Below are 260,750 nucleotides of genomic sequence, written 5' to 3' on the forward strand. Positions count from 1 at the left end.
TAAAACATATTCACCAGCTAAAATAAGGCTTGCAAAGCAATTGTGTTTTGCAAGCTTTGACTAGAAATTAGTGACAAAGCTTTCTCAATATTTTCATACCCTCACTCCAAGCTGCGATAAAGCTATGAATAACTCCTTTGTTTCTGAACCCTCTTGCGTCTCTTGGAATAAGTCTTTAATTTTTCTCAGAAATGTTTTAGGGGGCCCTGCGGATCTCTTAGAGAGTCCTAACTTGCCCTTATGAGTTACACCAGATGGTGGCCATCAAGAGAAAGTTTCTTCAGAAAAGCATTGCGCTATATAAAACATCACAAAAGGCAATGATGAATGATTTATTCCTGATTTTCAAATGGATCCTTCAAGGTTTATTAATTTGTTATTGGTGTTGTTGTGAATAGAAGCTGTCGAGGTGAAAGAAATATGAGAAGTATTTTGTTCACAATGCTGAAAAAGTTAATAGGTGTTAAAAAAAAATGATGGCTTACACTGAGATTCTGTAAGGGAACCTTCTAGGTGGTCACCGCTCCTAAAAATTGAACCCCTTAAAACCAGCTCAGTTTCAGTAGCCAAATCTCAAATTACTCATAATCACTAATTCATATTTTTTTCATCTAAGCTTCTATATGTAAATTATATGCTATTTGGAAAGGTTAGCTTTATATGCCTAAATTCTTACAGAACAGGAGATGAGCATGCACAATGCTTATCTAACATATGTAGGTGTGGTAGGCTTGCCTTGACACCTTTGCAAATCAGCCTTTCATGCCCCAAGTTAGGCACCAAGCACTGGATTGCAATTTCTGAAAAATACAAGCCCAAATTCTTGTTCAACATAATCAATAGCTCTACAGCTCAGGGCATCCTGAATCCAACTGCAAATTTCTCTGTGACCAACTACTGTTATTAGGAGAACACGCTCATTCACAAAACTTTTCTATTTCTGAACTTTGGTGTCCCAGACCTGCAAAAAATCAGTTCCAGAACTTCACTGGGTCATTGGAGAGCTTGGCGCGTAGACAAGGAGAGGTATGGTGCCGCCACTGATTTCAGCGTGGTCCTGATTTGTACCCTAGTGCAGATTACAACTGCATCGTGACAGCCTAAGAACATCCTGTGATTCAAAAGGCCGTTGCAGCACAGCAGAATAGCTTGACAATCCTTAATAGAGGCCAGAAAGTACTAGATTTGAAGAGTTAAGGAAGTGAAGAGTTGCCAATGGGAAGGAATAAATCACACCCCTGTTCCTTTTGGCTGTTGCTCATTTGCCTTGAGCAAAAGCAAATAAATTTACTATCTATAGGAAGATATTACGATCTTTACATTCCTGAATATTACTGAGTGTAATGTATAGATTTATCAGCAATAGAAATATATGTCTGTTCTATGAATTGAATAATCATATAAATGGAAAAATTATTTATATTACTATGGCTTTGAGGTAGAAAAAAGATGATTTTCAGGTATGGTTAACTTGAAACAAGATCGTGAGTGGTCCATTTTAGTGTCACGTGCACTTGCGCAGCGTGCAGAGCTGCCTCTTGGAAAGATCTGTTTAATTATTACTCGTATAGGTAGGAAGTACTGAGTACTGAGCAGACTGTCCGGAATGGGATGGAGGAAAGCCGCTAGGTACATCTTTCATCTCCCCAGCTGGCTTTAGAAAAGCCCATCTGCCAATTAGTTTAAGAATGTGGGTCACAATCACGCTTCCTTCCTTGCTGCTCTCCTGGGATGCTTGTCCTGATAGTGAGACCCAGTTATTTGCTGACTCAAAAAGGTTTGTTTTTATTGTTGCTCTACTGTCTAATTTTCCATGTGGCAACACAGTGAACTTACCAGAGAGCCCTGCCAAGTTGCAATTTTGATGTTATCTTGTTTAGAAAAACAGGGAAAACAATTCTTATCTTTACAGGGTGCAATAATCAAATTAGATACTCATGCCTGGCATGATGGGGTCAGGATAAAGATAAATAAGGCTACATTCGGGAGTTGCTAGGTTGGACATAACCTCTGTTTATAGGATGTGTTTGGTTACCTTCTGGCACAAATGTTGCCTGGATAAGTCCTTGAGGATCTTCTCCTAGGAACTGTCTCTGGAAAAATCTAGTACTGCTTTTGGGCTTGTAGTTTGACTTTCCTCACCTGCCATACAGTTGATGTCTCAACACTTCCCTCTTTCCCAGCTAGTTCCTATGGTTTTTTTTTTGCTTTCCACAGCAGAACTTTGACTATTGGGAAGAAGAGGGTAAGTGTGCCCCATAAGAACATTAATCAATCAAGCTATAGTTATTGATTGCTAAGGTTAGCCTTGAATTCACACAGAAAGTAGCAGAACTATCTGAAGCATTTGCTGACACCTCATGTGTTCTTATGATCATGACCAACTAAGTGGCACAATCAGATGTGCCGTTACCTTATTATCTTAATAAGAGAACTGTTCTACGGATTAGAGGTACCCTCTTTGGGTAAAATGTTAACTGGTAGATACAAATGGACTGAACTTTTCCTAGGACACACACACACAGAGGCCAAAAAAAATTGTTTGAATCTGAATCTGCAGCCATCACAACTGCACTGGGGTCTCTGCAGTCACTCCAGGTTTCCATGAGAGTAAGACTGGCCAGATTTCTAGGGCAGTCCAGCTTCCACCTCTTGTTCGTTATATTTAATTTTGTGACACATTTTTCTTCTCTTGGTATGAGCTATTTCTAAGCTTATAGGACATGGAAACAGAAAGAAAAAAGCTGTGTTACAAGTTGTTTTCATTAATAATGTCTCTTATCAGTAGACATCCAACACTTTACAAAAGAGATCAGCTCCACGCTCCCCATAATGAGAAGACTGGAGGTCCAGCAGTCTCTCTGGTCAGGAACGCTGCTTTTGTGTTAAGCACTCTATACTCAGATGCCACCTGACTAAAACCAGAAAACAGTTCTTTTTCGTTTTTCTTCATTGTTCTCCCAAAGACATACAGTAGGCTAAAAGGTAAGACAATGTGTAGCAGCAGTAACTTCTGTCACTGTAAATGTCTGTAACACCATTTCTACACCTTCAGTCATGGAAGTGAATGCCAACCTTCATGTTGTCATTCTGCCCACTTGAACACACATTACTGAACTGTGTAACATATTAAATATTAAAACATGTAAATAGTCTTGGGATGTTGAAAGATGCAGATAAGGTTATAAAAGTCTTACAGCGAGGAAGTTCATGTGGGCACTGTGGCTGTTTACTTCTTTGAATGGCTAGTGTTTAAATGTTTGGGCATTTAAATGCTTGGGCATTATGATCACTGGGCAGGCTCTGGTTGCATACTAGTACTGGTGGGCTGGCAGGTCTGGGCCTCAGCACTTGAAAAGTTTTAATACTAGGTTACATTATATTTTTATTTAAATGAACGAATCAGTATTTCTAGTGGTATCTATGAAAAATATGACTATAGTAAAAGAAAACAGTATTTTTGTTTACCGAAAAAATACTGAAATATCACAAAAACCTAAAATCTCAAGAAAATTAAACTCTCACAAAAATAGGTATTAATATTAACATTAATACCTCACAAAACAGTATTTTATCAAAACTGTTTTGATCCAAACAAAACCTTGTCAGAATAATATATGGAAACTATTGTTATTTAAATCTGAAAAACTATTAGTAGTTTGTATCTGCAATTATACTAGGATGGTGCAAGAGAAGTATTTCTAGATAATGCTGGTGGCATTTCTTTTGAAATGAGGTTATGTCAATAAGACAATATTTAACAAAGATTAGAGCTTTTACCTCTGGTACAGGGAGATAGCAATCAGTGTGATTTCAGCAAGAACAACTTTTAAGTTTGTATCGGCTTTAATATTGGAGTATTTATTTGGTAATAATAGATAGCAGTTGATAGTTGAAATTTCTTAGCACAGTTTAAAGCCATATTAAGGTAATATGACCTTTTTTAATGGGCTTTAATTAGAACTCAAGTTTTATAAGAGGAAGGTTGAGATTAAAGTAAATTAAGTACGTATACTTCAATATAGAGATAAGAAATAATGTTTGTCTCTCTCTGATTTATAAGGCAATGATTTGCTTCTTGTGTAAGTGGACCAAAAGTACAAAGGTAGACACATGGCAATAACATTACTGTTATACTAGAAATTTAGATAACCAGCTCCTCTCTTTAGGGAAATTTTATTTCCATTGAGTACAGAGATCACACCCTGAATGTCATCCTCAGCCTTGCATGGCCACAACCAGACCAATGCTGGGCAGAGTAGTGCTTTCCTCCAAAGATGTCTTCATGGTCCTTTTTAAGTTTGGGAGAGAAGCTCAAGGCACTCGGAGACTGGAGGGAAGTGATAGCAAAAAGAACCCAGGTAGAAACAGTTTGTAGCCTTCACCACAATTGTTTAAAGCAGAAAAAAATACAGTGAAGAAAACCTGCCTGAGGCAGGGAGCTGCTAACAACAAAAATGTTGTTGTGAAGGGTGGATGGATGATGCAGATGAACAGTCATGGTGAAGAAGGGCAAAAGTGGTTCGAATTAATCTTTTTTATTGCTTGCTTGCTGTATGGAAATCTCCTTAGTACTGCTACAGATTAGACCACTAATGGGTCACATAATTAAAACTGCAGCATTAAGAGCTGTGGCCATGTAAATGGCTGAGGATGTGCTGAAGAGAACATATTAAAGCAAAGCAGAACATCATGGACAGAGAAAATGTCCCCATGGCTTACTGGAAGTAGAATGAGATGGCTTTGCGTTTTTGCCAGGTGCTTTTCAGTCTTCAACGTTGCTGAAAAATCCCTTACTTGGCTTTGTGTATACAAGTCTACATCTCAATACACATACACACACTCTCTCTCACGTATATGCATGTGTATGTATATACATGCATATATAGTGTATGTGTATGCTTAGCTGTGTGTGTGTATATATATCTCTGCATATCTGTATGTATGTAGACTTTGATACCCTTCATCCCCTACAGCCTTCTGGTTCAATCTGGCTGTTTCTTTATTAATACTACTGATTCCAACAAAGCCCATATATCTTTTTTTTAAATCTGGCTTCTTATTTTGTTTCCACCTTTTTCCGGCAGTGCTTTCCAAATGGAGACAAAGACATGCTGCCTTGATGATCTCCCAAAGTGAAGACAGGCCATCCAACAGACAACAGGTTAGGAAGAGAGGAGCAATGCACACGTATAATAAGTGTGTCAGAGCAGTCGTGTGTAGCACAAATTGTGTTTTAAATAAAATAAAATAAATACATATGTTTATAAGATTAGTCACCCTTAAGAAGTAATGTTACAACGTTTTGGGAACAATGGTGATTTAGCTGAAAAAATCGGATTTTATGGTAACCTCATATGAAATTGCATAATATATAATTGTGCAAAGAATCTTTTTATCCTTCGTGTTCAATGGAGCCTATGATTTGCTCTGCAGTCACATGCTTTATATTGAAATAATTCTGTTCCCAGAGGATTTTAAAACTAACAACATTGAACTCGGTTAAGTACCTTACCTAGAAACAAAAGTGTGAAGTTAAAAATCCACCTTATTTTTAATGATTCCTGACATAATTTCACGGAGCGGATTCAGGTCACATATGGGAGAATATGTAATGGTGATTATTTGTGAAAAGATGTTTAATTCAAAAATGTGACAGTCAGTTTACTCTGGAACAGCTTGTATATAAAGAAATACAGCACATGTCTGTTCAGTGACGATATTTTGTTAATTAATAGAATAGCCCAGTTTAAATTTCACAGAATGGAAAGAAAAGGATGACACCCTGCTCTGAAATGTTTGTCCCTCCTGAAGAGCCGAATTCAGAAGAGAGGGTAGAGATTTCTTTTCTTTTTCTCTCTCTACCTGACAACAGGGCAAGCACCCCTACACAGTGCCTAAAATTTTATCTGAAATGCTGACGGTGATATTTCAGATTCATTCCACCTGACCCCCTGGCTGTGCCTTGCTGCTTCAGATAGTTCATAAGGAGGAAACAGGCGAGTTACACTTTTCTTACTTCTCCTTTGAATCAGTGAAAGAGTTAATTTTAATCAGAATGTGTAAGAATTATAGTGTATGTGCTAGGGATTAAAGATCAGCTATTATCAACTGGCAATCTATAAACCACCAGCCACTAGCTCACATTGCACTTTGACCTTATCTTTATATGTAACAGGAAAGCGCTGTTCCTAGCCCAGACAGGAGGGGACCACTGCCGCTGCAGGAGCAGCTGGGTAGAAGACACAGAAAGTGCTTATTACAGGTAAACAGAGATGGAGATGATATTTCATAGAAATAAAGAAGAACATCCAGAGCCCTTAAAAGCTGAGGTGAAAGGTAAGTGAAAGAAAATCTGTTCTAATACGTGTGGTTACTTTGGTGTTTTCGAATATGTAAACACTGAAACACTTGTTCACCCAAAACAGCACCGGAAAGGGAAACTGAGAAAGCGAGAAACGTGAAGTGAATTTTGTTTAAAGGACTAAGCTCAGACAATATTTGTGCCCTGACTGTGGGATTTTTCTCACTTTATGGGTATCTCTGTGTACTTTTGCAAAACATCTGTTTGAACAGGATTCGCTGAAGTCCGCGGTGAGCGACAAAGTCCCAGGATTTAATCTGGTGACACCCCGTCCGCCATGGCACTACTCAAACTTTCGGTTTCTCTCTGTAACCCTTCCCTACCCTTCCTCTGTCTGCTCACACTCTGCCTTGCTGCCTGGAGAGGCTCACTAAAATTGTGACTCTTTGACAACAGTATTTCTAAACAGAAAAGCAGCAGTAATGGACGCCACTGTGTACTGTTAAAAAGAGGGTTCAGAAGTTAATCCAGTAAAAACTGCGGAGTAGCCTTCAGAGAGATAGTTGAAAGTGGCTCTCTAGGGATAAATGCTTGATAAATCTATTATTTTTACTGCCTTTTTTTACTTTACAGAAGAGTTTTTTCCTACCGCTACAGGAGAGGTTTGTTGCTGAGAACCCCTATTTAGTAAATATATGCTGCATTTTTTGTAATACGTAGTCCAAGAAATGGTAGGTGTCTAATACCAATTTTAAAGTCACTTCCCCAGTACGACACTTAAAAAGATGACAAATAAAACTTGCGTGACTTCGTTGTTGTTCAGTTTGGTGGCTGAATTGGAAAAGATGTTGTTTCAAGTCAGACAAAGTCCTTTGTTATAATTTGCAGTGAATTTATGCCTTTCAATTGTATTTTGCTCAAGATAAAAACTTATTGAAACATTTGAAGTTGTTTGCAAACAAACCATTTATCAGACTTGATTTGCATGTTTAAGTAAATAAAATTATCTATACAAAGTATTCCTTTATTGGTAATGATGATTCAGTATTTACCAATTATGAAAACTAAAGAGAAAACTACACCTTGACCTCTTTAAATATTTTGCTAGCCCTGAACTCTGACAATATTTTGGCACCTTGTTACTCAATACGTACACTGTAAATATGAGCCCATAATTCTAATGTCAACTGTAATTTAACCCATGCTCTCCAAACACTGTACAGACATGTGATTGTACGAGACTCCGTTGCTATGATAATAAATTTCCAAATATTTGGAGATTTTACTGTGTCACTATTGTGTCCTCACATGGTACAGAAAAGTATCATTATTTCCACTTCAGATAAAAAGTCTGAGGCAAAAAAGATGCAAGGTCCATATTTTTAAAGCTATTTAAGCATGTTAGGATGCTGATTGGTACCCAGTGTGATTTACAGAAATTCATAATTCCCAATAAGACGATTTTTCATCTGAAAACCTCACTAGATGACCCTTTGCTCCATGCTTTTCATACTGGAATTATGCCAGAAATGACACTGAATTACACGCGAAGTTTCAGAAGCTGCATCATATCCACAGTGCCTTAAAAAGATCACCTTTTTTCCCTGTTTATGCCTTCCAGTGAAATTCTTTTATTGGCTTGTCCTGTATTTTTAATTTTTGAACAATAATTTTTGAGCGTCATTAATCTGATAATACAGGATAATTTCTGAACAAAGTTTTTAGCCCTAGCAGCTGCAAGATATTCTCTGAATTGCAGAAATACGTGTTTTTCTTGAAAAAACTTCTGCCCCAAAGCAGAAGGCAGTTTTACTGTGTCAAAAACCCACAAGACCTCACATGGAGAAGTATTACATTTTCGCTGTGAGGAGAGAAGGACTGGCTGCAACAAGACCGCATGCAGTCAGCCTCAACTCCCTGTTAGCAAAAGGTTTATTGGGGCATGACCAGCCGCTTATGCTCATTCCGCAGATTTACAATCATAAACAGCATTGGCAGGAGGGTAGGAGCACAAAAAACTACACTCGCTACACTGCAGTTGCCCCTAGTAGTGGAAAATAGCAGAGCCTACAGTCTTCTATTGCCAAATAACAGAAAACTGTAGAAAGGCAAGTGGCAAGAAGAGAAACACTTGCATTTTAGGCACATGAGCAGACTAAACTTGTTCAGCAGTTAATGTTCACTAGTCAGCCAAAGAAAAATTACGTATTTATTTTGAATATATACTTTCTTAAGATCACAGTCCTGTTCTCTCTGTAGGATTCTTTTCTTCTGCTAGCTAGTTATTTCCTCACTGTCTTCTCACCAACTATTTTCAGTTACTTAAGTTTTGTGCAATTAAAGGTTAAACCGTGTTCACCTTATATAAAAAAGCACTGTAATGATTGCATTGGAACTTACTTCTTGTATTAGAAAGGCAAGTAAGGTTTGGTTTTCAAGGCTCTTCCATAATAATAATGATAATTATAATGATGATGATGATGATGACGATGATGAAGTCCATCCATTGTGTTAGCAATTTTTTATCTATCATCTTCCTCGTGTATTCCAGAACCGTAACCCTAATGCAGTTGTGTGAGAATTGTGGCATACAATATTAGTTGGTTAGCCTGACTGAGAACGTATTTTAGATAAAGCTGACATTTAATCTGTATCCTTCCTTTGCATTTAGGGTGGGTTTTCCTTGTGCCCTTAATGTCATTTGTTTGAAGAAGTGGCAAACGTCCTTGTCTCCCTTACCTAAAAAAGTAAAAATTCAGGAAATTTTAGGAAGTGGCCAAAGTCCCTTTAGGATCTCAGAAGATCTTACAGCAAAACAATTGTTATCTCTCTGCGACTGACAAAATTGAATATTTCCATGGGAGGACATTTCTATCTGTTGTAAAGGGAGTATTAATGAGAAAGTATGTCCACATATTCAACATGAGGTCACAAACTGATAAGGAGAATTAAAAGTTCTGAATAGCTTTTTATGCAGAGACAATGTTCAGTGCGGGAATTGTGTAGAAAAGTAGTATGTGATCTTAAATATTCCCTCAGGAGGCACACACACAAAGAAGCAAGTGAAGCTTTTAGTTTAATATCTGATATGCTTTTGTTCAGCTCTTTAACCCTAGTGACATTCTTTAATTGTTGTTACTCTGTGTGTCAAATGGTAGGTAATGTATTCCTTGCAGGGATTTGATGAGGAACATTTCCTATTCACACCTCAACGGTATTTATATATTTTCAGTATAACATTCCTACCCTTTATTTGTGTTCAAAGCACCAACATTCTGACTAGTGTCACAAAAGCACTCCCAAAATCACTCTACATTATGTTGTGTAATTTAACTAATGAAACTTTTACTGGAATTCATTTAGCCTGAAGTTTAAATTATGTTCTGAAGGCCAATTCAAGTCACATAACCTATAAAATATGTTTATTTCTGACAAGCTCTAGCTTTTCCTGGCATGAGTAAAAGGGTTTAAATGTATCACTTTAAAATCTGAGTGCGGGAAAGAAAGGTCCAACTTTATTTAATTCCTGATATTTAGCAAATTACATTCCACCAATCTCATTTTGTAGTAGTCTTATCTAGCAATATTCATGCAGAATATTACTAGTGCCACATTTTTAAGCAGGTCATATTTTTGTTAGCCAAAACTCCAGTATAATTATATGCTGTTACAAATCTTGACTTACACCCATAGTCTGTCTGCCTTTATGAAGCCTATGCCCTAAGGAAAATAGTCCTGTACGTGCCGCTCACCTAAATGAATGGATGCTGGTATCTCCTTTTTGTTTCTAGGTCAGTTGCCCACTTGGTTGCAAGGGATACTTCTCCGAAATGGCCCAGGGATTCACACAATAGGGGACACTAAGTATAACCACTGGTTTGATGGCTTGGCTCTGCTGCATAGCTTTACATTTAAAAATGGTAAGTTGTTGCATGTCAGATTAAAAAAAGCCTAAGAACCTGAATCTTGGTTGCTAATTGTATTTTGAGTTTGATTTTTTGAGAATGTTGCAGGTTTTGCCTGCACAGCAGCATGTGTGGTGAGGTGGTAACAGCTTTGGAGAAAGTCTCTCCGAATGCACGCTCACACCTCACTCTCCACAGCAGCAGGAGGAGGATCTCTGCAGGGCTGTTAGCAGCGATAGATTTTGTTGTCCTTTTTTTCTGGAGTGCCAAAGTTCAATATCCTCTGTGCTGCAGGACAGCCTGCAGCCACCTCTGAGCAGGTCACAGCAGGGCAGCCTTTGCCGTCCACCCAGAGCAAGAAAACCTCTATTGTTTCAAACTGGATCAACCAAAAGTACTGTAATATCCAGAAGTTTTTCTGTTGTGGATGAACAAGGTAGTTCCAGGGAAGACTAACATTCCCCTTTTGGGACTTGGTTGCAGCTATAACAGCTGCCAGGAGAGAAACTGGGCCACTGTGTCACTTCAGCTGTCAAACCTCACTTACGTATACTCGACACCCCTACAAGCAGTCCTCTGACTTGTCATCCGTCTGGAGGGAAAAGAGGCAGCTCCCCTATCCAAAACATTTTCTTGTTTTCAGTTAAAGCACTGTTTATCAGTTCAGCTGTTTCACAGCGTGAGGCAGGATGTTTTACACCTAGATTCTTGCTGCAAAAAATACGTATCTGTAAAAGAACTGGGTTCTACTCCTGTCATCCTCCATTCATAGTGTTTACTTTGCAGGTTCCGTTTCTGTGATTGGAAGCACTTAATGCAACTGCAGGAACTCCTCGCCTGTCCAGCTCTACATCCTTAACAAAATAACCTATAAAGAAATGACCAGTATTTTTTAAGCTGCCAGTATATTTTACTCACCTAAAGCAAACAGAGCTCAGTTCAAGTATACTAGTCCATTAAATTGTTTAAGATAGACATTGATTCCTTCAAGCAATTTGTTACTCTCTCATAACTAAATTTTGCCGATACAGGACATTTATCACCACCCACACACTGATGTGTAGTTAATCATTTTTACACAGATCGGTTTTATTTACTGGAATACTTTATCCAAATCCCTCCTTTCCTCTCCCTAGTCCCCCAGAATTGTCCAAACGTGTTGGGAGTCAAGGAAGCTAGATGAATTATAACCAGCCTCAGCAGCCACAAGAACAGTCCCAGGTTCCTTAGAGAGCTGAAAAAGCCTTCCAAAATAGAGAGTAAGGGGCATTGTCAGTTTTACTGCAAACTTTTCTTAGCTAAAGTACAGCTGCTTGAGAAACTCTTTCTCTGACTTTACCTATGCTAATTTTCTAAAGAACTCAGTATGAAATGTGATTGAAACCCGTTTGGCCTTTGTCAGGTGAAGTTTACTACAGAAGTAAGTATCTCCGAAGTGACACATACAACTGCAATATAGAAGCAAATCGAATCGTGGTGTCTGAGTTTGGAACTATGGCTTATCCAGATCCATGCAAAAACATATTTGCCAAGTAAGCAATGCTTTTTTTCCAATAAGATTCTTCTATCTACATCTCTCTCCAGCGCCGGTGTCTTTCTGTTTACCTTTTACAGATATTTACAAATAGGAAATTTATTTTGTAAATTTACAGCTTCCAAATACTGACAAGGCCAAGAGATACATCCAGCACCATACACTCCATGGGTCATCCTAAGGCAAATATTTTAATTTAATTTTAGCAGCAATATTGGCTGTTTTAGTCACTATTGCAAGTAGATGTTGTTGTAATTTTGAAAAAACAAGATTTTTCAAGTGATTCACAAAAGTTTATAAAAATGATACCCTGTAATGGGAGAAGCAGTAAGAAAAGAAAAGATTAAGAGATGGGGAATGAATTTATGAAAAGTTCATTCAATGAAAAGAAGAAAAGCATCAATAACTGAAAAAAAAAGAATCAGAAGAACTTCTGGATTAAAGACCATTTTTACCAAAAAAAAGAGAAAGTGATTAAAAATTTCAGTTGTTTCTTGAGCCACGTGCAGTGCTTTGAAGAACTGCACCCATAGGCCTGAGCCTATGTTCAAAATCAGAACCACTTGGGATCATTGCAATAGCTGCTTTCATACCATTAGAAAGGATGACAGGCTGTATATTAGAGGCAAGGTGTACGTTGTCATGTTGTCAACTATCTTGTAAAATTGGCTGTGGATGTTCCCTGACAAATGCGAGTAGCTTACTCATCTCTTTGCTGGCTGAACTACCTCTAATGACCTTGAATTTGGCGTTTGGTAAGACCACGTGCATGGATAGTTATTGCAAAATAGTTGATATATTGTAAGTTGTTACCCTGAGATAAGACGCTTTTCTTCCTTCTTCCAGCAGTAATAGGGTAACGCTGGCATTTTGAGATGAAAAGGGATATAAGCAACTTTGTCTTGGTTTCAAGTGAACATGATAAAATCCTACAGTGATAAGGAAAACTGTCAAGCCCATATGTGAAGTTGGATCTTCTTTGAAATCATAACTGTGACACAGGATAACACCGAGAACAAATATATTCCATCAGGGAGTATGTGAATATATCTATTTTAAGAAGGCGCACTATAAAAAAGCTATCAGCTTTTAGGTAGAATCTGTTAGGCCAAATTCTCACAAGGTATACACAGGAGAGCGTGTGGGAGCTTCTAGAAGAGGGCACAGCTGGGGAGAACCAGACCCAGCTCTGTGACCCTGCTGCTGTGCGCAGCCCACACTGCTCGGGTGACTTCTGCTTGGCACGGGTAAAAGCTAGTACAGCTGCTCTAATGAACTGATACGAAATTTCCCTCTCTACAGGGCATTCTCGTATTTGTCTCACACCATTCCTGAGTTCACGGACAACTGCCTGATCAACATTATGAGAACTGGGGATGATTTTTATGCTACCAGTGAGACTAACTTCATCAGGAAAATTAATCCGCAGACCCTGGAGACATTAGAAAAGGTATACATGACTGTCTGTCATTCTGGTTCCTCATCTGCTAATGAATAAAGTTTCAGGCTGACTCATAAGGATCCTTTAACACAAAACTGGGAAGATACTTTTCTTCTGCTGCTATTCCCTTACTTTTGAAATCATAGCTAAGCAAAATTGTGAAGATACCACATCTTTTAAGAACTCATGAGTTCAAAATGAAATGCCAGGTAGTTTGAGAAAAGCTGGGCTTTGGGCAATTTCAGTTGCACATAATCTAGCAAGGATGCAGGAATAATACCACATAAGCTTATGATGTGGTTGTTTTGGATGATTTCCATTATTATGTATCCATAATTATCAAGTGATTTACATAATTAACAAGTCAGTAGGTCAGTTACGTGACTACTTTTCAAGTACCTTATGCAAGATATTACTTAATTACTAAAATGAAATCTTGACATATTGAAATATGCAATAAGTTTTTTCTAGCATGCAGTACAGTTTGAATACAGTTTCCAAGCTTTAAATCAAATAGAAATCTTTTTGCTCCAAAGATTGCTAGACTCATAGCCCTATTAAATAAACTGGTGTCAGGATGAAAAGGGCATTTGCAGAATAACTCCTTGAGCCAATCCTCCCGTTGTCTTTTGTGGCTGCAAGGGAGAGGTGAACATAATTCAGATTCTGTAGGTTGTTTTAGCCTTCATTTAGGAAATCATCTGAGTAGCTACATAAGTCATTTGTCTTAATTGTTTAAATTTGAAGGCCTTTTGAAAATGGGGTACCAATAAAAGGCTGCCCGTGCTAAAAATCTGGTGGATTTGTGGGGTTAATTGAGATCAATTTTAATTCTCTTACACATCTCTAAAATCTCCTATTGTATCATTTTCCAGGTTGACTACAGCAAATATGTGGCTGTAAATATGGCAACTTCTCACCCGCACTATGACAGTGCTGGAAATGTTCTCAACATGGGTACTTCAATAGTTGATAAAGGGAAGACAAAATACATTCTATTTAAGATTCCTCCCTCTGTGTCAGGTAAGATATGTCTTCTATCAGTATTTTCTAGAAACTTGTTAGCAATTTATTTTCTTCTGAGGTTAAGGGGTGGTGATAAAGCTCTTCTAGAAACCGATGGCGTTCATTTTCCTAATTTAAACTTACTGTGAACTTAATATTAACAGCTTAGCCTGTCTGGGCATGTGCTATTACAAAGATTCATCATGAACACTGTGTAAACAGGGTATTTCAGTATGAAGAAAATTGCTTGTAGAAGAATTCTACTTTGACTATTACTAGAGTGAACTTAGTCTTTTAGAAGAATTTCCATTCCCTGTATGGTGATGTGTAGAGGGAAAACAATTTTATCTATAGGGCAGTATATATAATTTGAAGTTGTAAACTTTAATTTTCTTCATAAATGAAAATGCTGTTAAAATGCTGATACTGTGATTATAGGGAAGCATAATACCAAATAATACCTAATATAGAGTTAATTCCTCTCTAACTTGGACTGCACTAGGCTTTGCTGAAATGCCATCCTTTGTTCACAGACCAAATTACTTGCTCTTTTTCCTTCAAGACAAGCCTTTTTGTGTGAGTTGTTCTTTAAAATCAGCTTCTAACGTGATGTCTGTCCTCTTGGGTTGAACATTCAAGAGGCCTTCCACAGCTGAAAGAGAAGTTTGTAACTTCTAGCTGGGGCTCAAGCAAAGTCAGTATAGATTAAACAGGAACATCCCCTCAGAAGCTCAAAAACATGGGTGCATTTGAACCCCCTTGTAAAGCTGCCTTGTAAAACAGCTTTCTCCTCACTGCTGGAGCCTCTGAAGACAGTAACTGGTGGAATCAAATACTAAGATGAGGGGGCTCTGTCTAAATGGATCCAGCATTGTGATAATACTGTGTTGCTTGACTCATATGCAAACTTCTACGTTAATTCTGCTGGAGGAAATGAACCGCTTTCTTAACAGGAGAATGCAAATAAAACTGAGAGGAACCTGTTCTTTCATACTTTGTACATGGGAGGAATCCAAGCACAAGATTGGATTGGAATTTATTATAAATATAATTGTATTTTTTATCATTTATGTTTAGAAAAAGAAAAGAAGAACTCTTGTTTTAAAAATCTGGAAGTGATGTGCTCCATCCCTTCTCGCTCCCTGCTCCACCCAAGCTACTACCATAGCTTTGGAATCACGGAAAATTACATTGTCTTCATAGAGCAGCCATTCAAACTGGATATTGTCAAAATGGCAACTGCTTACATCCGAGGTGTGAACTGGGCGTCCTGCCTTGCCTATCATAAGGAAGAGAAGGTATTTTTCCTAATGCTGAGTAATGGAGTCAGCCAGGCCAGTAACCTCTTCCACACTGTTCTGTTTTTCATCTGGTTCACTAATTTCAGTAAGCCCTCATTTTTCTTCAACCCCTGACTTTCGTGTTGCACATTTTTTTTAGAAGTTGTATTTTTTTAATGCTAACTCCTATATCCAGAAATTTCACAAATAAATATCTGATGATGAAGTGCTTGAGAAAGAGGATAGTCTGGCATTGTTAGAAATACTGTGTGCCAGCTGAGAAATTCAAAACTGCAGTAGCATCCCAGACACATACACACAGTTGCTCCTGGTCCAAACAAAATACTATATATTGTGGCTGAGATCTGCTGTAGATCCATTGCATGCTGTGGAGCCAGACTGGTGGAAAAGCCTGCATCCAACAAAAGGAGAGTCTTTCACTGTGGCAACTGAGGAAAAAAGTTGTTTTCTGAGGACCTTATTTCCACGTGCTCTGGCCATCAATAAGTGTGACATGCTGGGGTAGAGGGCACCAGCACAGAGCACTACGGAGAGACTTGGACTAAGGCAGATTTAATTAACTTTAAAATAGAGCAGGGGATTTTCAAGGTTTTACGGGAAAGCTTCAATCCTCAGCAATCAGTAATTTGCAAAAGTAAAATGAGTTTAAAGCATTTCTACACTCATTTTACTCCTGCATTTTTTGGTCTTCAGCTTGGAACCTCTTGTCTCCTGGCAGCAAATCCTGAATTCTTAATATGCTTCAGTAGAAGCAGACAATACACTAGAATGTTGATTGCTACAATTAAATGCTGATCATTAACACTTTTAAATAATGTTTTCTATCTTTCAGACTTGGTTTCACTTCGTTGACAAGAAGACTAAAAAAGAAGTATCCACCAAGTTCTATACCGATGCTATGGTGCTTTTTCACCATATAAATGCTTATGAAGAGGATGGACACATTATTTTTGATATTATTGCCTATACAGACAACAGCTTATATGATATGTTCTATTTGAAAAACCTGACTAAAGACTTGGAAGAGAAAAACAAGCTTACCTCCATACCAACCTGCAAGCGATTTGTTGTTCCTCTGCAGTATGACAAGGTAGAAAGAAAAAGACCTTTTTGATCTCTTTCTGATTCTGATCAGGAATTTAGAATACATCAGTGTGAATAATGGGTGAATTGTTGGCTTCCAGCCCTTATGTGCAAATTTCTGATTCTTTAAAAATAACAGATACACAAAGTGTGCAGCGGTTTTGTTTTGTGTATGTATTGTGAGAAATGGCAATGAGCAGCTGGACGTACAATTACATGGATCTAGGTTCTAATACTATCCTTTATGGAGAACAGGGCTATTGAGCGTACATAATTTCTTTACCAGTGAGATTATTTGTGAGATGCTATCAAATATGAGCAGATACATGAACTTGGTTGTTGACTGGAAGGGATGAATGAGGTTTTGCACAATCCATTTCTTCCACTTTACTGGAAGCCTATATATAATATATGCATGGTCCCAACTGTTGCAAGAATATTTCATTTAAGTGTGAGATTTACCAGGAAGAGGAAAGATTTTATCTTTCAGTTTAATTTAAAACATCATTTTACATCATTGTTAGCAAGGAAGATTTTATACTGCCCAGAAACTTGGGCAAGTTTGTGCCTGATACATTTGGAATGGGTAATACTTTTTCTTTCTACATCCTAGAATCTTGCTGCTTTGTTCATCTCTCAAAAACAGTTAAGCAGCAATGACAAAGGATGTGTTGGATCACACTGGCTATCCAAACTACCCTGCAATCTTAAGAATTCAGCAATAGCATATTAAAAACAAGAGTGCATTACACCTATTTTTGCACTTGATTCATAGCAGGTGCAAAAAACCTAACCTTGGTGATTTTTAGTGTGAATTTGATACCTAATTCCTTGAAACCCATCTTCATTAATTAAATTCACAAACTATGTAATCCATTTATTGTGCTTCTGGAACATAGCCTTGTCTATCTAAACCTTTCTAAAGGCTCGGTGTGATTCAAAATGATTACTCTATGATGTACTAAAATCCTCTGAGTATAACATGACTTCTAATGAAAAGGTCAGAATCTAATGTTGCAAGGATAGTAAGAAGGAATTTCTTCGTGAAGATGGATTATTTGCTTAATCTCCAAATTGTTTATATTAATATCAAACCTGATGAAAGATATAAATTAGAAGCCTGTTCTTAGAGACATGTTACTTTTTCAGCAAATGTCTCTTTCAGGATGCCGAAGTAGGTTCTAATTTGGTCACACTTCCATCTACTGCAAGTGCTGTAAAAGAGAAAGACGGCAGCATCTATTGCCAACCTGAGATTCTATGTGAAGGTGAGACATATCCATTATACAAATCTCAAATCTGTTCTCTTACACGCACATAAGTGCATTCTAATAATGTCCAATAATTCATATATGTAAGATTCATGTTCATATATGTAAGATCTTTATAAAGGTAAGAGAAATGAAACTGTTAATTAATATGTTTAGTATAGATATTGACAAAGTCTTTCTCTTCTTTACTTCCCTCCTCTGGGTCTATCCAGTAATATATGACCCTGAATGTCTCAGATACATATTTATCAAGAGTGAAATCCTTTAAATATCTGAAGTTCCATCAGTGTTATATTCATATAGGATCCCAAGTCTGATCTTACAACTATTAATATAGCGTGCAAATCTGCCTGTTACAAGAGTTAAGTTTAGTTAAATAGGTCTGTTATAGCTTCAGTTATTGCTGTATTTTATGAAGGTTGCCTTTGAAAGTAGATTTTTAACATTTTTTCAGGGTGTAATAACAGGAATACGTAAGAGGCATGTATTTACCTAAAGTGAAAATAATTTCTTAGAATGGTAGCCTGCAATTATATCTCAGATGTTCACATCTCATGTATTTATGAAAAAAAAAAACAACCAAAAAAACCCCAAACCCTCATAAGTTCCAGTATAATGAATCCCTACCAATGAAAAATTGTCATTTTTGAACTAACAACACTGGTTTAATTATGTTGTGTTAATGTCCCTCTTCAGCTTTTTAGAAATTAAAACATACAAAACCTATGCAACCTGTTTTAAAGACTGTCAAGGTTTTCCACAGAGCAAAACTTCCTGAAGACGGGCATATGTAAATGTACATTTTAGTTATTTTTCTTCTCTTGTTACTAAGTCTTGAACTTTATTTTACCCAGGGATAGAACTGCCTCGCATCAACTACGACTATAACGGCAAAAAATACAAGTACGTCTTTGCAACGGAAGTGCAGTGGAGTCCAATTCCTACAAAGGTATAACTAACATTTACAGAGTCAGGAATTGTATTTATAGGACACAAATCAAATTTAAGCAGTTGTAAGTAAACCGTAGTTTTCTAGTTTGGCCCAAAATACAGCCTAATATGCATTCATACATACAAATTCAAAGCATGTGGTCCTGAGCCCAGAAAGTGTATTTATTTTTTTTTAAACGTCAAGTTAAAGCTTCCAAATGCTGACACTACAGTTGGGTACTATGTTCATAAACATCAGCACTTGAAAGCAGGGAGATGAAATGTTGGACATGTATTGTCAGCTTACTTGCATGATTGAAACAGCCACTGGGCCAAATTATGGAAACAATGTATCTTCATATTAAGATGAAAAGTACTAATCGTTGAAGGTAAGAGTGTTGTACAGAGAAACTCACTCTTTATAATTCTTGTTCTGTGACTATAAGGCAAAGCAAATTGAGTTGCTGTTGGTTCTTGTATATAATTACCACAACTGATTACAAAATAAAGCTGAATTTCTGCATGATGCAAGAAAATTTATTGCAGCATATCTGACAGTAGCTCAAACAAATCTGCAAGTTTGTGATTCCCAGTGTAGATAATCCTTGCTTGACTTAAATGTAATAAAAATGCTGATTGATAGAAGATTTTTTGTTTCACATCAACTGCTCTTTGATGAATGCAGGCACAACAACAACCATATATAAGCCTCAGGTAAAGTCTGTCAGCGAAATTGCTGTCATCTTGGTTAGAAGGAAGAATTTTTCCAAATTCTTGCTCCAGTAATCTGAATGCTTTCATTTTTGTATAAACATATTTTTTAACTAAAAGTCAAAAGGGAAAAGAATATAACTGCATCTGTATGGGTAGAGAAAAGGCTATAATAGAATCAAACTGAAAATGCCAGGCATCCCCACTGGTGTTTGGTTTGGTCAGGCACTGGACCCATTAATGAGATGAAAATCTATACTGTTCCTTCAGTTAATACCAGTATCTGTGTGGAATACTTGACCCACTGGTTTAATCTTTGCACATCACTATTAATAGCCTTTGTTCTGGCAAATATACCCTACTTAACAATAGAAGGCCTTGAGAAATATTGAGGTCACAATAAAAGGAAAATAATTCACCAGATTAGAAAATGGAAGGTTTAAATCCTGTTTCCTGCTTTACTACAGAATCGCCATGATTTGGTGCAAGTCACTTAAATGTTCTGGACCTAGGACTCTTCCTCTATATAGTGAGGTATTATTTATAGTGAGGGTTCTCTCACGATCTGTTAGTATTTGTAAAGTACTTGAAGATCAAAAATGAAAGATACAATTGGATTCTAATGAAACAAAATTAAAAGAACATTGTGTGATTATGCAGCCACTAAATATGACTCCAGAGTTTAACATCTTCCAGGTGTGTAATCCTTCTTGTGATGACGCATGCTTTGTTGCTCTTTAACTCTGTAACTCTTAGCATTGGTCGCCCATGCCAGCAGCCTGTTCATGTTGTACCTTTGGAATAAACCACTGTCTGGGTCACTGACATTTTTCTTTTCTGGTCACAACAATTTAGATTGCAAAATTTAATGTCCAGACAAAGGAAATGCTCTGCTGGGGAGAGGACCACTGCTGGCCATCTGAGCCCATTTTCGTTCCCAGCCCTGATGCAAGAGAAGAGGATGATGGTAAAATAACAACAACAGTTTGAATACTGGGGTTACATGAATTTTGCATTAAATCTTATAAGTTTCATTGTTTTTAGTCAAGAAAGCTGGGCTGATGCTTCCGCTGTGAGATTAAAATTAGCACCAGCCATTTTACTCCTGCAGACAAAAAACCAAAGCAACAATAGACCAAAATCAGCTTGCGTGATGTCCCAAGGTAGCCACAAACGATGAAACCAATGCTTAGGACTTTCCAGAGAGCCAAGCTACTTAGAGCTGGATTTATCAATAGTCTGGAGCAGCTGAAGCTGTGGGAAGTCAGTGTTGTTACAGATGAGAACATGAAGTGTCACTGCAAGTATCCATGTAATCTCAATCCAGTTCTGTTCTCGGGTGACTCCTTGCAAAGGCAAATGGCAAATAACTGAAAGGATGAGTCCCCAAACTAGCAGGCACACTATTTAGTGTTGGTTTGCTTTTCTCCTTCCCAATGAACTGCAGGCAGAGCAGAAAAAAACATCGAAGAGAAGCATTTGTTAGTCCTTCAGCACTCTCAGTGCTTCTTGATCTAGTAAACACTTTTTCATTTGTGTCCTGAAATTCTGAGGAAACAAGAATTGTTTCCTGACAGTGTTATCTTTTCTGCTTGGTGTAACTAGTATGTGCTTCTAATTCTTCATTTGTATGCTACAGGCATTGTTTTGACCTGTGTTGTGATGGCTGATCCAAAGGAAGCACCCTTCCTACTTGTCTTGGATGCTAAAACATTCAAAGAATTGGGCCGAGCCATAGTAGATGTAGAAATGCATCTGGACCTGCATGGAACGTTTATACCAGAGAAAGACTTGAAGTTTGACACAGAGTAAAATTCTATTTATCCTATTACACAGACTGAGACAACCTTCTACTGAACGTGGGATAGCATTCAGCAACAATCTTATCTTGTGACAAGAAATGACTCTTCAATAATAATATATAAACTCTTATAAGAGATAACAATAACTTTTATTACAAATAATTATATGCACAACTGGTACATAGCTATTCCAAAACAAGAATGATCGATATTAAGTGCTAATGTTGTATACAACTCGTGGGGCAGGGAATAGGAGACAAAGGTAATAAGAAATGTTTTATTTGAGTAGAATATAGCTTTCTCAGCAAATGAAGTACTGTATTCATAGGGTGATGTATGGCATGAGTCACATATGTCTGCAGCTCATGTAACTTTCATGAACTGTTTCAAGACTGCACCTCACGATTAAGTTGTCTCCTGCCAGCAAAGCTCATGTTAAACTATTTGCTATGATAATAGTAATTCATGGCAATGCATTCTCTTGGTGCTTGATTCCTTAAACTCCACTATAACCAAAGTATTACATTGAGGTGCTACAACTTTCTAATTTAGAACCTAAAAACCGCCTGCTTTGCTAATAATTTCATGGTATATTTTTCCCTTTCATGTTGACAAAACCAAATAACTTGAAATAGAATATATGGTTTTATGTAGCATTCAATTATACTTTAGTGCTATTCAATCTTAAGCACTTTGTATTTAAATCAGTTTTCCTTGAGGAGAGTATCTGACATGACATTTCATGTAATTGGATGATTACATTGTGTAAAAGATAAACAGAAATGTAGTATTTATTCGTATTGCTGTTAGTCTCTGTTAATAACAGTATGCACATGAATGAGGGGCAGTGTATTTCTAGCAGAACTCGGATACACATGTTCGACAAATTGTTTAGGTGACAGAGTGAAAGACCTAATTTAGACCTTATCTGAACAGTAGCTGAAACTACAAGCTACTGTTGCTATAGCTAAGCATTTGCTTTATTGTCTGCTTAGGAGCATCCATGGCCTGACATGGGTTTGTCATTACCTGTGACAGATGCTTCCTAATGAAAGTACACAACTTCCATTCAGAGTCACAATTAAAAAGCACATTTCAACATAGAGTTTAGATGCCAAGTATGCCGTGACTGTTTTTTGTTATAGGAATGGCATTTCCTAATCCCCTGAGTGTATTTGTTTTGTGATTTGGGGCATTGATTTTTATTTAAATGAGAGCTTTTTTTTAAAAAAAATTGTATTTTCCTATTGTAGATATCTTTAGTGTTGGAGGCATCTTTACTGATGGAGAAAACTAGGTATACATCCATCCATTTTAGGCGTTCCTCTGGTCTGTACGTATCACCACACTACTCGGGTATCTCTCACTCTTTTATATACGCACTCTACACTGTCTCTGCTGCTCACTGTGTTTTACAGGTAGGAAACAGAATGAAATCATTGTCATTTACTATCTCCCCATCACATGAGAATCTGGGCTTTGGTGGCTTGTCTGTGGTTCTGTAAGATATTTATGGCAGAGCAGGAACTGAATCTTGTTTGCTCTGTAACAACTATACCTCCCTTTGTCTGCTTAAGTCTTTGCAGTTTGTAAGTATAAAGAACATACAGGCTATTTTTTAATGCAAAAGAAAGTCACTGTGGTCAGATCTAGAGTTAAAATAGGCAGGTTTGGGCATGCAAATGTTTATATATTCCATAAAATGGAAATAAACAGTAAGGTGTGTCTGCAGAAATAGTCTCCTTTAGTGTTTTCAAGGCATATTACCACTACTATTTAAGAGAACTTTATTTTCTAAAGAAGAAACTTAATTCCATTTTTGTAAGTGATATGGAACCAGTACTGGAATGGAAGACTGATGTTGGCAAAGGACACCAGCTGTGGGGTTGTTTCTTTTAATCTGAAAAAGTTTGGATTTAACAAATTTCCACAAATATATCTGGTATTATAAGGTGGTAATGAATCAGAAGCCTAACCATTATTATAGATCTCTTTTTAAGAGTTCGTCTCCAGAATTTGTGCTGTAGAACTCATAGTGTTATGTTTTCAGATGATCATGAGTTTAGGTATTGGAGTTATTTGACTTCTGAGGAGCTAAGTCTTACTGGCAGAGATGACATGATAGGGGAATATTAATCATAAAGACAAATCAGATTTGTTATCTGCGGGCTAAGAAAGCAGACGTGTTATTTATGTTCATGCAAAAATACTGCAGAAAATAAAAGAACTTGTATTAGGTATGACTTTTTAAACGAAGCGTGCTGTGTTCACATGGTCAGTATTACACAGGATTTGATTAGCATCAAGTTTGTAGTCAACTTGAAGAGAAAAACAGTGATGTAAATCTGGATTTGCCAATCCCAGTATCCTCCTGTGGCAGAGAAAATATGGATAAAACCATATGGCTAATCACAAATTTGTTCAAGGATGTTTTTAGCAGTTGCAATAGTAATCTGATGAAACATTTCCCCTGAATATGGTAATACACCGTATCATTGCTAGGCTGACAATAGCATATACGCTTTGCCAAGTGGCTGCAAGGCTTGCGTGGTTCTTTTGTTGTGGTAACATGGCACATGGCAATGAGTCTGTCATTCGCTTTGCTTCTCTGACATCCTTTGCTACGAATGAAATCTTGAGGGACAGAAAGGTTTGATTCTTCTTTTGCACCAATTTAAGTCATAAATTAGTCCAGTAAAACTGGTGGAGTTATTGTAATGGCATAAAAAAGAATCTAGATTCAGTGACTGCAAATAAAAATAGCAAGGATAGATAGCTTCATTAAAGGAAAAAAACACAGTTGAGCAAGAGAACCAGGCCGTGGGTATGCATACATGTAATTACTTCAAAGATGTTACAAATGGCCCTATAGTTGGTAGAGTGGTTTGGTTTGGTGGTGTTTGTGTTTTGGTGTTTTGTTTTTTTTATCAACTGGTTTCATTAAATGGAACAAATAACAAAGCATAATAATTAATTTGTTCTCTGGAAGTGGATATTATCTGTTACGCCTTGTCCCATTGCCCCACATATGCTGGAGGAGGAAGCAGAAACACTGTTTACTAGGATGAGTTAAAAACCAGAAATACGACTCTGTTTTCCTGCATAACAATCTATGCAGGAGGCACGGACACAAACCAGTGTTTTTAAATAACCAGGCCACTCAATGACAGCTTTCGCAATAATGTAAACCACTGTTGCCTTGGGTATACAATTACCAAAGTATTAATAACAAGCAAAATACATCTTGCACCGGCAGTGCAAGGTGCAGAGTGCGCTCTGCTTTCATTACCCTCAAAGAGACCTGCGGATGTGTCCTCTGGATCTCTTCTGCTCTTCCTCATTCTACACTTGACATCCTGGATAATTATACCCAAGCCAGAAGTAAGTGGCCTTCTAATATTTTTAAATGGGTATGTTATAACAACAAGTGATGCAAAGTTGCTGGTGTTTCATGCAGATTAGTATGTTTTTAGGCCTTCTGTCATACCAGGATGTGAAACACATCCTCTGCTGTTTCTAAAACTCTTGTTCAAAGCTGCAACACAAGCCCCGAGCACGCTGCTCCTCTCTGCCACCCCTCCCCAGTCAGAAAGCTCCTGAGCAAGGGTTCAGCTGTAAACACTGGCTTAAATGGGGTATTCACACTCTTTGCGAGCAGGCACTTTCTTGTTTGGACTGCCGGGGTCTGCGTGTGCAGATGTCCCAGATGAAATCTCCATCTGGAGGACAAACCAGCATTGTGTCTAGCTGGGGAAGAACAATGCTGCCTTTGTAAAGTCATTCATTTCTCTCTCCTATGGGGGCATTTCCTTTTATTCTTTTTCCCAGTGGTAAAATGACTTGGTGACACCATCAAACTGGATTAGGATGAATTATAAAATAAAATTTTAAGTTGTCCACATTTCAAAGATAAGCATTTTTGACATCACTGATATAAAGAAATGCATATAATAAAAGCATGTGACCCACCACTGCTTTACTAGGTCAGGCCCCCTGAAAATGTAATTCTCCCAATGGAGGGGCAGAAAGCACGACCTCCTCGTGGGCTTTTCACAGCCTCGGAAATCGAAGTCTGCCTTTGACTCTCCGAGCAGGGGCCGCTGGGAGCTGCTGTTTGTGCCCCCCCGGCAGCGTTGACTGAAATGACGGTGAAGTAGATCACAGTTTTGGAAACACTTCTGCTCCATGCAAATACTTTCACTACTCACATACTGGATGCTGTTAAAGACAGCAGCAGCAGATGGGATCAAGTCATCTCTTAATGTACAATTAAGCACCTTGTGAACAGTCCTGAAGAAAATCCTTTTTTTTTTGCCTGAAAAGGGCGTATTTCCAGCTGGCTGCTATGGAAAGCCACGCTATGGAAATGAGTCTCGCTGCATTTAATTTGCGTTTTCGACTTTTTCTCATGCTAACGCCTATCGTTTCCACCTCCAGGTGAAGGGGAAGGGAAAATAAATAAATAAAAGGCTAGGTCTGGCCACATTTTAAGGCCAAGAGGTGGGAAAAAAAGGTAATTTCGTAGGCGACGCTGAGTTCAGGGTCCCGGCCCCGCAGCCCCAGAGGCCCCCGCTCAGGGCCGTGCCGCTCGGGGCCGTGCCGGTGAGTCAGGCCGCCCGCCGTGCCCGCGGGAGCCGGGGCCGGGGCCGGGGCCGGGGCCGGGGCCGGGTCCACCCCCGCGGGGGGAGGTGCGGGCCGGGCCGGGCCGGGCCGGGCGGGGCGGGGCGGCGCAGGGAGATGATGTCAGCGGCGGGCGGGCAGCCATGGTGTGAGGGCAGTGATTGAGGCGGCCGGCCCGGCGCGGCGGGGCTCGGCGGGGCCCGGCAGCATGTCGGGGCCGAGCGCCGTGTCGGACCCTCAGCACCCGGCGCGGCTGCTGCGGGCCCTCAGCTCCTTCCGCGAGGAGAGCCGCTTCTGCGACGCGCACCTGGTGCTGGAGGGGGAGGAGATCCCGGTGCAGAAGAACATCCTGGCGGCCGCCAGCCCCTACATCAGGTACGGCCGGGGCGGCGGCGCGGAACGCGGGCCCCCCGGGAAGTCGCCGGGGCCGAGAGCGGGCCCGCAGCCCCCCGGCGGCGGCCGGGCGGGAGGCGCGGGCCGTTACGGTTACGTAAGGAGCGGGCTCGGCTTCTCCTCAGGACGGGAGCCCGGGCCGGGCCTGCCCGCCCCGGGGACGCCCGTCCGGCCCCGGGGACAGCGGCACCCCCGGGCGGACCCAGGGAAAATAAACTTTTTGGGGCGCCAGGGAGGGCGGCGGGCACCGGCCGCGGGGTCGGGGTGCCGGGCTCTGCCGCCGCCGGCCGCACCGAGTCAGCGCTTCAGGGGCGGGTTTTTTTTTTATTTTTCTGAATGTCTTTCAGCGAGCCAGGGCTCCAGGTGGTGGTTAGGGATTCTGAGGCACATCAGCTTTTAAATTAAAAATAATGCCTGGTTTGTCTTCCCATCTCTTGCCCCGAAAAATACCAAGGAAGCCACCTGGGACGCTGCCGGGGTGTCAGGGCCCTGCGGTTCGGCGGCGGCAGCCGGGGAGGACAGGCTGCACCGGCACGGTCACCGTCCCTGAGGTGGCAAACTGTCCTGGAGAATGTTTCCAGTGAAACCCGTTTCATGGAGGGTCCTGCTGCAGCCGCTGACAGCAGTTTGTACTTGGAATCATAAAATTGTCCAGGTTATAAGGGACCTGTCAGAGTCCAACCATCAACCTACCACTGACAAGACCATCAAAACCACCACTGAACCTTGTTCCTCAGCACCATGTTTACCCGTCTTTTAAATACCTCCAGGGATGGTGATTCCACCACTTCCCTGGGCAGCCTGTTCCAAGGCTTAATAACCCTTTCAGTGTAGAAATTTTTCCTAATATCAAATCTAAACCTTCTCTGGTGCAACTTGGGGCCGTTTCCTCTTGTCCTGTTGCCTGTTACTTGGGAGAAGAGACCGACCTCCCCCTCACTACACCCTCCTTTCAGATTCTTCTCCATCGCACTCGGTGGTGCTGAGTCCAGTGACATCAGGTAAAAAGAGTGTACTCGCCCTAAGATTTTTATGGTACATATCTGCATGTAAACGAAACATACAAGTGGTTAATTCCAAAGGGTTTTTGTTTTTCAGTCCTGTCATTTGCAGGTAATAATGATGTTAATTTCGTCTTTGCCTGTAAAGTAGGAGCAGACCTTTCAGTATTGCTTAAACGCAGGATTATCCTAAATCTGTCGCAGACTTTTGTAAGGGGGGGGCATTCCTTCCAGCTGTAGCTTCCTGTGAAGTTGTCATAAAATGTGGGGATGGGGAGTCTGTGTGCTATTCTCCAAAAAAATGTAGCCTGCTTCAGCATCATGTCATCATCTGCTTTTAGGCAGTATGGTATTTAGGGTGACTGTTGTACTACAACTTTGACATTCTCAAGTACAAAAGTAAACCAAACATAAATAGAATACAAAGTTGGTGAGTAACTTCTAAATAGGTCTTGATGGTGGACAGGCTTAAGAAAGAGTCCTCTGCATAGGCTGAGGTAGCAGGGCTGAAAAATAAAATGAAATAAAATTCACAGAGAAGGAAGATCATCAAGAATTTGCAAAAAAAGACACCACAGAGCCTATGTACTAATAACTTTTTCACTGCTTGTCTTGAGAAGCAGTTTCGGAAGACTGTGGAGAAAGGCAAATCAAAGAATGAAATTGAAATGAGCCACTGATCCAATATTCTTCAAAGTGCCTGAATGCTTTTTTGGGTGTTGGTCATCATATTTTAGATGACGGTATGCCATATCTGAAATTAGGTTCAGAAGGGTTGCTCCAGGTGGAAAGAGGTCATATTCTTGGAAAAAGTGCTCTTCTACTATAACAGGAAGATGAGTTTACAGGCAATGTGCATTTTTTTTTACTGTGAAAATTATTCTCTGGAAATTATTCTCCGTAAATTATTCTCTGGAGAAGTACCTTTTCACAGAATTTCATCTTTTAAAAATAGCGTTTTGTTCAATCTCTGAAAAATGTACTGGAGAAACATGAGTTAAGCGTGTGTGAGGAGTAAGAGCGCCAGACATAACTACATTAGCAACAAAACTTGTAGTCATTAGAGTTGTGGGTTTTTTAAACCCAAAATTGTTCAGGTTCAAATCCCATGAAGGAACTCATTAACTATGTGTGAAAGTAGGTTACATGCATTAATGTATAAATATGATTTGAGTTATTTTATTTTTTTTCTTTAAGCTTACTCATCTTTTCTCCTCAGGCTTGCAAGATGTAAAGAACTAAAAATACACGTACCTAGTTCTTGTATGGCACATTAAGAAACACATTTGTATTACCTGCCTTTGCAGAGCCTAATTTTTACCTGCTGCCTGTCTCTCTTTTTATCACTCCAGGATCTCTCTCTTAGTCCACCTGCTCTTCACATTGGGTAGAATGGGTCAGGTAGGTTGCCGATGTTGGAGCATTTAATTTCCAGCCAAAAGTAATGTTTCAGTGGCTCTTTTTGGAGGTGATAAAATTAATCTCCAGCCTGTACCTAGTCTATGCAAGTCCCATTTATTTTGAGTGTTGGATTTTCAAATAAAATGTTTGGTTTGGGTTTCAATATGAAGAGATATTGCAGGAGACTCAAGAATTTTATGTCCTCGTATTTTAAGTGTAGATGATTCCAAAGCATGCTCTGGTACCAGAGGCTGTTACGGTCTCCAACTGCCGGTTGGATTTGGGTTGCTCTCATTTGAAAAATTCCAATATAAAGCTCAGAAAAATCCATTAACTAATTTCAGAGGTAAAACTTGGAAGAAAAATTAGTAGATCTGTGAAACGTATTCAGCAGTGGAGCAGTCAGTGGAAGTACGGGTTGACGTGGTGTTTTCTCTGTCATTATGTATTGTGGCTGTGGGCAAGTTGGTGGGCGAGTTGAGAGGCTGTGTAGGGTTTGCATGAGTGCTTAGTTTAGGGTGTGAGTAGGAAAATAAGTAGGCATGGACTTTCTGAGGGGGTGGTTGGGTGTGAGCAGAGTCTGTGTGTGCTGAAGGATTTGTGCAGCCACAGAGAGAGGAGCGTTACCTGTTTTTTAGTTTTGCATGGAAGCTGTTTGGCTGACTGGTTATGAGTAGGACACTTGTAAATTGTAGTGATGTGGCTTCCCTCTAGGTATTTGGCAACTGGATTCTCCACGCAGCTCAAAAATGGCAGCTTCAGCGGGGAGAGGACGAAAGATGTGAAGGGGATGCAAAAATGCCCAGAAGTGTTACTGGTGTCATGGGGCCCATCTGCCTTTCTTGTCTGTAGGGTAGCTTCTGCAAGGACAGAAAAAAAATTTACCCGTTTCATGAGTAAACGTTTAGCCTGTGGGACCAGTAAGACTTTTAATTTTTGTGCTAGTTTGATTCTTGAGGTCTTGCCTCAACTGCTTAATGCCAAGTTGCGTGTAGCTCTCCGAGGACAGTGAGGTCTGGGGCGGTTGTGTGAATTCCTACAGAATTGCTGGATATGTAGAGGTTTATCTAATCCCTGTGTGTGCCCCTGGAGCAAATCTTGTCATTTACAAAACATAGGAGTCTTCCTGCATATCTCTAACACCTTATGGTATGTTCCTGAGCCTGAGAAAAGGAGGATTCCTCAGGAAGAGACTGCTGTAGGACACAGCGTGGTTTGGCTCAAAGTGATGTTGCTGTGCATCCCGGAGAAGTTAAATTCGAGCCATGTTAGCTCTTGATTTCCTCTTCTGTAATAAATCAGCCAGAAGCCTGCACTGTATTTTTTTAAGCACTTTTTGTCCTGGCAGTTGCCGTAGCATAGATACGATTCAGTTGCCCTGGTTTAACTTATTTAGTTTGTCAGCCTAGGGTAAGTTATGGTGGTGTAAGAGTGCTTTTACCAGAATAAACCGTGCTTGCACGGGTAAGTTTGGTGTAAATTGTAGCATATATCTGCAAACCTTTTATAGGATAGACTTGGTCCAAGTATGCCTGGTATCCTCAGCAGCAGCAGCAGATGTTCTCATCTGAACAGATCTGTCACTGTCTGGCATGAGTCGTTCTTGGCCAGCTGAAACTTGCAGCTCCTAATATTTTGCGAGCTTACTGTCTGCTTGCCTGTATCGCAGGGAGCATGTGGGAACTACCTAAACAAAGGGGGTACTTAAGCTCAGATCCTTAGATGATCTTAATGTTGTTACGCAGGGATTGTGCTGCTGTATTAGAAACTAAATTAAGATGTTTCTGTTGTCTCAGCAAGTTTTGTTTTCACACATCTGTGTGATGCGATTACAGATGGGCATATGTATTCTATACTGTTCCCCACGGCTTTTCTAACTTAGTAATGGACTGGTAACCATATTTTCATCTTTTTCCAGATGAACACAATATATCCAAACAAAAATAAAAATGTAGAATTAAGGTCATTATTTTCCATTTACTTGTTAATAGCTATGCTTCTTGTAAATTGGTTTTGGTCAGAAATAACCTGCCAGCATTTGTATCTTCTCACTTGCACTGTTGAACCTTCTGACATCCCTAAAACATTGCAGGCCATGTAGGACCCTTGCAGAGACACAAAACCGTAACCTCTCTGCCAGTGCCGAAAGAGACTTCCGTGGAGATGTGGTGGGACGTGTCCCCCGTCACTGAATTTCTGTACTTTCCTGTCTCCTGGCACTTGGAGCGTTCTGAGTTGTGAAACGGTCTCAGCCTGCTGAGACGTCGTCTGTGTGTAAGTGTGTCAGTGAGCATCCCTGGGTGCTGGTGCGGAAAGCGCGATGGGATGTCTGTTCTGCCGGGCGCTGAAAAGGTGCGACTTGGCAGTTTTTGTTACCCTTGTTAGACAATAAGTATTGTAGAGCAAGGCGAGGTAAACGCCAATGCGTGCCAGTAGCTTCTGCTGCTTATTTCCTAATACTCGTTTGGTTTTTATTGACATTTATAGACAGCTTTTATAGTGTTGTAAAACTTTTTCTATTTGGGACTGGTGCTGAAGTCACAAATACAAACCGCTGCTGAAGCTGGGAGGTATTTGTTGTCAGGACCCTGTGCTCTCAGTTCTCGTTTAGCCGAATCGCGCTGTGCTTGTGCCAGGTCTCGCTCCCTCTTCCCTGGGCGTGCAGGGCAGTGTTGTGGTAGCTGCTTTATCAAGGAGGTTCTAAAGCCATGTCATCTTCAAGGATTTTTTACGAGAAGTTTGTTTCTGGCAGTCTCCTGGGAGCTTTACAGGCTGCCCTGGCAGTAGAAAGTCAGGAACAAATCGGGCCAGAGTTTGCTTCCAGACTTTTAAAGCTGTTTTTGTGTTTGGATGCGTGTTATGTTTGGATGAGTAGTTGAGGGGCAACAGTGATAGAGGTATGTTAAAAGCTTATGGCTTAAAAAGGGATTTAAAAATCATTACACCGGGCTTGAATGGGGAGCTGTTAATTATATTCCTGCTCCAACAAGCCCCTAAAGGTGGCCTGAAGGGAGGAAGCAATAAGGCTCTTACCTAGCTCAAAATAGTAAGAAAATACGGTCGGGCTGCTCCTACACGTCAGGCAAGGGGAGAACTGGAAGTCAGAGCATCTTGTTTACGCAGGAGAACTGGAGGTAAAGTTTCTTGGCCTTTCTTTGTATCTGAAAACACGCAGTTCATCTGCGAGCCTGATCTAAGAGGCGAGTTGGGGTGGAAGGAGGTGTGGCAGGATGGAGCTGCTTGGGATGTCTGGGTAATTTATACTTGCCTTTACACCTGCATTAATTGTCTTGTTTGGCAAAACTTTTATTAAAAGAACCTTTTTTATTAATAACTTTTCTTGCACGCTTTAAAATGTGGTTTGAGGCTGGAGTAGGGCTGTTCTGAAGGTGCTCATGTGTCTGGAGAAAGCTCTAGAGTTGATGAGACTTGATTTGTGTTTTTGGTTTTGTTTTTTGTTTCTTTGAACCTGCAGTTACAAAAGGAACTTCTTACTCATGTGGACTGGCAAATATGAAAAAGTAACTAATGGTTTTAAAGAACTTGTTTCATCGTTCCCTGTTCAGATCTCTTATATCATCTCTTCTACAAAGCTTTCTCTCCGTCCTGGTACTAAGTACCAGGGTAGCGTTACCTATACATAGGGGAGTCTCCAGTTTCCTGTTTGTCTCCTGTGTTATATCTATGCCACTGCTTAATATTTCCAAGAAAAAAAAAAATCACTGTTACAGACAGCTCCAAAATTGCCTGTTGCCTATCAAGGAAATACGTTCTTAATACCGTGTAGTTAGTGGCTGGTTTATATCCTCAGGCACGGTGGTTTACATCTCCTGAACAACTTTAAGCTGCCTAGTACAGCTCTTGTTATTGTTCATGGATACGGTTAGTGCTCTGAATTGCAGACTCTTGGCTCTTCCTTCTTGTGCTGGTGAAATCCACACTCCTGGTTCCTTTTTCCTCTTGGCTGTGTCCATCGCTTTTTGTGGCAGTCTTGCAGACCTCTGTTTTCCAGCTCCTGGTGTGTCCGGAGTTCTGCTGCTTCCCTCGGTTGGATTCCCAAAGAAGCGTAGCGCTCGTCACTTCTTCCAGCTGTCCCACAATACTACTCATGCACTTGTAATTTTGTCCATTCGACTTCACAGTTACCAGCGATTACGAAAATCTTTCTTGGACTCTGATGCTTATTTCTACCATGTGCTATAAAGATAAGTGAGGTATAAAAACCTGATTAAGCCAAGTTTTCTCAGCAGGTTCACTGGTGTTTTCCAAATATGATTTTAGTAAGTCACAGGGATGTTTGGATTATTGGAGACACACCAGACAGCATTGCATGTCTTAAATATATTTAACGTTAAGTTTAACAGCACGGGTATGGTACTGTACTTGTTCCATCTAAAAAAGCATTTTAAACAAGTTTAAAAGCAGAGTTAATCTGAAAGAAGACATTTTCAAGCAAGATACAATTAATTTCTTGGTTTAAGACTGTATTCCGGAAATGCGTAGCTTTGCTTTTCAGAGGAAGTCCTAGTCCCAACTTGCTATCTAATAGGTGCAACGCTGCTGTTCAGTGTAAAGCTAAATTTCCAACTGATGTGGACTGGAAATCGTATGAATTGTCTATTTAGTGAGTGAGCTTGTGTGTCATTTCTAGCATAGCACAAAAATGGCATAAATATGATAGAGATTTAGTTACTTAAGGAGATGCCTTGATGAGTGTTCCACGTGAGCTAACCTGCTGCCCGTTGAGGAACAGGGATTCGATATTTTTTCCCCACCTTTTAAAAACAGAGAGAGAAAAACCCAAGGGCAGGTATTTCTAATCCAGGAAGGTACAGAACAGATCTGTGCTTCATGGGAGAAGAGCTGAACCACCAACTGCTGAACCAGGTCTACTTGCCTACACGCATAGATGAGGCCGAGCTGCACTTCATGCTGTGTACAAGGTGCACGGCACAAACCATCGGTGCCCAGCACCCAACTCATCCGTGGTGCTTGTGTTTGACTCGTTCGTAAGCTCAGCTGGTACAGTCGGTTGTTTGTTTTCCAAGTTGGCTAAAATAAAACCAAAGTAAAATGAAATGGCAAGTGCTTACTGCGGCTGAGAAGCTCCAAGAGTCCATTCTTGAGGACTGTGTTCGTCAAGTGTGTGTTCTGTCTACTTAGGGCTAACTCGCATGTTTCGGCAGGACGCGCTGGTTGAGGGTAGATTTCCAATTTAGATTACAATCTAGCTCTGGATGAGCTCAGTGTAGTCAGAGTAACTTCAGATTTTCAGGGTAAACAAGCTCTTCATTGAGCAAAGCCCATGAGCCCTGCACATGTCCCCTGGGCTGCTGCTGAAGGGATTGCTTTGTTCTCTTTCTCATGGGGAGGGGGGAAGCCTTACATTTTTGCCTGACTTAAACTTTCCAACAGATTATGAAAAAAAGTAAGTTATTCCTAGTTGTTGTTTCTCTTAAACCAAGCAAAGCAACTTCTGCAGGTTTTTGTGCTGAGCTGTTAGGTGGACTACTTTGCCTTTAGACCTGAAGTTACAGATAATCTGAAGAAGAGAGACGTAGGAGAGGCATAGCCAAAATCCTCTGAGAGCTGGCACCCTTTGCAGGGTGTGGTGAAGCCTGTCTTTTATGTGTGCTGCTAAAGGCCAGGGTGCGACCTCAAAGAAAACCTTCTGATTTGGTTGTAAAATATCTTTTTGGAGGATGGCAGTGGGCGGAGTGAACTGCTGCATCATCTTTTTGTGTATGACCTGTTTAATAATGTGATTATTAAGGTTTTTTTGCACGCAGAAAGACCAGCCTTCATGGGAGAAAATGTTGCAGGGATAAAGGCAGACAAATTAAAAGAACTTCACCATTAAAATGGTCAGTCCTAAGTAGGATTTAATTAGACTTAACATGGAAAGCTTGTACTTGAAAGATTCAAACCTACACAAGGAAGCCCAGATTGGGAGGAAACTAAATCGACCTTATGTTTGCATCAAGAGCAGAATTTTTAAGTTTTCTCCTTACTGATGCAGAATCTCAAAGTACTTGCTTGTCGTTTTTGGGACTGAGTCATCCTTGTACGCATGTTTTAGGTTTGGTGCATGTCTTTACTGGAAACATTTGTTGGAGGTGTAACTTCATTTTAAAATGCTAATGCTCTCTGGAGAAGGCCAAAACATCGGTGCAGGTAAAGGATATGTCAACAGACCCCATTTTTATTACTGTTTGGTTTGAAAGGATGGCTTTGCTAATCTAATACTAACGTTTGCCAGAGTGGCAATATTGGCAAAGCTTGTGTAGACGAGCCCTTATGATTAATCTGGAGCGAAATCATTAATTTGGAAAGACGGCTCCTTTCAAAAGACAAGTGTTTCCCTTTTGCCTCCTGCAGTCCTGTTCCCGACAGCCTGCTCCAGCTGTCTAAGTAGGGCAGCCAACTGCGTTGTTTGCAGTGCGGTGACGTGGGAGCAGGTAAAAGTTTTGTGTTGCAAAGCTTCAAAAACAAAGCGTCTTGTCTTTTGTTTCCCAGATTTTCCGATGGTTGTTCACTGTAAATATAAACCTGCTCGAGGTTAGCGTGGTCTAGAGCATTCTCATTTGCAAAGGTGCAATCTTTGCAGACAGGTGTTTTCTGTATCTGTTTGGGTACCGATATACCAATGCTCTAAGGATTAAAGCATTCCAGGAGTTACACTGTTGTTCTCTTTATATTAGTGTTGTGGAAATACATGGGTTATCTTTTTTTTGTAACAGTTCACAAATAAGGCAGAGGTTTTAAAGATAAAAAATATTCCCACATAATTATGTCTGACTCAGGAAAGCGAGCTTTATTGGTGGAGTCTGAATTATTTGTTTTCATTTGCATTTTGTTTGTTGTTTTGTTGGGTTGGGTTTTCTTACATTATTATTCACTCTCCTGTAAACTGTCAACTGTAAAACGCAGGAAAAACAAGTTTTCAGACACAGGGACCCTTTCTCAATGTGCTTCTCGTGCACCTAAACTGTCCCACAACAGTGCCCTTACAGGGACTTGGCTGTAAGCTTGGAAGTACGACTATGTGTTTTTTCTCTTTTAAAATGAGAGGTAAGTTGGAAGATCCATCTTAATTTTAACAAGAACTGTGGGCTGTCTTAAATTTATCTGTTGGGGTTTGTTTTTTTTAATTACTTGAATCTGTTTTATGCCATTAGATGTGAATTGTGGCTCCTAGCAATATCAACGTTTGTTCTTAAGCCCTTGTTTTCATTTTAATGATTTACCTTGCTTATATTGTTGCTCGCATATACAGAATAGGTATTGGATTTTTTTTCCTCATTCTGCCTTATGTAGCGTCATTTGAGATGACTCATTAGGATTGTATTCCTTAAGTGATGTGGAAGAGCAAATTCTAAATTTGTCACACAGACACACAACATCAAAACACAGCATAAACCCGGTTGTTCTTATGGCACTTGCTCAAGGTGTAGTGTGTGCCAGGCAGTTTCCCTGACTCGGTACAAGAGGCTGGGGTGGATGTTGTGCGTTTATAGAACATTTTATTCATGTTACCGGAAGCAATTTCAACTTACAATGATGATCTTAATTAAAAAATGGAAATAACTATTTTAAAACATGTATGGAGTCAAGATGCTCAAAATTAAATTACTTAAGAAAACGGGACAAGGAAGTTGCCTTGTTTTGTTTCCCCCAGCTCTGTACGCATCTCGGCTGCTCTGCTCACAGCTAATGGGTTTTCAGCAGGGGTTTTATTTCCTTCTAAATCTTGATGTTCTGGTCTTTCAGCTGAATTAAGGAAGACTGAGGCAGCCTTCTCTGCTGTGGTTTGGCTTCTTAGAGTGCTTTTAAAGTAATTAGAAATGTTGTGCAGAGCAGGAAGCTCTCACATGCATGTGTTCGAAGCGGCCTGGGCACACCTCTGCACTTTGGGTTGCTGGTTGCCACTTCCAGCTTTCTGCCACGCAAACTGTAGGCTGAATAAATCACCGCGAGGAAGAGCATGGTGGAAAGAAAGCATCCTCCTTCCTGGGGTACTGACAGATGCTTAAGCATACCTAGAAACGTTTTTTCTGAAGTGAAATTTGATAGAGGACCAGGGTTAAGTATTTCACAACGTGTTGTCCGCTCTGTCTTTATGAACTGGGAGCAAATGTGTTTTGAAACTTTCTCATCCTGTCTGTTGGCTGTGTTATGACAAGGATGCCCAGACCTCAGTTTGCCAGCGAGGTGTGGGTGCAGGTAACAGCTGATGCTGAGTGAGGCAAGAGAAGGCATGGCTCCTTGCCCTCTGCTTACCTACCTCCTACTTTTTTCTGCTCCTTCAGCTTTCTTTCCACATTAGACTCACAATTTTCTGTCTTCAACTTTTTCAGCCCCAAACCTGGTTATAATATGTCCTTGCATCAGTTTTTTTCCTTCCGTCTTCCCAACAGCCAGTAGCTGTCCTGCAGTATTTGACATGAGTGACAAGGAATACCTCCAGCTGCCGTTTGGGAACGGTTCTCGTGTCATAGCTCAGAAATCTTTCATAGAACCACAGAACGGTTTGGGTTGGAAGGGACCTTAAAGATCATCTAGTTCCAAGCCCCTTGCCATGGGCAGGAGCACCTCCCACTAAACCAGATTGCTTTGTACCAAAATAAATAAACTAGTAATTTATTAACTAACAAATTAAAGTTGGGTGACATGTATATAAGTACTGCTTCTCTGGACAGATGATAGGAACAAAGCTTAGGCTGAACGGGGATGCATTTGTGTAAGGTGAATATTTGCCCACATACAAATATTTATAACTTTGAAATCACGCGATTTGTTCTCAAAGTTATTTTTCTGCTTTGTGTGTGTGTTTTGGGCTTGCATCAGTGGTTGGTTTGTTTCTTTTCGGGTTAACACCTGTTGACACCTGAAAAAGTACACAGCAATTAGAACATCTAGTCTGATAAGACCCAAAAACTCTGAACAACACTTTCCTGTTGGCAGAAGGCGTCAGTGTAAAGTCCACGCAATGAGGTGATTTAGCTTGGGTGTGGATAGGTGATGCTAAGATAAAAGTTAGTGATAAATAGCGCTAGTCCTTTCCCTCATCTCCCCATTAGTGCTGGCATGCATCATGTCTATTATATGCCCTGCATCTGTGTTAAACCCCACTGCGCGTTGGATTTACCTGGGTTCTGTGTGGATACCGCTGTGTATTTGACCATACCAGCTACTCATAGGTACCTGATACGTGTGAAATACAGGCACCGTCTGACTGTCTCTCTTTTCTGATGAAGGAGGCCAGATGTTGCAAACCTTGACACGTTTTTTTGTTAGATTAACAGAAAACACAGTTTCATCCTAAGAAACAAGACGCGGCTTTCATTACGAACCAGGAAGCCCAAAACTGGAGTGTAGACGGCATAATTGAAATTGCGGTAGCTTGGATAGGCTTGAAGGTGTGTGTAAAGAAGCCTTGGCACTGGGTTAGAGTTGAAAATGCCTGTTACTGTGTGTGTATATGCTCTTTCATTTGTTTGGAGTTGTAGGCATGAAAAATGCGCATTCCTCGTGGTGAGGATGGCGCGAGTTGAGGTGCACGTTGTATGGGATTGCTTGAGCGAAATATTCAGTTTAAAAGTTTTCGTCTGACAAGTTGCAAATCAGTGTCAGCTATTGCAGCACATGCCTTATTGGACAGGCTTAATTTTTCTAATCTCCTTCCAAGTATTAGGAAATAGTTTCCTAATCCATATTATATTGTTGTTGTTATTTGGATTATAACTTGTGCTAGGTGCTGCACAAACACAGAATGAAGCAGTTTAGCTTCAGACCTTGTACAGCTGTGCTTATGCGTCGGAGTCAGGTTGTCTCCCGGAGTGTCCTGCTCGCTGGCATAGAAAAGCGATGTGAAAACAAGACCACAAGTTTCATTAACTTCAGGGCTAAAATTACCATCCTTATTCACACTTAAAAATAGCTCCTTATACACTAGGAGTTTATTTGATGTGAGTTATATCTTATTTTGTGAGAAACTAATTTATTTTGATATGAGTAAGTGAAGCAGAATCTGCCCTTTGCAAGTCCTATTTATGTATTTACTTAGTGTGAGTCTGAATAGCGGAGGACTGCGACACTTTCAGCTTAGCAAAGCTGCAGCATTTCACGTTAAGAAAATGATTCTAGCGAAGAATATATCCAAATGAATATATAAACATTTTTAAAGGCTTTTATTTAAATGTGCTGTGGTATAGATGTCTATATATACACACAGAGAGAGGCAGTGAAACAAGTTTTCTGGTCTTTTTTATAATGTATTGTTGGTTGCCTGAAGCGTGGAAAAAAGATGTTCAAAATGATCTTTTATTAGCTCTTGTGGCTGTTTTCAGTGGACTGGTGGACCCTGAGAATATACGAACGCTTAAAGTTGTCTTTTTTGGTAAAAGTGTTTCTACTAACAAAGCAAACCTGTCTGCTGTATTACTATTATTTCGTCATCTTTTTCTCCCAGCCCCCCTCCATTCTTTTCAAAGGCACATGAAACTGTTCCTGGTATTTTTAAAGAAATTGCTCATAAGTGGAGCATCCACTGATGTAGATGAATATTTAAAGCTCGACTGAGCAGCACGCGGGCTGTTTCCTACAGCTGTGAGTGCACAGTTCGGTTACAGCCAGGCTGATAACATCGTAAACTACACAAAATGGTAATGCAATTCAAATATTTGTGCTGCCAGTGTATATTCTGATCACATCGGCTCACTGTAATTATTTTTTTTCCTTGGTAAAGTGTTGTTGTTTTTTTTTTTTCCACCTTTATCAAAGCAAATTGTTGTGTTTCATCTGTCAGCAGAGGTGCTGCTCTGTTTGAAGTTCTGAGTGAAGTTTTTGAATGCTTGTGATGAATGAGCTGGGAAAAAATTACTTTGGCTCTTTGATGCCATGGGTAGTTTGCAAGGCCAACGCATTTGTTCAGTTTGGAAATCTGATGAGCAGTATCAGAGACCATACATACATCCTTTTCATGCTAATTCAAGAGAGAAAATTTTCACATCAGATTGTAAGGGTTTGACGTCTCTGTTACAGCTGAAGTGATCCATAGCTAGCATTCGTTTCTTCAGAAAACTGAGAGCAAGCAATGCCCAGGTTGTGAGCTATTACTTTCTTTTCTCTTTTAGAACAAAATTGAATTATAATCCTCCAAAGGATGATGGCTCAACGTACAAGATCGAACTTGAAGGGATATCTGTTGATATCATGAAAGAGATACTAGATTACATCTTCAGTGGGCAGGTATGGTATTAAAAAAAACTCGATGGAAATCGAACTATTTGGCAAAATAACCTGGGTTTTAACACTGCCATTCTGAAAGATGAACCTGTCAAGGTTTAAAGCTTTGTGATAAAGCTTCCACAAAGTGATGTACGGCACTGGGGCTGTGCCTGTGAAGTAGAGGCAATGGGCTCTGCAGGAGCTGTCTCTGCTCTTCTCGTGCAGTGGGGGAGGACTTTAAGAGACCCAATCTCAAATGCTTCTGTTAACATTTGTGGCTGCCTTCAGTAACCTGCTTTAAAACATGGAGTCTTTGACAGCTGTAAAAGAGAACTGGTTTGATAGCACGGAGATTGAGACCCCATCACCAAACGTTACAGTACGTCAGGCATCCTCCCTTACTGGCCCTCGTGCCCACCTCTCCGGCCTCTTGTCGCTGACAGCATGCCCCTTCAGATCTTTGTGCCAGTAGGCTTAGCAGGAGCTAAAGTTGGTGTGTCCAGTTTATTTGGAACCAGATTACTCAATGAGTTTAACTTTCAGCAGAAAAAGAAAAGGCAGATAGGGTTTGAAAGTCTCTTCTGGGCATGCATTTAAAAAAATTATTTATTTATTGCAGCAAAATTCATTTTAGGTTCCCAGATTAGATGAGCAATTTTATGGTTACTTCAGGCACAAAATTCTGCTTGACACCTTCTGTCAAGCCAATGCCTTTCCATTTCTGTGTTAATTTATAAACATTTAGTAGTCATATCAATTTCTTGTAACTTTTACACTGGCATTAATACTCTGTTTTTCAGCCACTGAGAATGACTGTAATGAATGCGGACATGTCATAAAACAATTAAATGAGTGATAGTAGCTATAACTTCTAAATTAATTCTTGCAGATCAGGCTAAATGAAGAAACTATCCAAGATGTGGTACAGGCAGCTGATCTCCTGCTGCTTACAGACTTAAAAACTCTCTGCTGTGAGTTTTTAGAAGGTTGCATAGCTGCTGAGAACTGTATTGGTATTCGGGACTTTGCACTGCACTATTGTTTGCATCATGTTCACTACCTTGCCTCAGAGTATCTGGAAACTCACTTTCGAGATGTCAGCAGCACAGAGGAATTCTTGGAACTGACTCCTCAAAAACTGAAAGAAGTGCTGTCGATGGAAAAGCTCAATGTCGGAAACGAAAGATACGTCTTTGAAGCGGTCATTAGGTGGATTTCTCATGATTCAGAATCGAGAAAGGTCAGGACATCCAAATGTTTATATTTTGAATGTGGCCCAAATCGCTGTGTTTATTCTAATCGGTGGGAACTTAAAATAGATACATTTCCTTCAGGGCTAATCTTGCACTTATAGAATTAGTTGAATTTTGCCAGAAATACATACAGTGGGATTGCAGTAGAGGGGTGAAAGCTGTGCTGATGATGTATCATCTGCAGTCTTTATTATTTAATAGGCATGAAGAAGAAAAGTACCTTTCTGGCATTTGATGGTATAATCTTGTTTTTGTAGAGAGAAAGAAGTAGCACATTTGTAGTGAAACTTTGAAGACTTGATGTATTTTCTTAATAACGCTGTGTTGTAGACTTTGTTGTTACTTCCAAATATCAAAAATAGTCTTTTAAGTCTTTGATAAATATAGAAGTATCTGTATGTATGAGTGCCTTAATGCAGTTCTGTAAAGTTTGGGGGATTTTCTGGCATTTATCTCTTGCTGTAGGTTCACATGAAGGATGTCATGTCAGCAGTGTGGGTTTCGGGCTTAGACGCAGGGTATTTACGTGAGCAGATGATGAGCGAACCACTGGTCCGGGAGATCGTCAAAGAATGCAACAATATTCCCCTCACGCCGCCCCAGCAGGGAGAGGCGATGCTGGCGTCCTTCAAGCCCCGGGGCTACTCGGAGTGTATAGTGACTGTCGGTGGAGAAGAACGAGTGTGAGTATGAAAGGGCATCACGGGTCATCACAGCTGGTAAAAATACAAGCGTCTAGCATTCATGGCACGTCTGAAAACACAGTGTGGGGAGAATTTGTGAACCTAATGGGCTTATTAACTCTGTCATTTCGGTTTGTTTTTAAGTTGGTCAGACGCACCTTAAATACCTTTGTGAATGATTCAGCAATAAATAGTTATTTTGTGATAATTTTCTGACATTCAACTTGTAGGACGTGTTGTTTGTTCAGTAAGCGTTGGCTGTTTTGTTTTTTTTTTTAAACTGAATAAACACTCAAAATAAGCACAGAACATTGGAGAAACACTTTTCTGATGATCTGAAAAGCATCTATAATAAATATTACAAATAATGAATGTGTGCTTTAACTGTTTTGTTTACAGTAGTTGTGGTTCCAAAAAAAAGTCGTTATTGGTGCATCTGAGATGTCTTTCTTTTCTCGAGTACCCCTTGCAGTAGAGGGGTGGATTTTGTTCTGTTTCAGTAAATTCAGCACTTAGATGTTTGCTCTTTATAGAAGCGTAATAAAATACTCAAATAACGTTTTGCACGTCAGTTCGTGGATCGCTTTACTCAGACGTTACTAATACTCTCTATCAGTTCCTCTTAGTTTGTTCAAAGTTCCTTCATAAAAATGCTACAGGCACATCCAGTACAAATGGAGCGCTTCTGCTTTTTATGCCTCCAGTCTGTACAACAATAAATTTACCCATATTTGGTTTTGGGGGTCTTCTCCTTATCAGGGAAATGCCACACTTTATGAATATATATTAAATCATGAACAAGCAAGTTTCAGACACAAGTTGTTAACAGTGAACTCGTAAAGCTCTGTCTTGTCTTTCTGTTTTTGTTTGTTCCCTCCCCACCCGGTGTTCAGATCACGGAAACCAACCTCAGTGATGCGGTGTATGTGTCCTCTTTATGATCCCAATAGACAGCTCTGGATTGAACTTGCTCCTATGAGTATTCCAAGGATCAATCATGGAGTATTGTCAGCAGGTAAAGGGGAACTTTGTATTTGTAAAGTCAATATTATGAAAACTTACCAGTGCCTCAAAATCTGAGATACGGTCTATAGTAACTTATTTTTTTCTTAAAGATTGACTGCACTGGGGTTATTTCATGCTTCCCCTTTGTCTGCCCAAAACATTACTTTATTCTGTGAAAATCCCTGTCATCTGAGTGTCTTAAAATCACTATTCCCACAATATTTTGTGGGAATCTGGTACATCTGTCTCTCTGGGAGTATTTCATGTTTTAAGTAATCCTAGCTGCTGCATCACTGAATATGTTGAAGACTCTACAGTGGTAGACTTGAGTCCAGGTGTAAATATGTGCTTTACCTTTTCCAGTCTAGAGTTAGACCTCTGACTGGTCTGAATCTTTTAGTGACTTCCAGGAAACAGCTCACCAGTCACGTTGTCTTGCTCAGTGTACAAGTGTGAATCCTGTTTTTAAGATCGCATTACATTTTGTTTTACAGAAGGATTTTTATTTGTGCTTGGTGGTCAGGATGAAAACAAGGGAACGCTAAGCTCTGGAGAGAAATATGATCCAGATACCAATTCATGGAGTTCCTTACCGCCAATGAATGAGGCAAGATTGCTATCTAACTGTTGGGATTTCTTATTTTTTTTTTTTTACTTTGGCAAAGCATTCCTTTTGTTCTGAATCTCCAGTCACTTGCATCTTACACGCTCAAATCGTGGTACAGACTGCCTTCTGTTTATATCCTCTTGTTACACTGTGGTCTGATAGTGACTTCCAAATCTGGAAAAATGAAACTGTCATTGAATAGCTAGCTGCAAAGTTGAACTACAAAATTTCGGCAATCCCACGTGAAATCAGTCATATAATATACTTCATATTCTGCGTATACTGGCCTTCTAAAAACATGCGTACATTTCCTTTGTGTTGTACACAATAAAGTTCTTAAATGGACAAAAGGATTGGACTGTGCAGAAGAGATGGACGGAGGACTGGCCAACACACAAAACTTGTCTTACAGAGAGAGCTATTTATATTTGTTTGGTTTGAGTTAGTGTTTCCTTCTTCATGTTTGCATTCCATCAAAAAGTAATAGTTTATTATTTGTAAACCTATATCCTTAATACACCAGTGTTTTTATCTTCTTAAATCAACATAGGGTGTCTATTAACAAAGTGTTGTTTGTCACAGGATTAAAGTCTCTGATTGGCAAAAGCCTGTAGTTTTGGCCATGTTTGTAGTTGGAATGCATTAAGTTTCTTGCTTAATCTGAGTAAGACTGAGGGTAGCTGTGCTCCTACGTACAAAAGAGAAGAGCTGCCTTTTCACAGATAACGGGTCCAAGTTTTGCTGTGGTAGAGACGCGAAAGCAATAGCTTCATCATGGAGACCACTACTGTGCGAACTGAAATACGGCCAAGCTCTCTTCTTAGATTTTTGTGGGGTCTCTTTTGCTTTGTCTGCTCTCCCTTTTTTGAATACCCTTTGTTTTGTTTAGTTGAAGAAATTAAGAATTTTATTCTGGAGTTTAAAGCTTCACCATTCAAAACCAAAACAAAACCCAGACATAATACCAATGTCACTTTGCAGGCAGATATGCTGAAAACCAGATTGTATTGATTTATTCACAATGGCAGTTAATTTAAGTTTTACAATGTTGACTTTATTGATATTCTTTAGGCACGACATAATTTTGGTGTGGTAGAGATTGATGGAATTCTGTATATTCTGGGAGGTGAGGACGGTGAAAGGGAGCTAATCTCTATGGAGAGCTATGATATTTACAGCCGGACCTGGACCAAGCAGCCAGACTTGACCATGGTTAGAAAGGTAAAAACTACATCATATGTTACTTATTGTTTAATAGTTAATGCCAATATATGTATTTTTTTTTTTTCAACCTTTTGCTTCAAGTAGAAGCTGTAACAAATAGTCTCAAAATGGAACGAGAGCAGCTTCTTTATTTGTATGCCAAAACAAAACTGGCCAAGGATTTTTATGCGTGGTGTGGTTTGACGTGCAGTACAGGCAACCCAAATACATACATGTGTACGTATGTGTATATAGTCAGTTTTGAGCTCTTGATACTGTGCATTTGTGTGTAATTTCAGATGTGCTTTTTCTTTTTTCTACAAGATTGGCTGCTATGCAGCTATGAAGAAGAAAATCTATGCAATGGGTGGAGGCTCCTACGGAAAACTCTTTGAATCTGTTGAGTGTTATGACCCTCGGACTCAGCAGTGGACGGCAATCTGTCCTCTGAAAGAGAGAAGGTGAGTGAAAATGGAAGAGGGGAACTAGATTTTTCTGATAGCCATCTTCAGGGATTCATTAGAGGCCCTATGAATTTCACCATGTCTTTCTGAGTCATGGTGGCCTGTAGTTAACATGTGGTTGAGTGAAGATTAGCATCCAAACAATAAATATTAATTATGTGGAAATAGACTCCTAATGTTACAAGCAATACTTTCCTGATACAAAATGAAACCCAGAAATTATAGTTCAATTGGAACTTCAGAATTTTTTCAAGAGATAAATACTTCGCTGTTTTGTTCTTTTACATGGTCTGAATTAGGTGCTCACAATTCAGAAGGATACGTGAAATGGTTTTGATATATTTCTTTTTTTTTTTTTTTTTCCTTATTTGGATTCTCAGATTTGGGGCAGTAGCCTGTGGAGTTGCCTCTGAGCTTTATGTGTTTGGCGGGGTCAGGAGTCGTGATGACAGTCAAGCCAGTGAGATGGTGACGTGCAAATCTGAATTTTATCATGACGAGTTTAAAAGGTAACTAGCTGCATCTATAAACATAGAAAATAAGTGCCTTACACCCTCACCTGTCTGTTCCCCCGCTCCTTGCTCCAGCACTTCAAAGCATATTAGATCGGTGCCACGCACCTCTGTTGCTCATTTTATCTTTTATGATCCATTATGGCTGTTACCAAAGGTCCATCTGCTTCAGTAGTTTGTACCTCTCAGATACCAAGCCTAAAGCCCTGGGCCACCCTGTCAGTCTGGAGTGCCCCTGAAGTGGAGAAGCACCTTGGTCATGCAGGGGGTTTGCCTGGCTCTTCCCCTGCCCCCTGCAGTTTCCCCAAGCGCAGGGTGCTGCTGCCCCCCACCCGCGCTCATGCCCTCGGCTCCTGGTGAGTGCTTGTGGAGGAGCGTAAATATGTACAGCAGTACTCCTCCATCATCCAGTCTTGTCTCCAGGATTTTCATCTTTGGGAATTCCTAAGCTAGAGATAAGAAATTTCATGCATTTTTGTTCCAGGCATTTATAGCTGATTGCTTTTTGAACATATGTAGGCTTTTGCCATAGGAGAGACACTATGGATGCTATACCTTCCACAGCCATCTTGGCACACTGTGCATGGCTCATCTCCTTTTGTTTGTTTTGAATCTGCTTCTGATGACTTCATTTGTTATCTCTTGGCTCTGGTATTGGAATCCACCTTACTACATGTGGTAACTATTCAAAATGTTGTGTTAGCCAGAATTTTTTGTATAGTCACCTGATTCTCCAGACGGAACTGACAAGTGTTAGTTCCTCCCGTGTTTTTTTTTCTTGCATATAACTATAAATTGGATGAATCTCTTTTTTATAAACAAAATTGAAAAAAGACTTTGTGGTCAGATGTTTCAAGGCTTGTTGATGGTGGAGGAGATGAACACGTTTGTATTACAAGATCAAGACTGATTTATGAGTGTGACCTGTATAAAAGCACACAAAAATAGAGTAATAGATGTGAGTTCATTATATAATTTTCATGCAAGATGGGGATATAAAGAGACTTTAATTTCGGTATGAAAAGGTCTTCTGTGTTGTTCAAAGTGATGTCTAAACTAGCTATAATCGAAAGAAGCTGGAGAAAAAACATTCTTTAAGGTGGTTATAGGAAGCAGACAGATAAGAAGGGCTATGGCTGCTGATGCTTTCTAACATCTTCTAGCCCTGTGGGGTTGTGGGTGAATGCTAAAAGCTCATTCACTTTTTGGCAAGATGAAGATGTCTTTGGAAGGGAAAGAATTCTGCAAAGAAATGCTCCCTTATCTCCTACTTGCTATTTTTAGTTGATTAGCCTGAAATATTTTGAGGCTGATCCTGTTCTTCAGAAGGTGGTATATATGAGAAGGCTCATAATTCCTCACCGGCAACTGTAAACCTGTTTCACAGGTTGATACAGATTGAGCTTTCATAAAGTGGAGTTTGAAAAAGCTCGGCGGTCCCAGCCTGGGAGCTGCAGGTGAGTCCTTGGTGCCACCTGCTGACTGCAGCACAGACGCCTGCCCGGCAGTATTTCTAACGTGTGTATTTGGGTCTTCACTCGGTGGCATCCCAGAGGTGTTACAGGATTCAAGTAAAATTGTCATAAAAATCCAGTTGCTCCAGGTCTTGTTCTAGCCCCTCGTATGTTGTGCACGTGGCAGGAGGGCTGTGCTGGCACAGAAGCAGGTGAGGCAGCGGGCAGGAATGAGTCTTGAACTGCCGGAGGCGGCGTGCGTTGAGGGCTGCTGAGATATTCAGACTTTGCCTTTCTGCTCTGCCACAACACAGAATTTAAGCTTGGAAATTTAACTCAGCATGAATTTGTGCTTGCACTGCAGGCAGTTCACAAGTTGTGCGTTTTCCTTTGGAAACGGAGGGCCAGCGAAGACAGGGACGATGGCCGCTGCTGCTCCTGCAGCAGGTGCTGCTGGCTGGGCTTTGTGCCTCCGCCCTGGGGTGTTGGTGGCCCCCGGTTCCAGCCCCCGGAGGCAGAAGGGGTGTTGTGGCCAGAAGAGGGTGCAGTGTCACTGCGTTATGTTCTGGCGCTCCGGCCCGTGGGGTCCAACAGTTACCCCCGGTCTCGGTACCCTTGGAGCACTGTGCAGGATGGGCGCCTTTCGGGGGAGCTGTGGCAGTGACTGTGAGACCTGAGCAGCTGTACCTACGTGGAAAAGAGAGAAAATTAGCCATAAGGGGAATTCCCTTCAAAACGCAGTTAGCAAATATTTCTGCCTTCTACCGAGACGAAATACTTTGTTGTCAGGTACTCTTCTTTGAAGTAAGATTGAATCTGGAAAATTATCATAATAGTGTCTCACAAATATCAAATGAATACCAAATGAAGGCAAGTTGACTCTCTGGAAAACATGAGGGTATTATTTCCTGGATGGACTCAGAAATAGTAGAAAACAAATGTAAATCATTCATTTGGAGTGAAGGACAAAAGCTTAAATAATGTGCTTCTCCTAAGTCTATGAATAAATACCGACATGTGTGTTTGATTAGTTAAACAATTCCATAAACAGTTCCACTTGCACTGGGTATCGTATGCTCTGCTGTGCATCACTACTCAAGAGTAAAGCGTAAGTGGTGCTATAGATTTTACCACAGGTGGACAATATCTCTCTCTCAGCTCCTTAGTGCGGAGCTAATGTGATATATACAAAGACTGATTCTTCATCTTAAACATTATGCAGTTCTACAAGGTGATTTATTTATAACTGATAAGTGCATTTATTTCCTCAGCAATGGCTTCTGAAACAAATAAAGGTAATTAGTCCCCTGCAAACCAGCAGCTTCAAAAAGTCATCATGAAGGATATAAGCACCTTCAGACTCCACAGCACATATTCTTTTTGTAGTGACAGTGAAAGTATAATACTGGAGCTGTCAAAGCTGAAATGTCACAGTGGCAGTGTATGCATATATTATTGACAGAATTCCAAAAGTGCTGGGTTGAGAGAGATTTGTGGAAAGGAGGAATATGTTTGCAAGATCATTTAGCAGCAGTGGGTCGAAAGCACAGCGGATAAATTCTAGCAGTCTCAAACCAAACTTCATAGTGTTTTTTTAATGGTTACATATTGGTATTGCGTACGTCCTAATGAGCTACAGACTTTTCCAGCTGTTTTTAAGTAAATGCAGAACTCTGTCATGTTCACTTTCTTTTTGTACTGTGAGTTTGGCCATCAGATGCTGTTGGTTTACAGGTACGTGCAGCAAGGCACACGTGTGCGATCTGCATAATTGCTCAAGTGCCTCAGCTCTCGTTACCCGAGAATACAGGCTCTAGCATCATCCCTGGCATCCAGAGTCCATGAGGATCTGAGTTATGAGGTTTGCTTAGTGTGTATGTCTAAGTATGTACTTACATCAGTGTATAAACATATTAATTCCTATAAACCAGCATAATTCTGGCTTGAATTGGATTAAAGGACTGAAGTTTAACTTGATTAATATTGCTTACTTTGACAGTAACTTACTCCAGAATAACTCACAGTGCCCAGTCTTTCAAAATTGTTGTTCTTAACCATGACTCAGACTTTTCTAAAGACTAGGAATATGCTGAGATCTTCACACTAGCAAAAAAATAAACATTGAGACTCCTGTTAAGCTACAGTGTATAAACAAGTAATAAAATAAATGAAGTGAGACAGAATAGTAGCATACACATTAAATGTGGACAGCATAATGCAGAAGATAATTCTCATATTTGAAGTACTTCTGTGACTGAGATTTTTCAATTAATAAATGTTTTGTCAGCCTGTCTGAATTTAGAGTCATGTGCATGAGTGAATTTAAGAAAAACGAGGATAGAAAATACGTGCGTCAGACTGCAGGTTTTTTCAGGATGTAGAATTTTTTTTCAAAGGCTATAGATTGAGCTTTTTGTGTGCATGGTATCCTGTTTTTTAAAATATCGATCTAGCTAAAAATAGATCTTAAAAAAAATGTGAAAGTGGTGGAGATGTAAGGGTATCCGTTGCTCAGCGATCCATTGTTGGTCCACTCCATAAAAAGCAGGAAATCTTAACTACGTACTGAAGACCTTGATGGGTCAGTCTTTCCTTCTGCCAGAGTTCATAATTTGTAATATGCCTTTTTGCATCACGTAGGCGTGTGGAGAATGGGGGGATGTCTGTACACACTGGGGTTTTTTTCTTTTCATTGTGGATAGTTGGAAATATTTAACAGAGCAGAAATTGGCTTTAGGATTCTTTGCAAGAGCTGCTGGTGGAGCTCTGTCCTTGAGTATAACTGCTGCTGCCTTTCGCTGGTGGTCTGTAGGTGGGGTAGGCTTTTCTCCTTCTTTTCACGAGCTCCTGGTTCAAACGCATTATCAAAATTTGCAGGTATTGAGGGCGATAAAAGTGAGAGATACTTGTTCAGAAGCAATACTTGGTAAAAACTCCCTAAAAATTTTTGCTGCTGGAACACTGTAAAAATAAGGAAATGCTTTTAGCAGTGTGTAAGTAGTAAACTAAATAACCTTGTAACATAGTATGTGTAATTAGGAAGATTCTCCCAATCAGTGTGCAGGGATTTCATTAAAAGAAAGTGCCTATGCAAATGCAAGGAGAAAACTACCTGGCTGACTGATAGTGCTGTCAAGATGAGTGATGAGAGGAACACAGAGAAGATTTTTGCTTCATTTGTAGGCTTCCTTTCGCAGCTGGTGTGAGCTTGATGTGGTGTGTCTGGAATATATTGGTTCTGTATCATGTCTCTGTTTACTTCCCACTTGGAAATAAACCAGTTACCATCCTGCATGTTAATTACAGCAGTGTGGCTGGGTATTTTTTTTTTGTTTATATCACTTTAAGATTGAAAAAAATGCAGATTCCTTCCCTTTTTTTTTAATTTGAGGGGCAGCATATTTCAGTTTCAGAGCAATTATTTCTGTCTGTGGTTATAGAGGTACATGCCTTCTCCCCTGCTACTCAGTTTCGGGTTGAGTAGGGCCGTCCCAGGGAAGTACGCAAGAGTTATGTTCCAATTCCTGAAGATTGTGACTATTTTGTCGTGGTGTTTTTTCCATACCGTTCAAACAGCAGGCACAGCCCACATTAAGCTGGAGCTTAGTCAAATTCTGATGAAACGTGACCCCCTGCCCTTCCTGTCTTTGTTCCTTCCTAGTTTTAACTGCTAAAGCTGCTGTAAGAGTTCCTGAAAAGTTGTGCCTGTTTTTTAAAGTATATGTGTTGAGAAAGGTTGAGAATTAATTTTCACAAGCACCTACAGATACTTTAATGTTGTCCTTTCTTGATGTGCAGTAGGAAAACGCTTGGGTCCAACGCTGTTGTGGGGTTTTTGTTTATTTAAACCCCAAAACCTTGAATATGTAGTGCAGACAAACCTCTGAAGTTCACGTGTCTTCCAAGCTCAAACTTGATCAGTAGCTAGACTAAACTCGCCTAATTTTGGTTTTTTCCCTTCTTCAATATGGTCCTATAAAAAAAAAAAAAAAAAAAAGAAAAAAGGAAGAAAAAAAGAAATTGCAGTCTTCCTGCTGCATTTCTCTGCTACTTACTCAATTTTTGTAATTGTAGGTAACTTGGTGCTAAAAAGAGGTGAAAACACTGACGGTGTCCCCCTCCCACAGTGAGGAAAGGAAGCTAATGGAATACACTGCAGGGTGTTCTGCTCTGTAACAGTTTCTGAATCAGTGTAGAGGACTTCTCCTTTTCTCTGTTCAGTTCATCCATCGTCCTCTGTGACAGCTACAAACCACTCCCTTGCTTTCTGCAGAGTCTTAATCCTTCAGTGTACAGCACAGACAAAATAATGGACAGCTAATCCTTTCACTTGGCCTTTAAAAATTGATCTCTCTTTCCAAGATAATTGATATGTAGCAGCCGCTCCTTCAGTGCCAGAAGAGAGGCTTACTTCTGATTCGTGAGTTAACATCGTGCAGGACTTCCAAAGGCCAGCAGTATCCGTGAGGACATTTCCAAACTTTTTTTCCCCTCAAATTAACCAGGTGTGGCCAGGAAAATACATGGGATGCTTTGCAAAGGTTTTTCAAACTTTTGTGTTCTCTGTAAATTATTTAATAAAAGATCTAGGAGCAGCTGCCTAAAATAGCATTGATTTGTATGTCTTCAGAGTCTATAAATAGTAACTGTGACAGCATCCGCAAAAGTGCGGCAACATTTTGTAGAGATTTGTTTCAGAACCGTAGAGAGGATGCTGTCAGCTGCAGATAAATGGGACATCTTTATAACCCAGTGTCCCACGTGGGTGATGAGTACATACTTACCTGGTTTCCAGAGGCTTCGACATGGAAAACTGCTTTTCCCTTGGTAGAAGGATGAGGCTGATATAGTGCCGAAAGGAGAATACACTTAAAGCGAACGCAGGGGACTTGTAAGATACAGTAGGGGCTAGGAAATGATTGAAAAGAGCCTGATAGCTGATTGGGAAGTTCTGTTTCCATTCCTGGTAACAGACATTTCTTTCCCAAAATCCCTTACCATTTTGATTTCCAGTCTTCTATGCCGTGCTTAAAATTAAACATTGCCGGATGCTGCATTCTTCTTACTGAACTGGGGATTTCTTGTTGCTGATAAAGTGCACTTAAAGAAGTTAGGGAATTATATGGGGGAAGGCACTGCTTAATAACGAGGCCTTGCTATATAGTAATTTGTTATTTCCCCTAGTATAGACCATTAAGACTTATAAGCTTTTATAACTCTAGTGATTTTAAGACAAAGCTACCTAAAATCTTCTCTGTAGGGAAAATTGCCTGGCATAGCTGTTGTATAAGAGGCTCTCTTATGTGCCTGCTTTCTTCCTGGAGGTCACACTGGGTGGCTGCAAGAATTTATTCAAGATACGTTACGGACATGAGTGGAGCAATTCTGAAATAAAGTAACTTCAGGATAAAGTATCCCGAGCTTCCCAAACGGCACTGTCAATTGCTTTTCCTGGCTAGGAAAAGCCAAGGCTGTCCTGAACTAGACGATTTTCCCAATAGTTTTTACGTAACAAATTAACTTGCACACTCTGCTTTTGATTCAAAGATGGAAGTTGCAAAAGGAACCTGGAATTCTTTTAATCTGTTCAATAAAAATTGCATACCATGGGTTTTTATTATTATTTTTACAGGTGGATTTATCTAAATGACCAGAACCTATGTATCCCAACTAGTTCTTCCTTTGTGTACGGAGCTGTGCCCATCGGAGCCAGCATATACGTGATTGGAGATCTTGATACAGGTCAGAATTAGAACTAATAACCTATTGCTTGTCTTCTTCCATTATGGCACTATTATGGCACTAATGAGACTGAATTTTCTTTAGAATAAAAGGCTGGTACTATGTTGTGTTAAGTTACTCTTGTCGTCAGGGGAATTATGGTGCTTGGATATACAGAAACATACAGGTCGGTTTTGTACATTGGAGCTCTTCAGAAACAAATTCAGTGCTGTAAGCGTTTGGTTGATTAGCAGTTTGAAGATCAGAAGAGATCAAGGCTAGGAGTATGTTACTGCATTTTTCTAAATATAAGAAAAAATGTTAGTGCCTGACGTTGCTTCTCCCACCTTTGCAGCGATAAGCACGTGGTTCTGCGTTTTGGGACATCGTTCGGTGGTTCATGTGGCTCTAAATGCCAACTGAGTAAATGCGTACTAACAAAAATATTCAATACTCAGCTTTCAGTATCTGTCCACGTACTGTAAAAAGCATTAGGAAGACTACATGCTTTCATTGCCACGTGTGCACATGTGAGCGTGTAACAGGGCTGTCTACAAAACACGAAAGAGCAAATTCCAAATGTGGTGGGTTTATGTAGATAAGAAATGTCACAGTAGTTTCCTTTTGACAATAATTTCAGTATTGAAGTTGTTGTCAAACAATTGTCAGTACCTCCAGAAACTGATTTGTGTTTCTGTGCATGCTCTTGTTCACGTATGTGCTTTATTAGAGGCTAGATGTGGTGATAGCTACAGTATGTTTTAAGCGTTTATCTTTTCTTTTTTTTTGTGCATGGGTGAATTCAGGTACAAATTATGACTACGTTAGAGAATTTAAAAGAAGCACGGGAACCTGGCAGCGCACTAAACCACTATTTCCATCGGACCTTCGCCGTACTGGCTGTGCAGCTTTGCGGATCGCAAACTGCAAGCTCTTTCGACTGCAGCTTCAACAAGGATTATTCCGCATTCGCGTACCTTCTCCGTGATCCGTATGCTGACAGTGGAGGAGACTGGAAGAATTCTGCGCAGTCCACCATAATATAGCTCTATATAAAGGAAAAGCTGAGAAATTACAGCTGAAACTTACACTGTATGCTGTGCTTTGGTATGGTAACTGTTTTTGTTTTAAATGCTTAAAAAGCTTGAGTCTCAGTTCTTGTTTCGGGAACAAATAACTTAAGTATACATTAAAAAGAAGAGAGGGGGGGGAAAATAAAAGGGGGGGATCAAGGAAACACCTTCAGTCGTAACCATTTGGAGTCTAAACCGTGTTATTGAAGGAGGTTTTTTGTGTCTGAAACTGGTGGGAATCGGTATTCCTTTGGTGAAGTTCATTGAAAAGCAAAAAAGATTCAAGATGTGTTTCCCCTGAGGGGAACTGATAAGAATAAATGTGCTATCTCGGACTGGATAGCTCTAATACACAGAAGCTGTATGATAACCAACCTCCCTGGTATACTGCAAAGACTGTTGTTGGACCGTAATGCCGTAGGAGACGTTGGTTGTTGCACCTTTTATTTCTAGTCCTTCCTCAAAAGTTAAGGTCTGTGCCTAAAAATGGTGGAGGTGTGTACATACGGTTTTTCATTCATTTGCAATGTTTTCATTCCTACAAATATTTTTAATATATTTAAAATGGACTAATCTGAAATGGATACAGTATACTCCAGAGAAGTAAACTGTTTTTTCTACGCTCTCATTTGAATAGCCTGACGAACTGGTGTACAGATGGGTGGCGTGCCTTTCTGTGCGGGCTTTGGTGACTGTTTCCTTGAAGTAAAAAGGGAAATGGTGTTTGGAAGGGTTAATGATGATTGCTGCTTTTGGTAAAAGACAACAAAACTTGATAAAGTAAAGAAAATAGGTTGTGTTCCTTTTTACTTCAGATCGCTTGCAAACTAGGAATGGTTTTTAAGACTGAGGATTATAAAGGGTGCATTTTATCTCTGCTAGAACAAAGGTGAAATATGATAAGGATGTATTTGTTTTGCAGAAAACATAATTTTTGGACTGAAAGTTAAGGAAAGTCTGTACAGCGACTTCAAATTGGGATCAAAAGTCGGTTTACTAATGATTTCTGTGCTAAGGTACAGTCTTGTTTACTGCTGTCTGACTTTGAAAGCTGGGTTTTATGGTGTGGTTATAGTGAAGAACTTGCTATCTTGCATTTTATTTCTTACTAAGTCTTGTTCACATCAGTAGCGATATTTAATTGACTTTTGTTCGTAGCCAAGATCAGCTGGTAGAACACTTTTACCTCAATTTTTGATTTCATTATTGTTGTGATGGGTGGGACGTAACCTGTATTTATTTTAAAGGAATAAAATGAGAGAGATGGAAATAGAAATGAGACCTCCTGCCCTTCAGAAAAAGAGACTTTGTCTAACCAGTATTATAACTATACACAATACTTTCCACTCTGCAACTCTGTGGACCTCAGACAAGCCGATCTCTGCGCTCAGTTGCGTCATGTAAACCTGTGGCGTCTTTACTGAATCATCTTAGATACAGAATCACAGAGTGGTTCTGGTTGGTAGGAACCTTAAAGATCACCTAGTTCCAACCCCCAAATATGCTGAAATACAATCCCAAAGTAGTACAGAACAGTTATATTTCACTAAATATTCCTTGAAGAGACATTCTGAAACTTCTGCTCAGTCCTTCCATAGCGCTGGTGTGTGGTTGGAATGACTCTGATTCTGAGCAAAGGGGCGAGGGAAAAGCAAAGAGGGCAGCAGCCAATCCATTGACCGTTATTTTTTTTTTTTTTTTTACGTTTTACAATGCTGAAGTGCTGCAAAACTTGAACTATATACATCAATTTTCTGACCTATATTAGTTGGCATATTAAAAAGTTTATATATTTATGCATTGCAGTAAACTTGGTGTATATATATATATATATGTCTTTAGATTTAAAATTTATATATAATGCTTTACTACAGAAATGTGAACCACTTTTTCCATCCTTGGCTGTCTTGTGAAATAAATCAAGTGCTGTTAGTTTATCTGTAAAACTTCCCTTTTTTGAAAATCTTACATTGTTCAATTTTTTAATTTTATTTTATTTTTTCTTAGACAAAGTGCCAAGGTCCCATATTCAAAAGTGATGAATGTTCTTAAGTATCTGTGTCACTTTTGAGCTCAGTTTTCTAAGTGGCCTAGAAAACTTTTGAAAATGTTATTCAGAATATTGCAGGCTGCTATCTCTTGAGTCCCTGTAGCTTCCCAGTACACTTGAGGGCATTCAGCATCCAGAAAACCTAAGTAATACATGCACATAATAAATCCAAATCATATATACTCTAGCAGTGTTTTGCAGTTAAAGTTATTGAACCAAATGTTTACACTTAAAGTAGGATTAACAGTAGGTGGTTTTACTCCTTTTTTTTGTTTAACATAAACAAAACAAATCTACTGGTAATTGGAGTGTGGTGCGGATGCACTCGGTGAGATTCGAGCAAGAAGTTTAAGCCTCTTCACCTGAAAGAGTTACAACCTTGATTTGTTAGCAAGCATGTCCTCCTGTCACTGTCTGTGCGGTTGGCGGCCAGGGACTGGGTCTCCAGAGACATTGTCTCCTGGGGTCTCGGCGTGTGCTCAAGCCGAAGATTTAAGCACCCCTGAGATCTCGAAACTGGTTTCCTTGGCCTTGCCGCAAGGGGATGGAGGCCATTCCCCATCTGCATTGTCTGTGGAGGTGTTCTAACCTCTGTGTGTGTGTAGGAGGGAAGGGATGTGTCTTTTGGGGTCTGACTTGTGTCTGTCTGTCTGTCCGGTTCTGATCTGCAAGCCTGGTGATGAGTGCTTCTCTTGGGATGTGCAATAACTAGGGTTGATCGCCTTCCAGTTTGGAGCAAGGTTTGAAGCCAAGGCTCTCCTTTCTCCAGGGAGAGCCCAATTGTAGAGGTAGGGGTGTGTGGGAGGGATAGCTGACCTCTGACTTCTCTTGGAAAAGAGGTGGTCAACTGCAGTAGAGGAGGGAGGCTTTGATACCAGAGGTGCTGAGTGGAGGGAGGTCACCAGTTCCCTGAATGTGCAAACAGCTACAGATTGAGCTGGTTTCACTGGTACCTGCCACCACCCCAGCTGCCCCTGCTCTCCTGGTGGCTGCCTACCCCTGCATATGGTGGCTGAACCACATGGGAAGCAACTCATGAATTTTCTGTTTGTAATCCAGGGGTTTTAGGTGGTTTGGCAGTTTAGAAACTTGTGTAAGTTGTCCTTGCTTGGCACAGTACCCTTAATTCCTTCCGGCTCGTGACTTGGCACTCAAATTCAGCCAGTTCCCCCACAGGTGACTTTCTGAATTATTTTCTTCGCCAGCTGTCTGTGCGGTCTGCTGGCGTCCAAGCGTCAGGTTTTTATACTGATTTACCAAACTGGGCGCCTCGCCGGGGTTGTGAGTTTTTCACAGCATTGAAATGCAGGTGCTTTGAGACTAACATCTGTATCGCTGAAGAGTGCCGCCGACTTGGTGCCCACCGCGCCTGGGATCGGGGCTGGGTCCTTGGGCGCGGGTCTCAGGTGGTGGGTGGCGTCTTGAGTCGAGCTCAGCAGAATCCCCGACGAGGACTGGCTGGGTCACGGTGCAGGCTGGAGTGACGTGGGTTGGGCCTCTGCCTCCTTTCCTTCCCCCTGCTGTAGAAGTGGACAAACTCCAGCCGTTGTAATTAGAAAATCACCACGTATGGGATGCAGGGGTTGTGGAAGATGGGAATAGCGGTGGCTTTTTTCTCCCCTCGCTCCACCTCTTACCGTAATTCCCCCCTCCTTCCCCGTGCCCCCCCCCCCAAAGTTTCCTCTTCCTTTTTCCATGTGCCACAGGTTATTTTTGGAAAAAATCTGGGATTGCTTATTTAAGGGTAAAATCAAAAGTTTGAGTGTACAAGTGGGGAAAAGAAGATAATACCATAAGCACACAGCAGTGTCCCCGTGCGTGTTTTTCACGTGTAGTCTTGTGGCTGCTCTCGGCAGCAGAAGGTGATTACAGAAGCAAAGGTGTAAAGTGCTGTTGCTCTCATGAAATAAATCTCTTGGGTTTTTTAGGGAGGACACACCTGGCCTGGTCTCTGTTCCTTACCTGGCCCCGTGAGATGCTCGTGTTCCTAAAGAGTCAGTGTTGGGTTTCAAATTCTCATCCTTTCTGCTTTTATAACCTGAAAAAGAGGCATCCTGAAGCGTTTCCACAGCAAGGTCTGCCTGTCCTCAAATACATTATCAGCTATTCCTTAAGTTTTACTTATTGTGAAAATGCTGTATTCAGCTGTTCCTGGTGAAGTGACTTCCCGTAGTTTTGAGGGTACCTCATCTTTAAATTGAAGGCAAATGAATATGAGATTCCACAAAAGGATAGCGGTGAATCTGAAAACAAAGGCGAATTTACAAAACCCACCGTGGGGAGGCTGTATCCCTTTTGCTTTTGACTGTGCAAAACTTGCACATCACAGAGCCTGCCTTCTCCAGCGGAGTTCTTGCTGAAAACAGGAGGTTTTTTTCATCAAAGCTACTGGAGCGCCTGGCTTGCTTTATAAACCCCCACTCCAGAAAACACCAGGCAGCCAAGTTTCTTTTTTGCAGTATTTCTTGTGCCTGCATGACTCGGTAAATGCACGAGTACGAAAATGAGGGGTTTATGGGAGCGTTTTTCCCTGTTTTAACAGCACTTTCTGGGGTTGGTTCCGTACACACTGTGGCCGTACAGCCTGCATGGGTTTTGGTAACGTGCATGTGCCGTGCAAAGTGCAGGATGCAATAACAAATGCAAGTTGTTACAAGTGCCAAAATTTTGGTTTCCTCTGTATATAACAGTAAATCAACTGTTCTATTAAAATACAGAGATGCTTAAAATTCACCATGTTCCCAAAAAGAGCAGTGGTTCTTTTTTTTTTTTTAAATGCTATTTAAAACACTGTAAATCTTTACTTTTTTTTTAATACTGGTGTGCAGGTTTGTGCTACTCTTCACAGCTGCCTTGAGACATCACTCCACGTGATGCATGTGGACACTTTGCTCTTACTAGAGCACTAGTGCCGTGCAAGTATATAATAAATGGCAGCTGACAACAGGTTTTAGTACTTAAAATTATAAATATTTAGATAAAGTGCAATTCGTTTAAATTAATCTTATCTGCAGAAGGAAAGCTGTGTCTCAGGAAGTTGTGACTATACCCAGGGACACGGTAGTACTGAAGATTGTAACTAAGGTATGTTTTGGTGCCACTCAGAGCGATGCTTTCCAAGGATTTGTATTTAATTTTGGGGTATGGATTCTTTCTGCCCCTAATGCCAGCATCAAGGTTTTGGGGGTTGTGTTCTCTTAAGTCTTTGGAGGACTTAAACAGCTTCTTCAGGTGGGTGGGAGGGGTGTTAGTTGTATCCACGTTTGTTTTGCAGTTGGAAGCTACTATTTCCATCTTAACTTGGAGTATTTCCTTTTACCCTTCAGGACTGAGTACAGGCCTGCATTTCTGTCATCAGTGCTGTAGCCTTTTGACATTTGCCATTTTCTGTTGCTCTTCCTTGTTTGTTATTGGAGTTGAGAGCTGCGTCAGTAGGATCTGTGCTTCCCTGGCACGCTACTTGTGAAAGAAGAGTAAGGAGATGGGCCTGATCACTTCGGATTGGGAAGGCGAGCCAGTAAAAGCTGACTTGGAGATATCCCCGTAAAACCAGTGAGATTTGGGTGAAGCACCGCTCGCTTTCTGCAGGGGTCACATCCGTGCGCTCTGAAGTTCATTGATAGGTTGGGTGCCTGCTCTGCAGCATCCCTATGGTTTTTGTTTGGGTTTGTTTGTTGATTTTTTTCCCCCTGGGAAATTCCTTACTGTAGGAAGGATTGCAGCCAGGCTTTAAGGTGACATTTCTGATGAGCCATGCCCTGCGTGACTCTAGTCTAGCTGCTGTTGTACTCCAGTAGTCAAGTCTCTCAAAGTTTTGATGAACAAGAAAGCTAAAAGAATAGACTGAAACCATGCAAAACACACTAGATAAGCACCTGCTAAAAAGGATTAAGGGTAATAGGAGAAATAAACTATAAACTGCTGCCAACAGGTGATTATGGTGTAAATTTGTTGGTGATACAAAATCTTAAAGATATTTTTAAAACCGGCTTATTCTAGGTAGTTGCTTATTAGTTATAAAAATAATTAAAATACATAAAGGGTTTGTTTAGAATAATATTTGAAGGTTATTTGAAATAATCTAAGGAAATGTCTTCAAAAGTTAGCTGGAAGACTGGAGCTTTTCAATGTAAAAGGCTAAATCTTGTTGCCCAGTATTTTTGCAGGGTTTCAGGTGAATAATGAACACCTGCCAGGGCGCATCAGGAAATGAACATGTTCAATGCCGTTGCCTGCCCGTGCCCTTGAATGTTCATAATGAAATGAGAATATACCGAGCCCTCGTAAAAGCTGATGGATCTGATTACAATAATAGGATAGAAAGAAGCATCCCCGGTGTAAGTAACATTATTTTACTGATAAAACATGAAAATGTAACTACATTTTTTTTTTTAAACGTAGGTGCTTTTGTATCACTACTTAATGCCCTTGGTTATTTTTTTTTTTCTTTGCCTTTCCTCCTTCCTTTCTTTTTGATTAATGCTAAGACATCCTCTGTTTTTGTCAAGGGCAAGTTTCTTTAATCGATAGTTCTAAACCCAGCCGGGGCCTGAAAGATAGCGTTTAAGCAGGCTGTACGGTGGGCGGCTTTTACAAGTATAACTTCTGTGCATTCTGTTAGCGTGCTGCCACCTCTACTAATTGCAGAATAAAAAAATCCTGTGTAACAATATTGCACCTGATGAAAGCGAGAGCCGTTTTGGGAAGTCTCTATTCCAGTATGCGCTGGGCAGCGTGCTACGAAAACCCTTAACCTGGCTGTTCTTGGGGTTCTCACCTTGGTGATCGCACACGCTGAAGCTGCAGCCAGGCAGCGTCTGTTCTGTTAATTTACACGTGATGGCAGGAAAGCATTATCATCCTTGTTGCTTGCTTTGCTATTTTTAGGTCTTAAAAAGTGAAGTCTGCTTAATTATGAGAGTAAGTAAAGCGGTTCAGCGGGGTGTCTGGCACGGTGGTCAAGTTGAACAGAGCTGACATTCTTTAAAGCTCTTGTTAAAGTTTCTATCTGAAGGGAAGATGAAGGATACCCTCTTAAGAAATACTTTCAAACTCTTTCAGAACTAGACTTAAACTAGTCCAAAGGACTCTCTGGATTACTTAGAGAAACTGGGATCTGTTCTAGCTTTTGTTTGCTTGGGGAAACAGCTGCTAAGTCAATTTTAAGCTGCCTTTTTTTTTTTTCTCTCCCTGACTTCAAAACCATAATGATTTGCTTCTTGAAATTGAAACTTTTTTGTATTTGAGGGTCTGAGACTGTATTTTGCAATGTGTGGTGAGTATTCTATCGTATCTTAGTTTAATTGCTGTAAAGAGCAAGCTGCCTTCTGGTGGACTCCTAGAGGGTGGTGTTGCAGTGTTAAGGGGGGAGGAAAAGTATCAGTAACCCAAGAAGATTCTCGTTACACTGCACATGGCCTTGCTGTGTGTGTCTGATGGGGCAAGAGGCCGTTCTTGGCACAGAGCTCGTGTAATTGCCACCCCTTGCTGCCCGCGGTGTCTGGGACCGCGGCTGGGACGTTGCCCAGCTGCAGCCTGTCGAGCGCCAGAGAGGAGCCGAGGCTGCGGCTGGCTGAGAATTGACCCCCAAAGCACTGTCAAACCAGCAGACGCAGAATCCTGGCCGTACCCCACGCAAAATGCTGCTTTCTGGTCTCAGTTCTTTTGTCTTTTGCTCTTATTAACAGGATTTTGCTTTCACTCTTACCCCAGATTTACTTTGGAATGCGTTGCCTTTGCCAGTGATGACTGAAAGAGCTCCTGTGGCTCGGAGGATGTCCACACAGACGTCATCTCTGTGCACTGGCTTTTTGTACATCTCTGCGTCCTTTAACTCCGCTGGGGGTATGCAGGGAGAGTGCTCAATGCGCAATGAAATACCTTTTCATCGAGCTTGTAAAGCTAACGTCAGCAGGTTAGAGATCACCTGGACATCTGTAAGCAATCCTGTAGGTAGAACGTGTGTAGCCCACTCCCGTGTCTGCCTGTTGCTCGTGGCTGGAAATCTGCTGCCTTGTCCCTGGGGCAAAGCCCCCATTCCCAGCTACCTCATTTTTTTTTTCTTTGCACTTTGTCAAATCTTTTTGTTTTGTTTTGTTTTAAATTGCATTTTGTCCTTCAACAAAAAACTTAAAGTGGACAAGAAGCAGGGCAGAATGATGCCGTTGTCCAAGGACAGTTTACTTTCATTTCATTTTAAAGGCGTGTTTCTGTACAAAAAGACCAAGGTTGACCCGCAGCTGCTCTAAAAAGTAAATAAAAATTTATATTACTTGAAAGTAACTATTATACTTGGAAATGAGAGAAGTAATTGAAAGACTGTCCTCACAATTTTCAAACAGGAAAAAATCTGTTTGAAAAGTAGAAGTCTCTGCTCTTTTAAGGACAGAACAGATAGTTTTCTCTCTGCCTCTGCTCTGCACTGTTGTGCCTGTGAGTGTGATCCGTTACCTCACTAGAGAGATTCACTGATTTTTCTGTAATGTCTAATCTGGACTTCTCTTCCCCATGGAGTTCCCCATTTACTCACTTACAGAGGAAAAACTGTCCCAGTAAATACCCACCTTCTGTACCCGAGATTATGTATTTGCCCATTTCTTTGGGATCTTCAAGTATGCAGGGTTTTGCTTAGCTTGAAGAATTTATTATTAAAAAAAAAAAGTGTTTTCTTCTGCTTCTAAAGGTGCTATTTTGACATATGTTTGAATTCTTTACACTGTGCTTGACTTCTTAAAGTACCAGTGTAAGCTGATAATCAGCTCGTGTTTGTTCTCTGGGGTTTTTTTTGAGTATTCACTATGTTTTTTTTAAAAACCATCCCCTCTCATAAAGACAGCTTTCAAGCTGTCAAAGGCCTTAATAACACAAAACGTAATGGGAAAATGCTGCCTTTTTTCTTTCTTTGTAAAGGCAAACCCAAGAAATGCTTCACAGGGAACGTTTTCCTCTAAAATTTAAAGTAGCAGCTCATATTAACTTTGAATTAAATGTAGCAAACATTTTACTGGCCACGCGCACACAGTAGGGATAAAACAAGGAGCTATTCATGTCTCTGCAGACTGTACCGATTCGCTGCCGATTCCAGAGCCTTCTGTTGGCATCCTGATGGCTATTCCGTAAATACGAATCTTCCTGGGCTCTGTCCCAGGACCTGGCTGTGTGTGTCTGGGACGCGCTGACCCGTGTGGCTGTCGGAGCATCTGGATGTTGGGCCAGGGACGGGTTTTGCCTCGGACTCCTCTTTTCGGCCCTTGTTTCGGAGGCGCACGCCTCTGGCAAGGGCTGCTCACCACAGAGGGTTTGGCGGCCCCGTGCTGTGGGTCGTCAGGAGGTGGAAGGAGGGGAAGCTACTGGCTGCTGCCATCGCTGGAGTGATGGATGTCAGCTTGGTAGATCCAAGGAGAAGGCTCTGGTAGATGCACACCATGGAGTAGAGAGCTGAATTTTATCCCTGTGTAGGGACCTTGTTGTCCTTATTGTGCTGTCTTTATTTTTGTTTAATCCGTATCATCGGTTCGGTTTAGGGGTTTGTTAACATTGCTAAAAGTTTTTCCTTCTGTGGAGGACATGACATAAAAAAAATCCTTCTCCTGCCCTGTCTGAAGCAGCAGGAAGGATCAGGGGGTTTGAACTTGTCCCATCTCCAGACATCAGGTTACTGCCTTTTTGTAGGCTTTGACAGTCCCAGTGGTGTAGCGTTTCTCAGGCTGGTGAATCTGAGAGCGCTTTAGGCTTTTCAGAAGAGTCAGAGACTGCCTTGTCCTTCTCCTGCTTCATGTGTTGGGTGCTGCCCTCTGGACCATCCTAACCCATCCATAGCGTCATTGTCCAGGAACCGCGGGCCGGTGGCCGTCATGAGGAGTGTCTGGGTTACCTGCAGCACTGTCTGAAAAAAGGCCAGTAAGTGAGGGACCGCGGAGAACCCTACGGAGATTGAAAATCCTCAATCCTCTCATTTTTGGGAAGGCTGAGGAGCAGCACCATTCATTGCCAGGCCTGTGCACAGCCTGAGCCCTGCAGCCGCGGCCTGACAGCGTGGGTAAGGATGAGGCCACCCTGTCCCTCACGTAAGGGTAAGATATAAAGGTTTATGGGCTGAGTGTTATAGGAGATCTAATATTTTGCACTTGTTGTATTTAAATCTGAAAATATTGGAGGCTCTGGAGCTATTTCTGCAGGGTGGAACAGCAAGTATTGGCCTAAATAACGGGAGCTCCAGGCCACCTGGTTTTCCCCTCCGCTTTTTTTTTTTATTTTATTTTGGAAAACAGAAATGTATAACTTCTTCCCTGTTTGTATGCTTGCTGTTTAATAATCTGAAGCGGGAGCCTGACAAGCTGAGATTGTTTTAATTTTGCCTTCAAAAGGAAAAAGCAAAACTTCTTCACATGAGATGCGCTACCTTCAGAGTTTTCCTTCTGTAAAGCATATTTATTGAACTTCGTAGGATTAGGCTAAAGAATTGAAATACGTATTATATGAATGATGACTGATATACTTGGTCTGACTTTGTACTGTACAAATATTCTATTTTAGCATAAGAGAACGAACTAACAGCTACATTGATTAATCCAGTTACGGTATCTGTATTCCACGAGCCAAGCAATAGGAGGGTGTTGGAACGTGATGCCACGTTGCGGCTGCTCTCGTTCAGCGTTCTGTCAAATCTAAGATCTCAATAATTGCCAGGATATTGTCGAAACATATTGCTGCTTTTTCTACAAAAAACCACGTCCGTGTGGTGTGGTAGAAACACTCACCTGGTCCCGTTGCCCCTCGCTGGCATGCCGCTCGACAGCGGGGTTTATTCCCATCATCCAGCTGTCGTGCTTTGACTGCTGTGTTACAGATGTGTTCGCTGTTACAGGCTTTTTATTGCGTACGTTGTCTGTGGGTCTTTCTGTGCTTTATGTGGGAATGGGGATTTTGCTTTTATTTGTTTATGTGCCCACCCCAAAATCTTCCTGTGTTGCTTTAGAAATGAATCCATGGATCGCATGGGGACAGGCTTTGGAATGCTCTGACTGGAGTATGTTGAGTTATTCCTGTTAAAAACAGGGAAAAATAAACGTAAATGCTCTTTGGCCTCAATCAAACTATGCAATATAGCGCACCAGAGAGCTGAATTCCTGGTGATACAGAAGACGCACAGCTCTTGTGTCCTTCCAAATCCAGTCCTTGGTCCAAGGTTAGGAGAACTTGTACTCAATGGCTGCCCGAGGATGTTGCATCCAAATCACCTCCTGCTCACTGGTTTTCCTCCTTCTCCCCCACCTCTGTCAGGTTATTAGGTGTTTTGACTCTGAATGACGTGCTGTCAAAGTCTGTCTCTCCTGTCAGTCTCGTGGTGTTGTCCATCGGAGCTTGTCTTGTAAACCTGCCGGCGTGCCGTACCCGCTGGAGTAAGTTAGGGGCTGCTCCACAACGTTTGCATCCCTTGGCTCTAGACCACGTCAGGCATTTTGGGTTTCCTGTGCCCCCCCCCCCCAGTAGATGTAGGTCTTGCTGTTACGTTCCTGTGTTGTTTGGTTGTGGGTCTGGTGCTTACAGTAAAGAATAACTGTGACCTCTCAAATCCAGTCCAAGTAAGTTTTCACTTCCACCGCGTGTGCGTGTGAGTTTGGTTTTACTGCTCCCATGGCAGTTCAGGGATAAATGCCCACGTGTCAGGACTTCTGGTAAAGGTTCGTTGTTCTCCCGTTGTTCCGTTTGTCCAGTGAAGTTTGTTCCTTGTGTTCCTCCTCTTCCCTCTATTAAATACTACTAAAACCGGCACACTGTTTTCCCCTGTTCTACACCCCGTGAGTGGCTCTTCTCTACCAGTTGATCGTGTCTTCTCACCTTTACATGCATTTTTGAGTAGTTTGCCTTTATTTGTCATGTACTTAACCCACCTCGTACCTCATACTGCTTCTCCCTCCTAACACCGTTTACGATTTTGTCTGTCTTTAATTCAGGTTAACCTTGATTTATTTCTCCGATTTCCAAAGGGGATTTCAGTGCGTAACACAGGAGACAGACAGACACTCTCTCTGCAGATGCCTGGGCATATTCGTTCCCTCCCCAGCACAGGCGGCGTAAGGGGTTCAGCCTCTTCCATCCCTAACCCCGGCATTTCCCGAGTGCTAGGCAGAGCAGAGGCTGAAGGCGTTTCTTATTTCTTTTGGTAACTGAAAATATCTGGAGACTTTCTTCTTCGGAAGTAGCCACTGCAGATGAGCAGCCGGTGTGCCCGAGGGTCGTTATGCTTCCATATTCAGTATTTTTAATTGAGGAACAAATAATTTATTTTGGGGAAAGATGTAAATTTTTTTGTATTTGTATGTCAAAGTGGCCTTTATAGGAAAAGCACATAAAAATATTTAGATTAAAATTGCTTAGCTGTGTAATTTCAGTGGGGATTTTTGTATTGACAGGGTTTCTATGCATTTTTCAAAATATACTTGCTGTTTTGTGTTAGAATTATTGGAAATATTTTTTAAAAACGTGTATTACCACAATTTCCATGGTTGATCCCTTTACTATCATTCCTTTTGAATACTATGAAGATTTTCATTAACCCTGTAAATTAATTTTCCCCCACGAATATTTGCATTAAGTCAATATAATGAGTTCTAGCACGGGTATGTAGCTTTAAGGGAATAAGCCTAGTAGCGTAGCTTAATTACGGAGAGATCGTTTTGGAGAAGGGCAGTACGCGGTGTTTCAATTGCACTTAAAAGACTAAATTAGCAAATTAAGTTTTTGCTGTACCTCACTGGGATTTTATTTTATTTTTTTTTAACTGTTTCCATCCTATATTGTTTACACTCGAGCATTATTTAAATGTGGACTATTTCTGCAGTATGCAGTTCTCCTTCATTCTGTCAGGATAATACTAATGTTAACAGATACGGAAAGTTTTGGGAAGTTTGTGGTACCCTAATGGGTATGACGTGAGTTTGGGATAGGGAGGAGAGGAAAGTTAGATCCATTAGTGTATTTTTCCATTTAATTATGTACACATTTTCACATTAGCTGAGACTAAAGTAACTGAACTTATAATTTAATTGTAAGTAAAATTAGTGGTTTTGGGGACGGGGGAAACAAAGAAGGGGTTTCTGCAGGCAAAACTACCCTTTGGTTGCACTGCCGTGCAGTTGCCTTGGCTGCCTGTGCCAAGCGAAACCCGAGTTGGATCCATCAAACCCTTCTGTTATTGCTCTGATTTTACTTTCTCCTCTCGAGGTGTTATTTTAAGGCTCACTAAGTAGAACCTTCCTGGGAATGTTTGTCAACTGATGCTTCAGTTTTATCATTTTATGTTTGTATTTTAATTTTTGTTCTTGTTTCCTTTCCGTAAGAGATCCCACATGGTTCTTAAGTCAGTGTAAGCGCAAGCTTTTAGGCGTAGTAACAAGCGAACATTGCATGCTACCACCTATTCTCATAATTGAGGAAAAATGTGCAATTTTAATGGCACTTTGACCTATTGCTGAAACACTGGGTTTTGCAATGGAACAAACTCTCAACAATTGAAAACACTCTGTGTCTACATTCGATGTCTTGAAAGTGAAGAAAAAGGCAGTTACTCCAATTGTACCCACAGATAATTTGGTATTGATTTTTTTTTTTTCCAAAGGAATTTTGTGATCTGTTATTAGGAAAACACACGTTTCTTGGTTTACTTTAGTTGCCATAAATTGCCCAGTGCAGAGTCTGGTCCACCTCCATCCATTTGTTTTCATGGATCAGTTGCACGCGAAATTGTAACAGCGAAGCAGGGAAGCTGTTTGGTTGCTGACCAGTAACCTCCCGTGCGGAATTGCGTTGTGGCTCACACGTGAGACGAAAAGGGACACGAGAATTTTCCTGGATTAAGTAGCACTCGCTTCGTTTACGTGTTCAGTATAATGTTGGGTGACTAAAGGGAGGTTCCCTTTTTAAAGTATTTGACTTGTGCTTTGGGAACTTAGTTGCCACTGTGCAAATTGTGCTGTAATATTGTACCAAGGATCAGTGAAAGTGTTTTATCTTTTTTAATGTCGTTTGTATTTGACCGGGTTTTATAAATGTAAGAAAACAGAGTGTTGTATTTTGATCTGAAATTTGCGTATGGTAAAAGTAACTTTGCTTTATGTATTGGAGGTTTGTTCAGAACTTGAATTATTTTATAGAAGGGTACAGACCAAAATTAATTGTCTTAAAGGTGTTTAATAAACTAACCAAATAAAACATTGATGGTTTGAAAACTTGTGAACTGCTCCTTATGCTTTTTCTTTCTATTTTTAAAAGAAAGGAAGAAAGTAGTTCGAGATTTTCTCTCAAGGTCTTACGAAAAATGAAAAAAAAAAAAAAAGTAGTAGATTTTATAAATATCATCTCCCATGAGTTATCTGTTTTATTATTAAACATTCCTACATGCCAGAAGTTTAATCAAAGGGGAAAACCCAAAGGAAATAAATGGAGGAGGAAAGGCTAAGGAAATACGGGAGGCGGGAGCAGTCCCTCTCCGGCTCCGTCCGGGCAGTAAACGCTGACGTCAGTGATGGCCGCTCCGGGAGACACGGGAGTGGGAAGGAGCTTCTGCTCACCTGGGAAAGCTCTCACAGTGGTTGGAAGTTCTCCGCTCTCCCCTGCAGTCACCTTCACTCATCCTCTTCGCAAACACTGCTGCTTTCATGTGACCTTTAAGAGCAGAGGAGAAAAATATGTGAAGCATAACTGCTCCCAAGGGCGGGTACAAACAGCTCATTCCAGGGCTGCCAGATATTTGGCGACCCTCAGTTGCGCTATGGCGTGTGTACGTAACCTCTTCAAGTTCAGAGATCTGGACTTTTTTAAGATGCCAAGCAGCTGCAACTCACGTTAAGCAACATGCTTCCTTCGTGCTGCACTTCTCCCCTTGCTGGTGTAGCGGCCATCGTGCCTGCGAGTGCTGCCTCCGCTGAGACGGCAGGGCCAGAGCAAGGGCTTCTGGCTATGAACAGGGGGGATACCTTCGTCCGTGATTATTAGGTGGGAGGATGACGACAGCAATGAACTCGGCCACTGCGGTAGTCCTGTGTCTTTCGATCTTCAGGAAAAGGCATGATTTCACCCTGGCTCTGTCTAACTTTTCTTAAATAAAGGGACATCGAGGCAAGGCCAAACGCGAGGTAGGAGTCAAGGGAAAGCTGGGGTTTGGGGTCGCGTGGGCAAGGCCAGGGGAGGGGGAAGGCAGCACCTCAGCTTCAAAGCAGAGTGCAAAACTGGGCGCTGTAAACACGCACTCTAAAAGAGACGGTGGGTATTAGGACAGCAAGGTGGACATTTGCTCAATAAAGACCTTATTTTGCTTACTTCAACAGCCGCACCAAGTGGAGCACTGGCGGGTCCTGAACCGCCAGCCCGTTTGGTGCAGTGAGCCCGAGGCCTCCAGTGTAAACACGGGCGGATGATAGGGAATCGCGCGTTGATTTACCCTTGTTGCTGGGGTTCCCATGGTTATGGCTGCGCAGATGGGCTCTGCCATATCTCCCCTGTCACACTGAGTCTTGGAAACAAAGACAGGAGGGTGAGCTTGGATTTATCATTATTCCACAGCCTGGAATCCTAACAGAAAGGGAAGAGGGCTGCTGCCTGGTTTCCTTTACCTGTTATGCACAGAGGAGGTATAACTTGAAGTTTCCATTTCTTCCTCTTTTTAGCTTGTCAAGTTTTTTTCTAAAATATCACAGAACAAATCCAGAAATGGTTCTTTAAACGGGATTTTCAGATGAGGCTCTCAACACCTGGGAGCAAGGCCTGCCTGTGCCTCCTGAATTGCAGGGTACTTGCCAAGAAGGCTACGTAGGGAGTTTATGCAGCAGGACTTGTGACTCTCCCGATGTCTGTGCCACAGGGAGTCACAGTTGTCTGCGAGCTTCTACCCCCAACCCGAGAGAAGAGTGTCCCACCAGCCTTCTCCTGGCAGGAACGCGCTAGGAGAGGCGACGCAGCTGGCGAGGGCTCCCTGCAGGTCGGAGCTGCCGGGGAGGTGTCTGGGGGCAGCCCCGGCTTTGCTGAGCCAGGCTCTTCCCAGGGCCGCCTTGGCAAGAGGTGGCACCTGTGTCCTTTGCAGAGCCCAGGTCTCAAAGCAGGCTGGCACCAGGCTGAGTTTTCCAGGTGAAGAAGAGAAAGGAGGTGATGTGGGAAGGATGAGAAGCTTTGCAGAGCAGGTAACTGGCTCCTGGCCTCCAGAATCTCAAGTCAAGCAGCTTTTCACTAAGCTCTGTGTTGTTAAGTCGGCCCTTTGGCAGAGTGATGACTGGAATCAAGGAGAATCAATCACTGTTCAGAATCCAATGCAATCCTTTACTTTTTGTCTGGAAGCTGCTGTAAAGTCAAAAATTAATGTGGAGTCTGCAGGGTCCGGGGAAGGGTGCAAGTGATTTGAGAGGAATGTTGCCACTCGACAGACTTTGGCTGCTGCTCCAGGTGAAGCCAACGGCAGCAGGATCAGACCCATTATTTTTGCTTTTTCTCCAGCGTATTTGGATGCGCGCAGGCCAAGCGCGGTCACGTGTGGCCTCTAAGGAATCGTGAACCCCAACACCGTGGGCTGGGCTGAAGGAGTTGGCTAATGGAGAATTTACGGTAAAAGCAAAATGTATTTTTAACCACCAGGATATGCTTATCGTCAGGAAAGGGCAAGCAGCACTCCTATCTCTCCAGGGAAGGGGAAGTGTTGAGCGTGACTTTAGTTTTTTCCAACTCCTTTCCAAACTCTGAAAGGCGCTTTTTTTTTTTTTTTTCTTGCTGAGACATGTCGTTGGATTAAATCAGGGAGTTAAATAGACATCAATCCTGGGTCACAGGTGAAAAATATTAAATGCCAGGCATGTAGTGTTTTTCCATTGCATGTGATGTACGGTCAGGAAAGACCTTTGGAAAGAGTGCTTTGAAACGGGTCTGTTTTGCTTTTTTAAATATATTGAGAAGCCTGTCCAGAAGCTTTTAATTTTTCAGGGCAACTTTGATGTCTTCTGTCTTGAAGAGGAAAGCAGATTCCTCTCACAGTCCTCTACCCGGCCCTGCTGCCTCTGGAACGACCAGCACATCAGGTTCCTGCGATCTTGGGCTGCTTTTTGGCTTGGATGCTTTGCTCAGGAAGGGGCTAGACCCGTCCCTTTGCTAGTCGCGGTGCCTGTTTGAATCCCGGCACCCCGGGAAACCGCCCAGGGACGCCCGCTCTCAGCTCCTGGAGCCAGCGCAGGGTTCACCTTACCGGCAGCGGGGCCCTGACATTTTCCGCAGCCGGTGCTGCTCTCCCGTTCATTAATCCAGCAAAGCCTTTAAATGAGACACGTTGCAATTTGCTTGCACGCCAGACAATAACGATGTCTTTCAGGGCACCTGGGCAGGAGGGGTTTTGCTGATCCCGTAAATACTCGCTTGCCTGTTGTAGTCAGTGGTAGGAGTCACAAAGAAGAGAAACGCTTTGAAATGCTAAAAGCTGCCTGACCAAAGAGACGGGCTGAGGGTGTTGCTGTTGGGCCCGGGACCATTCCCATCTGTCCTCAAAGCCAGTCTTGCCCATCCTCCCACGGGCATCCTCACCAGCTGCAAGACCTCCCTCTTCCCCCTCCCAGGCTCCCTCCTGCCCTTCCCCATTGCCCCCTTCTCTAAGGATGGTCGAGTCCTTCGTGCTCCTGCTCACGCTCTTTTTTGCAGTCTCCGTTGAAAAGCTGCAGCCCATACGCTGAAATAATGGCACTGTGCTGTAGCACTGGCCACGTGAGGTGGTCGGGCAGCAGTTAGGCATGACCCCGTGGCCCGCCGTCAGTGCCCGCTTACAGTTCACCTCGGTTTTTCTTTCCTCACTGGCTGCGGCGACCTGGCAGGGACGGGGAGGGCTTTGCTGTGCTGCTCATCCCGACGGAGCGGCTGAGTGGGTTTGTCCTAGATTCCTTCTCCTTGATATGGTTGTGTCTGAGGGTGATTCACCTTCTGGGGAGAGGGAGACGCTTCCCCCGGGACTGAGATCAGAATCTCTCCTTGGGAAGGGCCTATCTGTTCCCATCGGCTGCCTGGGGAGCTGAGGGCAATGCTCTCCGTGAAGGGCTTGGACATCAGGTGGGGTGATTCTTCGCCTCTTGCTATCTGTGCTTCAGCAAGTTTTGCTGATTTGCAATTAAATCTTCTTTCATGTTGGTTTTAATTGCCCTCTCAGTTCTCCAAACTACAGAGTAATGCTGAAGAACCCATTTTTGGCCGTTCAATTCATCTCCTCATTTCAGCTGCGTCTGTGCTGTTCTCCTTGCTATCGTAATGTGAAATATTCAGGGAGAAATGCGAAATTCCCTCATCTGAAAGTCATGTACCACATCTTAGAGCTTGCCATGAGGCACGGGAATGTTCCTGGCTCTACCTGCTTTGAAGAGCAAACAAAGGAAAGCTGCAAGCACCACGGGGTTGTCTGGTCTTGGCAGATACTTTGGAGACCAGCCCTTTTTCATGGAAATTAGGTTGTTACTATTAGTTTATTTTTTGTCAGGACCTGAGTGATTCCTCAATCATTTTTCCATTTTCATAAAGCAGTTTGTGAATGACATGCACATAAAATGCAGGAGTTAGCAAATGCTGTTTCCCTTTGATGTACGGTAATCTAGCCTTCTCGTTTTTGTAACCGCTCCCTGGAATTTTCCATTTTATTGGGAATATTTCGATGAAAGCTGTAAAAGACACCTCCCCCCACACTACCTTGTACTTATTTAAAGAGAACAGGAAGGTTGTGCAAGCTAAAATGAAAACAAAACTGGTTTGCAGCTGAACGATTGTGTAACCCACGTGTTAAGAAACGAGACGAGAAAAGGGCTGAGGAAGAACATTCTGAAACAAACCCTTCGGGTGTGGGGCAGTGGCTAAGGTTAAACAGTCCCTGCTCAGGGAAACGTGCTGGACTCACCGTTTGGTATGGGAATAACATTATGCCATCGTACTATTTTCCTAAATTGGAAAAGTGGCTTTAAACACAGGCACATTCCATTTGTCTCCACTCAGGGATGTAGCGTCGGCGTCAGGACCAAGTGCACCGCTACCCAGTTCAATGCTTACAGCGCTTCCCAACTTTGTTCTCCATGCTGAATGGCATTTTATATCCCCCAGCTATTCGTCTGGTGATTGACATAAAGCAAAAATCTAATCATTTCCTGCTACCTGTTATTGGCTGCCCACTCCAGCTTTCTGGGCTCCGTTTTTTTTCTTAACCTAACCTGTTCCTTGGAGCTGATGTAATTAAAACGGCACCACCTTCAGACCCTGCTCTGAGATGACAGATGCTCCTTGGATTTGCTCTTCATTGTACAAACGCATTGTTATAAAGGTCCTAAAGATGAACTTTTTCTTGCCTCAATAGATGCCAAGAGTAATTTAGGGGTAGCATAGCTCTTGCCTACTTTCTCCTTGAGTTTGAAAAGGAAGGTATAATATTATTCCAAATTTTTTCATATCTGTAGGAGTGAATTTGAACCAGACATCGCCTCTGTTTCCACTCTTTCACTGGCAGTGTGGTGAGAGAACATCTTCCTACAGGATTGCTCCCTGCAGTTCAGTTCTGTGGACGTACTTTGGATTTGTGGTTAAATAAATAGAGACATGGAGTCCTCTGGTTCTTTATGAGTGCATTTAACCGTTGGGAAAAGACAGTTATCTGAGTCGGAGAAGACTAGAATAATGTGGTTTAATAGAGGAAACAACCATCATCACAGCCACAGGCATCCATACCCCTGTGCTGATTTTAGAGAAATGTGGAAGGAAGGAAGGAATCTTCCATAAAATTTCTTGGGCTGAATCAGCACCCTCTTTCCAACATGCTCTTGGGGTTGACCCTGAGTTATAAGCACCATTAAGTTTGCAAAGTAAGGCCCCAATCCAACAAATATTTAGAGCTATGCTTAGGTTTTGTATTTGCAAAACCTTTGGCCTGACTTTGGGAGGACCCTGTGAATGTAGCAGGCTGCTAGGCAGGGAAGTGTTGCTTGGACCTAGAATGACACATGGTTGAAGGCAAAACGGATCAGGAAATCTGAAAATTTGGAGGACTGAGGGAGTGCGTTCTTAGCAGAACTTCTCTCAGCTTCTACCACCACTCCCCCTCTGTACCAGTTTATTAAAGGCACCTGAAAAAAAATGAGTTCTTGCCAGCCTGGGTGACTCCTATCACAGCTATGACGGGCTTATTCCATTTGCAAGTCAAAACAAGTTTCTCCTCTCTCTTGAAGGTACATAATTATCAAGATCATCCTTATTGCTACACCCGTTACCATTGCCTATAATCTTTGGGTATTTGCACTTTCCTGGCACAGTCCTGATTGGCAAAACAAAGCTTGCATGTGTGATAAGTTTAGCATAAGAGACTCTTCTCATTAGCGCTGGATGCCGTGAATCAGAATGATTAAGTGATTTGTCCAAAGCACAAAGTAGATTTACTGTTTCAGCACTGCAGTCCTACTAAATCATGAATGTCACCAAACTCACAAATATTACCTAAAAATATTAAATCCTAATCTCATAAATACGACCTGTTTCTCTTTACACAGAGGGCCTCAAACCTTAACCATTTATTTTTTCCTATCAACAAAAAGCTCCCAGAAACTTGAAATCATGGTAGTTTAAATTTTGTCTGTGCCAAAAAAGTGTCACATTCTGTTTTGGGCGATATATTGTTTGGAGCCAGAAAAGCATCTCAAATTTTATCTGCTTCCCTTAGTTAATTGTTGTTCTTGCTTTGGCCAACTGCAGGTAACCTGCCTGCTGGTTATCAGCGAGTGAACTGCAGGGAGGAGTTAGGAGCGATAATGGTGGTGAACGAGAAACTCAGCAGAGATGAAGACAAGTGGTCTAGCAACGAGGACAGAGAATCGGTCCCTGGTGGCCTCAGTTCTGGTCCTTGCCCTTCTTTGCACCATCTGTGTGACTGGCACTCTAGAGAGGTACATCTTTGAACTTGCCAGAACGTCGTTCAAGATCATCCTCTGATCTTTTGACTTCAAAGTCAGCTCATACCTTGGAGGAGATGCTTCTGCCTTGTTCGCTGGTTTTAGGCAGGAGAAAACAGAACTGACTGGTTTGTGGCGCTAATCCATGATGACCGAGAGACTCTCACCCCTCCTTAACAGGGGCTGTCCAAGCACCTGCGGTAGCTCCAGATGTTATTTGGGGAGCAGAGCCACCACAGCAAGGTGTAGACTAGTGCAAGGGAGGAAAGGCTGCCCGTACAGGTGGTTGATACCATCACAATTGAAAGGACTTCGCTTAGAGCTTCAGACACACAGAAAAGCCTGCTGTCAGCTGACTACTTCTGTGAGGTAAGAGTAATTTTTTGCTCTACTCTTGCTCTGAAACTCTCCCATAGCTGTAGGGGCAGACGGATATCTCCTTTTGCCATAGGGCCCAGCAAGATGCAAAGAGATCTTGCCTTTAATGCTCCAGTGCACAGCAATGCTGCTGGAAGGAGGAAGTATGAACAAGATGAAACTGCTCCAGCACCTTTAGCCCTCCCTGTTCACTCTTTTTGCTTTTCCGGTCATCTTAATCATCTTCTACTGCTCAGCAGAAACGGTGTGCAATATTCTCCAGGCAGATGAACCTCCTGTGAATGCCCCTGTGCTCTGGTGGCTAGAGGAAGGCTGGGTCCCTTCCCTTAGAAATTTAAACAAGCTTCTTTGGTAGAGTCACACATTTCAATTTGCTTTCACAAGACTGGTAAGTGACATGTGACACCATAACCTCCTCTGATACTTTTATGCAAATTTTATGTAAACTTACTCTCACCATGCGAGAGAAGCCATGCCTGAATGCCATTTTTGTTGATGGATGTCCTGGGGCTCAGAGTGCCATGTCCTGCCAGGGGTCCCCCAAGGCACGCACCAAACCCAGAGCATCCCCAAGGGGTAGAGAACTTAGGAGCGCTGGTGGCTCACGAAACTCCCTGGGCTCAAGCTTACGCTCTGAAAGCCCTCCCGCTGCAGCATCCAGCCCTCCCATGAGCAGTAGTGTTGTTCTGCCACATCAGCATCACCCTGGCTCTGTCCAGAAAAGAGCCACCGTCACCCAGGCCACAGGGAAACCCACAGCAGCCACGCAGTGGGAAAAACTCCGTATGTGGCCGCTGTCACAGGCAGAGATGGTCTCGCCCCCAAAACAGGGGATGGAGAGCTGCCTGGGTGGGCAGTGCAGGGTAGCCCCACGTGTCCTTTCTTGGTGGTGCTGGCCAAGCCCCAGCCTGCACACCAGCACTGACATGGCAGGGCCAGAGGTTCCTGGGGACACCATGGTGTTGCAAACACGTGTGGCCTTGGTCGTGTACTCTGGACTGAGCGCATCCGGCTCCCCGACGCTTGCACTCGGTGCCAAATCCCACTTCCTCTGATGTTCTTTCAGTATTAGCACACCAGGCCATACGTCCGATGAGTGCAGGGACAGAGAAGTCTGATCACAGCCTTTAGCTTTGTATGCATCTGGCTGGGGTCTGCTCCCTTTCTGTCACTTCTCCCGGGCCCTTTCCTAGTCTTTTCTTCCTTTCTTTTTTTTTTTTTCCCCTCCCTTAAAAGGGCTCAGCAAAGCTGTACCTACAAATCGCCATCAGTAAGCACCCCTGAGACTGCTTCTCTCCTTGCTTCCCCTAGGATCATGACTGTTTGTCTGGCCATGCTGGAGAAGATGACTGCAGTGTCAGACAGAGCCGTGACTTTTGGGAATAAAGAGTGGTTGGTTGTGATTTATAGCCTGAGCCCTAAATAACAGGACCTGAATCCATGCTTCATGTGTGACAGTTCACAGCCTGGTGGCTTCTGCTGACAGTTCTGTGCAGGCTACTTTTGTCTTGCTTTTTCATCCCAAATTCGGTGTAGCTTTCGTGTTGCTTCACATAGTCATGCCAACAAAGAAAGGCTGGAGCACTTGAAGAGCTGAGGGAAGTTTGCTTCTCCAGTTCCTGTTACAGAGGCAGTAACTAACTTCTGCAAGGGGTGAGGGAACCAGCAACCTCTACGGTCGCTGCTCAAGCCGAGGTGTCAGGCCATGGGCAGAAGTAGGAAGCGGCTGTGGCAGCTGCACAGCTATTGGGGTCCTCCACTCTCATACAGCCAGAAAAGCTGCAGGCAATTCTCATCTGAGAACAACTGGGCTGTTTACACCACCTTTGTCGGGAGTGGATTTAGATACCATGCATTCAAACCTTCCTTTACTTTGTACCACTCTCCCTGTGCAGGCAATCCCTAAATAACCATCTTGCCCAAAGTGACTTGCCCACTTGCGTTTGGATAAATACCTGCTTTCCCAGCTGGTTCATTGTTCTGCTGCTAAATATTGCTCAGTTATCCTAGCCAAGCCAAGCCTCATTTTTATCTGTGGATTCTGCAAGGCAAGCTGTGGAATGCAAATTATTCCAGTGTCTTTGCAGGTCTGTGCCGAGGAGGAGATCCCTTGAGCTCCATCCTTCTGTTTCCCAATGACTCATTATTGTTATGTAGGTTGTATTGCCCCACCACTTCGAAGTGCTGGGGTTTTGCAGGTCACTTTTCTTTTGTAAAAGAACACCGGGTCACGAAATGTGTGTGTGTGTGTGTGTCTACCAGGAAACCGGCATTCCAGCAGTGATCACACGCTACTTGTATGCAAACCTTTCTTCTAAAATCTCACCCAAAAATCTGTCTCTAGGCAAAGGCAGTGTCCCCTCAAGCCTTTACAGTGCTCAAGTGCTTAGAGAAGGAACTCTGACTGCAGACAGCAACTGTTAGCATAGCAAACGCAGGCTGCTTTCTGCAGGCTCTTTTATCTCAGGTGAGCAGTATAATCCTTTGCATTCACTTAATAATCCCAACAACCAAGAAGAGGTGGGGGAATCATTTGATAATTACATGTTCATTTCATAGAGTGCACATAAATGACTGCAAGTGCTTGCAAATTTTAATAACTCTTGAAGTTACATTCCAGTTGCTCTGGTTAGGTGTCCTTTTTGCTCTGCTGCTGAACAAAGGAGGCAATTTTATCAGCTGCCTCAATGAGAGAGGTTTCGTGGCTTCCATACAAGGAACAAGGCAAAAATAGGTTAAAAAAGTCTGCCCCCCGCCATGGCTGCTCCATCCCAAAAAGCAACTATCTCTCTGCAGTCAGGCTGGGTGGATTAGCTGCTGTGCCAGGAAAGAATGATGATGCTCCTGCAGCACCCGCTCCTCTCGCCCTGTGGGGAGGGCTGACCCAGAAGGGAGCTGTGAAGAAGGCAGGGAGCGCTTGGCGAGAGGAGGCACTTCTGCCTTATGAGTGAATTAAAGCCTGTTTGATCACTGGATGGATCTAGGGCATCCCCACAAAGCTCAGCCCTGCATGTGGATTCTTACAGATGAAAAGAGTGTCTGGATCCAGGGATCTGAGTGCTTATGGCTGCCTCATCCTTGCTTTGAGTTTCCTCCTGGCTGACGCACGCTGTCACACTGATGTCTAGGCCAGCTTTGTCACAGGCTTGGGTTTTTGCAAGGAAATTTACCTCACAGTTCCCTCTGTTTGCCCATGCTTCATCCAACCTGCCCTCGCCATAGCTGTGGCGGTGGGGACTGATGTCCAGGCTTGGCCGTGGTAAGGTACAGAAGGACACGTGCGACGCCATGGAGGGGGTGATCCAGCAGGACAAGGGACACAGGGTTTGTGTTTGCCACTAACAGCCCGATGTGTTTTCAGACCGTTCTGGAGAGCCCAACCAGACAGTTTGGGTGATTTCAGCAGAACGTGGACCAGGATATGACTTTAGGTACCTTTCCTTGCATTCACAACTAGTTTAAAAAAAATTGCTGGCAAGAAACAACAAAATGTTGCTCCCTTTAGCAAGTGCAAGATCCATTTTGAATACACGCTCTCTCTTCTATTTTCTCTATTTTTGTGCTCTGTTTGACAGTGGTTTCTGACTGACTTCCAGCAAGGCAATAGTCAACCTGACTAGTATTTGTCACCTCCTATGAGCTAAATATAATTTGGATTTTATTTACCTCATAGTATTTCTTTAACAAGCTCTCTGATGTGAGTTCTTCCTGGAAAAAAGAATTCCCCACATTGCTGTCCTTATGCAAAATAAATAAAATCTTTCTGTCTTCTTGCCACATTTTGATCTATATATATCCCTGGTACACAGAGGAGATATCAGCTTGGGAATTGGCACGCTGATGGCAAATAAATGAATTTACAGTAAAGCCTGGTTATTGTTTTTAAAGACCTATTGAAAGGAGAAGACTGTTCTTAATTTTCTCTCGTAATCTCATTTCAAGATGTTTAGCTCGTAAAGGTCTGTCAGAACATGGGGCCTGGACTTTTATCTTCACTCTCCAGTTGAAAACCTGGAGGACGCTCTGGTTTTTCACTCCTGGCTGCGGTCACGAGGAGAAGCCGTAGCCAATGTGGGCTGGGATCCTGTGGGCCGCCGCCATACCCATTCCCTGTCCAGAAGTGAAAAGAGCTGTTAATCCTGCCTTGTTTGCTTTGCACACCACACCCCTGCTTATTGCCCACAATCTAAATTACAGAGGCGGCCAAACTTGCTTCCTGCTAAAAACAATAGCCCTGGCTGACACATCGCCTGGTAATGCAGGGAGCGAAGGGCCGGGGAACGGAACGGCAGGGTGGGTTTTAGGGGCAGATGGGCCCCATGGCTGGGGCTGGAGGCGCTGAGAATCACCCCCTGCACCCTGGACAGACGGACGGCTGGGGAAAAATGTAGGGGCTGCTGGTAGTGTGCTGTGGAAATAAATGACTTTACGGAAGATGTTAATTAGGGGAAACGTATCTGGGATCATGGGGAAAACTTCCTGAAAAGAACAAGCGTGAACAGGATCATCAAAGGCTTATGAATTTAGTGGGAATTTTTATAGGGAACTTCGTTCATAAGTGCCCAACTGTCTCGAAATCTGAGTCATGCTTTTCTCTGCAAGAAGGAAGATATTATTTTGTTGCAGAAAATATTTTCATTAGGTGGTTTTCATTCGAATGATTGTACGTGGGGATACAAGACCTAATTTCCTTGGTTTGTTTTACCTCTTCTAGGAAATGCATGCAACAATCAGAGCTGGTGTTATTTGTCTCTAATAGCACTGTTGGGAAGAGTCGTGCTGCATAGGAGTCCCTCTGCAAACAGAGGATACATAGAAAATGTCCCAGGTACTTCTCAGGAACTCTACTGGATCACTGCCAAAATGTCATGGAGGACGTGGGTAACATACCCAGCTCTTCCATGTACAAACATCTTTGTGTTCACAGTGCCTGGCTAACAAAGGCCAATACAGGCTCAGTGAGAGCAATTTGCTGCCCTTTGAACCCCTGGCCACCAGTGCCGAGAATTTCTTGTTCTGGTTTCTTGAGACACGTCCAGTGACTGTATCTGTGGTCATAGGATGTGTACCAGCTTCTGAAACAGGAATTGCCCTTCTCTCGTTAGAAATGGAGAATGTTGCTGTTTGTACGCAGGGCCCCGGCTGCTTGCCCGTGTTTGCCCTGGTGAGGTGCCACTGGGCTCAGTTGTTTACGCTGCAGTTGAACTGGCCGAATGGTGGAGCGAAGGGGCGGTGAGTCAGGCCCACGATTGTTCGAGTGCAGGAAAACAAGCTGTGTGTGCAAAGTGATCGGGGCACCGGAGCTGGAAAATCCATCTGAACCCTTTTGCTGTTGGTTTGAGGAGACTCGTGTTATGAAAGTGTTCCTGGGCCATTATTAAAGCTTATTTTTCAAGGGATGCTGGCATGTAGGGAAACTTTGCACCTATTTCAATTTTAATGTTCTTTTGTTCTGCATTCTGAATCAGAATAATACTTTTCCCTGTGAGCCGGAATTACAGCTGGAACCAGGTTATGGGTTCAAAATTAATCCTGTGTCCCAGAGATCTACCTCACTGATAGGGATTATAAATCATTTCCCTATTTCTGCCTACGGTTTCCAAGGGAATCCTGGGCGTACCTTGGGAAGGTTCTCTCTCCCTGTTTTTATCCTTGCTTTGCGATCAGATGACATCTGGCTCCATCGCTTTGTCAGCCTCTAGGTAATTTACTGTTTCCATCTCTCTTCCAGCATGATCTATATGATCCTCCCCTGAGACAATTTAATGGCTGGAATGAACTCCCCCATCTTCTCCGGTGAACACTGGGGCAGATGATTAACCGTAGCCAAATCTACCCCTTTTTCTCTGTAAATTATCCCTTACTGTCTCCTCCTTCCTTTCCTTGGTTTTAACTAACAACCTCATGAAATGTCTGACTTCTTGGTTTTTCTAGGGAAAAATTTTAAACAAAACCACATTCAGACACACAGACATACACACACAAAACGCGAACAATGAATGCTCACAGACAACCAACAGCATACTCACAGAGGCATGCTTATGTAGAGATACAATGACGTAAATCAACACCCAGAAGCATTTATTAAATTACCCAGATATATACACAGAGGGACAGGCAGATGGGTTAAGGCTGTGTTTTTACTAGCGGATAAATGAAAACATCACTTTAATGCCCACAGGAGAGTATTTTGGAAAAGCGGTGGCAGTAGCAGCACCAGATATTAAAGGTGATAATATCTCTTTATTCACTCTTTCGGACTAATTGGCTTATCCCAGGAAATGGCAACTGCTGCATAGCAAGTGTGAACCCATACACTTTTGAAATCACTGTGAAAACAGCATAGCAGTCTTCCCTGAAATCATCCCGTGTTCCCAGGCAAGGAGTGATTCCTGGAACTTGCATCCCTAAACTCCTTCTTTTGATTGCTCTGGGCAGCCCCGTCTTCCTTTTTTCTTTCTAAAAGATACGAAAGCAAACTGAATTCCCTGCGTACAATCACGGGAAGAATTATTCCCAGAACTCACCTACACGGCTCCTAAGGTATTAAACAGACTTTTTCTTGAATGCCCATTGTCCTCAGAGCATGGGGCATTAGGAAATACTGTAGTTCGTTAAGGGCTGGTACTTGGTTACCCCCACACCCATTTAAGGAGGTATTTTACCCACAGATGTAAGTTAACTGAAACAGCTGCATGAAGTAAACTGGCTGAATGTCTGTCTTTCCTGGCCCACATGCAGGTTTTTCTCATTAAAAGCTACTGCTAAGCTAACTGTAATCTCCTTAGATGTCCCTGAACCATGGGATCCACCTGTATCTTCAATATGCTCAAACTGAGTTGTAAGTTACATGGTATGAGGCCTCTAAACGTGTTGAACCAGCCCCGTGATCCCTGCTTGCACCTTTCTACCAGTGCACCCGTCCTGCCAACTTCACCCAACATTTTCTGTACTTCGTGTTTCACTGTTAAAATTTGGATAGTGTTTAGAACTGTTCTGATCTTCTTTGCAGGACAAGCAAGAGGCGAAACCCTGGCTGTCTGTACTCACAAACAAGACCTGGTACACACAGAATGCCTTTATTCTGCTTGCTGTTGATAATGATAACCCAGCCCAACTCCAGGCTGCCCACATTACATCCACTAACTCCTGCGGCTCCTCCCTTTCCTCCCCTCACCTGTGTGGATGTGGTAAACAAATGGAAATGGATATCTACATTGGTGCAATTTGCTGATGGAGTTAACCAATTCACAAGTTGTTTTCCACTGACAGCTGTACCATCCCTAATACTCCTAAGGTCTTACTAAAGGCTTCAAGAGCTGGTGCTAGATAGGTGGTTCTTTCCTATGATGTCTTGTTCTGCGTTTCTATCTTAAAGTTTTCCATAGCATCAAAGAAAAGCTCAATCAAAATGTACTCTTTTAAGTTCTTTTTCATATTATGGAAAAATAGCCTTATATATTGAAAGCCAAATTTATACATCAAAGACAATGCCTTCATTTTGCAATATTGTGGTAGCTCAGAAACTCAGATTTCTGTGATCAGCTACAGCCTTGGGCGCTATCAAAATGATATGCATGATTATTTTTTTCCTGGTTACGATTTGTGATGCGTTTCTTCTAGGTATATGGTACAGTCTGTCCATGTGGGTGAAATCTACTATCACTGACCATCTGTTCTTTTCAGAGAATTCTCTTGAATTTGTCATCATCTAGCTCTGTTGCATGTCAGCCAGGGACTCCCCTAAGCAAGTTCCTGCCATTCTCTTACTTTCTGTTTCCCCTTGGACTGTAAAGCTTCCAAAGACATTATACTCTCAAGAAATCAGCTATGCTTAGCTGATGGGCGGGTAAAAATTACAAGGTGTATAACTACCAGAGTATACACAAGCAGCTGATTTCTTCAGTTGTATCTGGGAGTCTATAAATCATGAAAGATAACTATGTTAAAGTGATGCTTCGCTCTGTCCTTTGTATTTGTTTCCTTAGACTTCTTAGGCCAAGGACTGTGTCAGATATTTTGCAAGGCACTTAGCACAACAAAGCTGCAAGCACTGGACGACGGGCGCTATCATCAGAAGGGAGTTTATACTTCAATTTATAACCCTGCTGATACCAAGGTAAGAAAAGGACTGAGGACCAGCAGGGAGAGTTTCAGCTGCCTTTTGTGTAACACTGTTTTGAAACGATTGTAACACAGGGATTTAATAATAAAAACAATAATTAAGGATGTTATTTTATCTTCTCTTGCTTTCTCTATGACACCTCCTCACCAGAGAATCTGTGGATACTAATCCTGCTAATATTTAATGCTTTTTCCCATTCTGCTTTTTTTTCTCCCCTGGGCTTTCAAAAAATAATCCAAGTCTTTCAGCATTTCATCCACTTCTAATTTCACTTCCCCAGTGGGTTGGTTCAGTGAGGGAAGATATACTTCCCTAATCTGTGGACTACCTTTTTCTTTTTTAGTTGTTCTTCCTCTGTTTTGGGGAAACTTCACCTTACTGTGATAAGCTCACAACTCTGCATCATATCCCATTTCCCTTTGACTTTTAATGCTTATTTGTGTTATGGTGATGTTTTATACGTATTAAGAGCTAATAGAGCATTTCGGACTGACGAGCACTCACAGCTTGGAATGACTGGTAGGATGTGACCTATTGATGAAATAGGAAATATTAGCTGGGGGTGGGAACAATAATGCGGACAGTCTAACGGAAATGGTGACTTTTCACTACATCCTGCCAAACGACAGTTTGTTACATACATCTTGATGCTAGTAAGCACTAAAGGAAAAAGAGATGGCAGCCTAGCGAATTTTGTTAGGGGCTCTTTTTTTTTTTTCCAGGGCATTTTCCATTCCTAGGTGTGTGGGTGGCCCTGGAAGAAGGTGGAGGCTGGTAGGGAAGTTTACCACTTAGGCCTGCTGTCACTGAGAAGCGTGAGTGCAGGGGGAGGACAGCTGATACCTTGGCTGCACTGTCTGGTTGGGTGCAGCAAAATAGAGAAGACATTTCAGGCTCTTCCCTCTCCTCTTTCTATCTTCTGCTTATTTCCTTCCTATCTACTCGTTTGTTTATTTTAGTTGCCTCTTTGTTTCTGTTTGTCCAATTCAGGCTTAGACCTGAAATTATAGACTTGAGACTTCCTCTTTCCACTTAAATACATTTCTTCACCACAGCAAGGCTGTTAGTGCTGCTTCTGTTCAGATATATTTTACTTCCTTTGTCTAGTGCTCCATCCTGCTAATATCCGAACAGGTAAAAGCCAGACTGGAGTGCTGTTCAGATCAGCAGATGGCAGACTCCTTCTAGCAATCGATGCCGTCAGCTTCATCCTACATCCCCCTACATCAGAACATCCGATGATGACAGGCAGAAAAAAGTATGATTTCTGCATCATGCACTCAAGTGTGCATTATGTCAGTGAGAAATCAAAGATATATTTGTCACTAGAGTCTGCGTGGCATGCAGTTAGCCCTGCAGTGTAATGTGCATCGGCTGGGAAAACAAGACCACAGAGACTGAGTAAACCGGAGAACAGCAGAAATCTGAACGCCAGAGATGTCAGAGAATTACAAGTTCACATCAGAGTCTGATTTCCCTCTTACTACTGCACCTGTGAGGCGTCCTCCAAAACAGATGTTAGGCTCGGGAGAAGCGAGTGATGAGAAATTTGGGAAGAAGAAAGAGATGCTTGCAGATGCAATCTTAATCTTACGTGTCTGTTCCCTAATCAAGCCCTTCCTTCCCTTAGGGGCAACTACACAACAGCTCCTTGCAGGGTGGGTTTCTTTAATCTTTATCTGGTTAGGTTTTAAATGCCCATCACTCCTTTTGGGAAACAACTCTGTTTTCCAAAGTTTTATGACTTGCTGAATCCTCTTAACACCACCATGCTGATTAATTTAAACAAACTTCAAATGCAGGACTTGCAGCATTACTGATACAGCATCTCTTTTATGTTTTATGTGTTTGCTTGAATGTGTTGTATTCCCCAGTTTCGCTAAAGAATGGTTTTAAAGTATTTTTTAACAATACAGCATTGTTATGAAAATGAGCTGACTAGTGAGTCTGATAGCAGGAATTTGCTCTGAGTCAACAGTGGCAATTTGCAAGCATTGACTAATGAATTCCATAATCCACGCAGCACCTCTGTGAATAAGGGAAGAAAGCTCCATTATCTCTAATATGCATCGAGGATTCAAAGCTGAGAGGGACAGCTGCTGTATGAGAGTCTAAACGGATATTGAATACAAGTTGGGAATTCCTGGTGCTTGCCTCTCTGCTTGGAAAAACTGTATCTCACATCTCTGTACAGACAACTCTCAGGGACATGTTGAGCAGACAAGAGCAGTGGGGTTTTTTTTTTTACAAAAAGCATGAACGTGGTAAGCCCTTACAGCCTCTGACAGAAAAACTCAGCAAAAAACAATAAAAGGAGATTTCTTTTCTTCCCTCTTTGATCGACGGGGGAAAGAGTTTGCTAAAACATCTGTCAATACTGTAACAGATTCTGTAATACGAATATATAAATTAGGAATTCAAAGATGAAGTACGAGCTTATTTTATTCCTTTCTCTTGCTTTCCTTTTGAAGTGTACTACAAATCCAGCAAAGCCCCTTTGGGGACGGTGCTCTCTCCCTGGCTAGAAGCATCCCTTGTTGAGGCATCTCAATATTTATATCTGGACCTTGCCACAGCTGCTCCGTTACTCCCCTCATATAGCTTGTCAGACAATGCCACTGCATGGATTTACTCTCAAGCAAGGACCCTTTAGGCAATATTTTTTTTTCTGCATAGGTTTTGGCATCTCAAGTGTTTTCTCATGGGTTTTTCCAAGCCCCCCACTGCTACGCAACCTGTGTTCTTGGCACTGAGCACTACTTACAAATTGCCGTCGTCTTTGCCTTCAGAATATCACATTATTTTTTTTTTAACACATGGTTCTAAGTGGGCGTTACCAAGCTTAAGAAGGGTATGTCAGGACAGCGCTTCTGTTTTGGCACCCAGGAATGACCTCTGCAGAACACCCGATGGACTTGAGTGCAGACAGGCAAGAGACTAAATGCTGGAAATGTACGAAGAGTGTTCTTTTTTAAGATTGGAGTCCCATCTGGAATTTGCAAATGATTGTGTTTATGGGCCTTCCTGGTTTTATGGGCATATAACTGAGCAGATGAACATTCTGAATAATACGGATCACAACTGAATTAGTTTTGAGGCGAGGAAAAAAAAAGAAGTCCAAATCTATTCCTCTGTTGCTCACCCAGAATTCTATCTGTCTTAAACTGCATGGTGGGGATATCCCAGTTTTCCAGGCTACGGTGTTGTTCTGTAAGTGATGCTTCTGTTTACAAAGCCTACTATGAAATGGCAGTGAATAGTAAAAAAGAGCAAGACACAAAGAAGTGCGAATAAAAGGGCAGAGCTCAGGAGCAGGGCACGGGACTGGCAGCTGGATCTGAATTGTCCTCCTGCCACTGACCTCTCTTCTGGAGGAAACATCTTAACTTCTGCCTGCTTCCCTGCCAGCCCCACTCTCGTTATGGGGCAGTTACACTGATATTTCTGCAGAGTAGGACAAGTCTCTCTTTCCCCCTTCATATTTGACCTGTACCTATGGGCCCTGACTTAAAAGAGCTTCTACTTGGTAATAATATCAACGATAGCAAATAAAATACTCAGATTTCATTTCCAAAGCCTGCATTTCTGTTCCAGCACAGAAATGAAGCATTTCATAGAAAAACCTCACAAATTCTTGAATTATTCAAAACGGATAGCACGCCCATAAGCACCTTGTGAGTAGCTAGAGGTGCATTTTCACTGTTGTGCCATTTATTATGAATTATTTGCTCAGTGTTTATTATATGAATGAATGATTGTCCCACTTTCACAATAAACTTCTGGTTGTATTTGCTCATAAAATTAAATTCTGGGGAGAAAAACAAACCATACAGGATTCCCCAAACGCCACCTTGAAATACTGCCAAGCATGTATACCTGAGATGTCTATTGGTCTGCATGGAGCCAGAAGAGGAAGTCTGGAAAAACACAAAGCCAGGAATGCAATTCATCCAACTTCTGCTCGGTATAATTTACAAGCGACATGAGGAGGGGTGTTAGTTTTAATGTGTTCAGCCTCGACTCGCATACTAGCCATTTACAGCAGGTTGGATGGCTAACGTGCATTTCGGCAAGCTGTGCAGCAAGCAGTGTATTTCAATTTCACTTGTCTAGACAGGGTTTTCAGTTGCCCCATTCTGGCAGGCAATGTGAGATTTCATACCTTGATCTTATCGTTGTGTGCTGAGTTTACCTCAGAGGGAACACCTGCAGCCCGAGAGTGTGGATTCTCAGTGTGAGCTGCAAGCGCAGAGCACCTCTGAGGATTTCGACCTCTGTCCTTGACAGGGGTTGCTAGCAGCAGCGCTGCCTGATGTGCTGTGCTTTTGCAATATCACAATGGATTTCAACACTTTGGAATGGTGGATTCCCAGCGGAGGCTTGGATCCTTTCAGGTAACTTGTGGGTTGACCGCTATAGACCAGCCTTGCTTTTTTTGCTGCCTTCTGACACGAATGGAAAACATACGCTCTAATTTGCCAGGAAATTCACTAAGAACACCAGACTCTTTACATATTGCCCTCCCATTGGCGAGCAGCTCTCAGAGATGACAATTACGGTAGATTTAAAGCAGTGGTTTGAGCAGGTGGCTAGTTTGCACAAACTTTCACCAAAATAGTCACGCTGGTTGCAGTTCTCGCTGAGTGAAGTGTTGGTGCAGGTGAGTGGATGCGAATAGTCCTACTATTGACACTATTATTGTTTGTACCAGAACAGTGCCTCGGGTCAAACAAGAACAGGTCTCCCTTGTACCAGGCATGCTAGGAACTCCTAGAAACGGACAGTTCCTGCAGTAAAAAGCTTACATCTAAACAAAGCTGTGCTTTCAAAACTTGGTTTGCAAGTCTTCTTTTTTATTATTATTTTTATTGCAGATCCACACATATTTACAGGTATGAGTAAATCTGGTTTTATTTCAGTGTAAATGTGTGCGTCATTCACCCCTAGCAGTGTATGGTGTACAAAGCTCTGTGGGAACTGCCTGTAATGTTTAGTGCACAATGACCAGTCAGTTTGTTTAAGTTCAGGAGGTAAGTAATTACCAGGGCTATGAGATACTGACAATTTGAACCTCTATAAAAGAGATTTTTGTCTTCCTGTTGGTTGTATTATTCATGTCATTAAATGAGTATCTGTCCTCTAACCTTTGCCAAATTGCGTAATTCTGTGCATCGTCCTATCAACTGGTACATAGGAGTACTCCGGGGACTTCCTAGCTTTTTATAAATAATTTTGATGCTCACATGCAATAAAAGTATCCCTCGAATTTGCTAGTAATTGATAGGTTACAAAAACCTTCCCTCCTGAAAGTGTTTAAACAGCAATTCTCCTGTCAAATGCAAGCCTATTTCAACACAACAGCTCTGTAATAACACACGTGATGGACTTGCTCGCAGGGATTGTGGTCCACCCAGTCACGTATTGTCTTTGACCGCAGCCACTACAAAAGGCTTTCTGGCAAAGGCTCCCAAACCCTTCCCGATGCAGCTCACCTCTCCAACAGATAATCTGTGGATGCAAAGTTATCAGATGAGTTTTCTCTTGGACGGGCTGACGACCGCGCTCCTAACTGCTGGCACCTCGTGTGCCATTGTCGCCTCTCATTGAGAACTGTTGCACCAGGAGATGCCGCCAGAAACCCAGCCGCAGGGACACGCTGTGAAATGATGGGCTCCTCACAGAGCACATCATCCCTTCCCCAACCACACTCCATTAGAGGCCAGCTTCAACTTTTAATCATGAAGGTTTATACTTTCTCCGAATATTTTGCTAGCATCAAGTAAAACAGCCCTCTAAATTCCTTCTAAATTATGAACCTTGTCAATACCCGCTATGATGAGTTACACAGTTTAATGGATTGTGCACATTACATGAGATGTCATTTTTTTTGTTGGTTCTAACCTGGCTGTGCAAATGAGGAAACTGGAAATGGGATCTGCCACTACCTTTTAAATTGCTGAGAAAAAAAGCGAGTATAAATGGTACCATTTGACACGGCATCCATATTGCACGCAGCATTACTGAGCTGTTAAGCGGTTTAGAGGTCTTAGAAGGGAGTTCATTTTTTCATTAGTTTTTTTTTTTTTTGTTGGTAAACAATTGTTCTGCTTCGTGGACGATGGGAGGATGCTCAGCATCCCGCTCAGCGTGATACTAGTGAGGGGCCGCTTTTCCTGGGCTTCCATTCCCCGGGCTGTTCCGGTTCCCAGTCACCTCAGCGAAGCCGGAGGAGAAGGAAACACCAGTGGGACCCACCGGCGGCCAGCGAGGCGTAGGGCTTCCCTGGCCGTTCTTCCCTTGCTGGTTGCACAAGACGTGAAAGCGCTCAACGAGTGGTGAGCCCATCTCCCGAGGGGAGAGGAGGCCACCAGAGCAGGGGATGAGAGAAAGGGCGACTTAACCCCACATTCTTCCCCTCATGTTTTCCCTCATTTTCCACGGAATCGCAGGTACGCCGTTCACGGGCAGCGCTGCCCCCGTCCCCCCTCAGCCTCCCGTGAGGAGAAGCAGGGGCCGGGGGGGCGGCGGCCCCTCTGAGGCGAAGAGGCGGGAAGGGGAGGGGCGCAACGGCCGCGCTGCCGCGCGCCTCCCGCCGCTGCCCTCAGCGGCTTGGGCCGCCATTGACGTCAGGGGGAGGGCGGCACATGACACTCCCCCCCCTCCTTCCCGCCCCCCCCTCCCCGCCTCACCGGGGGCTCTCCACCAATCGGCCGCTGCGGCGAGAGCAGCGATCGCTCCTCTCGCGGCGGCGGCGCGCGTGGACACACACGCAACACCGCCCCCCCCCCCCCCCGCTCCCCTCCCTCCCCACGCACACCCACGGACGCGCACACGCACCCACCTCCTACCTACATGCACGCGCGCGCGCCCGCCGCACGCTCGCGCGCACACGCCCTGGGGGGAAGGAAGGAGCCGCGGCCGGACGCCCCGCCGCCCTCAGGAGCCCCCGCCGCCGCCACCACCACCACCGGCTTTTGTCTGCCGCCCCCCCGCCGGCAGCCCACCCTCCTCCGCTCGGCCGGCCCGCCCGCCCGGCAGCATGGACCCGGCGCTCTGAGGGGGAACCCGCCGGGGGCGGATTTGGAAGTTTGAATAAGGATTTTTATCGCTTCCCTTCTCTCCCCCCCCCTTTCCCCTTTCCCCCCCTTCTCCCCCCGCCGGTGCCATTCAGTCCCTTCCCCCATCTTCCCTGACAGGTTTCCCCCCCCCCCCCTTCAGCGTTTTTTTGGTTTTTAAGGGGTTGGATTTTTTTATTATTATTATTTTTTTTTATTTGGTCTGCCCGTCTCTACCGCCCTCCCCCGTAGAGACCGGTCTCCCCGGGCGGCCAACCCCCCGGACCCGCGGGGCTGCCATGGATCGCACCGGCGGCTCCGGCGGGGGCAGCGACCGCCGGCAGACGGAGGAGAGCAAGCCGCTGCTGGGCGGCGAGATGTCCGCTCCCGAGGGGAATAAAATGGGTGCCGCGCCGTGCCGGAGAGCCCTGCTCCACTGCAACGGCATGAGGTACAAGCTGCTGCAGGAGGGGGACATCCAGGTGTGTGTCATCCGGCACCCCCGGACGTTTCTCAGCAAGATCCTCACCTCCAAGTTCCTGCGGCGCTGGGAGCCCCACCACTTGACCCTGGCGGACAACAGCCTCGCCTCGGCCACGGTAAGAGCCCGGCCGGGCCCGCCGGCACCGCCGCGGGGGGCCCCACCGCCTCACCCCCTCCCACCCCCCTCCTCATCCCGAGCCCCGCCGGGCATCTGCGGGGACGGAGCCGCCGCTGCGGGGCCGGGGGGGCACATGGACACACGGGAGCTGCGCCGCGCTGCCAGCCCCAGCGGCGTCGGTACCCCCGCACCCCCGAGGGAGTCGGTGTGAGGGCTCGGGGCGGTCGGTGGAGTGGGTCCCGGAGTGCCTGCGGGGATTTTTTTCCCCCGTCCTTGTAATCCTAGGGATATTTAATTTTGCAGTTTCGATGGGTTTTTTTTTTTCGAGCAAGCCTAGTTTTCCTCTGTTATTATTATTCTTCCTTTTCTTCCTTTTTTTTTCCCTTTTTTTTGGGCTATTTTTTGCCCCTTTTTTTTTTCTTTCTTTAATTCCTCCTTTCTCAACACGATACTGACATGAAATCGCCACCCTGAGCCTTTTCTACCTGAAACCCAAGCCGGCAGATATCTGCTGGCACGTTGGCCAAGTTGGAGGCGAGGGAGGTGGAGGATGCTTTTAATGTGAGAGTGAAGGCTTGGGGTTTTGCACCCTCTTTGCTTTGCTTTGTTTCAGGCCTGGTTTTGGGGCTCCGGTTTGTTTCAGGCCTGGATTTGGGGCTCCGGTTTGGCGGTCACATCCCCTGCCCAGACACTGGCGGTGTGATTGTAAAAAATGGAGATTCCTTCAGGGTTTTTCTTCCTAATGGAAGACGATGCAAGAGCAAATTGCAAGGCAGTGATATTGACAGTACAAATGATGCACAATGGATGGATACAGTCTTTAAGAACATGATCTATATTTACGCGTACAACTTAAAATTTCACGCCCGGTGTTATTTGAACAGTCATATAGTATGTGATGTGACTACACTTAAATTTTGTCAAATAGCGATTAGCACAGCTCGCGAAACACGCTTTACACTGATTTTTAATCATTCAGTACTTCGATCTTGTCCTTTTTTGATTTATATGTAAACGTCTCATTTTTCTCAATGGCTTCATTCTGGCCTTCCTATAGGATACTGGTGAGATGAGAGAGTGGATTGGCTTTTGTGTAGATTTCTGTTAATGGTGTGTTTAAATGGATTTCATCCGGGCCGTGCTGTGCTCGGAGGTTGGATTTTTTTCACACTTTGGTACGCAGACTCCTAGTGCGTGTGTGTGTAAATGTCTTGCCTGCATCATGCTCTCTGTGGTGTATTCGGAGCAGGTTTTCAGTGGGAGCTACTTTAACCTTCAGGTAGGCCAGCTGCCTGTTCTCACAGAGCTCTGTTTCTGTGCCACAATGACATCTCTGCTCACCCTTTCTGCTGAGCTGTTGAGGATGTTTCCAAGGGGATATTTTTCTTTCTTTGATAGAGCTACTGTGTAAAGGGAGAAGGAAGACTCGGTTGATCGTTGCTGGAGAAAAGCCCCAAAAGACGGGAGCAGAAGGAGTTTTTGCAGTTCTTCATTACATTAAGATACCATCGGTGTAGAGGGGAAGTTGAATATCAGTGGACATGAGGCACTTCCCAATTATTTCTGAGCCGAGAAGGATGCCAGTAGAGAGGGGCATGATCATGCTTCAGACCTTAATCTCTGCAATGTGGCAGTACTAGGCATGAAGTTGTATTTGTACGGGAGACGTCAAACTCTGCTCGCTGGCAAAGCAGTCGCCAAAGATACCATCTCTGAAAAAATTTCTGAAGTCCTATGGGGTTTTGCTTTAATTAACACTGAGGTGTTCTCATTCGTAATTATTTTATGTATATAAATAGCAAGAAGATACTAAAACGCCGTACGTACCATTGCAGGCTCCATTTTGTTAAGCAGTGCTCTTCGTGCTTGGTCTTGCGCCTTATCATTTTTTTCCAGCGCTAACTCACCAAGTAAATACCGTTGTTCACAGACATATCTGTGCTTTATTATTTCAAGTAGTGTCTTTTGGTTTCCAGGGAGTAATTAGGGCACTGGAATAAGATCCACGTTCACTTGTTGCCTGAATGTACGTTTAGCAGGTATCTTGCAGGCATTGGTTCTATGATATCCAGATTTTACTCTTTTTTTTTTTTTTTTTTACCTGAAATGATATGATTTAAGCAAAATATGTGGTAGTGTAACCCCCACCCCCTATGGAAGTAGGGTACAGGCACAATGCCAAAAACTCCTGAAACTGTAGGTAGATATTTAAATGCAAGTAATTTGGTTTTCAAGAGCTGTAGAAAAATATCCATACTGTCCATTGAAAGTGAGCATTGGGAGCACTCAGCAACTTTGATAACAAGGTCATTTTTACACACAGGGCTTTCCACAGGCAGGGTGCTTTATGAACAGCCACTAATTAATCTTCACATCATCCCATTGCAAATCCTCTGGCATGACGAGTTTTGCTGCATTCTATATAACATGAATGAAATTGACCAGGAAAATAACATCACTTTGTTTTGCATTTGAAAGCAAAAGTTGCAATGACAGCTAAATCCAGATCTGGCAAATTATATTCCTGAGTACAGTGGGTAACTTGTTGATTCTAGGTACTTTCTATCCTTTTTATTGTCACTTGAGACATATATTTGAATTGAAGTCTTCTCCCCATGAGCTCTTACTTGTCCATGCCTGTGCTGCAATATTGGAGTTAGCGTTAGTTTGTGTAAGGATTATTATCTGCATTTTTTTCCACAGGTAGACCCTGTATGAGCCCACATAGAAGTCTGAATAATGAGACCCTGCAGGTTTTTTGCACGAAGTAACTACTTCCGTTGTTTAATTAGGCAGTTACATGTTTTGTGCTGACAAGATAGCTTTCCGTAGCAGAAGCACTATGCAAGAAGGCAATGGAACAAGTGTTAGGCCATCTTATTTTAGCAAAATTTAGGGAGGGGAAATACAAAGTGCTTTTTCTGACATTACCACAAGCGACTGTTTCAATTAAAATAAATGTATGTTCATAAAAGACTAATAATAATAATAATAGTATTCTGAATTGGTATGTGCGCTCAGCTAACAAGTGAAAAGGTATTAGCTTTTGGAGAGACCCATAACTGTAGGTGTTGGGACTTTATTATCTGATTTACGTGTTGTTTCCATTTTTTGGTTCATGTTTCTCATTTCTCAAAGAATGAGTTCCACGATGACAGTTTCACTCGCATCTTGTCCAGGCTTTCATTCTGGTTTAGGCTTTTTTGGTGAAAGTGAAGGCAGATCTGTAACTTTTTTTTTTTTTCTTTTAAATGTAAATGCTGAAGTCCCAGTAGGAAATTTTGATACTTACAAACTTTGTTTGCCAGACAACAGCTTGCCTGGGGATGAATCTGACTTTCTCCCCCATGAAAGGAATAATGTTTATTTTATAAACACCTACCAAACTCAAATGTAGTGCCCTTACTAATTTTTTTTCCCAGTGAAATCTGTCCTTGCACAGCTTGAAGGGCAGTGATAGTAAAAACAAAGACAGAAATGAAATCTAATTTAATATTCCTTGTGTGATTTTTTTTTTTTTTTTGGTATGTGAGAAGAGTAAACCTATGGCTATCTTCAGCAGAAATGTTAAAACTTAATTTTCAGTAGTTTAAAAGTAGCTGTCATAACTGAACTTCTGTGCGTTTAATATCCTCTGTCTTGTCTCTTTCATGTTTCTGCCCGGCTTTTCTCTTTCATTCTTTTTCTTGCAGCAGTTGGGTGTAGATGTTTAGGACAGTGAGTTTTAAAGTACTGGGTTGCAAGAAAGACTTGTGATACAGATGTATGTGCAGCAGCCAAGGGAAGAATAAATAAGTGATTCATTTTTTCTGGCTAGGGATGACCTCTCTAATTCCCATCTGGGAAGATAAGACATAATTGAAACCATGAAGTTACTCATTAATATCCCTCAAGGAGGTGGAAAGTTTGGGTTTTCATGACCATTTCACATTTCTTGGGTTTGCCTTGGCAGGTAAGTTGAGTGTAATGTAATGTTACATTCAAAGCTGGTGACGATCCTGAAAGGACTTGAGTGTCTTTTAGTGTCTTTTTTCTGTACAAAAGTGATGTGTGAGGACAATAGTTTATTGACAAGCTAGCTAATGAGAAATATATTTGAAACAAGAATGTAAGTGGATTAGGGAACTGCATCTATATTTTCTTCTGGAGACGAGAACATACCCAATTAATATTAAATGAGGCAGGGCAGGATGGTCTGTTTCAAATAGGAGAAATGGAGTAGAAAATTGTCTTCTAATTGTTTTTTAAAATTCAACAATTCTGCTACTGCATGTGTTTCAGCTTGCTATTACATGTCTTTCCTTCCTTCTTTTGGTAAAGATAGAGCAAAAATTCCTATCAAGCTGGACTCATTGTTTACTTTAGCACAGGTTCCCATTAGTTATAAAAACACACTTTTTAAAATTAAATTTCCCTTGAAAAACAATTAGCTCAAGTGGGAAGTATTATACAGAGCTCAGAAGTTTCAAAACAATCTTATAAAAAGAATTTTTTTTAAAGCTTTCCTGGAACAGGAATATTGTAGCATTATCCAGATTCCAAATAGAATGATTATGAATTAGCTATAATAATAAAAAGTAAAATAAACAGTCTGCTCGGTAAACCAGGAGCTGTCCTTAAATCCTGTGCCATTGATGGGGCTCTACAAATGTGGCTTAAAACTAGCTTGATGTGCCTACCATCATTACCTGTACAAATAAGTATGAATGTATAAATAACAAAGCAATTTAAATAATTTTTTTAATCCATTATAACAATGAAATGCTAAATTACTACTTAATATTTCCTCATTGTTTACTATTGCAAATGATTGTTTTCATTTGACAAGAAGTGGTACCTATGTGTTTTGGGTATATGTGTTTTTGCTGATTCTGGGTTACCCTGTGGCTATCTATCGGGTATTTTCTTCAGGCACATTAGAAGGAGCATTGAATCTCATAATTTGTGTACAACCTGTGATAATTTAGAATTCTCTTCAAATTGAGAACAAATTGCTCCATGTTATCTATGCTGTTGAAATAGAGATTCTGTTTCAGAAGCGAAGGCAGGCATGTGCCTGCATTAACGAAACCCAAATTTTTCTGAAGACTGGGCGATTTAATGGAATATTACTCTGTTGTGACAAACTTATTTTATTGCTATATTAGTTTGTAGGTCAGCTTAGGAAAACCTAAAATGGTATTTCTTTAAAGTTGTTTAATGCCTATCAAACATACCTTTGAATATATAGTTCCTGCAGTGGTTAAAAAGCATATTTATAAGTCAGTAGTGTTAAGGTACGTGTTTATATGTCACAGAGTTATATAAAATATGAAAACAGAAGCTATATTCATTGATAGAGTGAGAGCTCTTAAGGCTATTAGTGTTAACACCCAGCCAGTAAATTTTACGTATTTAGGAGCATAAATAAGAAGGATACTCAGAAATACTTCTGCCTCATTTTTCATTTTGGCTGGGGAGTAAAGATCATAGATGTGGTGCTAGCCACTACGTGATGGTAATAGTCCCCTGGAGGAAGCTTGTAAATTGCCTCTGGTCCTCAATGGGGACCTGATCCTGCATCAGAGCAGGGACCAGAGGTGCTCAGCATTGTCCCTCGTGGGGCTGGGCCTTTGTGGAGCTGTGAGATCATCTTTATTTTTTTGGTAGTGGAACATCATAACTAGTGATGGGAAGAATCTGCCAGATCATTGAAGTTGGGATGTGATCCTTCTAGGAGAGGATGTGCTGCCCAGAGAAGTTGTGGATGCCCCATCATTGGAAGTGTTTGAGGTTAGGTTGGATGGGACTTTGAGCAACCTTATCTAGTGGAAGGTGTGCCTGCCCATGGGAGGGTGGGTTGGACTAGATGATCCCTAAATGTCCCTTCTGACTCAAGCCATTTTACAATTCTGTGAAACACGGAAAGGACATTGAGTTTTTCAGAGGGGAAGAGCTAGGCTGAGAGACCCATCTGCATCACCATTGCGGTTTGCAAGCTTAGGTTTGCATTGTTAGCAGGAGTGGGAGAACAGACTGAAGCTTTTGTCCTACCAAAATCATAGACAGAACTGTGTACACTGAGGGAACTTCTTGGAGGAAAAAGGTGGTAGGTTTAGCACATAGAGGGGGCTGATTTTTTGGAACTGTGTAATTTATTGCAGATAATTTGTTTGTACTTTTGAAGTTCCTAAATAACAGGTGAGTTTTAACGTGATATGATAAAATGGCTTCTCTCATTTCCTTCTGTGTTACTGAGCATGGCTGGAGTAATAGGGTTTTACTTATCTTCCCACATAGGATTTATGAAAGAAGAGACCTACCTCAAATAGTTCAAGCCTTTTGGAGTCTTTAGAAGTAATTAGATTGTGGGTTGCATGGGTAGATTGTGGCTTGTTTATTAGTGTTTTGAGCAGTGCTAGTTGCATCAGTTCTGTTCTGCGTCTGCATATGTTTGTAGATATGTAGTGCTTAATTCCATAAACAATTGCATGTTTGAAGATGATCGATACTTCAGTATGTATAATCTATATAAACCACTTGTGCATGTGTGTGTAGTTAATAACTTTTTGGCACAGTCTGATGGTGCAGTGTCATTGGCAGTAATGCTATCTTAGGTAGTCCTGGCCTGTGCTGTTCATTTCTGCTTCTGTGCTGTACCGTGTCGATCTGTCTTTTGTACGCGCTTAAGAGTTTGCAGGGTCAGGTTGAGAAAAATCTACGTGAACTGGCTGGTAAATGCTTTTTCTGTTTGAACCTTTTGCAGATTTGCTGTCTTTTAACTGGATCAGGGAACTGATCTGTTTCAGTATATAGTCTGCCAGGCTGTTGAGGAAGAAGAGAGAGGGAAACATGGTAGGCTGGAGTTGCTGCCAAAAACAATGTATTATTAAATCATTGCGTAAAATTTTCCTGTTTTTCACAATATTTAAGAATGCAGGGGCAATACCAGGAAAGGGAAAAGACAATTGAAAAGCATACGTTATAACTGAACACGTCAATGGTGAGTGAAGTTTTAGCTCTTGTGGTTATGGAGGAAAACATGAAAAAGTCAGAACCAGATGCTAAATTTAAAAGGCCTTCACTTCATAGGCTTGAAAATTAGGAGAATTTAACAATACTCTCTAGGTTTTGGAGGGAGGGGGTCTTGTTTCAGGGTTTGTGGACAATTGATGTTACCAGTACTGGCATTTCCAGTATGTAAAGTGATTTCTTGACTTTGCCTCTTGGGCTGTCCCATGGCTGATGGGACAGGGCCAATAGAGTGAGAAATACAAAAGCAGGTGACATGTCAGGTCACGGACTGTGGTGTCCAGGGTATAAGTTTATGGTGAAGGCTACCTCCTTTTACTTTAGTTTTAGTTTTCAGTATGTTTTTTAAATAATTTTAAGTATTTTTCCCCTTTATCTTAAAAAAAAAAAAAAAGGTGTCTCTTTTTCTGGATTTGAGCATGTCTGCTAGATGTGTGCCTGTTACTAATAGGAGCTCCAGAATCTCGTTGCAATGACTAAAATGTGAACTGTAAGTACACTTGGTCACGTACATTCTTGGTCTCGCTCTGTTGAATTCAGTAGGGTAATTTGAGGAGGGGGATTACCATTCATTGCTTGTAACGTGAACGGCAGGATGTGCTGTTCAGAAAAGCCAGGAAAGCTCAGCGAAAGATCACCGCGCAGCTTTCAGGTTGGCTGCTGGTTGGGGGAGATGGTCAACTCTACTGTTAGGCTTCTACAGCTCTCTACAAAATAGAGCCCCACTTATTTTTCTTTGGTTGGCAGATCTCGAGATGTCGAGCAGCCTGCACTAGCAGGAGTTGGCTCCTTTTTGAGCGAGAGGCTTGCTGGAAATTTCCCTGTTAGACAGAACCGGTATAGAGGCTGTTGCTATTTCACCCATTTTATGCCAGCATTTAGGCAGCACTGTCCTGGTCAAAAGTTAGTTTGTGACATTACTTTATTCTATGGGGAGAACCGGGGCTGAGGACAGAAACTAGTGAGGACTGCTCACCACAGTCTGAAAGCCCTGGCAATGACAGCAATGAACATCTTCAAGATGTGACAGATCATGGGACCAAGTGCTTCTTCTGCACCTTTGTATCCTGCAAAGCTGGGGAAAACGCATGCGATTTGCTGCAGTGTATTAATGTTTAATTATTCGGTAGGGTTGTGGATATCAGCAAATGTAATTACCAACAGGACAAGTTTTGTATGTGGGTTGGTTTTTTTTTTTTTTTAAATTTTCGGGGGTTTTTTTTGTGGTTTTTTTTTTTTTTTTTTTTTTTAATTTGCATCCCCATAGCTGAAAAGTAAAGGTACCATGGGAGGAGAGCGAGCCAATCTCAGTGGTGCGGGGAACTGTGATTTAGTGTGCTGAGCGGCCCCGTGTCAGACTGCACCGGGGTTGATGCCCTTATCATGCAGGATTCTTGGAAAGGTCCTGCCAGCCACCGCCACTGCTTCGCAGGGCACACACATCAGCTTGCTCCTGCCTCTCTTCCCCAGACAATAGACCATTATTAAGAAAAAAATGCCGCTCACCACAAATTGATCACTTTTCCCACATTTGGTCTTGAAATTTGCTGGAATGCTGCTGTGGTGCGTGGTCCTGGCTGAAGCTTGCATGAGGGTGAATCCTCTACAGGGGCAGCTGCCCCCGGTTTCTTGTAGGTGTAGGAAGACAGTGCTGCTGCTTCTGCTCTTGTCTTGCTTGGTATTTGCATCTGTAGCCATTTTCACTTTGGAAGCAGTGGGAAAGTATGAGGTTTAAAAAGGGAAAATGAAGTGTCTCTCTCCCTTGTCTGCTAGAATTACCACTTGTTTTGGGGGTAAGAGCTCTTGCACTTTTCGAAGTGTGTTGGAGTTTCCCTGAAGTTCTTATTCCTGTGACTGAGAGATTGCATGACTTTCTCATTGGATGAAAAATTTAAAAGGAAAAAAATCACTTTCACTCTCATTGAGGAGGAAAAGAGTAATAACCAGGGCTTAAAAAAAGATGAATAAAAAATGAATATCCAATGCTTCTAAAACTCCAGATTTCTAATTTAATGATACTAAGAATGGGGATGTCGAGTGCTTGGAACTATCACTAAATGGCTTTTGCTTCTTGGATTTCCATTGCTTAAAGAAATGCTGAACAAAATAAAATCTGTTTCTCCTTTTGAAAAATTTATCTTAAAGCGCACACAGAAATGGATTTAGGTTTTGTAAGATTTTGTTTACGAAGATGCCATGTGTGGCACAATAAATCTTGCCTGAAGAAAACCGAGATTAAACTAAATCAGAGGGTTTTTTTTGAGAATATGTAATTGTATTCCCAAATATAATTATTTTATACTCATATTATTATATAGTATTCTTCTTAAGCCTAAAGATGAACAGTGTTTGCGAGTGATAATTACAAATAATATTTTTTTTCTCTTTTAAGTAAGTTGTAAATATTTGTCTACAGATGTCTGTGTATTTTATGGGTGAGATTTCTGGTGATGTTAACCCACAGGTAAGGTAAGAATTTTGTAAACAAAAAAACGCCTCATTCTTTATTTGTGTATAGGCAATAAACATTTAACTGAGCAAAATTAGGTAATTACATGTGAATGTAGGCAGTTTGGATAATTTTTAAAAGAAAACTGTTTTTTTTCCTAAACCTCCTGCAGATACCCATGGTCTATTCCCAACAGTACATTTCAAACAATATGGAGCAAATATTTCTCAATGATAAAGCTATAGTATTGCTATTTTTTTACATGGCAGTGGTCCTTTCATCCCAGTCTTTGTCTGTTTTGGCTATTTGAATATAAGCTTTTGGGATCAGCAGGCGTCTCTTACCATGTATGGATCCTCATGGGGTTCTGTTTTACCACAACACTACTGTAATACAATTAGTGCATATTGTGAGTAGGCTATGGTTTTGGTCTGTCTGTGCAAGCACCTAAAATAAGACTGAATGACTTTGCTATCCATTTTCAGGGATGGGCATTATTAATAGTAAAGTAGAAACTGCTTTTTAAAAAAAGTTTCTGAAACTTGCCAAGTGGAATCCAACTTTTTAATCAAAATACTAAGGGTGTGTATGTTTTTTCCATAAATATGAATGTCTGTTTGACCTTCTGTGAACACAAAAAAAAGAGTGATTATTTTTTGCCTTTAAAACAATCAGAAAAAAATGATTTTCCGGATGACAATATAATGATTTCATTCTACAAGTCCTTGGGTTTCAACTTCACTGTGCTTCAACTGTCTTGGAGTGCTTTATGGTCAGTGTTTTTATACGTGGGGAAAACAGGGAGACAAATAAATGTAGGTCAGAATTTTCAGACGTGTCTGCTACTGTTGGTTCCTGCTTAATTTGCAGTTCCTTCTCAGCTGGTGTATGCACCTGTGGTTCATTCTGGAGCATTTTAGGTTGGACACCAAGAATTAGTTGCATGTCCTGATAGTATTAGCTGAAGTGCCTTGCCCTAATGTTCATGATAAATCACTGGTAGGAGGTGGAGCAGAAATGAATTTGGTTTGGCCGCCGGGCTGCATTTTCCCTCCTGATTTTGATGGCTATTCGTTTTCTTAATTTTTGTAAATCTCATTAAAAATCGGTGAAAGTGTGGGAGAGTGACTGATGGCAGAACGTGGCCCAGGGTGTTGTGCTGCTTTTACTACCCTTCAGTCTTCCTGCAAAGAAAATATCTGTCGGGGAACTAGGTGCCAATCAGTTCAAGTCTCTTGCTTTCTGCGGTGTGCATGCGTTGTATATTCTAATAGTCCCTCCTGACAACCTACCACTTTGCTTTTGCTTTAGAGGCTGTTAAGATTGATTTCAGAAGTACAGAGTAAGTCGGGGAAACCCTGACTGAACTGAAATTTTCAGGATGAGAGTGATCTTGCAAAATTACTACAGAAGCAGGGTGTTGGCGATCCATTTTTGAAAAAAGATCAGCAGTTCTCTCTCCCTTCTTATACCTTGGATTTAATATACGAACTTTTTGATGTTGGGCTCTTAAACTTAGGAATCACTTGAGAAGAACGTGGTTGTAGAGGCATCTCAAAACATCCCATTTCTCTGTAGTACAATGTAAGCTGGAAGAAGATAGGGAACTGAAAGTAGAAAGTTATGTGGACTCATAAACAGTGGATGTATGAGCCATTGGTGTAAGCTGCTGCAATTCTGCAGATATTTTTCTGGGCAATGCAGTTATTCTAGTTGGGGACTGAGTGTCGAGTTGTTCCTTGCAGCTTGAGAGGTAGATGCACAACGAGAGATGCCTTTGCCCTGGCTGTTACAATGCCAGGTGGGGCACTGGATCTCAGTGACGGAGAGCTGTGAGAGCGTGCCTGCCTTGGGTGCTCTGGCTCCATGATGCTCTGACTGTAGCTATGGTGTCCTGTCATCTGAACAGTTCGCTTTGTATCTTGGCTCTCAGAGAGAAAGTGAGAGGAGAGGACCAAAACTGTGAAAGGCCCAGTGGTTCTTTGAAGAACAGCATTTATTTTTGCAGCAGAGATGTCCATCTACTTTGATGGACTGTGCCGAATAAGATCCATCCGTAGGCTTGTCTTACTGCTCAGTAGTGCAATGCCCATAGTTTGAGTACCTGTTGATTACTTGTGGAAGATGAATCATATTCGATGAAGCAATCATGTTTTTTATCCAACAGTAATGTAAAACAGAGAGGTTTATCTGCATGCCTGGAGAAAGAGAAAACAACGTCATGTTACAGATGTTGTTCAGTCACTGTTTAAACCAGAAGAAAATCTATGCAATTGCTGTAAACTTCTACCTTTAGTAAATAGGTTATAGTAGCACAATTATTGAACTGAAAGAAACTTTTGCTTATTCTTTCAGTGCAGGAATACAGATACTTCTTCACATATTCTTTGCAAAAGGAATAGCAACTCCAGCTGTGTAGTAAGGGCTCAAAGTAGTATTCCTGATTGTTTTTACTATGAAATGCAGCCAATTTTTTTCCCAGTATATGGAAGTGAGGCGCATTGATGAAAGATTATGCAAGTGCAAATTATTAGTCATTGTTTCGTTTTTCTTTCAACTCTTCATGGTTCTTTCAGATCCTTCAGTGTTGTTATGCTGTTTGTTTGTTTCTTTTTATTTTTTTTCTTGCTGCTATTATGGTGACTTTTGGAGAAAGTTTTTAAATTTTTCACTAAAAAGTAGTCTGACATCCAGAGGCACAGAACAGGCTCTTCCTCCTATCCCAGAGGAGCAAGCGGCTTGAGTGGAGTGCTGGCACTGAAAATCCCATCTACTTTGCAAACAAATAATGTGGACATTGAAGAAAACATAAAACTTGTGCTGGCAGAACTATGCTGCTGAAGGTGAAAGTACGGACACAGTCAACATGTCTCGTCTGACTGAAAACACGTTTTTCTAAGGTTAGATAATTCATCTTTTGTGATTGCTGTGAATGAAACAGGAAATAAAGCTGGGAAAGCTTGAAATTAAATGAAATGTGCAGGACCAGACATGTACTTTGGTATTAAATATTGACATACCCATTCTAGGTAACCACTTTGTCTTTGGAGCACAGCATTTGCCTGAAGACTGTAACGTCTTCTTGCTCTTGTGTTTATGGTGAAAAAATTTTTGCCGTTAAGAAGTATTGCTAATTGCTTTTCTCTTAACACTAACTTATGCTTCTTGTGGTGCTATGTCACTGCCTCCCTTGAAATTAATCTTCTTTGATTTCTTGTAAGTTATTTCAAATGTCCCCAGTGACTTGGATTGACTAATGTACTTTAAACCTGGTGAAATCAAATCTGTCGTGGGAGTTGACCGTGTATAAAGCTGCTCCCTCGTGGAGACAGGTGACATGGTAAAGTACTGAGCCCTCCTTGGTGCTTGCCCAAATACAGGAACAATCCTTTGTTGCATTAAACCTGTGGACTGGTGGGTAGATTGGTTGGTTTTAAACCTGGAGTGAGTTGGGATTGAGGCAGCACTAACTGTACGCATTACCTTTATATTGTGCGGGCTGTATGCATTTATGGTACTACAGCATGGCCTGGAGGGGGAAGGGAAAGAAAGGAAGTGATGATATGAAAAATTTAAACAAAGCAGCTTCAAGTTAGAGGTCCGATCTGTGTGCTCCATCTGAAAAGGGAAGTCTCCGAGTTAGTGGCTGCAGCGTGCTTGTGATAGGAGCTTTTTGACTCATCTTGAAGGGAGGTAGTCCACAGCGCAGCCCATAGTATGAGGTGAAGATGGCCTTCTGGGGCAGCCCACAGTGTTGTCAGGCCTATGCCATTGTATTTTCCCTTTTGAATGCAGTTTAAAAATAATGGAAATGTTTAAATTTGGTGGATTATATGTTTCTTAATGCCTCTTCGTTTATCATGCCTGCTTTAACTCAGATAAAGATGCAGCGCTGTGTTACAGTATCTAGCTTTAATGTCAAGGGTTTGGGAGGTTGTGTCTCTTTACTTGTTGGATTTTCTTAGCAGAAATAGGAGAGAAAAGCTATGCATCTTCTTGCCTGTACAGTCTGCACCTGGAGATCTTTTGAGAGACGCTGTCTTGAGACCCTTGTGTCTGATCTAAAGCTCTTGCTGTGCTTGGATTTCACGTTACCCAATTTTTTTTTTCCTCTTGCATTTGTGAGAGAAGCCTGTACAAACAATGCTCTGCTGTTTCCAAACACTGTGAAGTTTTCCCTTTTGCTTCCTGTTTTTGTAGTGTGTTTGTGTAAAGACCTTGTCTTCTTTGCACTGGAGTTAGTGTTAATGTAAATGCATTCAGCATTGACTACTGTGTTTTCCAGCACGTAGGGACCCGAGTTTCTCTTCGGCAAGCATTATTACTTTTTATTTATGGTAATACTAGATTAAAAAAGACTTGTGCATGTAGAAGTGAAAGCACAGGCAGTGTTAAATTATGCAGTCATGAGCTTGTTATTTCCCCTCCCCCCAAGTATGCAAGCCAGTTAGTAACCTAGTGATCTATACATGAGGCTTTAATTGGATATATGCCCAGAGTGCAGATTAATATGGAAAAGCTATAAAGGCATGGGTTCACAAACTTTATTTGACCACACGAGGACCGTCTGCATGATCCCACGTGGAATGTGTGAGGGATTCTCAAAACAAAGAAATACCTTCATGTATTTGGGCAGATCTAGGTGTAAACCACAGGATGCAGAGGTGATGTCTCCGTGTTAAAGTCAATAGACTGTTGATTAAATAGGACTTCCTTAGCCTAGTATTCACTTCATGTTTCTTAGGAATGCTTTAGGTGGGGCAGAGGTGCATCTGTGGCCTCTCTGTAATTTACCCGACTTATTAAGTTTTAGTTTTGAAACTGTTGAAGTTTTCTTTTTGTGATTTGATATAATCTTGGCTGCCTTTGGGAGGTAAGGGGGGGCGGCAAATCTCCCTGTAGTGAAATGAAAGCAGGCAGATGTCTTGACTGCAGCTGGCTAGAGATGAATCATTTCATATAAACTTGCCTGGAGAACATGATCTTATTCCCCTATAAACCTATACTCCAGAGGGAAGGGAGAATCCCCATTAGTCAATGACACCCTCCTGGCCTAAAATTCCAGTGTTTCTAGTTTGCAAATCACATGAAGTGCATACAGACTGCTAGCTGTACTCTGCAAAGGCTTTTTCAAGTTTGAAAACACTTGTAACACAATTTTTTTAAATTTTTTTTCTCTCTTATGGGAAATTTTTTTCTAAATGAAAATTACAGTAGCCCTAAATGTGTAAAAACAGCCACAGTCACACCCGTATGTCCCCCAAACCAGTTTAATGATGAAATATCTTTTAAATTGGCATAGTATTGCAATAAAGAGTTTAGTGGCTTAGGAGAGGCCCTGTTGCAGGCTGTTCCTGACCCTTCATATGATGGAGAGCAGCAAGGCATATCACCTGTCTCAAAACTCTCTTCTTCCCCCTTCCGCTTCCCCATGACTTTCTGGAAAGGGCTGACATATTCAGAAATGAGAGTGGTGGCCCTGGATCTCACTGTGGAAAGGTGCTGAGCTTGGTCATGCGTCTGGGCCCCACAGTGATCAATGGATGTTGGCTTCTTCAGCCTTTGCTGTCCTGTTTCCTCCCACAGCTTAGGGTCCTGTGCCAGGATAGCTTTGCAGTTGATTTCTAATATAGCTCAGTGCTGGAGGTGTGCTGCTTGCAAGCCTTCTGCAGTTCAGTCTGTCTTGGTACTGTTTTTTATTCTCTTTGCCATGCTCTGCATGGCTGTATGGCACACTCTTTGGTTGTTCCCTGAAGGTGGTGGGATGGAAATGTTATCTCATGCAGCATAAGCCGTAATCAGCATGAAGAGTGGAGAGCTGATGGTAACTATCCTTGAATAGTTGCAGGAAATAAGGCAACCCTAATTAAAGTTTTGTGCAAGTAGTTTTAGCATTTGATTCCAACCATTTGCCTGACTAACGAAGACAGGGAATAGTCCTCAGATCTCTGCCTGCAGCAAGAATATGGGAATTGAAGTGAGTCATTCTCAGGGACATGGCAGTGGGAAAGAGGCACTGCTGTGGTTGCAGATAATTCCCTGGAAGTCTCTGTTGTGCAGAATGCATTAATTGAAGAGATTCATGAGCTGCTTAATGTCACATCACTTCATTTCCTCATCAGGGAACTGGAAGTCTTGTCTGTATAGCAAAAACCATGATCTTTCTGGTTTTGAGTAAATTTTAACCCTTGTAAAAAGAGGTTGTATGTGTTGCCTGGCATGTTGTCCTGTATTGAACCTGTTGCCATATAGCGTGAGTTTTTTCTTGCCATCCTATAGGCTGTGGCGAGAGAGACAGCAACGTAAAGACGTGCATTTCTAAGTGCACAGAAGTGAGCAGTGGAGGCGAGGAGGGAACTGTTTCTTCAGTGGAGTGCAGCAGCACCATCTGCAATGATTGCATTGATCTCAGAAGAACTGGCATATCTTTATATTTGAGAGACAGGACGTGGCATAGGATACCTCTGCAGAGAGCTGGAAATACAACGTGATACTGTGTGGTCTTTGCCTGTTCTGGTGCGGATGGGAGCTTACATGTCTCTGGGGAACATACTTCTGCAGAGAGTAGCGTGTTCCTAGTAGGCAGATCTGATGCATTGTGTAGGCAGCAGAAAATAAACAGTGCAGCCCACCGTTTGCAGATCTAAACTGGAGAAGGGAATGTGCTGCACTTATGGAAATCAGCCTTGCCATGTGTGATATCTCAGTTTTCAGAATCAGATGTACCCTAACTCTGCTTTTCCCCAAGTACCTACATTTCTGACTGTCTTGCCTGTTGCAGATCCAGTTGAGAGCCAGTACAGAATGAGTCCTGTGGCATTTCCCATGGTTTATCACATGGCTTCTGAAGACACTGCTTCAGCCCGAGTTTTTTATCCCTGTATTAGTTTTATGACATGGGAAACATTGCACAGAAAAAGACAGTTTAACACTTTAATAGCTACTTGTTAAAAAAAAAAAAGGGGGGGATGCACTTTTCTCTTTTTTTTTTTTTTTTTTTTTTAACTAGAAATTAGTCAAAATCAAGATTCCTGCATTGATTGAATTTCAAAGGGTAAAGCACTTCTGAAGGTGATTGTATCTTGGAGCTTTTGATCTGATCCTTGACCGAGGAGAGCACAGGAGATGCCCTTTCCTGTGGCTTTATGTGCTACTGCCATCCTGAGTTTTGGGTGAGTTGATAAGACCTTAGGGCTGGACTTAGACACCTTTTGTCTTTCTAGCATCTAATTCCACCAGGAGGTCCCAGTTGTTTCAGTTGCATGACTCAAGCTCATATCTACTAGGAACAGCCCTAATACGCTAGCTATGCTCTTTGTCTGTGGCAAGCTGGTTAAGTAATAAGAAGTACCTTTTAGATCCACTAATAACTGAGTTTTCCTTCATCTATGCCTTTGGGAACATTTCAGTACTTTGCCTGGCAAGTGTATCACTCCTCTGAATCGTGTGTGGAAAAATGTCTGAAGCAAATTAAACAAAATGGCTTGTGAGTAAAAGATCAAGTCAAAACACTGTCGAGATGAAAATCATTGAGTTGATGGGTGCAGTCTATATGTGACTGGGAAACATTTAATGACTCCAGGAGAAGAAATTGACCATAGTAGACAAAGTTGCACTTGAGGTTTCTGTGACTTAAAAAAAAAAAAAATCTCTTTATTCCTGTGATTTATTATTTCTGTGGTCACGTGACAATGAGCTGTTGCGAACATAAGGAGTTTTAGCAGAAGATTCAAGAGGTTGCCTATTTCATCAAAATCTGGTTTGAGACTAAATCTCAAAAAATTAAGGTGGAGAGAGTGGGAGTGAAAAAATAAAATTATTCTTCTGGCATTATATTTGTGGCTTGGCGCGTCTAGATCCTGGGAGTCCATTCCATTGTTTTTGCTCATAGCATCTTTCTCTCTTGTTGGGAATCACTAAGAGTGATTTGGCATCTGTACCATACTAGTAAAAACAATCTTAACTACTTATAATTAATGCATTGTGTAAGCTGGCAGTCACTTATTTGAGGGGATGGAATAACAAACATAAGGACAACGTGAATTCTGCGTTGACTGGCAACGTATGTCAGAGAAAGAGCTGCTTTATCTGGTGCTGAATTGCTTTGGAGTGTGGACTTTTAAATAAGCAGTGCTTTAAGAAAGTGTATCAGTTGGTTGAGCTAAGGCTTATGTCTTTGCTGAAAAAATGGCATGATTTTATATCATCACGTGTATTGTGACATGAAATCCTTATGGAGAGAAAATGTTGTCATGTTTTCCCTGTTGTATCTATTTGGTTTTACTAAGTGGGAAAATAAAACAGCGACCTGACTGGTTACACTGAAATAACCTTGCCACTTTTTTTTTTTTTTTTTAAATGAGGGTGGCTTAGTGTAAAACCAAAAAAGTCAGGTTGAGATTCAGCGAGTGAAAGAATGATGGTTTTCAAATTGTGACACTTGTTCTTGAGTTTTGGTAATTTTTTATCAAGAGCTAATCCGCAGCAAGATATTTAAACAAAACAAGCTACTTGGAGTCATTTTTAAAGAGAGGATTTTTTGGGGAACACTTTATTGGTTCAGACTTCTATGGGTCCCTCTTTGGGCTGTCTCTTTAGGATGTCTATGTATGTCTAATTCAGTCGAGAACTAGATAGGACAGTATTCCATTTGCTTCGATTCTTCTATTTGTTGAGCATTCCTTCCCACATTGAACTCTTACAAAATGCCTCTGTTTCCCCATGGAAAGAGGACTGTTTTAGGGAGACTTGATGTTCTGGGCAGTGTATCTGAGATAACTATAGATGCTAGAGGAAGAGAAAGCAGCATCAGGAACAATAGGGAGGTTTTAAAAAGCTGTTTAATTTGTGCCAAGCTGCTCCTTTTTTTTTTTTTTATTTTCCCCCCCCCCCCCCCCGTTGTCATAGAAATGTGCCAGTCTGTGTCTCTCACAGATGAGCTCACTAAATGAATGGCTGTGCAGGATGAGTCTGGTTTCAATGAAGATGTTTATACTTGAAGAACACAGATGGACTTAAACCACAGCCCAGACTCTAAACACCCCTGAGCTCCTGGGGGAGGGGAGTGATAGGAAATGAAATCTGGATTTTATAGCTGAGGCCTGCATCTGTCCTCCTTGATTTGGCTTTCTGAGTTATTATGGGAAAGTAGGAGAGGAATATTATCTGCAATAAAAAGGGTTTGTTGTTGGGCTTTGGGGGGGGAGGATGATTTTATATTTGGCCCAACTCCATTGGATTGGAAGAACTTTCCTGCCTAGATGTCTTTGCAGGACTGTCACAGCTGAGGTTAATTGGTTGCAGAGATGTTACGCTAATGTGCAGTCTTTAGCAGGTAATTATTCTGTCATTTCTGTACTTCTGTTACTCTATCTTTTGAAATAAAATATTTTGAATGAGAGCTGACAATCTTATCTCCCGTGCTGCATGTAAAATGCTCTAATACAGGTTTGGTAGAAGTTTACATTTAAATTTTGCTGGTGCGGATGACTGCAGATGGTAGAAGCGCCATCAAGCCTATGAAATACTGAAGAATTTGCAGACGACACAACTAATAATCTTCAGGGAGGTGTGTCATTGAGCGTTGAACAAATGTAGTGCTGTCAACAAACACAGTGTACTATGTTGAACGGGGCGGTGTTCAGTGCGGGCAAAAATGTCCTTTGCAGGATTTAGTCTCTGGATTGTTTGCTTATGAGCATAATTCTGTGAATTCTCTTTACTTCCAAGAAGCCCATTAATTCTTTATTTTCATCTACGTTTGGCGCTGTCAGAATGCCTCAAAGGAGCTTAGGTGTAAAATGACAATAGCTACAGTATCTCCTGGGTTTTCAGGTATCCGAATGATTTGTTTATCTGGCTGTCTTGCTTTCCTTGGGTTTCTATTCCTGGAGCTAGAATGACGGAAATGATGCATGTTGCTGAATGCAGAATGGTCCTTGCTGTGCCAAGGCATGTATTTGGAAGAATGGGATACTCTGTCCTACTAATTGGTATAAATAATCAAGAATATGGAGTAAATGGAATAAACTGAATAAACTGGCTGGTTTTGTGTTGTTTGGTTGTTCTTTTTGTGTGTGTGTTGTTTTTTAAATATTCCCAACAAGTTGGAAGGGTGGAAGGGTAGCATCTTTTTAAATGAAATCCAGCCTTGCCAGAAGTTTTCACTGCTGGAGAATACTTTAAGGACTTTTTACTCAAGCCTGTGTGAGTATATTTGAGCCTCGACTTTGGTCATAGTGTTGAATTCAGCTGTGCAGACTCTTCTCTTGATACTCTACTCTACTTGCTTGTTATTCACTCCCAAGTGTCCTGCTTGAACTTGTATTGGTAGACAGGTTGGGCTACAATTGCCTTGCCTTTTAATGAAAAATATTTATTTTAAGGTAAGATGAATTCTTCACATTCAACAAGCTTTGGGAAGCACAGTTTCTATGCAGAGAAATTCCTCTTCTGCTAGCATGACCCATGTTTTGTAGGATCTTAAAAGGTCCCAGCACCGTTAAAGACCTTGCTCCGTCAATTGATCTCATCCTTGGAGCGGGAAGAGGGGCTTGTTTGTTGGTGGAGGTGCAATCTCACGCAGCCGAGGACACTACGTGTGTTGTTGTGTCCTGTGGATCTCAGCACTTCACTGCCATGCAGCTCCAGCCAGTTAGGAAAGCTGCAGGTGAGGAAAGCGTAGAATAAAAATAAAACGATTGATTTACCTGAAGTAAGTAAAAAGCCAGAGTTAAGGTGCCTTAGAAGGTCCTGCTTCTCACCAAGGGGATGGTCAGCTTGGTAAGGACCATGGGGCCAGGAGCTCCTGTGCTCCTCCAACTCTGCCACTGACCGAGCCCTGCCTGCTTTCCCACTGGAGAGAGGGTGTTATTAGGCTTTCTTACTGAGGTATTCATTTTAAGGGCTAATCAATCAGGCATCATCAACTGGAATTTTGAAGACAAATTCATTTCCAAAACTACTCCGGTTTTCTGATAGAGCTCTCTGAATAATTTGTCCTGTATTTCTTCTAGTTTTGTAATAAGTAACAAAAATTGACAATAGCTTCTTCTTTTCCCAAATCCATCTCTTTCATTCCTTTTTGTAAGAGCCTTCCCAGAAAGGGAGAGCACAACTGATTACATTATATTTAAGGAAATATAAAGTGATTGGCATGACTGCTGCCAAGTGCATGGAATTAAGATGGAAACAATTAAATGACCATTTAAAAATGGTAGGTTTTGGTTTGGTTTTTTTTTTTTTAGTTATCTCCTAGAACCCAGACCATGATGCTTTAGGCAGAAGGAAGATTTTTGGGTAATGCCACTGTTTTCAGTATGCCCTGGATAGGCTGAAATGGTGTGTCAGAGCAGGAATACCAAACGATCAGAGGGGCCATGTTTTATAGGACATGTTTCCTGTCCTGTTCGCGTGAGAAGTTTGCAGTGATGCAATAATATTAAAAATTACCACTTTCACTGTAGGAACATTGATGCAGTGCTATTGGAAGTTACCACTTTCACTGTAGGAGCGTTCACTTTTCATCTGAGGTCATTAAAATTGTCTTGTTTTTACTTTTGTAATTGGCTTAGGCTGCACTTCTTGGGGGAGAGGAGGCTTTGGGTTTTTGTTGGTTTTGTTTTTGTTTTACTTTTAATTTGAAACACAGTTTTAACATTTGGATTGTTTGAAACAAAAACAAGAGAAGTCCCAACATGAGCAGAGAATATTTTTAAAGGACTTTATGGCTCTAAGTTCCTAACACAGTCCAGATGTCTCCTATCTCTGCTCTTTCTGTAGCATTTTCTGGCGCAGTGTCGTTGGATTTTGAACTTGGTCCAAGCTGTGTGCCAAGTCCTGAAATAAAGTAAATCAGTGAGTTGTTCTTGGACGTTTCTCCTTAATCCAAACCAACCCAAATCAAACTTTAGCTCTGACCTCGGGACTGCACATTCAAATATTTTCCTTTGCCTCCTCAGTTTCAAAGTAGCAAAAGCAGGAGATTACCACTTTGCAGTATTTAAACAGAGGCTTGTGCGACAGAGGCACGCAGCTCAAGCAACTGCGTTACTTGGGACTCGGTGCCTGTTAAAACACCAGCGATGTTTGCCAACGCTGTGATTCTTCATCGTGATTCCTATTGTTGGGACCACACTGGAAAAGGATTTATTTGGAGGTGTGCATCATGTCAACAATTAGATAGCAACCAAAGGAAATATTCTGTAGTGCTCTTTTGCAAATCTTTCTGTCTAGATGTCTTAGAAATTATTGATAGGAAAAACCCACATCATCAGAACTAAGTTCTGTCATTTATCTTTCCTTAAGCAAGCCCTCGTCTCCACTGTATTTAAGCATTCCATTGAAGTTGGCCTAGCATGCAAATAAACTGTGACTGAATGGCCCACCTTTTTTTGTTTAACATTCTAGTGACAGCACAGCAGCTGATGTGGGGGAAAAAGTATTGAGAAGGTAGTGTTATTTTTAACAACATTTTATTTGCTGGAACGAAGGAGACTTAACAGTGTGTGACACAAATCCTTTGCAGAATGTCAGCAAGTTTGAGATCTGTTGGTTTAATTCTTAGCTTTTATCTCCTGATTGGCCAGGTTCAGATAAGTTTAATTAAACTGTATCTGTTGTCCAACCCTTTGTTAGACCCAGCTTCTACTGAAATTAGTTTGAAGGTTTCCTTTGGCTTTGCACTGGGTCCTCAAATGTGTGTGATCTACCAGGTGTTTTGGTGTAGCTGATCATCCTTGGTACAGACAGTGGTCAAAACAGGTCGCATGCAGGAGTCTGGAGGCATTTCAGACAGCGCTGTCTTGCAGTGTGTCGTGATGGAACAACAGTTTGCATCATGCTTTGTGTTGGCCTCAGTTTGTGTTTTAGGGATTCCCACTACAATTCTATATGCGTATTTGGCCACTCAGGGAATGCTAGTATAAAGCTTTTCTTTAGAGTAAAAGAAAGTTCCTTTTTTAACAAGGGACTAGCAATGACCCTATTTGGTAGAAACACGTCTAGGAAGGTTTGCTTGCCTGACTGTATTACATATTAGCTGGGCTAGTAGGATTACTTTATTTTTATTAATTAGTTTTGTTCCCTCTAGTCTTCAAGCCGGTGCGTGTCTTTCTGACTGGATTCTGTGTAAACATGAAATGGGTAACTAATAGATCCTGCCTTGGGGCCAGAGAGCACAAAATTTACCTTTCGGAAGTAGCCAAAACAGCCTTGTGCATAAAAATAATCAGTTATTTTCACGATGAATTCTCTAACTTGAGCTAAGTGTTCACCAGCACGTTCACATGCTTGGTGGTAGGAGTTGGACATGCGATTACGAAGTTGTTACGCAACAACAAATACCAGGGACAGCAGTAAATGAGTTCTTTTACAGAGAAATGCCATAAAAAAGAAAGATTTCCGCCCTAGTATGTCTTGTAATTCTTTCATCACTTAGCAGAGCTTTTGTATACACATGACTTTGTTTCCTGTGAGATGCCATGTGTGGTGCTCATCTCTTGGTCGTTCAGGACTGGTTTGCTTTTGGTGTGGAGCATCAGGCATGCACTGACCAGTCATCCTAAGCTTCCCTTGCTTGTGCACTGCGCAGGCATTTTTCCCTCGAGTGTGGACCTCATCTGAACTCCGTGTCAGAGCCTCTCTGCTCTGTCTGTTGGCTCCTTGCACAGGGGCTGGACCTGGTTGTTTTGAAGAGTGACCTTTCCATCAGGGTTGACCCGCTGAGCTCGCTGGCATGGGATCAGGAAAACAATTCCTGACTCAGTCCGGTCTTCTGCTGCTGGTAAAGTGTTGTAGCACCCTCAGCCTAAACACTGTGGTCTGCGTGATATACCCCACATCAGAAATTACCTGGGTATGTGAAACTAGGTTCCTGTCCTTGTCGCATCAGGAAGGATGTAAAGGTAAAGGTGGATTTTGTGCTCTGCCGTGGAGGAACTGTGAACCAGCCTGGCAGAGCAAGAGGTACATATTAGAGTCGCGGGAGGTTTTCTTTCTGCTGCTCGGAGCTTCTTGCTGGAAACAGTTTAGCAGAGATGCTGGAGAAAGGCTACAGCGGGCACAACCTTCCTATGTGTGTTTGCAGAAAGATTAAAAACTGCTCAGGAGATCTTATGGCCTTCAAAAAAGGGATGGTTGGAGATAAAACTCTGTCAGGGGACAATGATAAAAGAACTGAGGCTGAAAATGAAAGAGCTGCTGGGTGATAAGAAGAAGCTCCTGTGTTTTGAGAGCTGGACTTCAGCTAGATAAAAATCTTAAAAGCCCTATGCAGATCGGCAGAGTAATGGCCTTGCCTAGGTTTTGCTTAATTTTCCTTCTGCCACCCAGGCTGTAGGAAGCAGTTTTCATGCTTCCCTGGCAGCAAGATTTTTGAATGTGGGAAACCTGATAGTGTGTCTGCTTAACTACCAGACTTTGGCCTGGTGCCCTTTCTGGTTTCCTTATGGAGTAAGTGCAGTGATGGGAAGAATGTGCTTCTTACACATGTAGTCATCTTGGTGATAGTAAACTGTAACACTGATACCCTGTTTAGCCTACCTCTGCTTGCAGAGCCCTTGCCATGGTACGTGGGGGTCACCAACAGGGTAACAAGAAGTCTGCTTTAGGTTTTGAGTGCAAAAGAGAAACTAGAAGTGAAATTAAATTTTTTTTTGGTTTGATTTTTTTTTTTTGAGAAACTGTAGATGTTTGTTTTAAACTGTCAACCTAGTACACGTTAATCTAATTTACTCTGTTGAGACTTTTTGCAGCAACTGTTAATGTGCAAACAGAAAGCCCCCACTATATACTAGCAGCAGTTTTCACAAATTAGTCCATTTTAACTGCACTTGACATGGCCAGTTTGCCTGCAAAATACAAAGAGAATTTGCTTGGATGTTTAAAAAAAAACTCTGCTACAACCATTTGGATGACTTGCAGTAGATGTATATGAAAGAACCACATGAATTTTGGAGGGTTCCCCCTAAAATTTTACACTTGTAAAATTGCTTTAATATCTGTTTGCATGATGTTCAGGTCAATGGAAGGGGATTTAAATAATGCAAGTAAGAACAGCTACCCACTAGGAAGCCCTGGTCTATATATGCGACTGATGGCTTGCCGAATTGAATTTGTAAAGCCTGCCAAACTAAAGCGAAATGTTTTGAATTACAGAAATGTAAACTGAAAATATTAAGGTGATGAGTTTGTGTTGGAGGAAAAAGACTCTTCTGAAATTATGAGAGAATGGTTTTATTTTATTTGAGTTTTAATGTTTGTATTTTATTTGTTTTCATTTGGAGTATGTGTTTAGAAAATCAGCTCACTGGACATGTGTGCTAATTTCAGACTTTGCCTTCCGGCAGTCCCAAGTGGAAATGAAACTGTAGGTGTCAAGCACGCTAAAAATGATTTTGAGATCCTGAGGAATCAACAGCTAGGACTCATAGGTCTTGATACTGCAAAATACTGCGTACTCTGAAATCCTGCTGGAAATCGAGTGCTCTGCAATGTGCAGAATCGGAGCCAAGAAGCTATCAAGCCAGGTAGACGTGCACTAGGAAGTGATTTGGCAAAGACTCATTTCATCATGACAGAGCTATTTGTGATGGTAAATGCTTACAGGATCCCTATGCCTTCGTCCTGAGCTACAGCCATGCACAACTGCAGTGTAGAAGCCTGATGCAAAGCCTAATTAAATTGGGAGATGTTTGAACTGGCTACTCTGGCCTTTGGATTAGATCTTGAGACCTGAGTTCTGAAGAAGACTTTTACTTAGTGTGTAAGTAACATACACACTAAAGAGTGTGATTTCTAACAGTTGTTATTATTGGAGAGTGCTTTGTTTTTCTGCTGGAAAGTGTAATTTACAAGGAAGAGTATTTCTAAAATATTTTAGAAGTTTTGTATATAGTACAAGCCAAGTGGCAAACTGCTTGTTGGTGTGGTGTCATACAAAGGGGTGCTTATTGGTACTCATTAAGATTGTCTGGTGTAGTTCTGCCACTTCTTAAGATACCCATTGTGGACGGTTACCTCAGTGAATCTGATAAATCTCGATGTGGTTTCTCATGGTACGCTTTATAATTGGGCGGTATTACCTGCCTAACTTTGTTGGGGAAGTGGAGCCATATACTCTTGTCCAAAACCAAATCCAAAGTCTGTGGCAGAACAAGAAGTGGAAGAATAACTTCAGAAGTCCAAACTAAACAATGGAACTGGATGAATATTGAAAAAAAATAGTCTTGTATACAGGCATTCTAATACTGAAACAGTCTTCTCTTAACATGGCAAGACAGTTGGTGTTACAGACACCTTTGGTGATTAAGGTTTTTCAAATCAAATTGTGTTTGAATTGTACAAAGATGAAAATAAAAAAAAAGCTGAAGAACTGTTCTTAAAAGAATATTCCCTCCTGGAAATGCTCAAGAAATTTTACAGAATTGTTCCAACACATCCTCCCCCATCTCCTTCTCCCCTCCCCATCCTGAAGGTTTTTTGAGAAATGATGTTTCTAATACTTGGTGACAGGTTTATATCTTCAAATCCTTGTACAAACATGAAATAAAGCATTTAACTATGTGCTACTGGAAAATAAGGTTGAATGTTCAACAGCAGTGCCTCGTTCAGCCATTTCTCTTTCCAGTTTCATTCACCAAAGAATTTCTAATAAAAGGGTATTTCTTAGTTACAGGTGACTTGTTCTGTGGTGGTGAAGGTGTTTGCTGATCATCTGTCTGTGTCTTATGTGGCATTATTAATCTGTTTCCCCAGTCATATATATGAATATATAATAAAGGCCAGGAAAATAGGTCAACATCAGTCAGTATCTCTATCTCCGATACTCCTTAAACACCTCACTTGTCAGCTCCTACATTTTATAACTTTCTTGTTGCGGCTTATTCATTGTTTCTTAATCTTTGGAGGTTGGAGATGAATTTTGGAAAGCAGGTTTTCAGCTTGCCTGATGGATGTGCTATTATTAATTTCCATGTGGTACCAGACAAGTTTTTCTTCTGTTTCATTAGAATTGTTGTTGACTGTTTGCTAAAGAGTTGTGCTGGTAAATCTGCGTTTCTGTCCCTCGGGGAATGAATCGGAAACCCCCAAGTAACAGCTAAGGGAAAATTAATAGTGTATCTTCCCAATGTTGAAGGGAGAGTGAGAAAGCAAGTGTTGCAGATTTACCTGAAATTACCTAGTCAGGAGGGACAGCTGCAAGGAATGAAAGCAAAGAGAGTAATTCTGGTTGGAAAAGTTGCTTTAACTCACAGGGTGAACGTGATGTCGGGTATGATGTTTTCTCCATTTCAGTGAGTCAGATTTTTTGTTCTGTTTGTCTGGGTCTTTCAAACGGCAGCAGAGGAATGATAAACACTGTGACTGGAACCTTCTGAAAACGAAGCCATTTTTTCCTTAGGCATGTGGGAAACTTGGTCTGACGAGAACTGCAGACATTCAACGGCACTGTATTATTTAAAGAATTGAGGGCATTCATTCTCTTCCACCCTAAGCAGGGTTTTGCTGTACTTGTGGTCATCCTGAGCAAATCCTTGTGTCTTTATTTGTGTGTGTTTTACTGCATTAGGGCAGTAGCATTCAATAACCATTGTTAACTTTATGTTGCTGTTAAATACACTGACCTTTAGTATCGGTTTGCACAAGCCATGCACAGTGTGAGTACCACTGAAATACCATGGCTGATTTAAGCAAGTTGCTGTGCTGCAATCAAAATATGACATTTCTATTACAGAACAGATGTTTCACCAGCGAGAGCACCACTATTTCCCAGAACTAGTTCTCTCTTTCTGTTTTTCGATGCTTTGGTGTGGTACCATTTCTCTTTTGGTCTCAGTTTCCTCACCTGAAAAATAGAAATAAAAATTCTGTGTCCTCAGAAATAAGCAGGTTAATATTTGCTGAGTGCTTTGAAGCTGTATGGTCCCATGATACGCTGTACGGGGTCAATGTGACTATTGCTAAATCACACTCTAGTCAGAATTACAGTCATTAATAGCTCTGAGTCTGGGGAAAGAGTCACTGCAAATACTGTAACAGCTACTTTAACTGTTTCCTTTTGAGCAAACAAAACCTCTTGACGTTTCTGCTGAGCAAGTTATAATGGCTTAACTTATTAAAATGCTGCAGAGTGTGTTGTTCCTTACTGGCCACAGTAGCCTTTTTTCTTTTCATTGAACCAACTGATTAGTGGAATTCCACCAAAAATGATGGCAGTTCTTCAGCTCAGGGGATTTGGAGAATGGCTTTCTTGCTGTTACTCAAGTTTGTACCCTGAGAACATGCAGGCTACAGTAATTCAGCAACAGGAGAAAAGGGGAACCTAGAATCATTGACGCACGTTCAGTAATTCTACTTCCCATTCCCAGTGACTTGGCTTTGGGTTTTCAGCACAGTAATCGGCTTTATGGAGGGGAATGCCCTGTTTTAACAGAATTTAACTCTCTGTTTCTCAGTGGGTTGATGCTACTGTCCCAGGTATCCTTTGAGAGATCAGGAATGGGGAGACACTGATTTGTGGTGGGGAGACACTGATTTCTGGTGGGATACATTCAAACAGCTGTACTAGGGGTTCACGATTTCACCAGGGCAAATACCATAGAAGAGGTATTTTTGGCTTCCGGGCCTCCCTGTGCGGTATGCCTTGTGCCTCCTTGAGATGAGAAGAGTGAGACTACATGTGCATTTACATTCTACAAGGTGAATGGGAAAAAGCAGAAAGGGGGAAGCCACGAAGTCTGAAGAGTTCTTGGGTATAAAAATTACTTAACATAAACTTTTAATATCTTGGATTTGCCATCTGTAAAATGGAGGCAATTTCTCCGTTCTTAATCGCTTAATAATAGCGAACAAATAATGGAAAAACAAAAGCAAAACCAGCTCCCAAAAGAAATAGTAGAGCAGAGTGAGGTTGTAGAAGCTATTAAACTTTTTCTTGGGTATGAACTGGTTAGAAATTCTTCAGTCAGTCCTTCCTTTTGTTCTTTACAAAACAGAAAGTGTTTCCATAGGGAAAATGAATGAAAATATTGCAAATAAAAATACAGCACTGGAAGAGAGACCTGAAATATTCTACTTTAGTTAAAATCTGTGTGAAAGTGTGGAATTATGTTCTCCTCTGTGGACAACTAAGAAAACAAGACTGGTTGCCAGTTGAACGTATGTTTGGATAAGCGTATGCTTGCAAGTGAGAGATGTCAGTAGAGAGGAAGTGGGTAAGTCCTTTCATATAATTCTCATTTTGTAGGTCTCAGCTTTCTGCTTTGTGAACTGTTGTGAGAGATGTGCAAGGTGAAAGGTTTATTAGTCAAAAGATTCAGGAAGTAGATTCAAACTGAGAGACTAACTCTAACCTTACTCACAGCCATCTCTTTTTTTCACTGACTTAAAAAGAAATAAACCCCAACAACCAGACCACCTCCTTAGTCTTAGTTAGAATGAAGTGCAGTAGGCTGCTCCATTTTGTTTTGCTTTTTCTCTCAACTGGAGCTCTAATGGTGCTCAGGCATTTAATTAGGAGGACTCCTCTCCCAGATTCACATTGGGACTGTGATGAGCTTGGAGATAGAAGGGGGAATTTCTCATTTATTCATTTCAGTAGTTGGTCATAACCAGTCCCAAATATATTGTTTCTAGGATCAGTGCTGCCTTTTTTATTATTATTATTTTCTATCTTATTTTGTTCTGTTGTGATGATTCTGATTCAATAAACAAATAAAAATAGAAGAGTTCCTGGTGCTGAGCTGAATGTTTACAGCTAAGGCTCCTGTTGATGCTGGGTTTCTCTCACATACTGTCTGGGCTCGAGAACCGTAAAAGTTCCTAAGGATGCTATTTCATGGTTTAGTTTAAGCCTGACTTAGTCCGTACTGGAAACAACAGGTTTATCTCCTGAAAAATTGCCATCCAGTCCCATCCCACGTGTACACCTGTTTGACTTGTGCAGCTGCATAGTTGGGTTAAGGATCAACCTGCAGATTTTTTTTATTATTTTATTTATTGTAGGGTGAATTTGTAGCCCTCAGTTAAAACTGCACAATTTATGTCTCAAATTCTCTTGCGAGTGGGTAGGAGTTGAGGGTACTCAGCCCTTACGGGAAGCCCTGGGTGTTTTGCAGGATTAGACCACAAAGTGCTGTGGTGATTTGCACAGTGAACATATTTAGATCAGCCTGAGATATTTTGGGTAGAAGATTATTTGGGGAAAAGTGGGGGAGTTCCTGCTTTTCTGGTACAGCAAAAATTCAAGTAATTTCTTATAACTTCAGGCTGTGGAGGTTTTGTTTTAGCAGTTTGCATGTGATGGGGCGTATCCTGTGAGGAAAGAAATGGTGTTTATCTAAGATGCACGGCAATGAGTGACAGGACAAAGGTTAGGTGTGTGTTGAAAAGGCTGGGCATTGATTTCCTAAAGATGTTTTTTGAAAGCTATAGCTATCAGGGAGTGGAGACCTCCCTCTACACAAGTAGGCATGTTTTGATCAAAAGTCACTGGAAAAGATACGTTAGCCTCACTCTTAATCTCTTACGCAGAGATGATAATACTGCCAGCTTTCTCATACTTTACTGAAATAAAGTGTTATGTTAAAGTCTGGCTCAGTGATTTTGCATGGACTTCACCCCATATTTAAGATAATTACTGCAATACGTTTCTGCCTGAGAATAAATTGATTTCTGAATGGCATAATTATTTCTTCACTGCTTATCACACTGGTCTCTCCAGGCAGTTTGTTTAAAGATCAGATCCTTTACGCTCATGGGGACACTGCGGGAAGGTTTGTTCATGGATTGGTAAACAATTAAAAAAGCCAAAATCAGAAAACACTCGGCTTTATGAAGTAGGGCCTGGTAGGTATTTATTTTGACTGTCAGGTTTGATTAAGCTTTGTGTTCCCTCAATTTTTAAGAATAATGCATGGTCTTAAGTGGTAACTTAAGAGCATTTAACATACCTTTAGCAGTTCTGTCCTCAGCACCTGCATGAGCTAGTCGCTACTCACTGAAGCAAAAAAACGATGCTTCATTCCTGCTAAAAAGACCTGGTATCCCTCTGCTTTGTCCATTCACGTTCGTTCCTGGCTTACTGAACTGCCTTGGATAAAAACAAAAGCAAGGGAGAAGCAAGAAGCGGATCTGTTGACAGCTATGACAGAGATCAAATTCCAAGCCAGGCCATGGGATTCCTGAGAAGGGGCTACTTAAACAGGACTCTCCTTTGATTAATTGGAGATAGGGTGACACCTTGGACGTCAGAACTGTATTTGAGCTTGGAATCAGATGCAGAGGGTCAAAGAGATGAGACGCTTAAGGGCTGAAATGTGATCCCTGCTGCTTCCCTCCCTCCCTTCTCCCCTTTCTGGCTGTTGTACAGACCTGCAGGTCTTGCTCATGTGGCTTAGTTTTACCTTCAGTGCTAGCTCTGCTAATCATGAGTTCAGAAAATTGCAGCAGAATTAGTTGCTTTTCTGCACTACCTGATGGTTTCAAATCAAGCTTCTTTGCAGCCTGGTAGCCCCCTTGGTTCAGGCTTTGGAAACTTCCAGCCATTGCCCAACTAGCCTTTGAAGACTTGCTTATTTCGCCCCAAGCAAGTTTCTCATCAAGTGCAATGCTTTCTGAGTGGTTAATTACTTTTTGTTGTCTTCCTTGATAGCAACTCTTCTATATTTTTTTTCTCAAGTGCAGATTGCCAATATTAAAAAAAAAAAGAAAGAAAAGAAGGTCTATAGAAATCAAGATTTACTGCCTTCATTGCCTTGTTAATGGATGCTATGGAGAGATGCAAGGAAGTAGCCTACAGTGTAAATGTAAATTGAGTTTAAAAATTAAAAAAAAAAAAATCTGTGTGTGTTTTCTTAGTATCTCCACTAGAAGAATATTTGGTCTCTTCTTCCCTTCACTCTTTCCTTGGGCTGTGGAGGGGTTTACTTTAGCCAGACTGCTGACCCAAGATGAAAGACTTGGGATGGAATACAGCTTACTTGGCTTCAACAGTATAAAGCTCGTTGTAAAGGCGTCTAATTAAACCAGTCTGCTAAAATCCTTTTGTTGTCAGTTGAATTCATTGGCTGCTGAGAGTAATTCATACTCTGCAGGTTTAATCATTTAGTGTCCAAAGGTCAGTCATGTAGTTGGGGCTTAAATCAGGTGTTTACGGAGCATGGATACTCTCGGCAGTGCAGGTTACAGTCATTGTGTAGGGTCTTGGTCATAGTCCTGAGTGTGTGTTGCCTATAGATTGAGATGCTACAGGGCTTTTTTAACTGGATCTGTGTGTTGAGTTCTCTTTGTCCCTGCTGCAGGCACATCAGGCATGTGGTTACAGGTTTGAAATCACTCAAGTGTCTGTAAATGCTTGGGGGTAGCAGGCTGCAGCTGGTTCGCTCAGTGGTCGCTTGCATCCCACACTGAACTCCAAGCACTTTGGGGGAGACCACCTGACAGAACTAAGGTTTTTAAGATATGCAGGACCATTCTTTGTAAGGCAAGTATACTTTAAAAGTATTTAAAGAGGCAGTTTGAAACTGTATGAAAACCTCCAGAGATGAGGCAATTACTAATTAACAAAGGTTTTAAACTGTATCCCATTTTGAGTCTGGCCTACTTTCATAGTGACCAGGAACTTTCAGTATGTAAAGACTTTTCAGCTATTACCAACACTGTTGTTTGGGAGTGTTTTTCCAATTTTTGGTATTTTGATTATAAGGGTGCCCCAAAAGTATTGCCTCTCACTGAGCACCTCAGCAGGCTGGTAGCTAGCCCGATGAGTTTTCTCCTGGGCAGATCTGAGAAATATTAACAGGGACACTGTGAGATGACGACAGTCCTTTGGCAGGTGTTTCTCCCCATAAGCTGCCAGTTGGACTCCTTTTTGAGTGTTGTTTTACTGAGTTCAAATTAATAATACCTGAAACATCCTATAGAATTTCTCTTAAGCAAACACCTGAAGGCGAACTGTTGGGGGAGCATAAATTATTACATGTTGCTGTTTTGGAGCAGTGTCTTGGGAGTCTTGGCTGTGTTTTTGTTAACAGAAGAATTATAACTCCAGCTCTACATTAAACTTAGTCAAAAGGTCGGCAGGTGATTTAATATAGTGAATAGTGCTGCTTCCTTAAGTTAGTGTCATTAAACGATAGGGTGCTTTCAGTAAATTCAAGTGACCTTGGTTTCAGAGCATAGCTCTTAATTGAGGTGATCCTGCAGTGGAAACTGTCAAAGACAAAACACCTCTTTGGAAAAAAGAGGTAAGCAGCGTTTGTGTTAAGGCCAGAAGGGCTCTCTGTGGTAGTGTAGTCTTTACAAAAGAAATAATTACGCAAAAACACACCCTGAGAACAACATGGTTGAGGAATTTGATTCATTACCTGAGCATAATGACCAAAGTTTGAACCCAACATGCAACCAAGAGGCCATTTAAAATAATTATGTACTTTAAATGGGGAGACATAAAAGGCAGCAGAAGCGTAACTTTCCTTGTCGTTTACCTATGGCCAAAGGCCTTTTCACCTTTCTGCATGCCATAAATGAGGTATTGTGGAGGTTGCACAGGGTTCTCCCAGTCGCTACCAATCTTTAAAAGCCCATTCCGAACCCTCAGATATTTATCAGCCGGTTTACAGCCTTCATTAATGTAGGGTTTGAATCTGACCAGCAAAAGGATGAGGTCCTGACTGCTATGTGATATAACTCTGCTGTTCTTGGATGTTATGGCAGATGACCAAGGACCTTAGCAGGAGGCTGTATTATGTGTATTGACCATGGGAACAGATTATCAGCTCTCTAAATTTCTTTGTTCTGTTTTAAAGGAGCCTTACAGTTTTCACTGATGATGCTGAACAATATAAAGTTGTCTGGTTCTGGACTTTGGTTTTCTTTTTTATTTTATTTTTTTATTTTCCTTTCTTCCTTTCTTTTCCTTCATGGTTTTGAGACTGGCCTTAGAATAAGCCTGGAGTGACTGCTCTTTTTGTGGCTGGATCATTATTTGTAAAAATGAGCAGTACTGCAGAGTTACCATGGAAGCCATGCAAATGGGATTTCTGGAGCACAAGTTGCAATGACAGGGAGACAGGACTTTTTAAAATAACACCTTTCTGGCTGCTCTTCCTTGTTTGTAAATGGCATGTTTTTGTTCACGTAAATGATCTACATACATAATCCATTTATGTATGTTCTGTACATTGAGCAATCTATTTTACAGACAACTAAAAATCTAACTTACTCATTAAATTTATTTTTTTTTTTTACTATTGGGAAGATCTCAAAACTGGAGTTGTTTCATAATCCCTCAGCCTCCCACAAAATTATTTTGCTAAAACTTTGGCTTTCTCTAATATATGGTTTTCAGGTTTGGCAGCACAGTAGTGCTTTTGTTGTTTAACTCATACGACAATAGATTAATGCGAGGCAGAATGTGAGGCATACCTGCGTGCTAGAAATAACTAAGTTAGTTGTCTCTGGAGCCTTTGAGATTTTCATACACTTCTGAGAGAGGGTCATTTGTCTTCAGGGCAGTCCTGTAAAGGAGACTGTTTCATCAGTTTCTATCTGTATTCCCTGTATCCCGGTGTGTCTCAGGCTTGGGGCTGGTGGGTGTACAGATGCAGAGCTCAGGGAAAGCCGCTGTCAGGAGCTTTGCAGTCAGGGGGGTAAGTGATACCTTGGTCACTTCGGGCCAAGGGTCACAGGGAGGTTTTTTCCCTAATCCCTTGTAATGGATCAATCTGATACAATGGCCTTGTAGTATTTTCACTGTTATTTTAATCTTGTTTCTCCTTCTCACGACGCTTTTTGACACCACTGAATACAGTTTTTCTTCAGCTGCTCACACTCACTTCCAGGGTCTAGTCTGAATGCTCAGCGTTTGTTTCATGTGTTATATTTATGGTAAGACATGAAAATATCTTGAAGACGGTAGTGCTGTTGGAAGAACATGCTTGCCCTTTTTTTCCCTTCATCTTGGAACAGCAATAGACCTTGGGTGGGCGTCTTCCCATTTTTAGGTGAGGTGTTGTGGTAATTACACAATTTAGGTGTATCCTAGATGAAAATAATGTCTTACCTAATATAGAACAGTTCAGGAAACATTATGAAGCTGACATTGCATTTTTTCCACTTGTGTTTTGAGGTTGGTTGTTTCCTTCTAGAAGAATACGTGTCCTTGGATAAGGTTGTTTGTGCCATGTAAATAACCCTACGTTTCAACTTCTTGGGTAATTCTCTGATCAGAACAGAAGATAGTCCAGATTATTCCTATTTTACTGGAAAAGCCACACCAACTTACATCACTGTAGGATGCGGTTATAGTTAGCACACCAGCCTGTGAAATGAAAACAGAGTAATTTTTCTGTATGAGGAGTAAACACGGTTGCCTAATCCTTTTCAGGCATACCGTATTCCTGTACTGTATTGATTACTAACCAGCTTTTACCTGACGTCTCAGAATGTGATTCATGGATATTGACCTGCATGGGAACTTGGCAGGCAGTTGAAAAACAAACAACCAACATTGCCGGGGCCCCCACCCTTACCCTCTCACATTTGTCTCTCTACCATCCAAATCCTGACTTCTTGGGGCTGGCGCTTGCTGAGCAGCGTGGTCTCCTCTTAAATTAGCCTTTTGTACAAGTGATGCTCACATGGAGTGGAACTGGGTCCCAAAATGTTCCAACCTTGGTGATTGCCTTTAACTCCAGCTCATACTCCTCAGGCGCTGAAGGGTCTGTAACAGACACGCATGTTCATTGTTTCCTGTTTGATTTAATTTTAGGTGAACCAGAAATGGGGTATTATTTCAATGAAAAACAATGCCAGAGGGGTGAAGAAAGAGTTGTTGAGATGCATAATGAAAAACAATGTTGTATCAAGTCCTCAATACGTAAGAAGAATTAGTCATGGTTCCTCAAAAATAGACAATGACTCCATTCACCTTTCTAATTGATCAATTTCAGGTTAATCAGTTATTAATTCTGCTTGAACATGAAACCTTTGAGTGGGTGCTTACTTTCAGTCACTTGCAGTTGATCTCTTCGGACATAAGTAATGTTCGCATATCTTATAATAACTTTGTGTGTTTAGCTGAGTGATACACTAGGAATTTTTGATTTGCAGCTGACCTGGTACGTAGTCTTCCGAATGGTATTTGTTTTCTCTTTCCACCTTAGTTTCTTTCCCTGTAAAACAGTATTAATCTTTAACTCTTTGCACAATAATAGATTATAAAAGTATTACTCATCCAGTGTTCTTGCAGTGGGCATGTCTTCAGTGCAATAGTCACTTAAATGCGTACGCTCATGTCGTAGTGCTGGGATGGAGAAAGGAGTGACTGCGGTGTGAGACATCAGGAGCCGTGTGAGGGAACTGGCCGAGCAGCGAGGCTGGCTCAGCAGGAAGTGGTTGATGAGTTACTAGCATTACGGGGTGAAGATGAAACTTGAGTTACAGTTTGAGCTGTATGCGAGTATGATAACGAAAAGTCTTTACAGGTGGAACTGTAGAATTATTTATTTTTACTCTGCAGAACTTGGCTTGTCCCTGTTTTCAAAAACAGAGAACTAAGCTGAAATTTAATAATGCAGTCAGCTATTCCTAAGTTAATTTCAAGGAGGAAAAAGCAATTTAAAAAAAAAAAAGCAGCAGCAATTAATAATAATATGTGTTAAAAACAGCTTCTCTTGGTCAATATTGACATACTCATTTGAAACCTGCACTCCAAACAAGAAGCCCCATGCTGGGAGTGGAAATATAAAAGCAAAATGGTCACTTTCCATGTGCTGTCTAAACTGTTTCAATAGCTGTGGCCTGGTCCTGTGACTGCGTGGTACACAATTTCCAGGTTGTGCCAGGGTTATTGTAGTTCTGCCCTTGAAGATGGTTTTACTGCAGAAAAAGGAATAAGTACCTTACAATTGGAGTATGATAAAAGTCAGTTTAAAACTGAAAGCTTACATTTTTGGGACCTTGATTTTTATTGCCTGCTTTTAAAAAAAAAAAAAATTATTTTAATGTAGTTTAAGGGATTTCATAGTGGAACTGCTCTACATGGTATTTCTTTCTCTCCAGAGGAGCCGTGAGTTGCTGGAGGCTGGAAAAGTGTTACAGGGGAAATCACTATGTTCCCCTATTCTTAGATTCTTCACTAGAGGTGCCTTGATGGACAGTGCTGGAGGAAGACAATGAGATGGATGTTTGAGCTCATCAGTAGGGCTTTCTAATGTTCCCTCTCTGCCAGTGAGTAACAGGGGGCAATTCTAGCAGTGGGTGGTGGGAAAGATGTAATCTAAAAAAGAGCATTTAGTTTGGTCAGGGTATTCTTGTGGACTGAGGGAGTCCTCTGAGGACATTTCTACATAGATAAGTTATTGCAAGGTAAGCAGCAGTGAGAAAGTACAGTTAATTAGCTCCTCCTGCATGATCTCATTTGTGCACTAATAAGAACTTTATAAAAGGCAGGAAATTGGACAGAACAAAGCTCGAACCTGGATCTCCGTGTTTTCACTTGAAAATCCTGTCTTTACAGCCCAGTAGGGCTTGCTTCTGTTCTTTTCATCAGGGTCTGAGAGAGGGAAACCTAGATTGCATGTGTGTTTGCTTTTCCTTTTATCTTATTTTTTTTGTATTTATTGGGAACACAAAAAGGTTGCCACAGAATAGTTTGAAAATGAAAAGTGGGATTGTTTGCGGTGAAAATAACATTGCTTGTACCCCAAAATTAAAATTTCTTGGGTGAATCAAAATTCTTCTGCAGGGTAAGAACAAGAAACAAACAAACAAAATCCTTAGATAAGTGCTCTGGTTTTACAGGGAGGAGAGTTACAGGGAGGTACTGGCTCATAACTCAAAATTCAGTTTTAACTTGGAGATTCTTCTGCTAGTAAAACAGTCGCCAAACTTTTGATCCAGATGGAGCCCTGACAGTAATTACTTGTACGTATGGTACAATCATTGCTACTACTCTCACAGCTATTCTTGAAGAGAGTTGGGTGGTTTTGTGTTAGATATCTATTACTGCTCCCTCTGCTTTCTAGGCACAGTATAACACTATTTTGGGGGAGTATTGATCTCACTGGCATTGATACTGCCTGTCTGGCTTCTAGTGCATCTCAGGATCCAGCAAAGTTGGTTGTTATTTTTGACAAATGAATTACAGCTTTTGGAATTTTTTTCTTTTTATTTATACTCTCTCCTTGTAACTACCCAGAGCATGTGAAGGCATCAAGGGTGTAAATGAATTAACTGATTTCACAGGAGAACTACCAGCATGTTCTCACATCTGTGCACCTCAGCTCACATCTGATGCAGGTTTTGTTCTCTCTAGGAGTGCCTCTTCTGCACGCAGGCACCTTTTGGCGTGAGATGACTGTGCTATGACCAGACAATCGAGTCCCGGACAGGTGCTGTGTGCGTTGTGTGTCCCTTTGTGAATCTGTCCCCACGTATTTGTGCCATCTAAAAATTCAAACAAAACATCATATAACCGTGGTTCCACAGCAACTATCAATATTCTTGTTGGAGGACTTAGATCAGAGGCCAAAGAGCAAACGAGCAATGGAGGTTCAAATATCACTGCTTCTTGGATGCAAGACTCAGTCCAGACGTGAGTGAAGGACATGAGCGGTATTGCTATGTATGTAGGGGCTGCTCTGTGGTGAAATAGGGTGGTGACCTCATCGTGACGCCTTTCACCTGCTCATATCTGTTGTTCAAGTTCACCTTTGAAACCAAGTTGCTAGTCTAAATTCTGTTGTGACAACTGGAGTGCAAACAGGCTTTGTTAATCTGTGTTCAGTAGGGATGCCGGATGGCTCTTTGATGTCTACAGTGATTGTTTAACAGCTTCTCTCTTATGTTTCCAAAGTGTGGCACAAGTCAAACGCAGTGGAGTTTGTAGCTAGTTCAGCAGCTGAGGAGGCCAGAGGAAGAGCCTACCGTGGCAAGTGTTATAGATGCCATCCCTGCCCAGTGTTACCAGTGGAGCTTGTCCCATGGAGAGAGTACCAACGTTTTGCCTTGGACTGCATGGGTGACCAGTTAGGCCAAGAGCTGCTAATGCTCTGGGACTGTGTCTAGAAGGTGAGGAAGCAGCAGTGGAAGCCAAAGAAAGTGAATGAAAAGCAGTAGTTAAGAAAAGAAATATTCCAGAAATTGAGCTGAGCTGACAGCTCTCTCCTTTCCTCCCCCTTCCCTGCCCTCACAGAAGAAACGTAAAAGAAGGGTTTTATACAACCTTAGGGCAAAATAGTTGCATAAAAAAACCTGTCGGTAATTTTAAATGTATTTCATTAAATGCTGTCCTGAGTAATGTGCTGAAATTGAGCCATTTTGAGCAGAACCATAGAATACCACAATCATACCTGGACACATAAAAAGCTGATTGTGTTGTAGATATTCAGGTGATGCCAAAGCGTGGCAGTTTGTCACTTGTACCTGCCATTGAAATTGATTGCAAAAGTTCCTTTAAATTTCATTGAACATCCCAGAACGTAAAGTTTTATGAGGATTGAGCTATCAAAACTGTTACGCTCCGTGCTGCTACTCATATTCTGCGTGTTATTCTCTGCCTTCCAGTAACCTACCCTTGCAGCTTGTGGGCTACAAGGTCTTTTACCGCATTGAACTCGAAGCATTATATTTGAACTAATTTTACAGCCTGGGCCAAAATACACAGAACTCTGCATCCATTACCAGTTTATCTTGATCATCATAAACAGTAAAATGCGTGCCAGTTGTGCCCTCTGACAGCCCTTTATATATATGACTGAAGTTTATGCATCTAAGTGCTGCCACTGAAGTCAAGAAGAACATCCTTTTTAATAACTTGGGTCCTCATTTCTTTGGGTTGATTTGCTGAGCATGACCGCCGGAAAGTTTTATTCTTTAGTTTCTGCAGTGTATATCAGATTTCTAATGTTTGGGTATCATTGTGGAGATACACTTTTCTTCTGTTACCATGTATTTAATCTTCCGTTGTTTGATATAAAAATGCAAAACTGATAATTGCAGTAGCAATTGATCTTATAGTTCAGATTTAAAATAAGAGATCTTGAAATACTGCTAATCTCCCCTTCGCCCCCGTTTACCTTTATTTTGGAAAAATACTTCTAAGTATTAGTATCTGATTTATGCAGCAGAGAGGTTACTTGTTTCAAATCCAAACACTAAAATGAGTTTATAGCGTTATGTGCCAGCAGAAATTGAAACACTGGTTTGCTGCTGGTGTGGTATTTGCAGCTAATTGAATTGTGGATCCTAAGAAATGAGTAGCTGAGCTTGACTTCTTGGCACTGCAGAATTTTTACCCTGGTTAGTAATTTTGAAGACTTGCTTGCAAACAATGGTTCAATGGGCGCACTCACAAAATCGTGTGGGTAGTGATGTCAGAAAAATTTACCAGCTGCATGTTACCCAGAAGCCTAAATCTTCTGCCTCAGAAATGTAAGGAGAATGGGAATGAGAACTGAACTGATGTATGGGCTTTGTAAGAATGCCAGCTAGGAGAAACTGAAGGAGATACTAATTTGATTTTTTTGCTAACAGAAAGCTAATGGTAGAAAATGGAGTGATTTGATCTATTTTTAATAGTTCTCTAAATCTTGACCAGTACATTATATTCCATGAAAGGGACATTTGAAATTATTTGGCTTGCCGTTATGTTCTATAAATTTGAGTAAGTACACTAGCAGTTAGCTAACACAAATAAAATAGATAATACAGGAGTGTAGACTAGTAAAAGCATTGCCAAAGGAAAAAAGAAAGAAAAAGGAAAAACTGGAAGTAGATATCTTTAAAGGTACTGTGAGCTATTATCTTCAAACCTCATGAACTGCTTTCCTTTTCCCCCTATTTAGAAGTGTCGTACCTCAAAGGTAATTTGTTTCATGCTCATCCAACATTAATGGTATTCATTTTTAATTAATTTAACAGTAGCATTGTCCATCTGTCAGTGCAAACTTAATCTGTTAAACAGATAAAATCAACATGTCTACAAGTTCATTGTAGGTCGGCAGGCAACAGTTGCGTATATGCATTCAGGGTTCTCTGTTAAATAATGCAAAGACTTTTATACAAATACAGAAGTGCAGAGACTTTTGAAACCGAATGTGCTTCCATGTGCTAATACGGAATGGCAGGTGAAACGTCCTAGCTCGTGGTTCGAGTGTACCTAAAGCTGGTAATATCCTTGGCCAAAATCTGAAGTCGCTCTCTTATACAAATGCCCAGTTTTTCAGCAAAGCAGAGCCCTTTAGAGATGCTGATGAAGAATGTTACAGAACGCTCAACGTTTGTCAAATTTGGCCTCTAGTTCAATATCCTTATTTGGAAACCCCATCTCCTCCGTGTGCACCGCCCCCCCAAGTTTGGATCACAAAAGGCATTTTGAATGGAAACAATTGCTGGATGTGCTTTGCTTTTGCACTTTCGAAAGTTGGCTGCGTAGTTGTGAATAGAGGAGCGTGTATATATCTGCGAGAACACTCAGCTTTTAGTGAAAATGTTACTTGTGCTTCTAGAGGTTGAGAACTGCTCTCTGTTGAAATAGTTCAAAGTAGGACAAGTGTTTTAAAACTATTCCAGTTTCCTGTTTGGGTGCTAAAATGTGCTTTTGAACAACAGTTAAATTTAACATTCTGTTTTTGGTTTGGACAGAGATAAGCATCGAGCATAAGGAGAGCAGTTTCCTTTGCTACATTTGAAACAGCATCTGAACTGTCTTTGTGAAATACCATTTTGTTTGGTACACAGGTACCTGACGGGTGGGAGCCAGAGCAGGGCTATCCCTCAAAAGTGGGCAGATAGGGGCTTAGATTCCTTGGGAATTTTTACTTTTGCAATAACATGCTCTGACAGCAGTTCAAAGCGGGCTTTTGCATCTCACCGCACTGCTCCAGGTTTGAACTGTGTTGAATAACCCAGGGGTACTTGGATAGAGAGTTTACTCGTCGTTATCACTTGAGTAGCACAGGTCCTGTGTTCTCAGCTGTTGTTGGGCTTGGAAAGGATAAAACATTGAAATAGGTCATTGCTGCTTGAAATTCTTTCACAGCCAGGGCTGACCGTAGAGCAAAACAACTGCTTTTCCACATTTTGTATGAACTCTGCGCTCTGCTTTTGGCTTTGACGTGCTTTTCATCGTTTACCTAAGTAAAGCTCCTCACAGCTGTGAGAAGTAGCAGGCTGCCAGTGCAGAACGGCCTGGGATACCCAGGTGCTAATTCCTGTCTCTGCTTCTGCATGAAGCTGAGCTTGGTGTGTTTGCATTTCTTCCCAGTCTTTGAATTGAGATTCTTTAAAAAAGACAAAATACTGTAGAACTGGTGAGTTTTTCAATATTTTGAGTAGTGTGAATGTGAAGCTGAAATTACTCATTGACCTCACTGCATTGGATTGTTCAGTTTGGGTAAGCGGTGAAAAATTTTAGTTAACTTTCAGTGGAAGATGTAAAATACAAAGTTAGTTGTAATAAATGTTGCCCAAAATACTTGTTTTAATTTGTGTCTTATCAGAGTTCCTGAGAAATTAGATGCATGCACTGGTTTCCACTATCTGAACTAGGTGGCTACCTTTTTGGTAGGGTCTGCAATGCTGCCAGTAGCATTGTGGCCATCGGGAGTTGGTACCCGCTCAGCAGTTTTGAATATCTGGTCCTGCACATGTAGAAACCCAGTGTATATGTATTTGGCTGTTCATTCTTCTCTAAATCTGTGCTTAGGGGAAAATACCCTGGGTCATTCTTAGCACAGTGCAAGGATGGATGCTGCGCGTCACAGCCGTTTCTTGGCTAACCAGTTGAATATGTCTCGTGAAGCCAAATCAAATGCTTGAAAATCAAGTGCTTTATAAAAAAATACTAGACTATAAATGGAAACAAATCCTCTATAGTATAAATCTGTGCAAAGAAATGAGATTGAGTTTAAAAGCAGAGCAAAATCAAGTGTTGGAAAAGGAAATGTATGAATCTAGGGGGTCTCTTCATCTCTAAAGAAGGGTACCGTGATAGGAATGAGGTGTTTCTGAGCTAGTGGAAAAGGCCATCGCTGCACTGACAAAAGCTGTCAGCTGAAAAGTTGTCTCTGTGTAAGTGCTGGCTGAGGCTCCTCAGGCCTCCTGTCCGGTCATTCCCGCCCCCACGCCATCCTTTGCTTGGGTGGTCCAGCTGTTTACAGGCAGCCTGGTGAGTGAGGTCAAGAAATTCATCGGCACTGAAAAAAAGGAGGGGGGGAGGGATTATTTTTGGCCTGGATCAGTTCCCTGATCCCATTTACCTTCCAGGCCTGCAAATGGTTGAACTAGCCCAGTTGAGAGGGGAATGCTAAAGCAGAAAAGGGATGCAGGAGGAGGGAAAGGGTTAGATCACGACCCTGCTGGAGAGAAATAGTCCATTTTCACTGACTGTGGGTTAAATAAGAAACTTCAAGGTTGGCTTCTTAGGCAGAGATTTATTTTATGTTGTGCTGGCTCCCATAAGGTATAGAAGTGGCTCCATGGCATTCATTTCCCAAGCACCAAACTCTCTTTAAAAATAAAACCAATTTGATCAGCCTAGTGAATTTCAGTGCTAAGCTTTTCAGCAGGGGTGGGGCTTTGGCTGTCTAGCATTGATCCAGTTCTGGCTGCGTTAGGACAAATTCAGCCTTATGAACTTCAGTATAGGTATGTGTTCTTGCCATACTGTTCCTGTAAAGATTATAGATTAACTAGAGATGTGTGATAACTACAGTTGTTTTACTGGGAATTTTTAGAATGAAAACAAAAGTTTTCTTGAATTTTCCCTTTAAAAAAAAAGAAAAAAAAAGGGGGGGGGGCGGGGGAAGAAAAACAAGTCTAACCAGGGATGACTGAAAACTGAAGCAGGGGGTTTCTGCTCCTTGCTCTGTCACTTCTTCAGCCTTTTGCCGTTGGGACCCAGATAAGGATGAAAGACATGGAACTGGCAAGGCACCTACCAGTCTGCTCCAGAAAGGCATGACTCTTCAATTGCATGCTGAAACACCAGGTACATTAAAATGCAAGTCTCCTCCCAGCACCTTTCTGCTGGGAAAGGTGTGGTGCAATCTGTGTGCGTGTGAGAAGGGACTTTTTTTTCTCTCTTCATCAGGTAATATATTAAATTTTGGAGGCAACACTGCAATTAGAGAGGATTAGCTTGTTGATGTCAGATCAGCATTCAGGGTTGCTGTTTTGTCAAGCCTTGAGTTATGAAAGTAAAATGTAAAGGTGGGTCGATGACCTTGTATCCCAGGGAATGTGTCAGGCTAAGGATTCCTCTGTGGACGGCACAAGAGAAAAGCAGATTCTGCTGGCCTTTGTAGCTACAAATCATAGTGCCAGTTGTAGATTCATCCTCAAATACCCTATACAATGCCCAAGACTAGCTGGCATGTTGTACTAGGTTTTAAAATCTCAGATTTTCTTAACGAGGGTATCGCCAGACACTGCTAACTAGCTCTATTTTTTTTTTCTAAAGAGGAATGTACTTCTAGTTTCTGGAGTGGTGGTAACTGTTACAGAACTAACTTCATCAGGAGGAGTTGCTTTCCACCATTCATTGTTTGCATACTGGTTGCTCATTGTTGCAAACTGCACTGAGATTACCTATGCTGAGATCAGCAAAGTTTCACTAATATGTAAGTCTGACACAAATAATATCATATATGAGCTCACTGACTTGCTAACATGGATGCTGTATTGCCTTTCCAAGCCTAGTGCCGTGTACCATACAAGGGTTTGGAAGTTTTCACCATAAATAGGTAAATGGTTGGCCAATAAAAGCATGTTTACAAGGGAGTTTTTTGTTGATGCCTTTCCCCAAATGGCTGTTCTGAGCCAGTTAGGAAGGATCTGCAGATATTTATGGAGTTTGGGCCCCAAACTGACCCATATTCTTCATCAGCCAGTATAAATATCTGCAGCCTTGTGAAAAGAGAATGTGTTCTGGATCTCTCCCTAGTCCAGTGTCCATGATGAGGCAATGTTGTAAAGTTTAGTCCACAGAGAAGTGATTTTACTTATTTTCTAAAAGTGCTCTGCTAAGGTGAAATGGTTTGCCTGGTGGCAGTAGACCTGTGGTGGGAAGAGACCTCACACGGGAACCTTCAGAGAAAGACAGCTCAATTTATCTGGCTTTTACTCTCAACGTCTTTCACTGAGCTGAGAAATTGGCATCTGTATTTTTTGCTTTCAGTGCCAGCATCGGCTGCCAGGAACTGCTGCCTTGCTGGGTAGGGCTCTCTGATGAGTGGAAAACCAAAGGAGCACAGAAGAGTTGTTAATTACTGCAGATAGACAAATCAGCTTCTGAAGGGCCACCCATGGCCTAAGCGCACTAGTAAAGATATACTTGGGCAGGGAGTATTTTACTGTGTCTTTGACCCTACCCAGGCACGTGAACAAACTTTTCAAGCCTTTTTGACACACTTAACGCATATGTCTGATTCATCTCCTGGGAACTCTGGGGACCTTTCCCTTGAAATGTGAACAGAAGATTTGTTTTCCGTATTCCAGTATCTGCCGGACTGTAGACATATTCACAATCTTTTCAGCACTGTGTGAAGTTTTCAGTTTTTGAGAGGGTGAGAGAGGCAAAGAGAACGGACTTGATGTGAATGCTGCAATGTGGTGTGGCGTTCTGACATTCTCATAAAATGGCTTTTGATAAAAGTCTGGGCTGACGAAGGTCACAACCTGCGTAACAGATCTCCCAGCAAACTCATGTAGTGGGACTATTAAATTCCTCCATTAACTACATTCAGAATACCGCTCTGGTCGCTTTCAGTCCAGTCCCTTCCTTCTGCTCTGCTTTCTTTGTGTCACAAGCCATTAGCCAGTCCAGGGCAGGTGGAGATGAAGATGAATTCAGCCAATGCACTGTGGGTCTGCCCATGTTTAGGGAAGGTACTTGGATTTGCACAAAAATGGCACGTGAGCAACAAGTTACACTTTTTTTGGGAACGGTACTTCTGTTTTTAGCATATGGATTATGTTCAACTCCAGCTAATACTAAATGTGAACAATGTGCAAAGTACAAAGCAAAGAGTAGAGAAGACTGAAAGGCATGAACAGAAATGCATGGTGTTCTCTATGGTTGCTGAGGACACCATTTGCTCAAGATTGTTAGGAAATTTGGTGGTTGTAATTTTTGTTGGTTGTTTAAAGAAAGTATTAGCGTTTTAGAAGTAGGCATGTTCTCCAGCAAATACAATGGTAAAGTACATTTGCTGTGGGAGAAAAAAGTACTTTTATGATAGTTGGGAACACACTGAATTCAGTCCTTTGAAGTATAACAAATTGTCATGAGGTGTTTTTTACAAAATTAGGTCTATTTAATATTTTATTTTCACATAACTGTCCAGCGGTGATTTTTTTATAAATTATACTTTGTAAAGTACCCTTCTGATTCAAAAGACTGTATGCCACTTCCACTAACGTCTGTCCGGTTCTGAACATTGACTCTAGACGAAGTACATTAGAAATAAGTTTGGGAAGAATTATATACTGTTTCACACACACTTGGGGGGTGTGGCCTTTATTATGATGTGTGTTATCAATACGGGAGTTGGGTGGAGACTGTCATCATTGAATGGTTAGTGTATAAATACCAATTACAAGTAGAACTTCAACATCTAGTAATTATTAACAATATTTGACTGAGTGATCGGTGCTTTTATGACTGTAAGGATGCAAATTCTGCTGAAGATCCTCTCTTCTTCCAGAATCCTGTGTGCATATGTGTCTGTGTATATACATATGTGCATGAGTACTTGGCCTGTGTAAGTAGGAGAGAAAATTGCTTGCAGAGATCTAATCTTACATTCTTGGTGTAAATATTCTTGTACTCTTGCTTCCTTCATTGTTTTGCGAACAGCTGCCATCCTCTGAAAAGGGAGCACTGGAGCATGAAGGGAGATGGGAGGAGGGGGGATCTCCCATGCTGTGTGCAAATGTACCATAATTATTTAACGTTCATTTTTGGTTCGGTTGTGAGTGCAAATCTTGTAACTCTTCACATCTGTTTTAGGCATTTTCATCCAAGGATGTGACAAAACTTTAATGAATAGCTCCTTTTACAGTTAAGTTTTAATAGCCTGGTTTAATTGAGGGGAAACTGATACGCTGGAAGATAAGCTCTGAAAGCGACTGGCTGGTTGGGTGACTCCAGTTCTGGGTGACGGGGTTAAGATACTTGTGAGCCGTTTTCAGAGGAGATGCATAAGCCCGATTGTGACGGGGATTTCAGGAATCGGTACCCTAGATGGTGAGGTCCCGTTGGCTGAAATAAGCATGAGTGTGTCTAGTCACCAAGAATTAATGGGAAATTCCAAAAATACTTGAATGCAAGAGACTTGGTCATATCTCAAGTGTTTGCTAGATCAGAGTGGAACCCGGCTCTGTGTATTAAATACAAATGAGTCTGTCTGCTTTCTATTTGAGTTTTCAGTCTTTGTTTTAGAAGATTGAATGAACAAGGTAATCAGTTTAACTAGCCGTTTACCCTGAGGTATTTTCTTTATCCTCATGTGTATATACGCTCTACTTCTCTTTTATCCCCCTTTTCTTTTACAGGCTAACGGTATTTTTTCTGACCAAAGTTAATTTAGGAATTGTGGTGAGGTTTTGGTTAATTGCAGGCCTAGAAATCTGATGTCCTGAGTTGAGATGTCTAATCTGTCTTTCACACTTGTTGCTCATTTGATTGCTCTCCGTCAACGCCTTGCAGTTCCTACTGGGATTTTTGACACATGGAATTTGAACTCGTTTATCGTTTGCACAGAAAACTTAGTTAACATTTTGCTGGAGGCTGACAGCAAGGACAACAACAAAAATAATCTCCAATCGACAACTTTTACAACAAGTTGGACAGGAAGCAACACCCACGCTGTGCATTTACTGGCTAGCCCTCAGACCAGGCACGCAGCCATTTCCAATCACCCAGCAATCGATTTTTGTTAGAGGCAGCAGCTGCGCGCAAGGGGGAACCCTGGTATGTGTCTCTGCCTCCTGGTGCGGGTCTCTAGTCCTTTGTTGACATATGAGCAGTGCTGACCTTCAGATAATTTTTCCCCTCTTGATGCCGACCTCTTAGGATGACGGCGATTCATAATACAAGCATCCCAAAAATGTAGAGCTAGACATAAAAGTGTATCACCCATGTTTCAGGCCTGAATCTTTTATGGAGAAAGGGGTCATTTCTTAGGACAATCAGTGGGATTTGACCATTGAACCGTGGACCTCTGCTCTGTGCACACTGCGGTGCCTGTTTTCGTAGGTGAGGAGGTGGTGGTGAAGACTCCTTCTTGGTGAGTCTTTCTTTAGGTTTCTATTTATTTATTTAATTTATTGTCGCTGTGGTGCTCCTGCCTGTGGGTACTTTGTACTTTTAAAAACTGAAGCAAACACGTCGTGTTAGCTACAGTAGATAAAGCAACTGTGCAAATATACAGTGACCACACTTTTGAGGTCCTTTGTTGGAACAGCCGTGTTTATGAGTGATTCCCGTGTTCCTCAGCAACCAGCCCTGGCACGAGAGGTCTGCCTTTCGGTTCTGCTTGTGGGCCCAGCTCTGCCTTTCTGGCTCAGGCTTCCTGGCCACAGGTGGAGGAGGAGAGGTTTCTGCCCTCTGTTTTTTTACTCCTTTCCTTTCTCAGGTAAAGAGATTTCTCTGGGATACCCTATCAGTGGCCAGTCTTTGTGTAGATCAGAATTGGATAGTGGGGAAGTGCCCCATCCTTGTGGTGTGTACCATCGAATCTGCTAGTTCATAAGTGCATGAGGATGGTCTGAGTTGGTTCCTCACTGTAGCTGTAGGCTCAGTTGCTGGCCCTTCCCGGTTTTGTAGTTTTGCTTTTCAGACTTGTCTTTCTGGCACAGAGGTAAAAGGTCTATCAGAGACCTACCTGGGTGTAGGCTCTGCTGTGAGGATTTGCATGAATGCAAGAAGCCCTTTTTGATGTATCCTTTTCCTTGAATTAAAATCAATGTTCATGACATCACGTAGCTTTCTTAGGTAGTTAATAAGGGTGTGACTGCAATGTTCCTGCAAACTTCCCAGGTAGTGTACTGATGCTGTGCCTCCGTCTGCGTCAGCCAGTCACTGGTGTAAATGGCAGCAGGTCAGTGTGTCCCTCGCCTTGTCGTGCCCTGAGTCAGGAGGAGACATTGTGAGAGCACTCCTTTGGCTGCTGACGAAGCAGAGCACCACCTCCATGGCCTGCTGACTCCTGGGGCCGAGCCACAGTGGGCTGCACTGCAGGCTCCAGCACACAGAGGGAAGCTGCTGAGCTCCCGTGGGGCAGTGGAGACTTCTTGATGTTCCAGCTCTTTGGAGCATCTGGTCTTGCGTGGTGCTTTCAGATTGCAGCCTGGTGCCTTTTCATCTCCTCCACAAGGAATGTGTAAGTGCACCACAGTCACACACACGATAATGTGTTGGTTACCCATGTTTGCAAGAGCTGCAAATTTTTTGTTGTTGTTTCTTGTATAAATACTAACAGATGTAACCAGTGGACTCCATGAAAGAACGTCATGAGGAAGGGAGCATTTGCATTTAAAATCTATCTAAATATATCAATACAAATAAACATTTTAGCAAGAGACAGGCCATAAACAGTATTGGGAGAGTGCTCTGTCCTTTAAAGTCTCTGCATTTTTATTTTCCCTATTTTGTTCTCTGACAGACTCCAAATGTACAAAGGGAGGATTTCAATGGTGGTTTGTGCAGCTGGTATATACAACTGCATCTCCAACAGGTGGTTTTTCATTTCCCCAGTGCCAGCCCTTTGAGGAAAGCCTTGTTATGTCACCTTCGTTTTAATGTAATGTTCTTTAGAGTTTAATGGTGTTGAAGCAGGGAGGAGAAAACGAGGAGTGCAGTCTTACACAGTTAGACAACTTTTTGTGCAACAGTAGTTACAAAGGATGTGATTCAGTTACCTGTACATAAGAGCCAGAGGCCATTTATATACTTAAAGATACCTAGGACATGCACAGGCTGGCAGGTGCGACAACCTGCAGTAGACCTGAGCCCACTGGATCCTGCTGTGTCCCAAATGGCACTAGACATCTGGGCTGTTGGGGAAAAAAGTTTTGGGAAAAGTTCTTGGAGCATCTTTGTCACCTGTGGGCAAGCCATCCTTTCAGCCTTCTTATTTATTTGCTGTGTAAGAAGAGATGACAGTTTTATGCCTTAGTTTTCCAGTAAAAAAAGCAGAGGTGATACCATAACTCATCAGAGTTGCTACCAGGAAAGTTCATGTGGATCAGAAGTGAGACAGACGTTTTTCTGTTTGTTCTGGATTTATATACTCTCTGTCCTTCCAGTGAAGGGAAATTAGGTTTGCTCTGATTGTTTAAAGTGGTTGGCAGGATTTGCACCTCGTTGCAAATCATAAAATAAATTCCCTTGTGGTTATGTTGCTGCTTTTTACTTAAATGTTCTTCTGCTGCCATTTAACCAATAAATTCCAGTAACAGCTGACATATTTGAGATAGAGGAGAAAAAAACCCCCACCCTTAACATTTAGGGATCCAACAGACTTCTACATAGCCTTTTCATTTTGAGTGTATCATCTTGATGCGATTGGAGATCATCCAGACTAGCATTAACCCATTGCATAGTAGGAAAGATTTTGCAATTATCTGTGTCCATTTTCCTATATTTTCACCGTATCGCTAGCCTGTAAAATGTCCTTAGCTATGGTTTTTTCTGTATAAGAGACAAGGAAGAGTTCTGGGTGAGTGTTGCTTCATGGTTTGTCCCATCCCCCCCAGTAAATTCAACCCACTGAAATGAATAACTTCTGGGAGGATTCACTGAGATTTACTTACTTTGTGTTTTTTACATTGTTGTCTAGAAACATAGTTTGTACCATGTCACCAGTGCTAAGACCAGGTTTAAAAAAAGAAAGTTACTGCTCCATTTCTTGTGCCTTGTCCTTCTGCAGTTTGGGGAGCTGGAGGGGAGGAAGAGATGGGGGCAACCATCTCTTCTACAGAAGCATGGGTGAAGCCACAGTTGCCCCTGCGAGTGGCTACCTTTCTTGGTCACCTCCTGAGCAGAAGCTGCCAGTCCCCGTCATACCTCCAGCAAACAACCAGAGCCCTTTGTAAACATACCAGCTCCCTCTGTGCAAAGGTATGCAGGTAGAGGAGGCTGAGCGGAATGAGACGTCAGACCCCACCAGCCACACATGGCTTCCCTCCCTCCTGTTCTCCCTTCCAGGAAACCAAGGCTGCCTGTGTTTATCTGCACCCTCCTCACACAGTGAAAAGGCCCTGGGCTTCAGTTTCCACTTCAAAGGTAGTGTTGGCTGCCGTGTTGGAGATGGAGCCTGGTAATTTTGGTTATGAGTGGCTGGTGTGTTCCTACGGCTGGAATTCCTGCTGGTGGAGGCTCTTCACCGGCAGCCGTGCCGGGTGAGGTCATCTGCGTGTAGTGAGGGCAGCGGGCTGGGGAATAAAGCTTTCCTTGCAGTGCTCTGCCCTTGTGGTGAGACCACCTCTAAGAGATCCCGTGCCAGTCGCTGCTGGGCTTCTCCACAGATGCTCTTTGAAAAGGTGCCAGCTGCTCCCAACTGCGATGGTGGTTTTTGTGCTGTGTCTACTTGTAATGGAAATCAGGGAAACCTGTGGGATTTGGTTCTATAAGGAGAGAAAGGAAGAAATGTGTATGGTGCATTATCACTGCACGCCACTGTAAAGCCAATAGCTTGTGTATGTCTTTCAAGAGAAACCATTTGGCCCGGTCTAACTGGTATGTGCAACCATATTTTTAGATTTACGGTGAGGTAGCGCTGGAAGAAACCGACAACTTGGGATTTGGGTTTTGGGTGTTGTATGCAGTGGCTTGTGCAATAGTACAGCTACTCAGAGGATCTCTTGAAGTGTAACTGTGCTTGCTCATTCAGTGGTTAGAGTACAGGAAGTTTGTGTCGGTGTGTGTGGGGTGTATTTTTTTTATTTTTTTAAAAAGATTTTGGTAAAGTAATAGATAGGTCATAGGAAATGACGCAGCTGCTAGCTAATCCCTAGATTTGTCCTCTGCTTTCTTCTAAACTGCAGCATTTACTTTAAAAAGTTATTATGCAACTATACAAACCAAAGTGCAAATGTATGTCTTACTTACAACCACCCTGTCTTATTTTGAACCTTTGAGAAAAGTGATGTAGAATTTTAATTACACTTTCCAGCCACGTAAATTGCAGAGATAATTGTATACATCAGCATCGTCTGACCTAGTTCTGCTGCTGTGCCTTTCATCTGTGGATCTCCAAGTGCCTTACAAAGAAAATTCCTTCATATTAGAAGATGGGGGAACCTGGGGCACAGAGGAGCAAAGCGAATATCCAGCCTGACGGTGACTGAACCCCGAAGGGGGGAAGCAAGGTCTTCTGAGTCCCAGAGGACTAAGTGGCACTTATCCTTTGTACAAGTGCCTGCTGTTACTACTAACATACCCTTACACAGCTACGCACTGTGTAATTGCATGCCCATCTTTTTCTGGAAGATTTGTCTTGCATTTCTTCTCCTAACTGAATGAATGTTGTATGTGATTTCCTTTTAAGCCTCTCGGATTTTGTTACAGTTTGTGGTTCTGGAGATTGCTGTTGCATGTAAGTTAGGTGTGTATTTTCTGTTGGGTTTTATATCTCCTTTGATGCCTGTGACACCTCCCATTTTCTTTAGAGCTGGCAGTAGGATAGTAGGGGAGCAAAGAGTTGTGTTGCATTTAATTTTCTGACGCCTTTTTTTCAGAAAGTGGCTGGTGAAATAGTGGTTTCACTGACATACAGATATGTGACGTAGGTAAATAAATGGTTAGCCAAGGCTTTGCTTGTCGTAAGTGGAGAGCGGTTTTTAGCTGCAACGCTGCTTTACAGTGTGTAAGCTGATCTTTTTCTGAAATTGAATCAAAAGGGGACTTTCTGATAGGGATCAGTGGCAGTTGCACATTGCGCTGAAATGTATCTGTTTTAGTCCTGATGAAAGATGTTTGTTTATCTGCTTCCAGAATCAAATCTTTCTGTTTATCTACAGAGCTGGAGTATCAACATTGCAGTCTCGCACTACTACACATCCCGTCCCTTGCTCACTGGGGACAGCGTTGCAAGGTCAGAGGTGCTTTAACACTCCTGACCCAATTTTTCCTTTGGCCTTTGTTCCGACTTTGCTCGTCAACGACAGTCCTCGCCAAGTGCAGTTGTGCTGGATAGTGGTTATTACCAGTCCCTTTCCTACAGGGGCAAATATGTGGCGGCTGTGTATTTGCTGTGTTCCAAGAGTTTAGCACAAAGAAATTAAGTGGGATAGACAAAGAGATTTCGAGGCGGAATGACGTTGCTTTCCTTCTGTTCATTGATAGCCAGCTGTCACTTTGCAAAGCCCCCGTGTTGAGTTCGTAACAAGAGCTTTCAGATCAAGAGCAGGAATGCAAATGCTGTCCCCTGTCCTAGGGGGTGTGTTTCTCCCTTATTTCTCTACCACTTTATGTAATTTACAGTGAAATGTCCTCCGTGCTCTCGCTGTGTGGAGCACCCATGGCCAGTACTGCTGGGCATGTTGGTGGTTGGGACGTGCATCTCCTTGGGTCCGAGCATGGAGGAGCCGGCGCTTCATCAAAAGCTGGCACCAGTACAATTTATGGACTACTTGCTGTCAAATTAAATGAACTATTAACATCATTTGAACTCATTTGCGCTTAAGTCTGTTGACTATTTGGTCAAAACAAGAGGTTCTGTTTGCTGGCATAAGGTTCTAAGTGGTCTACAGGAATATCAGCAGTAATGGCGCGTGTGTGTGATGGGCTGAGTGTCCTACATTCATGATATTGCTGGTATCTTCGCTTTAATACCCTGACAGTGCTCTGACAGCGTGCCACACTCTTACGGAGAGCTGATCCCAGGAGCCCTTGTAATTTTTTTAAGGGAATGCTCTCTTTGCTGGTGAGTGGACAATATTAGTCGAGAAGCTTGGGGTTAGCAGTGCCTGTAAGGATGCAGAACTTGTAGGCTGGACAGTTGCTTTGTAAAAATGGCACATAGCATAAGCTTGTACCATACCACCTTATGAGTGGTGCTGTCCTTGCTTTTGCCAAGTTAATTTCGGCAGTTTAAGAAAACAAACGAAGCTCAGCTGTTGCATGCTACTTTGCGATAAGGCATCTTATGTGTGAAATGATTTTTATTTTGACAGCTTCTTCAAATCTGGGGCTGTGCCTTTTTCACTGTATTAATCAAAATAAAGACAAAGTGGCTATCTCTTTGTGACAGCAAATGGGTTTGGGTAGTTTATTTTTTGTATTTGACATGCTCTGTTTCCTTTGGCTGAGAAGGCAGATTCTGTGTCTGAGACATTTCAAAATGAGCTAAGCAAGAAAGTCTGTGGGTAACTGATGATACAGTCTGAAGCGTGGCCTAAAGGAAGGCGTATGAAACCTAGAAACCCTCAAGAGCCTTAAAGGTCAAAGCAACCTGTTAAAATGGGCAGGATAGATTGCTGGAGGCCGGGGCAAGGCTGCCAGAAATGCAGTAACGTGATGGTCAAACTTAGCAGCTGATCGGCTCCTCTCCCTTGTCATGCAATCAAAACGCTTCTGATTTTTCATGTTTGGTTGTTTGAAGGGTCTGCCTCTCCCCCCGGGACGTGTTTAGCTGCAGATGTTTGTGAGATTACAGTAGTGGTCTGGGTACATTCCCTGACATTGCGCTCGTTGGAGTAACCCTTGCTGAGCCCTGGTCAGGCAGCACGGCTCGCTGCAGGCAAGGTCAGGCTTTATCTTATTTGCGTGGCTGGCCAAAGATCAGGCTGCTTTTAACACCAAACCTGGAATGGGGGGCTTGCTCTCTGCAGATTTTTCTCCGCTTTCTCAGGGAATAAGGAGCAGAGAGTCCAGTCGCTGACGTCTTTCAGCTTCTGCTGAAGCAATTAGGGAGTGCTCGCTGCAGGGCTCGGCTCACCCCTCGCTGGTCCTGGAAGGCCGTGTGAGGGAGGGAGGGAGGAAGCTCTTTGGTTGAAAGTGGTTTCATAATCTTTGGTGGGAAGGCAGACCACGTCACTGCAGAGAAACGTCTTCAGAAGTCGCGCATCGCAACACTGATACGGAGCAATAAAGACAAAGTCTCCCTCCACCCATGTCTGCTTTGTTGGTGGAGGAGCTGATACTGCTGGAATGTGGAGAATTGGTGGGTGTGTAAAATGTAGGGGACTTCTCCCCGGAGGAGGACCTGCCTCTGGGGCTGGGCAGTGGATGGAGTCCCCTGTGTGTCACTGAGGCTGGTGGGACCTGGTGGCCAGGGGCTCGTGGGTGCCCGAGCTTTCCAAGGAAGTCAAAAGCTGAATGCCCAGACCCAGCTGCTGCTAACACCCCAAAGGAGACAGCAGGGGTCTCTTGTCCCGAACCAGATAGTCAACCATACAGGCTTCATCTGACATCAAGTGGATAATGAAAAAAATCCACCGTGCTTTCTGGAGGAAACGAATTGCAGCCATATATAGAAATTATGAGACTTCTTTTTTTTTCCCTCCACATAAGCATTTGTGAAAAAGTGGTTCTTTTTGTGTTGCGTATTCTTTACCTAAGCTTTTTTCTTTGCAGTTTGCACAAACAAAATATATGCAGTGCACAAAGAAAATATACGTGTCATCAGAGCTTCCTGTCCAAAAATCAACATTATGCTACATGCTGTCATTGTTTTTGTGGAACACAGCACAAAAAGTTGAGGAGTAACACGAATGAGAGTTAGTGAATCAAAGTGGTGAAGACAAAATACTACTCCCAAGAATGACTGGTGTCAGTTGTAAAAAATCATTTTTCCCTCATGTTGAAAAAGAGAAATAGATGGCAGAATTCAGAAAAAAACAAAAATAAAGCTACTGTTTAAGTGTTAGTTTTAAATGGGAAGCAAAGCATGAAACCACAGGCCATTTGTGTGTGCACAGTGTTGCAAAAGACACAAAAGTGACTGCCAAGCACAGCAAACCCGAGTTTAAGAAGCGAGCATTCAGAAAGACTGTCCAAAAATGTACAGTGAAATCTGAAAAGCATGCTGAGCTTTTTTCCCCCCTATTCTTTTTAAGCATGTAGAGAGTGGATGTTAAACTCCGCTTGTGTGTATTTAAGGTCACTATCTGAAACTCACACCCTTGTGTATGGGCACGTTCTGGTTAGAAGTGGAAGCATTTACTGGAATACCTTCAGAGAGCCCAGATCCTGACTGGGTGTTGCTGAAATTTTCCTTGCTGATTGTTAAACAGTTGATCATCTGCACAAATTAGGTTCTGTAGTTACTTGTCTTTTGACATTGTAGACATTAAACTTCAAAGGCTTGCTTGACTGCCAGATAAAATATTGGCATCCTTTTATTTCTAATAGTCCCTAAAATGAAAGAGTATTACAGGTTCTGAGCTGGAAGGAGTAAGTCTTGATCATGTTGGAATACAACTGGAATGAGAAATCTCATTTGCTCTTTGAGAATAATTTATAAAGAAGTTGAGTGGAGCAGGAAAGATGACTCCGGTTTTCTGTTTTGCAGTATTGAAATAATTAGCCCATAATTGAAAAGGGAGCCTGATTCTGCAGACATATAATTTGTTATTTAGCATAATACAAACACACTGTTTTAACAGAAGATGATTAAAACATCTAGCAAGGGACTAATTTCACTTCTGCCCCTTTTCACCATATGGTGGTATTAGTCTTCAGTTTTCTGTGAGTATGAGTTGTGCGCAAGTTATGAAGTGCAGTGTTGTAGGATGAGAGCACAAAAGGCCTGCCATTATGTTTGCCAGATCGGTGGTTTCAGGTTTTCAGTCTTCTTGCCCTGTTCAGGAATTTAAGGCTTATTTTTGAACAGTGGCCATAGAAAGCTGTCCTAGATTACCTTCTTCTGATAGAAGAGATATCGTTGCATGTTTTTGATGAATTCTTGCCAACATCTGAGAAGGCATCATTTCTGATCAGTCCCACTGGATTTGCAAATGTAATGTCCCATTTGCTGGAGATGTACGTTGCTAGAAAAAAAGAGCAACATGACAAATTTTTTATTTGATTGGGATTTTTGTGCTTTTTTTCAGTCTCTGCTTTTACCATTCCTGGTGGGTGGTGCTAAACTCATCTCGGAATATTGTTTCAGGTAAATGTAGTGAAAGAAGAGACTTGTAAAAACCAACAGGTTCACTTGGTAAGGTTTTGTATTTTGTGAACTGCAGAATCTTGGTGAGAGCAGCGGAGTGACTGTGTGTCCTCAGCTGTGATTGCCATTAGCTTTGGGTCTCCGGTGCGTTATACAGCAGTGATTTATATTAAAAAACAAACCAAAAGAAATGCAAACAAAATTATAAGAAAAACCTGCAAAACTTTATGGGGTATTTCTAAGAATTTTATGAAGTATAGATTTCTTTAGCATGGAGTTAATTTTGTCTTGGGCACTCGAGTGAATCTGGATTCTAGGGAGAGGGCAGGACTCCTGTTAACGCTGTGAGAGATGGCAGCTTCTACTACTGCTGCTGTTTGGCGATTCTGTTTAAATTCTGCTAAAACCCACTTGATCTCAAAACTTTGAGGTCCTACATTCTATAAGACTCTTCTGTTAGGATCAAAACATGAGCACAGAGAAATCTGGGTAGCGCTGGATGTTAGTGGGATGTGCGTGAGCCTGGCCAGCTGAGCAAGTTAAATCAGAAGTACAGCTTTTGCCACATGAATGTCTTGTTTTCTGGGCAGTGATGTGTCTATGCTTGGTTCTGGTCACACAGTCCAATGCCAGGACTGGACCACAGTGCAGAAACCAGGGCACCTGATTTTGGGTCTTAGCATCTGATTCACCAGGGGATGGATTTTCCTGGGCTTGGTTCGCTTGCTCATGGGAACTGGGGAAACAAAGACTAGTGTCATCTTACTAAATTCTCAGGTTTCATGTATGGTTTAAACGATATCCCCAGAGCATTTTGGGGCCATTCAGGAGAAAAAGAAGGATGTAGGAGTGCATACTGCTTATTTTCCATAATGCAGTTGCATGTGGCTGTACTAGATTTACTCTACTTTCGTATTTACATAAGTCAGAGGGATGTCTTTTAGCTCCTTGAATTCTGTCTATAGTCTGAATTCACACCTTTGATGCTTGCCTTTGTGGAGAGCATTAGGCTTGGTTACAGCTCAAGCCAAAAGTGTCAGCCTCTGATTAGTCACATAGGGCATCACCTGAGCCATCTCTATCCTCAGCCTGGTTCATTCTCAGCCTTCTTAAAGATGTGTTGACGATTGAGCTGCCGATTTCTGTCTCCAGTTAATGTAGGTGCATATTAATGAATGTCATTAATTGATTAAAATGGTTCATGAGATGACTAAGATCTCAAGGAGTCCAAACTTCAAGTATAATGGCATAGAAACTGCTGATCATCTGTGTCTGACTTGGGTAGCGGCTGAAGTCGTCTCTGGGAATGGTCTGATAACTTGTGTCCAAGATGCCTGTAGAATTGTCATTTCAAAGGCATTTTAATTAGGTTTTGTGGAGAGCAATTGTGTGATGTAGATTATTAGGGGAAAAAATTTCCATAAAGCTTCAGTCACTGTGGATTTTTTTTTTCCCCCTAGACCTTCAGCAACAGTGAACTGCATCAGGATACCCAGAACAGGTTTGAATGCTGTTAAGAGGACCAACAAAGTCAAGGATAGCAGAGACTAGTGAAATGTATGATTTTTTTGGCACTACAAGTGTCATCTTCAGCTCTTCCAACATTTTAATTGTCTGACATGGCTGTATATGCTTTTGTGTCTGGTAAGGCTGATGGACAGTTCTCATAAAGTGCCTTGTCAATAGCTCTGTGTATTTGTCGTGGCAGTGTTGAGAACCTGTGGTACTTAGTTCTCAGGAAGGACAATACAGTTGCCACTCTTCTTTGTCCTAGTATGATTTTTTTCCTGCTAGAAAAACAGAATGGTCACAGAATTAGTCAAGGACCGTAGTTTTTAATGCCTGAGAAGAAACATTGTGATTGTCTAGTCTGACGTCTTTAAAACCTCATCCCGTGAGTTTTGCATTGACTTGTAATTTGCAGTTCACTAGTTTTTCCCTCTGTTCATGAAAGTGTAAGGGAATGGATGACAAGTTTTGGGGCTGAATCTCAGTTCTTTACTCATATGATGAAGGTTGTTGCAATCACTGGTTTCTTGTCTCAAAATGCGTCTGCAGGATCTGGACTTCCAAATGAAGTGCACCCAACAGTTTTCTAATGACTTGCTCAAGCTGCTCTTAGTTACTGAAGGAGAGAGTTATGTCTCATGTTCTTCACATGAGTAAAGCCTAGTGCGGCCACTGATATAACCAATTTGGTGCTTCATGACTCATCTTGTTGAAAGCACCGAGGCTTGTCTTCATCCTCAAGACAGTACTCTGTGCAATGTTGTTGAATCTTCTGCAGCATCTGCATCTGTATATTTAGAGTCGGATATAATACTTCTAGACTGACAATAATATATTTAATCTAATGCTAGATTACTGCCAGGATTACACGTGTGGGCTGTATTTTAAGAAGTGCTGTTATAATTCAGTGGCACCTACAGTACATCTGCTGCCATCGAGGCATTACTGCTGCATCGCTGCCTCTTGCAGGGGTCACAGCAGCAGGCTGGAACGCTGGGTTTCCAGCTCTGTGTGATAACCTCCAGAATGAATGATATTCTGGAAAGTAACTGAAAATATTTATGAAAATACTAATAAAAATAAAAGAATAGAGGGGCTGGTGACTAGGTCTGTCTTCCTTGTAACTGGGCATGTAGAGACAGTGTCTTAGATGAGATAAAAAAGAAAATGGGAGACAAGACAAGAATTTCAGGGGTGTGGTTTGTCTGGCACTGGTGTGTTTAGCTGAGCTCGTGATGCTCTGATATGCACAAGATACACTTGTAGGCAGTCGCACCTTTGAAAATATGACACTCTTTCTTCATGCCTAATACTTGCATCACATGAATGGCTCTGAATGCACAGCAAAGCCTTTGATCTGTGCTTTGAGAGAGGTATTGGCAGAAAACTATTAAGATTGGCTGCGGAGGTGTTAGGATGTGGGTCAAACTGAAACTCTGTATCGGTACTTTGGATCTGAGTCTGACTTTTCTTCTTTTGCAAAGAATAGGATTTGAGGTTAAGGTTCTGAACTTAAATCTGAAGCAGAGAAGCATATTCCTTGGTTGTTCTCTGAACTTTTGAGTTGGGTTTAGTGATCCAAAATCTTGCAAAACGTTGGAGTATATGGAAATATAATTGCTACAGTGTCTACAGCGTTGAATTTGGTTTTGGTTTCTGTTTTATTCATGTCCAGTAAGAGCTGGTAATTTGTTGCAAAGAAACAAGAGCAAAGTTTGATTTGGAATTCAAAGATACCTATTTCTTAATTGTATATTTTTCAGAAACAGCAAAAAGGTCTTTCTCAGCAGGATGCAGGCTAGAGAAAAAGGCAGAGATTACTTTATTATGCAAGCTTTGTATTTCCTTTCCAATAATAATACTTCCCTAAAATGCCTTGATAACATCTAGTTGAAGTTTGCTGGTCACTTGGGCCTTTTTCAGAAGTTAACATGGATGCTGTTCCTTATTTTAAGATGCTTTATATTGAACCTGTTTCTTTGTCTCTTGGTAAATAATTGATAAACAATCTCTATAGTAAGCATTCTTCTTTAAATGTTATCTGGGAAGATGTAAGTAGGAAATGAAGCTGTTATATTGTTGATGCTCAATTTTTCCTACTAATTCTGCTCTGGTTGTTTTCCTGATAAGCCAGATTTTTCTCTGTAGTTCCAAACATAATAGTGCCACGAGACTCTGTTAATGCCGTAGCAACATGTAGCCAAAGCAATTCGAAGAAAGCTGATAGTAACAGTTAGTTCATATATACCTTTTGTTCAGCCATGTTTAGTGAGAGTGGAGTTTATCAAATAAAGTGTGAAGAAAATAAAAGATGAGAAACAAATCCACGCACAGGTCAGCGCGAGTGGCTGGTTATAATTCAGGGCTGTTGTGCCAGGGATGCCCCGCTGTTGAGGGCAGCAGGGTGGTTTGTGTGCAAGGCAGAGCTGTCCCCAGCTGGAGCTAGCCTGACTTGTGGATCAGAGGGAGCAGGAGTGTTCCTCGGTCACCGTTATGATTGTGCGCTGTGCAGCGTTGTCGTCATACCGTGACGTGGTGGTATTTGTGGATTTTAATTACATAGAGGAGGGCAGGAAGGGTTATCCTTTCTTCCATTCCTGCCTTGGGCAAAGCTGATGCAAGCAGAAGTGGGCAAAACCCATGGTGTTTGTTCAGACATATAGTTCAAACATACCCTTAATTTGGAAACTTTTGTGTTCCGCTAAATCCAAGATGCCATAGAGGGAAAGCAACTCATGTTTTCATCAATGTTTGGAGTCCATGTCATAACACTCAGTGGTAATTGTAAGTCCATGGTGGTTTGGATTCAGGTTTACCGTTAAATGTTAATGTACTTTGATAGTATTGTCTTCCTGATAGCTTTCTGTTGGAAAATCTGTGGCTAGCTTAACTTTGGGCAAATGTTCACTGACGACCATTCAGACTTCGTTGGCAGAAATTTCTTTGACTAATATAATAACCATTTGGTTGTTGAGGTCAAAGCTCTGAAATGGTACGCTTCTCTTGTCCATTCCTCCCCGAGTGGAAAACTCAGTCTACAAAGCTGTGTTTGCAATATTTAAAGTTTTATAGGAACAACCTATTTCCTTTAGAGATAGTAAATAAATTAATAAACTAATCTTGACAGAGGATGTTGCTGCAGAATTATGCACAGGAAAGCTGACTTGACAATGTAATTGAGCTTGAAAACCAAAGCATAATTGCCAGGAGTGGGAGGGAAACCTGCAGCCATTGTGCTGACACAACCTGAAGGTCTACCTTGTCTAAAAGGCTGGAATTATTTTAAAGCAGATTTTGATGTGAATCTGGTAGGGAGCGGGGGAGTCAACCTAGTGTAGTATGCAAAGCTGCTTTGTTGGGAGGGTGTTTTTTCACTGAATGTATAACTCTCAAGTGATATTGTATGAGCCATCTTTATATTGACAGGTAGCATGCTGCATAAATTTTCCCTTTAAGCAGTAGCATTGTGGCTATCTTTATGGCCTGAGACTATAAATAAGGCCAAGAAAATAGGCAGAGGTAATCCAGAAAGCTGTCTGATTTCTCCTGCAGCCTGGGAAGCACTTGTGTTGCCTCTCACCTTCAGATGTGCATCACTAGCTGCTGGCTGGGTAAGTAGCTGGGTTTTTTCCAAAATTGCATCACCTCTGCACACATCTGCATGGTCTGGTGCGTTGTGTTGTGGGAGCCTCTGCCTGGTCTCTTGAAATTGTAGCAGGGAAGGCACGAACCTCTGTTCCTTTGCCCATGTGTGAGCCCTGTGTCAGAGGATACAGGGGAAATAAATGAGTGCATCTTGTTGAGGGCTGAATCATCCAGTTGGAACTGAAAATACTACTGGAGGACTAAGATGGTTTAGTTTTCAAAAAAACAGTGCGAGGGAGCAGTGTGTAATGCATTAGCGTCTGATAAATCAGGCTTCTCTGGAAACGCATCTCTTTGGAGCCGTGTGCATCACAATCCCTGGGGAGAATATTGCAATTCCTTGGAATTTTTCTCCAGCCTTTCAGGAGCCAGCCAGATAAAAGAGTTTGCCAGTTTCACAGCGCCTGATTGTAGGGTTGCTCTTTGTTCTGCATTTCAAAGTGTGTCTGTTGAGATGATGATAACGACACCTTTCATAAGCAGGTGTCCATGCTTCACTTCAGGCACTCTTTATTTAGTTATCTTGAAAAATAACTTGCTAGGCTAATAAATGTTGTATTGGAACAAGAAGTTTGCTAGTTGTGTATGCCAGTTTCATACCAGTTCATTCTCTGTGAGCAGAATGTCTTTATGATTTTAGCTAAATATTTAATTCTTTTTTTTTTAGCCAAAGCATCACCTTAAATACCTCATTGTATCATTTTGCATAGTAAGGGAGCTTATGAAGGTAATTTAGGTTCTGGCTGGTGCTCTGTGTCCTCTCCATTATGCATTTACCAGTCAACTGACACTTTTATCAAATATTTACTCTGATATTTCACTGCAGTTGCCCCTTCGTCTTCCTCCATTCCCTCACCATCTCTCTTCCATGGAGGTATGGCACATACTTCAGTTACCCTCTATTTAAATAGCAACACTCCCTTCCAGTACAAACAGTCAGTCAGTCGTTAAACAATGAGGAAGACCAACAGTGGAGGAGGTTAGGGGTGGGGCCAGGAGTGTGCAAGCACGGTTTTGCAGAGGACTTCCTGCTGAAGAGAAGAAAGGGACACTTTCCGTTTGTGTCAGCGTGTCAGTCTGTAGTGCTGAGAGACACACAAAACCAAGGGGAAATCACTGCTGCAGACACGAGAGCTGGGTCTCATTTAAAATTGCGTAAAGCTGTCCAAATTATTGTTGAAGGTAAGACCGTGAAACAAAACACTGGCACTTAAACGTGTTTTCCCACCTCCTCCTGTAGCAGAAGGTGATTCCAAGTTGCTGTGACTCATCCTCAGGAGGTCCCTTTTTTTTTTTTTGCCTGACATCATCAAGAGTTTAGTGAGACTATCCTTAACAGAATATCTATAGCTTTTTTGAAGGCTGTGCTACACGTCCTTTCTCTTACATAATGTACAGCACAGGGCTGTAGTAATACTTGGCTGGGAACTCAAGACCTGATCGTTTTTTCTCCAGAAAAGATCAGAATAGGGCATTCCCTGTTGGGAATTCAGAAGTGTAGTTGGGTTACTGCAGTTGCTGTCCTGTACTTGTTCATCAGATTGAGATTGGATGTGACATCCTGGGAACTGCAGCGTTAAAAATGCATTCAAAAGAAAATGAAAAAAAATTGTTAATGGAAACCATTTGACTACTACGGTGTCTGAGGGTTTCATGGCTCTACAGGTAAAAGGCATGGACGTGATAGTGTTGGAGAAGGCTTGTTTAAATGAAGAACAAGAACTTAATATATTAACATATTACTATAGTTATGCTATGTTTAGTTTTGCAACAATTTAATTTCTAGATCTTGTAAATAAAATGTAGTAAGAAATGAACTGGGATGTACATTAGGAACGTGGTGAGAACTGTCAGGATTGTGGAGTCCGTGAGTCAAATTTTACCTTTCTAATGGGACATGGGAGTCTGGATAGCTCAGCTTCTTACCCATTCAGTATTTTGTACTTGCATAACCTTTCTGGTTAGACTTCACATGCCCAGGTGATGGAGGGGAATGTATTGCTTTCCTTGCAGCTGCCTTCAGCCTTTTCAGTTTATAAAACCATAAAATTTTCCATGGGAGGTGCAGATCCTCGCACAGCGGATGTGACCCTACTGATAACGAATGCCGTTTCCTTCTTCACCTTTTGTTGACCTACTAGAGATAATGAACCACAGGGCGTTGGAGATCTGTAGACCAGAAGTAAAAATCACTGTAAGTGCAAGGACAATATGCAATAGAAACATGCTATTGCCATTACCTAAACCAGTTCTGAAAACACAACTGAACAGAGATCTCCTTTTTGTAGTACGTTAGTTTGGCCACGTTTCCAGTTATTCAACAGACTGATTATTTTCCAGGTGCCAGCCTTGTATTTGAAATCAGCTGATGATCTTTCATTTCCAGCTCTCAGGGATGCCCCTGGTTAAAGTAGTCATTAAAGGGCGGCATTTGAGTTTAGCATACGTTGTGTCTGGCTTGGTCTGAAATCCTTACACCCGACCATTCCTCCTCTCTCTGGCTTATCAGCATCTGGTACGTTTCATGGTGTGTGACACGACTGATTTATTGACAGAGAATTGAAAATAAGAGAGCAGCCTTGACTCAAGAATGGTTTGGGGATGCGGTTTTGTTTTCTGTCACATCATGGTTGCTATGGTGATTTAGCAAAGATCTGTTTAGCAGTCACTGGATGTTGCATGTTCTGGGTAAAAGTTAGGGATTTTCCAATATTCCTCTAACAGTTGTTCTACAGAAGTATGTGTGCGTATAGTCTTCTGCAATAAGTCGCTGCTACTCTTGCTGCTTCTGTAAGAAGGTGTGTACCTGCTGTATTTTGGCTTGTGGTGTCCCTCCCTTCCTGAAGTAATTTCAAGGGAGGTGGATAAACAGTCTACCCGTCTCGTCAGAGTTATTGACTGTTTCCTCCGCAGAAGGGATGCCATGGAATGCAGTGATAAATGCCAAGGGATGGAGAACATGAACCTGCTAAGGAATGGTCCTTCCTATGAATCGGTTATGCAGTTTTGGAGGAGGAGGAGGGTGTGTTTGGAGCTGATTCACATGGTTGGAGTCAGGGAGTCTGGGATCTTTTCCCACATCTCTCAGGCTTTTCATTTCACCAAAAGCATGATCAAGAGCATGATGCAGCTACCACCGTAACTGAGATTTTCTTCTTTTAGGTTGGTAAGCGAGGGATGGTGATTCTTCTGCTCAGGTTCCCTGTGTTCATTGGGAGGGGTTGAAGGCTGCAATGCAGGCTTGGAGAATTGCCGCTCCAAGCGGAGGTGCTTGCTCCACCTGGCAGGCAAGTTGGGTCAGCGTCTGTGAGTGTCACTGGGTCTGGCAGGTTGCATCAAACACAGCTCCCTCCCCTTCCAGACTCCCATCACTGGCCTGGGAGCAGCTTTCCTGCCTGTGGGTGGTGATCTGGCGGTTTGGACACCTTCTCGGTGGCAAGGGGTGGTCAGCCTCCAGCTCAGCAGTGTGGTAGGTGCACCTTGCAGCACATTCTCATCCCTGTTAGTAGATGTTTGAAAGCAGCAGACAAGGTTTCTTATACTTGACCTCAGAGAGTGCTTTTTGGACACCAGCACCACAACCAATTAAACCTTTAGTACTGCTGGAAGCCCCAGTGGAGTTCCCTTTGTCATGCCAAGCTTGCCAGAGGGAAAGGGTTTGATTTCTTATGGGCTGCTTAGATAGGGTCATCTTGATGATGGGCGTCTTCAGAAAGTCTTTTCGATATGTGTCTTGTCTTACTCACAGAAATTCAAATAGTTCTGTTGGTAAAATAAACTGAACACTCATAAGCGATCCTTCAGCTGGGTTTGACTGTAAAAGAGAAAGATCTTGTTTTAAAAAAAACAAAATTCTATATGCTTTTCAGCTAACATAATTAATAATTTTTTCCTGCTTATTTGACTCTACTGTCGTGGTACATATCCCATAATATGACCTTATTTTCCCTTCTTAATAACAAACTTCTGTTCTGTGCTTTAAACTTATTTCAGATCTGAATTAATTTGAAGTTCTTTCCTCTGCTGGTATTTGCTGCACAGTTTTCACAGCTTTTGTAGCTCATATGTCTTAATGTTGAGACCAGCTTTTTCTTGCCAACTCTTTGATGAACAGTTTTGGCCAGTCCGTTTTCTATAGCTCCTCGGGACCGATGCTTCAGCCCCATTGCAGATTGGAAGGGTTTTTTCCTGCCCAGTCTGGGGTGGTCTGTTTCTTACTGGCAGCTCTTACATTTTTATCAGTTTTGTAAGGTTAATTAATGCAACAGCCCCCAGTCCCTGTTGTCTTAAATATTTAGAGGAGAGAAAGATATTTATGCACATTTTTGCTGCAAAGCTAGATTTAGGTGAATTCCTGACTTAGATTCCCAGCTGGTGTAAATCAGCGAAGTTCCACTGAAGTCTTTTGGATAATCAGCTCGACTGAGGATCCGGCCTTTCTTAACTGAATCATGTCTGAAGTTGACACTGAAGTTGAGCTACTTTGCACTGAGCATGTGACAGTTGATGCTGTATTTTTGTGTAGAGAAATATGGGATATATTTCTACTGTCTTTTATCTTTGTGTAGCTGTAAAGAAAGACAGGTGTCTGTGTGTACATCTATACACACACACATAGATGTTTATACACGCAGTCACCCCCACACAAATAAATGTGGTAGGAAAACCCCTCCCTTTTTTCCTATCATTAATTCTGCAGAAATACACTCTAGGCTTCAGCTGGCATGGGTGGGTGGAGCCTCACAGAAACAAATTTTGAGACAGTGGCCCAAATGTTCAATGTTTCAAAAAAGCTCCAAAACCAACCAACCAAAACCCCACTGAGCATGCTACCAAACTTGGAGACAACTGGAAACAAAGCAGCTCCAAGCAGAAATAATTTAGATTCTCCCCACTGAGAGGTCCCTTCCCCACAGGGCCCTGGATTAAGCACCCTTTTCACCTGTGTTAGACCTACTCCTGATGCACAGCGCAAGTGACGTCTCTTCTTATGGCCCAACATGTGAAACCTCCTACTTACCGGGAGGAGTAGGAAGGGAATGGTGATGATGGAGATGCTGGAGATCTAGGAAGTGTGACGAATTAGATGAGAATGTTGTTCCAAGGGAGCTCAGAAATTCCTTTGTGCAGCTTTGGGGCAGAGTCGGGTGTCTCCCTGCTGTTAGACTTTCTGTCTGTTTTCTTATCACGTTAATCTCTGTCAGATTAACGTTGATTTTAAACTCTTTCAAGTCATTATGACAAGTGAGTATGGCAGTAAATTCTTCCATATCAAGAGTGAGACAAATTGTACTGCGCTGCATATTATGGCGTAGTACTACTAATTGCTTAACTTGATAAATGTCTTCTGATAGGTTATATACTTAATGAACAAAGATGTTAATTGCTCTTATCTGAAATAGCTACATTTGCAGGGGCGGTCTCTGGAGCCATGAATGTCTCCTAACAGAGATTTATTTCAAATCATCCATTGTTTTCAGCAGTTTCAGGGTCCATTACCCTTCAGTGTGCCGACTGAATAGTCTCCACCCCCATCAAAGTTTTGAGAGCAATCAACTCTTCCTACATGTTATTCAGCAGCACCGAATCTTATTTGGGTATGGAAAACTTAATACAGTATGCTCATCATCCTGGGCTACAGCAGCATGGCTCATTCTTAAGAGCAGCCAAGAGAAATATGCACCTCCTGGTGGAAGAGCAAGGGTCTGGAATAGCCCCGTTTCTCCCTACCATCTGGAGTATTTAATTGGGAAAATTATTCTTCATTGTTGTTGTGTTGGTAGGAGTTGCCAGTCTAAATATGTTTTAATGCAAATAACCATCCCTATTTGTAGAATTCATCTTTTCTAGACGCCTTCTTTGGAAAATACACAGCTGAAGATTTAGTACATTATTATATGAGTAAGTGCATACAAGCCTCATATTAACAATGGACGTCATGTTTATTCTTTCCCTTTTAGAATTTCCCATGGAAACAAGTGGGCAGATTTTTGCATTATTGAGTAGTCTGCTGCTGTCGACTTTTCCCAGAAACGCTACATGAGCCTACATGTTCTTCCAGTTTTGGGAGCACTGGATTCCCCTAAGATTTGATTTGTAGTAGGTTTTGGTGTGTGGCTATTCTGGTACAAAGTTGTTTCAAAGCTGTATGATTAATAAATCTTAATGGAACTGAAAAAAGACACAGTTCTCACTGAGGTTAAAACATACCTGATTTCCCAATGGAGAAATTGCATGTTTCGTTAGGAGGCTAAAGGCTAATGTGAAGAGAAAAATGTTTCCTTGACTTAGATTTTTTTTTTTTTTTAATAAATTTCATTTGCATTTGTGAGTCTCTTACAGGTTTTCAGAAAATGTTCAACAGCAAACAGCCAGAAGTTAAAAATGTAACTGTAAATCTATAAGCTGACATATGTAGATTTCCTGGCCAAAGTTTCCTAAGTCAGGATTAATTTTGTAGAGTGAATGAGAAAAGTGCATTATCTTGCTTTGTTTGATAGATTTCAGACTTTGACAAGAAATATAAATCTCCTTTCAAAAATTACAGTTATAAAACTAAAAATTATTATTTTCTTAAATAAAGGCATTTTCAGCTGAACTTGATGTATTGCTGCTCAAAGATGCTGTGGCTTTAGACTGTCTCATACCAATAATTAGACTGAAATATTCAGGTCCTTATGGCTCACTCCTTCCCCATGATATGCTGCCCCCCAAGTTATGTTAACATACTGGTTTCTGTTTCACGTTAGAAATGGGGCCGAGGGAGCTAAAAAGTAACCTGGCAAAAGCTGGACGGGTTCTCTGACCTGCCTGGCGCCACAGCCAGACAAATATTTGTATGGGCAGAGGCAAAGTGGGTGGATGGAGGTGGGAATGCTGCTTAAGACGAGTATTGATGCCAGATGCTTCGTGGTGAGCCACTGGGGAACGGTGTCATTTTAGGTATTTTCAAATCTCTGAATCCACATTTCTGGTCTTGCGTGTTGTTCTAATTTGAATTTCCCATGGAGTGACCTGGGGGTGAGGATGGAGCTTCTGGGGTGTGTGTGTGCAAGCAGGACCAGCTGGAACATGAGAACGTGAACGCTTGCACTGCTTATTTATCGACCACAGTGATTCACCGTGATCGACGTTCGCATACCTGAATGTCAAAATAGCCCGTGTTTTAAGAGGAACCAGTGACTCAGGCTGTGGTTTTACCTCAGGCCATTTCCTGATAAATGACTGAACTGTGCTCGGTCTTGTGAAAACACAGCCGGGGAACACCGCTCTGTCCTCGCATCTGTGTGTGTGCAGGGATTAGGGAAAGGACACTTTGTGTGGGGCTGACCTTCACCTCATCAGTGCCATGGTCTCTCGGTGAGGAGCACCGTAGCCGCCTGAGCTCTGGGAAGCCTCGGATCCGAGAACAGCCCTGTTTCGGTGCTTCTTCAGCGCGTTCCTGCACAGCCATGGTGTGGGAGTGTGGTCTTCGGTGTTTGACAGCATCTAGAAGCACAGTTTCAGGGAGCTCTGCACAGCCATAAATCACTTTGCTTTAGACTCTTTCGATTGCAAAACAGAGGAGAAGCTGCCTATAGCTGGGGTTTTCAGAACTGAAAATATTTCACTTCCTGCAATATGGTGTTTTTAATGAAAAGAGAAACAATGCATATAATGTTGCATATAGGGATTAAAGTAGATTTGGGCTATTCATTTTTTGAGCAAGATAGCAAACAACTGTAGTAAAGGTACAATGCGTGAGGTATGGCTGGACAGAAGGTATGGAAGTGGGATCATATGAGTGCTCTGTAAAGTACCTCATTGGCATAATGCTTTCGTTTGGAGAGTTAACCATCTGTGTAATTCCATGCTATGGTTTAGATAGTCTTCCCACCCTTTGCAGACTGTAGAACTCTGTGTTCCTCCGTTCTCCTTAATGAACAAGACTGTCCTATGGGAAGAAGTTATGCCTGAAATGAAATCATTTGTGTATGGCTGCAGAGCTGTGATTGAACTGCATCAGTTACCTTTAATGCTGTTTAAATGGACAGTTTAAGGTATAGAAGAAACTTCTCTTGGGAACAGATTCTGTGAGAATTCTTCAAATCCTCTTTGAAGTTAATGGAGGGTATTAAGGGCAGTCAGCACCTTCTTAGGAGAGCAATTTAAATTGCTTTGATTAATTTCATTTTATATTTGCCTCGGCTGGTTCTGGATTTCTCCCTTCTCCTGTCTTTCAGAGCATGTTTTTGATAACTTTGCCTCCTGAGCATGCTAGATTTTATGCTGGCTGTTTTCATATTTTTCCCTGAGTGTTGTAATGCTGATTACCGAAGGATCTTGGGCCTTTGGCTTCCTGTGAGAACGAGATAATTACTCTCCAGTAGGCAACGCATGACGTAGAGTATCAGCATTAAGCCACTGGGATTCCAGTCACTAGTGTAGAACAATATTGTGGGTAAATGAATAAGCAGAAGTTTATCATACTTCCTGCATAACAAGGTTTTCGTTAAAGAGACAGCAAAAATTGTTTTCGGCGAGAGCTAGTGTAAAATGAGTGCTGCTGCAACAAATATTACTGAAAAATATATTAAAGTTCAGTTCCGTGGCTTGCTGGGTTTTTCTTGCTGAAAAAGCAACTGAGTTTTTGTAGCAGCAGAGGTGGATGACAGGGCCATTGTTACAATTTGGCAGATGACGTTTATGGCCTTATGAACATGTATGAAGTGTATAACTTCAAAGTAGCATTTCCAGATCCACCACCTACTTAACTTATGGAAGAAAGTTGTACCAATAAGAAGTAGAGACGTTCCAAATGCAATTTGCTTATTTCACACTCGCCCCCAGGAATCCTGTGTTGTGATTTTAAGAGTTGGCCCTGTTTGACCCTGAAATAGATGTGGTTTCTCCCTTGCCTTCTTTATTTCGAGACTGTCTGTTAAAAATAACTTATATATTGTCACAGTGGGAGTAAGTTTTTGAGGAGTTTAAGTTACGTGTAAGCCAGTAATAGAAAATAATTCATAAATGTAATGAGCTCTATTCTCTTGCAAGACGTGGCTAACCCAAGGGTTTATCCACATGGTGGGATTAATCAGCATTTTTATACGAGAACAGTTTCTCTGCCATAGCAGTACTGATCAGTTTGCTTACGCTATAGCAAAGCAAAATAAGTGACGTCTTTGAGGACCTCTGTGAAGTACTCAAATTACTTTAACAACGTGAAGACTTGCATAAAGTACAGTGTATGTACTCATACTCGATAGGTACATGGCTATATCTCTGTGTGTTTGCTTACGTTTAGCACATAATTTTACGTGTGCTTGCGTATATACATTTATATTTCAGCTTGTTTCAGAGATAATTGTACTTCTGTAATGCTGAAGAATTATGGGCATACTAATAAGGAGTTTCATGTTTTAAGTTTGTTTCCTCACTACAATCAATTTATGTTGTACATGTAATTGCAAAGCACAGTTACTTATTTATGTTTTAATTGTGACTTTTACTTTAAACTGGGCATCAGCAGTCTGTGCAGGAAACCAGTACTTATGCATAGGCTGAGATGAGTAGGTTGGTTGCTCTGCTTTTGCTTGAGTCTAAAAGCTGAGGGCTGAATCTTTGGAGCCCAAGAACCACTGACAAATGTAGCAGTCTGGATTTTGATGATGTGCTTGATCGACTTTGCCGCCAGGGAGAACAAGAATGCATGGAATGAAACTACCTGAATACACTGCTGTTCTGTCTGTATCGTTGAATTGCTGCTTCATGCACTGACAGGATGTGCATGGCCAGACCCCTTCATAGCTCAGTTCAACTTGAAATTAGGTTCCATTGATTTTTGGGTCCAGAACAAATGTAGTTTGGCATTTTTGTATTTCAGGCACCTAGGTCTGGCCTGGTTTTGTTTTTGTGTAAGTTGTCTTAACGCTTGAACAATTTGGATGAAGGCGGCTGGATGGATCTCTCTGTTGAGATAGGAAATTTGGCCTTTGTAGGAATTTTGCTTTCCTATTAGATATTTTGTAGGTATTTTCAACACCAAGAGCAATTTTGATAGTGCTGTTCTTACGTTGAAATTGTGAAACTTCTGATGACTAAGTAAACATTTTTTTCCTCTCCTTTGTTTTCTTGCAGCCAACTGGGTACATGGAAAACTCCATTTCCTACAGTGCTATTGAAGATGTTCAACTGCTCTCCTGGGAGAATGCCCCCAAGTACTGTTTACAGCTCACAATCCCAGGGGGTACTGTCTTACTGCAGGTACAGTAAACACAGAAGTGCGACTTTCTTTCTCTCTTACTATGAATCTCCTTTGACTTCTGTTTGCTATGCATGAAATCTTAATTAGATGGACTCAGAAAAGGCAGAGAACACAGTGCTGTCAAATTATCTAACCACCAGAAAATTTGCTCAGGGTGATAGCTCTGAAACTCTTCATGTTGTTCACAGTCCGAATGGAAATTTTGGGCCACAGTGATTAAATCTTCTTGCTGATTTTGGGCATCAAAATACTGCTCTCTGGAATGGCGTATTGTTGCACAATTGTATTTTTACATATGGGTCTGGTATTTTTACATATACAGGTCTTATTCCTGCATAAAACAAGTAAAAATTTCATCCTTCAATTCATATAGGAAACCCATAACTTGCACTGGAACTGACGTATATCTTTCTTTTTAAAAGGTATTTGATCTTCACTGAAAGATTTCAGTGTATTTGTATGGGTATCTACATATGCTAGTTCTCTAAGTGTTGTTTTCAAACAGAAGACACTGTGTTTGTGTTATTCCACATTTCTTCATCCACTTGTGAGGCTTTGTAGGACTCCTTAGGTCATTCCAAGTTTTAGTGACAGAAAAGCACTCCACAGCACTGAGCTTCAGAACTGCTTTAGAAAAGCAGCTGAAAAGCCAGCTGCTTGGCCCCCAAAGAACTTTGAACAGTCATAACTTGAAAAAGACTGAATTGACTCCAACTTAACTCTTACCATAGTTCTCAACATTGTTTCAAAGGCAATTAGTTACCTCTTACCTTTTGGGAATCAATTTTATAGTTGAATATACAGCTGTGACTATTGTGTATATGCATTTCATGCAGGTAGGACTGTAAACAGACCGAGTGAGCAATTTCTGCAGGAAATGTGAAGAAAAGATCAGTTTAAACTGTGGATAACTCATGAAAAATTAAAAAGGATATCTTTTCTTGAACATGTATGAACAGCTTAAAAGAATTGATCATAATAGAGTTTGTGTGTTTGAGTGTACACACGCACACACTTAACTGTACCACTTCTGCACAAAGTGTAGTCCAATAGATAAAAAGATGGGAACATACTGAATGATACACTAATGACTGTGATGACAATGTCTGCTGGATCATTTGTCCATGAGAATCATGGACACAGTGCACTGATCCATGCTGCGGAGTCCAGCATTTAGAATGGAATAGACTGTTTCAGTTGAAAGGGCCCTACAGTGATAACCGCCTGACCGATTCAGGGCTGACCAGAAGTTAAAGCGTGGTGTTAAGGGCATTGTCCAAATGCCTTTTAAACACTGACAGGCTTGGGGCATCAACCACCTCTTTAGGAAGACTGTTCCAGCGTTTGACTACCCTCTTGGTAAAGAAATGCTTTCTAACGTTCAGTCTAAACCTCTCCTGGCGCAGCTATGAACCATTCCCATGCATCCTCTCACTGGATACGAGGGAGAAGAGCTCAGCACCTCCCTCTCCACTTCCCCTCCTTAGGAAGCTGTAGAGAGCAATGAGGTCACCCCTCAGCCTCCTTTCCTCCAAACTAGACAAACCTGAAGTCCTTAGCTGCTCCTCATAGGACGTTCCTTCCAGAAGGAATTTCGTTATTTCTTGGTGGTGAATTGTTTACTGAAGCCCCTGTGGGGCCACAAAGTATGTGGCACTATCTGTATCCAGGGCGGGTTTAATCAAAGCTCTCCTGAGACAGTTCTACCTGCAGATGATGAGAAAAATACCCCAAGTGCTGTCATTCAGTAACCCAAGGCTAGATGCCGAGCTGCCCGAGTTTTCCATACTATAGACTTTTGTAGAGATGTGGAACAGCAAAGTTGACTCTGAGTTGGGAAGCCAGTATGACTAACACTGGGATTGCTAATATTAGGTCCGGCTAGGTCCAGCTCTCGTTTGCCTTCATTTCAGACAGGCTGATGAGTCTGGCCGTCTGCAGAGTTGTTTACCAGCAGCACAGAGAACACAGCACTTGACTTCAGCCCTTCACATGGTTTCTGTGCTTCGGGTTTGGGATGGTTTTGGAATGTCATAAAAATATAATGAGGTTTTGATGATTTTCAACATAGCAAATACACTTCCACTCTGAAACGGTTAGAGGTGTACACAGAAACATTCATGGCCCCATCCTTTGTGGAGTATATTTCTGGAGCTCCCTTTTATTTACTTCACTGGTGTAACCCTGGGGGTTTGCAGCCCTGTAAAGGGGGGCTGCAGCTGTTCCCCCCTTCTAATCTGAAAACGACGCAGCTAAGTAAGTTTGGGATGACCTGAGAACATCTAACTTTGTGGGCTCTCCTGGTGCAGAGGTGACGTTTGAAGCACAGGCCTGTGTCCCATTGCACACAGCATATGTACGTGCCTGTACTCGGTGCCTAGCAAATTTCTGTGGCTCAAATTGACTTACTGATTTTAGGCGTTACCGGGGAGCGGAGGGAGTCTGAATTTCAGACAGGCTGCTGCAAGTCCACCCAAGTCCTGATTCTGTGGTTTGAAAAGCCTCTACTGTGCGTGACACTGGGGAAGGCAGGAGGATGAGCCACGGTTTCCCAACAGCTAGATTAGGGTCCTCATTCTTGATGAAACCTTCCTTGCCTAATCCGTTAATTGAATTAATTAGAAAAAAACCCTCATTTGTCAAGTTGGCTGTTTTTGATTTTTTTCTTGTGATAATTTTGACTCTGCTTTTCCTTAAATTACCTTAATAGTACTAGCATTTATGTTTATATCTGTTTCAACAGCTAGAACAGTTGCATCTGCCTTCCCAAATTCTGTTTCTGTGTCTTTAGTCTATGGTTTATGGTAGCTGCCTTTATGGGCCTGCTTAATGGGAAACAAGATAAAGTTTGAACCCAAAGCTGCCTGCTGAGTTTAAAGGAAATTGGTAGGGTGTGCAGGCTTTAATCTGCAGCAGCTTGACATTTATTTCTTTAAAAAAAACCCCAACAAACCAAACACACAAATAATTACGTTTGTGAGAAAGTAACATCTTAGGGTAGATGCTTTGGTATTTTCTTCGAAAAGATCGGTGTCTCCATGTAACCTCGTAGGAACTGATAAAGAAGTGGAGGGAGCTGGGCTTCTGTTGTGTTTATTGCTGACTGGCTGAGCAGACTGGGTCAGATTACATTATAAGTCTATGGGAATTTCAACATAATTGAAAATACAAACTTTAAAAATGTTTTTAGTATGACTTGGTCCTTGGTAGTGCCTCGGTTCATCAAATGTGGCCAGATCGGTGGGAGTATAAAAATAGATTTCCCTTATACAGCTGTAATGTGTATTTACAAATCCAAAACAGTACCAAAAGCTATGTTTAGTATATTTAAGAAATCAAGATGAAAAACTGGGTTTATCTAGTAGGTTTAGCAGCAATTCTCTGGTGTATGTGACAAAGAGTCTAAGAATCCAAAAGACGTGTTCACTGAGGTGCTGGGAAGCAGAGATGCTGAGAAATCAGCCCTTGCATACTTCAGCTATTTCCAGATTTCCAAGAGACTTCAATACATTTATGGGAAATTGGGACTTAATGATCTTTTAGAAAATCATTCTGCCCTGCTAGTCTGAGCAGCAGCATGCTCTGATGGAATGTCCAACTCTGGTATCAGGAAGTGTATGACAGTGGAACAAGTAAAACTAGTCCAAAACATGTTCCCAGTGCACTTTTGGTTAAATCTGTTTGTTTTGTTTTTGTTTTTGTTTTTTTTTCCCCCAAAGACTTGATCTAACTGAGGTTTATATATAGAAGAATGTTTAAATGAACTTCTTTGACTACCTCCCCTGTTTCATCTAATATTTCTGATTAATTTAAATTTTATATTTTTATATGTGTTTTTGCACATACTGTATTGTGAATTCTTTAATACTATGGGATGCTATTGACATGGTTTGGCGTAAAATGAAGCATTTTAGTAGTTCTGAATCACAAGCTTTCCTGATTTTTCATTTTGCAGAAATATTTTTAAATTCCAACTTCTGCTTCACTTGATTTGAAGCAGAAGCAAATTTCGGACAACTGGCGTTTTCCGCAGATGCAAATTAATTTCCGGCAGTCCTTGTGGGAGGATGTCAGCATGGGGCGTTAGAGCGTCCTTCGTGTATTTGTCTGTTAGGCATGACAAATGCCACCAGAGAGTCCCAGTCCATGTTCAAGTTCTCAGTCCCCGGTCTGCTGTCACCAAGGTCTATTTCTGGCTCATTACTGCACAGTAATGAGTCAGAGAAGGAAGAGTGCCATTACCTTTCCTTACATCATCCTGATGTCCTCCCATAGCAATACTGACCCATCCCAACCTATTTTAACGCATGAAATCTGACAAGCAGCGCCGGAGGTGATGCAGTTCCTCTTAGGAAATCGGATCACAGTAACAGGAGGTGTCTACCTGGGTTTCAGAGGAGGATTTGGTTCTCAGGCGATGAATGGCTTAATCTGGGCTGGGATCACATCGAAAAGTCCTCTTCGTGCCTGTGCTTCCCACTCAGTGTTTGTTGTATAAGCACAACTGTCTGAGCACAGGTGTGTTTCACCACCCGATGTTTGGGGATTCTCATCGTCCCTTCTGGGAGCCATGGGCAGTCGGTTTTCTAGACATGCTGGAGACTCGTGTTTTCTTTCCTCCTGACAAACAATGTGGTCCCTGGTCTTTCTGATGAGCAGCAGTCAGCTCTCACAGATGATTATTATTCTTTCCTACAGTTGGGATAGCAGGTATGAAAGAAGGTGTTGCCAAAGCTGGCTCATAGGCCACAAGTTCTTTAGGCCATGAAATAGGGGCTAAATTTAGCCTTTGAAGGAGTGTGAGCTCTTTACTGTCAGTAATTGCTGGGCTAAACTTCTGCTCTTCTGCTTTCCGCTTGTAAAGCACAATGTGCGATTATGGTATTGTCGGCATGATTATGAAGAGGATGCTGCTACTGATAGTGAAATAACTGGAATAACCTTCTGAAAGAGGTTGAAAAAAACTTAAGAGTATAATTTCACAAGCTGCTTAGCACGAAATGTAGGAAGAGTCCCAAGGAAAAGGCTTTGGTATTTCAGTCATGACAGTACTGCCTGCTTTCCCCTGGTGTCCTTTCTTTCAAATGGGTCCTAAACGCCTTAAAGCTGCCACTTCCACCCCTATCACTAGTGGTGTTTTATTCATTTCTTGGCAATCAAGTGTAGTCAGAAGGAAAAACAAACAGAACAGGAAGCCTTGACAAGCACAACGGTCACACGTCCAGCTCGGTGCTTGAGCACGCTGTTTGTGCCAGGGAGTCCCCACGGTAAATGTTTCCACTGGATTTTTTAGTAACGTTTTATTTTAGTCTCCTTGGAGAAACCTGGCTTTTGTTTTAAGTGCGAGTCCAGCCGGTGTTGCTGCTGTGTAGAGGTCATGCAAGGACCAGAATCCATCAGAGACAGGGAATATTTTCAGGAGGAAACCGGCATTTCTCGCAATTACCAGCAACTCTGTACCTTGAGTTGAGGCAGAACAGTGGCTGGTTTCACTTGCAGGCCTGCCCGTGCCATGGAGGAGCAATGCTGGCATGTGCATCAGCAATGTAAAGGTTTTGTACAGGCTGCAGGGTGCCTGCCATGGGCGTTCGGCTTCTGCAGCCCTGAGCCGCTCTGCTCTGCTCTTCCTCTGGCTGACAATAAATCGGTGCAGAGAAGCCTGCAATATTTTACGGGTCTCAGTAATGAATATCAGCTGGAGGAAAGCATAACAAAACCCCATCCTGCTGACCAGAGAGCAAGCAAGGGAGAGAAAGAGAAATGTAGAATAAAACCAGAAAGAGTGAAAAACTGAGCCTGGATTGTCAAATTCCACTTATTGCCACATCTTTTCAGATGGCACAATCCCCTTAGGAGGGTATGTGTGAAGGATGCTGTTGTAAGGAAAAATCTGGGAACTTTTTTGCTATGCGGACAAGCCTGTGCTTGTATTCTTCTGAGTAACACACATGCCGGTAAAAAGGGATGCCGTAGTGCTAACTTACCGTTAAAGGAGCTTGGTAGCATGGCATGTGTGGAGTGGTGGAAATGACAAATTTTCTGCTGATGCTGGTTGCTGTAGACATATTGGTATCAGTGGAGCCGCGAGTCTTTATAGTAGCTAAAAATCTTCACCATCATTTCTGGAGTGGTCGGTTTCTTGTGGAGTTTCAGGTGTTCTGGTTCTCAGCAGCACGCAGGTTCCTATTTTGTCTCCTCCTTGTCTGGGTGGAAACAACTACAGGGGCTGTAACGCTGGCATGAAACAAGTGTTCAGTTTTCTATTTTTGTGAGCAAAAAGAAAATCTGCTTTTAAAAAGTTCACCGTTTTTTAATGAAAAAGTGTATTCCTACTTGTTGACTAAGCAACGAAGTCGTTGGTGTGCAGAGAAAAATACTTCCCTTTTTGAGCAGAGATGTAAATTTACCCATGTTGACCAAAGCTCTGTATATGGAGGCTTTTAATCTCTTGCACAGTTTTCCTCCTGTGAGCAGTCTTTTTGAAGCTAATGAAATTAATCCTATGAGTAAAGGTGGTACTGCAGCTGATCTTAGGTGGCTTTTCCTCTCTGAACATTTACACCCCAAAAATTAGAATATAAAATCCTTCAGAACACAGTTCCAGCATAATCTCATATTAAAAAAAAAAAACTACTACCTACAGTAAGCATTCTTAAAGTAGATATTCTTCCTCCTCACTGGAATAATAATAAATAAGGTATTCAAACAATTAGTTTGAATCTTCTTGCGCACCTTCTAAGAGTTTTACTGCCACATTTTCCTGTTTTCTAAAGTACTTTTCTACTACGTTTTGGTTATGCAAAAACCTTTATTGTGCAAGAAGCCCCAGTCAGTTGGAGCGTGTGCCACCCACAACCCTGCTAAAGCCATTGCATTTGAGAACAAAATTCTTTGCAGAATTGGGGCCTAAACATACTAAACACACAGGGGGCCCAAATTATTATTTTACATAGGTAGGTTGTAAAATCTCCATTGTACTTCATTCCTGTCTCATTGACTATTTGTAATAACAGCAGGCAAAACTTTTCCAGGTTGAATCTTTTTTTTTAAGTTGGAAAGAAGAACCGGACCCACTGTGTGGGCAAGGCTGAGAGTAAGAAAAACTTTGCCTGTGCGGTCAGAATGCCTAAGGAAAGCCTGTTTTAAAGTCTTTTGTGTCTCATTTTCTCCTCTTTATTGTAGCCTAGAGCTGAATAAATATAGTAGGTTATGCCCCCAGCTGGGGTAAAAAAATGTAGGTGTCAGTGCCCAGGATGTGATGACTTCAGTGCAGAAGTGCTGGGCTCTCGGAATGCACATCGGGCTGGAAAACTGGAAGTGTGTGTGCAAGGCCCCAATAAGTGAATTGTAGTTCCCTCCACTGCTTAACATTTCAGTGCTCATTGCTCCAAACTTCAGAAATCTTATGCACAGTAACCTGTATGTTTGAGTAGGTCAGTACACGCAGAGGTGGCCGTTGGCTGGACAGCTGTTGGGATGAGCACCGACGAGAGCCTGATGGCTCTTCTCTCATTCTGGCATGCTATGATGGTAAAAAAGAGATGTTCCCTGTAGTCCATTTCTCAGTGTAAGCCTGAAAAAGAGGAGGGAGGAACAAGGGATGCTGTGCAAGAGCAAGCCCTTTGTTGTCCTCTGTGAAAGATCCAGTGCTTCCTGCACGTGGCTGTGGTTTCGCAGCTCGCTGGGGTTGGGCAGGCGGAAGGGTGCACTGGGAGGATTAGTCTCTGCTGCCTGGGAGAAGTGGGGAATGCTCGTGTCAGACAGCTCCATCCAGATAACGGTGGTTGGGTTAAATGCATTCAGTCTATCTGTGTTGAACACTGTGGAAAGAGCGCTGGTGAAATGACCGTTGGCTTTCCAAGTTCCTCTTACCGTTGAGTCCTGATCATTAATAGAAGCCTGGGGATTCCCTAAAGGTTTGGTTTTCACTTTTGTGTTCACTTCGCCTTCTTTGTCTTCATTTTCCTTGGAAGCGGTCTTGAACAACAGCCCGAGCTCTAAGGGTTTCTAGTTTTAGAGTGGTTCAAACTCCTAACCTAGATCCAGATGCAAGTTGTCTTGATCGCTTCTCCTCTACAATATCTAACAGTACGTGTAGGCAGTGCTTGGTCCCACACTTGGAACCTGGTCACTTTGCTAATTTTATTTTTTAAATGCTTTTTGTGTATTGCTGCTGTCAAGCTAAACAAGTCTTTCCTCTGCTGGTTTTGGTTTTGCCTTTTATAGCATTCTTTGTTTGTTTTCTCCTCCAGTATTTGTGGTCCACTTGTGCATCTACCTCTGCTTGGTGCTGTTGTCCTCATTAACAGTTTCTGTCACCCAGTTTATGTAAAGGCTCCAGTCGGTTGCACAATCTATCTACGCATAGTATTTTCTAATTATTTGTAGTGGTCTTACAATCTGTAGCTACTGACATCCCAAAATTAGGAGAATAATTAACAGTTCTCAACAGTTCCCATTTAGGGCTTTAGCATTTGCTCTTACTTTAGACTTTAGTGCATTTTTGGTTCAAGTCACGTAACGGTCAGACCAGGGACTAAATCAGATTGATGTTTTGCCTGTTTGAGAGTAGTACTTCATCTGCCTAGAATTTTTGGATTTAATAAGTTTAAATAACAGTATCTTAGTTTGCATAGCTCCTATATACTCAATCTGCATATGTGGTTTGGTTTTTTTAAGTAATGTATGTGTAACTTGCAATATTATTATTGCTATTGCTTAGTATGCATGCTCAAGACTACAAGAACTTTCAATTTTACTTATTCTTTAAAGGGCTTTGATGCTAGCATTTGAAATTAAGTTGGTTTTTTTTGTTCCCCTTTAAAATAAAAGAAAAAAGGTTCAATTTGAAACCAAATCTTTCAAAGAAATCTGGTCGCTTTTTAAAGCATTTTGTCTGGACCATGATAAGAAATATCTAAGCATATTTGCTTAATACCTTTTTAATTATGTTTAAAATGTTCTTCAGGCTTTTTGTGGCGAATTATTTTTGACCTTTGTATTATATTAAAATATAGTATAAAGTTATGTTATAATGCACACATAGACATAAAATACTTTGTAAATAACAGAAAAAAGAAAAGGAAGTTATGCTTTTTGTTTCCATTTGTAACAAATTCATATTCTGGTATGTCAACGTTCTTCATGAAAAGGAAAGTTTGTTTTTGACTTGGTGGTCAGCCAAGATTATTTATGATAGATTTATTATGCTTTGCTGCTTAGAGATCTACCGGAGGAGCAATTGATTCTCATCAATAAATAAAAAATTAATATGTAATACATATATAAAAGATCATTATTCCATTTAATTCAGAGAATTCAGTCGGAATTTATGTCACGGAGACATCAGTATCTTGAGATTTAACACGGTTTTTGTAACCATGCGGCTTTTTTACTTCTAGTATTCTTGCCGTTATCAGTGAACTGAACCAATGTCAGGAAGTTAAATTCTTTCTGTGGTGTGGATTTTGAATGCTTACCTGAAAAGGAGTTGAGGAGTGAAATTTGTTGAATGATGCTTTAATTTGCAAGAAGTATGTGGGTTTTAGCTAGTGAAGAACCTCGCCTTTTTTTTTTTTTAACATAGATTTACAGGCTATCCTGTAATTTTCACTGATGGTGTAAAACGTTTTGAATTGTAAGTAAAAATTGCCCATTGGCAGCAATGAGATAGAGTTGGAAAAGCCAAAGGGCATCTCTACCCACTCAAATATTTCAAACTTATGTCACCTTGTTAAGGCATGCATATTTACGTCACTGTAGATGCTTTTATATTTTTTGATACCGAGCCTTTTGACCTTTGGGAGTGTTGAACTATTCCTCCGTTGGCTACGAACCTGGCTTCACGCTGAGAATTTCTGGCAGCCGTGCTTAATACGGACAAAAATGGGTGATCGCTGGGAGTGATTATTGCAACATTTATGCCCGTTGCTGCAAACAGTCTGTGCAGGTATCTGCATGTCTGTGTGTGTGTTATGCTTTTCACTCTTTTTTTTAATATCGCTGAAAGAGCTAAGAAGTTATTTGAATTGCTTTCGGGCCAGCTGAGGAACAGGACAAGAAGGGAAACTAGAGTATGGAAAAAAACCCACCCCTCCTAGTAAAATGTCAACCCGTCTTCTTGCTCTGCGCCCGATGATTAATCGCAAAGGCAAATGTCCGACAGACGTTAAATATCTGACCAAAACGTGGTTGAAATCAGGGAGATTTTTTCACAGTCTTTGGGTTGGACACTGTTTCACGTGAGGTTAATGTTTTGTAAGGTTTTGGTTCAGTGTTTTACATTTGCAGCAAGGTCTTCATGTCACTGCTTTCTGTGAAAATAAACTGCTTGTAATGTAAAGCTGTAGCTTTGAGCAGAGATTCCCCCACTTTGAGGCTGGGGCTGAAGTTAGCCGGGGTCATAAAGTTCAGAAGAATACCATGAGTGCCACCTTACTGGTTTTAGGGCACACGTGGGTGATTTGCTTAGTTTCGGCTGGGTGATCTGAAGCACTGGTAGAAACTAATGATTCTGTTTGTAACTTTTATTTATTGCAGGCTGCAAACAGTTACCTGAGGGATCAGTGGTTCCATTCTTTGCAGTGGAAGGTAAGTTCTGCACTTCATTGTCTTCTTTGTCTGCCTCTAAGAATACTTTTTAGCATTCCCTATTCCTTCACTGTAAAAGCCCTCAATGGGTAAAGTATTTTTCTTACAGAAACCCTAAATCAGAACATGTATGCAGTTTCAACTTGTTCATATTGTGACTGAAGTGGGTAAATTAACTTGTTACGTAGGCCAGCTTTATCAGCATGTGTGACTGGCTTCGAAAAGTAGATAGCCAGTAAATTCACATTTAAACAGTAGAGAGATTGGATGGTTTCGGTTTTGCACGATGAGACTACAGCCTAATCATATGCTCTGGACTCTTGGGCTATTTGGGTTTTTTATTTGTTTGTTTCTTTCTTTTTCTGAGAAACTAGGGAGAAAAGCTGTCTTTTAGAGCTGCTTATTTTAAGTAGCACCAATCTGTTATGCATCAGCCTGTGTCTATGCTTTAGGATGATTTGGATTTAAAGGCAGTTTCCATTTCAGAGGTCTCAAGCCCTTTCTCATTTTCAGTGGGCCCTGAGTAGGGGAAGCGGATCACAGCGACAACATTGTCTCTCAAAAGCAGCACATTCCTCATCAAAAACTGTAGCTGCTGACCTTTGGATGGAATCTGTACGGATCTTTGCAGCTGGAAACAAGTTTTGGCCAGATGCTGAATATGGTTGTCCTCTCTTGTCTTGCGGTGGGAAATACAAGCGGTAGCTTTTCAGCTCAGGACTTGTTTTCGGCAGGGTTTCAGTGAAGTCAGCCAGGTTGGCTGTGGAGCTAATCAAGATTTCAGCCTGCTGACAGCAACCACATGTGAAAATATAAGGAAGTCCCTCCCACCAAACTGGTTTTTTTGTAGGTGTGTTTGATAGTTGCAAAATAGCCGTGTGGCAAAACGACAGTGTTGGTGTGCTTTGTGTGGCCATCAGCATCTGGCAGAACCGTATTCTGAGCAGATACAGGTTCTTATCAGTAGGAGCCAAGTGTTGAGATCTCCTTTTCCAGACCACTGGCATATTCTCCAGCCTGTTATCCTGATTGCCTAAATAAGCGTGGGACAGTAGTGCTGATAGCAGAAGGCTAAGCTGTGGTGTGGCACTTTATTTTGGCCTCTTGACAGTATCATTAACACAATGCCTAGCCAGTCTTGCTTTCTTTGCTGCTCCTGAGGATAAAAAAGAGCTTAAAGCCTGCAGCGGCTTTAAGCCACTCTCTCCATGTGGCTGTTATTTTCCCTCCTTCTTTGGCAGGCAAGGATGATCAGAGAAAGTGTGGACAGAAATGATGATGGAATTTCTTTTACTTCTTTTCCCCCAACCAGGATGGCTGTGGTACTAATGTGCTGGTGGCATATGCCCACTTTGCTCCTGCAGTGAGGGCAAAATCAGGGTCGGAGGTGCAACTCTGAAAAAGAAGTAAGCAGTGGTAAAGATGCAGCCTGGCCCCACCACCACCCACCCCATCAATTAAATTTTATATATATATATATATATATATATATATATATATATAAAAAGCCTAGACAGAGTAACCTGGCTTGCTCACATGCCTTTGGTCGTGGAGAGGGAGCTTTGCTCTGTGGGAGTTGTTTTTAAAGGAGTATTTCTTAAACTTTCCAATGCTTCTGACCAAGCCTCTCATTTTGGGAAACTCTGAGTAATTTAACTTGTTGCAAAGTAGAATTTATTTTTGCTTCCTTGCTTCCCTCCCCACCCCCATTAAGTTTGTTTTTGAAAAACAAGTGAAACATTATCTTGATTTGAAAGACCTTCCCTTTACCAAGAATAGCAAGTAGCTTTTTCCCATAAGAACAGTGACAGGGTTTAGTCACTGCCCAGGTACTTTACAATAACAAATTCCTCTTTGCTAAAATGGAGATAGTTTTGATGGGGTTTGTTGCTTAATAGTTCAGAGGAAGAACACCTGGTAACTTTCTGCTCTTTACTTTGGTTGATATTTGGCAGGTTTAAGTGAGATCACAACAGAACTAAGAGACAAGATGAGCGGTGTGTCCAGGAGAGCGTAGGAGTGCAGTTATGTGGTCTACCTTGGTGAAGTTTATCACTTCACTAGCACCGTAGCCTAAGACTTTAAGAGCCAGGTGCCAAGGTTCATCTCACTCCATAATTTGTATGGTTTGATGATTAAGCAGGTAGTGAGGGAACCCACAGAAAAACAGGAAGCCTATTCTTCTGGAATGGGTCATTTACACAAAGAACCAGCTGGCAGCGAGATCGCCGCAGCTGTATTATAATTGGGTGGTTGTGCTGATGAATGATATATTTGTCCAGTGGTCTTACAAATAATAGGTCAAAACATTTCTGTGGGCATGTAGAACACAGATGCAAACTGGTGCAGATAGCTGAAGCAGTTATTTGGGGGAAAACATTCAACAGAGATGAGCTTCCTATTGTTTGTACTTGTGTGGTGGGAAGCATTTAGGGGGGTCCGGCCGAACCCAGAGCGCCACTGTACTAGGCACTAGATGTGGGTGGAGCAGAAGACCTTCACTTCCCCTGCCCTGCCCAAACAAGGCTGGAGGAACCCCTTTTACAGATGGCAAACCGATATTCTGAGCGTTTCCAGCAGTGGGGGTTGCCCCCTTTGATCTTAGAACAGGAATACTTATATTACAGTTGTGGGAGCAGCTCCACATTCTGTCGGTGTCCTTCTGGCTCCTTTTTCCTGTGCTTCGAGCCTTGGGGATCAGATGCTGCATGTGGTCTGAGCTACCTGGAAAATGGCTGGGTCCAGTGAATAGCTGTGGTGTTAAATGTTTGGGGAAGCTCTTTAGGATCAGGCATGTACTGGTTATTCTTTGGTCTTGTATGAGGGTGCTAAGGTCTGTGAGGCCTTTTATGTGGTGCAGTTTTGAGGATTAATACGCTGTGGGAATTCAATTTGCCAGCCAGCACCCTGGAAATAACTTTTGTTCTGGAGACAAACATTGAAATACAAATCAAGAATAATTTCTTTCTGCAGCGCAGAGAATAATAAAAGAGATGCTATAGATAAATAGAAAGAAAAGAAAAAGCAACACATAATTATCCCATGTTTTAGATCCAGCTCCAAGAGGTTTTATGTGTCATCCAACTAACTAGCTGTCAAGATGCTTACATAGCTTTTTAGATGCGACTTCCTCCTTGAATACAGTGCGTATGGAAGAGAGCATGGATGTAGGCATAGACTGTTCCTTATGTAGACATTTTCTCTTTGGGTTTTCCATTTCAAACTCTCCCACTAAAGGCTGGATACCCTCCCACTAAGGTTACTTATAATTCCTCATTTAATCTGCATATCAGCGTGTATCACAACTCCTAAAGGATTATTGGCCACCTCAGCCTATTTTTAGAAATCCTGATTTCCTTCGGGTTATAGCTAAGCCAAACTGTCTTTGTCCAGAGAATAAACAGAACATGTTAACAACTGTCCAGATCCTCAAACATAAACAAATCATTAATCCATTGTGTAAGAAACGTTCCTTTCAACCAGGGAGGTTGGATTGAAACCACGATATGTAATCTTTGGTATTTGGAAGCCGATAAGTCATAACGGTGTATCAATAAAGATAACAACACTTTCTGTGAGTATACAAGAGAATAACACATGCAGTTCATTGCCCTTTCTGGACCTGGGCTAGATACAGCGGTAACCAACCCCTCCTGCAGGGGGTGAATGCAGCTAAGCTTGCCTTTGAGGGGTGCTGTGACTAGTCATTTTGGGATTCACACAAATAAGGAAATATGTACCCTTGGCATTTTCCCAGACGGGATCCATCTACTGTGTTGCTTGTTTATATCTTGCCATCTTTGGGCTGAGGACTTTCTGTGTGCCTAGCACGTAGCGGTACCATGCTCTGTAGAAAACGCTGAACCCCACTACACCACATGCTTAAAGTGTCAGTCATTAAAAGACCCGCTTGACTAATTTGATACCATGTTGAACTTGAATTAAAAAAGACATAAATGAGGTCTTCTCCTGCGGTCTTTAGTCTTCTCTTGTCACACGGAGTACAGGTATTAGATTTACATTTGTTGGGGGGAGTACAGCTGAAGGTTACACAGGGCAGGTTGCATTTTTAGCATGCTCAACAGTAAACTCTGAACACCGCCCTCATTGTGGGCTGTGGGTTGCTTGTGTTTTCTAGTTAGCTGAAACATGCAGCAATGAAACATGTCAGTTGACGGCCTTTGGGGGAATGTCCTGAATTGACACAATACAGAAAGAACAGACCTAAGTCTGCAGTAGAGCGTGAAACATGACTCAGGCGGAGCTTTGTGCACCTCTGACCTGGATCTTCTAGAAAGGCTTGTCTATACCGTGTCTTTCCTACTGATGCTATTAACTAGACCTCAGCTGTCCCCTAATGAGTAGTACTGTTTGGTTATGGGTCTTACCCATCTGTTATAGCATGGACAGTGCAAATGTGTTAATTGTAGAATTGTTTAGGCTGGAAGGGACCTTTGAACATCATCTGGTCCTCTCCTCACCCACACTCCCCTTTTCCTCACTCAGTGCAGGCTATACTCTGAAGTTGTACGGGGCTGCCGAGAGCCTGTACGGCCGAGCTGTGAAGCCCAGACCAGGCAGAGCATTCGCGTGTGGTCTCACCAGTGCTGAGCGGAGGGGAGCCGTCACCTCCCCCAGCCTGCTGTCGGTGCTCCTGCGGCCCAGTGTGCGTACGCACCCCTGACTTGCATCACCTTTGTTTTAAAATTCGTTTTCTATGCAGACACCATGTTTTGATTCCCATGAATTGGGAAACTGGAACAACGCTGTCATTTGGGATTTGAAAACATTTTGCATTGAATGTTAAAACAAGAGATGTTGGCCTTCGTTCAAAAACTTTAATTTTGGATTAATACTTCCCTGGTTCTCGTCGGGAATATTGTATCAGTGTCTTCAGGAAATAGATACTTCCATGCGCAAGCAGCCCTATTAATTGCAAAGGGATTCACTGTCATATAATGTCATGCTTGATCTGAGTGACAATACGCTTTCTGGTCTTTACTGTGTCCAGGTCTATGAATTGCTTGTTCATTAGTAACGAATATTTTTTTATACAATAGCTGTGGGTGAGTATCAGTTTTTGTATCTAACGGCAAAAGTTCAGAGGGAGTTATTTTTCTGTGCTTCAAAACTGCAAAAAATTAAGTTGAGAGAAACTGTTCTCAAAAGTGTGGTAAAACCTTCCTTGTGTAAAGCACCTTTACGGTTTTGTCACCATGGTAATGATTAAAAATAGTGCTGATACAGGAGTGGGGTTTATATAGAATTTAAATGATGACATTAAAGAAATTTATAGCCTTAAATCTCGGTAAATCATGCCTTAAAACTATGAGATTGGGAAAAAATCACATTGTTTGTGGTTAAAAAGGCCCATGTCTGTCATTTGTATTTAATCACCTGATTTATGATCTGAGAGGGGAAGCTTTGATACCCTGTGACAATTCAATAGCCCTGTGCTGTACTGCATTATTCAAAGACCTCATCAGTTCTTTGGAGTGGTGGTTCCTGGACGTCAGACCCTGTCTTGGGTGCTTACACAGCACGTGCAAGTGTAATTGTCCTAGCTGTTTCTTTACTTTCTTTAGCTGAAAACCTGAGGTATTTTCACAGAACATAGAAGTTCCCATTTTCTGTTATTTTCAGGTGAAACAATAAATAATTATCATACAGTTAGGCCAAGGATGGCTTTTTTTTCTTTATATTTTTTCCTTTTGCTTTTGTGTTTGTATATGAGTCAATAATACGTTGGTGGGAGCCTAAGCTGTGGAATTAAGTTTTGCCTTTTGAAGCCTGAGGGCTTTGAAAGCATTGTGGGCTTTGACAACACACGAGTTTTGGAGGAGCAAGTTTCTTGCTTTGATGGATAAAAGGCAGGCAGGCGACAGGTTTTTGGTTGGTGGTTTTACTCTTCCCGTGGAATGCATGGGTACCAGTTGTGGGAGAAAATGAACCGGTTTTTAGGATAGCCAGAGCCTCTGCCGAGGAGGACTCTGAGCATCCTGATGGAGTTTCAGACTGGACTTAAGACTCCGTAGGGAACACATGCAGGGTCCAAGTGGTGCGTTAATGGATTTGTGTTGCCAAGAAGAGAAGCTGGTACCAGTTAAAGCTTTCTGGTGAACATAGTGGGACTAAAAATATATATTGCCTTTTTTCAGTTCCTGATGCCCCCTCTCATTTGGTTGATGTGTGCTGCCAAGATTTGTTCTTCTTTTGTATTTGAAAGGTGACATGAAGTGCGGCGGTGTCTGCCTGTGTGAGGCTGTGTAGTGACATCCCCTTGCTCTTTATGTGGTGATTGATAATACTGCCAAGTCTATAGTCTAAACAACCTCATTGCAAATTCAGGAGCTACATCATGGAAATCTCATCATACTTACAGAATTCTATTTCCATAATGTTTATTTTTTGTAGTTAAGTATTCTCCTCTACAATTTTTTTTTTTTTTTTTTTTTTTTTTTGCTTAAGACATCCTCATGCGCACGTGAAGTCCATTGACTCCCTCATTTTCCCCATGTGAGTTTGGCAGTCTTAAGCTATCTGTTATCAGGAGTCACTTGAAAAATCTTGGCCTTGTTTTCTGTTTCTGAGATGTCATTTTACTAGAGGTAACTTGTGCTGTCACAGCAGAAAGGCATTGATCTCACTTTGGGAAGTGGAAATTAATAGATGAAAAACAGACAAGATGTTGACAGAACTGGATCTAGACAGAAAGTTTTTTCTTTTATTTTTTTTATGAATCATTTGTGATGTTTTAAGAACTGGAGCAGGTAGAGTGGTTAGGTTTTTTACTGCTTTTCATTAGGAAAATACCTTACTCTTTCTGGGGGCCATTGGAGCGGGTTATTCCCATAAGCTACATCTGCAGCGGCAGCTGATCGCTGTCTGTGCTGTGCCTTGGCTTAACATGAATCAGTTTAGATCTGGGAGCTGTGTGTCTGTGTCAGCACAGCACTTTGTCCAACCAAAAGAGGCTCTCGGCAACACGCTGAGATGCCAGCCTGGATCCGAGCTGCTGCTCTGAGCTGCTCTGCACTCATCCAGCCGTACGCACGCATGGTTTGTATACCCGTAGCTACCTCCTGCATTGCCAAAACAGGCTTTTTTAAGGAGACAGAACTCAAGCCAATTAATGGCCTAGTGGTGAAATCTGAGTAGAAACTAGATAGTTATTTTATATCTTGCTTTAGCTAAGTCAGGACCAGCTCTAAATTTTCCCCTCTAGACTTGGATGCTATCCTATTCAAACTAATATTAGGTCTGAAGATAGAGGGGTGTCAAAAACAGCTGAATAAACAGGTCGGCTTGTTATTGTGTACTTAGGTCTCGGCTCTGAAGAGGAGAAAATATAATTGCTGGAGTATGTTGCTTCTGAGGAATGCTGAGCTGCTGGCCAAGAGGGATCCTCGGTTTTTGTCCTGGTGAATTGCTCCTCCACGTTATTCCAGGGCTGACCTTATGACTAATTCTTTGCAATTCAGAACTTCCAGGTCATGGTGACCACTAGTTTAACCAAATTACAACTTCTCCTCTATAGCTGTCATAATATAGAGCTGCACCAAAACTAGTCTCTCCTTCAAATTCCTAGCTGCAGAAAAAACTGTTTTTAGGAGGTCTCTTATGAAGACAGGACAAGACTCTCTTTCCCAGGAGTGTAATTATCCTCCTCGCACGATGCATGGGGTGTGAAAGCCTGACTCTGGGAGTTGACGCATGCTAAGTGCCTTGTTAAGCTGCTGTCTTGGGGCCCAATTCTGCATTATGGATGTTACGAGGACTCTCCATGTCAGAAGACCTACATGAGCCTGAAGGAGCAAAGGGGATGTAGGTGTTGTTTTAAATGTCTCTTTCCTTTCTTGCACAGCTTTGTTGTTAGGTTTATTTCTTCCAATATAAGTAGTGTGTTGAGTGCATCGTAGTATACATAATGTGTTAGAGTAAAACGGCTGCTGATATCCACAAAACCCCCTGAAACGGTGTGTTGCCAGTGTCACAGCCTGCATCATCTGCCCTAGCTCTTGCTAGAAGTCACATGTTGAGCTTGTCTGTCACACCTCTTTGTCTTTTTTCCCAGAACAGTGATTGTTTCAAAATTAGAAAAAAGTATCAGAAAACAATGCTAGTAAAAGTATGCCCTTCATTCCCCTGTCCCTGTCTTCACTTAGAAGCCATTGCATCACAGCTATTTACCCCATAGCCCAGTCTCCAGTGCTCTTTACTGTAGTATTTAAGATGAGAATACTAGATTAGGCTGTGTGACCAGAGGCAAGATCCATCAAAGACAACGGGGTTGTTGTGAGTGACTTACCTGCGTCAGACCATTTCTGAACACCAGGCGGGCAGTGGTTTTGGTAGCACCCCAGCGATCTCTCATCCTCTGTGATGAAGCTGGCCTTGGGGTCAGGATCAGAAAACTGAACGCTGGTGAGACTTTATTCAGTCTTGCGTGTCACACAGCCTTTGTACAAAGGAGAAAGAAAACAGGCAAATTGCAGAGATTCAGTGGCATTTTGGTAGGCTAAAGAGTTGCAGGAGGTTTGGGGTTTTGTGCTGATGTGGCGTGATAAAATGCGATATAAAAACATGGAACAAAGTGATGGGACTGATTCAGATGCAAATGCTGCTCTGAGATCTGGCATCTCCCTGTGAGAAACTGGAAAATTCAGAGCTCCAAAGCCCAGCGATCTGAAGACAGAAATACCCTGCTTTTCTGAAGTCCCTTTTAAGATGCTTGCAAGCATCACATCAGTATCCAGTGTCTGTGCTCTCTCTAACGCTCTGCAGCAACTTTCTGACACAAACATGTTCCTCGAGCCATGCACATGTCTCCTGCTGACGACATTGATGATGCAGGTGCACAAGAGAGAGAAGCCAATTTCAAAGCCATTTATGGTCTTGAAGTGCTAGAAACTCAGCAAAATAATACATTTGCCAAGGAGGAGAAAGTGAAACAGGTGGGTAAACATCCATTTGGAGGGTTTTGCTGACTGGTGAGAGGGGAGGGGGGGCAGGAAAAGCCGAGGGTGCCCGCTGCTAGCAATGGAGAGTAATAGGGAAAAGGGATGACGTGGCATTTTAATCCAGTTTGCATATCTGTGAAGAAATAATTCCTTCGTGTGCTACTCACTGCTGCCTAAGCTTTCTGGCATTTCCCAGAAAATGGAAGGGGGATGGATTATCTTTCAGAGATTATCTTTTGTTAGCAGTTACTACAATGTGTAGCATTACTAGCTGCTTAATCCCAATTGGAGGTGGTTTCTCAGGTGGCAAGTTCTTCCGATCAGAGTTCTTACGTGCCTGAAATTACTGGCATATGTTTTGCAGCCTTTCAGATGAGGTGGCATCCTGTTTTCCTGGTGATGACCAGCTTCTCGTGCCGGAGTGGAAACTGAAGGTTGTAGTGTCAGAGCTGGGGGGGTTCCGCACAGCAGGTACGCTGCCTGGCTATTCTCCACGGTGGCCTTGCGCACAGCTTTTTCTTTGGCAGACCTGGTCAAAGTGCAGTGACGATAAGATTGTGCATGTTCTTTTTTTTCCTACACACTATCTGTTCTCTGCAGTGGCGAAGTCGTGTATTCCCACCGCAGGCTGAGAGCTGGTGGATGTCAAGGGCTAGGCTCCACAGACACAGGCATCATGTGGGGAATATAAAGTGCCTGAATGTAAAGGTATTAGGAATCTGGATCAGTTCAGCTTGGTGTCAGAGGCATTCTGTAATGCAGTCAGTAATGGTAGGTCTCTGCACGGAGAAGCACGCAGCAAGGACCGCACATAGGTGGCAGTTAGTGTCACAGTGCTTTGTGTCTTCTGCTTTCTGTATGATGCACGCTAAATGCCACAGTCATACAGTGTCTGCTATAGTTTATTTATTTAACACTACTCCCCCCTCCCTGCCCATAACTGCAGTGCAGTTAGTCCACTGAAGGTTTTGGAAAGTGTGGAGTGTATATGGTACACATATTCCTGTTTTTCATCTAGTAGTCTGCTCTTTTTTTTTTTTTTTTTTCTTTAAATGGAACATGATTTTGCTGACTCCAGCTCATACTGCATAATCTCAAATACAGGAGCACGTCAGACTTGAACCCCTCTGGAAACTGTGGGTTGTGCCAGAACACCGAGATCACGATGTCCAGACAGTGTCCGTGTTGAACATTTGCTGTTCTGGAGAAAAGGGCCAAAAATGCTGCAGCAGGCAGCAGTGAGGTCCTGCAAGAGGAGGAGGTAGTTATGCCTAAACATGTTTGAAACCTTCCCTCTGATGATGCGTCAGAGGCTGTTAAAGTGCTGTAGATCAAGCAGGGTGTCTGGCTCCTGCCCTAATTGTGTGGGTCCAGCAACCTCTATGTGATGGTTTTTCTCACTCATTCTGCATAAGAGTTTAAAGCAACTCAGGAGGGTTTGTAAACCGTCCCCCCCCCCCGAGCCTGCAGTTAGGGCAGATCTTTCCTGTACATTTGGGACAACTGCGTTGTTCAACTGTGTTGAGGTTGTTGACGTTTTTCCTGCTGCCCAATATCGGGAAGAAAAGGTATTTTGTGACTTTCGCTTAAAAAAAACCAGAACAAAACACCCAAGTGCCCATGGACAACATATTTTAAAATATTTATTCTTCTGGGGAGATGTTACGTGGGATTTGCAACCCAAGATCGCAGCTGTGTCTCTACCAATGCTTTTTGCGAGTAGGGAGTGGCTTGTGCTTCTGCTAGAAACGTAACTGCAGTCATAGTGAAATTCCGCATAGCCAAAGCAACATTAAAAACAAACCCCAGCTTGGCTCCGACACGAAAAATACGGAACAGCAGTTGCTGTGTGCAGGATGAAAGCTGATGTTTTGCCAACCTGAAGTGTAAAGCTGGTGCTGGAACTGTGGCCTGAAGAATGGGAGTGTTTGCCAAAAGGAAATGGAAGCAGGGATGGAGGGTTTCAGGGAATGCATCAAAGTCGGCCGTGCCAAAAAATGTCTCCCCTGTGGACAGGTCTGATTACGAGAGTAACCGCATTAGCCCATGCAAAGTGCAGCTGGAGCCACAGTTGGCCTTTTGCGTTCTCTAGCTGGGGAAATGGCATCTCGAATGCACGGCGAAGGGAGAGCTGGGTTTGGATCGGCCAGCTGTGCTCCTACATCTTTGTGACTGAAGGGCTGTGTGCAGGGATTTGAGAGAAAGGCAAGACATTAAGCAAAAACAAAGCCCAGTTTCTCTGCTTGGTAGTGGGAAGGTCTACCAAAGACAACTTCTCCCCTCCCTCCTTAGGGGGCTAGAAGGAAGGGACCATTTTTGAGTTGCTTTCAGTTTTTGGAGCCACACATACTCTATTTGCATGCAGGTTTGTCTTCAGTGGGGCCCGTAAATTTAAATCTGCTTGCCCAGTGTTTTTGAGTTGTTTTTTTTTTTTTTTTTTTTTCCCTTGGATAAAATATCCTTCCCTTATTGTCCTCTTATCCCCCCGTGTTGCTGAAGGATATCTGCAGTAGTCTTGTGCACATTGGAGAGCAGAAGCCCAGAAGGATGGTCAGCTAGGTGACAGCTGTGGCAAAGGAGGCAGAGATACGTGTATGTAGATATATAATAAGCCTCGGGAGCAAGGTCCTCATGGCATTAATGTTGCAGCTGCCCAGTGTTGTGCTGGGAGGTGAGTGAGAAGGCTGCCCTGTGAGCCCCCTGGTCCCACTTCCACTTTGCACTTCTCTTGACCCAAACAGAAATGTGTTTCGTCCTTATTTTGTCCTTTTAAAATTCTGTTTATTTCAGCATTCTTTTACTTTGCAGTGGTACTGTCCCAGCGGTATCTGATCAAAGGACAAACTGCGCCGGTGGGAAGTATCTGTGCGGTTGTTCCAGGTTGTGCGTTAGTAACAGCAGAACCCACGTCACCGCTGCTGAACCTATTGAACTCTGTCAGCTTTGAAACGGCCTGATCTGAGTGTTTGGGGGTTCTTGCCTGGGTCAGCTGAGGTCTGGAGCAAGATGGTAGACACTGGTGGGGGGGAAAAAATAGGTGAACGAATGTAGACTGAAAAAAGGGGTGGGGGAAGATGTTGTGATGAGGAAGCAGAGCAACAGGTTATCGACATTCAACTTGCTTGCCATGGCCTCAGTGCATGTTGGTGGTGCTTTTACTTAGGGGTGCCCTGATCTAGCAATTGGCCTGGAGGCCTGAGGATTGGAAGACCTCAGTTCTGCTCGGGTCCTAACTTGTCATATGACCTCAAGGAAATCACTTCGGTTTTCTTGCTGTTTTTCCTTCTTGCCTGTAATCATCAAGACCGTGAGCTGCTCAGGGCAGAGACTGTCGCTTGATATGTTTACTGACGGCATAGATGCATGGGTGCCAATCTCAGTGCAATGAACAATGGCGATTTCGTCCAGGTCATTTTTATATGAATTGGCAAAAAATGAAGTGTTACATAGACCTTAACTCAGTGAGAACCAGGAAGTGTCTAGCTTATAACATTTCCCTCCAGTTCTTTGGCCTGTGGCAAGTGAGCCTCAACCAAGGCAATGTCATTCAGAGAGGCAATCGAAGCAGGCAAGTTGATGCACTTCTGCATTTAGCACTGGGTAGAATGAAAAGTGCAGAAAATACCTTGACCTGAAAACATGTTAGAGTGCAAAAGTTTGCTGCTGCTGTTTTGCAGCTATTTTAGAGAGCAGCACATTAGCCTTTTTGTGCAAAACCTTCAGAAGGTCGCGAAGAGTTTGATGACTGTAGCATGAGCAGTCTGAAGGCCCTGATTTGGAAGAGTATCTATAATCTCGCCCCAGCCCTTTGCCTGGAATAGGACTTTTTATAGACTTATTTTTTTCAGGTAAGTTGCTTTTTTTTCCTTCATATTGGTAAATGTTGCAAGTGGGGACTTAGTTCAGAAGGCTTTCAGTGGATCCACCTAATGATTTAAGCCCATCTCTGGCTATTGGGGGAACTTCTGTTAGCAACAAGTTGTTATTTTTCAGAATACAGTGAAGTAAGTGATGCCTGCTAATGTTAAAAGCAGAATATAGATCTAGCTGAGTTCTGAGGATGCCATGTTTTCATGGAGGTAACAAGTTAATAGACAAAATGCCAGTAGGTGGTGCTCAAGAATACATGGTACAGCTCCTGGGCTTTGTCGGACAAGCCAAACAAGAGTGCTGAACGTTGCAAGCAACTCTTCCTTTTTCTTGTTACCCAGTGTTTTAACAAAACGTTCTGCTGTGGTGGAGAAAACCATTCTGGTGTCTGCTCTCTGTGGGTTTTTTTCCCCCTCTGTGCGTTTGCGTCTAGCAAGAGGCACCCCCGTTTTACACAAGTGCCGTCAACATTAAACTGTAACACTAGCTTGGCTCAGCCATGCCCGCAATGAGCTGGGGAGGACCTCTGTGCGGGAGGTTGACCTTTTCCCTTTTGCTGGAACTGCCCTCGTTGCTCAGCAAGAAATAAACAATTGCTGGCACACGCAACCCTCAAACTCAGTGTATGTTCCTGCAGTAGCTCTAGCTTCTCCAGTAAAGAAGCGAATAGTTGCGTGTTGTTGCGTGGTAAGGGGCTGAAAAGCAGAGCGCTAGAATTTGGCAGGCTGTTCTGGGTTAAAGTTGGCAATGAATTTTTTCAATGTGATGAAGATGGTGTTTGCTGATGGGCAGACAGGTTCCCAAGAGTACAGAATGTTTCCTGGCCGCCAGGAGCAAAGCAGGGATGAAATTTGGTCATCAAGAAGGTGAACTTCGTCTTGTCCTTTTTGGATCAGGTGCACTGGCTGCTTTAAGATGTTTCTAACATGAGAGGTCTTGCTAAGGCTGAAAAAGGCAGTTGTTCCATGCCTTCAGATTTCATCCATTGTTCTTAGATGTCAACTACATCAGTATTGTCATTCTTGTCCAAGGAAGTGGTGTATAAGCAAGGGCTGCAGGATGAGATCATTATGGGATACAAAAACATATGATGTTACTTAAAAAAGCTGAAGTTTCCCAGACTCTCCCGAACTTTCTGTTCACAGCAGTATTCAGGAGCTTTTGAGCATGGACGGCAACATTCACTGGTTACAGGTGGGGTGTTTTTTTCACATTTGCTTGCTTACTAACACTGGAAAAGTAATTTTTCACATGTGGACTTCAATTCCTCCTCCTCTAAAATAGGACTGAGACTTAGGTCTTTGGGTTTCTGCAAGACTTAATTAATTAGAGTGATTTGAGAATGAAGGATGCCCTGTCAGTGTCACTTACTCCCCGTGCTGATGGCTACTTATTAAATTCAGTGGTTATGCTTTTAAAGTCAGCATAGCAAGATTTTGGAATGACACTAGCTGTGTTCTGGCTGGTCAGTAACTAGGAGGATCAAATTCCAAGTTGGCACGTGTTATTTTCACTCGCATAAATTGTACCAGGAGCTGCTGCTTTTAGTGAAATCCCAGTGAAACTGGATTTCCCACCCCCGTATTTTTCTTGTACGTGCTATTAATGATGAATGTGGTGTGAGTATTTTCAGAAACCAAAGGCATCTTTTACACCTATATCCAGGGGGAACGAACTCATCACACACATTGACATGCCTGTTTGCCAGTATGGGTCTTCACCAGGCAGCTTTGCTTTTAAGCTTGTGAGTGGTTGTTTCTCCTTGCTCCGGAGTCAGCGCAGGTAGAATAGAGCAGATGGCTCGGTGTTGGCTAAGTGCTTGCTGATACACAGCAAATTGCTTCTGTAACCGACTGATAGGTTTCAAGCTTTAATTGAGGCTTTCAGCAAGGCGCTCAACAGTGAAAAGCATTCTGCTGAGAAAAACAGCAGCGTAACCATGGGCAAAGGTTCAGGATAGCAGAGTTCAACCCTCTTGGGGATGGCTCCTCTAGTTATTTATTTATTTTCTGCTGCTTTCCCACCATCATTCAAGACTTCTGTAATGTCGCCTGCAGATTACGGCTCAGTCTATCAGTGCAGCACAACCCTTTGTGCTGACATGTGAAGCAGGGACTGATAAGTTTGGATTTTCTGTTTGCGGGCGGGCTCAGCGTGTCTGCAGAGGTAGCTGTCCCCGATGCTCCCTTTGAGTCACTGTCTGCCTGGTCCGAGCAGCAGCTTTTGGAGGTCTCCCTCGCGCAGCAGGAAGTACAGCTCCTGCTGTCTTTTCTCTTATGTACGTCAGCATCGTCAGAATTTTATTTTTTAACGGTCATCTCTAAAAGGCAAAGGAAACCTCCCTTGCTTCTCCCTCCCCCCAGGAGAGAGTGGATTTGACAGCGGAAGAAAGATATTCGTGGTAGGGTTGTCTGAGCAGCGTCCTGTTGGGCAAGAGGGTTTCCTTCAGCAGCTGTCCCTTAGGCTGAAGGAGCTCTTTCCAAAATCACGTCCTAGCTTGCCCAAGTAAGGGGCAGCCCACAGCAGGCAGGGATGCAATAACCCCGTGGTCTGGCTTTCGTGCTCCCCCACCCCTCCTTACTTTCTATCCAACTTTGAATTCTGCTTTGAATTTGATTTCTTCATAGTACAGGACCAAGGAATAAATTTCAGCATGGAAAATGTATCTGCTGAGCTAGATTTGTTTAGTGTCCTCAATTAGTCAGAAAGGAGTTGCTTCAAGTTACAAAGCTGGCTGGTTGACTTTGAAGTTTAGATTTTATTTGGTGCTGGAGTGGGTCTAACAAAAAGACCCTAAAAAAAAAAAAAGGCACTACATGAATAAGAGAAACTAAACTCCATGATTCAAGTTTCTCAAAGAGTCAAGAAATCTGTGATGATGGTAGAAGTAGTGCTGGTATCTTAAAACACTGGTGGACCCTCTCTGCCCCAAGGAGCTCAGAAGTACAAAGATTTTTGCTCACTTTGGAAATCTGAAACACGTTTGATAGTGTCCGCAGCATGTGTTTTTATGTTTCTTTAGCTTTTCAGTGGCTTAAAATACACTGAAAGTGTCAACTACTGCCAGCGTGCTTTTGTACTTCCATGAATTTAATTAAAAAGATAATTGGATTGCTTTATCAGCCTTTACATGTTAGCCCGGTGCCACCCTCTTCTCCCCCCCTCTAACAACGTTGACAAACGCAAGGCATCTGAAAGCTGTATTTTTCTATATTGTTCTCTTCTCCCGTGTTTCAGATAGGGCACAGAAGTGACTATTTCTGTTGAGCATTAGATCTGCTGCCGTGTTGGGAAGGAAGTGGCTGATAAGCAGAGAGACGGCCTGTTCAGATGGTTCCCGCAGGGGCTGTCCTGTGCCAGCGGAGGGGGAAATGCCGCGTAGCGGCAAAGCTCCAAAACAAAACAAAATAAAGCACACCGACCCTTTGCAAAGTCCTTTGCCTTTATTACACTGATGATGTATAGCGCAAAACGTGCAGCTGAATCTGCAAGCTGCGTGACATGGGCACTTCTTGTGATTTCCCTGAAAATGCTGCCAAGGGATGCAAGATCCATTTTTAGTGCAAAGCACTGATGTTTTCATGTAAACAGAGAAGTGCCCAGCCTGTGTCCTTTAATAAACCTGAGGATGTATCCAGACTTCTTGACATCCCTTTGACCAGAGGACCAGATTCGCACAGAGAGAGGAGCGGAAGGGCATGTGAACTAAACAAAATGCTGCGGTCCTGGTGGTTGCTCTCCGCCAGCCAGCGGAGCTCCTTCCTGGCCGGCTCCGTGGCCGTGCGGTGCCTCTGGCGCTGCCTCCAGCCCTGCCTGCTTTGGCAAGCCTCTCCTCGTTCTACTGCGCGCTTCGTGTCCTCGTCAGGAGTGGCGTTTTAACGCTCGTCATCATTTCCTTGAACTTCTAGAGTTTCATTAAGCTACCCCTGGGAATTTGGGAGGGTGGGTTTTCTTTAAAGAATACTATTTATAATACAAAGCAGCTTCTGTTCCGGTCATTTGTGGCAACATGGCTGACGAGGAGGTAAGAGTTGTCTTTTGCTTATCTAGCTGGTCTGTGGATGGGGCAGTTGGTGAAGTAGCTTGGGCACGGCCAGAAGAAATGCAGGGGCATGCAGAGGAGTGGGGCAGATGGGGGTAGGCAGTCAGGAATGTCTTTCTTGAGAGTGGAAATTCTGTTGTGTGGAAGACTTTACAAGTGAGTTTCTGGTACAACTGGAGGGTGACAGGATGACTTTGCAGGATCCTTCAAGATCAAAAAAAAAGCCTATGCATCTACTGGAATTTTTCACTTTGATGAAATTTATTTTAATTCATTCTGAATGTGAATTCACCAATTAGCAATGTAGAATGAAATATCTGTAGAATGGTGTTTTGATGGCTCTCTCCCCCTTTCTTAATGACTAACTCCCTTTAAAAAGGACGTACAGCTTTGGAAGCAGTGCAATAGCAGGTATCTGTTATTAGCCTGGGAAATAAGGTGTTTGCAAAAGGAGATGATGGAAACAAAGATGCTTTGGAGTTTACAAAATTATTCTCAAATGAAAAAAGGGAGTCACAGTTTTTCATTGCTTCCACAGAAGAAATTGGTTTAGACATACACGGTTTTCTTTTCCATTTACACATTTTAAGTAGAGCTTTTCATCAGACAGAAAAGGCAAAACTCAAAATACAAAGCAGATCACTTGACAGTTGCATGTAGGAAGCAGATATCCAGGCAATTTATTCAAGAGGTTTATGGTCGTGTCAGTGTGACCCTTTCATTTTTCTTGCAGAAAAAGATTTACAAGTACAAGAAGGTGCTCAGTAACCCCAGCCGCTGGGAGGTGGTGTTGAAGGAGATCAGGACGCTGGTGGACATGGCGCTGACATCTCCGCTTCAGGATGACTCTATTCACCAAGCACCACTGGAGATTGTCTCAAAACTGCTCTCAGAGGTATGACCTCGGCAGTGCTCCTGCAAGACACTGTCACATTTAGACAGGAGGCAAACAGTTAAAAGTCTTTGGGTGGGTTTTATTTTAACTTGGGCTGTCAAAATTCTGTCTTTGAGTCTGCTCGTGACTTCTGCTGACTTGAGTGGAATTTGTACTTGCTGGGGAGAATTTGACCTGTGTTGGGTAGATTTCTAGAAACAAAACAAAACACACTTCTAGTGAGGCTTTTTGTTGTTGGTGGTGGTTATTTATGGCAAATTTATTAGGGGTCTGATTCATGTCTTATTTCAAGTCAGTGATAAAACGCCCCTTGACTTCTCTTCCATTGGCTTTGTTTCCATGACCGATAATTCTTGTAGCAATTTGCATATACCAATAAATTCATTGTGCAGCTATTTTATTTTTACCAGTGCTGTCAAAGAAAAGTGTTTTCCTTTTTCAGAGGTATCTGTCCACCTTTTATAGCATCTATTTAAAATAGTTAACTTTTCATGGACAGGGAATATAGTGCCAAGCAGGTTTTTCATGTCTTAGTTCTGATGTGCAAAGATTTGTGATAAGCAAAAACGTTGCTAGCTGTTTTTCTTGCAGTAAGCAAAGGTCTAGCAACTCACAACTTTGTAACCTCTGAATGGATCATAGGATCATGGAGTGGTTTGAGTTGGAAGGGACCTTAAAGATCATCTAGTTCCAACCCCACTGCCATGGGCAGGGACACCTCCCACCAGACCAGGTTGTTCAAAGCCCCATCCAGCCTGGCCTTGAATACCTCCACAGACAGGGCATCGACAGCTTCTCAGGGCAGGCTGTTTCAGTGTCTCACCACTCTGAGTACAGAATTTCTTCCTAATATTTAATCTCAATCTACCTGCTTTCAGTTTAAAACCATTACCCCTCGTCCTATTGCTACACCCCCTGATAAAGAGTCCCTCCTCATCTTTCCTGTAGGCCCCCTTTAAGACCTGGAAAGCTGCTATTAAGTCTCCCTGGAGCCTTCTCTTCTCCAGGCTGTCTGTCAGTCTGTCTTCATAGGAGATGTGCTTCATCCCTCTGATCATCTTTGTGGCCCTCCTCTGAACTCGCTCCAACAGGTCCATGTCCTTCTTAAGTTGGGAGCCCCAGAGCTGGACACAGTACTCCAGGTGGGGTCTCACAAGAGCAGGGCAGAGGAGCAGAATCACCTCCCTTGACCTGCTGTCCCCGCTGCTTTTGATGCAGCCGAGGCTGGCTTTCCGGGCTGCGAGTCCACGTTGCTGGGTCATGTTTAGCTTCTCATCAACCAACACCCCCATGTCCCTCTCCTCAGGTCTGCTCTCGATCCATTCTCTGCCCAGCCTGTATTTGTGCTTGGGATTGCCCCGACCCACATGCCACGTGCAGGACCTTGCACTTGCCCAGGTCCACTTCTCAAGCCTCTCCAGGTCCCTCTGGACGGCATCCCTTCCCCCCAGCGTATTGACCGCTCCACACAGCTTGGTGTCGTCAGCAAACTTGCTAAGGGTGCACTCAATCCCACTGTCCATGTCGCTGACAAAGATGTTAAACAGCATTGGTCCCAGTACTGACCCCTGAGGAACACCACACGCCACTGGTTTCCACTTGGACATCGAGCCATTGAGTGCAACCATCCAGGCAATTCCTTATCCACTGAGTGTGCCATCCGTCAAATCCATGTCTGTCCGCTGTCGTGCAGGACAGTGTCAAATGCTTTGCCCAAGTCCAGGTAGATGATGTCAGTTGCTCTTCCCTTGTCCACCAACACTGTAACCCCATCATAGAAGACCACCAAATTTGTCAGACGCGATTTGCCTTTAGTAAAGCCCTGTTGGCTGTCACTGATCACCTCCTTGTTTTCCATGTGCCTTAGCACAGTTACCAGGCACACAGGTGAGACTGACTGGCCTGTAGTTCCCCGGGTCTTCCTTTTTTCCTTTTTAAAAATGGGGGTTATGTTTCCCCTTTTCTAGTTGATGGGAACTTCACCGGACTGCCATGACTTCTCAAATATGATGGATAGTGGCTTGGCAACTTCATCCACCAGTTCCCTCAGGACCCACGGATGTATCTCATCAGGTCCCATGGATTTGTGCACCTTCAGATGGTCTCAGACCTGATCTTCTCCTACAGTGGGTGGTTCCTCATTCTCCCAGTCCCTGCCTTTGCCTTCTGTGACTTGGGCGGCGTGGCTAGAGCACTTGCTGGTGAAGACCAAGGCAAAAAATTGTTGAGTATCTCAGCCATCTCCATATCCTGGGTAATCAGGTCTGCAGTTTCCTTCTGGAGAGGGTCCACGTTTTCCCTAGTCTTCCTTTTACCACTGGTGTACCTGTAGAAGCTTTTCTTGTTGCCCTTGACATCCCTGGCCAGATTTAACTCTATCTGGGTTTAGCTTTCCTAGCCTGATCCCTGACCGCTCAGAAAACTTGATCATGCTGCTGAGAAAGCCGAAAGCAAATCCTTTTGCATAGGTGGTAGCATAGGTGACTTGCAATAAATTTATTGCCTTTTACTGGTTCCATGTTTGAAGAAGGAATTTTAGGAAAACTGCAGCAGTTAGTTTGCTACCAACAAACGTTATACAGCACCACAACAATCTTTTTATTAATTTTTGTAGAAACATAAAGCCTGTCTTAAGAAACCATTTTAAAGAAATGTATCACTAGCTTTAATTTTCCAACTGATTGGGACCTACTCTGGCATCCTGGTGTTTGTGTGTTCAGCTTTTATGACTGGGGTGGCTTCAGTCTGAATGTGCTGAGGGAGAAATGGAAGCTTGCACAACCCCTCATAGCAGATAGTCTACCGCCTTATTTAAGAGAATGATTTTATTTTGGTGAATTTTATTCTGAAAAGAAGCTATTGCAGTCTTGAGCCTTTCTGCTTCTGTCTGGTGGTAGCTAAGAGGACTGTATGCTGATGTGCCAACTCAGAGTACTCTTTGCTCATTCGTTTCTTCTATTCAACTCTTTCAGAACAACAACTTAACCACTCAAGACCACGAGAGCATTATTGTGGTGAGTATCTTTCTGGCAAAATCTGCATTGTTTGATAACACTTCTGTTAATGCTTGCCTCTGCCCCAGTGAAGTTGGGCAAGTATGAAAGCATTCCCACCAATGCTGGTGAACTTAAGTAGGACCAAACTCATTTGTTCTATTGGTTTTTGGTATGGTTTTGTCATTCCTCTTTTCTTGTTTCACAGATGAGTAACAGTTAAGTTTCCACATCAACTTACCTGAAGCAGTACAGCTTGTTGAGGGTTAATCATCTCCCAAACGGCTTTCTTACTAGGCTGCACAGTGCAATGTTCATATCTATATATGTACTTTAAATAGTCAAACCCCATCATTTCCAGATGTATCCTATAAAACGCTTAGGCTTAGTTTCCTGAGGGGCTAATGCTGCCATGTACAGAATGTCTCCATTGCTGATGGTATGTGAGCTAGAGATTGTTTTTGTAAGTGTGGGTATGTGTATGTGTCACTGCAGTTTAACCCCCTGCTTACTTGATTTCTAAAACTACCCTCTTCAACTTTTTTCTTTTCTGTCAGTCACCTTTATTTAGACATAGAAGTAAGTGAATCAAATGGCAGCGCTCTTCTTTGTGCAAGAAAATATAAAATCTCAACAATTTATCAGAGAAGTGGAACTTGGTTCCCCATCACTGTAACTTAATTTCAGTCACTGGCAATTTGCAGGAGATTTTCCCATTAATCTAATCTAGAACCTCCCCACCACCTGATCGTATCACATCTCCATGACTCTTTCTGCAAAGTGACAAGGTGGCATGTAGCTGCCAGTAGGTGTGAATTGTGTTTAACTGCTGCTTAAGATACAATTTTAGCTGGAATCAGTCACTGAGATAAGTTTCTGAAGTGGCATTTACTTTTCTTTGAGGTATGCTATAGCGTTCTTTTTACTCTAGTGCCAAGGGTAATTCAGGCCCCCAGTTACAACTGGTTGCTTTGGGGGAAGGATTTTTTAATAAAAGGTGGCCGTGCTGTGAGCGGAGAAGTTGGATGGTGTGGCCTCCAAAGGTCCTTTCAGCCTACGTTATGCATCAGTTCCGGGTGATGGCTTGTTCAGTTCAAGTCCTGCCCTTCTGTAGGTTGTGCCCGAACTGTTGAGGAGATGGCAGTTTCTGGGCATTCAGAGCTTGCTGCCGTTACGCAGCTAACCTGTGCTATTCTTAGGAAGTGTTGCTAATACTGTGTGTTTACGTGGTATCTTAAAAGTACACAGTGATTTGCCGTGCAAATGGAACCAGGTTGCCTTCTCTGGATGGTGCTGGAACAGATCAATACAACAACTGATCCGTTCCTGGTGAGGAAGGGGAAGCACATGTTGCCATCGCTAGGCAACAAGAGACAGCAACTTTCTGCTTTTAACCACAGCGCACATAAGGAAAATACAGGGTGCTTTGATGCTGTCACTCTTCCACACTGACCGTACAGACAGAGCCGTGACCCGCTTGACAGTGTCTGTTGTGGTTATTCCCTACATTCAGTAGGGACTGGGCTGAAATAAGAAAGCTCGTTTTTCTTAGGCTGAGAACCAGCTGGTTATATCTCTGATGCAGTGGCCCGCTGACAGTTACTGGACAGGTATGAACACTTGGTGGTTTTGCAGTACATGGATCCTGTGGTTTGGCAGGTCCAGCAAACACTCCAAAAGATGGATTCAAGGAAGATCTTTAGCTCGGGCGTTGGATGGAGACTGAGGACATTCTAGTCTCACTCAATAGTGTCGCATTCTCAGTCAGTCCACTGTTGCTGGACCACCACCGGAGGAAGAGTGAACAGTTGCAGGAGGATGGCACACGATAATGAACAGAAACTTCACAAATGTTATGTGTAACCAAAACAGATCTTTGCAGATACGCTTGGGTTTCATTGTTAAAATTCATACTAATCTTGACCTGTTTGTGTGTCAAAGTGGCTATTGTGAAACACAGTCATAGCAAGCAGACTCGCCAGGGCTGAAATCTTTAAGGAGACAAGAAGGAGAGCAAAAAACAAAGCAGGCTGCCTTAGTAAAACTCCGGATGCCATCCAGATAAAATATCTGGTGTTTAGTTGCTTAATACAAAATGTCCTAGGTGCTGTGTTTAGAGTCTTACATCTAAATGGGTACTGGGAATCCCTTTAGCTCAAGATTGGAAAAGCCCGAAGGCACCACCACACAGAGAGAATACATTGTTCTAGTACCGTTTTCTAATTTACAAAGGAAATAACAACAACATAAGTTCATTACACCCTCAGTGGCAGGCATGACCTCTAATGTATTTACCGAGCATAAGCACATTGGTTTGCGTAGCAACAAAGAGCGAATGGTTGAACTCAACTTTCACAAAGTTAGATGCTTGATTTTGATGAATAGGGTCCTCCAAGGTAGGAACAGTGCTATGTTGCTTTTAGTGAGTTATTTCTCACAAAAAGAGCTTGAACTCTTTATGAAAGAGGTGGTTTTCAGTTTTGTCTTTTAGGGAGATGTTATAACTGAAACAGTGAGCCAGGTTCATCCTTGCTGTATTACATCCTAAAACAATTGGTCTGCTCCTCTTTTCATTTAAACTGTTGTTAAAATTGTACTCCTTTGCTGAGTTTTATGTATTTACACTGATGTAGTTAAAAGCAAAATTTTCCAGAGGATTCATAGCAGAGCTTGAGCTTATGTGTAAAATAAACACACAGCCCACCTCTAATTTATCAATTGATGCTTTTGTCCTCCTTTCTTAAAAGTGAGCTTTTTTTTTAAAAAAAAATAATTTCCCTGCAAAATCCTTACGCTACTTGCAGTCCTCTAATTATCTTTTTTTCTCTCTGTCTCTTTTTAAAGGCAATTGCACCTTTGCTGGAAAACAACCATCCTCCTCCTGACCTCTGTGAATTCTTCTGCAAGGTATCAGAACAGCTTTACTTTCTAAAATCTCATAGTTGTATGAGAGTGTAGCTGTTTGAGGGAGTGGGGTTTTTTCTTTTAACTCCTTACCTCATGCCCAATTGATTTTACTTTTTGGTCAACAACCAATGATATTGGAGTAGTTAACAGCACCATTATGATAAATAGATCCATATCCTTAGTACATCAGACTGCAATCCTCTGTGAGAGTTAAGATCTTCAGACTCCCACACCTCAGTCTGGGCACAAGAGATGTCCTACTGTGTGTTCTATTTAGCTAATGCAAAAATCATTGGTGTCACCATGCTCAGATGAGTTGGTAATATGATGCATAGCTCAGCCCTAATGGTATTAGATCATTGGGTAATGTCAGTGGGAAGATCATAAGGATCATAAGATCATATCTTTTCTTGATATCTTCAGCACAAATCCATGCTTGTGCTGCATTTTGCATCCTTTCCATAAACTTCTGAGTGGTTTGGATTGCAGAGCTTCTTCGTATTGGAGAGTTTGTGCCATTACACTGCCTGTGTCTACGTATCTACATCCCCAACCCCATCTGTTGGCAAGTTCCAACCAAATTTGACAAAAGGGGTAGAAGTCCCAAAAATACTACATTCCAGTGAGTTTTGTGAAAAATAGGCAGGAGGGGAAGGAACTCGTGTAGTTTATGAGCTCCCATGGTAATTTCTATTAAATGCCAGCTAATCCATAGGAGAGAGCAGTGTTACGAGTACCCTAATCCCAGGAAGGTTGAATTTAGCCCTTTGATCTTGGATTGATCTTGGGGTGATCCATGCATGGGATGTGAAGCCAGAGGAGACCTGTCTTCATAATTTCTGCAGCTCACAAAATGACTTGTTGCTCATTACAGCACTGCCGAGAGCGCCCACGGTCCATGGTTGTGATAGAAGTGTTCACACCGGTGGTACAGAGGATTCTCAAACACAACATGGTGAGTGCACACGTTATAGGAACTTGGTCAGTTTGGAGAAGTTTTACTGTGATACCTTTCAATAATTAGCAGCTGCTCTATTGTCTGTAATGAACAAAGCGCAGTGATATCTAAATCTAACCCCCCCAGACTGTGAATGCTGCTTGTAATCGTGTGTTGCTTTATAAATGCAGAACTAATAAGCATTCCGTGGGACTTTCAAAAGTATCTAAGCAAAGCCGTGATTTGAGGAACGTTTCTTTTGGCAGCAGTGCCAGCATATGCAGCTCCAGCTCTCTCCCACCTGGCTCTTGGCTCCTTATTTACTCCCTGCATGCCATCCTTGTGGTTATAATGGTTTAAAATCAATTAAATAACAAAATCAGAATAGGGACTTCGTTGATTTCGAGCTGAGGCCCTCAACATTTTTTCTTTAAGACACCCCCAGCTCTCTGGATTTCTGTTTTTCTTCGGACTCGTGTCCAATGAGTTCTTACCTCTGTTTCCTGAATTTCCTTATGGTTTTCTGCTATTCTTGTTCCAGGAATCGGGTACTCTGTCATTTTATGATTGTTTTCGTCCAGGCTGCTTTCTCTCTTCTCATTGCCAATCAATTCCTTGCTAGTGACTGAAGTAAATGCTAGGAGACTGCCCTACCGGCTTTGCGATCTCCACTCCATGTACCAGATTTCCCCCCTCTCAGCCCCCCCAGCTGAAGATATTCTTACATGATCCATATTCCTTTCCTAAGAGAGGTCTGTGTGTTTATCAGCCCTCCATCCTTTGTGGCATATTAAGTTTCCTGCTATGGTTTTTAAGTTACATAAAGAAATTTTATTTCATAATGCTGTGGCAGAGTAAGAAATAAATAAAATAAAATATTTAAGACAGTTGACTTGGCTGTGATCTCAAGGATGGATCTCACACCGCTGTAACTAGACAATCAACTTCTTTTCAGTAACTGATACAGTTTTAGAGACCATCCAGTATCCTGCTGTGTATAGCATGAACCTAGTAGAAAACAGTTCATATTTCTTAATTTCAAAACAGTATTATTATTTAACTCCTTGAGTTTACAGAACTAGGTAGAAAGCCCAAGATGGCAAAAAGGTCATATTCCTGGCTCCGTGCCTGCACTCTGCAGACATGTAAACATTTTTGAATATTCTGTAGTGTTCAGTGAAATATTCTGTAAATGTTATTCTTGGATTCTGGACTGATTTTTTTTTTAAAGCATCCAGAGCTCTCAAAGGGTCTCAAATAAAATCTAAATGCATAGTGTAATGCTTGTATTTGGTTAGCTTCAGAGAATTGGGTATATTTACCATACTTAACATTTGCAGATTGAAAATCAACATGTCTGTACCGCAGTGTGTAGTCAGAGAATTTACGGTGTCATATATTAATTGGAGTGGATTTGGGCACTTTACTGCTCTCCAGGGACTTCTGTACTGAATAGTCTTTTCGAGAGAGTGTGTGTGTGTGTGTGCATGTAAATAAAGTTATCCTTTAGGGGGACTGTTGTTGGCAGTAAACTTCATAACCTTAGGAGGCCCCATGCGATGCAGTGTGCTTTGAGCAGGAGACCCAGCTGTCTGCTCCCACCTTTGCTGCTAATTTGCCCTGTGGTCTTTGATAAGTTCATGACAAGTCTTGTTCCACAGTTTCCCACCTAAAAATGGGGAAAGAGTGCTTCACTTATCTATCACTTTGAAGTCTCCAAAGAACAAGGGTAGCTTTTTGTCCGGCTGATACTACCGGTTGTGTGCAGGACTGGAGGCTATTATATGCCGAGTTGTTTGGGGAGTGCTCAGCAACCTCTCAGTACCTTTGGATTTCAGCTGTTTGTAGGCTCAGCCCAAATGTTTGAGTATAAGCACTAATGTTTGGGGTTTTTTGGGAACTGTTCTGTACCTGGTACGGTGACAAGGCATCATATTCTATTTAGAGAGATACTTTATTTTAGAGCGGTCAGCAATGACATCCTCTTTATGATCTCTTGGACTTTAATTTCAGTTAGGACACCTACAGGGGTTGAAAAATTTAATAAACAAATTGCAACTGCAAAGGCTATCTTTCAGGGAGTGCTCATGAAATGAAATGGCGCCAAATGATACATGGAAGCATACATGGTCTCATGCCTTTGAACCAAGCGTATTTGCACCTGCCAGAAGGAGCTGTTAGAAGTTTAATGATTTTAATTGTAATAGCAACTATGGAATCCCCACAGTCCTTTCGCTGGGAGAAGTTACCAGGTAGCCATTCAGTACTAGCGAAGAGTGACACTTAGACTTGAAGGAGACATTGTATTCACATTTTTGGCAATTTTCTCTAGCTGTAAAACCTGTGAGATATATTAATATAAGTTGTGCTATAGAAGTGCCTGAAACCGATACAAATAACAGAAGGTTTCAGTGCTTTGGGAGTGTATCTTCCCTTTTACAGACCACCAGTTCGTTACCACTTGTGGCATTTCTTTAAAATTTCAGTTGCTATTTATTTTTTCAGGATGACTCTCCTTCCATAGCCAGCTGCTTGAGGGATAACTGGGAAGGGCTCATTTGTCCTCAGAGGGCCTTGTTCACTGCTTGGAAATCGAGCTTTGTAGTTCTGCAACATCTGTGTAATAAGGTTACACCTGCGTAAATGTGAAGAAATGTGCTGCGCAATAACACTCACCAGACAGCAGCTTTTACTCCTTTCACGTCTAAAAATAGCAGGTGATGTGAGGAGATGCAGGATTTCAGTTAGCAGGTGCCTTTCCGACTGCAGGATTTAATGAAAGTGACTGTTGAGCTCACCTGTCAAATTCACATTGTAGCTGGAGTAAAGTCCCTGGAGAAAGAACTGATCTCTGGTTTTGTACTTGATCACTTGCTGATTGCTCGTCGAAAAGATTTTCTCTAAAACCAAAATAGGTATGATGTCAAACATGGAAGTAAAATATATTTTTCAGTTGCATTTCTAAAAAACTGCAGTTATGAGTGGAAGCAAAAATGCAAAACACAATGCATTTCAAAATAAAGGTATAAAGTGAAATGTAGAAAACAAGTGTAAGTGTAGGTAGGATTTTTATTTTTTTTCATTAAACACGTCTTTTGTTTCAAGGTGGGTATGGGGGGAAAGAGAAGAATTGGAAAGCATGTCGTTATTCGTGGGAAGAGCGTTACTTCAGCATGCAGTGATACTGTGCTCTTGAAGCTGTCAGCATAATAACAAAGTGATTTTGGTTGTGTTTGAGTTGATTTCTTTTGAAAACCCATGGTTCCAACGTACATTGCAGGCATGTTTCACCATCTTCACCGAGTCTCTCCTTTTTGGACAGGATTTTGGGAAGTGCCCTCGGTTGCGGCTGTTTACTCAGGAGTATATTCTGGCTTTGAATGAGCTGAATGCCGGAATGGAGGTGGTGAAGAAGTTTATTCATAGGTTAGTTGTGTTTAATTTATGGCATGTTTCCAGTCCTGTGTACATGCTTTGCTGTGTTACTTCTCCCAGCCCTGCTCATCTCTTTACTGCCTGTTAAGAGTAGCTGGTGCTTTTTGTTACTGGCAAACAGCAAATAAATCAGAAGAGTCCATGAGGCAATGCTGCTGAAGTCTCCATCTGCCTTTTTTAAAAAAACACCTAATTCTCAAATGTGGCTGGGGTTTTCTGGCTAGTTATGCACTAGAAGCAAATGGACTGTGCTGTGTGTCTGTTCTTTTTATACATTTAGATTCAGAGCCTCTACAGAGAGATTTCCATTAACTTTAGACCACATTATGCTCAGTCATGCATGAGATTTGGGGGGGGCGGTAGAGATACCACAGCAAATAAACTGACGATGCAGCTTAGTCTTACTCATAATTAAGGCCATTGGGTAGGGATTGACAGGGTTAAAATAGCTCTGTGTTATGGCCCTTCTGAAGATTCCCCCAAGGCTGTCTATCCAGTTCTGGCACCCTGTTCTGTCTGACTGTTTTTGCCCACAGAAATCTTCCTCACAATGATGTCATCTTGGTGTTTGTTTTTCAGCATGCATGGTCCAACTGGACAATGCCCCCATCCCAGGGTCCTGCCAAATCTTGTAGCTGTCTGCTTAGCAGCCATTTATTCGTGTTACGAGGAATTTATCAACAGGTCAGTATGAATTCCCAGCCGACTCCATGTTACTCACTTCCATACTCATGGCCTCTGTAGGCGAGATGGGTGTGAGCATGGGTGTGGGTACGTGAGAGCATGTCTTCATTCGCACTCTGCTCATTGCTAGTGTTACACGTGGGAGTTCAGGTCAATCACATGCATGTTTTTGTAGATGTGTGATTCTTATTTGTTACACTCTGTGTGCTTGAAAACCTGAAAGATGCCGAACCTTGATTCGCTCATACTCACTGTGGCACGTTTTGAGGCAGTGAGCATGGCCGTCTGTTATTGCACGTCTTTGGCTCCCACGCTTGAACACGGGGGCAGCGCGAGGAGCTCGGCAGTTCCCAGTACAGGAGTGCTGCAAGCTGCAGTAACTTCCAGGATGAAACTCAACAGCCAGCTGCACGCTGATCTTGGACGCTATTGAGATACTCCTCTAAGGCAGACTGCAGCTGTGACCAGGCTTTTTAGGCCAGCAGAAGATGAGAGTGCTCCACAATGGGAATTAACCACTACCCGGGGCGGTGTTGGGTTTGCTCCCTTTCCAGCACGAAGTGTGTGTTACACCAAAAGCAAAGGGAAGGGTGAGATCTTGAAGAAGGGGTTGTGTGTAAATCCCTGTGTATCTACAGCTTTGAACCTGAGCCGGTTTCACAATGCTGTTTCCATTATTGTGGAAAATTTGATTCCTGACTTAAGGCAAAATAGATGCCGCGGTTCTTGACACAAGAGCCAGTTTCCAGTAGACACTGAGGGTTCCCCTCTGCTATGTTTCCTGTTTGTTTATGCCTGTCTGCCTTTCCTCATGGTAGAGCACGGACAGGGGCTGCTTAGTGTCCAACAAAAATTCCAGACGCGAGGGCTGCAGACAAATGTCTGGGCATGTACTGTAGCCAGATACATACTTGGGCATGGATTCTGTTACAGCTTTGCACAACTTGGATGGGAAAGTTCACCTTTCTACTAAACTGGCATGTCAATTAGAGTAATGAAAAGCTTGAATCTTTGTAGAATAGGGGCTGCAGAACAGTCCTATTGGAGCCTTTTAATGTTTTTAATTGATTTCACTAATCCAGTTACACAGAAGAAGGCAATCCGGTGGGCTGGGGTGAAATGCAGTGGGAAATTGCAAAAGATCTTGGCTTCTCAGTGTTGCACTCTGTCTCCTGCTCTCTGCTGTTATGTTGGTCTATTGAAATTATTTGTTTGTTTTTAAAATTCAGTCGAGACAATTCACCAAGCCTGAAGGAAATTCGGAATGGTTGCCAACAGCAGTGTGACCGAAAGCCTAATCTCCCCCTCCGCCTTCTTCACACAAGTCCTGACCTGGTCTCTCAAGAGGCCACCTTGACTGAATCCCGTCACAAGCCAGTTATTGTCACTTCTAATGAGATCCACGTCGAAGTGGAGCGCAACAACACAGCTAATCAGAAGATGACAGCCAACGTGGGCAATGGCAGCGAGCCCAACCTGATTGACTGCTTGATGGTCAGTCCTACCTGCAGCACCATGAGCATTGAGCTGAGCGCCCAGGCAGACAGGATCCTTGGCTGTTATGTTGAAATACTCAAGATGCTGTGAGTAACTATTTTAAACAGCTTTTTGAACAATGTCATCTTAACAATGGGGGACTTTTCCCACAGGCCTGTCATCTTCAACATCTGTGGCCAGCAAGCACATGGTTATAAATCTAACTCCAGCTCTAGAGAGTCCAGCCTTTGAAAGAGGCATCTGGCACTGCCAATATACTCTAAAAATAGCATTAGGAAGATGAAAATGGAAAGCTTATTTGTACAGTGAGCCTCAGGCATATTTCAGAAGATGGGATGTTGTTGCCAGTGGTTTCTGTTTTGTTCTTGCCCACCAAAAAAAATAATACTCCATTTGTCTCCTCCAGGGCTCTCGGGATTGCCCGAGACAGAGCTAGAAAAGGCAGGTCTGTGCTGGGCTCAGTGCCTGTGCAGGGATAGGCAGCGCAGCTCCCCTGGCTTCAGCGGGAGTTGGATGAGGTCAGTGTCTTTCACTTAGGTGTTCTCCCTTCACATGTTTGTAGAAGTTTTATGACTTGTTGGGATTTACTTGTGTTAGACTGGAGCCTCTATTTATTGGCCAGTTGCTTTGGTACAGCTGACCTTTATTAGTGAACGAATGCTCAAATAGCATTTACCAAACGATGGCTCTGTGGTTTCCTGGAAGGCAAATCCTCCGAATATCTTTGAGAGAAATATAAAATAAAAGGGTTCTTCAGGAAAAGCTTGGTTTTGTCCTGGATAAATAAATGAAAAGGAGTAACGCAAAAGGTGGACTGCCCAATGGAAGCTTGTAATAGAAGTGCAGTAAACCAACCCAAAACAACTTTGACTTTGACAGCCAGGTCTGCTACTGAGTTGCAGTATGTCTTTGGGCAAACTGTTATATTTCTGCATTAATTATTTTTAAACAACGTAAGGCTAAATGAAGTAATAGTTGAGTTTTTTGGAATACAAGACACAGTGGGTGAAATTTGGACTCCGCTGTAAACCGTGAGCCTGTGGCTACACTGAAGTCAAAGGCAAATCTGGGTGTCCGCTCTCGAGGAATTAAATGAAATCCAACTGCCACCACGATGGAGGATTTTGTGAAAGTTTTGTCTGACATTTTTATCTTTTTGAAAATACTTAGTACCACTTGTCAACGTAATTCGTTCACTCACTGCAGAGCTGGCTTGCAAATACGTACATACATAAGTACACGCTCGGAACTGGAGGCAGGACAGGTGAATCCAATATACTGTTTCCATTGGATTCTTGAGCAGAAAGTTGCTGAAGGCTAATTTTATTCCCCCTGCTCCCCGGCCTAGCCTCTTCTGCCTTTTAATATGTTTGCATTGAAAAGCACAGCATCTAACTTTGCCTCATCTGGTGGCTTCTAAGTGTTCACGCACCCAGGAGCTACAGTAGACACAGTGTGTATTTATTCCCATCCCCTTGACTCTAGATGTTTTCCATAAACACTATGAACTCTCTCAGTCCTGATGCTGGCGTGGATGCTGACTCACTAAGCATTGACGGTTTTGGCTTCATCATGCAGCTGACACACATGTATAAAATTCACAAATGGATATGTTCTTCCTCACAGTCTCTCCACATTTGAACCATTTGATATGCCAGGTCTCAATTCCCATATAATTTCCTACACAAAGAACTCTGATATCACTCCACACCTTAAAATAATGGAGTTTTTTTGATGTGTTTATGCTGTCTTTTTAAAAATCAAGCTCTTCAATAGCAACAGTGAAAATGGGAACCTGTTATTGTTATTGCACGGGTTACAGGTGTGGAGCAGCTTTGTGCCCTTTTTCAGCTTGTACAATGGTAATTCTGAAGGGTGAAACCCCCAGGATGCGTATAGTGAAGGACCAGCGATACTACAAAATTGGTGCAACTCTCCTCAGATTGCCTTGCCAGAGTCCACACCCTGCTTGAGGAATCACAACCTATGAGAATATGGAACAATTTCTAAGGCAGAGCCATGGCTGGTATATATTGTAGCTCCACTGATTTGGGTTCCCTTCCATTCCTATTCATCCCTTGATTTTTTTCAGAGCTGGAAACAGTAACGCAGAAATCAGTTCTGCTCCTGATGCTGCCACTGTCTTACTAGGAGGTTTTAGATAAGTCACTTCTTTTTGTGCCTCAGTTTCCTCAGCCATAAAATATAGGTAAAAATTTTAAATGTTACTTTTTAGACTCTGAAACTACTGTTGGAAAATCATTGTAGAAAGGCTATTAGTTATTAACAAAAATGCAAGATGCTGCTGTTGTGATGCTGATTCCTTGCATGCTCAAACTCTCCTTGAACAAAGGCTTTCTGATAAACTAAATGCTATTACTGTACTTTGAAAAACCGAGAATATGAAGAAAGAGAGTTGAAGAACATGCCAGTAGGAAGAAAACATTAATTATAAAACAACTGCTATCCAGGAGCTGAGCTCTCAGCAGGCAGTCACTAAAATAATGTTCTTATTAATAACAGTGATAAGCCAAACATAAATAAGTTGCTTAGCATTGAATTTAATTGTTCTTTTAGGTGTCTGACTCAATATCATCATCAAAACAAGAGAGTCACTGACAATGATATCTTTTTTACATAATTAACTTAGGGCAGCAGGGAGTAATTTATTTAGGCAGATTTTAATTACTGAAAGTCTAGCAAATAAGAATTCTTAACAGTATGTTCAGCAGAGGACGTTTTATTGTTCACCTAACTCCTACACAGTGCTTACTTTTTTGGGGAAAAAAACACTTCTAATATTCATAAAAATGTATCAGCAATTATTTAATAATCACTGTAATACTTCACTTTTTGTACAGAAGGCTAAATGTGCAGAGTAGAAAGGTCATCTGTGTGGCTGTTGTCGTAGCACCAAGAACGTCTTTTACCCTTTTTCTAATGTAGTTGAGTAACAGAACACAACTATTGCATACCAAAGGAAAACAGAAAATCATGGTTTTAAAGACATTGGCAGATGACCCAAAGTCTGGGCAGATTTTAAAGGAGACACGGTCTCTAGTGGAACATGGTATTTTTGTCCTGCACTCAAAAGTGGATCAAACTTCCGTGTCAATATTCTCTGATGCATTCTGGACTCTGGTAGTGTTACTGATGCCAGTCAGTGCCTCCTGAATGCTACAAGTCTTAAACTGGTGTGTAGAAAATGCACTAAATTAATTGAAATCTTTCTGTTCATCGTATTAAATTAGGGGTTCTGAAAGCTGCTTAGCGTTGTCCAGCTCCTACTTGCATGTTAAAGTTTCCACTCATTAGAGAATTTCTTGTGCAGCCAAACTTGTGCTTGAACAGCACAACTGCCGTTTGAGAAATTTGCTGTAAAAGGGGCCGTGTGTCCTCTTCCTTCGACTGGATAACTTCAAAGCCTGCCTGTCACCTGAAGGACCCCGCTGATTCCCCTGGCAACACCTGTGTGTGTAGTGAAATCTGGATACAAATAGCAAACTAAGCTGGCTGGAAGAATAGATGCCTAGTAGGGAGGCTGTGATGATGGTGTATTGTAAGCTGTCACCCTTTGTCTGTGTTATTTTTTGTTTCCATAGCTGCCTGTAGTGGCAAGGGTCCTTCCAGATGCCCAAACACTTGTACCCCTCGCTGGGGGCTGTGTGACCAGGGCAAACTTGCATTGCTGTTGCCTGATGCTACCGTGCCAAGTGCGAGCAGTGGAGGGAGACCTTTTCTGCTCTCAGCAGCCAGAGCAGGACCTTTCTGGGGCCTTTCAATGGTGCTAAATATTCTTCTTTTGAAAAAACAAACAAGCCCAGCTCAAAAGAAGGCTGAACGTGAAAAGACACCTCACTGTTTTGCAGATAACAGGTTTGTGCCTTATATGACAGGGGGTCTGATGGGGCTTTTTCTCAGCCTGCCCTGCAGCCCTGAGCTAAACCTTGTGTCATACAATTCAGAGGAGCTGGACCTAGAGCCAGGGAAAGAAGGGATGAGCTACACGTCTGGGGGGCTTGGTCGTCTTATTATCCGATAACAGAGGAGTTACCTAAAAGATTTTTGACCTTGTCAAGCTGCTCAGTCTGGAGAAACAAGCTTCTCCCAAGTAGTTGCTCCTTGTCTTTCTATTATCCTCTGAAAACAGAGGACTTGGGGCTTGGGATAAGACCGACAGCTTTCCAAACACAAGCGCCCACTGGAGCTTCCCCTGCCTTCTCCGCATTCCCCAATAGGTCAGTGGCATGCTCTGAATATCCCAAGTGGATTCTCTTATGTCATGTTTATCAGGGTTGCCCTGGGCTGCTAATATGTTTTGGATTGTTTGTGCCGCACATGACATATAGGCAGGTTTTCATTTTGGTGAAAGGTGATCCCGGGGAAGGAAAATGTATTATGTTGGCAGGCTAATAGCGACGATGGCCCAAAGGCAAAGTCACTGCAGTCGGGGTTATTTAATTATTATGACTGGCCAATGTTCTGGCCGGTCCCCGAAAAAAGGTTTCTGGGTAAGGAAAGCTGTGTGCGGTAGCAGGTGACTGCTCTGACAGCCTTCATCCGCTTAGCACCCTGACCTCCAGCCTAGCACCCATTTCCCGGGAACCCAGAGATCGGGATGCAGCTTGACTGCTGTGCTGCTCACCTACAATTGCAAATCCTGCAAAAATCAGCGCCAGTGAGTACATCAGGGAGTCTTTCTCCCCCTCTGCTTTTATAAGGCCAGTCCTGGGATTTAAGCAGTGTGATGAGTGTTGGGCGTTCAGCCCAGCACCCTTTGAAGAGCTCCAAAGGGAATTTGTCCCAGGCGCTCTCCTGAGTTCTCCCTGTAGCTCTGTGCTCCCTCCTCCTCCTGGCGTGGTCTCTTTGTCTGGCTCATCGCAGTTGCTGTTAACTGCAGCCAGAGCTAATCTATCTCCCTTTCTTTCCCTGCTTCAAACACTTCTGTCTTCTGTTAGAGCTTTGAACGGACCAAAAAAAAAAAAAAGAAAAAAGCAACTGTCTGAAATGAAAGAAGAGTGCAGATGAGATGAGCACAGACAGAAAGAAAATGTTTTTGAAAAGGGAATAGGTGGGAGGAGGAGAAACACTGTAGGCTTTTAATAAGTAGTTTAGTTTTATTCTTGTGCTGTGTTTGTTTCATGTTTCCTAGCTCAGATTGAAGGGATTACAGGTTGTGTAGATTTTCTGTTCAGGTCCCACTCATGTGACAAGACTCTATATATTTCATAGGAGACAATTTTCTTTCTTTTTTCTCCTCCTAGGAAAGCAGGCTGTGGTTTATTTTCACTGCCCTCTCACAGACCTGCTCTGCAAATGGATGCCATACGTAACTCCCAGCTTCAAGAAAAGTCAGAGAGTAATGCTGCCCAATTCTGTCCGCAGTGTTTCACTCGGTCTTAGTCTATTATAAAGCAGCTTTTTTCTTCCTTTTGCAATTTCCCTTGAAGATCAGCCATGAAAAATTGATTGGTTCGCATTATTACTAATCGCCAGTCTCCAGATTGCTCAAGGAGGAATTTTAGTGGTGTAACACGTAACCTGAGATGTCACGGAAACTAAGCCTCCGAGTGGGACTCAGCTTTTAAGCTTCTGTTAGGAAAGATTTGTAGGTGCTGTATCTCATGTGATGTGAAGCACCTTTAAGACCTTTGAATTTCCTATCCCAGCCTTTTGGCTTTTGGGTCTCTTCTGCTCTAAAATCTGCTCTTAACGTTGTTTGCATCTACCAATAAAAACGTGTCACTTTTTAGAGTAAAATCAGGTACTGGTTTAGTAGGAATTTCCAAAGGGTATGTATATTTAAAAAAAAAAAAAAAAGAAAAAAGACTGCTCATTAGACTTGTCAGTTCTTTGAGGACCCAGGGGCCAGCGCTGAGGTCCGTGCATGAGCTCTCCAGGGCCAGCGTTCAGGCTGCGCCCAGAAGTCACTTGCCAGAAGCTGGGCTATGGTGTAGAGGGTGAGTTGAGGCTTGGGCAAAGCAGTGATCCCAAGAAGACAGCACTGCAGGACTGCCTGCTTCTGGGGATGTAAATGATAACAGGAGGAGCACACAACATCCTGAGTATGGAGATGGATGTTTGAGTGGAAGTATGACCACTTCTTGTGGTCTGGACTGTGTTCTCATACCTAACAAATGTAGTGAAACCCAGATCATATGGATTAGAGACCTCTGGCACTTCTCAGGGCTACAGCTATGGGTATGTTGCATCATCTGTCTCCTGCGGAGACCTGGTAGGTAAACCAGAGACTTTCAGATGTATCTGAAAACAGGTCAGAGTTCTGTGTCAGTGATCCATTCAATTTGTCTATAGGTCAGAAACAACAAATAGTCTTGTAGAGAGCCTTAATTAATCAAAGCTTTGTTAAAAGAACCCAGAGGGGTCATCTTAGCGGCGCTACATCAGAGGTTTCCTTGACTTATTTCAGTGTATATGACAAGTTTATATGACCCATCTTCAGGTGCTTCACAATACTCACTTTACACCGACAAAGTGTGAAAACAACCCCTTGTAATGAAGTCCTGCCTTCATGTCTTGCAGTTCTAAGGCACTAAACAAAGTTTGCCATCTTCCTTGTTTGTTTAGTGTCTAAGCACATCAGGGGTTTTTTTTTGTCTCTGGAAAGAATATTGTGAATGGGTGATCAGAAGGTGCTGTGTCTGGATGGATTCTCGCTTGCTTTAGGTTAGTGTAACACCCCTTATCTCAGAGTTGTTCCTAATTTAGACCAGAGAACAGAGTTTTTGATGGAGAGGAAAAATAGGCTCAGTGGCTTCTAGCGCAATTGGCACGGGCATGAGGTTTTTGTTGTTGTTTTGTTTTTTATTTCTACAGCTTCACATGTGCTGTCATTTGTGCCTCAAGTGCTAAAGGTAACAAGAGAAAAATAAACAAGTTGTATGTATTAGGGAACATAGCCAAGACTCTCAAATGTTATTTGTTTGGTGTTTTGAAGAGAACCAGCACTGAGATTTTTGCCTGGCCAGTGCCACCTCAATTGCTGAACTGCCTGCCCTGAAGCCCCAGCCTTGTACCCGAGTGCTTTTATGGTTGTTTAACAACTGCAGGTGGGGGAGGAGACATCTCCCTGAACTCAACACGGTGTTGTGGTTCTTGGCCTCTTGGTAGAGGGATTTCAGGAAATGACTGGAAAGTGCATGCTAGTGTTATCTGGTAATGCACCCATGAAAACAGCAGGACTGCTTACTGTGGCCTTCCAAAATTATAGACATTTAGCGTTGTGCTAGGTTGCACCAAGCATGGGGAAGAAAAGTGTCTGTATTGAACTTGGGACTTCTGCACGGCAGTATGGAAGAAGAGCTAGTAACCCATTCCACAGTGATTTTGTATGGCATTCATCTGTTTTTTAACTACTATCAGATCATAGTTGTACTTGTGGACTGGTTACTTGCATGAGGTGTTATATGTTTTTGTAACCTGAACTCTTAACTACTCTTGGGCAAGTGATAACTGACTCCTGGGTTGATTTTTTACATCATGATCATCCCTTTAATTAAAATTTCTCTGCATGTTGCTTCTTAAGAATACTGCTCAGGCACATAAGTTTTCTTCGTGTCTATGAACATGCCTTTGTGGACTGTCCAGCGTCACCTTTATTATTAGTTATGGAAATCACTGGTTTATGTGTTCAAAAAATGGAGGAGACTTTTGGAAATGCATCCATCTTCAATTTCTCTGGGCTAGAGCCTTGCCTTTGCAAAAATTGCATTATTTTGGAAGACTTCCCTGTGCATATGTTGTCTGTTTATAATACTATCAGTAGATACTGTCCATTTGAGAACATTACACTTCGTTCCTTCCTAAAGAAACACCATACTTTTCTGCCAAGTTTGCAGTAAGCTGCAGCCAATAATCTGGCTTTTAAAACTGAAATCCAAAGGATAACAGCAGTAGGAGGAGATGGTAGGCTCTTCTATGTTGTCTTCTACAGACATCCCAAGGTGTTTCACCCCATAAGAGGTTTACTACACTTAGTTCTGGGTGTACTGATTGGTGTTGATTGGAGTGAGAGTGGCCTAGCAGGCAGTGCTGGGATCTGGGCTTTGGCTGGTGTGTTCTCTGCCCCATTTTGGTGCTGACTTGCCAAATTATCTTCTGTGTTCTTCGCTTCATCCATCTTAAAATGATTGTACCTTTTGTGCACTGCATTGGTATGGCAGTTAATTAGTGCTAACTAATCACTAAATGTTTGAGATCATTTGAAGGAGAGGGGTAGCAGTGTGCAAAGTGCCATTCCTACATGAGAAGCCGTACCTGCTTCATCACACGTGCTCGAGCAGCTGGCATCTTGCAGGTAGATTGAGATGACACGTTGCAGGTTAGACCAGTGCATGCTGTAAAGCAAAATGGTCTCTTCATCCCAGTTCACATGAGCATCCCCTTACGGATGGCTCCTCGTAGAAGGACAATTCTGTATATTGACAGCAGAGATGAAAACAGAATGCATCAGCTGGGATCTGTGATGTTAACACAACAAAGAGGAGACACTTCTTACAGGGTCCACTGGCCTGAGCTCTCAGCTGCGATTATCCTCATCTGTCCTCTTTAACTCTTAATAATGTTGACAGTGCTTCCTTCTCTAGTCTCTTCCCTCATAAGCTAAGAGCTTTGTACTGTTTAAACTGACCCATTCCTTTGTGACAAGGTCAAAAATGGAGGGGGGTGTGTGCGTGTGTCTGTTTTTACAAATGGGCTTATGTCTTATAGAAAAAAAAATAATTTCCAATTAAATGCAGAGCAGAGCTGTAAATAGCAATGGCCTGGTAATTGCTGTACCAACTTAGATGAAAGTATTACTTAGTGATTAAATGTCAACAGGTTTCATAAACAGCAAATGTCTTTAAGTTGACATAAAGAAGGCCTGGCCTCTCTGGAGGTCATTGTAAATACCAGATTTATTGTGCCTCAGTGGAGAATGTGCTGAAAATGAAAAGGGAAATGTCATCGTAGATCTTCAGAGTGTCTCAGTAGAACAGAAAGGTTGTTGGTGCCTGCAGTAAAAAGCTTTTGACTCCTTGGAGTAACAGTTGACAAACCATATTCAGTACATGGTATCTTATTAATAAAATGTTCATTTTTCAGGTCAGACTATGATGACTGGAGACCAGCACTGGCCAGCTTGCTTCAGCCTATCCCATTTCCCAAGGAGTAAGTTTGCACTGTCTTAGTATTTACTGGGTTATTCATGTTACTGTTTTTTTTATGGGGAAATACAGTGTCATAGAAAGACTGATGGTAATAGGAGCTTTGTGCATCTCATATTGATTTAGAATCTAGAGTTGATTTTGACTGATGCAGAGGGAAGCAAGACTTCCCCATCTTCATCTTCCTTTCCCGTGTCTCTAAGATGAAGACAAAAATAGTTAACTAGAGACAGGCAGAAAAGAAAGGAAGGAAAGCTGGTGAGGAGGAGAGTAAAGTAAGAGATTTAGTGGAGGAGGATGCTTTACTGGCGTCACAGAGACTTGTATTGTTTGTATTTTGCATTAAATGAAGAAGCTACCCAACGCATCAGCCAAGCTCCCTCGGAAACCTATTAATGAACAGTAGTGTTTATAAAACGCAGACCTCCACGGACAAACATTACAACCTATAATTGTACAATTTGCTAGCTTATCACATCCCCTAATGACCTGATGTCTTGAATCAGAGAGGTCTAATCCTCTGTGCCAGGTTACCTGGGCTACAGCGAGAGCTTGGAGATAGGCAACAGAGACATCATTTACCTAAGTCAAACGTGAGTCCTGGGGGAGGTGTAAACCATACCATGATGCAGGGCACTTCACAGAGTGACCATTAATTACTTTACTCATGTATGATGTTAATTAGTTGTGACTGTACCTTAATTGCATTGCAATTAAAGAATTCACCTGGCTCTTGGAGGTAGCCAAAACTGTTTTTTTTTAATCATACAGCTGTTTTGTAAGTCTTTTACTTACTTCTGACCCACAGCTCCCACTGACGTTAGTCAGAGCCTTGTCTAAGACAGGACTGAGGAAGAGCGACAAGATTTGTTCCAAGTGATAATTATTTCCGTCCCCCCCTTCATTTTTTCCCTCTAGATTAATGAAGGAGACATTACCTGATCTTTTTTGGAAAGACTATTCTTTTTGTCTTGTGTGCTGCAGTTGCTTAGCAAATCCTTTTATTATCTGGAAAGAACTGAAAAGTGGTTGTTTGGTTTTTGTGGGTTTTTTTTCCTCCAACCTCCCGTCTCACAAATTCTCATATTCTTCTGTTTTCTGTTTTAAATTTCAGGGCTCTTGCACATGAGAAATTCACAAAGTAAGTTTGTGGGGCTTGTTTGTTTTATTAAAGGGGATAATTACTTAAAATACTTGTACTAGTCAGTAATAGCAATGATGCATTGTTCAATATTGTGCCTCTAATGTTTTTGATCTGTGAGAGGCTGTGAGCATGTTCTGTTAGCAATAAAAAGACGTAGTTTTCATTGTAATTTACTGTGACGGCAGGAGCCCAAGGACTAAAGACACTAGATGCTGATAGAATTTACAAACCAGTTTGTCACTGCACATCTCTGAAAGCTTTTCTAGACTATTGTGAATATACACTGTCCTTGGCAATCACTTTTAGACCTCGTATTTCCCTCCTGTGGAAGCATTTCAACTTGTTCCTCCCTAAAGTGCATGCATATATATCGTTTAAAGTGTAATCCAAGAGAAATGTGACACTTGTGTGAATGCTGCAACCAGCAATTGCTTATTCTTGTCCTCTCAACGTTTTTTCCAGGGAGCTGAAATACGTGATTCAGAGATTTGCAGAAGACCCGAGGCAAGAAGTGAGTTTATAGCCAGTTTACACAGAGTATTTATTAATTGGAGGGATTGCAAGTATACTTGTTAAGAAGATCTCTTAAGTAGGTTGTTTCACAACATGGGGTGGTTTTGCTGTGCTTAAGTCTCTTAGGGGGCAATAGTCTCTCAGGGCACATGATCTTAGTATGAATGGTTTCTTGCCTTATCTATAAGGCTGTTTGTGACCCCCTTGTCTGGCACCAGTTGATGTCCTTGCTCCACAGTAAACCTCAGCCAGCAAGATTTTCCCAGTCCGTTGATTCTCTCAGAGCTTTTCATCTTCTGTACAAAAAAAGGGAAGCAAAATCCATGGATCCATACAGCTTACAAAATAACAGGTTTTATTTAGCTGCGTTTCAGTTACATTGTGTGCAAATGACCATAATTCTCTTGAATTAGCAGGAGAAAGGGGGTGGGAGGTATGTTATTGGAACGAGTGCGTAGCTGTAGCCTCATGGTGGCTGACTGCTTCATAGCTGCACATGTAGCTTCTTCGACATCATCAGCTTGGGCTGAGTCAGAGGGAACCTCTCATCCGCATTAATTTTTGGTGCTGGCATAAAGGGAAGAAAGCTCCCCCAAACTGTGGGTGAGGAGACTGTGTCGTCATCATCATTGCCCAGAGCTCCTGGTTTTCATGGTTTTAGCCTTTGTGAGCAGTAGTCATCCTTGTCAGATAAGAGGGATCTTCTTGTCTTAAAATGGCACCAGGATTTCATCTGTCACTAGTATTACAGGCCCAACGGAAAGAGCATGGACCCCACACGTGTCAAAAATTGAAATAAAATATCTGCCTCTTGAAAGGGAAAAAGAAAAAAAAAGAAAAAGGAAAAAAAAAGGCTTAATTATGACTCTTCTGTTAAACTGTGGGACTAGATATAGTCATCTCTACTGGGGGCCAAATTTAGATTAATGGTTGCTCTCTGGTGCCAGTTCTTCTGTGCAACTTCTGTCTTACGTATCCTTGTTGAATTTTCCTTGTGGACTTCCTTCACCCTGACTCTGGTCAAGCTTTATTACAGCAGCAGTAATAAGAATTTTTAATGATTGGAATGAGCAAGCCATCAGCCACTGCATTTAGTATGCAGATCACAGCAGAAGTATAGACACACACGCTGTGAGGATGGGGGAGAATGGTAGAAGCTCAGAAATTTGAGTCTTGTTTTTTTGGTTTTTGGGGTTTGTTTTTTTTTTTTTTTCACAAGTGAAAGGAACTGCTCTAGACTAGAGCCATTTTGTGTTTGATTTGGGTAAAGGGAATGAAAAAGGCCATGCAATTAGCGATGATACAGCTTCCCTCCTTGTCTTTACTGAAAAAAAATGGATTCTGTGAGTGGACACTTGCCTGCAGCTCTGTAAATTGGAATATTAACCCTGAAATTGCCAGCAGCCCCCCGATTTGCAGTTACTTCTTTTGGCCCAGTGTGGGGGAGGTTGGTGATTATTGTCAGGAACTGTAACCTTCCCAATGTCTTCACTTTTTGGCAGGTCCACTCATGTTTGCTGAGTGTGCGGGCTGGCAAAGACGGCTGGTTCCAGCTCTACAGCCCTGGAGGAGTGGCATGTGATGACGACGGAGAGCTGTTTGCCAGTATGGTACGTGTTTGCAATAATGTGAGTTTAGTAACTTCTTTGCAGTAAAGTAGATAATGCGTAGTTCACAATAAGAAGATATACTTGCTTTTGTCAAAAAATTATCAAAACCATGGTTCCATAAACGACAAGTGTTCACCAGGAAATCGAAATCTTTATATCACCAAATCCATTGAACTTCTTTGCAGTCGCAATTTGGTTAACATGTTAGTTTTCTCTTTTTGCACTTTGGCGTGCTTTCTCACTGGTAATGTAATGCACAAACCCATGCATGTGTATGTGTGTGTGTTCATATGTTTGTATGTGTTTTTGTGTTTATAAATACATGTGTTTGCGTGTCTGTACAAACAAATTCTCTCAGAGAATATGGAATATTGGCAGACAGGGAAGACAGACTCTTCTGCACGTCCACACCTATGGTTTTACTTTAAGGCTACCCTGGAATTTAAAAACAGCGGTAACATTGAATTAATCAAAGGATGGATAGATAGAGAGATATAAGAATGTTAGCAGTTTCTCTGCCCGTTTACATTGTTGTGGAGAGGTGTAAACCAGCATTCCATTTCCCGCAGTTACTTCTTTTGTAACTCTTAGAAGGACCAGACAGAAAATACAAGGTTTTAGTCGCTGATGCTGGCACTGTCTTCCTGTGCAACCTGGGTCAAGTCACGTAGGTCTCACTGTGTATTAATTCTCCATATAGCACGATGGAAATGATATTACTTCCTTTCCCTGGTAAGGGGAAAAACATTTGTTGAAGTTGTCTGTTGGGTAGAGAGTGAAATGACTTTCAAGGCTGTCTACACTTTGTGCATCTCCCACATGCTGAACATTTTGGGACATAAAGAACGCGCATGTCTGTCTGTATTCTTAACTTAAATTCATATGGATCAGATACCTTTGAAACAGACAGTGGGCAAAGACTGTTCACAAGAGGTTGCATCCCTCTTCACTGATTCTGTGTCTTTAATGTTTGAAAAGAAAATTTCTTCAGAACTATATCATTTCTCCTGAGAGCTTTTGTGGTCCAAGATATTTATGAGCATCAGGAGATGGCGTGCATGAGGAAGCACAATGCTAATACACATTAATATGCAGTACTCTGTGCCCTTTGCAAGGATGTTGATAAATACTTAAAGAGCTGCTAACGACTAACCATAAAGTTTGAAAAACATCCTGTTCTGAGATGGACTCATTAGTGTTAGCATCAGTATTTTCCAACGCTCAAGAAAACCTCCAAAAAACCTTAATGATAACTGCCTGAAATTAAATCCCTTTTGGCTCAAAGCTTTCTGGTTTTAAAGGCCACCTGAGCTGATGGATACTTAAGAAAAAGAGATTTTGTATTTTGCTGGAGGCCTTGCTGGTAATGAAGCCACAAGGAAGAATTGCATGGTAGCACGTAATCCTCATAGACTTGACCCCATCATGGCGTGGTTACGATATTTTCAGCAGTACTGAATATAGTCCAGGCAATACCATGAACCAGGGGGACCACAGGACATTGTTTACATGCTTATTGTAGAGTAGTACTAATGTCGATTCTATATAACGGAGCTCTTAATGCTCCAAGTCATTGGAAACTACAAATTCTCAGATAGTGCTCTGCCAGCAAGCTGGTGAATCAGCTGTCTGGGTCATAAAATAAGATGTTCAGCTAGGAACCCCAAATTCTCTGCAGCTAATCTCTAGGGCTTTTAAATGGGAAAGAATATTGCCAACCTCTTCTCTTAGATTTGATACGTACAAGTGGCTTTGCATTTCTGCCATCGGTGTTACTGTGTGGTATCATCTGATGTTTTCTGGAGCTAGGAGAGAGTCTGCAGGACGCTTTTGTCAGCTAGTGGACTTGAAGGAGTCTTACTCAGGTGGTGTTCTCAGCGTCTCCTTCCTTTCAGGGAAAAGTAAGCGAAAGGGAAAGCAAGATAATGACCCAAAAGCATGAAAGCACATGAAGTTATCTCTGACTTAGGGCTCAGGACTGCTGGATTTTCTTAAGGCACTCCTTCCTTTCCCAGTCAGCTCCTGTCTGTTCGTTGTGAACAGGTGATTTTGTCTGTCACCACCCTTTAACCCAGGCCTGGTGTTCAGCCAGCAGATTGCCAGCCTTTTACCTAGACATCCAGCCCACACAACCCTTGCTCACCAGCTGGCATTTCCAGAGAAAGCAAACTGCAAACAGATGCGAAAACAAAATCTCCCGTGGTTCCCCCAGGGCTGGGTTCATTGTGTTACTAGGGATGGGGGCAATTGCACAGCTGCTCTGATATTTCCTGGGGAGCCTATATTGGGCCTCTCTGCTGTCAGCTGAGCTCCTTTATGGAGGAAAACTACCCGCTCCCTCAGATCTCACTAGGCATCACCTTTTTCAAAAAGTCACTTCCAATCAGCAATCAAGCTGTTGAGAGGCTGCAACCATAATCCTGATGAGGGGCTCCTTTTCTTTAGGTTTGTTGCAAATACTTACATTTGTTTGACTGCACGACAATGTCTCTTCCAGAGGTATATGTGTTTCTTAGGCTTACACCTCTAATTTTAACTCTGTTTCTCAAATAGGTTCATATTTTAATGGGATCCTGCTATAAAACAAAGAAGTTCCTGCTTTCGCTGGCTGAAAATAAATTAGGACCTTGCATGCTACTGGCGTTGAGGGGTAACCAGACGATGGTAGAGGTAAGCCCTAAACATACATAGTCATATAGGTTTACGAGCAGTATTCAGATTTGGTTTCACACCACCTTTCCCAGAATTAGATCTAGTGGAACTAGAGAAGCCGAGTTCAGGTTTGTGTTGTATCAAACACCAGCATTGGGCAGTTGTGTTTCTCTTGCTTAAAGTGGAATAGAATATTGTTGTTCAGCAGGTATGAATGTGAATTACATGAAAGGTGGGCGCAAGAATTTGTGGAGAGAGAGATTGTTTGCTGTAATTCAGTTGGAGAGGCTAAGATGGGAAATAAATGGCCACGATGGTATAGGCTGTGGCGAGGGGTCAGAATTCAGAACGACAAGGTTTTTCCATGATTAAATGCCTGATGCTTGTCTTGCCACCTGCAAAATGAGCAGTGCACAAGAAGTGCATTTACAAAACCTTATTTGCTTCCTTTAATACACATTTTTTTGTGTGCTTATGATTGGTTATTTTTGTTGCACTAATAGTTTATACATATTTTTCTGGGTTTCTTTAGAGAAGTTTCTTGATAAACATTATCATATGTTTTAAATGGAAATAGAGGGTGGTTAAATAGGTGGAAGGAGTTACAAAATTTTTCATTGACTTAGATCTGTGCATGCTAATTCACTCCAGTAAATGAAAGTGTGCTGCATAAATTTGAAGATAATGTTGCTTGATTTTTTTCATTAAAAATAATTAAAATTATGGAGGGAATAAAAACCTTGCATTTTAATTCCAATGGCATGATACGTAGCTGAAAAGGAAAGGCAGCGTGGAGGCAGCTTGTGTCCTAAGCCCCGGTGACCTGCTGGAACCATGCCCTGGTGTCTAACTTGCTCCTGGCAGACCCTTGCCCAGGGGCGAGTCAGGCATGTTCCCTGTGAGATGGAAGCTGTCCTGGCCACAGCAGCGAGCTCCCAGCACCGTCTTCTCTCGGAGCCTCTCTGGCCTTTCCCCATCCCGCCTCATAGACTGGGTACCCTTCACATGTGTTCTGCTTACACAGAAACCCCAGTGCTTAGGGATGGAAAATCCAGCACTTAGGGAGCGGCTTGGCTCTACTGCTCATGTGTAATGTCCCAAGGCTGCCAATCTGCAGTCTAGCCACTGTACCTGGGAAATACTGGATCGATTGTACCTGTTCTGAAGAGGGCTGTGGCATGAAGCCATCTTCCAGGACTGATGCGAGGTAATTGCAGCTCTCAGTCAGAAGGAATGAGCACTAATGGAAGACAGGATGGATAGACTGACATTCAGAGATTAGAGTTCATTCTTTAAGAATAAAAAAACTGGTTTCTTGTGTTGGAAGGTCAGTGAATGTTGCAAAGATCCTCTAATCTAGCCTGCATAATGCATGCTCTAAAAACTTACCCAGTAATTTAAACTAGCATGCCCAGTGCAATTAGGATATTTGGAAGAAACTGAATGTAAGCACTGCAGCGACCGCTCTTCTTTCATTCTGCTGCTAGATTTTGTGTTTGATGCTGGAATACAACATCATCGACAACAACGACACCCAGCTCCAGATCATCTCTACCCTGGAAAGCACGGACGTGGGAAAGAGAATGTATGAACAGCTGTGTGACAGGCAGAGGGAGTTAAAAGAGCTGGTATGTCACCCTGCATGCAGTATTGCCATAGCACATTGTGCTCTGTACTCTCCAGAAATGGAGGTACAAAAGAAAGACAAGCAGGGTGTGAAATTCCCAGTTAACAACAGGATGGGAACAGTATTTGGAGGATTTTACTGTGAATATATATACTCTGTGATATTTACTGATGTGTCTAATCCCATACTATGTTTATGAATGATATTCAATAACCTGCTTAGAATCTGTGTGAAAGAATAAAGGTGAAGTCCTGCTGTCTTAAGATTTTATAAGTCAGCTTGTCAAATCCTGCCACCTTTTGACATATGAGTAGCAAATGGTTCTAGTGCTGGCCAGCATTTCTTAATGCTTTGATATTCACAACATTTCACTGAGATGGTCTTTAGGTTTAGTTCTCAGAGCTGGCGCCTATGGGAAGAAGATTTTTTTTCCTGATTTTTGAAGAGAGGATCTACAGACTGAAGACAGATCTGCTCTCATTAGCACTTTTTCATCTGTGCAAACATACCCACAATCTTCCTCTTTCCCTTTTCACATTGATATTTGTCTTCCTTAACCTCTGCTCCCAGCCTGAAAAGTATATGCCTTTTTTTTTTTTTTTTTTCCGAAGTCAGACGTGATTTTATCAGCTGTGCAGTCTCACCCCCTTTGCTGTCTTAGTTTAGCATTTTGGGGCTGTTTCCTTTAAAGTGAAAGTAACCAAATAATGGCAGGCTGAATCAGACAAAACGCTGACCCATGGCACGAAGATCACTAGCTGTGGTTAGTGGATGTCCCCTGGGTAGCAACAGGCCTGCATCTAGCACACTCAGAAAAAAATCTGTCAGGGCAGAAAAAGCAGGGAAGAGGTGGAACGGCTGTCAGGGAGCTTGGAAATCAGAGCAGGGTTTGCTCTAGTGAAGAGCTCGCTATGCTTTAGTTGGTCTGAAATGTAGAATGGCAACTAGTTTGACCAAAATATTTTCTCTCTTACAGCAAAGAAAAGGTGGTCCCACAAGGTTAACACTGCCATCCAAATCCACAGTAAGTTAATCATGTCAATAGAAAAACAAACTTTATCTTTCCATATTTAAACACTTGATTTATGTTTGCGATGTGGCACAGTGGTTTTGGTCAGTCGAGAGGGGAGCCATTCCACTTGCTCTGTCAACACAACTGGAGTTTACACAAGTAAGGGCACGTTTCTGCTCTTGGGTCTGTGCAGCAGTTTCCAACACCAGTACAAGCACCAGACTGTCAGATTTGTACTGGTGCGCAAATTTGTGATTTACAGTAGGATCTCATGATAGATCTGGGGACAGAATTTTGCATTAGAAAAGCAGACTTCGCAGTGTCCGGTGCTGGATCTTATTCATGAAAGTCTGAGAGAGACCCATCACTGCTGCAGTTAAGCCTGGTGTAAGCCTAGACTAACCTCACTGAGGGCAGGTGATGGTCCTGAACACAGTTTGGATCTAGAACTTGCAGTGAAATCTTCATGAAGTTAAAAGACCCATCTTGGGCATTTGTGCTGACACTGAAGCCTTCGTGTCTCATAAGGGTACACGCGCAAAGAAGATTTTTTTCTTAATGTCTGGATACATTTTTCCCAGGGTGTGTGAAGCAACGCTGCCACGAGAGCCCAGCTGCTTGACAAACAAACAGAAACTTCTCTGTGTGGTTCTCTGTTACTGTAAACAAGTGGTATAATTGTGCAACTCCGGTTAACAGTATCAGTGACACCACTGCAGATGATTGCAGGCTGAGGAGTCCATAATCTCCCTTACCAATCTGTTGTTTGCTTTCAGGATGCGGACCTGGCCCGCTTGCTAAGCTCGGGATCTTTTGGAAATTTGGAAAACCTCAGCCTGGCCTTTACCAATGTGACAAGTGCTTGTGCTGAGCACCTCATTAAACTGCCTTCACTCAAGCAGCTGAACCTGTGGTCAACTCAGGTAAGTTCTTTGCAGACTGAAACTCGGAGCAGGAACCAATGCTGACTAATTCTGAGATTTCACATTACGTCAGCACGAGAAGAGTGTGTGAAGAGGCTTGCTTAGAATGAGTTTGTCCTCATGCTATTTTTACAGAGCCTTTCTGTGGTCTAGCTCATCTTGGAGGCTGGTTTTTCTTTTTTTTTTTTTCCTTTAATTTTTTTAAATTTTATTTTATTTTTAACTATAAAAGGGTTACTGCTGTCTTGGATTGAATGTTCCAGTCAGGCATTGCTGATACTGTGTACTTAACAGTACATATGTTGCTGTTCATCTGAGAAGTGCTTATGCTTTCACCCATTTAGGATGAAAGAAATAATGCTGTGCAGCTCATATGGTCAAGCAAAACACAGAGTCTGTGCAGTGTAGGCAGTGAACCGCCCTGAATGCTGATTAACCAGAATTTCTTTAAAAACAACAGCAACAAAAACTCAAATAATGAATAAATAGAAGGAAACTACAATGAGAGTGTGGTTATTTTGTAAGCAAAAAAGAAGCCATGATAACTGAGTAAATTATTCAGCTGCTAATTGTAAGAGCTTTTAAAATTAAATTTTTCTTCTAGATATTCGTGCTGGTTTTGGTCTCTGACGTTCTCCACTGAGTAGGTTTTCCCCGTTTTCTGTTAGCACCTATTTGTAGTGCTCGCTGAAAATGTGATTAGTCTCAGTGCAGCCACAAAAAGCAGCATTTTTTTTTCACTCAAATGTCATGTTAAATATCTTGGTTTGTTTTCCTAACTACTTTTCTATCCCAGAAATTTCCTCTCTTTGTGTGGGGAATACGAAGGAGAATCTGATTGCTTGCTTGTTTTAAGACACTCTTGTATCTCCTCCAGATTTCTCCTAACAATGTAACTTTTGGGTTTGAAAACTTCAGTGCTTCTTGCTCAAAATGTATTTGATTCCGCTGGACAAAGAGCCTGCTTTTTGTATTTTTTTTATTATTATTTAAAAAAAAGAAAAGTTTAGATTCCATTTTATTTTGCGATATCCTGGTTTCCATTAAGTTGGAATTTAGAAACAGCAGAAACGAAGTGGGTCAATAGAACAATTACCAATCAATAGTACATTGTTCTTGAGACCAAAATAGCTAATTAATACCACTTGCATTATGTTTTTTTTTTTCTGATGTGGTTGGGAACTGGCTGAAACTGCCATAACCATCTTGTATAGCCCGGCTGGGAGTTCTCTCGTACGAAGCCCAGACTTCAAAGACACCATTCTAATTAAACGATGGCCTGCGGTTAAGCGTGCACAAGTCACTTAATTTTTCTGTTCCCCGTCTGCAAAATTGGGATAAAACTATTCGCTTTCTCTCCTGTCATCTGAGTTTGCGGTAAACAATCTGAGTGTGGCTTTGAGGGCTCATCTGCAAACCTGGTTCTAACGTGCCCTGTTTGCTCTGAGGTACTTGCACATGATGTTCGTGCATTGTTTGAAAACAACTTTGCTTGCGCCCCACAGTTCGGAGACGCAGGGCTGCGGCTTCTGTCCGAACACCTCACCATGCTGCAAGTGCTCAACCTCTGCGAGACGCCCGTCACGGATGCTGGGCTGCTGGCACTTAGTTGTAAGTGACCAAAATAAGTTATGGAGGAAAACTATGTGGGTTCAGAGGAATTCATGTGGGTTCAGACAGAAGATTGATTTCTTGGCTGCCACAGTGCTGCTTCCGTGGTTGTGTTTGGGTTTACACTTGCCTGCTCCCTGCCCACTCAAGTGGCCGTTCAGCTGCGGGACAGTGATCTGAGCCTGACAACACTTTGTGGCCTCGTGTGGGCTTTGTTGTCCCAGACCATACTCTAGCTCTCGCCTCTGACTTTACTGGTGGCACATGTGTCGACCTCACGTGGTGACCTGTGGCCCTGGGACTTCCCGGCTTTTTTCACTTGTCCCCTCTGGGTGGGACTCTGACCTGGTGGGGCAGGAGGGGAAGATTGCAAAGCCATGTAGCAACTTAATACTCACTTTAGCAACCATGCAGAGCAGGTTTCGTACCCTCTCTGGCATTTTTTTGTTCCTTCCTTTTTGAGGAGGTGAAACTCTCGCTATTCTTAATTTAAATAGGGCAAGGCAGAGTGGGGCCATCTAAGCAGCATTCAGGATTTCCCTGTGCGCTGAGAGCTGCTCAGCGTGCCAAAACGAGACCCTTTCCCACATCCAACAGTGCATTATAAACCTCTTCTAGAGGTTTAAAGGGCTCCTTTAATAGGCTTGATCGTACACAGACGTGCCAGACAGGCCAGTAGTTATGGCTCATCTTAGGAAACTATTCTGCTAAGTACTGCAGCCCAGAATGGAACTGGGGGGGAGGGAGGGGAGAGGGAGGGCTGCTGGATCAGCATGGCCCCTGCGTGCACTGTGCAGAGCGCTGAGAACGGGCACTATGCAGAATAATGTGCAGGAAACTGATTATGAGAAGTTGTCTGAACTCCTTTGAAGTCAGCGGACTTCAACATATGCTTAATGGCTCTTCCTAAATAGGGACTTTTTCCTGGATGAGGGCCCAAACAGCTGTTTATCCATTTGTACTTCTATATTTTACACTATTCAGCTTTTTCCTGAGAGTGCTGCACATAGTCATGTCTTGTTTATGCTTTGGCCTACTGTAAGCCTGATATTTTAAGAAAATGCAGCATGATCATAAATACCTGTGTGTTTTCTCTTTCAGCCATGAAGAGCCTGTGTAGTTTAAATATGAACAGCACCAAACTTTCAGCAGATACCTACGAAGATCTCAAGGTATTTCTGAATTGCATCCACTACAGATGAGAAGCAGCTGGCCCAGGAGGATTTAGCAAGTGCACGGTGGTAGTGCCTAGTGCAGGGAGAACTGGCCCCATGGAGTGTGGGTAGCATGAAAGTCACCTGAAGAGGGTAAAGTGGATTATTTTGGGGGGATAATGACTGAAAACAACATTCTGAGGTTGCTGGCTTTGATGGACTCAGGAAACATTTAATATGCTGAATGGACGAGTATGAGATGGGATCAGAAACCAAATCTTTCTGCCAGCGCTATCAATGGTAAAGGTTTCATAAACAGGAGCAGATGCGTTGTTTACGACGAGGATACATGGACAGGTAAAATGTAGTGCACACCTCCAAAGCCATACGCGGTACTGTTAACAGGACCAAAAGTAACGTGGGTGAGCAGCATTATGGAGATTTGATTCAGAATGCAAAGGGTGAATTAAAAGCATTGAGGAAGGTCAAGCTTATCTTAACACCTCTTGGACTGGAACTGGGCTTTAAACAGGAGTTTGACATGTAAGGTGTCTGCTGTTACCCCTTGTACCGTGAATTTACAACCACTTTGGCAAAATGGTGTAAAGAACTAGAATGTAGCTGTGGGAGGGGAATGGCCCCAGGCGGTTTCACAGGAAGACTGCCTGAGATGTGTTGGCTTTCATGACTTCACACAGACTTTGTCTTCATTCTGGCATTGCGTGAGTCGCATCTCCCAGCGTCTTACCTTATAAACCCAAGCACTCAAGATGAAACTCCACGTTATGTTCTCTTGTGTGTTGAAACCTTAGATTGTGCCAGGTTTATTCAAAAAGGTCACAACCTTGGGTTGAGTTTCGAACTTGAGGCAAGTCCTGAAACTACTCTGCTTTCAAAGTTCACTGCAAACGTGTATCTTTGGTTCTGGCTGCGGAGCCAGGGCTTTCCCAGGGACTCTGTTGCAGTGCTGCTAGCATGGATTTTTCAAGATCAAGTCTTCAAAACTTGTGTCACAATTGTATATGCAAAGAAGAAGCCCTTGGAATTAACAGCTGGCTTGCAGATGGGTTCACACAATGGCGCTTGTATTTACAGACAATCAAGGTCAATGCTGTATTTGGCCCGGGGCTCTGAAATCGAGTCTGTTGAAAGGCTCCTCCAGCCCTACCCCTGCTTCTGAGCCCCTTTGCCACTGACTTCAGACCGAAACTCATATTTTCCGATCCGGTTCCCTCTGCTCTGGTATTGCATTAACAGTCCTTAGCAGCAACACAAGAAAATGACTTGCCAGGGCAAACAGCAAAACGGGCTGTGAGCAAAGTCCCGATGATTGCAGAGAATTAAAAAAGCTGAGAAAACAGGCGTGCGTCACTTTTTCCCCTCTCACCTCTTTCCTTGAGATTTATCTTAGTGGCCATTTTTGTAGCGCACTGTGTGTGTTCAAAGGGAGGGTAATAGTTTCTTTCCCTGGGGCACATGGTTGTAGGTCTGTTGAGAACAGCTCAGACTTCAAAGAACGTATTTTTTTTTTTGATGCAAATCTTTGCTTCTTCTCCTCTTGGTCTGTGAGAGCATTTGGGGCACACGCCAGTGATGACATTTCCTCTCCGCTTCATCCCCCGCCCCACCAAACACGCTTGCACACACACAGACACCCACATATGTACCAGGCAGGCTGAACCAGACAATAAATAAACACCCACTACTGAAGTCATTATTGCCTAACTGAAAAATTATTTGCTGGCAGTGTCTGTAGGATTATGACTAGCTCTTATCAAAATATGCGTGCACATAAATCAAGGAGTGAGGTAATAATGACTCCTAGAAACTTCCAGCTCCTCAATTATGCCCTAGCCTAATTAAACGTGTTTATTTGTTTTGAGAGAATTAGCCATACAGTTATGGTCAGAGAGCATGGAAACGGGATCGACAAGTAGGAACAGTGCAAACAGCCGATTCCCATCTGCCTCGCGCAGGGTAATTCAGGAACAATACGTCCAAATGCGTTTGTTGTTGAGTTGTGGAAAGGAGACCGCAAAGACACCAACACTAGCTAACGCTCTCCAAATTTTTTAATACAAAGGGAAAAATCAAGCAATGACTTAGGGACTGAAGAGGTACGTGGGGCTGGCTGCCACAGTTTGAGTCCGCTGCCCTCATGGCTGGAGTTTAACAAAACAAATTTTGCTCAGCCTCTGTGTGAAAAATAAAAATCGGGGTCCGATCTGGACCTGATCACTGGTGAGTGGGTTTCACGCGAGCCTCTCGGTTGTGCTGCAGGTGTGAGTTACGTCTGGTGTGTCTGTAGAGGCTCAGCGTCGCGCTCCTTCACTAACGCCTGTATGCGCCAGCTCGCTGCTGCGCTCGGCGCTGGTCCTCCGCAGGCTCGAGGTCGTAGCGCATCCTCCTGCACGTTGTGGCCGATAGATCAATCCTCCCAGTGCGCTGACGGTACAGACTTAACGGGAACGTTTTTCCTGAGAACTGAAGGCGTGTCATTAATTCTCACCTTTTTCCTGCCCTCCCGCACAGGCTAAACTGCCCAATCTGAAAGAAGTGGACGTCCGCTACACCGAAGCGTGGTGAACTCTCCCTACCGCCGACTCTTCTCTTTTGCTTCTCACCAGAAGAAGGAAAAGATTTTTAAAACAAACAGAGAAAAAAAAAAAAAAAACAACCAAACCCAAACCGGAAAATAACTTTTGGCTAATACCTGTAGAGCATTGAGTCCTGGGACTTGGTGGTAGGAGTCGTGGTCGTGGGGTAGAGGAGTGGCGTTGTGTGTGTCGGGGGGGGACGGGGCAAGCCTGGACCCGGCCGGATTCTTTCAGCTTTGTGATTTCAGAATCAACATAATTTAAATTGAAAAGGATAAAAAAAAAAAAAAAAAGACAAAAAAAAAAGAAGACTTTGTAGCAGCAAGAGGATTATAAAGAGGAAAAAAAAAAAACAACCTTGGTGGATTTTATTTGCCTTTGTGTTTTATGCTGTGTGGAGAAAAAAAAAAATATTCGTCATTATTTACCTGGGTTTCCTTGGCTGGCAGCCGTCCAGTCAGAACTCCTCTTTCACCAGTTTTGCTCCAGAAAATCAAACTTTCAAAAATCTCAAGAGAAGAAAACCAAAACCAATATGATTTTCACCTCCCCCCCGCCCCCGTGTCCTTGCAGTTGTTATGCAAAGTAATTTTGTTGTACATAAGATTTACATAATGCACCTATTTAAGAAAATGGTTCACAAATAACAGGTCTGGGACCTGTCTTTTATTTATGAATTGTTAATTCTTTTACCCTTTCTTTGCGTATAGTACTGTATAAACTAGTTTGCTGTCTTGTTATTATTATTTTTTTTTAAAGGAAATGTCCTCCTTGAAGAATTGCCTTTTAGTAATGCATACTGTATTATACTCCCTCTCTGCCACAACGTTCATCGCCGTTGTCTTTTTGATTTCAAAATGCCTCAAACATTATCAAATAGGAAGGAAAAATATCAAAGGGGGGGAAGGTTGTTGGGGGAGGGGCTGCAGGGATTAATAAAAATCACATTTCCTTCCAAAGTCTGAAAACTTTCTTTAGTCTTTTAAACTGTGTCAGGTTTAAAGAGGGGAGATGGGGAAAAGACATCAGTTCTTTTGCCGATGGGGTGTTCGCAAAACTCTGTGGATTTTACAAGTTGCCTCAGTTGTTTTCTGTTTACGTCCGATATTTCAAAAAGAGGAAAAAAAAGCTCTCCCTCCATTTTGTGCATCAGCTTTTTCTCTTTTTCCTTTTTTTTTTTTTTCCTCCCCCCTCCTCCGCCCTCCCTGCCCCCCCTCCCTCCCCCTTACCTGTTCTGTGCACGCATTGTTCTGCATGTTCCTCTGGGGAGACGGAAAAAATAGCGTTGTTGCTGATCCGATAGCTCTGACCTGTCTGTAAATGTGACTGCTACCTTTTTTCAAATTCCACAATTGCTTAGAAGATGATTTTTTTAAAAATTGTGGTTTCTTTTATAACTATGCTGTTGACTTTTTTTTTTCATAATGAGCCTTCATTGTACAGAGCTGCTTATTTAAAAAAAACAAACAAACAAAAAAAAAAAAACAAAAAGAAGTTTTTCCTCTGTTTAACACCTTTATTTTATTCTTCAGCACCTCAAGGTTTCACATACAGCCAATGTAATTTTTTATATATAAATATATATATATTTAATCTTATTCAATGGAAGCCAAGCTTTTGTTTTTGGTTTTTTTTTGGGTTTTGTTTTTTTTAAACTTTGTTGCTACGTAGACGACCCTTACCCAAATCATGTTCTTTTTTTTTCTTTTTTTTTTTTTTTTAAAATAAATGAAACAGAAATTGAGTCTTAACTCATGTAGTGTGCCAGGTTTCTTTTCCCCCTTCAAATCCCAAACTGTATGCGGATGCAGTATGGGAAGAAAGAAGAGAAAAAAAAAAAAAAAAGAAGAAAAATTACGCCAACATTTTCCTTAGCACTGTTGCTTTTACCAATGGTTTACTACTACTGTTCTGTAGCTGTGTACAAAGAGATGTGAAATAATTTCAGGCGAAAATAAACTGTAAGTGAATATCTTTTAGCTGCGTGCTTTGTGTTTTCTTTGAAGGAAGCTTTGGCTGGCCCCATGCCGCGGGGATGCTGTGGGAGGTGCGGAGCCGCCAGCAGAGCCGGAGGATGCCAGCGTTCCCAGGAGGGTGTCCCAAAGAGCCGCGCTCCGGCAGCTCAGCTCCCCGCGCTGCTGCCCCTCGCCTCCCCTCCCAGCGCGGGGGCACCGGCAGCCGTCGCCGCTGTTTGTCACCAGGTTTCGAGGCACCACCACCTAGAAGGGACGAGGAGGAGGAGGACAGCCAAGTGTCTGCGCATCCAGTTCTTGCATCCCCCCCCGAGACCATTTATTCCCAAACATTTGTTCGTGGGCTCGAGTTCTTGCATGGGGCCATCGCAACAGTCGCGCTGGTGGGGTTTTTTTGCACTGGTTGCCTGAAGTAGGCAGTACTGGAAACGCTGGGGCATTTCCAGACTTGAGAAGGGTTTCTCTATATTGAGGTGCGTTTCAGGGCGGCATCCAAATGGAAAGGATCTGCTGCGTTTGCGTTCTGCTCACTGTCCTTGATAAAACGCGCCAGTTTTGCGGGCTGGACGCCAGCAGAAAATCCAGCTGGAGCTTCACAACTCTGCTTCGATCGAACGCTGCTGCTGCTTTTGACTTCTTTAGCTTTTGAACAAATTGGCCCCACTTGAAACCAATTACTGCAGATGTTCTGAGGGCCACCTTGAACACCTGGGTTACCTGGCTCCTGTGTTCTCGTTTTATCTGTACTTCTGTCCTATTCCACAAAACAGGCTTTAGGACATGCAGAAACACAAGCGTTGGTGCTGTTTCCAGCCAAGGTAAGAAGTGTTCACAGGGTGGCCCTTGATAAAGAGAATAAACCATGTCTTCATTCTGTTCCCCACTGGAACAAGACACCCTTAGCTGAGGCTGTCGGGCTTTTGGAGTCTTTTCCCCTTGAGCAGTCCCTGCGCCTACGGGCTGTCACGGGCTGTCCCCCCCTGGCGACGGCAGGGGCCTCACAAAGCCTTTCTGGACCCTGAATAGCCAGAAATATCCCCGTGGTGTTGCATGAGGGGCTGAGAAATTGCCCAGGGAAGGAGGCAGACGCTGGGCACCGCTTCTCCTCCCGCCGGGGGGCAGTGGCCCCCTCCCCGGCGGCTCCCCAGGCTCTGCCTTTGGGGGAACCGGCGGTGGTGGGTTCTGCAGCCTCAGCCGGCTCATCCGCGGTGGGGGAAGCTGGCAGGCCCACGGTGCGCTGGTCTCGCTGTAATGCCACCCCCGTGACTTGGAGTGGGCGCGAGGTCGCCCTTCAACACCCGTCCCAGGCTGGCCGCCTGCGACAACCGCCCGCAAAGAGCTCCTCTCTGCGTCCGTCCCTCTCCCGCACCAGCACGTCCTCGTCCCTGCGACGGCAGCCGGCTAAATAGTGTCAGAGCGAGCTCAAAGATGATCGGTGTGTTAAATAAGATGGTACCTGTGGTCTGTCCCACCTTGCGGGAGTTGTCTCTGTGCCAGGGCAGGTGCCTTTGGCCTCCAGCCTGCGGCAATTTCAGAGCGGCATCGTTAGAAACTTCTAAGGATTGCGCCAGGCTGGGGATTCTTGGTTCCAAAAGGGGGGGATTAGACGTGGCGTAGTAAGAGATGCTGTATCTCGGCTTGCGCTCAGAAAGGTTCTGAGTTTTCTCTGCTACAGGGCTTGTAGAGGGCCCCGGCGGTTCCACCTGGGTAATGATGCCTTTCTGCCTGCCTCGCGGCTGCTGCTGCGGATAATATGAGCCATTAAAAAGCTGCCTGATTTCATTTGGGAGGTTACTGCAGCCCGTCTTCCCGGGGACTCTGAATGCCAGGGGTTTGTCTAACCTACAGCTTTTGGCTTTCAACCCGAACTAGTGCCAGAGCTTTGATGCGAGTCCAAAGAGCACAAAGCTGCAGCACTACCTTGTTTCAGGGGCAATTTTCTCACATCCTCATTAAAACGCCGCGGTTGTCCTACCTTCCTATTGCTTCTTCCACTGCTCACAGCTACGCTTTGAGTTTCAGAAGACCAAACACAGAGATGAATCTCACGAAGTACCAGTTGCCTCCAGTTTCCCAGATGGTTGTGTACAACTTGTTCGTTGCTCAGAGAGTAAAATATATGCCTAAAATCCCGACAGTTAAGTATGGATCTGCTTGGAGGGGAGTGCTGAAACAGCTGCTGACCTGAAGAGTTGTCTGATTGTATTTTTACCAGGTAAGGGCTTGGTATGTCACATTTGTATGATCCTTTCACACAAGGTGGAGCCTGGGTTATCTGCAAGTCCTGTCTGAGGACCTTGAGGCTATGTGCTGGTTGTGGGACCTCGTGGGGAGATGTAGATGGTGGCACCAGGGTGGGTGTGGATCATCTGGGCTTGTCCTCAGGGCAGGTCTGCGGGTTGCTCGGTGCCCTCTTGAGGTCTGTGGGTATCCTGGTGTCCCGGGAGCCGGCTGTGCGTCCCCAGAGCAGGCAAGCTGTGACAACGGGATTTGAGCAGGCCGTGTGCCCATGTCAGGGCCACCCCTGCCATGGGGAGAGGCTCCAGCTCTGAGCCTCAGCACCAAGCACAAGAAGCGTCTGTGATATTCTTCGCTCCTCACCCTTCCCAGAGAGCATCAAGCCTCTGTTCAGGTAAAGCTCTTCTGGAAACAGAGCAGGAAGGTCTGTGGAGCGAGCAGACGGACCTTGTTGGTAGATGGGTGTTGGACCTGGACTCTGGACTAGCAATTCCTAAACGCAGAAAAGGTACGAAATAGTAATGACGGGCTCAAAAGCAAAGCAGGGATGCCAGGGTGCAGGAGCTGGGGGTGTTGCCATCTTTAGGGTTTCCGCTCCCCTGGTGGCTGGGGGCAGGAGGAACCTCCCGTCTCACATGTACAAGGATCTGCAAAAAGAACGTGCAACTTTCTTCCACGTCCCTGAGCAGTGAGGCTTGCAGCGCTCCCATCGTTCTCAGGCTGAAGGCAATGCTGACCTCTCCCAGCCTCTGTAAAGCCACCCAGCTGTACCTATTAGAACACATCAGTCAACCATATTGCTGTGTCTTGAATTTTTAATGATTTTTTCCAACTAACTGGAGTACATGCATCAAAATATTTGTTTTAAGTGGATGTTATCATCCCGGTTTTTTCCATTTTCTTTTCTATTGAGTGGGGAACATCTTGAGTAAATATTTGAGATGAGCCATTTTTATTAATAACAGATCTTGGAATATCCTTTTTGCCAGCCATATTACACATGCAGGTATTTTTCCTGCTAGCCTGGTGCCTGCTTTTTTTATTATTATGTTTTTAGGCGATCTCACTTGCGCGCTTTTCACCAGACACATAGAACAAGTCCTGTAATACATTTGTATTTGTAAAATAGGCCCTATCAGATTTTAAAAATATACACACAGAAAAATCTCACAGTGACCCCCGTGGTCAGGCGAGAACCCCGTCACTCTGTGTCCTTTTCCTACCAATCTCCACGAAGATCAGGACAAAGCTCTGTGTGTCAGAATACAGCTCACAGCTCGAGTCCAGTTCATTACTCGCATGGGATTGGTCTCAACACCTGAATTAACCAGTTTGCTTCACAGATCTGGCAGTTGATATAGTAACCAGTTTCTTCTTAATTTTTGTTCCAGCTGGGATATAGTATCAAAACATTCATCCTTTCATTTTAATGCAGCATACGTTTGAGGTTGAACTGTTCGCAGCGGAGATGCTTTCAAATCTTGGGACTGAGAGTCTCTCCCACCCCGAATCTCCCATTCTTACATATGCCTTTGCTATAAAATCAGTGCCTTTGTATTAAATTACACAAAGTTCTTTTAAAAAAGAAAAGTTTGCTTTGAATATGGGGTCAGAAACCTGCCGACTGTCTCACTTAAATAAAAGGGGCGCTAGTGCCTTTGGCATGCAGTGTATCTCTTTGTATTTAAAATACAGAAACCTTGACTTAGGGATGCTTTTCTTTCCATATTTCACCAATTATGATGACATTAAGGATAATTAATGTCATTGACTCATTTGCCGGGTGCTTTGAGATCTTGGGGCTAGGTTTTGTTATTTATTGCTGCACTAAGAGGCAGAGTCGTGACCCTTGAAGGTTGCAGAAACACATTTATCAGGAATGCTTTGAATTTCAGTTGAAGCATCGTAGCGTTAGAAAGATGCACGTTTGGGTTGATTGTTGTTATGTATAAAGAGAAAAAAATATTGTAAAACTAGTCTATTGTAAAACCAGGATTTTATGTGATTCTCTGACGCTGTTTTACCAGCCACCTCCCTTCCACGTGACGCTTCCTCCAGCCCTGACGGAGGGGGAGGTCGGCGGCGGGGCTGGGTGAGCATCCCCACCGCCACGTGCCCGGAGCCAGGCGGATGAGGCTCATCAAGTTCTCCTTCCCAGTAAGGAAAAGAGCAGATCCCGCTCTGTCTGCATGAGGAGCTCGTGCAGAAGCAGGATTTGGCTAGTTTAACAAAGAAACATAAGTCAAACCTTTATAAGAATCCCAGCCACAGCCAAAACAAGAGTTCCCCGTGGTTGGGGAGAAGGGCGGTGTGTGAGAGGGGCCCGGGAGCGCCGGGCCCAGCTGTGACCTCCTCCTGCCCTGGCAGTTCGGTGAAATGCTTGTTTTAACGTTGCTGCGAACTGGGAACACATAGAATATTTTTGGCTGGAACAGCCTGACCCAGACTTCTGCGATGGTCCACCGTTATCGGCAGCAGCTCTGATATGTGGAAGTTAAAGGAGGCTCCAGGGGAATCAAGGATGCATCTAACAGGATAACACCCATCCCTGGAACTGGGGCCAGCAGAGGTCTGCGTCTCCGTCCTCGAGCCTGGTGAAGAAGCCAGGTCCTGCTCCCTCGTGAGTCTTTTTGTCAAAAAAACATGCTGGCTGTCATTTAAGAGGGATTTTTGGTTCAGCGCTGGGGTGATGCCGCGCTGGCGTGCGGCCATCGGATCTTCACATTGGGCGTTGTGTCCCTGACAAAGACGGGGGATTTCTGCCTCGGTGGGTTTCCTCTGACTCCTCCTGATGGGAAGGCGAGCGGCGGTGGCTCTGCCGTAACGCCGTGTGGCAGCGAGCCTGTTGCCTTTCTGCACGGTGAGAGCCGCGAGCGCCGTCCGAAGCAGGTCTGACGGCGTGAGGCATCTCCTCGGGCGCGAAGCCTCTCCCCTGGTCACCTCCTTCGCGTTTTTGGAGCTTCCAAACCATCTTGCTTGGAAGTGCCCTTGATTTATGAGGACAGGGGGAACGGGTCGGCGTGCGCGGGGCAGAGCTGATGGCTCAGTTTGTGAAATGCAGCCCCATCCCACAGCTACCAGTGATGGGGCTCCCTGCCACCCCCAGCCGTGGGAGGAGGGGGCTGGAGCTGGTGGACATCCGTGGATGCTGCTGCAGGCCCCGGCGGCGGCGGGGTCACCTCCGGAGAGAAATAAACAAAGAAATAAACAAAAACCCCAAACCGGGGCGGGGGGGGAGGGAGGGGGAAAAAAGAAAAAAAAGTTGCACTTGAGGTTAACGCCACTCTCTGCCGCAGAGCCGATGACATCAATGTTGCCATGGCGACAAAATCTTCACTTAGGTATGGTGAGCGCCCTGAGCTTGTGGCTGCCAAGGAAACCCGCCCGAGCTCCGGCACACAGCCATCGTGACAGCCCTGGGGCCTTCCTCCTCCTCCTCCTCCTCCTTGTCCTGCCCCACCACCAAGGGGCTCTGGCTGCACCCTGCTCCCCAGCCTTCTGCCGGCACCCTTGGCCCTCAGGGAAATTAGTTGGTGAAATCTTCCATTTCTTCTCCCAGCAGCTCTGGCGCGTCCCGAGGATGCTGAGGGGTAACCGCCGTCAGCGAGACACGGGGACATGGTGTCCCTGCGCCCAGCCATCGCCGGCACCACGAGTCACCTCCTGTCCATTGATGGACTCCAACCTCTTCACGGAGGCTCAAACAAAGCTGTTGGCCTCCACCTGCTCACGAGTGAAGTTATGTAGGTTTTTGGGGTCTGGTTTGGGCCAACGCCAGGCTCAGGGTCCGCGGGGAGCCCGGCCCGGTGTGAGGCCCCTTCCTTTCCCAGGTGAGCACCAGCCACGAGGTCGGTGTGGCTTGGCCTCCTCCCCGGGGCAGCGAGCGGCTGGAAGGGCGACCCGTGGAGGGCAGGCAGGGGGGACATTCCACATTCCCCCACCGTTTGCGCAAAGCAAACCCATCTGCGGCCGTTCCTTTGCCGCGAGGCCGTGCCAGCACAGCACGCGCTGGTTCTGCATCTTTTCCCCCCCACCCCCAGTGATTCAGGTAAAAAGCCTGCGAACCCCTTAACATGGGAGGCCACCCCCAGGAGAACCAGGGGAATTCATGAGATGAAGCAACAGCGTTTCTCTCACACACTTTTTCCTCCCCTGTTCATCAGCACAAATGAGAAACTCCTCCTGTTGTGTTATTCCCCTGCAATCCGCTGACTTCAGACGAGAGCAGTCATTAGTCACCAGGATGAACCCATGGGCTAACGAGCGGCGACTGAAGTGAGGAAAAATATTTGGCAAGAGGTTTTGGTCTGAACAAAGCCCTGATTTCAGAGCTGTGCTCAGCTGAAGCCGTGCCGTAGCCTGGCCAAGCGCGAGCATCCTCACCAGTGCTCCCCAGCTCCCCCGGCAGCTTTGCCAGCCCCAAAGGATGCCCCGGGTCTCTCCGGCATCACGGGAGGTTGTTCGGCGGCTGCTGGCCAAGGGGTTCTGCCGCGCCAGGAATTCACCTCCAGTCAAACAGTATAATGCAAAGCCCACCAAAGTTGCTGGAAAAGCGTTTTTTTTAAATGTATTTTTAAAGCAGGCCTGAGTGGTTATTAAGCAGGCTGGGGATTTCTGTTTGTTTTTGTTTTTTTAAGTGGCTATTGAGTACAGACTTCAAAGTTCCAGTGATTTATCATAATAAATGATGCCACTGCGCCCCTTCAATCGGGGCAGGGGCCAGCGCGGTGCGACCCCAGCCCAGCCCCTCCGGCTGCGCGCTGAGCGCTGCTCTGCCTTGCATTTTAGGAGTTGGGGGTTTGGATCTTGGTCAAGCTGTTGTTATTTCAGAAAAAGAAAAAAAAAAAAAAAAAGAAAGGAGAACCAATCCGTCTAAGAGAGAAACATCTGCTGGCACGCAAGACACCGCTGGCTTTCAGGCTTCGGGGTCTGTGATTAATCAGGCTCCGAGTCGTGCCGCTGCCGGGAGCGTGGCCCAGTTGAGCCTGTTGATGGAAAGGGAAGGAAAAGCTCGGCGGCGGCACGGCACGGCACGGCACGGCACGGCACGGCAGAGCTGCCAAATGCCGGACGGCAGGCGGGGGCCGGGCTGCGGCAGGGGGGACCCCCACCAAGGGCTCCCTGGAGGGGAGCGGGTCCCCGAGGGCGAGCATCGCCTCGCGCCCGTTTTATTTTGGGGGGAGAAAAGACACAATTTACCGGGAGGCAGAGCTCTGGTTCAAGGAAAGTCCGACCCGCTGCTGCAACTCTAAAAGATGCTTTAAAAACCATCTAACAGTTCTGCAGTAAAATTATTCAGTTTTATTTTGCAGCTGTGGTAGGAGCAAAGGCGATTAACTAATAGCAAATCTCTGGAGAAAATGAAGGATTTTTTTAAGCCTGAATTTTCGAGACTAATCATCGAATTATTGATATCCCTTCAAAATAATTATGAATTTTACACAGTGCCAGATCTCCAATACCTGATTTCTGGTCACAAGAGAGGAATGTAGTCAAGGGGAAGTGACTCACGGCTGCCTGTGGTTGAAATTAATGAGATGTTTATCTGGAAATATTAGTGGCTTTTCTTTGAAGTCCGAGTCAGGACAATAGTGTGGAAATCACGGTTGCGGGCAGCGGTGGCCTCGCCGTGATGGCTGCAGGGACCGGAGGATCAGCTGTGATGGGTTTTAAGGCCAAAAAAACGCCATTCTGAATGTTCAGATGGGCCTGCTGCAGAACGCAGCCCGTTTCGCTCTCCAGTTCCCGCGATAACCCCACAAGCGGCATTTACCAGGGAGAGGATGGAGAAAGGAGATGACGAGGGAAAAAGAAATCGGCTGTGGGACCTTGAGATGGGATTTATTTGGTTTTTTTAAATTCTTTTTTGCGCATGCCGCGGGAGGCCCTTTCACACCTCGCCTTATCTTTTCCGTAAGCAAGGGCTCTGGCAGGAGAAGGCCGGCTTTAAATACACGTGGAAGAGAAATCCTGCCCCTGCCTGCGCCTGGCGTTCCCCGGCCTGTCACCTTCCCGGGGAGAAACAGCAGCCACTGTGCGAGCAGAGAGCTGTGTTTTCTGGACGGCTTCAAAGCCCTGCCCTGCCAGCCGGATTATCGATCAAGAGGAAACGTCGGTGTTTCAGAAGCTTCCCCAAAAAGGCAGGGAGGCTGCTCGGCTCCCGTGCGTCACTGGGGCTGTTTTTATCCGCGGATTTTCCGGCGCGTTTAGCAGAGCCGGGTCGCCCAGGAGGGACCCTGGCAGAGTCTCCCCGCTGAGTGACTCACGCTCGCACATCATGGGAATTCGGGCTGGCTCCAGCATACTGCACTTTTCAACTCTGATTCATGCCACCCCGCGAGAGTAAATAAGGCAACTCCACACACACGGCGGCTGTGACGAGTTGCCTTCCCACTGAAAAGGTGTCGGGGCAAACGACACCGCCAGCGAATAGTGTCACCTATAACTTAGCCAGCGATTTCCCAACTAGGGCAAAATGTCTCTTTGCATGTATGCCGGGAGCCTCGGCGCAGCGCGGGATACCTGCCGTCTCGCACATCGCAGGAGGCCTTCACCAAACCAAAGCTGCTGGGCTAATTTCAGCAAGCTTTGCAGCAGGTTTGCTGAAGCCTGGGGACATTTATTAGCAATCTGGGGTTGTCGTTTTTCGGGCAGATCATTTCTCCGCAGATCACTTCAGAAGGGTGACTCGAAAAAGCAAAGAGCCTCATTTGCCTGGACGATTCCCAAAAGCAGGGTAAGCCAGGTCGCTGCTGCAGGAGGCGTTACTTGATATTGATGTGTTTAGCACCATAGAGACAAAAATCAGGAGCAGATTTTTCTTTCAACGGGATCTAAACAAATTACGTATCCGAAATCAGTTGTTTGGGGAAAAACTCCAGCTGTCATTACTGGTAGCTGAACGGCGGTGAGTCACCAAATTACATCCCTGGGTCAGGGAAATGGGTAGCCAGATAACTAGATGTCCAGTTGCCCGTTAAACCGGTGAAGCGATTCAGCTGAAAAGCCTCGTGTACAGGTCAGATGGTTTCTTCGGTACAATTTCACTCCAATCCTGGCTTGTGGCTTTGGCCTAGAAAGCGCAAGGGAAGCAGCCGGCTCCAAGGAAAGCCGTGGGTGCTCCGTGCATCTCCCGCAGCGACGGCCCCTGCCCCGGCCGAGCTCTCGCAGCTCCCGCTATCGCAGGGCACTGCAAACCCAGAGACTCAGCAGGGATATCTCTGCAGAAATCATCAAAAGAGGGAAGCCTTCGACGTTTCCTGGTGGCAGGTTGTGAATTTGTGCTTTTTATTGAGCCTGATCTGTCATGCAGAAGACCATGCAGATATGGGTCCGTTCCTGGAGGAAGCTGGATTACAGGTGATTTTTCTGATTGCAGGTTGCTGATGTTAGAGAGATGAATGTGTTCTTGCGCAGGTCAGCCAAATGGAGGGGCAAAAGCTATTGAACAAGCATTACATGAATTGGGTGCTTAATTCCCAGTGAATGCCAGCTCCCCCAGTTCTTTGCTCCCTTGGGCTTCAATAAAAATCTCAGTCTTGTCCTCAAACCTGCGAGAGAGAAATATCCACAGCAGCGTAATTAGTGCGTGCTATGCCGCCTCTTACATTGCTGTAATGTTGTCTTTCTTTCAAAATAAAGAAAGAAAGAACCCCCCCCCCTCATCTGATTACATGTTCTGTTCTTTCCTTCAGGCTTGTCAACATGAAGCAGAGAGATTGCCTAATCTGTTCTCGTTATTTAATTACGTGACTATGGTACGCTGCTCTGGCTTCTGTCCATAACCCATCACGACTGGCACCGCATTCCTGCCCAGCCTCCCAGGACTCCGAACACCGGTGGGTAAGGGAAGCGCGTCCCCGCGTCTCTGCCTGTCGGGTGCCGCGAGTGGCTGGCGAGCCCCGGAGAAAGGACACGAATCCAGCTGAGGGCTCGGTGAGCCGAGTGCTGGGTCCCCAGCATCCAGGCCTTGTGGTCCCAGGGGGACATCAGCCAAGCCCTTGGGGAGGAGCAGGTGGAGGCGTTGGGTGTCCACACCCTCCTCGGCATGCCCGGTCCCTGGGTGCGCAAGACAGGATTTGCACGCTGGTGTCCTCCTTGTGCTCCTGGTGATCCTCCCGGCCCCGGGGTGCAGGCCGGGCCGGGCTGCACGGCGCGCTGGGGCTGGGTCCCTCTGCCAGGTGCTGGCAGCTCCTGGTGGGTGCCCAGCTCCAGACCTTGCAGAGGTCCTCCCCTGACCAGACAACGTCTGCTGCCCTTGGGCAGAGCTGCAGCCCGCCTGTGTTCGGGGGTGGCGTCTTAATCCGTACGCTTAAAAAAAAAAAATAAAATGTCCTTCTTCTGCTAAAATGCTGCTCAAGGAAGGACAGAGAAGCCCAGCTATACGGCTCAATGACGCGGAGGAGAGCTGAGCTTCAGTGATGTTATATCAGATGAATTTATCCTCTCAGCCTTAGTCAAACTGTCTGCATACCTGGTCCCTAAATCATTGTCTACGTTGTCTTGTTATTTATTCTGTCTCCTTCACAGAGCTACTAAAGCCCTGGGCTTAAGAAAAAAAAAAGTCTCTCCAAGACAGAGTCCGTGCCCTCTGCTGTTGACCGTTTCCCCACGTGTGGCCCTCAGGAGCGCAGCTGTGTATGCCAGAGAAGGAAATAAGAACTGGCTTAAGCTTTGAGACACAAGGCCCTTTTCTTCCTCTGCCACTTGCAAGGAGATGGATTGCCATCAAGACAGCAAACTGCCTACAAAAAAGGTCTTCTGCATGAGGTTGGTGTAGCTCTTGGAAATGATCCCTAGCAGTGGGACAGAGGTGTGATGGGGGCTTAGAGAGAGCCACTTGGATCGATAGCTTTGCACAAGCACTTTGGTCTTTTAGTTTCTGTTAGGCGAACACCCGCAGAGGCACAGGGCGATGTATTTCCCACTGAGTCAGTCCCATTTGCTTGTATCTAAGCAGCTCTGCCTTGGGGGGTAACGTGGAGCTTGCGCATTGAGGGTGACTTCTTCCAGTCAGGACCATAACACACATGTGGGAGAGCTTTGAAAAAAAAGGGATTTCAACTGGAATTTGGTGCTCGTGTTTCTTAGGCTTTGGGCATCCCCGTATAAATTCACGGGGTAGTGACGGCTGGAGCGCATGTTTGCCTCTACTTTCATCTCATTTCCTTTGCTTCGTTTGGGCCCCATCTGGCCCAACCCCCTGGTTCTTGGTCCCAGGCCCAGCACTCAGCAGCAGTAGCACAGGAATTGATTGCAGCAGCAGTAGACAATTCCCTAAATTATTAACGTTAATGGTGGACAACCACAGGACACAAGCAAAAATATGCAGAAGACCGAGCTATAGAAAAGCAAGAGGATGGCAGACGGAACCATCAGGGTGATGAGAAACAGAACTGGGATAGAGAGAGATGTCCCAGGTGGCTGGAACCAAGACAGGGCAAAGCAAAGAAGGTTTGGGGCAAATCCAAAAGCAAAGAAGTGCACCCCTTGGAGATGTTCCCAAATGCTTTAGGAACATGCGCTGTTACCTATCAGGGTTTTATAACCCTGCTCACGTGCAGAAATTCCTCCATGGCAAAAGACGTGTGCCCCATGCCCGTATTAAAAACCTGCTGGGGGGGCAGGGGACATTCCTCTGCCACCCCCATCCCCGGCGTGGAGGTGGCCCTCGAGGTTGCCCGGTCTGTACGGCGCTGGGTGGCTTGTTGGCAGCCTGCCTGGCGCGTCCCAGTTGTGTTTCTCAGAACCCCTCCGTGTGTTCAGCTGATTTGCTTTGACATCAGCAGCCGGCAAGAAGTTCTCTGTGTCGGGGTGCGTGGGAGTGCTATGTGACACCTTAATCATGCTAAACAGGAACACACATTCAGATTTCCTCAGCGTTTCAAAGAAATGTGATTTCCTTTGTGCTGCAAAGAAAGAGTTGACTTGATTGCGACTCTCTGTGGAGATCGGCTCCGGTGCCTGTGAATTAAGGTGCCAGGATCTCATTCTGGGAGAAAAAGGGAGGTAAAACATACTGGGTTTTAGAGCTGCAACCATCAGGGTCAAGTTTCTTGCTGGTAACGGGGGATCATTTTGATGAGAGCTGCTTAACTTAATTGGCCAATGTACCAAGAAATCAGATTTCGTTCAAAAATAAAAATAAAAATCTGTACAGAGCCGAAGTATTCACAAATATCGTACTAAACCTCAACTGCTGAAACAATTGTTAGTCATTTAGCAGAGAAACTAGTTCACAGTCCAAAAGAGTGTTGAACTTGTTAATTTATTTCTCCTCCCCATGTGGGTGATGACGTTTAAAATCTCAGTGAAAACTCAAGCAGTGATGGTTCAGTGTGGATGTAGCTGAGGGTTTGCTGGCCCAGAATGCGATGGATCGATGGCAGGGAAGAGTCGTGACAGACCTGCTAGCCTGGGGCCAGGAGAAGGGTGATACGTGATGTAGGGTGGGGTTTTATAGCCGGTGTGATTTGTGGTACACGGAAAAGCGGGATTTGTGCGTGTGCTCATCCTGCTGACAGCCTCACTGGCTCATCCAGCGGCACAGGACTGCTTGGATGCTCAGCACGAAAGCGCCTTTCATTTGTTTGTGATTTATGAGATAACATTAAAAACTCTACATTCGGTAAATTGCTGTGCATAGTATACAAAAAAAACTGTTGGATCTGATAAACGAATTTGAATGATCACGCCCAATTTAGAAAATGGCTGCGTTCCTGCTAGATGTGTACCTAAAACGTAGGTCTGAAACGGGGAATTGTCCAGTAAGCGCTGTCATGGGGCAGTGAGGTTTTCCGTGGGGTCCATCAGACATGTGATAATTGTTGCTGCCCAACAGTTTTAGTTTTCAGCACTGATTTAACTATTGCCAAACCCTATTCAGATAGCGTGCAAAAAAGTAGGTCACGCAAGACGGCAGGTATTGCTCGGCTTGGAAATCCACTTCTGGGTGTTCACAGTTCAGCAGCTCCTCTGGAGGAGGGATCACATCCATTGCCACCAGGCTCCTACTCCAGCTGCCCCTTCAAAAGAGCAGCGACCCGCGTTCTTCTCCCCGGTGCAACGTGAGGGTGCTTTTCCTTTTCCGTGTGGACCTCTCTGAGTCAGGGAATGTCCCCTTCCATCTTCAGTGGCAAGTATTTTCCTGTTTTCATTGAGAGAGAAGGATAAGCTTGCTGCCTTCTCCGAACCGGGATCCGGACTTCCAGTCTCAGAGTGGGCAACGACCTCTCTGCTGGAAGGGCAAGCTGGATGGAGGATGAATTTCTTCTCCCATGCCTTGGTCCTCTGCGATGTCGTAAAAGCCTGGTGTTGCCCCGGAGCAGGACAGGCCCTGCTCCCTGGCTGCTGAGGGCCACCAGGGTGCACAGTGGTGTCCAGGGCGCAGGGACAACAGGACAGTCCCCATGGAGATGGCTCAGGAGCTGGTGCTGGTAGAGCAGCTCTGCCCTGGAAAGCCGGACAGTAGGGACCGGCACAAGCAGGGTGGGCTTGTCCTCTGAGCCTCTCACGAGAAGCTCAGCATTAGAGTGACAACGTTGGATGTTTGTCCACGACGAGCTGCTCTTTCCCACGATGCTCAGGCGTTCTCCCGCCCCTTGCTGAGGGGGATTAAGGCAGTTCGCACGAGCAGTTCTTGTCACCCAAGCTACCAGCTCTGACATTTCGTGCTCTGAATCCTGCCTGCTGGGCTGGAGTTAACTACCCTGGTCATCTGTGGGAAAGCAGACCCGGGCAGCTTTCCACAGCTCCCCGCAGCTGCGTTGCCACCCAGTCCCACACCCAAACGGGCCTTCTCTTCCCTTCTGCTCTGGCCTTCTTTAAGCTCTCCCAGTTGCGTGCCCGGCTGCTGGCCCGTATGGCAGGAGGCGGACCCGTGATGGTACATTTCTGTGCAGTAGCAAACGGCAAAGTGTTTTTACTCCATCAGCTAAAATACATCTTTATGTGCATCTTTATACGGATTGAAGAGCAGCGCTGGCGCCAGGCCAGCGTCCATCACTGCTCTTTCTCGCTGGGCAGAGCAAGGTGCTCTCCTGCTCCGCGTTTGTCAGAGCTCGGGGATGACTGTCGTTTCAGAGCTGTGGTTAAGCAGTGGCACAAAAATTACCTGTGTAAAAATACAGCGCAGGGAATGTTAGCTAAGCTTCGCTTAGATCACTGCAGATGTGTTATTTTGGGAGAGCATTCATACTGTGCAGCCCTTATTCAGACAAAACTGCAATTGACGTAATTTTTTCCATAATGTTGCTTTTATTTGAAATCATATCTATACATCTTGTACAAATCAAACTAATAATAAGCATTGCCATGGCAGACTCTACTTATGGATTAATTTTGGAATTTAGTTTACAGACATGATTTGCCTTCAGTGGGATTTATGTCCCTAAAAGGACTGCAGCAACAGGGGGCAAATGCTAGAAAGTGGCTTTTTGTCGATAATTCAACGTATTTGTTTGTGGAACCCTGAACAATGTTCTAATCTTCCATCTGCAAACTGCCTTGTCACCTTTTGATTTACAGCATTTTCCTTTGCCTTTCCTCTCTGCGACTCAGTTGGTATTTCTTACAAGGCAGGTATTGTCAAATCTCTTTCTTCAAACATATAATAACCACCTTTTGTATTGAACAGGCATATAAATTACTCAGCTTATATGACAGAACAGAAAATAGAGAGTTGAGTATCTGGCAGAGATGCCAAAGAGTGATGTTATTATAACCTTACTGTGAAAGATTTGCCAACAGCGAGTTACATATCAGTGAGGTAACCGACGACAATATTGCCTTTATTACACCAAATATTAGAGAACGTTATTGTATAATGTATTTCCAGACAAATCGCGCCTCTCTTATCAGGATGTTCGGTACCATCCTTGTGCACGACAGATGGGATTCATAGCTTAAACAGACCCCAGGCATTGAAAGACATGCAATCACAGGGTTTACGCCTGTCAGTATTACAGCCTTATTATTCAGACCTTCTTGGGAATTTTTCCAAGAAGTTTGCTTTTATGTGGAAAATAACGTTCCTGCAAAATTAAAATCTTGCAGGTTTTCAGTTTTCCTTCAAGAAAATTATACCCAGAATAGCGTAGCTATTTCAAGGTGGAGTGGTCCAAACGAAGCCGAATCACAGTGCTTGGCTTGGATCAGTTTAAAACATCCACCCATCCTTGCCTGTGCTGCCGTCAGACGTATGGGATTTATGTTCAGACGCTTTGTCCCACCAGTTTCTGTGAACTGGCTTGGCTTCCCAAGGCACCTGCAGTCATCATCTGGGTGGAGCAACGCAATCCACCCTGCCAGCCAGCAAACACAGCGTTCCTTGGGCATCAAGGGAAAAGGGAGCGACTGTAGTCTTGCAGGAAAAGCTGAAGATTTCAGTTTATAGAGGAAAAGAATATTACAGGGTCGAGAGGCAGCTTAGAAAAAAGCACCTGTAGCTGCCTCTCCATGTTGGGGTTTATCCACTCAAACTTGTACAGCTCTCTTTAAGCCCCAGAATAAAGTGGCCTTTCCAAGGGTAATCAGGACAGCACAACACAGCCACTGAAAGAGAGACCCAAAACACTATCTCATCAGCTCCGTGCTGGGCGGCTGACTGCATCCCGAGGCAACCCCGTTTCCTAGTGACTGGTGGGAACGGCAAACCCGCCCCTCAATATCACCTATGGCACCCGATCAATACCCAGCAGCATTATCATCAGCGCTTTCTGCTTGATTTAACGGTGCTTGTCAGCAATCAGCTGACCTTGGATGGAGGTTCAGGCTCAACCTGGCTGAAGTGGAGAAAAAAAAAAAGGAAAAAAAAAAAAAAAAGAGCTAAAAGCTCTTGGTAGCGTTTACTGGCGGTTGGGCTTCGGTGCACGGCTCCACCTCACGGCGACTGCACAAATACGCAAGGAAAGAATTGGAGCTGCGGTTTGGCCTCGTGGGGTGATGAATGACACCCTTTCCTTCTTTGTAAAATAATCGTCGAGTGTCACCAAGTGAAACAGACTTCACCGAGCCTCTGGAGATATCGGGGTCAGGTGCAGCCAAAATCTCAGTGTTGAGCTTTTTCTACTCAAAGCATGGAAGTTGCACGCTGGCTTTGGCTGCTCTCCATTGTTTCCCCTCTCTGTGTTATCGGTGGGGTGAGTACTGCTGCCCATTGTAAAGGCCACGCAATACTTCCCATTATCATATTCTGTTTTCACGTGTTTATAAATATTTGTTTACAAAATTTTGGGGAGGCTGAAAATTTGCAGTGTCTGCTTTGGAGAAACTTGCTGCTAAAGGAAACTAGTTCTCTGTGGATGCAGGATGAAAGGGATGCGAACGTGCATCATCTGCTCTAAAACAGACTTTCAAACATTATTATTTTCCTTTTCAACCACTTTTGTGCTAATGTTTCAGCTCGGGAACGTGACATTTGCCGGCTTGAGGCAGAGCTGTGCTTTGTGCATGCTTCTTGCGGTTCCCATCAGAACTAAATCAAAACCATTAAAAGTTTAAAATGTTGTGGCCTCAGTAGAGGCTTAACGTCTGAGTCTCCAGACACTGTCTCTGGCTCTTTACGGTCTCCAGCACAGACGGCAGAGTCCCTGCAGCTCGTCCCCAGGGAGGGAGGAGCCGGGGTGGCCGGGGACACCCTCCCACTCAGGGTCACCCCTGTCCCCGCAGCGCCCGGCAACAGCAGCGCCCCGTTTCACGATCTCTGCTGCCCTCGTATGGCACCTCCAGGAAAGAAAATGAGCCTCTTTCGGGCAAATTCAAAGGCACGGTTTGAATATGACACCTTTCATTTGTGAATGCTAACGCAGGCTGGCAGGCAGGTTTGCCAGGCGTAACCCTTGCCGTGGTAATCATACTGAAAACCGATCGTCGCTGGCCTTCGGCACACGCAAAGCCGTCTTCAGTAATAAATCTCAGCTTCTGTAAGAAAGGTCTGGAAATATATACCTAACAAAGCACCCCATCAATCTGAGCTTGTCCAGGCAGGGAGTCCTTGTCTGCTCGTTGGTAAGGGTTTTTATTTTTTCTTTATAATGTCATTTTGCTCTTCACTAATGCTCTCCATCCAAGGTTATCAAGGCAGCTAATCAGCTAGACCTCCCAAGAGCAAATCATTACCTAGGAAAATATTACTCATCCTGAAGACCGAACACCGCCTCCAGCCCTGCTTTGAATAGATATAAAGAAAGGATGTTCCAGCCTGATGGTAATAGTAAAAAATTTTTTTTGCATTAGGGTCGTCTTCCTGCTGCTACTAGTAAGCATTGTATTTTATAAAAGTATCAAATTATAGATCTAACTATCAAGAAAGTCTGAATTCAGTCTGCTTCTCAGCTACGAGAAACTCTGGTACTCTGAATGTGGTCAGTACAGTATCCCACATCTATTTTTAGTCATAACTTTGTAGACCTTTGCTTTCATTTTATTTAAGCTTAATTTTAGTACAAGGTTGTTCTTACTGTGCACCTCTCTGTCGTTAAATCCCAAGATAATATTTGCAGTATGATGCGCAACTGTGTGCGCGCTCTTGTAGCAATTACTACAACCAGAGAAAGCTCGCTGTACAATGGCTAGTAACATATAGCACGTAAAGGACTAAAACCACCGTATCATGGGACATGTCCCATGTTCACATATAGGTCACACGTGCAAGAGCAGATTTGAGGAGATAAGCTGCTAAACTGGCCTATCTCTGGGAGAAAGTCAAGCTGGCAGACTAAAGCAGCTGAGCTAATAGCTAAGTTGATCTTTAATCCATCTCTGTTGTAAACTACCTAGAAAGAGGTCACTAGGCACTAAGTAGCCTGTGTGGATGAGTTAGACAATAAAACCTGAGAAAAAAATCACTGAGAAACTGAGAAAGTCAAGATTTCAAAGCCTAAAAACTACTGCAATGGCATAATTGTGGAAAGTGCAAGGCAGAAGAAAGGCAGCCCCCTTTTCTTGGTGCCAGGCAAACAGCACATGGCTGATGTTACTCTGGATTAGCTCCTTGGGAAGAGAACCCTTGGGAAGAGCAGATGTACCTGGTGAAGATGGGGCAAAAGCGTTTGGTCGTGTTGTGCAATTTCATTTCTATGGATGGATGAAGGGCAGTGGCACAAGCAGGAGGAGAGCGTCTTTTCTGGTTGATGGAAGGTATTATAGATGTCAGAGGGTTGGAGTAGACCTTGTGCTGGTGGCTGTTGGGGCGTCTGGAGGTGACTTTGCCGATGCAGTTAGATTTAGCTGCTCAATTATGTTTCCCCTTCGAAAGAGAGCAGTCAAAAAGATCCAGCAGGTGCACAGGACGAAGGTGCTTAGGAGCCAAGCCAGAAACTTGTATGCTTCTGCTGAGGTAGCAACATTTCTGCTAAATGAATTCCGAGCAGAAATTCTGCTAATACTGGATGTAGGCAGTGAGTGGCATCGTGGTATCACAGAAGAAGCAGCAGAGCAAAAAACCAAGATGATTAGAGACAGATGAGAGGCTGAGGAGGGGCTATTCTTAGGACGGGGATCCTACCTGTATTTCAGTGTCCTGTTTGTATGCCCGAGCATGGTAAGCTGTATACACTGCTGCTTATGGACATAAAGTCATTTGCCAGTGGAGCTTGCGTCGCTCCTTCCCCTCTGCCCTGCAGACCCCAGCGATAAGAAAAGCAGTTTTGTCTCTCCCCTCCCCCTGTGAACTGATGTGCCTTCTTCATGTCTCGTAGAAATGCACAGCATAAACAACAGATCTTGATGATGGAAACACCTGGTACGTTCGGACTCATTGAGCCATTTCTAGTTTATCATTAAAAGGGAGGGTGGCACAGCTGGTACTAGAAGAAAGGGCATGAATTCCAGTACGTGTAGCAAGACAGGTGTCAAAGTGCTCACAAAGAGCATGGATGACATTTCAACCTCCTGGGAGAGGAGAACTTCAGGGATCTGAGCAACGCAGAGAGGCTCACTGGTGTTCCCGGGTCACTGGCTTGAAACCACGGCAGCCAGGAGCTCCTGGGAGGCTGGCTGATTTGTCATCACTGACCTCTAGGCAGGAGAAGTGGAACTGGAGCTGGAGCAAGTTTGCTGACTGAGGCTTAGAGTCCACACACCGTAGCCTTCCAGCTTGAGGACATGCAACAGAAGGGACATATAAATGTAATGTGACATATATGAATAGGAATATTACTTTGGCAGTCTCCTCCTGTGTTATATTCTCAGTGGCAGCGCCTATAAATCATCTGCTCTGTTATGTTTTATTATCTGTAAGTACATGATAGGGCCAGTATTGTTTTAAAATTCAATTTATCATGCTAATTTCAAACGACAATGCTGTAATATTGACTTTCTTTTTATTCCATAGCCCTTTGCCTTCTGGAAACTGGTACAGAAGATGTTAACATTGCCATAAAAAACTGATGTTTTTAAATACTTTTCTTTTTTTGCCAACATGATTCTATCATACGTTGGCCGAGAAAACAGAAATATAGATAAGTATAGTTGGCATATTGGCCCCAGAATTACGAATTGTTTTTTCAGTGTTACACTCATGCAGATTTGATCTCAAAATAGAGCAACGTAATTTTTGTTAGCATAGATTCCATACCAGTAGTAAAAGGATAGCAATGTTAATTGTAGTGCTAATGCTAGCATTAGCGGTGTTGTCTTGCTGATAAATACAGTGTTCACAGATGCTGCCTCCTGTACTCCTGAAGCAAGAAGGTCTGAGCGAAGAGAAGTATCCTCTGCTCCATTTTACAGCTGGGGAAACTGAGGCAGAGAGTGGCTTGCCCAAAGTCACCGCGGAGCAGTTGTAGAGCTGGGGAGAGAAGAGGGCGGCTGCGGCTGCCACCCCAGGAGAAGGCGACCCTGACACACAAAACCCATGCTGTGCAGCTCCGCAGGGTCTCTGGTGAGGGGACCGGGAAGACCACATTGCAGGGAGATGTTTTGAGTCCCTTGAAGAAGGCTCCCAGCCTTTTTGAGTGCTGCTGTTGTCTCAGGATGCCTACGCAGTGCTTTCCTCAGAAAGCTGTCCCTGACCTCTTCGCCGCATTGACCTCCAGCGTATTTGCTGCCCAAACGATTTGAGGGCAAATAGGGGAAAAAAAAAATAAATATGAACGGCCAACTGCTTTCCACAGAGTTCACCAGCTTCTCCTGGATGCTTTGCAAGAGTTTTGTTTAGCCCTACTCTGACTTCCGCCCGTAGCGGTATGAACAAGCAAATGACCCACCACCGGTCTCGTGTGAATTTAAATGACCCGAGCGTGGTCACACAACGGCAGCGCATCGGATGGCGGTGTTTGGGATGTGACCTGATGCTACAAAACCACAGCACAGCCTCAGTTATGTCCTTTCTTTTATTACTGCGCTCTTTGTTCTCGCGGGCCTGTAGCCAGCCCTATGGAAATGGCGAGTTGCCTGTGTTTGGGATTTTAGGGTATTTTTTTGAACAAGTTGTTGCAAATCAGCTGCTAAAAATGTGCCTGTAATTTCTTAAAAAAAAAAAACATTTCCTGTAAAATCAACTCGGATTGTCACCCTGCCTGGCCCTTCTTCTCCTTCTGCAGTAACCCGGCATTTCTGTACGAGAAGCACGGCCGTTTTTGCTCAAGTAAAACACCCAGAAAGACTGCTGGTCTTCTCCACTTCGAGGAAAGACTAATTAGAAAACATCTTCGTTATCCTGGTAGAACCAGCCTATCCCCAAAACATCCACCTTTCCTTTGGACAGTGAAAAAGAAAAGAAGGCAGGGTTAAACCAGAGTGACACAGGAGCTCCACACGCACTGAGGAGCAATTGCAGCTTGTTTTAGCGTCAGCTGATCCAAATTTTTCTGCAGAGCCTGATTTTTGATAGAATGGTTAAACACCATTTTTGAGCAGGCCTGGGAAGGCAGCAAATTTGTTCTCAGCACACACGTAAATAAAGCCATGAAGTTCGAAGGTCTAAAGAAAATTTGCAAAAGGTATGTCAGCAAGAAACAGCGTTTCCAAGGCAGCTCTACTCTCAACTTTTCTGCTTGAATATTTCAACAGAAATTATTAGTGTGGATTTTTTTTTTTTTTAAATCATCATGGAGGTTTTTCCCAGAACTTGGTGATGCTTTTTCTGTTTGCAAAATGCTCTTTTTTTTAAATGTATCATTGACAAATTGCTTACTCTATTTTCCTCTTTTTTTATTTTTTGCAAATCAACTGTGATTTGTCTTAACGTATTTGAAGATATTCATAGACGTCTGGGCACAATTGATTTTTCCTTTTTGTCATCACAAGAATCAGTCGCTCGCTGGCTGGGTGGATTTTTCATTAACAAATTTCAAAGCACACAATGCTTTGCTTAATTACAGAGTCATTTTTTTCAGCTTCCTCATCAGAAGATAGATGTAACTAACTGTGTAACAGGCAGACCGAATTCCAGGTATTTCGGCCAACCGTGCTGTTCAAGGACTATTGTTGCGAGCTTCTGAGTGGTTTTGTTGCATTAATTTTTCACGAACGTTTACAGCAGTAAAGATTATCAGCTAGTTTACTGCTAATAAGGTTTACTGCTAATAAGTAATGATCACGAAAAGCCAGATTAAAAGCTGTTTTGTAATTTTAAAGAGACGTACCTCTAGCTTTTCCATTACTTGCAATATTCACAATGTCAGCTTTGGATTCGTGCTCTCACATGCCTTAGCCCTCTTCTTATCTACATGGGCCAACCCTGAATTGCTTCCTTTTTTGTTTCTTGCTTTTGTTTTGGCAGATCAAGCCGGGTTCGGTCTCTGACGGAGCTCATGGGGCAGCTGCACGAACACGTGTGCCGGCACCAGGGACCCGTCCGGGGAAGGCAGGCAAGGACAGCAGGAGCAGGGACTGCCTTTTTTCATTAAAGTGCTGGTTGAAGATGTACCTGAAACTTCAGCTTTAAACCAATTATGCCTCAGCTCTTCACCTGTGGGAATAAAGTTAATAATCTCCTATGGTTTTCCTGTCCTGCCTCCTGCTATTATCTGTGCTACGATCCAAAGGAGCACTGGTTTTAGCTATAATAATTACATTTCTATAATAATTGCAGCCTCAGATGCAAAGTATTCCTCTTGAAGTGGCATTCTTCACTGCGAAACTCAAAGGCCATTGATAACTTAGCTAACTATAGGTGAACTCAAACTTTGCATTTTTTAACTAAAAAAAGTTTTCTTGTATGCTTTTATTCTCTGAGAGAAACATGAAACAAAAATATCTGTCTTTTAAATACCCAGCCCCACACTTCCTGACTGACCCATATGAACCACTGCAGCTCAGCACGCATTATTTCCTCTCTTTGAAAAAAAAAAAATTTAAAAAAAAATAATTAGCCACAGTCTGGCAATACCTCGCTTTCCTACTGATTTGTCTCTCATCTTCTGGGGGTAGCGAGCTGCTCTTCACAAGAAGGTGAGCTAAAGACAGAGCAGAGGACACGTGTGATGAGAAGGGTTTGAGACATCCGCTTCTCCAGCCCCGGTCTGTTGACTGGTCTCCTCCCTGACATCAAACTACCTTGCTGATGGCCGCTGTAGGAGGAGGCTGAAAACCTTTTAGTTTTCTGTATTAGCAAGGTTTTTCTTTTGCTGCTTTCTTAGTTTGGCAATTTTCTTAGCAAAATACATCATTTCGGCAGCAATACTGCTATTGCCGTGCCAAGTGCTAAAGTCTGGCTATTGTTAGACTACAAAAATCACCAAAAAGCACTTTCAGCTCTCATCTTTGCTTTGTACCGGAGGCTCTCCTTCCACGGGAGGAGCCAAGGGCTCCTCGTCCTGCTGAAGACCTCTGTCATCAAGTCATCAGCTCTGCGCGTCAGCTCCATCTGTGCTGCCAGACCAGTGGAAGCTGGTGCCTGTCACGTACGGGGAGCAGGTTCTTCTTACTTTTCTTTAGAGGGTCCTACAAGGAACCACATCTCCAGTTATATTTCTACATGTTTTTTTTTTTTTTTAGTTTTGTATGTTTTCTTTTTGGTCAAATGGTGGCACATTTTGTTTAGTTTTCATAAAATACCTTGAAAAATGAACTGTTTTGCCATATTTGAGCACTGTTTTGATATAAATACTGGGGTTTTGTTTCAATCTGTTAGAAACTATATTTATTTATAAATAGATTTACCTATAGATCTATTTATAAATTATAATTATTATTTGAGTATAAATCAGTAGAAAACTGGTACTAATTCAGCTTCAGCATTTTCATTATTTTTAAAATAAAAAATAAAATCGGTGCAAATTATCAGCTCTTGACAAAGGGAACCTTCTTTTAATCTGTTTCCCTCTGCGGTAATATACCAGGAGTTGTCTTCTGGTGTAACTTTTAAAGCTTCAGTTCCATGTGTAAGCCATTTTGGTCCTGTCAGCACGTGGCTGAACACAGGCTACACATACATGTGTATTACAAATGCGTATCTTGAAACAGAAATTAGTCTTTTTTTTTTTTTTTTTTCCTAGGGATTAAAGATGTTAGATGTTTTCCTTAAAGCCCAGGTGCTGGAATCGGCAGACTCCATAAGACTCTTAGTGTTTGTTAAAAAAGTAAATAATGAACTCCCTTGGTCACAGAGAAAACTTAAAAACAGGAAGAGAGGGCATTCCAAAGGTTTAGAAATCAGAAAGCAAAGAATTCAAAATTTGCCTAAGACAGACCAGAAACTGTAACAATTGTTGTGTTGACCTCAGGTGGGGGCATTATTAATGCGTTACTGCATTATTAATGTGTGATGCAAGTGACACAGCATGAAAAGAGCTCAGCCCATGAAGACGGCAGAAGAGGAGAGACTCTTGCTGGCTGAAAGTGACATACTTCAGAATGAGCGTTCCACTTTCTTTCTTATGACTTCCTTTTTTATTCCCCCCCCCCGTTAGCAACAGACATAACAAAATCTGTCCTTGTGAAGGAGAAGAGAGTGTCATCAAAGGTGACAGCTTTTTTTTTATTTTTAAATTTAAATTAACTAAAAGGTCCAGGCTGCTGAAAACTTGATTAGAGATTTTGTATGCTTAAGGGGTCTTAACAGTGTGCTTTTACCCAGGTGGAATCAGAGTACAAAGAGGAAGAACCCTCCATTTGACACTGACTCACTAATCTCAGCAGTGTATCATGCATTATTCTGCTCAGGATTAAAGGTAAGGTCTGTATTGCTGCCTTTGAGACCCAGCAGGGCAGCTCTCCTTTGCAGGAACGTGGTTAAATAATTCCTGATGTGTGGCAGAAGGGTTCTGGAGAGAAGACAGTTGGCTTTAAATTACCTGGCAGAGCCTTCTGTGTTCTAGCTTTTGTCTTCTCTCCTGGAAAATAATGCATTCTGTAGTATAGCTCCAGAATAAAAGGACTTCTTAATCATAAAGCAAATGTAAAAATAATTGTCTTTGAAAGAGGGAATGATATCTTAAAATTACTAGTCCAGTCTGAAACAAAAGGTGGAGGAAACTTCGTGTGTGTGGAATTTTTAATGTCATTAGGAACACACACAAATAAGGCCTGGATGCTCAGGTGGAGATAACCAAGATATTTTTAATTCATTCCAATTTGGAAATACAGCTAAATAGGCATTTGCAAATTCACATTGCTCGTTCGTTCTTAATTATAGAGCTTGCCTCCTGTTAAATGGGAGAAATGTTAGAAATTTTCTTTTGAAAGCAAGTTGGTTGGTTTTTATGTTTTTCTCTCTGTTGGAAAAGTTCAGCTTTAATGTTTGTTTTTAAAACAGCTCATGCAGGGTATAAGTTCAGGTTTTCAGTCAGTTATTACTGATGGAGAAGGTGTTGGTAGCTGGTACTTACAAACATATTGCGAAGTATCTGAATTTTGTGCCACATAATAAAATCTGTTGGGAGCTGCAAAAGGCTTCTTATGTAAGTTTTTTAATATGATAAATGAAATAATATGACTCTACCTGCATATGACAACATATATTTGGGAAACTGAGCATGTCATATGGTGGTTGGTATCTCCTTGAATTTCTGCAAAATGGTCCTTTGCCGACAGATCCGAAGCTGCAAAGTTAAATTTGCTCCGCAGGGTACTCAGAAGACTGTTATTAAAGACTGTGGGCCTCAGCAAATTTGCACAGGTTGCAGTATCACGTCTTCTCCACCCACCAGCCCCGGAGCAGAGTATCCAGTAGAGTCTGATTTGTTCTGCAAGCTAGAAGTCAGTTTTAGAGACTAGAAAACTTAAGCAGCCTGCCCTGAACACGTAATTTATTCAGGATTTTAGCCATTGGTAGATATATTATCTAAATTCCCCCTCCCACTTCATTTCTTCCCTCTTTTAAATTGTTAACAAATATGTTAATAAGATTGGGTCCCTAAGCCAAGGTCTGTCGTACTTCACCCAATACCAACTCCTATCCTACCTCGATCTGTTGACGCACAGGGTCTCTAACACTGTATGTTAAAAAGATGCTTATCATAAAAACTAGAACAGAAGGTTTTGACCCTTTTATGTGACTCATTCAGTTATGACTACAGCACATAAAGATAACAGCAGTTGCAATAACGATTTGCATTCTATACAAATATGCTGATCCTGGAGATACACCAGATGGACGCTCTTCCAAGGCACACGCGTCTGCAATGCGTACCCCAGAAGAGTGTCTGTCATTCTATCCCTATTCAGAAAATATCACTCAGGTCTATCATTAATTTTTCAATCATATTTTCATGTTAGTGAGCTTTTTGAAACGTGTTTTTACACAATTATGTGCTTATCTGTATTAGGACCAGTGCACCCTCTCCATCCCCAGCTAATTCTAGTGCTTTGATTAGCTAGAGGGCTTTTCTAAACTTTTCTGATGCAGTATGTGACGGATTAAAGCTGATCTTTGCATGACTGAGCACAGATGCAAGGAACTTCTCCTCCCTTCCTGTGCACCCTGAGGGAAGGCCTGAGACAATAATAAATCCCTGCAATCAGCCATGTATAAAGTAGAGAAAGACCTGGGCTACCTCTGTTTAATGGTGCCAGAAGATCTTCCACCAGCAGTAGCAAAGTCAACGTTAAGAAGACATCAGCAGAATGGGAGGGAAATGGGAAGTGACCAGCGAGAGAGCAGGTTGTAGCAGTGCTTGGTGCGCGTTCCTCCTGTCAGTGCACACCGTAAGATCCCACCGTGGCTCCCTGTGATGGGTTCAGAGCAGTGGCCAAACGCTCCAGTCCAGCCTTTCTTGTCACTGTGCCCAGCCTGCCTTCAGTCATCCTTCTTTGTGCCTCTCGGAGCTCAGAGGGATAACGAGTGACAGCGGGAGGCAAAAGCAGGTAACAGAGTGCTTTTCTCTCCTAAACTCACCCGTGGTGCCGCTCTGTAGTGGGAAAGACATGAAAGGCTGAAAGGTAACCAGAGGGAAAATCCGGACTTTTTCTTGCTGAGTTGCAACTCACTTTATTCAAAACTACTGTCAAATGCTGTTTCTTTCCAGTGCTTCCCACTTGCAATCACATTGTTTTTACGAAATATTTTCATTTCATTGACTTAAAAAGCACAGGAGACAAGTTTTCCTGCTTCCCTGCAGAGCCTCCCGCAGTTTTCCTGTTCTGCTGAGGCCTTGGTAATGTTGAATTTCTCACTGTTGGTAGCACTGGTAACGAGCGGCTGGCATTCTACTGCTGTGGATGCAGTGGCTGCAGTATTTTACATTTCATCTGAAGGTGTGATTGCAGGCCCTTTAAATATACTGGTTTTGCGCAGCCAGCAAAACTGGCCCAAGACACTGAGTAAATAGCTAATTAGCATATGCATAAAAACCATACTTTGATACTTAGTTCAAATGTTCTCGCATTTATTTTTAGGTTTTCATTGATCATTACAAGTCACACAGCAGAGTTTCTGCTCAACTGAAACTTTAAAAAAAATAATTCTGACAAATGAAAAGTTTTCTTCTGGTTTTGCTAGTCTTTGCTATGAGGAAATACCATTCCTAAGTCAGGACACTAGTATAAAACCTGGAAGATGTGTTCTGCCTGAGGCGTGCTTCTGCTGTGAGATCGCTGGCAAACCTCACTCTCTGGGCCCGACGCCTTTGAAAATGTGAAATAATGATTTCCATTCTTTTTCTAAATTGTTTTGACATCTGCAAATGAAAATTATTACAGAAATTGTATGGGATAGTACTGTATTTGCATATGAGGACCGAAGACGGTAACTCCTCAAAGCTTTTTTTAAACACAGTGCTTGCAAATAACGAGGGACGGGGTGATTGAACTGAGGAGTAGCTGAACGTTTTAGGACTCAGACAAACATTGCAGCAGGCAACAGGCCAGCTACTTGAAAGTACAGCCGCCCTTCCTTCATGTCAGCTTTTCCGCTAGCGACTTTAGTAGTTTACTTTACATCAATATTTACTTTAAACATTATGATTAAGTGACAATAATTTACCAAGATTAAAATGAAACTCTGATAAGAATGGAGCCAAGTATACACTAGAACACTTTTTACAAGAAATACACTTTGCAAGGAGCCTGAACTATGTTATGCTGAGATGTACTGAGGGTGTCGGACCTGTCACACGGTATGATCGTGTTTGAAGGCGGGTCCCCTGTACAGTTCGTTACTTGAGTTGTGCTGCTACAGCTGGAGAATATTCTCAAAGGTCAGCTTCGTGCTGCGAAGGCCCTCTGAGACACTAAAGGTGATCATTAAAACCTGATCAAGGCTTCCCAGCGCAGCTGCAGCTACTGCCATGAGAGGCTGGGATGGTACAGGACTGCTCTGCAGTGACAACAGTCACTGGAAGCAATGTCCTTCCTCCTCTCCCTGCAGACTGCTGCCATTGCTGCCACCTCAACTCTGGAATAGGGCAGCTGGGCAATGGCTGCTGGGCCACCACAAGTAACCTCAGGTCTTGGATTAGCCTTGATTACTACGTCCTGTACATAAACAATTTAATTTTCTTTGGCAAGGGAAAAACTTTGACAAACTTAATGAGTTTTTGAATAAAAGTTATAAAAAAGCAACACATCCTTTGCATTCACTGGCCTCTAGGATCCCAGCAGCCAAACAGTTCATGTAAATGTGTGTGCAAGTGCCCTCTCGTAAAATCCATCCAAGCAGCAGTAAACAGTTCTGCAGAGGTAATACCACTCCACATGCAGGAACTGTCTTCAGCTAGTCCTGAACGACCACAGACAGGATTGACACCTAATCCTGAGATGGTGGTATGCAAGTTGTCTTGACGACGAGTGTAAAATCTGCTTCTGAGTCCTGTAGATGAAAAGTTCATACAACAAAAGCTTGAAAATGAAGTTTTCTCTATGAAACTTCTGCTTATAGGTTTTGCAGGTCCAACCAGAAAATCTAGCTCAGCTACTGTACATCCTGCTAAGGAGTGCAAATGCTTTGATGGTGTAGTCAATACTTAGGCTAGATAGTCTGTCAATGACAATCTCAAAAATATCTGTTCCTCCTCCCTAAATGACTCTTACAATTGATGGGATAAAGCTATTCTACTTCTGTCTTCTACACGAAAGCTGTATTTTCTTTGTAGCTCCTGTGAGGAAGTGACATCAGTTTTGTGACAATTATTTACTATATCCATGAGGCTGCCTAGCCAGTCCTGTGATTTTCTTTCATGCTTTGCTTTATTTTCAGGCACTTCATTACCAAACATGACAATAAAACAGGGTTGAAGTTTCCAATGCTGTAATTAAGAAAGTGTCAGTGTCAACGCTATGAATTTACTCCCAGCTGAAAAAATTTGTCAGATTTTATAGTATGAATTGTGATTATATTTTTTAACAATTCAAAGAGCCTTTTAAAACTATAAGACAAAGTTAAACTGAAAAAAAAAAAGAAAAAAAGGAAGATTTTTATTCTAGTGGTTAACCTTTTTTTCTTCTTTAAACACGCAGGCTTTGCTGGGGCCAGATTCTTCAACTCAAAGAATTAATTTTCCCACACCCCTCCTCAGGCTTTTTAAAAAAGGACTGAACATGCCACCTGATAATTATCTGTGACTGTGAAGTCCATAGTCTTTACAGGAAATTCTGTTGTCTGTCTGGAAGGTCCCGCTGTCAAGGTTTGAAAGTTGGATGGCAGCGCTGCTGGTTCTGACAGTAACTTGAATCTTCTGTTGTGACTGCGATGGTGTCGGACTACTCTTACTTCTGGTGTAGCGGATGTGCTGAGTAACGGTGTTTCTAAGAGTTACTATTTTATTGGTTTGTTTTTAAGGATTGCTTACTCCATCTATATGGCTGAGATTTTGTTACATCCAGCAGTTTATAGAATTCAATGTTATGATCTGCACTGCAGCTATGATTTTCTTCCACATACATATTTGCTTTCACTATATAATGACTCTTCATTTTTAAGAGAGAGAGATGTATCAGGTAAGCCAAAGGTTGTGCAAGAAATATTGGGAGTTGGTAGGTTGTAGTCTTCCTTCCAGGACACCACTGAGGGACAACCACACTGAAGTATGTCTAGACCAAAGTCCGGTATCCTTTGCAGCAGTACTTAACTTCTGCAGCAACATCTCTGAGTATCAAAAAGATGGTTCAACTCTGTGCCTGTGCGGCTTGCGGGTTGTTGAAGGGTGGTTCCTGTGCTGAAGCTATGCCATATGACTGGTGAGGAGACTGTTGGTACCTGGCCAAGTGAAGCAGAACAGGAGGGGCCGCTGAGGCTGATATTTGCTGGAACTTAGATCCACTGCCAACGTACCCAGACGAATCCTGGATCTGACAGCTGAGATTCAGAGAATACTGTTATCTCCTGCTTGTAAAATGCCTGGGATCACCTGCACCCTTCAGCTCTCTGCGGTGTGTACCTTGTGGCTTTGACCGTATGAATGTTTTGGTATTAGCTTTTGCAGCTGGGGAAGTTGGCCACTCGGCACGAGCATTCTGTCACCATTCATATAATTGGAAAGGCAGCTTCAACATGAAATGTTGAAGGCTTTAAAGATGAAGAGCTAAAAATAAAGTATGGGAGAGACATCTAGGTGAGATCGATACATATTCTGCTATTCTGTTCTATCATATCTCCTGTAAGATGTCGTTCTGTGAATTTGTAACTGCGTCACACAATATAAAGAGGGAAACTTCCCAGGTTTGGCATTCAGAAAAATGTGAAGAGTCTTTAGGAAAATTGCTCATGAAATGATGAACAATGATGAGACTGTAATGGTCATCTGTTTATTTTGCATTGAAAATGATCCACACCTTTCACAAGTATTGGGTTTTAGGCTTTTTTCCCTTTTGTGGTGGTGTATTTTGAATGCACTCTTCAGTTCTGTTCCTGGTAAGTCATACTCATTTGAAACCCCTTGGTGCTTTTAACCATGATAAAGGTAGTTTGCTTTTGGGAAGAGTTTCCCAAATTGCTCCTACAGCTTTTGCCGCATACAATGGACATTTTCTTCTTTTTCTGACCTGAGCATCTAGGCAGTATTGCTGGTGGTATTTGTTGCAGTACTTGTTGGGACCCCATTCCAGGTTATCACTTTGTTTCAGTGCATGTTTCTGCATGTATAGGGTGAAAATATTAATCAAAAATAATGTTTGAGTACTGTTCAACCATTTATAAAGCTGACTGAAATGATGGAAAACGTTGTTTTCTCTCAGTAGAGTAGATGAGATTCTAGTCTGTTAAAAGACTAGACTTTTCACTCCTTTGTGCCTGCTACCAGTGTTGTAAGGAGGGGAGATGAAGAGCTGTCTCTGCCAGACTTAACCTCAGTGTTTGGGAAGCAG

General features: G+C 42.7%; 3 protein-coding genes across 5 annotated transcripts; all 3 read left to right on the forward strand.

Annotated features, from left to right (window-relative positions):
- The first annotated feature begins 6,182 nt into the window (after positions 1 to 6,182).
- On the forward strand, positions 6,183 to 25,186 carry BCO1 (beta-carotene oxygenase 1). The gene is made up of 11 exons (XM_054200539.1): positions 6,183 to 6,339; positions 10,096 to 10,224; positions 11,612 to 11,741; positions 13,046 to 13,193; positions 14,060 to 14,207; positions 15,267 to 15,487; positions 16,323 to 16,580; positions 17,739 to 17,841; positions 18,699 to 18,793; positions 20,341 to 20,452; positions 21,125 to 25,186. Exons 1-11 carry the CDS (start codon positions 6,276 to 6,278, stop codon positions 21,295 to 21,297), a joined length of 1,581 nt encoding a protein of 526 aa, XP_054056514.1. The 5' UTR covers positions 6,183 to 6,275; the 3' UTR covers positions 21,298 to 25,186.
- Positions 25,187 to 26,045: 859 nt separating this feature from the next.
- GAN (gigaxonin) lies at positions 26,046 to 68,186 on the forward strand. Of its 3 annotated transcripts, XR_008466166.1 has the most exons (12): positions 26,046 to 26,282; positions 39,838 to 39,952; positions 40,821 to 41,171; positions 41,650 to 41,867; positions 42,761 to 42,882; positions 43,367 to 43,479; positions 44,551 to 44,700; positions 45,007 to 45,143; positions 45,527 to 45,655; positions 52,745 to 52,854; positions 53,640 to 53,940; positions 60,112 to 68,186. XR_008466166.1 is itself a non-coding variant. In XM_054199994.1 (11 exons), the coding sequence occupies exons 1-11, from the start codon at positions 26,116 to 26,118 to the stop codon at positions 53,819 to 53,821; spliced, it is 1,794 nt and encodes a 597-aa protein (XP_054055969.1). In that variant the 5' UTR covers positions 26,046 to 26,115; the 3' UTR covers positions 53,822 to 68,186. The 3 variants fall into 3 exon arrangements, 2 of the variants coding, with proteins under 2 accessions (XP_054055969.1, XP_054055971.1); XM_054199994.1 differs by having other exon boundaries at positions 53,640 to 68,186; XM_054199996.1 differs by lacking the exon at positions 26,046 to 26,282 and having other exon boundaries at positions 41,002 to 41,171; positions 53,640 to 68,186.
- Positions 68,187 to 90,612: 22,426 nt separating this feature from the next.
- CMIP (c-Maf inducing protein) lies at positions 90,613 to 229,710 on the forward strand. The gene is made up of 21 exons (XM_054198054.1): positions 90,613 to 91,051; positions 162,910 to 163,035; positions 173,576 to 173,626; positions 191,232 to 191,393; positions 194,366 to 194,407; positions 197,231 to 197,293; positions 198,168 to 198,248; positions 201,553 to 201,656; positions 202,245 to 202,349; positions 203,579 to 203,932; positions 212,952 to 213,017; positions 214,128 to 214,154; positions 214,620 to 214,668; positions 216,173 to 216,280; positions 218,834 to 218,950; positions 220,420 to 220,560; positions 221,536 to 221,583; positions 222,348 to 222,494; positions 224,000 to 224,105; positions 225,207 to 225,277; positions 227,792 to 229,710. Exons 1-21 carry the CDS (start codon positions 90,752 to 90,754, stop codon positions 227,843 to 227,845), a joined length of 2,322 nt encoding a protein of 773 aa, XP_054054029.1. The 5' UTR covers positions 90,613 to 90,751; the 3' UTR covers positions 227,846 to 229,710.
- The last annotated feature ends 31,040 nt before the right edge of the window (positions 229,711 to 260,750 follow it).

Source organism: Rissa tridactyla, chromosome 4 (assembly GCF_028500815.1).
Source record: "Rissa tridactyla isolate bRisTri1 chromosome 4, bRisTri1.patW.cur.20221130, whole genome shotgun sequence".
Lineage (NCBI taxonomy): Eukaryota > Metazoa > Chordata > Aves > Charadriiformes > Laridae > Rissa > Rissa tridactyla.

Excerpts from the sequence above, each read along its gene's own strand:
- CMIP (XM_054198054.1), top strand. The coding sequence starts at position 90,752 with ATGGATCGCACCGGCGGCTCCGGCGGGGGCAGCGACCGCCGGCAGACG. Across the intron at positions 222,495-223,999 it reads TGAACCTGTGGTCAACTCAG|TTCGGAGACGCAGGGCTGCG; the intron begins GTAAGTTCTTTG and ends TGCGCCCCACAG. Across the intron at positions 224,106-225,206 it reads TGGGCTGCTGGCACTTAGTT|CCATGAAGAGCCTGTGTAGT; the intron begins GTAAGTGACCAA and ends TTTCTCTTTCAG.
- BCO1 (XM_054200539.1), top strand. The coding sequence starts at position 6,276 with ATGGAGATGATATTTCATAGAAATAAAGAAGAACATCCAGAGCCCTTA. Across the intron at positions 10,225-11,611 it reads TAGCTTTACATTTAAAAATG|GTGAAGTTTACTACAGAAGT; the intron begins GTAAGTTGTTGC and ends GGCCTTTGTCAG. Across the intron at positions 11,742-13,045 it reads TGCAAAAACATATTTGCCAA|GGCATTCTCGTATTTGTCTC; the intron begins GTAAGCAATGCT and ends CCCTCTCTACAG.
- GAN (XM_054199994.1), top strand. The coding sequence starts at position 26,116 with ATGTCGGGGCCGAGCGCCGTGTCGGACCCTCAGCACCCGGCGCGGCTG. Across the intron at positions 26,283-39,837 it reads GCCGCCAGCCCCTACATCAG|AACAAAATTGAATTATAATC; the intron begins GTACGGCCGGGG and ends TTTCTCTTTTAG. Across the intron at positions 41,172-41,649 it reads ATGATTCAGAATCGAGAAAG|GTTCACATGAAGGATGTCAT; the intron begins GTCAGGACATCC and ends CTCTTGCTGTAG.